This window comes from Phyllobates terribilis, unplaced genomic scaffold, assembly GCF_046119375.1.
Source record: "Phyllobates terribilis strain yellow unplaced genomic scaffold, ASM4611937v1 Scaffold_2__4_contigs__length_985480577, whole genome shotgun sequence".
Lineage (NCBI taxonomy): Eukaryota > Metazoa > Chordata > Amphibia > Anura > Dendrobatidae > Phyllobates > Phyllobates terribilis.
In genome coordinates, this window is record NW_027362762.1 from 165,938,334 (window position 1) to 166,226,691 (window position 288,358).

The 288,358-nt window shown below is 45.0% G+C and overlaps 2 protein-coding genes across 3 annotated transcripts; both read left to right on the forward strand.

Annotated features, from left to right (window-relative positions):
* Nucleotides 1–72,925: 72,925 nt before the first annotated feature.
* On the forward strand, nucleotides 72,926–180,913 carry GALNT6 (polypeptide N-acetylgalactosaminyltransferase 6). Its single transcript, XM_073663224.1, has 11 exons — nucleotides 72,926–73,159; nucleotides 113,661–114,250; nucleotides 123,894–124,066; nucleotides 143,787–143,936; nucleotides 156,334–156,568; nucleotides 174,369–174,486; nucleotides 175,472–175,672; nucleotides 176,390–176,521; nucleotides 176,645–176,746; nucleotides 178,580–178,738; nucleotides 180,589–180,913. Exons 2-11 carry the CDS (start codon nucleotides 113,766–113,768, stop codon nucleotides 180,700–180,702), a joined length of 1,869 nt encoding a protein of 622 aa, XP_073519325.1. The 5' UTR covers nucleotides 72,926–73,159; nucleotides 113,661–113,765; the 3' UTR covers nucleotides 180,703–180,913.
* A 22,942-nt stretch (nucleotides 180,914–203,855) lies between these two features.
* Nucleotides 203,856–225,845, forward strand: LOC141250752 (chymotrypsin-like elastase family member 1). Of its 2 annotated transcripts, XM_073670086.1 has the most exons (8): nucleotides 203,856–203,971; nucleotides 206,076–206,167; nucleotides 208,087–208,187; nucleotides 213,642–213,767; nucleotides 220,868–221,004; nucleotides 222,680–222,825; nucleotides 224,126–224,275; nucleotides 225,724–225,845. In XM_073670086.1, the coding sequence occupies exons 1-8, from the start codon at nucleotides 203,932–203,934 to the stop codon at nucleotides 225,730–225,732; spliced, it is 801 nt and encodes a 266-aa protein (XP_073526187.1). In that variant the 5' UTR covers nucleotides 203,856–203,931; the 3' UTR covers nucleotides 225,733–225,845. The 2 variants fall into 2 exon arrangements, with proteins under 2 accessions (XP_073526187.1, XP_073526180.1); XM_073670079.1 differs by lacking the exon at nucleotides 225,724–225,845 and having other exon boundaries at nucleotides 224,126–224,290.
* Nucleotides 225,846–288,358: the final 62,513 nt, after the last annotated feature.

A 288,358-nucleotide genomic window follows, 5' to 3' on the forward strand; every position in this document is an offset into this window, starting at 1 on the left:
GTGTCTGCTGCTAGAACTCTGTGTGGCATTGACCTGGTCTCTAATCTGAGCTGCTGTTAACCTGCGATTTCTGAGGCTGGTGACTCGGATAAACTTATCCTCAGAAGCAGAGGTGACTCTTGGTCTTCCTTTCCTGGGGCGGTCCTCATGTGAGCCAATTTCTTTGTAGCGCTTGATGGTTTTTGCAACTGCACTTGGGGACACTTTCAAAGTTTTCCCAATTTTTCGGACTGACTGACCTTCATTTCTTAAAGTAATGATGGCCATTCATTTTTCTTTACTTAGCTGCTTTTTTCTTGCCATAATACAAATTGTAACAGTCTATTCAGTAGGACTATCCACCTGACTTCTGCATAACACAACTGATGGTCCCAACCCCATTTATAAGGCAAGAAATCCCACTTATTAAACCTGACAGGGCACACCTGTGAAGTGAAAACCATTTCCGGTGACTACCTGTTGAAGCTCATCAAGAGAATGCCAAGAGTGTGCAAAGCAGTCATCAAAGCAAAAGGTGGCTACTTTGAAGAACCTAGAATATAAGACATATTTTCAGTTGTTTCACACTTTTTTGTTAAGTATATAATTCCACATGTGTTAATTCATAGTTTTGATGCCTTCAGTGTGAATGTACAATTTTCATAGTCATGAAAATACAGAAAAATCTTTATATGAGGTGTGTCCAAACTTTTGGTCTGTACTGTATATCTACAGGAGACTGGTACTGCAATGGGAAGTAAAATGGATCCACAGTACGCAAATCTTTTCATGGCCAAGCTTGAAAGTGACTTTTTGTCCTCATGTCCCATCAGACCTCTGGCCTACTATCGTTACATTGATGTTTTAATCATCTGGACGGGGTTTGAGCAACAGCTGAAGACGTTCCATGAACACTTTAATCAATTTCATTCCACCATCAACCTAACACTCAACTACTCCTGTACTGAAATTAACTTTTTGGACATCATCATCAAGCTACAGAACAATGAAATAGAGACATCCCTGTACCGGAAGCCAATCGATCGTCCAACATACCTTAAATGGGACGGTTTCCATCCAAAACCCATAAAAAGCTCTATTGTCTACAGCCAAGCCATCAGATACAATCGGATATGTTCCAACACTATGGATAGAGGCAAACACCTTGGTGGTCTCAGAAAGACCTTTCTGAATCAGGGCTACCATCCAAGAACAATTGAGAACCAGATTACAGGAGCCACCGGAATATCAAGGAATCATCTCCTACATTACAAAACTAAACAAGAAAGCAACCGGGTGCCTCTAGTAGTCACCTACAATCCAAATCTGGAGGCGCTAAGGAGAGCTGCACGGAAACTACAACCCTTACTACAAAAAGATGTCCGACAACAATCCATATTTCCAGACCCCCCACTTCTGTGTTTCAGGCAGACCCCAAATTTAAGAATCATCATTGTCAGAAGCTCCCTGTCATCTCCACCAGCTACAGGTACCTTTCCCTGCAACCAGAAAAAATTTAAAACCTGTCCATTTATAATGACCACAGACAAGATAAAGATCCCCAATTCACCCAATTCACATCAGGACTACAAGATCCCAGGTACTTTCAGCTTTATCACATCTAATGTAGTGTACTTAATTGTATGTCCAGCTGGGGGTCTGTATGTAGGGGAGACAGGGCAAAAACTTAGGACAAGGATGAATTCTCATCACCACACAATAAAAGAAAAAAGAATAGATCTACATGTGGCCAAGCATTTTTGTTTCCCTGATCACAGCATCACAGACATGAAATTATTGGTATTAAAAGGTAATTTCAAATCTCAGAGAGACAGAAAAGTTTGGGAATATAAACTCATGGTGACCTTTGACACCTTCAGAGCAGGAATGAATGTGTCACATAGATTTATGTCATTCTACATCAACTAAGGAATGTGGTCCTCAGAACTGTGCGGTCATCACAACCCTGGACCAGACCTCAGTCACAGGACAATAAAACTTTCACACTCCTTATCTATGAACTAATCCAATATTTACAGCCAGAATGGTTTATCTCTCTCCCATAGTAATAGCTCTGCTTTACGTCAATTGTCTCATCTATTACATTATTTCTGTGTGTTATACCAAGCCTGATGAAGAGGCCTGAGTAGTCTCGAAAGCTTGCAACTTGTTACCATCTTTTCAGTTAACCATTAAAAGGTATCAACCACTGAGGACTCTCAAATCTAAATATTTTCTATCTACTGGCTAACACGGTACAAAAGTATATAGTGTCTCTGTATAAAAACATTATATGTTTTAAGGGAGACATATAGTTGCTTGCAGGCATATAGTCAATAATTGCATATATGTAAAGTGAATGAAATATAAGATGTGCACAGCTGTGCATTTATAAAAGGTTATACATGTATAAGACAGTTGGTGTATCAATAAAAGCAGACATGGATTAAATAGTCTAAGTGTTTGGGTGTCCACCTTCTCTTTTTGTACATCCACTATCCACCACCTTGATTCTAAAATGTTCATTCTTTAAATTAGAGTGGTTTATGGACTATGTTGGTCGTTTTTTCTTACCCTTGTTGGTTTTTGTTTTCCTGCTCTAAACATGCAAGTGGAGCTAATAGTACTGTATGTCTATGCAAATTTGCAGGCATACAGTTACATACATTAGGGGCATACATTCAGTGGCAGAGTTCGAAGGTGATGTAGGCAGAGCCTAAATCAGACCAAATCTGGCAGTGGTACGGTATGACTTTGTTAGATATGGCACTACAGTGTATGTAATGTCTTTCAAGTTCTATTTACATAATATACGGAAATTCTGTACTATACATACATTATTCCTCCTATATATATGTGTCAGGTAGTTACATTTGGTTCTGCACTTAGAACGCCCTGTTAAACATTTATTTATACTTGTTAATTAGCTGTAATTCCTCTTACACTCATTACTTCAGTATGCCGTGGTGTTTCCCTTCTACGAAACTAGAACTGCCTTGACATGTAAAGTCTGTGAGCCAGTGACTCAAATCCTTGACTGTGACTCACAAATTCCATTCAGGGCCTTCATGAGGATTATAGAAACAGATATATAATATTCACACTTTTACCCATTATATCTCAGGCATAATAATTTTGGGGCCATAAACCCTTTACTTTATGTGTCCATTTCCAACTTTCTAAATACTCTGTTAAATCATATTACATACAGTTTTGCTCAAAAGTTTACATACCCCAGCAGAATTTTTCCTTTCTTGGCCTTGTTTCAGAGAAAATGAATGATAACAAAAAACTTTTTCTCCACTCATGGTTATTGGTTGGGTGAAGCCATTTATTGTCAAACTACTGACAATAAATGGCTTCTCTCTTTTTAAATATTAATGTGAACCAAAAACATACAAATGACACTGATCAAAAGTTCACATACCCTGGTGATTTTGGCCTGATAACATGCACAGAATTTAACACAAATGAGTTTGAATGGCTACTAAAGGCAGCATCCTCACCTGTGACCTGTTTGCTTGTAATCAGTGTGTGTGCATAAAAACTGAGTGAGTTTCTGGGATCCAGACAGACTCTTGCATCTTTCATCCAGCCACTGACGTTTCTGGATTGTGAGTCATGGAGAAAGCAAAAGAAATGTCAACGGATCTACGGATCTAAGGTAGTCGAACTGTATAACACAAGAAAGGGATACAAAAAATATCCAAGGAATTGATAATGCCAGTCAGCAGCATTAAAACTGTGATTAACAAATGAAAAATCAGGGGCTCTGTAAAAACCAAACCACAGTCAGGTAGACCAACAAGAATTTTGGCCACAACTGCCAGGAAAATTGTTCGGGATGCAAAGAAAATCCCACAAATAACATCAGCTAAAATTCAGGACTCTCTGAAAACTAGCGGTGTGGCTGTTTCAAGATGCACAATAAGGAGGAACTTGAAGAAAAATGGGATGCATGGTCGAGTCGCCAGAAAAAAGCCATTACTGCGCAAATGCCACAAAGTATCTCACCTACAGTACGCCAAACAGCACAGAGACAAGCCTCAGAACTTCTGGAACAAGGTAATTTGGAGTGATGAGACAAAAATTGAACTTTCAGGCCACAACCATAAATGTTACATTTGGAGACCGGTCAACAAGGCCTATGATGAAAGGAACACCATTCCTACAGTAAAGCATGGATGTGGATCGCTGATGTTTTGGAGATGTGTGAGCTACAAAGGCACACGAAACTTGGTAATAGTTGAAGGAAAGATGAATGCAGCATGTTATCAGCAAATACTGGAGGCAAATTTGCACTCATCAGCCCGGAAGCTGCGCATGGGACGTACTTGGACGTTCCAACATGACAACAATCCAAAGTCCGGTCGACCGGTCATTGGCTACAGCAGAAAAAAGTGAAGGTTCTGGAGTGGCCATCTCGGTCTACTGATCTCAATATCATTGAGCCACTCTGGGGAGATCTCAAGTGCGCAGTTCATGCTAGACAGCCCAGGAATTTACAGGAACTAAAGGCTTTTTGCCAAGAAGAATGGGCAGCTTTACCATCTGAGAAAATAACCTCTTCCACAACTACCACAAAAGACTTCAAGCTGTCATTGATCTTAGAAGGGGCAATACACGGTATTAAGAAATGGGTTATGTGAACTTTTGATCAGGGTCATTTGGATGTTTTAGGTTGTCATTAAGATTTAAAAAGAGAAAACACAGTAGTTTGACAATAAAAGGCTTCACCCAACCAATAACCATGAGTGGAGAAAAAGTTTTTACAGGAAAACAGTGTCCCAGTCCTAGTGTGCTGTCAGGTGTGGGGTGCATCACACTCACTTGCAGTCCGCGGGGCTCCGCTCTCTCTAGACCTCCATCCTCCGGATCCGTCGCACACAATTCAGGAGACACCAAGTTCTTTACCACAGGCAAACGTTTACCGGTCAGTTCAAGTTCATCAGGTGGTGACATGTGGGATAGGGCACAGAATTTCATGTTTCTTCCTTCCTTAGTACAACACCTCTTCAGCCTTCAACGTATTGAAATTATAAATATATCTCCAAGATAGAAAATAATATTAATTCACAGATTTATCCAATTGGAGTAATACTAAAATACAACTTTTAATGGTTGTAGATTAAAACTTCATCAAACACTATTATAAAATTAAAAATCAGTGACTAAGATTTTTTTCACTGTGGATTAAAGGCACTATGGGGTATTATTAATAACAGTCAGGTTGCCATAAATATTTTGGCACTTCATAATATCTTATCTGGTAAATTCTAACTGCAGAATCAACACTAGTGTCTATCAGTTCTGACACTGACCACTTGATTAGTCAGGCAAAAATCTTGTTATTACTCAGTATTAATGGTCTTTAAATACTCAGTAATTTATTCTCCTGATCACTGTTTGAGTTTGGTATAGTGACCACTAGATGGTTATATAGTGCCCATAATATACACCACAGATCCTCATATGACCAGGACAAATATCAGACACTCCTATATCAGATGGCTGTGCTAGGGCTTATCCCTTCAGTTGCTGATATGCACAGGTGTCTCATCTAGTTGCTATTTAGTGGATTCTAATACCCTGGAGGTTTAAACTCATCACTAATAAAGCCTCACGCGTTTCATCATCTTTTTATCTGACTGCTGTGATCATCAGGGTCTAGGGGTCTCTCTTATTTTTGTGATGAGGTAATGCCCTTTATGGCAACCCTGCCAATATGTTTATCAGTGAACAGTGCATTTCACGTCAGATATTGAGAAAAACATGCATATGTGTCTTTTTATATAGTGTATGTAAACTTCTGGTTTCAACTGTATGTGAACCATACTAAGGCTGAGTTCACACGATGCGTATTTAATGCGTTTCCGCGGCGTTTTTCCAGTTGCGTAAACGCCGCGGAAACGCATTAAAAACGCATGGTAGAAGGGCAGCAATGTTCCCCAATTGAAATCCGCATGTGCTGTGCCCATGATGCGGATTTTTCCGCAGCGTAAACGCTGCGGTCAAAAATCCGCATCATGTCAATTAATTTTGCGAAAACGCTGCTCTTTTGCCGCCATTGACTTGCATTAGACCGCATGGAATCCGCATCACTGTATATGTTGATGCGCTTTTCATGCGGTCTAATGTGCGGATGGTACCCGGGTGTGGAGGAGAGGACTCTCATCCAGACCCAGGTACCATTAAAAAAAAAAGAATAAAATAAAAAATATATATATTCTCACCTTCTGATGGCCCGCGCAGCGCTCCTGCTTGGTTCCCGGCACTTCGGGGTTGAATGAAGAAGGACCTTCGCTGACGTCAGAGTCATGTGACGGGTCACGTGACGCTGACGTCGGAAGGTCCTAAAGTCTTCACTGCCGGCAGCCCGGACCGAGCGAAGCAGGACACCGGGGGCCATCAGAGGGTAAAGTATATATTTAGTTTTTATTTTTTGACGTTCACACACTATATAAATCCATGCCGGCTGCATGGATTTATATAGTGTGAAGTTGACAAGCACTTTCCAAGTGATGCTAAAATCGCTTGGGAAGCGCTTGTCAACCCGCATGCGGAAATGAAAGTGAAGACCGCTTCATTTCCGCATGTCCCTGGCAGGAAACCGCATGTACAATCCGCATGCGTTTTTTCCTGCCAGAGAGATGCAGAAACGCTCAGGAAAAAATCCTGAGCATTTCTGCATCGTGTGCACATACCCTTATGCGATCCCAAAACTAATTCTATGCTTACACTGTACTATTCATTATTCACATTATACATTAACACTTTGTATTACTTATGTGCTGTACATTACCATAACACATTAGCTCATGAGGGGCACTTCAATCCTTTATGGATGCCTCCTGACTGCTGTGCCCCGTTTAAGGGGTTAAGTTTTGTGTCCCATGTCTTTTTCTCCTCCCCTCCTGGTTCTCACCAATGGCCTGTCTCCTCTTCCCTTGTTCCCCCCTTTGGCTTCTTTCTGTCTCTCTCCTCACAGCAGTGGGACCTGGAGGCTGCATTGTCTGCTGGTGAGAGATGGCTGACAGCCTAATTGCTGCTATCAGAGGCAGGATCAGGAGGGAAGTTTCCTGGCTTACTGGTACTCTGGTGGAGCAAGAATCACCCCCTCCTGAGCTTGAAGCGACCATTGCCGGCGGTCCGCAAGGCGCATCCGCACCCCTGGATTGCTTAAGCCCCGCCTCATTACATCACGGGGTTTGTGCACGCATCATGTGCGCGCCGCCGTTCAAGCCACGCCCCCTCCAGTTATCGCGGCGGCTGCAAGCCTTTCCTGTCTCAGGGGCAATGCAGCGCCACCATATTACAATGCCACGCTTCCCCCAGCTCATCTGTGGCACCCCAGGGGTCTGGTTACCACAGTAATAGAAATATTATGTCTGAGAGCAAGTGGGAGGTTTCCTGGTCAGGAGCCCTTAAACATGCAACACCTCCTGTCCCAGACCAGATGGAGGAGGAACCTGCCCTATATAAACTGGATCTGGGGCGGAGTTAGTTGAGTAAGAGCCTGGAGGTAGTTCCAGACACAGGGAAAGTAACAGCTAGGAGCTCTGTAGGAGCCAGGAGCTGAAGACCAGGGACTTGAGCTAAGCAGAGTTCGTCCTGGCAGAAGACGCTAAGAGCAGGACACAGGAGTCCAAGGCTGTGGGGACTTATATATCCAGCAGCAGAAACCAGCCGGCAGGAGATTTCAGGTCCTCTGGCCATAGGAAGCCCGGAGGCTCAGTCACACACACAAGGGACCGGTACCGCCATCGAGGAGCGGAAGCTGCCAGAGGGTCCAAGTCACCAGCCATACGGGTGAGCACCACACGGTATACTCAGGGACGTGGGCTACTTCCACTCGCTTACAGCAAGGTAGCCAGGAAGAGTGCAGATAGACGGGGAGGCCTACAACTCCACCTGGCCAGGGGAGCTCCTGTTTGTTCACAGACTGACCAGGCCCCTTATGCTAGCCAGTACTCCCGGGAGGGTCTGCCTTATCATCATCAGTAAAGACCCTGAACTGCACTGCAAAGACTCTGAGTCGTTCCTGCTTCACCCGTGCACCATCACTCCCATCATCCACACTCACTGCCCTGAGGCTATACTCCTCCCGTGGGGAGTTGTCCCATCCTCTGCTGCGCACACCACACCAGCCTCAGCGATCTGCCTCGCAGCGGCGGTACACCCTGACCGCAATCCACGGGTGGCATAGTCGGACATTAAATCATAAAAACCCTATTAAAGACTGCCACTTGTCTGACCACCCTGAGCCACGGACCGGGTCACCGCCACGGAGACTACAACCCCCAGAGACCCGGCTCCGGGTAACCCACACACGTGCACACACGGCCCAGGGGGCGCGTCAACTTTTTGGCGTAGTCGGCAGGATTGTGACCAACCCGCCACAAACGGGTATTGCGTGCCTGAAAAAGACTTTGCACTTACCTGAGTGAAGTTTCCCGCCATCCGGAGCCGTTTCCCGCCATCTTCGGTCGTTTCCCGCCACCTTCAGCAGTTTTCCCACCATCGGACGCCATCTTCAGGACGCCGCGCGGAAAGAAGAGGAGCATGGACCTCCAAACCGCGCGAGACCTGAAGCCCCGTCCTACGCACCGACGCTGCGCAAGGTCCTGGAAGGAGAGAGAGCGACGCTGACGTCACCCGGACGCGACGCAAGGTCCTCGTCCGGAGCAGCACCAGCGGAGCCGCGGCCTACAGAAGTGGATCGTCGGAAGGTAGGCCACGCTTAACTAGGGGGGAGGAAGATGACGGACACGGAGGGACCTTCAACCACCAGCGCCGCTGCAGCAGCGGTGATACCATTTACAATGCCTTACATCCCTGGAGCGGCCTGGCTGCCCCAATACTCAGGGGAGTCGCATACCCTAAGCGACTTTAAAGAGAACCTGTACAGCCTATTTAAAGTGTACCCCCTCACGGAGGGACAAAAAGTGAGCATATTGGTAGGCCAGCTAACCGGCGCCGCCCAACGTGAAGTAAAGTCCTGGTCAGTCAGGGACAAGGAGACTGTGAAGGAGATCTTAGCCCGTCTGAAGGACACTTTTGATACCCGTACCTCAGCAGAGATCAAAATGAGATTTTATGGGTGCAAGCAGCGCCCAAGACAGTATAAGAGACTATGCCTTGAATTTGCAGGAGGCCCTGGGAGCCATTAAACAGGCAGACCCTGACAGTGTACGGAATGCAGATGAACTGTTTGTTATGATCTGCTACAAGCACTAAGGAAAGACAGGAGATCTGTCCCTACAATAGAACTAAACTGGATCCCTACGATGTAACGGGGAACCTGATCCTGCGATCAGACCCGCTAAAGTCCTCGGCTAGTCTGTACGAAGACCTATATATGCAAGGGAGGAATCCCTACAAGAACTAGGGACTGGGATAAAGTTGGACGCCTCCTAGCAGAAATTGTAGCAGTCAAAGACAAACACACAACAAAGAACATAGAGGTCCGAAGACCTAGCAAAACTAACAGAGAATGGTAACAGAGCACCAAGCTAGCTCAAGAGTAGTAAATACAATGAAGTCCAGCAAGGCCAGGAGGGTGGAGCCGGATTAAATAGGCAAAAAAGGTCATGTGACCAGCAAACTAGAAAAAAAACAACAGGAGAGTTCTAACAGTACCCCCTCTTCTAAGAGGATCCTCCGGATCCCCTAGGCCTGGGCTTATCAGGAAACCTCCTGTGAAACGCTCTGACAAGTCTGGAAGCAGAAACATCATCCGCCCTCACCCATGAGTTATCCTCGGGTCCGAAACCCTTCCAAGCGACGAGATACTGCAAACTCCCTCTATACCGTCTAGAATTTAGGATGCGGGAAATTTCATATTCCCCGTCCTCCACCACCGGATTAATCTTCCAGGAGGTAGGAACCTCCAACCTAACAGCAGATTGGTTAACTATCTGAAGCACCTTAAAGGGCCCTACAAACTTGGGACCCAACTTTTTAGAAGGAATCCTCAATCGCAGATTCCTAGAGGACAACCAAACCATGTCACCAATAGCAAACGAAACCTCTTGCCGTTTCCTATCAAAATACCTCTTAGATTTTTTGTTAGCCTCCTGAAGATTATCACGCACATCCGTCCAAACTCTCTCCAAATCACCGGAAAAACTCTCCTCCTCAGGCACAGCCGATACCAATTTGGAGAATGACCCAAAAGACGGATGTCTCCCAGAACAACAAAAAAAAGGCGAACACCCAGCAGAAGAGGATGTATGGTTGTTAAGAGCAAATTCAGCAAGTGGCAGAAACTCAGACCACCCCTCTTGATTGTCTGCCACAAAGCAACGCAAGAACTGCTCAACATCCTGGTTCTTTCTTTCTGTCTGGCCATTAGACTCAGGATGATATCCGGATGAAAACGACAAATGAACTCCCAACCTGTCCAAAAGGCACGCCAAAAACGAGCCACGAACTGAGGTCCCCTATCAGAAACAATGTCAGTAGGAACGCCATGTAGTCTGACAATTTCCTTGACAAAGGCCTTAGCGAGTGTCTTAGCGCAAGGCAGTTTGATGAAGGGAACCAAGTGACACATCTTGCTAAAACGGTCCACGACCACCCAGATGACCGTGAAACCTTCAGAGGGGGGAAGGTCAGTAATAAAGTCCATAGCCAGATGTGTCCAAGGTGCACTAGGAACCTCCAGAGGGCAAAGCAACCCCGCAGCAGGAGCATGCGAAGACTTGGATCTAGCACACACAGTACATTGACGCACCAACTTAATGACTTCCTTCTGCCATCCAGGCCACCAAAAACTGCGACCCACAAGTCTCTTGGTCTCAGAAATTCCTGGATGACCTGCCAACCGAGACTCATGACACTTAACAAACAAATCTCTCCTAAAGGTCCTAGGCACAAACAACCTCCCATGGGGAGTGTTAGATGGGGCATTCTCCTGAGCTTTAAGAATCTCATCCTCCAAAACGGAGTCCAAAGCAGCAATCACAACACCTTCTTGTAAAATGCTCTCCTCCTCCTCCTCAGCACCGACCATGGGAGAAAAGCTGCGAGACAAAGCATCCGCTTTAACATTCTTGGTACCCGGGATGTAAGTAACAGAAAAATTAAACCGCGAGAAAAAAAGTGCCCACCTAGCCTGACGGGCATTCAAGCGCTTGGCAGCATCAAGATAGATCAGATTTTTATGATCAGTGAAAACCTGAATGGGAAATTCAGCACCTTCCAAGAGATGACGCCAGTGTTCAAATGCGAGTTTAATAGCCAGCAATTCCCGATTACCAATATCGTAATTAAGTTCAGTCTCAGAAATTTTTTTTGAAAAAAAGGCACAGGGATGTTCTCCATCCTTGTTTTCCTGAGACAACACCGCACCGACCCCTACCGAAGAAGCATCAACCTCAACCAAAAACGGCTTAGTCACATTAGGCTGCATAAGGATGGGAGCAGAGGTGAACCTCTCCTTAAGAAGCACAAAAGCTTCAATGGCCTCAGAAGTCCTCTGAACCGCATTAGCACCTTTCCTGGTGAGATCGGTCAGCGGTTTGACAATAATAGAAATTTTTTTTATGAATTTTCTGTAATAATTGGCGAAACCCAAAAACCTCTGTATCGATTTCAAACCAATAGGCCTAGGCCATTCCTGCACAGCTTGAACTTTAACCGGGTCCATCTCAAAACCTTCACTGGAGATAATGTAACCCAAAAAACTAATTCTCTGTACAGCAAACTCACATTTCTCTAGCTTAGCAAAAAGCGAATTGTCCATTAATAGCTGTAAAACCTCACGTACGCTCCGCCAATGAGACTCCAGATCAGGCGAATAAATCAGAATGTCATCCAAATACACAACCACATTTTTGCCGATTAAAGGTCTAAGGATGACATTAATAAGATTCTGAAAAAATGCTGGAGCATTGGTAAGACCAAAAGGCATAAACAGATTCTCAAAATGACCCACAGGAGTGTTAAAAGCAGTCTTCCATTCATCACCCTCCTTCATGCGCAACAAATTGTATGCCCCCCGGAGATCAATTTTAGAGAACCACTTGGCCCCCACTAACTGGTTAAACAAATCAGGAATCAATGGCAGTGGGTAAGGATTGCGTACAGTAATTTTATTAATCTCACGAAAGTCCAGACAAGGACGTAAACCGCCATCTTTTTTTTTTACAAAAAAAAATCCAACAGCCACAGGAGACTTGGAAGGCCTAATGTGACCGGCGGCCAAGCTTGTCTGTATGTATTCCTCCAAAGCCTTTCTCTCAGGAATAGTAAGATTAAATAAACGACTTTTAGGAAGAGTCGCTCCAGGGACAAATTCAATGGTACAATCATAGTCTCTATGGGGAGGCAAAATTTGTGACTCCTCAGAAAAAACTCTCCAAAAATCCTGAATAGGTACAGGTAATTCCCCTTTTTCCACCGCAGCAATACGTCCGTTACAACACTTGTCATAACACTTAGGGCTCCAGGACTTAATTTCATTGGTAGACCAATCCAGTACAGGATTGTGCAATTTTAACCAGGGCAACCCCAAAATTACTGGAGAAGGCAAATTATTTAATACTACCAAATCCAAATTCTCTTGATGAATACCATTAATAGTGAGGGGAAATTCACAGACCTTGTCAGTAACACTCTTCAAGGGAGAGCCATCAACAGAAACCACAGCAATAGGGGATGACAAAGGTTTAGGTTTTAATTAAAGTTTTTCCAAGAATCCCCCATCAATCACATTCAGAGTAGAACCACAATCCACAAATACCCAAAATTCAATTAATTCATCCTGAGCAGCGGTAGTAGCAGATAGGAATACTCCCTTAGTATTTAAACAGGCTATACGTGCATGACTGACCATTTTTTTTTCTTTGTTCATACGAAGCACACAGTTCTTAATAAAATGACCAGAATTTCCGCAATAGAAGCACAAACCTTCAGAAAGCCTGCGGTCTTTTTCCTGAGAGCGGGGTGCCATCGCCCCAATCTCCATCGGCTCTCCTTTGTCAGCACAGACCCTCTCAGGACTCGGAGCTGACATAGCAGAGGATTTGCTCTCATTAACCCTTGCACGCAGTCTCCTGTCCACCCGTATAGCTAATTGCATTGCCTCCTGCAAGTTTCCAGGTGTGGGATAAGCAATCAGCAAATCCTTAACCCTTTCACCCAGCCCTGCAAGAAACAAGCTTTTCAAAGCTGAATCGTTCCACCCCACCTGGGCAGACCACCGACGGAAGTGAGAACAATATTTTTCCACATTACCTGATCCCTGCCTCAGATGTCTCAATTCAGACTCAGCAGATGAGACACGATCAGGATCATCGTACAACAAACCCAAAGCATAAAAAAAACTATCCACTGATCTAAAGCACGGATCACTAGGTTGGAGAGAGAAGGCCCATCCCTGAGGATCTTTGCGCAAAAGTGACATTATGAACCCTATGCGCTGTGGATCACCAGAGGATCTGGGTCTTAAACGAAAATACAATAAACAAGCATTTTTAAAAGAAAAAAAATCTTGTTGTTCACCAAAAAATAGATCAGGCAGACGTACAGTACAGACCAAAAGTTTGGATACACCTTCTCATTTAAAGATTTTTCTGTATTTTCTGGACTATGAAAATTGTACATTCACACTGAAGGCATCAAAACTATGAATTAACACATGTGGAATTATATACTTAACAAAAAAGTGTGAAACAACTAAAAATATGTCTTATATTCTAGGTTCTTCAAAGTAGCCACCTTTTGCTTTGATGACTGCTCTGCACACTCTTGGCATTCTCTTGATGAGCTTCAAGAGGTAGTCACCAGAAATGGTTTTCACTTCACAGGTGTGCCCTGTCAGGTTTAACAAGTGGGATTTCTTGCCTTATAATTGGGGTTGGGACCATCAGTTGTGTTGTGCAGAAGTCTGGTGGATACACAGCTGATAGTTCTACTGAATAGACTGTTAGCTGCTTTTTTCTTGCCATAATACATTTCTAAGTAAAGAAAAATGAGTGCCCATCATTACTTTAAGAAATGAAGGTCAATCAGTCCGAAAAATTGGGCAAACTTTGAAAGTGTCCCCAAGGGCAGTTGCAAAAACCATCAAGTGCTACAAAGAAACTAGCTCACATTTGCACCGCCCCAGGAAAGGAAGACCAAGTGTCACCTCTGCTTCTGAGGATAAGTTTATCCGAGTCACCTGCCTCAGAAATCGCAGGTTAACAGCAGCTCAGATTAGAGACCAGGTCAATGCCACACAGAGTTCTAGCAGCAGACACATCTCTACAACAACTGTTAAGAGGAGACTTTGTGCAGCAGGCCTTCATGGTAAAATAGCTGCTAGGAGGAAACCACTGCTAAGGACAGGCAACAAGCAGAAGAGACTTGTTTGGGCTAAAGAACACAAGGAATGGACATTAGACAAGTGGAAATCGGTGCTTTGGTCTGATGAGTCCAAATTTGAGATCTTTGGTTCCAACCACCGTGTCTTTGTGCGACGCAGAAAAGGTGAACAGATGGACTCTACATGCCTGGTTCCCACCGTGAAGCATGGAGGAGGAGGTGTGATGGTGTGGGGGTGCTTTGCTGGTGACACTGTTGGGGATTTATTCAAAATTGAAGGCATACTGAACCAGCATGGCTACCACAGCATCTTGCAGCGGCATGCTATTCCGTTTAGTTGGACCATCATTTATTTTTCAACAGGACAATGATCCCAAACACACCTCCAGGCTGTGCAAGGGCTATTTGACCAAGAAGGAGAGTGATGGGGTGCTACGCCAGATGACCTGGCCTCCACAGTCACCAGACCTGAACCCAATCGAGATGGTTTGGGGTGAGCTGGCCTGCAGAGTGAAGGCAAAAGGGCCAACAAGTGCTAAGCATCTCTGGGAACTCCTTCAAGATTGTTGGAAGACCATTTCCAGTGACTACCTCTTGAAGCTCATCAAGAGAATGCCAAGAGTGTGCAAAGCAGTCATCAAAGCAAAAGGTGGCTACTTTGAAGAACCTAGAATATAAGACATATTTTCAGTTGTTTCACACTTTTTTGTTAAGTATATAATTCCACATGTGTTAATTCATAGTTTTGATGCCTTCAGTGAGAATGTACAATTTTCATAGTCATGAAAATACAGAAAAATCTTTAAATGAGAAGGTGTGTCCAAACTTTTGGTCTGTACTGTACCTTTGGCTCCACAAAATGTGCTCCAGAACAGCTACTCACGTGTTGTTGGAGCTCGGCCACCTCCAGAGAGAGTCCCTGCAAGCGTTGAGCCAAATCTTGAACCAAGACCATGATGGAAAACTGGAGGTTTTTCTTTAGAGAAAATTTTTTTTTTTTTTTGGGCTGGACTTACTGTTATGATCTGCTACAAGCACTAAGGAAAGACAGGAGATCTGTCCCTACAATAGAACTAAACTGGATCCCTACGATGTAACGGGGAACCTGATCCTGCGATCAGACCCGCTAAAGTTCTCGGCTAGTCTGTACGAAGACCTATAGATGCAAGGGAGGAATCCCTACAAGAACTAGGGACTGGGATAAAGTTGGACACCTCCTAGCAGAAATTGTAGCAGTCAAAGACAAACACACAACAAAGAACATAGAGGTCCGAAGACCTAGCAAAACTAACAGAGAACGGTAACAGAGCACCAAGCTAGCTCAAGAGTAGTAAATACAATGAAGTCCAGCAAGGCCAGGAGGGCGGAGCCGGATTAAATAGGCAAAAAAGGTCATGTGACCAGCAAACTAGAAAAAAACCAACAGGAGAGTTCTAACACTGTTAACTGAACAATTCATTGAGGGTCTGCTGTCCAACGCCCACCGAACCCAGTTACGTGCAATGGCCTTGCAGAACCCTGGGTTAGACTTTGCAAAGTTCAAAGACAGGGCCATCCGGGTGCTCCAAGAACCGGCACCGGGTGGCGCTGTAACCCACCGGTGCCCTGCTATTACCTATCACCAGGAGGAGGCGCCCTTGTCTGCAGAGCCTGTGGGAGCTGGTGCGCAGGCTTTGGATAAAGACCCGGCTGCAGACCTGCACCATCAGGTCCAAGAACTGACCAAAAGTGTTGCCGCATTAACCAGGACTGTGCAGTCGTTACAGGTATCCTCTCCAGGAAGGATCAAGCTGGCCACCAGTCCGGAGGACGTCCCGTGGTACCGACCGAGGAGAATCCCATCGTCCAGAGGAAGACCCAGCGACAGATACAACGAGGACGGACAACCCATCTGCCGCCGCTGCAATCAACCCGGACATATGGCAAGGTACTGTCATTTAAAAGGGCACAACCTGGGGCAGAGGGCCAATCCCCAGGCATAAGATCATCAGGCCCATCGAACTGGCGTGATAAATACGTAGGGGGACGTCCAGTCTTGCCTGTGGTACTGGATGGCATTCCTATGAGTGCCCTACTAGACACCGGGTCAAAGGTAACTACCATCCCTTATGTGCTCTTTAAGCGGTACTGGAATGACTCGGACATAACCCGCTACCCAGATGACGACCTGAGTATCATCGCCAGCAATGGTCAGCCCGTGCCGCAGGTGGGATTCAAAGAGGTGGCCATTAAAATCGGTAAAGTTGAACTGGCGGCACAGGGACTGATTATTGTGGACATTGACCGTCGTGAGAATCACCCTAAAATAACCTTGGGTACTAATGTGATTGAAAATTGTCTTGCAGAGATAATTCTCATTTTACAGCAGGTTGCCATGAACGCCAGTTCCAGCCAGCAGCGTGTCCTACAAAAGGAGATCCGGGCACTGATGAAACGGCAACAGGTGGAACTATCTGGTGGTGAGATTGGTAGCGTGAGAATGTGTGACTCGTTCCCTATTGCCATGCCCCCGAAAAGTGAGATGATGATATGGTGCCGGGCAGCTATTGGTCTAAGAGGTAGAGACTACCAAGCAATGGTCGAAACAATCTACTCGGACAGTAGGCCCACCATTTTGACAGCACGGGGGGTGGTCGATGTACGCCATGGGAGGATGCCCGTCCGCATCATAAATATCGGGGAGAGAGAAGTATACCTGCCCCGGTATGCCACGCTAGCCAAATTGTTCACCATAAAACAAAATTCTGTAAAGGCCGTAGAACCCTTGCCCCCATCTCAACCAGAGGAAGGTAACGGCTCTAAGAAACAAATGGAGGACTGGTGTCAGCAGCTGCATTTGGATACTGATTCCACTCCCTCACACCAAAAACAGGGAGTCTACCAGGTGGTTCAGGAGTACGAAAGAGTCTTTAGTAAACACCCGCTAGACATCGGGCGAGTAAAAGGGGTAGAACATCACATCCCCACAGGAGACCATCCACCCATAAAGGAAAGATACCGACCTGTACCCCCTGCACACTATCAGCATGCAAAGGGGATGTTGCGAGACATGAAGGAGGCTGGGGTAATCAGGGACAGCTGTAGCCCCTGGGCAGCTCCACTAGTTCTAGTGAAAAAGAAAGACAACACCATAAGAATGTGTGTAGACTACAGAAAGGTCAACCGAATCACACGCAAAGATGCGTACCCTTTACCTAGGATAGAAGAATCTTTAGCTGCATTAAAATCTGCTAACTTCTTCTCCACTTTGGATCTTACTAGCGGGTACTGGCAGGTTCCAGTAGCAGAGGCGGACAAGGAGAAGACTGCGTTCACCACCCCGATGGGTCTCAGCGAATTCAACTGTATGCCGTTCGGGCTCTGCAACGCACCAGGAACCTTCCAGCGGTTGATGGAATGCTGTCTGGGACACCGGAATTTCGAGACGGTCCTGTTATACCTGGACGATGTCATCGTTTATTCCAAGACCTACGAGGACCATCTGAAACACCTGGCAGAAGTGTTTGACGCCCTGGCAAGCTACGGCCTAAAGGTGAAACCCTCCAAGTGTCATCTACTGAAACCAAAAGTACTGTGCCTGGGACACGTGGTGAGTGCTGACGGAGTGGCTCCCGACCCCGATAAGATCACTGTGATCAAGGACTGGCCAAGACTCTCCAGCATAAAGGAAGTGCGGCAGTTCCTCGGGTTGGTAGGCTACTACCGAAGATTCATTCCCGGTTTCACCAGAATGGCAGCTCCTATGCAGGACCTCCTGATAGGCCAGTCCAGGAAGGCCAAAAACCAGAAGCCACCCTTCAGGTGGGAAAAGCTGGAAGAGGAGTCCTTCCGCCAGCTGAAGATGGCCCTCACGGGGGATGAAATCCTGGTGTACCCTGACTACGGCCAGCCCTTTATCCTCCACACGGACACAAGCAACATCGGGCTAGGAGCCTTACTGTCCCAGATCCAGCAGGGGAGAGAACGGGTAATCGCTTACGCCAGCCGAAAACTACGGCCCACAGAGAGAAACCCTGAGAATTATAGCTCATTCAAGCTAGAGTTCCTGGCAGTGGTGTGGGCAGTGACGGAACGTTTCAAACATTACCTTGCCTCCTCCAAGTTCACTGTGTACACGGACAACAACCCATTGACACATCTGGACACTGCGAAACTTGGTGCCCTGGAGCAGAGATGGATGGCCCGCCTGTCCAACTATGAATTCACCATCAAATACCGGGCAGGACGCTCAAATGCCAATGCAGACGCCCTGTCCAGGATGCCGAACTTACTGGACGGGGAGGGGAAGATCCAGAGGAACTGGAAGAGATCGAACTCCCTGCGTTCCACCGTCATGGGATTACCCAGTATTCCCACCGTGTAAGGGACAGGCACTCTGCTGCGTTCAATCCCTTACCCCACTACAGCTGGGCAGAGACTCAAGAGAGTGACCCCGCAGTCCGTCTGGTGAAGGAAATGCTGACACAGGCTGATGCCCGCCTTGACCCAGATGCCCCGGAGGAGACCAAACAGCTGTGGAAGGAGAAGAGTAAACTGTTTCTCTACAAGGGGAAGCTGTGCCGGAGAACTGTCAACTCCCGGACACATGAGCTGACCTGGCAGGTAGTGGTCCCGAGACGGGACGCGGCTATGGTCCTGGAGGCATACCACGACGGAGCAGGGCACTTCGGATGGAAGAAGCTGGAGTTCCTGTTGCGTGACCGGTTCTTCTGGGTAAACATGAGAGGGGCCATTGAGAGATGGTGCAGAGACTGCGGCCCGTGCAACCTGAGGAGGAAGGACCGTGCCAGCCAGAAGACCCCCCTGCAGCCCATCATCACGAAGCAACCACTAGAACTGGTAGCCCTGGACCATGTGAAGCTGGCTCCGAGTAGGTCCGGGTACGTCTACGCCCTCACCATCTTAGACCACTACTCCCGGTTCCTGGTGGTGGTCCCTGTCAAGGACTTAACGGCTCAAACAGCAGCTAGAGCCTTCCAGCAGCACTTCTGCCGTCCACACGGGTATCCGGAGCAAGTGTTGACTGACCAAGGTCCAGCCTTCGAAGCGGAGGTCTTCCAGGAGTTCTGCAACTTGTATGGCTGCAGGAAGATAAGGACAACGCCGTACCACCCCCAAACCAACGGGATGTGTGAGAAAATGAACAATATCGTCATTGATCTCCTCAAGACATTGCCCCTGGAAGAACGCACCCTGTGGCTGGAGAAGCTGCCTGACCTGATTGACTTGTACAACCATATCCCGGTGAATGCTACAAATTGCACCCCGGCTTACCTGATGTGCGCAAGGCCTGGTAAGCTGCCACTTGACCTGGAGATGGGAGTCCTGACACCCGAGGACACCTCACCAGAAGCAGACTGGGACACGGAACGGCAGCAGCAGTACCGGAAAGTACAGGAGACCGTGGAGCGGAGTCTGTCTCAAGCAAGAGGAAGGCAAGAGAGGACTTATAACCAACATGCTCCCGCTGTTCCCCTGGTACCTGGAGAGCAGGTCTTGAAGAGAAAGAGGCGGCTCCACAAGTTGGACGACCAGTGGGAGAAGGTCCCGTACACAGTACTGCCCTCAAGCCATGATAATCCAAAAGTCTGCATAATCAGTAAGGATGGAGGAGAAACCACAGCCATTGTTTCCAGAGACCACCTGAAAAAGTGTCCCGAGCAGCTGCAAAGCACTGACGAAGATCAAGAGAACCCTCAACCCGCAGAGGAAAGGGAAGAAATGATCAGTACCGTAATCGGAGACTTTCCCCGGTCCTGGACTCAAATTAACAATGCGGTCGTGGTACCCGTCCTCACCTTTCTCCAGCCAGCCCCTCAAGGGCCTACAGAAGAACAGGTAGTGTCGGAAGAGCAGCCGGCCCAGGAGGCAGAAGAATCCATACCAGCAGCCCAGGAGAATCAACCCTCTGCTAGTAGTGAGCCTGTCATGCCCCTAGTAAGCCAAAGAGTATGCAGAAAGCTGCCAGGCCTACCCGCAACACCTCCTACACCCTGCAGATAGTGGGTTACGTAGGTCCACCAGGAGCACTAGAGGATAGATGCCCGCTCGCTGGAGAATCTAGAATGTAATGTGAATTTGCCTGTAAATTGCCAATGCTGAAAATGGTTTATGTTTTTGTTGCCTGTTTATTGATTATGTTTCTCTAGTTACCCTGCAGGTTTATTTGGACTGACAGGTTATGGACGTTGAGTAACTGGAACTACATTGTAAATAGTTGCACTTTGTGCCTCTTGCGAAGACGGCCACGGAAGAAAAACCTGTCTGGCGTGGTCCCGTGTGGTCCAAAGTAGTTCGCTCCGCCTTGCAGCCACACCCAGCGCCAACGTTTGGGGTTTGCTTTGGACAGGTCCCCTACTCCGTTCTAAAACTTCACCTTAGGTGATATGGACACCCGGTTACGGAAATGCCGTGACCATCAAGACAAAGTGTACTTTTTCCTGTCATTGTTTATACCCTTGTATTTGTGTTTTTCTTAAAAATGTGTTTAGTCCCGGAGTACTAAATTTCACTAGGGGGGAATGTGGCACCCCAGGGGTCTGGTTACCACAGTAATAGAAATATTACGTCTGAGAGCAAGTGGGAGGTTTCCTGGTCAGGAACCCTTAAACATGCAACACCTCCTGTCCCAGACCAGATGGGGGAGGAACCTGCCCTATATAAACTGGATCTGGGGCGGAGTTAGTTGAGTAAGAGCCTGGAGTTAGTTCCAGACACAGGGAAAGTAACAGCTAGGAGCTCTGTAGGAGCCAGGAGCTGAAGACCAGGGACTTGAGCAAAGCAGAGTTCGTCCTGGCAGAAGACGCTAAGAGCCAGACACAGGAGTCCGAGGCTGTGGGGACTTATATATCCAGCAGCAGAAACCAGCCGGCAGGGGATTTCAGGTCCTCTGGCCATAGGAAGCCCGGAGGCTCAGTCACACACACAAGGGACCGGTACCGCCATCGAGGAGCGGAAGCTGCCAGAGGGTCCAAGTCACCAGCCATACGGGTGAGCACCACACGGTATACTCAGGGACGTGAGCTACTTCCACTCGCTTACAGCAAGGTAGCCAGGAAGAGTGCAGATAGATGGGGAGGCCTACAACTCCACCTGGCCAGGGGAACTCCTGTTTGTTCACAGACTGACCAGGCCCCTTATGCTAGCCAGTACTCCCGGGAGGGTCTGCCTTATCATCATCAGTAAAGACCCTGAACTGCACTGCAAAGACTCTGAGTCGTTGCTGCTTTACCCGTGCACCATCACTCCTATCATCCACACTCACTGCCCTGAGGCTATACTCCTCCCGTGGGGAGTTGTCCCATCCTCTGCTGCGCACACCACACCAGCCTCAGCGGTCTGCTTCGCAGCGGCGGTACACCCTGACCGCAATCCACGGGTGGCGTAGTCGGACATTAAATCATAAAAACCCTATAAAAGACTGCCACTGGTCTGACCACCCTGAGCCATGGACCGGGTCACCGCCACGGAGACTACAACCCCCAGAGACCCGGCTACGGGTAACCCACACACGTGCACACACGGCCCAGGGGGCGCGTCACATCCACAACACCTCCCTGCTGTAATGGGAGGTCAGGCCAGCAGCAGTGCTTTATCTGTTGTGGACCCTACTCTCCCATTGCAGGCACATACAGTACAGACACAACAAATATTAAACGTTGCACACTGCACAGCTCCTGCACAGCCAGTGGCAGCTTGTGCACAACAGCTGCAGGATACTGCTCCCATGCCACCTCCACCACCCCCTACACAACCAATACCTCCCCTGCAAGCACTTATGCACCCCCCACCAACCACCCCTCTCACTTTACCCACTTTGAATATAGTGCCCGCTAGTGGTCCCCTAATGCCATCCACGGCCCATGTCATGGCGGGTGCTGGATCCCCGGCTCTGACTTTGTGCTGTCATGGGCGCGGTAACCGCAGCGCCAGGTCTTCTTTCCCATCATCATCCTATGGTCTTGATCGGCGCCGTCGCTCCGCAAGATCTCATAGCAGGCGAAGCAGGCATTCATCACGCCGCTCCAGATCTCCCAGGCGTAGCCGCCAATCCAGATCATCACGTCGATCACCTCACGTCGAACGTGTCATCCGATGTGTCTGTTAGCCCACATAGGAGTTCACGTCACAGGTCCGGGCGGCATCGCAGATCTCCAGCCCTTAAAGCACTTTTGAGTCAGGGCACAAATCTTCCTCCTGGTCAAAAAATTTTAGTTAACCCACTCATTCTAAACCAAAATCTTCAAAAAAGACCCCTCTCCCGCTAGTGCTGGCATTCATAAGGACGTCTTTTTCTGTGGCATTTCTCCCCTTGGGTCCCACTTACATGATGAGACCGTTAACAAAAATTTGGTCTAACGATTACATCGACATTTTGTCCCTCGTGTCCCCTGATCAGCACACGGTTGACAAGGAACACCGTCCCATCGATAGACCTTTTGATCTCAAACCGAAAGTTGCTAAAACAATTAACAATTGGCTGCATGCATTTTTTGTTATGGGCTGCGTCATGGGCCAAAAGCACCCAGACCGCTGCTCAGAAATGTTTATTTACATGGACGCCATTTATAATTTGTACAAGTCCCATGGGGGAAGCGCTTGGTGGCGTTATGATGACGAGTTTAGGAGGCGTTTAGCCTTACAGCCTCATTTAGGTTGGGGAGTAAAAGTGACGGATACGTGGTTACAACTTATGCTAGCCCAGAAAGCCTCAATCCCTTTTCATGCAGCGGCCTCTGGTCATTCCGCCGCCACAGGGTCAGTGGCCATCCGCAGTCCCGGCTCCTGCTGGCTGTTTAATGAGGGACACTGTTGTTTTTTCAGATTATGCAAATACAAACATGAGTGTTCAGCCTGTGGAGGTTCCCATGCTGCAGTCAAATGCTCCCATTCCTCTCCAAAATTGCCAACAAAACACCCTAATCAACCTGAGCCTACGGACTCCAGTGACCGTAACCGCGATGGGGCCTTGGCTCTACCTTTACCCCAATAAGGAAGCAGGGGCTCAATTACGTTTTGGTTTCAGTTACGGTTTCTTCATCCCCTTCACTTTCAGCAGACAACCATCGTTTTCTCCTAATCTGAAATCAGCTAGGGATTTTCCCTTAATCCTTATAGAAAAAGTGCAGAAAGAGGTTTCCCTGGGTAGGAAAATAGGTCCATGTTATAATTTGCGCATTTACCGATTTGGAATTGTTACCAAAAAAAAGAAAAATCCCAAGTTTTGTCTAATTCAATGTAACGGGTCTGGGAGGCGGAACCTCTGGGCTACTATACAAGGGAGCGGTCCTTGTAAGGGAGCGGGTGGCGACCAGGCAGGCAGTCACAGCAGGTGACCGGGACAGTCTCTGGGTGTACGGGCAGGAGGTCACGGCAAGTGATCAGGGCAGTCTCTGGAAGAACGGGCTGGAGGTCACGGCAAGTGACCGGGGCAGTCTCTAGGTAAAGGGTAGGTACGACCTGTGATGGCTGAACCTCCAGGTAGGCTAGCAAGGCAGATGGAGGATGTGTGCTCCCAGGTGAGCAAGCGAGAGTCTCTGGAATAGCAGGTGGTCACAGCACGTGACGGCGGAGCCTCCAGGTAGGCAAGCAGGCAGGTAGCGGAGAAGTGCTCCCAGGTGAGCGGGCAAGAGTCTCTGGAATAGCTGGTGGTCCCAGCACGTGACAGCGGAGCCCCCGGGCAGGCAAGCAGGCAGGTAGCGGAGAAGCGCTCCCAGGTGAGCGGGCAAGAGTCTGGAATAGCTGGTGGTCACAGCACGTGACAGCGGAGCCTCCGGGCAGGCAAGCAGGCAGGTAGCGGAGAAGCGCTCCCAGGTGAGCGGGCAAGCTGGTCCATAGACAGACTGACCGGAGTTGTAAGGCAGACCGTCGGACCTCAGGCAAGCAGGCAGGTAGCTGATGTGCGCTCCCAGGTGAGCGGGCAAGTTGGTCCTTAGACAGACTGACCGGAGTTGTAAGGCAGACCGTCGGACCTCAGGCAGGCAGGCAGGTAACAGGAAATCAGGCAGGATTAGGACAGCAAGCTGGCAGGAATCTGGCAGGTAACTGGCAACAGGACCTGAGGGCTGAAGCAGAGTAGAACGGTGCAACAACATTGCTCGGGCACCTCCATTTTGGAGGAGGTGCCTTATATATGGTAAAGTCCTCCGGCCATTGGCCGGGGACTCCTTAGGACGGCGCGCGCGGCCCCTTTAAGAGGGAGGAAGGGCGCGCGCGCGCGCCCTAAGCACAGTGGCCGGGAAGGAGCGCGCGCTGCCAGCAGAGCGGGAGAGGGACGCCGGGCACGGAGCAGAGCGGTGAGGGGAACAGCGTCCCTGCCTAGCAGAGGGCAGGGACGCCGGCACTACATTCAACATCTCTCTCATCCCAGGGGAACATCGATAAATGACAGGATTTTGGAAAGCGACACGTCTGTTACATACATTTCCTTCGACCGGGCTATCACCTTCATTAGGGATCCTGCCCCCGGAGCATTAATGGCTAAATCTGATATTGAGTTTGCTTTCCGCCTTTTGCCAGTTCATCCGGACTGCCATCACCTTTTGGGTTGCTTCGTAGATGGTTCTTATAATTATGACACCTGTCTCCGTGATGCCCATGGGAAGAATTTTTTCCTGACGTTTGTCCTTATCAACAAGAGGTATCAAGCTTCCCCTTTAAAAGCTGATTTAGTGGGTATGAAGGTGTTCCTCTTATCCTATAATGGTGACATGAGTTTATAGCCCCCTGAATTATCTAATGAAGATCTTTCACTGTTTTTCCGATGCTGCCGGGTCCTCGGGTTTCAGTGTTATTTTTGGAGATCAATGGTGTCCAGAACGTTGGCTGAAATCTTGGCACACCTCAGGCTGGGTTCAAAACCTTACTTTGTTAGAGTTATTTCCCATTGTCTCGGCCATTTCCATATGAGGTTCATCTTTCAGGTACAAACAAATTTATTTGTTTTATTTTAGACTAACAACATGAGCATTTTACACTCCATAAACCACTTGTCATCCTTGTCCTCACTGGTTATCAAACTACTTAGGTCCTTGGTATTAAAATGCTAAAGTTTCAACCTCTGGTTTCGGGCTCGCCACATCCCTTGTACAGATAATGTCATTGCTGATGCCCTTTCTCATTTTGATTGCCAGAAATTTTGGGAATGTTTACCCGCTGCCAAAGCGGAGGGGCACCCATGCCCATCCCTCATGTGGCAAGTGGTGGAGGACGATTGATGGACCTGGTGAGAGCTTCGATACCCCATCCACATGGCGTTCTTATGGTAAGGCATGGAGAGAGTGATATAATCTGGTAGTGGATAGATTGGTAGCGCCATCTGGTGACACCCGTTTGGAAGTTACTATTGAATATTTACCCCACCTTCAAAGCATTGGGGTATCAGCAGTAGTTGTCTAAAACCGCATATCTGGTTTGCCTTTTTATTTTCGCCTTTTTGGTTGGACCAATGTTACTATGGTTTTATCATACGACAGGCCTGCAAGTGTTGGAGCAAGGGGCACATTTGTTAGGAGAGCAGACGGCCCATTTCTTTTAGTTTGCTTACTTTTTAATCTATTGCACCATCACTGTCTGTTCATCTCATTTCGAGTCTGCTCTTTGCAATTTTCAGTGCTCTATGCCTTAGCGACTTAGTTTCTTCATCAAAGCACACCCCGGGAGGCCTTCGACAGGATGACGTCTCCTCCTGTGATGGAGGCCTCCGTATTCCAAAATCAAAAACTGACCCGTCAAGTATTGGATCATGGGTTTCCCTGTTTGCCATTCCTGGTTCTGTTTGTTCTTTAGATCTTATTAACAGTTATTTATCGATCCGTCTCAGTCTTTTTTCTCCCAGGAGGATGGTTCTCCTCTGACAATATTTCAGTTCCAACCCCCTTTTTCATTAATGCTTGTTGTCTTTGGATCTTTCTCCTAAGGAGTTTGGTACCCATTCTTCAGGATTGGAGCTACTATGGAAGTGGCCCATGCTGGTTTGTCTAACATTGATATTCAGCGCATTGGTAGACGGCGTTCCTCTTGTTTTTTCCAGGTATGTCACACCGGATTTATTACTCCATTAACCTTATCATCTTTTCTTAGGTTGTGTGAGATCCACAGTGTGGATCCTGGTTCACTCATATATTGTCTGGGAGTCCCAAAGAGAAGAACGTCCTCCAGGTGGAAGAGGCCTCTGCTTTCTTGACATCGATGTCTTCTGGAAAGGAGTCGGGAATGACCTTGTCCCAAGTTCTTCCGGAAGTTGTCTGGATCGCTCAGGTTGCTTCTTCTCCTGTGATTCTAGTCCTCCATGCGGGCGGGAATGATCTCTGCTCTTTCCGCAGGCCGAACTCCTCACTATGATGCGTTCGGAAGTTTATAAATTCCATAACTTCTTTCAGAACTAACCCTGGCCTGGCAGAGTTTATTTCCCGTGTTGCCTGGCAGGGGGCGAGAGATGCGGCAGCTGTAGAGTGCTCTCGGTGCACAATTAATGCGCTCATGCTGCGCTTTATTTGTTTTAAAGTCGGAGTGGTCATCCGACATCATCAACTGGAGGGAAACAATTCCAGTCTGATGTTGCCTGATAGTGTTCATCTCAGAAAGATAGGGCTTAATATTTTTTCTCTCCAGTATTCAGCATGGCATTGAGCAGGCCTTGTACCAAATGGGTGGGGGTCAGAGCGCAGTATAAATACTTTGTTCCTCCTTGGCGGTCAATTTTTATACCATGATTGTGTTTTTGTGTACAAATTTGCGCTGGGAGTCCGGCTGGGCATAACGATTCGTACTTGCTGCTGGCATATCATGCCTTGATTTGAGAATACATGGTACCTAAGTGCTGAGCACGTCTTGTTAGCTGTGACCAACCTTCACCCATTAAAAGAAAGAGTTTGGTTAAAATCGTGTCTTGTCTTTATTACATTGGACATTAGTTAAATAGGGTTAGTGGGTCTCAGCAGTCTCGTTATTGGCGCCTATGAAGTTTAAAGCACACCTATCAACAGGATTGGGCTCAGTAAACTACATACACTGTCAGGTGGTCGACAACACACTGATTAAAATGATACCTTGGTTGATGAAATCCATCCTGTGGTTCTTGTTTAATATTTACTTTCAGTTTGGAGATAATGATATGCTCATGCTTCTGGGTGGGACTGTGGGATGGGCTCTCTCTGGTGCTCTGCTTACATATTCATCTGTATGCTCTTATGACAGCTCACTGATTGTTCACTGACCTGCCTCCTATTTTACATAATGCATCTAGTAGTGCGGGGCTAGGTAAAATAGGAGGCAGGTCAGTGAAGGCACAGTGAGCTGTCATAAGAGCATACAGATGAATATGTAAGCGGAGCACCAGATAGAGCGCCCCCCCCCCACAGGCCACCGCGGAGCACGAGCATATCATTATCTCAAAACTGAAAGTAAAGATTGTTACCGATTCGGGTGGTGGAACCTCTGTGCTGTGATACAAGGCGGGACCAGAGGGGCGTACCTGAGTGCCTACCGGGACCGACCCTGGCCACACGACGGCTTAGTCGACTCTGAGAACCAAGGAGAGACCGGAAAGGTGAACCAGGTGCCACTCTAGGACTGACCTTGTGTGAGAGCAGGCGACTCCCACGGGACTGATGGCCGAGGCCGACAGGCACAGCAGATGAACACAACTGGTAGACAGGCAGGTGATGCGGGTAGACAGGCACGGCGGGCATGGCTGATACAAAGGCAGGTGGGCACAGCAGATAGACAGGCTGGTGGGCACGGCTGATAGACAGGCTGGTGGGCACTGGAACCTGAAGACTGAGGAGAGTGTTAGCACACAAACAACAATCTTGCACAGGCAACTCCATTTTGGAGGAGGTGCCTTATATATGGGAAGTCCTCTGGCCATTGGCCGGGGACTCTTTAGGATGGCACGCGCGGCCCCTTTAAGAGGGAGGGAGCGCACGCATGCCCTAAGCACAGTGCCGCACCCCGGGCAGACGCAGGAGGGGAGCCGGAGGACGCCGGACCGGGACCGCGGCGGTGAGGGGATCGGCTAGAAAGATTAAACAAGAACCATAGGATGGATTTCATCAACCAAGGTATCATTTTAATCAGTGTAGTGTTGCCCACCTGACAGTGTATGTAGTTTACAGAGCACAATCCCGCTGACGAAATGAATCAAGTGAAACAGTTTTTTTGTATAGTGCACTCGCGTTAAATGCAAAAGAGCAAATGATAAACAATAACCACAAACAATGGGAGGGAAAAATAGAAGAACTTAAAGCTTGCTGTGACACTGGTAATGGCACCTTTTATATTAATTTAGTATGGAAACACATTTTGACTCGCCTGTGGTAAATCACAAAAGAGATTCTCCTGTGATTAATTGTCGGTGCCCATGTGACATGAATTAGCCTGAATGATGACTTCACTGTTTTAAAAATCCACATGGTAGGCACTGATCCTTTGTGACAAGATAAAGGAGCTGTCTGAGGACATCAGAACTGCTATTGTTAGCAAACACAAGACTTCCAAAGGGTGTAACTCCATCTCCAAAGTCCTTGGTATCCCAGTTTGAACAGTGCGCAATGGTATTAAGAAGTTTGCCAAGCATGGAACTGTCAAGAGCCTCCCTGGATGTGGGGGGAAAGAGGAAAATTAACAAGAGATGTCTTCGAACGTTGGTGCGAGTGGTGGAAAAAACACCATGTCAAACTTCCAAAGACCTGAAGGCCAACCTGGAACAGTCTAGGATCATGGTTTCAACTAGTACCATACGCCGCACACTAAACCAAGCAGAGCTTTATGGGTGAAGGCCAAGGAAGAAACCATTGCTGAAGAAAAGACATAAAAAGGAACGACTAATCTTTGCCAAAGAGTACCTTGACAAACCACAATCCTTCTGGGAAAATCTTCTGTGGACAGATGAAACAAAAATAGAGCTTTTTGGCAATCCAAAGCAACTGTTTGATTACAGACGGCACAATGAAGCTTATAAGGAAAAGAACACCTTACCAACAGTTAAGCATGGTAGAGGATCCATAATGCTGTGGGGTTGCTTTTCTATCTCTGGTACTGGAGGCCTTGACCATATCACAGGAATCAGGAAATCAGAAAATTATCAAGAGATTTAAAAGTGAAATGTCCTTCCCAGTGTAAGAAAACTTGGTTTGATTTGAATATCATGGGTCCTCCAGCAAGACAATGAGCCAAAGCACACATGCAAAAGTGAAGCGTCGGCGTCCCTGCCTCCTGCTAGGCAGGGATGCTGCTCCCCTCACCTCTCCGCTCCGTGCCCGGCGTCTTCCTCCCGCTCTGCTGGCAGCGCGCGCTGCTTCCCGGCCACTGTGCTTAGGGCGTGCGCGCGCTCCCCCTCTCTTAAAGGGGCCGTGCGCGCCGTCCTAAGGAGTCCCCGGCCAATGGCCGGAGGACCTCACCATATATAAGGCACCTCCTCCAAAATGGAGGTGCCCGAGCAATGTGGTTGCATAGCCTATCACTCTGCTTCAGCCCTCAGGTTCCGTATCCAGATACCTGCCAGTTACCTGCCAGATTCCTGCTTGATACCTGCCTGATACTTGTCTATCTACTTGCATTCCTGCGGTCCGACAGTCTGCCTACCAGCCTTGCCAGTCTGTCTATGGATCTGATTGTCCGCTCACCTGGGAGCGCTCATCTGCTACCTGCCTGCTAGCCTACCTGGAGGCTCTCCCGTCACGTGCTGTGACCATCTGCCTGTCCAGAGACTCTTACCCGCTCACCTGGGAGCGCTCATCTGCTACCTGCCTGCTAGCCTACCTGGAGGCTCTGCCGTCATGTACTGTGACCACCTGCCTGTCCAGAGACTCTTACCCGCTCACCTGAGAGCGTCCGCCTGCTACCTGCCTGCTAGCCTACCTGGAGGCTCTGCCGTCACGTGCTGTGACCACCTGCCTGTCCAGAGACTCTTACCCGCTCACCTGGGAGCGTCCGCCTGCTACCTGCCTGATAGTCTACCTGGAGGCTCTGCCGTCACCTGCTGTGACCACCTGCCTGTCCAGAGACTCTTGCCCGCTCACCTGGGAGCGTCCACCTGCTACCCGCCTGCTAGCCTATCTGGAGGCTTAGCCGTCACTTGCCGTGACCACCCGCCTGTCAAGAGACTGTTCCCGTCACTTGCCGTGACCTCCTGCCCTTCTACCCAGAGACTGTCCACGTCACTTGCCGTGACCTCCTGCCCTTCTACCCAGAGACTGTCCCCGTCACTTGCCGTGACTACCTGCCCGCCTAGCCTGGGAGCCACCCGCTTCCTTACAAGGACTGCCCCTTTGTATCGTTGCTCAGAGGTTCCACCTCCCAGACCCGTTACAAAAAGTACACAGGAATGTTTGAAAAGGAAAAAATGGACTGCTTTAAAATGGCCAACAATGAGTCCTGACCTCAATCCCATTGAAAATCTTTGGGGTGAGCTGAAATCTGCCATTAGGAAAAAGCCATTAGGAAAAAGAACCCTGCAAACATTCAAGAGCTTGAACAAACTGCAAAAGAAGAGTGCGAGAAAATTCCAGCTGAGAAGTGCAAGAAGCTTATAGATGGCTACAAGAAACATTTGGAGGTTGTCATCAATGCCAAAGGGTGTGCAACCAAGTATTAATTAGGGGTGCTTTTATTGCTGCACATGCTGTTTATTCTGTTTCTTTGAAATTGCAACATGGAAGTTGAAAAACAATGTTTTATTGTAGTATTAATTTGGAACACTAATTAAAAAATCCTGAGGATATACCTTTGGTACATTTCCATTTTTTTTCTAAAGATATTGTACAGTCTATGAAAAAAATGAAGGGGTGCCAATAAAGATGAGCAGGACTGTATATAAGTCACACATCACTATTCAGACTACATAGAGAAGCTGCATAACACTGTCAACATAGTGAGATTGTTATCTTCAGGGGTAGGAATGCAGCAGAGCAGTCCATTATTATTACATTCCTCCCCTCTTGGAACATGGTACTTCAAACTGAGTTTAGAGAGTGAATCCTTAATTGGGTTAGATTAATGGTGTGAAAGTTTTATGGTCCCAAACTTTCCCACCACTAATCTAACCCAATTAAGGATTGACTCTCTAAACTCAGTTAGTTTGTTTATTTAAATGTCCATTAATTTTGCCATGCCTCTACTTTTTTTGTTTGTGTGCATATATTTGTATTTCTTCATATATTTTGTTATACCATGCCTGAGAAAGAGACCTTTCAACTGGCTAACACGGTACCAAATCCCTTTTTTATTTCTCCTCACTCTCCACAAGGAGAAACCCTACCCCTTAGACCCCAATTCCATAGTAATAACTTCCCTATGCGAAACTATTTAGGAATTTATTTATAATGATATTTCCGTTAGTTATGTAGTTTTTTCTATTCCCGGAGAACCCCTTTAATATATATACATTCACCAATATCAAAAATAAAATGTTATCAGGCCAGGCAAAAATATTTTAAAAACAGCTTAGAATGTGTTAAAATTACAAAAGAACTAGTCACCTGCTACCGCTTGTCATTGACTGCCGCCGTCGGATGTCCGTGTTGCACAGAACTAGGGATGAGCGGACCCGTGGAAGTTCAGTCGAGTTCTGGTACTGTAGCAATATTATTTCAGTTTACTTTTTTTAAACTGATAGAAAAATGGAATTTAAGGTCCTAATAATATATTTGACTGTTTATTATATAAAATCATGATTGAATATTTATTGTATAAAAATGTTCATAACCTTTACATATTGTACAGCAACTTTCCATCTATAAATGTTTTTTGGCAGTCTTATTGGCTCAGTTAATTCTTTACATGTCGTGATCAATAGCTGTAAATGTAAGGAGTTTAACCCCTTAAGCCCCGCGGGTGGTTTGCACGTTAATGACGGGGCCAATTTTTACAATTCTGACCACTGTCACTTTATGAGGTAATTACTCTGGAACGCTTCAACGGATCCCCCTGATTCTGAGACTGTTTTTTCGTAACATATTGTACTTCATGATTGTGGAAAAATTTCTTCGATATCACTTGCGTTTATTTGTGAAAAAAACGGAAATTTGGTGAAAATTTTGAAAATTTTGCAATTTTCAAAATTTGAATTTTTAAGCACTGAAATCAGAGCGATATGTCACACAAAAGAGTTAATAAATAACATTTCCCACATGTCTACTTTACATCAGCACAATTTTGGAACCAAATTTTTTTTTTGTTAGGGAGCTATAAGGGTTAAAAGTTGACCAGCGATTTCTCATTTTTCCAACAAAATTTATAAAACCATTTTTTTAGGGACCACATCACATTTGAAGTCACTTGGAGAGGTCTTTATGACAGAAAATACACAAAAGTGACACCATTCTAAAAACTGCACCCCTCAAGGTGCTCAAAACCACATTCAAGAACTTTATTAACCCTTCAGGTGCTTCACAGGAAAAAATGGACCCCAAAATTCGTTGTGCAATTTCCCCTGGGCACGCAGATACCCAATATTTGGGGAAGAAACACTGTTTGGGCGCACGGCAGGGCTCGGAAGGGAAGGAGCGCCATTTGACTTTTTGATTGTAAAATTTGCTTGAATAATTAGCGGACGCCATGTTGTGTTTGGAGAGCCCCCGTGTGCCCAAACTTTGGAGCTCCCCCACAAGTGACCCCATTTTGGAAACTAGACCCCCCAAGGCACCTTTATAGATGCATGGTGAGCACTTGGAACCTCCAGGTGCTTCACAAATTGATTCGTAAAAATGAAAAAGTGAAAAAAAAAACACTTTTTCATTTTTACGAATCAATTTGTGAAGCACCTAGGGGTTCCAAGTGCTCACTATGCATCTAGATAGGTGCCTTGGGGGGTCTAGTTTCCAAAATGGGGTCACTTGTGGGGGAGCTCCAATGTTTGGGCACACAGGGACTCTCTAAATACAACATGGTATCCGCTAACAAATTGAATGGAAAATCGGCTCAAATTGTTAGCGGACACCACATTGCATTTGGAGAGCCCCTCTGTGCCCAAACTTTGGAGCTTCCCCACAAGTGACCCCATTTTGGAAACTAGACCCCCCAAGGCACCTTTCTAGATGCATAGTGAGCACTTTGAACCCATAGGTGCTTCACAAATTGATTCGTAAAAATGAAAAAGTGAAAAAAAAAACACTTTTTCATTTTTACGAATCAATTTGTGAAGCACCTAGGGGTTCCAAGTGCTCACTATGCATCTAGATAGGTGCCTTGGGGGGTCTAGTTTCCAAAATGGGGTCACTTGTGGGGGAGCTCCAATGTTTGGGCACACAGGGACTCTCTAAATGCAACATGGTATCCGCTAACAAATTGAATGGAAAATCGGCTCAAATTGTTAGCGGACACCACATTGCGTTTGGAGAGCCCCTCTGTGCCCAAACTTTGGAGCTCCCCCACAAGTGACCCCATTTTGGAAACTAGACCCCCCAAGGCACCTTTCTAGATGCATAGTGAGCACTTGGAACCCCCAGGTGCTTCACAAATTGATTCGTAATAATGAAAAAGTGAAAAAAAAAAACACTTTTTCATTTTTATGAATCAATTTGTGAAGCACCTGGGGTTCCAAGTGCTCACTATGCATCTAGAAAGGTGCCTTGGGGGGTCTAGTTTCCAAAATGGGGTCACTTGTGGGGGAGCTCCAATGTTTGGGCACACAGGGACTCTCCAAATGCAACATGATATCCGCTAACAATTTGAGCCGACAATTTGTTAGCGGATATCATGTTGCATTTGGAGAGTCCCTGTGTGCCCAAACATTGGAGCTCCCCCACAAGTGACCCCATTTTGGTGGAAACTAGACCCCCCAAGGCACCTATCTAGATTCATAGTGAGCACTTGGAACCCCAGGTGCTTCACAAATTGATTCATAAAAATGAAAAAGTGTTTTTTTTTTCACTTTTTCATTATTACGAATCAATTTGTGAAGAACCTGGGGGTTCCAAGTGCTCACTATGCATCTAGAAAGGTGCCTTGGGGGGTCTAGTTTCCAAAATGGGGTCACTTGTGGGGGAGCTCCAAAGTTTGGGCACAGAGGGGCTCTCCAAACGCAATGTGGTGTCCGCTAACAATTTGAGTCGATTTTCCATTCAATTTGTTAGCGGATACCATGTTGCATTTAGAGAGTCCCTGTGTGCCCAAACATTGGAGCTCCCCCACAAGTGACCCCATTTTGGAAACTAGACCCCCCAAGGCACCTATCTAGATTCATAGTGAGCACTTGGAACCCCAGGTGCTTCACAAATTGATTCATAAAAATGAAAAAGTGTTTTTTTTTTCACTTTTTCATTTTTACGAATCAATTTGTGAAGCACCTGGGGGTTCCAAGTGCTCACTATGCATCTAGATAGGTGCCTTGGGGGGTCTAGTTTCCAAAATGGGGTCACTTGTGGGGGAGCTCCAATGTTTGGGCACACAGGGGCTCTCCAAACGCAACATGGCGTCCGCTAACAATTTGAGCCGATTTTCCATTCAATTTGTTAGCGGACACCATGTCGCGTTTGGAGAGCCCGTGATGTGCCTAAACAGTGGAGCTCCCCCACAAGTGTCCCCATTTTGGAAACTATACCCCTCAAGTATTTTATTAAGGTGTATAGTGAACATTTTGAACCCAGAGGTACGGCACAGAATTTGTTTACATTAGGTCATCATATTGAATAAGTTGTCATTATTCTTGAGCGCAAGTGCTCGCTACTTGAGTTTGCATCGGGTACTCAGGTATGCACCATGTACAGCGTGTGTTAGAGTGACATGCTCGAGTCCCTGCTCCGCATGTTTCACGGTTATTAGACACCCCAAAAAAAACATGCGGGGATCGCTCGTGCATGGCAGGCAATCCCCGTAAAGTTTTTTGGCCGCGAAGCATATGGGGCAGAGACTCGAGCATGTCACTCAAATACCCACGATACTCAATGCATACCAGAGCACCCGATGCAAACTCAAGTAGCGAGCACTTGCTCTCAACACTAGTCGCCATATCGTCATCTTTTTTTCTTACTTTTGAAAAAAATCCCAACCCCAGCCCTAACCCTAGCACAACCCTAGCCCTAGCACAACCCTAGCCCCAGCACAACCCTAGCCCCAGCACAACCCTAGCCCCAGCACAACCCTAGCCCCAGCACAACCCTAGCCCCAGCACAACCCTAGCCCCAAACCCAGCCCTAGCCCCAAACCCAGCCCTAACCCTAGCCCAATCCTAACCCAAGAGTTTATTTTAGACGCCGTTCCTTGTGCGGTATAAGTGATTAGACGACTTTATTCTTCGGGTCGGTGTGATTACAGCAATGCCAGAATCATATGGGGTTTTTATGACTGACAGCTGTCACACACTAAAAGACGCATTTTTTGTAAAATCTAGTTTTTGCATCGCCATATTTTGAGAGCTATAATTTTTCCAGATTTTGGCAGACAGTCATGTCACGGCTCGTTTTTTGCGGGATGACTTGACGTCGTTATTGGTGCCATTTTCAGGCATGTGACATTTTTTGATCGCTTTCTATTCCGATTTTTGGGAGGCAGAATAAACAAAAACCAACAATTCAGGAATTGTTTTTTTTGTTTTCTGTTCCGCGTGTGGTAAAATTGATGAGGTAGCTTTATTCTTCGGGTCAGTACGTTTACAGCGGTACCACATTTATATCGTTTTTCTATGTTTTGGCGCTTATACACAATAAAAGCTATTTTATAGAAAAAAATATTTTTTAGTATCGCTTTATTCTGAGAGCTATAACTTTTTTATTTTTTGGCTGATGGAGCTGTTTGGCGGCTTGTTTTTTGCGGGACGAGATGACGTTTTCAGCGGTATCATTTTTATTTATATGCGTCTTTTTGATCGCGTGTTATTCCACTTTTTGTTTGGCGGTATGGTGATAAAGCATTGTTTTTTGCTTCGTTTTTTTTTTTTTACCGTGTTCACTGAAGGGGTTAACTAGTGGGACAGTTTTATAGGTCAGGTTGTTCTGAACGCGGCGATACCAAATATGTGTACTTTTATTGTTTTTTTTTTATTTTTTTTATAATAATATTTATTGATGGGTACATTATATTTTTATTTTTGGTGTATTATTTTTTTTATTTTTTTATAATATTTTTGCACATTTTTATTTTTTTTTTCCACTTTCACACAGTTTATACACTTTATTACTTTGTCCCACTCTGGGACTTTCACTTTTTTTTTTCTGATCGCCTGCATGGCACAGGAATGGAGCACCATCCCTATGCCATGAAGGCTGTCAGAAGTGCACAGTGTGAAGATTGCTTGGAGATGCACTGCGCATGTCCAAGCAATCTTCCTGCTCTCTGGTGACCCGGATGTTGTCAAGACGACATCGGGTCGTCATGGCAACACCCGGGAAGCCTTTGCAGACTGCGCTGGAAGCCGGAAGAGGAGGTGAGTATCGCCGATCACCTCCCCTTGCCCCCGCAATGCCGCGATCGACTTCGATCGACTTCGATCGCAGCATCGCGGGGGTTAATGTGCTGGGAGCGGTGCAGGACCGCTCCCTGCACATAGTACCGGGTGTCAGCTGTGACAATCATCTGACACCCGGCGGCGATCGCGCCCGCACAGCCTGTGTGCGCGCGCGATCGCGATGACGTACTAATACGGGTCTGGCTCTTAAGTCCCAGGGCACAGACGCATATTAGTACGTCAGATGTTATTAAGGGGTTAAAAAATGGAGGAAGTTCCCTCTGTAATCCCATCAGCTCTGTGCAACAAACTGTTGGATAGTGATGTGTTGCTATGGCAACTGGAGGCATATCAACGGCCTTTGGGTCTGCCATAGACCAAAGTCTAATTTATCCTGTCTATCAAGTGTAAAAAAAAACAAACCTCTGTTTGCCCAATAAAAATGGTTTTAGCTGTAAAAAAAGGCACATTTTTTATCAATGAATTCGTAACCACCCGTACCATAAAGCTATATGTCAGGCGAGATGAATTACAGTTTTTGATCAAAACATTTTATACATCCCAAAAGGGTACCAATAAAATCTACAATTCAATATGCAAATAATAGCCCCTAAGACAAATTTGTAAACAGAAAAATGCAAAAGTTATGGCTCTCAGACCACAATCAAAAACCCATTAAGACCAAATTCAGCCTTGTCCATAGAGGGGTGTTATCATGTTATTCAATTGTTTTAGTTAGTTAAACAGTATGAAAATAATCAAGTTGACTTGCTTTTTCAACCTGTTATAATTTTCCTGCTGTTAGAGTTTTAATGTACATAGTCTACAGCTTGTCTCCATGAAACCTGGTCAGCAGACCCTGATCCAGTGTGTGCAGTAGTTACATTAAAGGAGATGAGCTAACTCCTAACATCACAGCCACCTCTCTACAGCCCATTGAATTCTATACTGCAGTTAGCTGCTCACCTCCCTTCCCCATTCTCTTAGCTCATGACAAGCTGCTGTTATAAATCTTGCAAAATCACCAGCACCCATCATCAACAGCTTCCAGAGCAGTTTTCCTAATCAAGGCTCTTACTTTCCTGAAGCTTGCTATTGTTCAAATACCCTATTATCTCTATATGCAAATATAGTGATAACAAAGTACACTGCAGAACAAGCCACTGATACCTAAATGTGTTACAACAGAACTTGTACTGCGTTTTATAGTTCTACTCATACTATGTTAGTCACCAGAAATGTCACTCAAGGAGAAGTGTCAGCCCCATGAGAAACCAGGAAGAAAGGAGATTGTAGAGTTGTGGACTGTTCAAGACACAACTTGAGCATAACCCTTTAAGAAAGTAAAATAAAAAATTAAACTGTAACATAAAATATGATATATTAACTCATATCTTTTTGGAAGGATTGTGCAGTATTTTGATATTGAGGGCAAACACTTAGAATAAGTAATCAATATCAGATAGTTGGGGGTCTAACAAGCATAAACCCCCCCACTGATCAGCTATTTTCTAGTCCCTCAGCCATATGAAGTACACAGTGGAGAGAGCTGGATCACCACAGCTCTGACCGCTGTGTAGTGACCAGTCTCAGGAACTGCAGCTTAGATCACATTCACTTCAATGGAAAATGAATTGTATTACCAGAGAATAGCCTCTACAGAGCTGTAGTATTCTCAATTTGTACACTACTTAAATTTAAAGGTTGATGGACCAAATAATATCTGATTAGTGAGGGTGCTAACTGTCAGTTTCCTACCAGACTGATACTGATGACCTATCCCAGTGATGTCGAACCTTTAGAGACCGAGTACCCAACCTGTAACACAAAATCCACCTCAGTCCTTTCACAGTTTAATCTCTCCACGGGCCTAAATCCTATAAGGACATACGTGTTGGCCCCTCAATTATGTAGTATTGTCCCCTATCCTGTACTAATGTCCCCCATCCTGGGCCCCTTCCAGGTATATATGCCCCCCATCCTGGGCCTTTCCACATATTTATGTCCCCATCCTGAGCACTTTCAGGTATATATGTAACCCATCCTGGGACCTTTCCAGGTATATACGGTGTGTCCCCCATCCTGGTAAATATATCCCTCATCCTGGTATATACTGTATGTCCCCCATTCTGCTACATATGCCCGCCATCCACAGAAGGGCTATCAGAATTTAATTTGGCAATGGAAAAGTGTTCTGGTGAATGGGAAATGCAAATTAAAGTGATACATGCCAAAAAACTTTGTCGTGACACTGTAGATTATAGGTTGGGTCAAGTCTATAGATGGAAACGTCCTTATACCCACACACGTATACAGAGATCATCATCCATATCGTCTGCTTCATCGATGGGGGAGTCTTCTGATGTCTCCCATCACTCGGGATATTCAGTCAAGACCAGATATGGAAAAAAGGGCAAACGGAAATGGGACCAGAAACCTACTACTAACAAGCGGGTGCAAAATGAGGAAAGCAAAACTCCTAAGGTAATCAATTTATCCGATCATGTGTTCTCTCCTACTGAACTTGCGTTGTTATCTAAGTGTCTGACATTTTCATCTAGTATGAAATTTGATCGATTTACAGTCTTAACAGACCTTCACATCTTTGCTCGAAGTTTGGTTTTCAAAAAATGGTTCCATAATGAAGACCTTCAAAGAAACTTCCCCATGCCGAATAAACAAGAGGCATTGAGAGTTTTGGAGGAACTAGCGGGTGAACATAATAAACCATCTTTGGGTAAAGTTCCAACATCAATACGTCCCAAATCTAAGAAATTTCCCCCGTTGTCACTATGTCCCAATGTTGACATCTTTGTTCAATTAGTATCTAAAGATCTTGAAGGTATACCTACTAATATTCATGGTGACAATTTCACGGGACCTGAACGGGCCTGTCTGAGACGTCTTAAATCGCTGAAAGACGTGATTTTTAAGCCTGCGGATAAAGGGGGGCAACATTGTGGTGTGGCCCCTTAAAATGTACGAGACTGAAGCATTTAAGATGCTTAAAGATCAGCGATTTTATAAGAAACTGACCTTTAACCCTTTATTATCCTATAGAGATCAACTTTAAAAAATTCTGATAACTGGGATTGACAAGGTCATCATCACCAAGGAAATGCATGAGTTACTTCTTGTTAAGGATCCATCTGTCCCGACATTATATTTGCTACCAAAAGTTCATAAGAATCTGAATACACCTCCGGTTAGACCAATTATTGCCAGGATTGCTGGTTTTCTGGTCTAACAGAAAATATCAGTAAGTATGTGGATTCCTTCTTGCAGCCATTGGTAGAGAATATTCCGTCTTTTTTGCACGACACATCCTATTTTCTCCGGAAATTTGACTCCACACATATTGACGAGGACATGCTCCTCGTCACATGTGATGTGGAGTCGTTATATACGAGTATCCGTCACTGTGATGGACTGAAAGCTGTTACCAGATTCCTTTCAATGACTCCAGTTTACACTGGAAGAAAGAAACTTCATTCTTCTTTTATTGGAATATATACTTACAAAAAATTTTTTTTGTTTTAATGGGTCCTTCTTTCTGCACCTCCAGGGAACAGCCATGGGGGCGGCCTGTGCGCCGTCCCATGCCAATCTGTTCCTGGGGCTTTGGGAGAGGGACCTATTCTCGTCAGATCGAAACTCATCAATGGACCGGGTCATCATCTGGGCCCAGTACATTGATGGTGTATTTATGGTACTTCTGAGGAATTGAAGGTTTTTTTTCAGGAACTAAATTCTAATGAATTAAACATTAGGTTTTATTATGAGAAAATTGACTTTTTGGATGTGGTTGTCAAGAGGGACGAATCTGGGTGCCTACAGTCAGATGTATTTCTAAAAGAAACAGCAGTTAATGCTGTTTTACATGCGTCTTAATCACATCCTGGGCACATAATTAGATCTGTTCCAGTGAGTCAATTCCTTAGAATAAGGCGTATTTGCTCTACGGATTTAGATTTTGAGGCTAGGGCAGAAGAAATGAAATATAGGTTCCTGGATAGGGGCTACAGTAAGAGAAGTATAAATCATGCCTATAATCGAGCTAAGAACACTAACCGGCAACAACTTATGTATTCCAATAAACAACAGACACAAATGAATCTGGTTAGAATGGTGACCCAGTATCATTCACAATGGCAAAGGATGTACGATGTATTCAAGAAGCACTGGCCCATTTTGTTGGCCGATCGTACACTAAAACAGTACCTACCTGCCCATCCGTCTATCACAGCATGGAGATCTCTAAATTTGCGGGAGAAGCTATTACACACCTAAGAACTAATCTAAGATTTGTGAGATTAGGCCTACTGATAGAAGAAGATCTTGGGGATGCACTCCATGTGGATCCTGTGTAACCTGTCCTAATATTGAAGATACTAAAAAATTCCTTTCATCCAGTGGTAAAGAATTCACGATTTTGCATTCCATTACTTGCACAACACAGAATGTGATTTATCACACTACGTGCCCGTGCTCCCTAATATATATAGGGCTTACAACTAGGATGCTTAAAACTAGAGCAAGGGAGCACGTGCGAGATATTATGGCTGCGGCCACTGAGAGAATATGGATCTTTTGAAAACAGTCCCTAAACATTTCAAACTTTATCATGCTAGTGATCCGTCTGGATTCCGCGTGAAGGGGATTGATCATATATATTCTAATCTACGGGGAGGTAATGTGAGTCGTCAACTCACACAGAAAGAGTCCAGATGGATTTGAACATTACAAACTCTACATCTACAGGGCTTAAATGAGTCTTTGAGCTATTCACCATTTCTCTGATCACCTCTTTCCTGACCAGCATGTTTTTTTCGGCATCATTTTAATTATATTTTAATGTGTTTTTAGTTATTTGTGTGAAGATTGACATAATATTAACATTCTTATTTTCTTTACTCTAGTATATGTACCTTTCTCGACTACTGTTGGTACCATGGTTCCTGTTGGAGACTATAGGAGGGCGACCCTTGGGCGGGTTTTGATTAGGTCACTGTTTCCATGGATGAAAGACAAGGAGGTCTGGGGAAATAAAGAATCAAGAAAGGAACTGCTGTGATCAATGGGGATAGGAATTGTGAAATATATGAGTAACGGCACTCTTGAGTGTGTATGGACCTTATGGACAGTTATGAACATATATTGGGTGGGGTTCTATTCACCATGAGGATTTAATTACTTTTATGTGTTCATGTTGGGAATTCTCTTGCTTATTATTATATACAGTGTTAATTAATTAGTGTTTGTGTTATTTTCTGGAATTTTCCCCTATGTGTACACATTTTTTTAAAAATGTACTCTTAAAAGGTTGGCATGCTTTTGCTTCCGTGGTGACATTTGGTACCATGTCACCATGGACGTTGACTGCATGCTAACATATGTTATTCTGATAACTGTATTGTCTCTATAGCGTTTATCGTTTCTTACATGCTTTATTTATGTTGCTGTGTTCATTGCCATTTATTTATGGCTTTCCTGACCTCCTGTGGCTTTACAAGAACTATTTGATGTAATTTCATTATTGCCTCTTGATGATATGCAGTTTGGTTCTTTTTTTTTCATTGCTATGATCAATGCATTGTTTCTACTGAGATTGCCTCTTACCCCCCCCACCTTTTTCAGCCTAGTTAGTTCATGGTATATGAACTTTGTGTAGGGCTTTTTATGGATATAATTATATGATGACGATTAATTTACCTACCTGTTCATATTTGAACAACCAGGAACGTTATGCCCCTGCTGGAGTTCATAGGCTCTGTAGTGTTGGGGCGACGGCATGTGGGCCATAGTTTCAACATCACTGACCTATCCTAAGGAAAGCTGATCAACATCTCAGTACTGGACAAATTTTTTTTTATTCTAAGGCTCTGTGCCCACGATGCAGAAATGCTCTGGATATTTTCCTGAGCGTTTCTGCATCTCCCTGGCAGAAAAAACACATGTGGATTGTACATGCGTTTTTCCTGCCAAGGACATGCGGATGTAGTTTGTCAAGCGCTTTCCAAGCGATTTTAGCATCACTTGGAAAGTGCTTGACAACTTGGTCACACTATATAAATCCATGCAACCGGCATGGATTTATATAGTGTGACCGAAAGAATGGTAAAAAATAAATATTATACTTACCTTCTGATGGCCCCCGGTGTCCTTGTCTCGGCTTGCCGGCAGCTCGCGGTAGACTAAAGGACCTGCCGACGTCAGCGGTCACGTGACCCGTCAGCATGCGGATTATCATTGGGGAACATGGCAGGCCTTCTACCAAGCATTTTTTGAGTGTTTCTGCAGCGGAATTGCCGCTGCGGAAACGCTTAAAAGCGCATAATGGGCACACAGCCTTACTCTAGTTTTTTTTACTTCTTGTCTTGTGAAATAAGTCATTAATTTGCAGTTGCAAGAAATTTATCAGTCAGATTATCAGATTTCCTGGATTATGAAATTGCAAATTTAAGGATTTTCCTGTATTTTGTGCAGTTGACAATAGATGCAATAGCTATTTATTCTTCGGCACAGTGAAAGTCTTCAAACTGGTCTATCAGCAGGGAGAGATGAGGTTAGGATGTGAACCGATACAATGTTATCAGCATTAACAGTGTCTACTGCATGAAAACTTCAATTACTGGGAGGCATTAAAGGCTTTCACTGTTCATGTGATACAATTACCACCAGATCATAGTAATTTCCTTGATCTGTACTATGATCAAGTGTAGGCCAGGATTATATTGCTCTGAAAACAGACAGTTACCATAGACAAGAGATGACATGTGATTCTCATCTAGAATCTTGTGGATGAAGGAAAGGATATAGTACTATCTAGATAACTTCACATTATTGGATCAACAGGAATTTTCAAGAATAGATTACTAACTAGCCAACTGATAAAGGAATATTTAAAATGTTCAAAAGTTCTGTAAATGGGAGCTGTTATCATAACATAAGCTGAAATATTTTTAATTAAGCACATGGACAGCACATTGACAAATGTTGGATATAGCTGTTTAGATGAAAGTTTTTTTCATGAGACGCAAGTCTATGAGTGTGCTGTGCAAAAAATTGGATTCCATACGGATCATTTGTATTACATCCATTTTTTATGGATATAGTGCATCATTTTTGGGGTGTGTACGCCTACTGCAGGGGGACAATCAGGCGTAGTAGACTGCGTCTGGGTGTCCACCTCCAGTAGGTATACACACCTGAAAATAATGCACGTCAGAGCGCACGTTTGCTCTGCCAGCACCATTGTAGTCTATGGCCCCGTCAGCGCATATGTCCGAATGCCAATTTGCGGGGGGTCCCGACGAGGCCAGCAAATGGATGATCATATCATGCGAGTGATGTATATGGCTAAAATAAGCTTTATTTTAAGAAATGAAACATGCTGTTATGGAACATATTATCTGAGAGTGCGGTGTCTCTGAGTTAAGTGTCCATTGAAAAGGGAAAAATGAGCGTCTGGTCCCTGGGGGTTGCATTGTTGGGACCCCATCAATCACGAGAACAGACATCCAGTGCCCTGTTTGAATGGAACAGCTTTCAAGCATGTGCTCTATTTAAAGTCTATTAAATGAGGGAGATAGACAAGTACCGTGCCCGACCACTGCTTTAATTAAACAGGGGACACAAGATCCAATGTTGTTCAGGATAGGATCTGCAGCAATCAGACAATTGCTTTTTGTCAACCTCTTTAACCCTTTCGCCCCGAAGCCTGCTTTCACCTTCCTGACAAGGTAAATTTTTTCCATTCTGACCAGTGTCACTTTATGTGGTAATAACTCTGGAACGCTTCAACAGATCCCAGTAATTCTGAGATAAATTTTCTATCCCATCCTGTACCAATGTCACTTAACCATGCACCCATCCTTTAATAATGGCCTCAGTCCTGGTCCCCATCATGTAATTATGTTCTCTTTCCTGGCCATTCTCTGTCCTGATCCTATAATAATGTCCCCCATCCTGTAATAATGTTCCTTGTCCTTTAAAAATGTTCCCGCATCACGGCCCCCATCCTATATTTATGTCCTCCATCCTGACCCCCATCCTATATAAATGCCCCTGTCCTGCCACATTAAAGAAAAAGTAAATAAAAGACGATTCTTCTCACCTGTCCCCACTCACACGATAAGCAGCCCCCTGTTCCTGCTCTATAGCCGGTAAGGGAGGGGGGACAAGATGGAGCATAACAGTGATGTCACTCACGACTTGTGACAATAGTGATGTGCGTCTTATATAATGTGGTATGGTAATGTACAGCATATAAGTCATATAAAGTGTTAATGTACAATGTGAGTAGTATATAGTGTAAGGTAAGCATAGGACTAGTTTTAGGGTAGCATAAGTACAGTTTATACAATAAGCGGCATAGCAACAGCATAGGACATAGGATAAGAACAAAAGGTTTAGTGTATAGGACAGAAAATAGTTAATTATAGAACTAGTCCAGTGGGTGGGAACTAGTGTTAATAAAAGCACTTCCTGCTAATGAGTTGTTAGAGAATTGCAGTGTCAAGGTCAGGTGCAGTGGGCTTCTAGGGGCAGCATGGGCCAATCGTTCGCAGCAGTGGGAGGCCATACTGATATCACTGATGGACAATCTGGTAATGTCTGGAGCCTAGGGCTCGGGCCAGTTACCAAGGAGTGGGCGTGATCTTCTGACATCTCGAAGTCAGTGGACGTGGAATTACATTGGGGGCAGTTGGCCGCTCCCAGGTGCACTGCTGAAGTACACAGGAAATCCCTGATCCTGATGGAGTCAGCAGGCTTAGGGGTAGTCCAGGACGAATGAGTGGCAGGGTTGAACAGGTACTATACTAAAGAAGGAAGAAATGTGAAATGCTGTGCCCTATCCCACATGTCACCACCTGATGAATTTGAACTGACCAGTTAACGTTTGCCTATTGTAAAGAACTTGGTGTCCCCTAAATTGTGTGCGGCTGCTCCTGAGGACAGAAGCCTGATGGCAGAGAAGGCCTGCGGCCTATAAGTGAGTGTGATGCCCCCCCTCCACACTTGACTGCACACTGGGACTGGGACACCGTTTGTCTGTAAAGTGCCAGAGTGCAACCGGACAGCAGCTTGGTTATGACTACCGCTCTGCAGCACTTTGCAGGACAACCCTTTTAAAGTATCAAACACTAGGCAAAAAACAGGCCCATACGCAATAATGAATAGGGGCCTATTCTCACAATCTAAATTCCATTTCTCAAACACACACTAGGGACTCATTCAGACTTCATTGTTTTTCAAGTACGCAAAAAAAATGGTCCCGGTATCACCAGTATTTTAGATCAGTGTGCCATCAGTGTTTTTCACGTATGGATAAATAAATGACAAACTTCCTATCCTTTGCAGTGTTATATACGTACAACACATGAACTACACACTGATGACATCCGTGTGCTGTACGTGTTTTTCATGGACCCATTGACCTTGTATTGGCACTTTTCATCCCTTCTAGAAAAAATGGACATTCCTCCATGAGTTTTGCATGGACACGATCCACAAACAGACATGAACATGTGAACAGCTGCATAGACTATAATGATTTTGTGTCTGAATGAGACCCAAGGGAAATTTTGTAGGGGGTCATACAACCTATCAGCATGGGTCTGTAAGAGTCTGAGCCTGGCAAAAAAAAACTGGAACCCAGATGAAACCCAATTAATTTATTAGTATGTTTTCACAATGCACTAATAGCATAGTCATGGTCAGAGGTTTGAAGAACAGTTGCAGCCACTGTGGGTATTCTTGCCCACGGGAGGACGTGCTTAGGAGATTTTGAAGTCTTAGCTGAGAAGGCAGTGAAAGTACCAGCCAAGCAGTGTCACACAGTTGTGGGTGGTAGTGTTAAAAGGGCAGCGCGATGGATAGTTTGCACAGGAGGTGCAGAGAGCCAAAGCCCGTCCAGAAATTGCAGTGCATAAACGGACCTTGAGACTTGGATGTGTGAATGCAGCCTACCAGTTGGTGATATTGTAAGGTAATATTTAAAGTAATTATTAAGGTGAAATTTATGGGTTCAGTATGGTAGTGTTAATATGGACACTGTGATAATATGTGGTTATACTTGGGTCTTGAATAGTGGCATTAAATGGTGGCTGTAGATCTTGCTCAGTGAGGGATGCAACTAGATTGTTTACTGCTGTACTGTATATAGCCTGACCTGCCGGTCCTAGCACTGGGAGAGATCACTTGCTCACCACGACTGGATAAATGGGACCAATGCACAGTGTTTTATCTTAGTTGTCAGGGGCACGACTAGAAGTTTATGGGTTCCAGTGCAAAATCAGTAACAGCAGACCCCACCTCTTCCATATGTAATTTATAAAATTGGTAGATTCTTATTCGGGCTTTCTTAGGCACCATGTCATGGATATGACCCCTACCTCTGCACACCCCATACTTACCCACCTTTTTAATTCTGCTGTTGATGCTATTATTATAGCTAGTTATTCAGTTCATAGTTTTGCTAAACTCTACAATGTTGTATACCTTAAACATGGCAGCCACAATTACAAAGAAAATAGTATTTTTTTTTACTTTTGCCAAAAGTCTGTAAACTTACCTTTTAGGGTACAGTATGTGCACACAACATCTTTTTCAGACAGATTCCGCCTGCAACCCGCCTGAAAAAATGCCAAAACAATGCCAAAAAGAATAAACATATGCTCTGCAATGTCAAACTGACTTGCTGTACATATGTTCCATTTTCTGTAACTTCTTTAAATGGCTTCAGGCTTTGAAGGCCGTAAATTGGCTAAAAGAAGGTCCATTCTTCTGCTCTTCACAATTTTATTTGTGGAATTTAAAAAAAAAAAAAAAAGCAACCACACCACAAAAATGACGGAATGGACATAAAAGAAGACGCTTCAAGAAAAACACTGTATTTTCCAGAAGCATCACCTGCTTCAAAACCGATGTGAGTACTCCGCACAAACCCTGAGCGTTCTCTGGGTTGGGTGTAGCTTGGAGTTTGAGTACTTGGATGAATATATACCAGATGAAATTGCCTGCAGTTGTAATGATGTATATATAAAGACATTTTTGTTGCCATAAAAGTATATTGCTCTTTGTACATTTTTTATGCTACATTTCTGAAATACATGACAGGTTTCCAAGGCAGAACAATAACTAGGTGTTCTTTCACCCAATGCAGATTCTGACTGTTCCTACAGCTTCCACACTACCCAGGGCACACATCCACCAGTCCCCCCGACATCTCCGATTCTGTGAACAACTGAAAAAGAATTTCCATAACTATATTAAAGTCAGGAATTGCTAGATATGTCATTTTCCCATTATTATTCTTCACATGTGAAGTTATACTTTACAAGCTGTGTTCTTGAGTAAATGTCCATATTCAAAGTTTTGCTTCACATCACTTGTCTCATTTATTACATTATTTCTGTGTCCTATTGTGTATAAATACAGTTAGGTGAATATATTTTTGGACAGAGACAACATTTTTCTAATTTTGGTTCTAGACATTACCACAATGATTTTTAAACAAAACAATTCAGATGCAGTTGAAGTTCAGACTTTCAGCTTTCATTTGAGGGTATCCACATTAAACTTGGATGAAGGGTTTAGGAGTTTCAGCTCCTTAACATGTGCCACCCTGTTTTAAAGGGACCAAAAGTAATTGGACAGATTAAATAATTGTAAATAAAATTTCATTTCTAGTACTTGGTTGAAAACTCTTTGTTGGCAATGACTGCCTGAAGTCTTGAACTCATGGACATCACCAGACGCTGTGTTTCCTCCTTTTTGATGCTCTGCCAGGCCTTCACTGTGGTGGTTTTCAGTTGCTGTTTGTTTGTGGGCCTTTCTGTCTGAAGTTTAGTCTTTAACAAGTGAAATGCATGTTCAATTGGGTTGAGATCAGGTGACTGACTTGGCCATTCAAGAATATTCCACTTCTTTGCTTTAATAAACTCCTGGGTTGCTTTGGCTTTATGTTTTGGGTCATTGTCCATCTGTAGTATGAAACGACGACCAATCAGTTTGGCTGCATTTGGCTGGATCTGAGCACATAGTATGGCTCTGAATACATCAGAATTCATTCGGCTGCTTCTGTCCTGTGTCACATCATCAATAAACACTAGTGACCCAGTGCCACTGGCAGCCATGCATGCCCAAGCCATCACACTGCCTCCGCCGTGTTTTACAGGTGATGTGGTATGCTTCGGATCATGAGCTGTACCACGCCTTCACCATACTTTTCTCTTTCCATCATTCTGGTAGAGGTTGATCTTGGTTTCATCTGTCCAAAGAATGTTCTTCCAGAACTGTGCTGGCTTTTATAGATGTTTTTAGCAAAGTCCAGTCTAGCCTTTTAATTCTTGATGCTTATGAGTGGCTTGCACCGTGCAGTGAACCCTCTGTATTTACTTTCATGCAGTCTTCTCTTTATGGTAGATTTGGATATTGATACGCCTACCTCCTGGAGAGTGTTGTTCACTTGGTTGGCTGTTGTGAAGGGGTTTCTCTTCACCATGGAGATTATTCTGCGATCATCCACCACTGTTGTCTTCCGTGGGCGCCCAGGTCTTTTTGCATTGATGAGTTCACCAGTGCTTTCTTTCTTTCTCAGGATGTACCAAACTGTAGATTTTGCCACTCCTAATATTGTAGCAATTTCTCGGATGTTTTTTTTCTGTTTTTGCAGCTTAAGGATGGCTTGTTTCACCTGCATGGAGAGTTCCTTTGACCGCATGTTTACTTCACAGCAAAACCTTCCAAATGCAAGCACCACACCTCAAATCAACTCCAGGCCTTTTATCTGCTTAATTGAGAATGACATAACAAAGGGATTGCCCACACCTGTCCATGAAATAGCCTTGGAGTCAATTGTTCAATTACTTTTGGTCCCTTTAAAAATAGGGTGGCACATGTTAAGGAGCTGAAACTCCTAAACCCTTCATCCAATTTTAATGTTGATACCCTCAAATGAAAGCTGAAAGTCTGAACTTCAACTGCATCTGAATTGTTTTGTTTAAAATTCCTTGTGGTAATGTCTAGAACCAAAATTAGAAAAATGTTGTCTTTGTCCAAATATATATGGACCTAACTGTATGTGACTCTTCAGATTTCATGTTATACTATGCCTGATGAAGAGACATGAGTAGTCTCAAAAGCTTGCAATTTGTTACCATCTTTTCGGTTAGCCATTAAAAGGTATCAACCACTGAGGACTCTCACATTGTAATATTTTTGAGTAATAGGAATTTTACAAATCACAATGAGACATAGCATCAAAATCAGACTTGTGTGTCATAAGGAGTCACAAGCCTAAGAAGCCAGACTTTCCACTGAGTGTGCAGAAGTCTGTACATTTTGTGTGTGGGAATATAATGTGATTACTGATGTTCTTGCTATATTGACACTTGGGGAATAATTCTTGATTTTCATCAATCAACTCTAGCTACTGGAGTGACAACCAGGGAGCGCTCCATGTATTGAACTCAGCATTGAACAGATCAATTTTATATTGAGATATTTCTATATTACAATATAAAATAATAGGGAATGTCATTGATTTACACAGCATCAATAGACACCACTGTGGTGTGCTGCCATAGACCAAGACACGTCACTGTTCTATGGAGTTAGTAGGACTTCAAGTGACAATGATTCTTATATTAGAAAGGAAAAGCAAAGGGTAGAGTAGGCACCAAGCATAGTAAATAATGAAATATAAAGGCAGTGTATTGAAAACATTATAGAAATTTTATTATAAAAAGGACATACAACACCACTTGGTTAAAAAATGCAGTAAAAAACATATAAGACAAAAAAAGACACATGGACAAAAAATAACCCCCTAGAGAATTCTAGCATGTGAATCCAATTAATGCGATATGCATAAAAATACCTATATCGGAGAGTATATGGCACAAATATAATGCAAAATCCAATAATCCTGATAATATAAGCGAACAGCTATGATAAGCCCTCTAAATAATTTATAAAAATGTTATTATAATATAAATATTATGCATCAGGAAAAAGGAATATATCTGCAACCTCCCAGAAATAAATGCATATCTAGCAATTCAATATATAGCAGAGAAGCTGCATACACCAATTGTGAACAAATAAAGAAATACTAACCATAATGGATTCACACTAGTGTGCAGGGGATGTCACCAATACGTAACCCTACGCGTTACGACATTAGATCATGGCTTCCTCAGGGGTATAAAGTAAAAGTCCCAGATGCCTCATATATATACACACCAAACACCACCACACCAATTTAATCAGACTAAAGAGCAAGTAAATATACAGACCGGACCAAGTTAAAGCGGCTGCCCCTTAATGATAGATCCACTATGGGAGCTGTAGAGATGTCCACAATGTTCCACACACCAGGTTTTCTAAGTCATCCTTTCAAACCTCATTGGGACAAACAGTCATTATGTGATGCATGGCGCGTGTGTAGTCTGCGTGCGTACCACGCTGGAGCGCATCGCTCTCAGCTGGGTAATCAGGAAGTACTGCAGCCATATGTTATTGCGGTATGCGTGTCACACTGGAACGCACCTCCGGATACGCGCACACTGGAAGTATACGCCGGAAGAGGAGGCATCTTCCCTCCAGCCTGCTTGCGTGTCAGCGTGGAGCGCACAACGGAGGGGACTAAAATAGCCCCAGACCGTAACGACCAATTGTAAGCAATTAAGTGTGCCAAAACAATATGTTGTGGCCACACTAAGCCACATAATCCCAACCCTGAAGGGGGTAAATAGCCCTCTAATCCCAAGATGTGAATCCCAGCATGGGACACCAAATAAGAGGTGAAAGGAATAGGAGAGAGGGGGGGCTCCAAACGCAAAGTTGCAGAAGGGTCCTGAAGACCAAAAATTGTTCATACGTAACAGTACAATTACCAAACACAGATACTAATTAAATACTAGAGGAGTATGTGTACATATATATCAGACCATAATAAAATTATTGAAATATGCAAAAATGTTTCATTTGGATCGGACTTCAAAAAAGATGTCCTCACCACTGTGCTTAGGGCGCGCGCGCGCGCTCTCCCTCCCTCTTAAAGGGGCCGCGCGCGCCGTACTAAGGAGTCCCCGGCCAATGGCCTGAGGACTTCACCATATATAAGGCACCTCCCCCAAAATGGAGGTGCCCGAGCAATGTTGTTGCACTGTTCACTACTCTGCTTCAGCCCTCAGGTCCCGTTGCCAGTTACTTCGTTAATGCCCACCATTCAGACTGGGTGGATCTCCTACCTTGGGCCGAGTTCTCCTATAACAATCACGAGAGCGAATCCTCCTCCAAATCCCCGTTTTTTGTAGTCTTCGGTCAGCATCCTCGGATTCCTTTTCCTGTCTCCACCTCTGTGGACAACCCGGCTGCGGAATCTCTCGTTAGCAAATTTTCCTCCATTTGGGAGAGTACCCGATCCGCACTCCTTCAGTCGTCCGAACGGATGAAAAGACACGCTGACAAAAAACGCCTGGATCCTCCACAATTTCGTCCTGGAGATAAAGTCTGGCTCTCATCTAAATATGTCCGACTCAAGATACCTTCTTACAAGTTAGGGCCTCGGTTCATCGGTCCTCTGGAGGTCATCAGTCAGATCAACCCGGTGGCCTATAAATTGAAACTCCCGGCCAACTTACGGATCCCTAACTCCTTCCATGTATCTCTCCTCAAACCTGTGGTACTTAACTCTTTTTCCAAGTCTACAGGTACGCCTCCTGCTCCGGTTTCTGCTGAGGACGAGTTTGAGGTAGAGAACATTCTTGCCACCAAAAGGGTAAGAGGAAAGACCTTTTTTCTAGTAGATTGGAAGGGGTTTGGTCCTGAGGAGAGAACGTGGGAGCCCCGGGAGAACATCCATGCCCCTCTTATCCTAGCTAAATTTCTGTCTGGCCTAAAAAAGGGGGGGCCTAAAGGGGGGGGTACTGTAGCGCCGGCGTCCCTGCCCTCTGCTAGGCAGGGACGCTGTTCCCCTCACCTCTCTGCTCCGTGCCCGGCGTCCTCCTCCCGCTCTGCTGGCAACGCGCGCTCCTTCCCGGCCACTGTGCTTAGGGCGCGCGCGCGCGCTCTCCCTCCCTCTTAAAGGGGCCGCGCGCGCCGTCCTAAGGAGTCCCCGGCCAATGGCCGGAGGACTTCACCATGTATAAGGCACCTCCCCCAAAATGGAGGTGCCCGAGCAATGTTGTTGCACTGTTCACTACTCTGCTTCAGCCCTCAGGTCCCGTTGCCAGTTACCTGCCAGTTACCTGCCAGTTACCTGCCAGATTCCTGCCTGATTATCTGCTACCTGCCTGCTAGTCTGAGGTCCGACGGTCTGCTTTACTTCTCCTGTCAGTCTGTCTAAGGACCAGCCTGCCCGCTCACCTGGGAGCGCACATCAGCCACCTGCCTGCTTGCCCGAGGTCCGACGGTCTGCCTTCCAACTCCTGTCAGTCTGTCTATGGACCAGCTTGCCCGCTCACCTGGGAGCACACACCTGCTACCTGCCTGCTAGTCTACCTGGAGGCTCCGCCGTCACGTGCTGTGACCACCTGCCTGTCCAGTGACTCCTGCTCGCTCACCTGGGAGCGCTCATCAGCTGCCTGTCTACTAGCCTACCTGGAGGCTCTGCCGTCACGTGCTGTGACCACCCGCCTGTCCAGAGACTTCTGCCCGCTCACCTGGGAGCGCTCATCTGCCGCCTGTCTGTTGGTCTTCCTGGAGGCTCCGCCGTCACATGCTGTGACCACCCGTTCATCCAGTGACTCTCGCCTGCTCACCTGGGAGCTCACGTCTATCATCAGCCGCCACAGGTCGTACCAACCCTTTACCTAGAGACTGCCCCGGTCACTTGCCGTGCCCATCTGCCCGTTCATCCAGAGACTGCCCCGGTCACTTGCCGTGACCATCTGCCCGTTCATCCAGAGACTGCCCCGGTCACTTGCCGTGACCTCCAGCCCGTTCACTCAGAGACTGTCCCGGTCACCTGCTGTGACCATCAGCCCGTTCATCCAGAGACTGCCCCGGTCACTTGCCGTGACCTCCAGCCCGTTCACTCAGAGACTGTCCCGGTCACCTGCTGTGACCTCCTGCCCGTCTTCCCTGGTCGCCACCCGCTCTCTTACAAGGACTGCCCCCTTGTATAGTAGCTCAGAGGTTCCGCCTCCCAGACCCGTTACACAGAGTCCCTGAGGTGCCAGAGTAATAGAATCCCCCCAAAAGTTATCACGTTTTGCAAACTACATTCCTCCAAGAATTCATCTAGGGGTGCTGTGAGCATGTTGAGACTACAGGTGTTTCACAAAATGTTAAACCGTGAAGCCATGAAAATAAAAAAAAAATAAGTGTTTTCCACTAAAATGTTGTTTTAACCCCACATTTTATTTCATAAACAATAATAGTAGAAAATGGACCCCACAAGCTGTTGCACAATTTCTCCTTAATACAGCAATGTGTAGCGCCCCGAGGGCTCGGCCGCTACAGGGGTATTGCACCTCTGCCAGAGGTGTGATATTCCACTCCCAGGTAAGGATGGAATATGGACCAGGGCTCAGTTAGCTGCATACAGCACACTCACCCCATTTCCTAGGGACAGTTCAACGGTGCTCCCATTAGACAGAAATGCAGGCACGACAGAATCTGTCCCTGGCTGGAGTGGGGAGGGGGGAGGAAAACCCAGTGATGTAGGAGCAGATAGGGGTAGGTTTCTGAGCATAGGAAGGAGCTCATTGCTTGCTGGTCACCTGAGCTCACACACTAGGGAAGGGTATATAAGGTGGGCACCATCTTAGTTCTAGGTCGGTCAGTCAGTTCAAGCAGGAGGAGAAGAGAGAGAAGGAGTTCAGCCAGAGAGGGCTGACAGGGAGCTGTGGCTCAGTCTGGGCCCAGCTCCACGAGGCAGGCCTGGAGTGGAGGCCAGAACCAGCAGAGAGGACAGATACAGAAAGGAACAGAAAGGAACAGCAAAGAAAGAGAAGTACCCAAAGTGTAGAAGGGCTCAGAAACAAGAAGGTGGAAGGGACCCTAAGAACCCACGAGAATACAGGGTGAAGGGTCAGGCAGATTAAGGGTACCGGATCCCAAGTTGTTGGAGGAGAAACTACCCTCAGCCAAAGACCGGAGGTCGTGATCATTTATTGGTGCGACACCTCATCAAACCTGCTAGGAAGGCTCCATATAGGACAGTGGGGAACGGGGCCCACGTTTACCCGCACAGTTCCGCGGCAGCTGGACAAAAGTGGGTCACTGGTGAGGCAGGCCAGAGAAAGGATTTAAGGGGGTCCTGTGCCATGCTCCTGAACTGCCTGGGGGTGACCGAGCCCCTCCCCTGGTGGACGCAGCACGGCTCGGGCAGTCACTACCGGTACCGCAGTGGCTTGGAGTATACGAACTGTGAGTAAAAGACCCTGGACTGCAACATGTTGTTTTTGTGCTTTTTACTTCGCCAGCACTAACGGTACTGGGACGCCCTGCACCATCACCCCCACCATCCACTACACTGCCCTGGGGCTGCACTCTTCCCGTGGGGAGTTACACTATCTTAGCTGCATACACCATCAGCCCCAGCGGTCTGCCTTGCAGCGGCGGTTCATAATAGCCGAAATCCACGGGTGGCGTAGTTGGACATCACTCAGAACTGATAAAGGACTACCACTGGTCTGACCACCCTGAGCCACGGAACCGGGTCGCCACTACTACCCCCATCGTTTCCCTATTGCCCGGATCCGAGTGCCCCACGGCCCAGGGGGCGAGTCAAATGCACTATATGTGGTTAGAAACTTCTGTTTGGGCACATGGCAGTGCTCAGAAGGGTAGGAGCAGTATTTGGCTTTTGAAACGCAGATTTAGCTGGAATAATTTGCAGGCACCATTTACCGAGCCCCAAGTGTGTCAGAAAAGCAAAAACAGCCCACCCAAACCTACCCCGCACGCACACACATAAACAATTGACCCCATTTTGTAAATTACACTGCACTGGGGATTCATCTGCAGGTGTAGTGACTATTTTGACTCCACAGGTGTTTTCTATAAATCAGCACGCAGATGGTGTTGCAGAGTGAAAATTGAAAATATGTCATTATAGTGCCCACTATGTTGTGCCCAGCTTGTGCTTCTGGAAACATGCACCCCGTAAATTGTTAAGTGGGCTCTCCCTGCTACAGTAATGCCAAACACATGAACACTAATTGAAGTTTGGCCACACTGTGAGGCTGATAAAAAAGGGGGAGGTGGCATTTGGATTTGAGAGCACAGACTGTGCCAGATTTCAAAGGGGTTGTCCACTACTAGCACAACCTCTTTTTGATCTAAATGTTTGACGCTGATAAAATAAAAAAACTTATACTCATCTCCTGTGCCAGCACCATTCCAGCAGTGTCGGCACTCGTGTTCCTGGGGCTCTCATGCAACCAATCAGCGCCAGGCTCACGTGTCCTAAGAACCGCACTAGAGCCCCGGGAACGCGAGTGCTGACAGCGCTAAAATGACGCCAGCACGGGAGGTGACTATAAGCTTTTTTATTTTATCGGTGTCAAGTGTGGGGTATGAGAAGGGGTTGTCCAAGTAGTGGACAACTTCTTTAATATTTTTTGGGGGGAAGCCATTTTTCCAGTGCCTTTGAGGTACCAGAAATGTATTTATTTTTTTTATTTTACTCTCTTATATAGCACCATTAAATCCACAGCACTTTACAGACATTATGGGCACTGTTCCCATTGGGGCTCAGAATCTAAATTCCCTATCAGTATGTCTTTGGAGTGCTGGAGGAAATCGGAGAACCCAAAAGAAATCCACGCAAACAGGGGAGAACATAAAAATGTGGAACCTCTTTATTTTTCACTGACAAATGATGGACCTGAGTAAGGGCTTGTTTTTCTATATTTTTGTATACAATGAAGCTTTTATTGGTACCATTTTGGGGTAAATAACATTTTTTTAATTGCCTTTAGGCTGGGTTCACATTTATCCTTTGCTCTTCACTGAGCACTTAGGTTGGGGCTTCTGTCTAAATCTTCAAAAAACAAGATTCAGATAGGACCCCTGGCAGAACCATTCACTATAATGAGGCAGGCAGACCTACATTGAACTCTGTCTTGCTTCTGATGAACTTTCTCACAGTACTTGCGCTAATGTCAGTGAGGTGAACGGAGTTCATCGGATATGAACTAAGCTCACCTTATTCCCGTCAAAGTGAGTCACTGAGCTGCGCTATTACGCAGGTGTTTTCTATTTACAATATGACTAGTAATGGGGGCATCTTATAGACGCCTCACCATTACTGGGCTTGATGTTAGCTGACAATACAAACCTGACATCAACCCCAATTCCATTGCCCCATTTGCCACCACTCCAGGGCAAGTGTGAGGAGTGGAGGCTAATCGCCAGAATTGGCGCATCTTATGGATGTGCCATCTTTGGGGCGGCTAGAGCTGATGTTTTTAGTCTGGGAGTGGGCCAATATCCATGGGCCCTTCCTAGCCTATTAATATCAGCCTGCGGCTGTCCGCCTAGCCTTTGCTGGTTATCAATTATTTGGGTGACCCCCACGTCATTAGTTTTTTTGGGGTCCCCCATTTTAATAACCAGTAAAAGCTAAGTATACAGCTGATGAGCTGATATTAATAGCCTCGGAAGCTCCATGTTTATTAGCCCCTTCCCAGGCTATAAACATCAGCCCCCAGCTGTCTGCTTTCCTGTTATGATCTGCAACATAAACTAAGGAAAGAATGGGAAAAGCTGTCCCTACAGTAAGACTAAGCTGGATCCCTACGATGTAACGGGCAGCCTGTTCCTTGTGAACAGACTCGCCTTCGTCCTCGGCTAGTCTGAATGGAGACCTATAGAATAAAGGGAGGGGTCCCTAAAAGAACTAAGGACTGGGACAAAAATTGGACACCTCCTAACAGAAGTTGTTGCAGAGCAAAAAGACAAACTAACAAAAAGTACTAGAGGTCACAGAGGACCAAGCCAACTAGACAGAGATAGGCACCGAAGCACCTGGCTAGAGAGACAGGCAAAAAACACTGAAGTCCAGCAAAGCCAAAAGGGCGGAGCTGGAATATATAGGCAGCTGGTCACGCGACCGCAAAACACAAGATAGCAAAAACTAACAGGAGGGTTCTAACAGTACCCCCTCTTCTATGAGGATCCTCCGGATCCTCCAGGCCCAGGTCTATCAGGAAACCTCCTGTGGAAAGCTTTAACAAGCCTAGGAGCAGAGACATCATCCGTCCTTACCCAGGAGTTGTCTTCGGGACCGAAACCCTTCCAGGAGACAAGATACTGTAATATCCCTCTATGCCATCTTGAATTCAAAATACGAGAAATTTCATATTCACCGTCTTCCACCACAGGAGGAACTGTGACAGTGGCATCCCTATTAGAAACGTCAGCCTTTTTCAACAAGGAAACATGAAACACAGAATTAATCTTCCAGGAAGTAGGGACATCCAACCTGACAGCAGATGGGTTAACAACCTGAAGCACTTTAAATGGACCCACAAACTTAGGACCCAGTTTTTTAGAGGGAATCATCAACCGCAGGTTCTTCGAGGACAACCAAACCATGTCACCCACAGTAAACAAAACCCCTTTACGTTTCCTGTCAAAATACTTCTTGGACTTCTTGTTAGCCTCTTGCAGGTTACAACATACATTAGTCCAAACTCTCTCCAAATCACCGGAAAAATTCTCCTCCTCCAGCACCGCCGACCCCAATTTGGAGAACGAACCAAAAGACGGATGTCTCCCAGTGCGACAAAAAAAAGGAGAACACCCAGCAGAGGAGGATGTATGATTGTTAAGAGCAAATTCTGCGAGAGGCAGAAACTCAGACCACACCTCTTGATTGTCTGCCACAAAAAACGCAAAAACTGTTCAACATCCTGGTTCTTTCTTTCAGTCTGTCCATTAGACTCAGGATGATAACCAGACGAAAATGACAAATGGACTCCCAACCTGTCACAAAAAGCACGCCAAAAGTGAGCCACAAACTGAGGTCCTCTATCAGAAACAATATCCGTGGGAACGCTATGGAGCCTGACAATCTCCTTAACAAACGCCGTAGCGAGTGTCTTGGTGCAGGGCAACTTAATGAATGGAACCAAATGACACATCTTACTAAAATAGTCTACGACCACCCAGATGACAGTAAAACCCTCAGACACAGGAAGATCAGTAATAAAATCCATAGAGAGATGCGTCCAAGGCACACTGGGAACCTCCAGAGGGCAAAGCAACCCCACAGCAGGAGTATGTGGGCCTTTGACCTAGCACACACAGTACACTGACGCACCCACTTAATGACTTCCTTCTGCCATCCAGGCCACTAAAAACTGCGACTGATAAGTCTCTTAGTCTCCGAAACTCCTGGATGACCTGCCAACCGAGAGTCATGACACTCTACAAACAAATCTCTCCTAAAGGCTCTAGGCATGAACAACCTCCCATGGGGAGTGTTAGAGTGTTAGATGGAGCATCATCTTGAGCATTCAGAATCCCATTCTCCAAAACGGAGTCCAATGCCGCCACCACAACTCGTTTCTGCAAAATGCTCTCCTCCTCCTCGGCACCGACCGTAGGAGAGAAGCTGCGAGATAAAGCATCGGCTTTAACATTCTTAGTACCAGGGATATAGGTAACAGAAAAATGAAACCGAGAAAAAAAAAGTGCCCACCTAGCTTGACGGGCATTCAGGCGCTTGGCAGCATCCAGATAGATCAAATTCTTATGATCTGTGAAAACCTGAATAGGAAATCTAGCGCCTTCCAAAATATGACGCCAATGTTCAAAGCAAGTTTAATAGCCAGCAACTCCCGATTTCAGTTCGGTTTCCAAAAATTTTTTCGAAAAAAAGGCACAAGGATGTACTCCACCCTTGTTCTCCTGAGACAAAACTGCTCCAACCCCCACCGATGAAGCATCGACCTCGACCAAAAATGGTTTGGTATCATCAGGCTGTATAAGGATAGGGGCAGAACTGAACCTCTCTTTGAGATACTCAAACGCTTCAATGGCTTCAGTAGTCCACTGGGTCGTATTCTCACCTTTCCTGGTGAGATCGGTTAGAGGTTTAAGAATTACAGAAAAATTCTTAATGAATTTCCTGTAACAATTGGCAAAACCCAAAAACCTCTATGTAGATTTCAAACCAATAGGCCTAGGCCTTTCCTGCACAGCCTGAACCTTCACAGGGTCCATCTCAAAGCCCTCGCTGGAGACAATGTAGCCCAAAAAACTAATTTTCTGCACAGCGAACTCACATTTCTCCAGCTTAGCAAAGAGTGAATTGTCACTCAATAACTGCAAAACTTCACGTACACTCTGCCAATGGGACTCTAGATCTGGTGAATAAATCAAAATGTCATCCAAATACACAACCACATTGTTACCAATCAAAGGTCTCAGGATGTCACTAATAAGGTTCTGAAAAAATGCAGGTGCATTGGTAAGACCAAAAGGCATCACCAGAATCTCAAAATGACCTACCGGAGTGTTACAAGCAGTTTTCCATTCATCACCCTCCTTCACACGTAACAAATTGTATGCCCCTTGGAGATCAATTTTTGAGAACCACTTGGCTCCCACTAACTGGTTAAACAAGTCAGGAATTAACGGCAATGGGTAGGAATTGCGTACGGTAATCTTATTAATTTCACGAAAATCCAGACATGGACGTAAACCACCGTCCTTTTTTTTAACAAAGAAGAATCCGACTGCCACAGGCGACTTAGAAGGTCTAATGTGACCAGCAGCCAGGCTAGTCTCTATGTACTCCTCCAAGGCCTTTCTTTCAGGGATAGTAGAGGTATAAATCACTGCACTCCCTATGAGTGTGCGCGAGTAGGGGCCGAACCCTGGTATATAAGTTCAAAGAACCTCGGCACTCAATCGTCCTTTGCAAGAGAAAATTTATTGATTTTGTGGAACAAATCTGCACACAGAAATAACACCAAAACGTTTCGGTCTTAACGACCTTCTTCAGTTGACGGATAGATCTGCGGGAGGTGTGAGCAACAAATGGGTCCCAATGGGGCTGCCTGCTGAGAAGCGCGTAGGGGCATGGACATCGCAACGCGGTCTCCACCGCTAGTTCTTTCAGGGATAGTCAGATTAAACAAGTGACTTTTGGGAAGAGTAGCACCTGGAACAAACTCAATGGCGCAATCATAATCCCTATGAGGAAGTAAAACTTGCAACTCCTCCTCTGAAAAAAACCTCCAAAAATCTTGAATAGGTACTGGTAATTCATCTTTTTCCACAGCCGCCATGCGACCATTACAACATTTATCATAGCACTTCGGACTCCAAGACTTAATCACATTAGTAGACCAGTCCAACAAAGGATTGTGCAGTTTTAACCAAGGCAATCCTAGAACAACTGTAGAGTGCAAATTATCCTAAACAACCAAGTCCAAAATTTCTTGGTGAACACCATTGATAGTGAGAGGAAATGCAGCAGTCTTGTGAGTAATACATTTCAAACGAGTGTTATCAATTGCAACCACAGAAATAGGAGATGACAAAGGTTTGGATTTCAATTTAAGTTTTTCCAAAAACCCTTTATCAGTCACATTAAGTGTTGAACCACAATCCACAAATACCTGAAATTCAATCAAATCTCCCTGCAGAGTAGTACACCCAGAAAGGAACACTCCTGCAGAGCATAAACAAGCTATACGGGCGTAACTGACCTTTTTTTTTTCTTTACTTAAACGACGCTCACAATACTTAATCAAATGATCAGCTTTACCACAATAAAGACACAAACCTTCGGCGAATCTCCAATCTCTTTCTTGAGAGCGGAGTGACATCGCCCCAACCTCCATTGGTTCTCCGCTGTCAGAGCAGATTTTATGGAAATTAGGACCTGAAGTTACAGGAGTTTTTACATCATTGACCCTGGACCTTATTCTCCTGTCCACACGAACAGCTAACTGCATAGCTTCCTGCATAGTCTCAGGTGCAGGGAATGCAATTAGCAAATCCTTAACCCTTTCACTCAGACCAGCAAGAAATAAACTTTTCAGCGCCGAATCATTCCACTTAACTTCTGAAGCCCATCTCCTGAAGTGTGTGCAATAAATTTCAACATCATCTGACCCCTGATTCAAACGTCTAAGTTCTGATTCAGCAGATGAGATTCGATCAGGATCGTCATATAATAGCCCCATAGCAGAAAAAAATTCCTCAACAGAACTTAAACACTGATCATTAGGTTGGAGAGAAAAGGCCCACCCCTGTGGTTCTTTGTGCAAAAGTGACATAATAAAACCAATGCGCTGTGATTCATTCCCAGAGGACCTCGGTCTCAAACGAAAATATAACAAACAAGCATTTTTAAAGGAAAAAAAATCTTGCTGTTTACCATAAAAAATATCAGGCAGTCCTACCTTCGGTTCCACAAAATGCGCTCCAGGACAGCTACTCACGTGTTGCTGAAGCTCGGCCACCTCCAGAGACAATCCCTGCAGGCGTTGAGCCAACTCCTGGACGGAAGCCATATTGATCCCCGAATTTCTTTCCTTTTAGGTTTTTTTTTTTGGGCTGGATGTTATGTTCTGCTACCAGAGCTAAGGAAAGAGAGGAGATCTGTCCCTACGATAGAACTCAGCTTAATCCCTACGATGTAACAGGGGACCTGATCCTGCGATCAGACCTGCTAAAGTCCTAAGCTAGTCTGTACGGAGACCTATAGATGTGGGGAAGGAATCCCTACAAATACTAAGGACTGGGAGGAATATGGGACACCTCCTAACAGAAATAGTAGCAGACAGACGAACAAACAAAATATATAGAACATAGAGGTCAGTAGACCAAGCAAACTAACAGAGCAAGACACAGAGCACAGGCTAGCTAGAAAGTAGATATACAATGAAGTCCAGCAAAGCCAGAAGGGCGGAGCAGGCTTAAATAGGCCAACAAGGTCATGTGACCAGCAAAGGAAAAAAAACCTAAGAGCAAGGTTCTAACAGTACCCCCCCTTCTAAGAGGATCCTCCGGATCCCCTAGGACCAGGCTTATCAGGAAATCTCCTGTGAAACGCTCTGATAAGTCTGGACGCGGAAACATCATTCGACCTCACCCAAGAGTTATCCTCGGGTCCGAAACCTTTCCAGGCCACAAGATACTGCAAACTACCTCTATACAGTCTAGAGTTAAGGATGTGAGAAATTTCATATTCCCCGTCCTCCACCACCGGAGGAACAGAGGCAGAGGCGTCACAATCCGATACAACAGCTTTTTTCAACAGAGAGACATGAAATACCGGATTAATTCTCCAGGAGGTAGGAACCTCCAACCTAACAGCAGATTGGTTGACAACCTGAAGAACCTTAAAGGGCCCTACAAACTTGGGACCCAATTTCTTAGAAGGAATCCTCAACCGCAGATTCCTAGAGGACAACCAAACCATGTTACCAACAGCGAACAAAACCTCCTGTCGTTTCCTATCAAAGTAGTCCTTAGATTTTCTGTTGGCCTCCTGAAGATTACCACGCACATCCGTCCAAACTCTCTCCAAATCACCGGAAAAATTCTCCTCCTCAGGCACGGCAGATCCCAACTTGGAGAACGACCCAAACGACGGATGTCTCCCAGAACAACAAAAAAAAGGCGAACAACCAGCAGAAGAAGATGTATGATTGTTCAGAGCAAATTCAGCAAGTGGCAGAAACTCAGACCACCCCTCTTGATTGTCTGCCACAAAACAACGCAAGAACTGCTCAACATCCTGGTTTTTCCTTTCTGTCTGGCCATTAGATTCAGGATGATATCCGGACGAGAACGATAAATGAACTCCCAACCTGTCACAAAAGGCACGCCAAAAACGAGCTACGAACTGAGGACCCCTATCAGAAACAATGTCAGTAGGAACGCCATGAAGTCTGACAATTTCCTTGACAAAGGCCTTAGCGAGAGTTTTAGCGCAGGGCAGTTTGACAAAGGGAACCAAGTGACACATCTTGCTAAAACGGTCCACGACCACCCAGATGACAGTAAAACCCTCAGAGGGGGGAAGGTCAGTTATAAAGTCCATAGCCAAATGTGTCCAAGGAGCACTGGGAACCTCCAAAGGACAAAGCAACCCCGCAGCAGGAGTATGTGAGGACTTAGATCTAGCACATATAGTACATTGACGCACCCACTTAATGACTTCCTTCTGCCATCCAGGCCACCAAAAACTGCGACCCACCAGTCTCTTGGTCTCAGAGATTCCGGGATGACCTGCCAACCGAGATTCGTGACACTCAACAAACAAATCTCTCCTAAAGGTCCCAGGCACAAACAACCTCCCATGAGGAGTGTTAGAAGGGGCATTCTCCTGTGCTTTAAGAATCTCATTTTCCAAAACGGAGTCCAAAGCAGCTATCACAACACCTTCTTGTAAAATGTTCTCCTCTTTCTCAGCACCGACTATGGGAGAAAAACTGCGAGACAAGGCATCCGCCTTAACATTCTTAGTACCAGGGATGTAAGTAACAGAGAAATTAAACCGCGAGAAAAACAGTGCCCACCTAGCCTGACAGGCATTCAGGCGCTTGGCAGCATCAAGATATATCAGATTTTTATGATCCGTAAGAACCTGAATGGGAAATTCCGCACCTTCCAAGAAGTGGCGCCAGTGTTCAAATGTGAGTTTAATAGCCAATAATTCCCGATTACCAATATCGTAATTCAGTTCAGTCTCCGAAAATTTTTTTGAAAAAAAGGCACAGGGATGTAATCCATCCCCGTTATCCTGAGACAATACTGCGCCAACCCCCACAGAGGAAGCATCAACCTCAACCAAAAACGGCCTAGTAACATCAGGCTGCATAAGGATGGGAGCAGAGGTGAACCTCTCCTTGAGATACACAAAAGCTTCAATGGCCTCAGAAGACCACTGAACCGCATCAGCACCTTTCCTGGTGAGATCAGTCAGAGGTTTGACAATACTAGAAAAATTTTTTATGAATTTTCTGTAGTAATTGGCGAAACCCAAAAACCTCTGTATCGATTTCAAACCAATAGGCCTAGGCCATTCCTGCACAGCCTGAACCTTAACCGGATCCATCTCAAAACCTTTGCTGGAGATAATGTAGCCCAAAAAACTAATTCTCTGTACAGCGAACTCACATTTCTCCAGCTTAGCAAAAAGCGAATTGTCCATTAATAACTGTAATACCTCACGCACGCTCCGCCAATGAGACTCCAGATCCGGCGAATAAATCAAAATGTCATCCAAATACACAACCACATTTTTGCCGATCAAAGGTCTAAGGATGTCATTAATCAGATTCTGAAAAAATGCAGGAGCATTAGTAAGACCAAAAGGCATAACCAGATTCTCAAAATGACCCACAGGAGTGTTAAAAGCAGTCTTCCATTCGTCACCCTCCTTCATGCGCAACAGATTGTATGCCCCCTTAAGGTCAATTTTACAGAACCACTTGGCCCCCATTAACTGGTTAAACAGATCAGGAATCAATGGCAGTGGGTAAGGATTGCGTACAGTAATTTTGTTAATCTCACGAAAATCCAGACAAGGACGTAAACCGCCGTCCTTTTTTTTTACAAAAAAAAATCCAACCGCCACAGGAGACTTAGAGGGCCTAATGTGACCGGCGGCCAAACTTGTCTTCTTCTCAGGAATAGTAAGGTTAAATAAACGACTTTTAGGAAGAGTCGCTCCAGGGACAAATTCAATAGAACAATCATAGTCTCTATGGGGAGGCAAAACCTGCGATTCCTTCTCAGAAAAAACTCTCCAGAAATCCTGAATAGGAAGAGGCAATTCTCCCCTATCCAAAGCTGCAATACGCCCGTTACAACACTTGTCATAACATTTATGACTCCAGGATTTAATTTCACTGGTAGACCAATCCAGTACAGGATTGTGAAATTTTAACCAGGGCAATCCCAATATTACTGGAGAAGGCAAGTTATTCAACACTACCAAATCCAATTTCTCATGGTGAACACCATTAATAGTGAGAGGAAATTCACAGACCTTGAGAGTAATATTCTTCAAAGGGGAACCATCCACAGAAACCACAGCAAAGGTTCAGGTTTTAAATTGAGTCTTTCCACGAATCCCCCATCAATTACATTCAGAGTAGACCCGCAATCAACAAAAACCCGAAATTCCATTAATTTTTTCTGAGCAATCGTGGAAGCAGCTAAAAATACACCCTTGGAATTTAAACAGGCAATACGGGCGTGACTGACCATTTTTTTTTCTTTCTTCATACGAAGCTCACAGCCTTTAATCAAATGACCAGATTTTCCGCAATAGAAACACAAGCCTTCAGAAAATCGACGGTCTTTTTCTTGAGAGCGAGGTGCCACCGATCCAATCTCCATCGGTTCACCACTGTTAGTACACACATTCTCATAACCAGAAACTGACATAGCAGAGGATTTGCTCTCATTAACCCTTGCACGCAGTCTTCTATCCACCCGTATAGCTAATTGCATAGCCTGTTGCAAATCTTCAGGTGTAGGATAAGCAATTAGCAGGTCTTTAACCCTTTCACTGAGCCCAGCAAGAAATAGACTTTTCAGAGCAGAATCGTTCCACCCTGTTTGAGTAGACCAATGACGGAAATGAGTACAATATTTTTCCACATTACCTGATCCCTGTTTTAAACGTCTCAACTCAGTCTCAGCTGATGCGACATGGTCAGGATCATCATATAATAGTCCCAAAGCAGAAAAAAAACTATCCACTGATCTGAAGCATGTATCACTAGGTTGCAAAGAAAAGGCCCACTCCTGAGGCTCTTTGCGCAAAAGTGACATTATGAACCCTACGCGCTGGGATTCATCCCCAGAGGACTTAGGTCTCAAACGAAAATACAATAAGCAAGCATTTTTAAATGAAAAAAATTCTCGGTGTTCACCAAAAAATAAATCCGGCAAACATACCTTAGGCTCCAAGAAATGTGCTCCAGGACAGTTACTCACGTGCTGACGGAGCTCGGCCACCTCCAGAGAGAGTCCCTGCAGGCGATGAACCAAATCCTGAACCGACACCATGATGGAACAGAAAAATCTTTCCTTAGAGAATTTGCTGGCTGGACTTACTGTTATGTTCTGCTACCAGAGCTAAGGAAAGAGAGGAGATCTGTCCCTACGATAGAACTCAGCTTAATCCCTACGATGTAACAGGGGACCTGATCCTGCGATCAGACCTGCTAAAGTCCTAAGCTAGTCTGTACGGAGACCTATAGATGTGGGGAAGGAATCCCTACAAGTACTAAGGACTGGGAGGAATATGGGACACCTCCTAACAGAAATAGTAGCAGACAGACGAACAAACAAAATATATAGAACATAGAGGTCAGTAGACCAAGCAAACTAACAGAGCAAGACAGAGAGCACAGGCTAGCTAGAAAGTAGATATACAATGAAGTCCAGCAAAGCCAGAAGGGCGGAGCAGGCTTAAATAGGCCAACAAGGTCATGTGACCAGCAAAGGAAAAAAAACCTAAGAGCAAGGTTCTAACACTGGACTTACTGTTATGATCTGCAACATAAACTAAGGAAAGAATGGTAAAAGCTGTCCCTACAGTATGACTAAGCTGGATCCCTACGATGTAGCGGGCAGCCTGTTCCTTGTGAACAGACCCGACTTTGTCCTCGGCCAGTCTGAACGGAGACCTATAGAATAAAGGGAGGGGTCCCTAAAAGAACTAAGGACTGGGACAAAAATGGGACACCTCCTAACAGAAGTTGTTGCAGAGCAAAAAGACAAACTGACAAAAAGTACTAGAGGTCCCAGAGCACCAAGCAAACTAGACAGAGATAGGCACCGAAGCACCTGGCTAGAGAAACAGGCAAAACACACTGAAGTCCAGCAAAGCCAGAAGGGCGGAGCTGGAATATATAGGCAGCTGGTCTATTGGTTTTTTTTGTTTGAATCCTGTTTTTTGGGGATTATGATGGAGACCCCTATGCAGTGTTCAGCTGACAACACAATATGAGGGCAATTCATTAAAGTGTTTTCGCTCTGAGAAATCACAACAATTTTATGAAAGATGGAGATGCACAAAAATTTTGCGCTTTTTGGTGTTTTCACGCATGTTTGAAGCAGCTCTGCCAAAATAGGCAGAACTGGGGAGGAACCAGGGTGGGGCGTGGCAACGTCCTCCTGTTAAATTCGGTGCCGATGTTTTGTATGCCAGATATGTTGGAGCATTTCTGGTGAGGCGCACACCACTGATAAGTAGCACCAAATTCATTAACTGCCATGTGCCTCTTAAACGAGTTCTCTGGGAATAGAAAAAACAAAATAACTAAAGAAAATGTCATTATAAATAAATTACTAAATACATTTAATTAGCAAATCACAATTGTTTTGTCTAAGGAGGTAATCCCTGTCGCCTTCTAACACTGACAGAATCCTGTCCTAGAGGACAGGAGCCTATGAGCATGTGCAGTTGGAAGCTCTGCTGCTGTGACCTGGAGATACTTATACTTGAATACAAAGCACACAGAAGTTTGAGAGATCTCTTGGTACCTCATCACCTATGGTATCTTCATTAGTATTAGTGGAGCACATCTTCCTACCACTGATGGACACAAATGTAGTAGTGGTGGAGGTGATAGTCTGCCACTGATACCAAAAAGGGTTAAAAGCACGTTCCTGAAGTTAGAACCCTCTGGGGCTGCAGTTGGCCTAGGTAGGGTTAACTGTAACAGCCGGCCCAGTAGAGGGAGAGAGTACTGAGTGCTAGTGTCAAGTGCAGAAAGTGAGCACAGTGAGTAGTTGTGCAGTACTGCAGAAACCAACAGGCTCTGTAATGGCTGCTAGGGTAGACGTGGGCCTAGTATCCCGGACAGTTGTTTTGCCAAGTATTTGAAGGGCTCGGATACGGCTTTAAAGAAGGTGATTAATTTTTATTATAGTTAAATGATTACAGAAAATAGAAAATAGTGTGATATTGCGTACACTTTTGCATAATATAAATCACAAAGGTAAAGTACTTACAGCGCACACTATACAGGAAAAATTTCACCAGGAGCAACATACGTCATCTGTCCGGGAAACATCAGTCGTGAGAAGCAAAACAGCGAAGACTGAGAAAAGTCCTGGGATGAATCCACACTGCGACGTCAGGACGTCCCCTTTTAGTCCACAGGTCAACAGGCTTCTGTCTTAGCTGAAAACTTCACTAGCTTATATCTTGTTTGAAAACAAATGCTTGTGTAACCAAATCTTACACAAATTCTGATAGGTTCTATTTGTTCGATACAGTATCTTTCTTCTGAGTGGCCAGCTCTTCAGATGTCAATTAACACCAAACAAATATATCAAATATATCACCGGAGATGAAACATGCCAAAGGCTCCTGGTACCGGATGTTTTACCACTCTATACACACAGCATATTCTCACCAAATATTACTAACGAATATAAACATGCATTGTTCTCACTAAACATTGATAATAGAGCTATGCAGTCCAAGTGTTGGGAAAATTACAGAAAGTACAAGGCAAACATAAACTGAACTGTTACTGTGAAATATCTTAAAGAGTTCTTTAAAGACAGGCTACCAATATGGATTCCTGATGGCCATTAACATCTTAACACTACAATAGTGGATCGCCAAAGAATCCCTCCGCAAGAGTCACCTTAGCCGGCCTGGAAACCTCGAGATAGTCGTCGGGGACCTGGGGGCACATTTTGTCTGCGAGGCTGCAAAAAAATGTCAGGACTCAAGTACTCTAAGGCAGAGAGAAATGGGATCCTGATATACTATCATTGGTGAGGAAGAGTCTCTAGCGCTAGAGAAGAAATCAGCAGATATGCTTCTCCTAGATCGGGAACCCGGGCTGAATTGTATCCGGTACCTTTGGGAAAGATGACAACCCGTTGGACTTTATCCTTTATACCTGCCTGTAGATACTGTAAATACTGCCAGTCACCAAGTAAAGTGCTGGTTGTTTTTATAAACGCTGTTGCTGTTGAATTGGTTGCTGCCCTATTTCCAAAAGAGGAATTCCTGCAGTCAGAAGAGGCATGCAAGCCAGAAGTAAGAGGGAAACACCTGTGAGGCAGTGACTGGGATCGTATACGAGGGACATTATATATCCCCCAGAATGCGTACAGAGACCTATTAAATCCATTGGAGTGCATTGCAGTCACAGACACACCTGCAGCTGCAATGCAGGAATGAAGGTGAGCATTGACCTGGTCAGGCTATCTGGCTAAGGCAGATTAGTAAAACCCGGCAGGGCCTTCATTTCTTGGAGGACGCTACAGTAAGGCCTCCCTCCAATCCGGGTTTTCCAGTGGCTCTTGCCACAGGTCCTTTAAAAACCCTGCATTAAGGATTAGTGTTGTTCAGTGTTGAGACTTGCTAGGAACGTGCTAGGAACGTAGCAGGAAAGCTTGGCGGGCCTGTGTGTAGCTGAACCTACGCCTGGGAAGGCTCTACACGCGTCAGGCTCTGAGCGGCCAGGCGCGTCTGTTGCCCATGGCAACCATTGTTATGGACTTATGTTAACCCGGCTGCGAACCGGAGGACTTCCTGTTTACCCGTAAGTTGCTGAATAAAAGCTGTTTATGTTGGACTTGCTTGGGTCACTCCCTCAGTTACTGCACGGTGTGAACCCCGCCACCTTACACACCACATACACAGCAGCACACCAGAGCGAGGACACACTTTGTCTGTAAGGTGCCAAAGCGAGCATGGGCTACAGCTCGCCTATGACTACCTTGTTTGGGTACCTTACACAAACACAAAAGGGGCTTCCATGCAAGAACAGTATATGGGCCTTTGAAATCCAATAGCTCTTCATAATGCACAATTCCACCTGCTTTAGAGGTGCATGTGGTCACCTTATCTCTTGGTCCCCTGTGTGGCTGCACAGATTGCACCAATGATATGTCCACCCCGGTTCATTCATATTAGTGAGGGCGGAGCTTCCTACTGCACATGGTCACAGGCTCCTGTCCTAACACTCTAGGACAGTTTTTTCTCAGTAAAAAAACGTCCCGCACACGTGCACATTGATGACATCCGTGTGTCATCAGTGTGACATGTACCGCCCCCTGGGAATCGGCGGTATAGTTAGCTGTACCCAAGCGCCGGATGCTGCAGGCATCTGTCATCATTGTCCCCTGCTTGTGCTGCGATCAGCGCAAGCAAGGGACAATGTTGAGAATAGTAATCTGCTCCTGCTTTGTCCTGGTGTAAAAATAAGAATAAAATTATTATTATTTATTTTTTATATAGCGCCATTGATTCCATGGTGCTATTACATACCAAATACAGATATCACTTACTGTAAACAAAACTGACAATGATAGACTGGTAGAGAGGGAAGAGTACCCTGCCCTTGCAGGCTTACATTCTACAGGAACAGAGAAGGAGACAGTAGGTTGGGGGGTTGCAGTACCTCCGGTGTTGTTGAGGTAGCAGCATGCAAACTCATGGCAGGCTGCAATCTTGTTTGAAGAGATGGGTTTTCAGATTCCATTTGTAGGATCCAAATGTGGAGGCTAATCGGACATGTTGAGGCACAAAATTCCATAGGATAGGGGATATTCGGGAGAAATCTTAGAGGCTATTGGGTGAGGAACGAATAAGTGTGGCGGAGAGAAGGAGGTCTTGGGAGGACCAGAGATTATGTAAGGGGGTATATTGGGAGATTAGTTCAGAGATGTAAGCCAGTGTTAGAAGTTTGAACTGGATACGCAGGACAATTGGGAGCCAGGGATATGCAAAGGGGGGTAGCAGAGGAGTAGCGAGGTGAGAGATGAACTAGTCGCGCAGCAGAGTTGACTGGATGCGAGAGTGTTAGCAGGTAGGCCACAGAGGAGGATGTTGCAGAAAGTCGAGGCGGGAGATGATGAGGGCATGCACAAGCAGTTTAGTAGATTGAGGGTTGAGGAAAGGACGGATTCAGGAAATATTTTTGAGCTGGAGGCGACAGGAGGTGGCGAGAGCTTGGATGTGGGATTGAAGCACAGGGCAGAGTCAAGGGTTACTCCGAGGCAGCAGATTGCGGGTACAGGGGAAAGAGTGATGTCATTTATTGTGATAGAAAGATCAGGTGGGGAAGATATGCGAGATGGGGGAAAGATGATGAGTTCTCTGTGCTGAACTCACTGAGTGACAGGACACTGCTCGCTGAGCTCAGCAGAGGTTCGGGGCCCACTCGCTCCCCGACTACTTGGCATGAGCAGTCAGATGGGGGACATCTTCGGACAGTTGAGTTTAAGGATTTTTTTATGTTACTCTTATTTTTACACTAGGTCCCAGCAGGAGCAGAATACTACTCGCTTATTCCCATGTACCGGTACGTGCGATACCGTTGCGGCACACGGTTGCCACACGTATCATACACACGGACATGAATATCACCGTTATTAGTTTGTCCAGTACCGGAAGTATCGGGACGTGTGAAAGAGGCCTGACAGAAAGCAGTTGTCTTAAAGGGGTTGTCTGGTCCAAATTGATAAGTCTGCAGGCACTCTGTGTGACTACAGACTTATGAATCCCTCCAGCGGACGCACTGTGCGCTGCGAGGATTCGCCGGTTTCTGAACAGAGGTGATGTATGTGTTATACATTCTCCCAGGCGGAAGCCATCTATTGGGTGCAGTCTCCCTCTATACAAGTGTATGCAGTGAGGCTCCGCCCATTAGACAGGCTCTGGCCGGGAGTATGTATAATGCATACGTACCTGCCAGTCCCGACTCAGAAACTGGCGAATCTCCACAGTGCACAGTGCGTCCGCTGGGGGGATTCATAAGTCTACAGTCACACAGAGTGCTTGCAGACTTATCGATTTGGACCAGATGACCCCTATAAATTGTTTTAGTGATTTCATCCATGTAATCATAGGTGTTTTTGTAGCGTTCTGTGGTTATTGTAAGCTTGTAAGTGAAATGTGATAGTAAGGCTTTGGGTATTCAGTTCAGCTACAGCATTGTATAGTCCTTGTGCTATGAATATATAGACTAGTATAGCCAAGTGTAGGAACTATTTGGAAATCTGTGTTTTATCTAATGTGTGCTCTTCTGACACTGAAAAGAATAGAAACAGAATATGCTCAGAACTTATAGAGTAAGTCTTAAGGTCCATGTAAATGAGCTAAGGTGAAAAAACTACAGCTAGACACAGGCAGAGGAGCAGTGACACATGTCTGTGGCATGTCCCACTCTCTACCCAGTGACGGCGGCTCTAGGACCGGGCGGAGATGTCCTGCCTCCCACTAGGATACACCTGTTTGGCAGACTCTCCCCTCCCTCCTGTGCAGGTAATGCTTTGTCTGCTGCCTCCTTGTAGTCTGTCTTTCTCTCTAGTGACTCCTCCTGAGCTGCTGGCTGCACCCTCCTTCTCACTACAGCAGATCATTTCCTGAATGATTTAAGTGTGTGGTTAAAGATCAGCAGCAGCATTAGAAGTAACTGTCAGCTCACAAGTCCTCTTCTGCTCAGCAGATCCAGACATCCTGGGGGCCCACAGTGCAGACCCCCAGTGCCAAGCACATCAGGACAAAAGGTAAGATGACCCCTAGCCAGTGCCCTGTGCCAGACTCATTGTGCTTTTTCTTCTTTGGTGACTTTGAACTTAATAGCTTGCTACAGAAAGGTACAATGTGCATGTCTTAAAGGAACAGCCATGCTCATTATATACTGACTTTCCTATGTAAACTATACAGATTACAGTTTGGAAAGTAATACTTAGCCTTATACTGAAATCCGAATGCATAGTTTCTATACAATGGCACTTACATCTGCTTTAAGAAATTAACCATCGTGAATTCTAAATCCACAGAAAATTCTGTAAAGTTTCTATAAAGTTTTGTGACAATCTTTATTTTTTATAGTTTGTTGGATTTAGAGCAATTTTTTTTTTGTGTAAATTTTTTTTTTTTTTTTTTTTGCATTTATGTGCGAATTAGTTTTGTTCGGTATAGAAAATTTCCAATAGCTTATTTTCATATAGTATGAAATGATAACGGCTATTACAGAGGAAAGTATGTAATATTCTCACAGATGTAATTTACGCGTCATACATTTTAAAGGCAGATTTATAGTGATGAACTTTACATTTTTCAATGATCATGATTTCACCCACACATTACACTGTACTGTTACATATAACTGGTGAGAATTACTTAGATTTTTTTTTCCATTATTTTATAAGTGTGAACTAGTGAAATGTCAGGATATATCACCATTGTCAACTTTATTCCACCAACTTACCATAATATTAATGGGTAAATGTATATTCTAAGTTATGTAAGTCTGATTCCCGTCTTGGTGTTACCATACAATACATAGTAACTGTAGAAACGGTGCTATGCTTTTATCTGGTCTACACCCAAAGTGTTTTTGCCTTGTTCTGACGTGGAACTTTTTTTTTCTTTTTGTGGCTACCGTACCAGTTTTTCTAGAGTATCAATCTACTCTTTTCCTGAGATAATCCGAAATGATAATCATAGTTACATTTCCTTTTAAAAAATAAACATGTAATTATGTGTCTTCCTCTTCTGTTACTTTGTTCCTTAGCTATATCTTTTTTTTTTAGCAAATCGGTGGACAACTAAAATGGCCACCAGGAACGCTCGCTCAAGGATTGTCCACAAAGTCTTCTAGAGCCCTTAATGAAATACATGTAACATGTATCAATCTGTGGCCACTGAACTGTCATTGTCAAACTCCATATAGAAACTGTTATGATAGCAATATTAGTTGTTCCCAGCAACTGATAAAACTAGTACAATGGTCCCTCAATTAACACTGGGCTTAAAGTGAACCTGCCAGCTGATAGATGCTGCGCAATCTGTGGGCAGCATGTATCGGCCACTGGCTGTTTAGACTCCGCCAGGTACGTCTGACTCTGAAAGGCTGCGGTGTGTCAGAGAAAGACAATCTTTAATAGCCGCTGGGGATTGAGCTACGCTGTATACTAGTTAGACAGGCTGATTTTCAGCAGCTTCTCCCTGCCTGCTACCTTGGATTGACAGGTCTCTGCCTATACAGACCTGTCAATCCAAGGCGACCGGTTAGGAGAAGCCGCCGGGGATCCGCCTGTCTGACTAGTCTATAGCGCGCGGCTTTTATCCAGACAGCTATTAAAGTCTTTTTCTGAAACGTTACAACAGTTTTTCCAAAGTTATTCTATAGCTTATGTCCGAGGAAAATATCAGACACGTTGCACGACCCCTTAGAATAACAAAATTCCGAGTGCGATCCGATGTTTTCTCAGATTGCGCTGGGACCGATAATATGGTTGTCTGCACAATCCCTCAGAATGGATCGTCAGTGTGTTTGCTTTTACAGCTGCTCCATTCATTCTCTATGAGACTGCTGAAGTGCTATACCCAGCTTTCTCTGCTAGTCAAATAGGAAATGAATGTCACATCAGTGGAGCATGATAAATCAGTGTTGTTCCAGATAAATGTGCCCTAATCTGGCGATCAGTGAGGGTCCCAACAATCGGACCCAGCCAAAGTAGAAATGATCATCTATATATCCAAATACCCCTTTAAAACTTTCAGCAGTTCCTTCTTTCTTTAGTATTTGCTTTATCTATAATTAATTTTTTTTTCCATGTTTTGGAGCCTCTGAACCAATTACTACTTTTTCGCACAATTATGGCCTCAAGTTACCATATTTTTACATGGTCATTCCAGAATTAATAACATTAAAACTTAGTTCACATCTGTTTTTAGAATTCTGTGTTTCTCTTGTCATGAGGGCGCAAAAAACAGAATTATTTGCAATGACGGATCCGTCACATGACACCGCTCCTGATGGACCACATTAACTATTATGGGGTCTCTCTAGTTTTTGTCATGATTTCCATCATTTCACTGGGAAAACAATGTGCAATATGCTGACCTTTATTTTTCTGCGCTTATTTATAAAATCTCTAATGAATTTTCCTAATCGATCCTCCAAAACAGGTGTGAACATACTCTAACTTTATGGACCTCTGCCAAATTTAGTAAGTTGACACATATTGTCGTTGTGTCACTTGTATGTGTGAGTTTTCAATTATTTATTTCTTTGTTTGGGGGGAGGATTGTGATGTTGAACTTTATGCTGTAAGTGAAGAATCAGACGGCCGTATACGTATACGAGGATCGCAAGGCAATGCAGCTGTCATGCTGGGGTCAGGAGAGCCTCACTCTTCCCTAAAATGCATACACTGATAAAACTCTGTGAATTTGAAGTCAAAATTTACAATATTTTTTTTTTTTTTTGTAGCCAAAACAGTTTGTGTGTCCCAAAAATAGGAATGAACTGAGCGTTTAGTCACATAGCTGCAACTCTTGCAAAAAAAAAAATCTGTACATATTGCGTTTTTATTGCCTTCTTTTGCCACAGTTATGGAAAGATATCAGCGAAACACACAACCTGCAAATGAATCCTAAGTATTGCTAGCCAAATACGGCACATGACCGTTGCAGCCACTGGTTACATGCTGGCCACTTGTAAAGGGTGGCAAAGGAACATACTCCTATTAGCCAAAGGGAGAATGATCAACAGGTTGCTGGCGTGTAAATCTGTAGCCCTAATAGGCTGCCCTTGCATAGGGAAAGTATGACAGATCCACTTTAGTAGTAAATATTAAAGGGAATCTGTCACCAGGTTTTTGACAACATATCTGAGAACAGCATAATGTAGAGATAGACCCAGATTCCAACAATGTGTCACTCACTGGGCTGATTAGTGTAGTTTTGATAATCTCCTGCTGATAAAACAGTGATGTTATATTTAGAAGACTAGCAGACCTGCTGCCATGTAGTCCTCCATATTCATGATCTCTGTATAACCTCGCCCCCACCATTGATTGGCAGATAAAACCATGATTGTGTTAAAATGACAGCAAGCAGCCCAGTAAGTGATACATCGCTGGAATCAGACTTTGCCCCTATATCATGCTGCTCTTGTATAGGAGAGCAAAGTCCTGGTGACAGATTCCCTTTAAAGATACACTTTATGCCTAGTGCAGGGCCTCGGGGATGAGACTGTTAGAAGTTTGTTTTAGAAACACCCCTGACAAAACTGGTATCCTGCGTTAAACCTAATGTAAGAGTTGAAGGGACAGTACATGATATAGTGAACATCAAAGAGAAAGTCCCTGTGTCATTCATCTACCCCTCAGGCCTGACACTAAACATGACAGAGGGTACACACTTTGCCGGCAGTGTTGCTCTGATACACCAGAATCTGACTCAGCGAGCAGCAGGTGTAAATGTACTGTATACTGTACAAGCACTGAACCACCGGAGCTGCATTCCATTATAAAGCCATAACAGCCAAGCAGATCAGCAAGCCCTGTCACATGTAGGCTAAGTGCCCACGATGCAGAAATGCTGCATATTTTTTCCGCATCTCCCTGGCAGGAAAAACGCATGCAGATTTTACATTTGTCAAGCGTTCTTCACATGCATTTCTGCATGCGGGTTATCAAGGGCTTTTCCAAGCGATTTTAGCATGACTTGGAAAAGTGCTTGACAACTTGGTCACACTATATAAATCCATGCAACCGGCATGAATTTATATAGTGTAACCAAGGAATATTTAAGAAAAAGAATAAAAATGGTAAAACATAAAGATTATACTTACCTTCCGATGGCCCCCGGTCTTTTCTCCGCTGCGTCCGGTGTGTTGGGCGGCTCGCGGTGGTGTGAAAGGACCTTCCATGATGTCATTTAGTCATGTGACAGGTCACGCGACCGCTGACGTCGGCGGTCGCGTGACCTGTCACATGACTAAATGACGTCATGGAAGGTCCTTTTTAGACCATCGCGGGCCGCCCAACACACCGGACGCAGCGCTGAGAAGACCGGGGATCATCGGAAGGTAAGTATAATTTTTTTATTTTAATTCTTTTTTTAACAGGTTCTATGGTACCAGAGTCTGGAGGAGAGTCTCCTCCAGACCCGGGTACCATCCTCACATTGAATCGCTTAATATCCGCATGTGTAGTCATGCGGATATTAAGCGATTCAATGGCGGCAATTACGCTGCGTGTCCGCAAAATTAATGGACATGCTGCATATTTTTCCGCAATGATAATCCGCAGCAGAAATTTCCGCAGCATGTGCACAGCACATGCGGATTATCAATGGGGACCACGGGGCACGTATTACCAAGCGTTTTTTTTAAGCGTTTTCACTGTGGAAATTCCGCTGCAAAAATGCTTGAAAAACGCATAGTGGGCACGCAGCCGTAATTTCAGCTGCAAAAGTTTTCTCTATTAATGGTTTTACACACACATGTATTAAAGCTCATGAATTTTCTTGTAGTTTCCAGGAGTCCAAAAGTTAGATTTCTGTTAGTTCAACTCTGTTTTAAAATGTTTCAAATGATGACTTTTCCGAAAATTCACTACCTGTGACTTTTCCACAGTTCTGTATCGGCTATTATCAGTCATATCTGATCCCAAACCTGTAGTGTATGGGTAGTCTAAACAAAAGATGTAGTCTGAGGAAGATTTTTAAAAGGATTGTATAAGATTAAAAAGGAATGTATCATCAGAAAATGATCTAAATAACAATTCGGATTAAAAATGAAAATCTCGCAATCAATTTTCACACTGGGCTTTTTTTTTATTTTTTATAAAGACTCTAAATTCCCATTATTTCAGGAAACAACATATGTACATAGCCAGAATAAACAGACTCTATTGAAGCATTTGCTGAGTATGTGCAAAGGAAAGTGTGAAGAGGAGGGGGAGCAGGACCAGCTATGACATTGCCTATTGTGTTGGAAGGATCCTGTGTTTTCCGTTTTGTATAGAGTCATTGTAATCCTGAAGTATTAGGCTATGCGAAGTCGCTTCAGGAAAACGCCATCTGTAATTTCTATGTAGCACCTTCACCACCGGTTTTCTGTTGTCATTGCGGCGGCTTCGCTGCCGGCATCTTGTACTCTATACTGTGAAGAGTGAGCATGTCACTTCTTTTAACCACTTTAGGGTTTCTGAACCTTGAAGAAGTTAAAAGAAACAACATCAGACAGAATATGTGCACAACAGTGTTGTTTTGAGATTGCTGTGCACTGTTTCTTTTGAAGCACTTTTTCTGGAGGATTCCAGTTGAAATCTGTTAAAAAACAAACATTGTGTGCACATAGCCTTAGTCTTTAAAAAAAAAAAAAAAAAAAAAGCCTCTTTGGCAGGTGTCAACGATGCATGATTACAAATTGTGTTTGTTAATAAAGATGGTGTTATGACAGAAAAAACAAACAAACCAAAAAGCCTGATATAAACAATAGGTCATAATTTGTTAGTTTCCCTTTTAATAAACATGGCTGCTTTCTTCCAGAAAGACTGCCACTATTGTCACCTGGCTGTGTGTGGTATTGCAGCTCAATCTCATTCGATTGAATAAGGTTAGATCAAAAATATCCCATGCCCATTGATAAAGCAATAAATCCAGCATTGCTACTCCCCTTTTTTTTTTTTTTTTGTTTAAAGGGGACCTGTGATGTCCCCAAACTCTATTCACCTGCAGATATAGGGCTGCTTGGCTTCCTTACTGAAAGCCTGGCTACCAGGAGAAAATGAACTTTATTCCGCCCAGCAGCTGCCATAGAGGTGAGCTGATGGGGCTACAGTCACTACCCAGAAGACAGAACAAAGTATACAGCGACCATTCACTGTATACTGAGCAGTGACTGTGGCTGCTCCGGGCATATCGTTCTCGGGAGGTATCAAGCTCATTTTCTCCCGATAGCCGCTCTTTTAGCATTGTAACACTATTTGCCTGCAGATTAACCCTATATCTGAAGGTAAATAGCATTTAGAGATACGACCAGTTCCCTTTTAAGAATGTACCTTTTTTTTTTTGCTCCCTACTTTACCAGAACAAGGTGCAGCCTTTACCACCCTGCAGTGCAAACACAGGAGACGTAGAAATCCAAGTGTGAGATAGGGCCGGAATCTCCATCCTCCCTGTACAATAGATGTGAACTACTTGATTGTTTTATTTCCAGTTCTCTCAACGGTTTCATGACATCAATTACAGCGCTACTAATTGTCAATGTTTGACAGAGAAGGTGCCAGTTTCCAGAGATCAATGTGACCTCTGTGATAGAAAGCTGAAGACAGCCTGTGATTTCGGGTAATGTTACCGCAGTCAATGCTTGTCAAAGGATGGCGCTCCGAACCCTGTAAATGGGCTATTATTTAGCTGGTTTAAAAGTTGAATAACAGCACAAATATTACACTCATGGTAATGCCCTTAGGTTATTATTTTTTTTTTTTTTTACTTGTTATACCCGTTATTTTTGCAGATACATCTTGGACCCATTTCAATCAATAGAACTGTTCACATGGCCAAATGTCTATGGGCTTGTGAAAACTCACTGACTGCACGCCTTGCCATCTGTGTTTAATCCGTGTGCTGTCTGTTTTTAATATTCTAATAGGATGGAGAATCTTTGCAATATTTTCTTTTTTTTTTGGCAAATGAGAGAATCACTGATGAAACAATCATGGTCAAAACTGACACACGGATAAAAATCGGATCCGAACTGCTGAGGAGAATTGGATGGTTTTTACATATAAGAAAAATTACTGACGTCTGACTAAGGTGTAATGTCCTTGGGCCAAAAATCTGAAATTAAAAATGTATTAGAAATCAACAAAGATGAGCCCATTCATATCCCCCCAAAAATGCTACGCATGGTGCAAAGCAAAAAAAAAAAAAAAAAGAGTGCAAATGATAAAAGGTGCAAAATAAGTTAAAAATGCTGCAAACAAATTGGTAAAACACTCATATACCCCCCAAAATAAATATTATTCCTGCATGTACACTCCCGCCTTGTGCTCAACACAAAGCCAAAGTGTTGGCAACTCATTAGTGCTATATGTAAAGGAGGCTAGTTGTCAGCTTTTTTTCAATAGCTTAGCCAACCCCCTTCTCTCTCTGAATATTCATAGGCCATCAAAAATGTTATCTCAATGGGCCATGGTCCTCCTGTGAGTGCCTTGTCACTAATATATATATATATATATATATATATATATATATATATATATATATATATATATATATATTTTTTTTTTTTACAATACAGACCAAAAGTTTGGACATACAGAAAAATCTTTAAATGAGAAGGTATTTTCATGACTATGAAAATTGTACATTCACACTGAAGGCATCAAAACTATGAATTAACACATGTGGAATTATATACTTAACAAAAAAGTGTGAAACAACTGAAAATATGTCTTATATTCTAGGTTCTTCAAAGTAGCCACCTTTTGCTTTGATGCCTGGTTTGCATACTCTTGGCATTCTCTTGATGAGCTTCAAGAGGTAGTCACCGGAAATGGTCTCCAACAATCTTGAAGAAGTTCCCAGAGATGCTTAGCACTTGTTGGCCCTTTTGCCTTCACTCTGCGGTCCAGCTCACCCCAAACCATCTCGATAGGGTTCAGGTCTGGTGACTGTGGAGGCCAGGTAATCTGGCGTAGCACCCCATCACTCTCCTTCTTGGTCAAATAGCCCTTACAGAGCCTGGAGGTGTGTTTGGGGTCATTGTCCTGTTGAAAAATAAATGATGGTCGAACTAAACGCAAACCGGATGGAATAGCATGCCGCTGCAAGATGCTGTGGTAGCCATGCTGGTTCAGTATGCCTTCAATTTTGAATAAATCCCCAACAGTGTCACTGGCAAAGCACCCACACACCATCACACCTCCTCCTCCATGCTTCACGGTGGGAACCAGGCATGTAGAGTCCATCCGTTCACCTTTTCTGCGTCGCACAAAGACACGGTGTTTGGAACCAAAGATCTCAAATTTGGACTCATCAGACCAAAGCACAGATTTCCACTGGTCTAATGTCCATTCCTTGTGTTCTTTAGCCCAAACAAGTCTCTTCTGCTTGTTGCCTGTCCTTAGCAGTGGTTTCCTAGCAGCTATTTTACCATGAAGGTCTGCTGCACAAAGTCTCCTCTTAACAGTTGTTGAAGAGCTGTGTCTGCTGCTAGAACTCTGTGTGGCATTGACCTGGTCTCTAATCTGAGCTGCTGTTAACCTGCGATTTCTGAGGCTGGTGACTCGGATAAACTTATCCTCAGAAGCAGAGGTGACTCTTGGTCTTCCTTTCCTAGGGTGGTCCTCATGTGAGCCAGTTTCTTTGTAGCGCTTGATGGTTTTTGCAACTGCACTTGGGGACACTTTCAAAGTTTGCCCAATTTTTCGGACTGACTGACCTTCATTTCTTAAAGTAATGATGGCCACTTGTTTTTCTTTACTTGGCTGCTTTTTTCTTGCCATAATACAAATTCTAACAGTCTATTCAGTAGGACTATCAGCTATGTATCCACCTGACTTCTGCACAACACAATTTTCAAAGTCATGAAAATACAGAAAAATCTTTAAATGAGAAGGTGTGTCCAAACTTTTGGTCTGTACTAATATATATATATATACAGTGCCTACAAGTAGTATTCAACCCCCTGCAGATTTAGCTGGTTGACACATGCGGAATTAACTTGGCATTGTGACATTTGTACTGTAGATCAGCCTGGAAGTGGGAAATGCACTGCAGCAAATTTTTTATTTTTTTAAAAAGTTAATTCAGAGTGTCATTTATTATTCAACCCCTCAAACCACAAGAATTCTGTTTGGTCCCCCTAAAGTATTAAGAAGTAGTTCAGGCACCAAGAATAATGAACTTCACATGTGTGGATTAAAGATCTCTTTTGCCAGCCTTTTCTGACTATTTAAGACCCTCCCCAAACTTGTGAACAGCACTCAGACATGGTCAACATGGGAAAGACAAAGGAGCATTCCAAGGCCATCAGAGACAAGATCGTGGAGGGTCACAAGGCTGGCAAGGGGTACAAAACCCTTTCCAAGGAGTTGGGCCTACCTGTCTCCACTGTTGGGAGCATCATCCGTAAGTGGAAAGCTTATGGAACTACTGTTAGCCTTCCACGGCCAGGACAGCCTTTGAAAGTGTCCTCCCGTGCCGAGGCCAGGCTTGTCCGAAGAGTCAAGGCTAACCCAAGGACAACAAGGAAGGAGCTCCGGGAAGATCTCATGGCAGTGGGGACATTGGTTTCAGTCAATACCATAAGTAACGTACTCCACCGCAATGGTCTCCGTTCCAGACGAGCCCGTAAGGTACCTTTACTATCAAAGCGTCATGTCAAGGCTCGTCTACAGTTTGCTCATGATCACTTGGAGGACTCTGAGACAGACTGGTTCAAGGTTCTATGGTCTGATGAGACCAAGATCGAGATCTTTGGTGCCAACCACACACGTGACGTTTGGAGAATGGATGGCACTGCATACGACCCCAAGAATACCATCCCTACAGTCAAGCATGGTGGTGGCAGCATCATGCTGTGGGGCTGTTTCTCTGCCAAGGGGCCTGGCCATCTGGTCCGCATCCATGGAAAGATGGATAGCACGGCCTACCTGGAGATTTTGGCCAAGAACCTCCGCTCCTCCATCAAGGATCTTAAGATGGGTCGTAATTTCATCTTCCAACAAGACAACGACCCAAAGCACACAGCCAAGAAAACCAAGGCCTGGTTCAAGAGGGAAAAAGTCAAGGTGTTGGAGTGGCCTAGTCAGTCTCCTGACCTTAACCCAATTGAAAACTTGTGGAAGGAGCTCAAGAATAAAGTCCACATGAGACACCCAAAGAACCTAGATAACTTGGAGAAGATCTGCATGGAGGAGTGGGCCAAGATAACTCCACAGACCTGTGCCGGCCTGATCAGGTCTTATAAAAGACGATTATTAGCTGTAATTGCAAACAAGGGTTATTCCACAAAATATTAAACATAGGGGTTGTATAATAATTGACCCACACTTTTATGTTTAAAATTTAATAAAATTCAACTGAGCAACATAACTTTTTGGTTTGTAAGATTTATGCTTCTGTTCATAAAACCTACTCTCGTTTACAGTTTGAAGGCTCTAACTTATTTGCATGTTATCAAACCAGCTAAATCTGCAGGGGGTTGAATACTACTTGTAGGCACTGTGTATGTATGTGTGTATATATATATATATATATATATATATATATATATATATATATATATATATATATATATATATATATATATATATATATATATATATAATACAGTTATATGAAAAAGTTTGGGCACCCCTATTAATCTTAAGCTTAATGTTTTATAAAAATTGGTGTTTTTGCAAGAGCTATTTCAGTTTGATATATGTAATAACTGTTGGACACAGTAATGTTTCTGCCTTGAAATGAGGTTTATTGTACTAACAGAAAATGTGCAATCTGCATTCAAACAAAATTTGACAGGTGCATAAGTATGGGCACCTCACCAGAAAAGTGACATTAATATTTATTAGATCCTCCTTTTGCAAAAATAACAGCCTCTAGTCGCTTCCTGTAGCTTTTAATGATTTCCTGGATCCTGGATGAAGGTATTTTTGACCATTCCTCTTTACAAAACAATTCCAGTTCAGTTAAGTTTGATGGTCGCCGAGCATGGACAGCCCTCTTCAAATGATCCCACAGATGTTCAATGATATTCAGGTCTGGGGACTGGGATGGCCATTCCAGAACATTGTAATTGTTCCTCTGCATGAATGCCTGAGTAGATTTGGAGCGGTGTTTTGGATCATTGTCTTGCTGAAAGATCCATCCCCTGCGTAACTTCAACTTTGTCACAGTTTCTTGAACATTATTGTCAAGAATCTGCTGATACTGAGTGGAATCCATGCGTCCCTCAACTTTAACAAGATTCCCGGTGCCGGCATTGGCCACACAGCCCCAAAGCATGATGGAACCTGCACCAAATTTTACTGTGGGTAGCAAGTGTTTTTCTTGGAATGCTGTGTTTTTTTTGCCGCCATGCATAACGCCTTTTTGCATGACCAAACAACTCAGTCTTGGTTTCATCAGTCCACGGGACCTTCTTCCAAAAAGGAATTGGCTTCTCCAAATGTGCTTTTGCATACCTCAGCCGACTCTGTGGCGTGCTTGCAGAAACGGCTTCTTTCGCATCACTCTCCTATACAGCTTCTCCTTGTGCCAGGTGCGTTGTATAGTTGACCGATGCACAGTGACACCATCTGCAGCAAGTTGATGCTGCAGCTCTCTGGAGGTGGTCTGAGGATTGTCCTTGACTGATCTCACCATTCTTCTTCTCTGCCTTTCTGATGTTTTTCTTGGCCTGCCACTTCTGGCCTTAACAAGAACTGTCCTTGTGTTCTTCCATTTCCTTACTATGTTCCTCACAGTGGAAACTGACAGGTTAAATCGATGAGACAGCTTTTTGTATCCTTCCCCTGAACAACTATGTTGAATAATCTTTGTTTTCAGATCATTTGACAGTTGTTTTGAGGAGCCCATGATGCCACTCTTCAGAGGAGATTCAAACAGGAGAACAACTTGCAAGTGGCCACTTTAAGTAGCTTTTCTCATGATTGCATACACCTGGCTATGAAGTTCAAAGCTCAATGAGGTTACAAAACCAAAAAAAGTGCTTTAGTAAGTCAGTAAAACGTAGGTAGGAGTATTTAAAACAAGAAAATGATAAGGGTGCCCATACTTATGCACCTGTCAAATTTTGTTTGAATGCAGATTGCACATTTTCTGTTAGTACAATAAACCTCATTTCAAGGCAAAAACATTACTGTGTCCAACAGTTATTACATATATCAAATTGAAATAGCTGTTGCAAAAACACCAATTTTTATAAAACATTAAGCTTAAGATTAATAGGGGTGCCCAAACTTTTTCATATATATAATAATTTTTATTTTTAAACCCAGGCATAGCCCTGGACATCCGCAGGTAAAAAAAACAAAACATGTGTTATTAGTGTGTTTCTTGAGCGGCAGTGCATTAGAAACGCGTTATCCTTATTGACTAACAACTTTGATTAAACTTTAAGTAACCTCAAGTACAAAACAAAGCAGCTTTATATAACACATGACGTTACAAAAAGAAACAAAAACGCAGCTGAAAAATGTAATAGTGAATACCCCCCCCCCCAAAAAAAAAAAAAAAAAAAAAAGTGCAGTGAAAAAAGCAAGCAACCCTAGTTAGCTAGTTGGTTCAGAAAATCTGCAACAACAAAAACGCACCAAATACTCATCGTGTCAGGGAAGCCCTAATGTCTGTTTAAAAACAAAAACAAAACATTTATTTCACCTTAATTTGTAATGGTTATAACTAGCTGGGGAAGCAGTGATGAAATGTCCATTACCTTCTGCTCACCCATGTCCTAAATCTATAGAAGAACCCTTCTACTTGATGAGCATTAGGCTCTTTCCAAAGCTCAGTGGAAAAGTAGAGCTGTAAACACTATGTAATGTCAATTTGTGAACTTAATGATTGCTCTGCTTCTCAGATCCAACACTTGCAGGATCAAATGACCTTCTTGGTAATATCCTTCCTTGTTACCTAACGCTCTATGAAGTGGTGTATTGACTTTGGCCTCAGATCTTGCTACCTGTTATCTCTTGTCATGGCTTTTTTGTAACTAATCAACATGGCTGTGTATGCCAAAGAAAAAGCTGTAGACTACATACACCCTGGACATCAGCTTCCTTTTTTAAAAAAACAAACAAAAAAAAACCCCAAAACTTGAATGTGACAAATTTAATGCCTCTTTTATTATGGTCTAAACGCAAACACATTAGTAAATCTGCCCCAATCCGTTTTCCATTCAGCGATCACAATGAGTTTTTCGACTTGACTGCATTAGTTTAAAGGGAGCCCCATGCCCTCCAACCCAGCAGCACATTCACCTTTGTATGAGCAAATTCCCTGCCTAACCAGCCCTGTTTAACATTATTGAGTGAAAACAAGGTATAAAAAAAACAAACAAACAAAAAAACCTTTATATTGTCCCCATTTCCCATGCTTATTAGGACTTTGACTATAGTCGATAAGGCATTAGTTGCCCCACACTGGTCAGCCCTCTTTCCTCTGTGGGCATGATAACATTATTTGCACAAGCTGCGTCATCTCCACTCATGCAAATCTCGTGCATGCGCACCACTCATTCCGGCAGCGTCGCTGCTTTTCTGAAGCCGAGTGTATGCCTCCCGGCTTCAGAGTCGCGCACTGTGCATATCCGGAGGTTTAGAAAATAACTTCCGGTCATGCACAGTACACCCGGCTTCAGAAACTGGTTCCTATTATTATGATCTGCAACAAGAACTAAGGAAAGATAGGGGAAAGCTGTCCCTACAGTAAGACTAAGCTGAATCCCTACGATCTAGCGGGCTGCCTGTTCTAGTGAACAGACCCGACTTCATCCTCGGCTAGTCTGAACGAAGACCTATAGAATTAAGGGAGGGGTCCCTAAAAGAACTAAGGACTGGGACAAAAATGGGACACCTCCTAAACAGAAGTTGTTGCAGAACACAAAAGACAAACTGACAAAAAGTACTAGAGGTCCCAGAGGACCAAGCGAACTGACAGAGATAGGCACCGAAGCACCAGGCTAGCAAAACAGTCAAACACTGAAGTCCAGCAAAGCCAGAAGGGCGGAGCTGGAATATATAGGCAGATGGTCACATGACCGCAAAACACAAGATAGAACCCTCCTGTTAGAAAAAACTAACAGTACCCCCCCTCTTTTATGAGGATCCTCCAGATCCTCCAGGCTCAGGCCTATCCGGAAACCTCCTGTGGAACGCTTTAACAAGCCTAGGAGCAGAGACATCATCCGTCCTTACCCAGGAGTTGTCTTCGGGACCGAAACCCTTCCAGGAGACAAGATACTGTAATCTCCCTCTATTCCATCCGGATGAATAAAAGGAAAAGGAGAAAAGCAAGGGGGACGCAGATCTAAGTGTAGTATTTTAATAATATCGAATTAGAATTAAAAATTGCTCTCACCTTTGTGGTGTCTTGTTATCCAGCATCTAACCCTGTCTTTAGGGAGTGGAGTAGTCGTCTGGATCTGGTGGCCTGCAGCTCAAAAACAGGTAAAACGAGCTCCTATGCAGGAGACTCGTCAGAAATTGCAAGAAAGAGTTTCCAGTTTGTCAGGGAGCGCTTCCAGGTGATTCATTACTTACTCCAAATCTTTCAGGAATAATCCAGTTTATTTTTATACAAACAACGCGTTTCGGCTATACATAACATTAGCCTTCATCAGGTAAAATCATAATGGTCTTTAAAGAATACATTTATATAGCATAAAAAGAGGAGGAGGAACTAATCCAACCCCTCAATCAATTTTCATCAATTTAAAACACATGTGCACTTCTAAAAGGTATTAAGCAGTTAATTAAAAGTGAATTCTATATGTATTTAGAAAGGGGGGAGGGCGAACCAAAAAAAAACAAAAAAAAACACCACTATATATTGTTTTTTCCTATTCAATAAAATTTTTTTCTATAAAATTAATAAAATTATTTGTCATATGACTCCATTTACTATCCTATTTTCTACTTCACTGATAAGGGAAAAATATTTTTCCCGATTCTAGAATATAACGATGTCATCAATATTAAGAACTCCATTTTTATCTTATCTACTACATCACCAATAAGGGAAAAATATTTCTCCCAATTCTAAGGTATAACGAATTTATCACCAATATATGAACCAGTATCTGCCGGGATTGGAACTCCTACATTTAGATTCCCCATATCTACAATATTTGCGTATTTACTCCATTGAGCCACTCGCAGTTATAGTCTCTGGGTACTTAATTTTTCATTTTATTCTCTTTAGCTTTTCTCCCTCTACCTCATTTACGAGGTTTGTAGACTTCGATTCTTAACCCCAAAAAATTTAGCGGTATTATATGTTCTCTAATTTATCATTGAGGCCGTCTGGGTACATGGTCCTCAATCTGTATATCCAGAAGGCCTCCTTTTTATTTAACTGTTGTATCCTATTGGAAACATCTCAAGGGTTCAATCGGTGTCAAAGTAACGTTGAATTCTTTTTTATGTGTTAGCAAAAGGTGTCTTGATAGACTATGGATAAGGAGACCGACTCTGGCATTGTGTCTGTGGCCATTCAGTCGGGTTCGGACCATTTGCATGGTCCTCCCCACATACTGGAGGCCACAGTCACAATTTATAACATATATAACAAAGTCGCTTGTACATGTCAAATGTTATTCTGTCTGAAATATTTCACCTGTACTCTTGGAAACTATGTGTTGTTGTTTATCTGCTATATTATAGCAGCACTGACATTTTTTCTGGTTGCATTTATATACTCCAGGTTTATTCACCTTTTTTGAGCAATTGTGGTTTTTCATGAAGTTTTTTAATCGGCTGGGAGCTACCATGTTCCTTATTGTTTTTCCCCTTCTAAATGTCATATTGGGGACTTGTGGTAATACATTTCGTAGCAAGGGATCTTGTTTTAAGATATACCAGTGTTTTTTCAAGATTCCACGAATTTTTTTCGTCATCTTTATTATAGGTTGTAATGAAATTGAACTGCCATTTCTCATCATTAGATTTCAGATGAGATTTAGTTGTATCCATAACAGCATTTTCTCACAGTTTTTTCAGTGCTTTTTTCTCTAGTATTTTCAAGCGTTTTTTTCAAACATTCACCCTGAGTTTTTGGTAAGTTTACCTTATAAGCTTGTTGTATTAGGGTTTTTGGATACTTTTTTTCCCGAAATCTGTTAGTCAGGATCTTGCTTTGTGTTATATAATCCTGTTTACTACTATTATTTTTCCTTATTCTTAAATATTGACTGAATGGAATATTATTCTTCCATTTAGTATAGTGTGCACTGTTATAATGTAAATATCCATTGATGTCTACTTTTTTAAAATGTGTTTTTGTTACGATTTTCTTTTTCATATGTGAAATCTCTAAATCCAAGTAAACTATTTTTTCAGCGCTGATAGTGGATGTAAAGGAAATGCCCCATGTGTTTTGATTCATTTCCCTTACCAGCAAATGGGCTTGTTCTATATCCCCCCTCCAAATAATTAATAAGTCATCTATAAAACGTTTATACATTATTATGTTGTCTTTGTATTTTTCTGAATTAAGTGGGGATAGGGACTCAAATAGCCCCATAAATAAATTTGCAAAACTTGGGGCTACCCGAGTCCCCATCGCGGTACCATGCTGCTGCAGGTACAGTTGTCCATTAAACTCAAAGACATTATGACGCAAAATGAATTGCAAACCAGTCAGAAGAAATTCTACTTGTTCATCTGGCATCTTTTCATTTTTCTCCAAATAAAATCTGGCAGCTCTTATACCCAAATTATGTTCTATATTTGAATATAACGCTACCACATCTAGGGTTAGAAATAAAAAATTCTCCTCCCAATCCTTTCCCTCCAAGAGACTAATGAGGTGGCTCGAGTCTTTCAAATATGAGGGCAGTGATTTGACATGTGCTTGTAAATGTAAATCCAGATAGTGTGACAAACAGCTAGTGAAAGAATTAATCCCCGAAATAATAGGTCGTCCAGGTGGATTTACGAGGTCCTTATGGACTTTGGGAGATGGTAAAAAAAGCCATAGCTGGTTCTTTGTTAATTAAATTTTTTTTCTCTCTTTTTGTTATAAAAACTCCTCTATGCCATCTAGAATTCGAGATACGCAAAATCTCAAATTTGCCGTCTTCCACCACAGGAGGAACTGTGACAGTGGCGTCCCTATCAGAAACGTCAGCCTTTTTCAACAAGGAAACATGAAACACAGGATTAATCTTCCTGGAAGTAGGGACGTCCAACCTAATAGCAGACGGGTTAACAACCTGAAGCACTTTAAATGGACCCACAAACTTAGGACCCAGTTTTTTAGAGGGAATCCTCAACCGCAGGTTCTTCGAGGACAACCAAACCATGTCACCCACAGTAAACAAAACCTCTTTACGTTTCCTGTCAAAATACTTCTTGGATTTCTTGTTAGCCTCTTGAAGGTTGCAACATACATTAGTCCAAACTCTCTCCAAATCACAGGAAAAATTCTCCTCCTCCGGCACCGCCGACCCTAATTTGGAGAACGAACCAAAAGACTGATGTCTCCCAGTACAACAAAAAAAAGGAGAACACCCACCAGAGGAGGATGTATGATTGTTAAGAGCAAATTCTGCGAGAGGCAGAAACTCAGACCACACCTCTTGATTGTCTGCCACAAAACAACGCAAAAACTGTTCAACATCCTGGTTCTTTCTTTCTGTCTGTCCATTAGACTCAGGATGATAACCAGACGAAAATGACGAATTGACTCCCAACCTGTCACAAAAAGCACGCCAAAAGCAAGCCACAAACTGAGGTCCTCTATCAGAAACAATATCCGTGGGAACGCCATGGAGTTTGACAATCTCCTTAACAAACGCCTTAGCGAGTGTCTTGGCGCAGGGCAGCTTAATGAATGGAACCAAGTGACACATCTTACTAAAACGGTCCACGACCACCCAGATGACAGTAAAACCCTCGGACACAGGAAGATCAGTAATAAAATCCATTGTGAGATGCGTCCAAGGCGCACTAGGAACTTCCAGAGGGCAAAGCAACCCCGCAGCAGGAGTATGTGAAGCCTTTGACCTACCACACACAGTACACTAACGCACCCACTTGATGACTTCCTTCTGCCATCCAGGCCACCAAAAACTGCGACTGATAAGTCTCTTAGTTTCCGAAATTCCTGGATGACCTGCCAACCGAGACTCATGACACTCCACAAACAAATCTCTCCTAAAGGCTCTAGGCACGAACAACCTCCCATGGGGAGTGTTAGATAGGGCATCATCTTGAGCTTTCAGAATCCCATTCTCCAAAACGGAGTCCAAAGCCGCCACCACAACTCCTTTCTGTAAAATGCTCTCCTCCTCCTTGGCACCGACTGTAGGAGAGAAACTGCGAGATAAAGCATCGGCTTTAACATTCTTAGTACCAGGGATATAGGTAACAGAAAAATGAAACCGAGAAAAAAAAAGTGCCCACCTAGCTTGACGGGCATTCAAGCGCTTGGCAGCATCCAGATAGATCAAATTCTTATGATCTGTGAAAATCTGAATAGGAAATCTAGCGCCTTCCAAAAAATGACGCCAATGTTCAAACGCAAGTTTAATAGCCAGCAACTCCCGATTTCCAACATCATAATTGAGTTCGGTTTCTGAAAATTTCCTCAAAGAAGGCACAAGGATGTATTCCACCCTTGTTCTCTTGAGACAATACTGCTCCGACCCCCACCGATGAAGCATCGACCTCGACCAAAAAAGGCTTGGTCTCATCAGGCTGTATAAGGATAGGGGCAGAACTGAACCTCTCCTTGAGATACTCAAACGCTTCAATGGCCCCAGTAGTCCACTGGGCCGTATTCGCACCTTTCTTGGTGAGATCGGTTAGAGGTTTAACAATTACAGAAAAATTCTTAATGAATTTCCTGTAATAATTGGCAAAACCCAAAAATCTCTGTATAGATTTCAAACCAATAGGCCTAGGCCATTCCTGCACAGCCTGAACCTTCACAGGGTCCATCTCAAAGCCCTCGCTGGAGACAATGTAGCCCAAAAAACTAATTTTCTGCACAGCGAACTCACATTTCTCCAGCTTAGCAAAGAGTGAATTATCACTCAATAACTGCAAAACTTCACGTACACTCTGCCAATGGGACTCCAGATCTGGCGAATAAATCAAAATGTCATCCAAATACACAACCACATTCTTACCAATCAAAGGTCTCAGGATGTCATTAATAAGGTTCTGAAAAAATGCAGGTGCATTAGTAAGACCAAAAGGCATCACCAGATTCTCAAAATGACCAACCGGATTGTTAAAAGCAGTTTTCCATTCATCACCCTCCTTCACTCGTAACAAATTGTATGCCCCCCGGAGATCAATTTTGGAGAACCACTTGGCCCCCACTAACTGGTTAAACAAGTCAGGAATTAATGGCAATGGGTAGGAATTCCTACGGTAATCTTATTTCACGAAAATCCAGACATGGACGTAAACCACCGTCCTTTTTTTTAACAAAGAAGAATCCAACTGCCACCGGCGACTTAGAAGGTCTAATGTGACCAGCAGCCAGGCTAGTCTCTAGACTTTCTTTCAGGGATAGTCAAATTAAACAAGCGACTTTTGGGAAGAGTTGCACCTGGAACAAACTCAATGGCACAATCATAATCCCTATGAGGAGGTAAAACTTGCGACTCCTCCTCCGAAAAAACCCTCCAAAAATCTTGAATAGGTACAGGTAATTCCACTTTTACCACAGCCGCAATGCGACCATTACAACATTTATCATAGCACTTCGGACTCCAAGACTTAATCACATTAGTAGACCAGTCCAATAAAGGATTGTGCAGTTTTAACCAAGGCAATCCTAGAACAACTGGAGAGGGCAAATTATCCAAAACAACCAAGTCCAAAATTTCTTGGTGAACTCCATTGATAGTGAGGGGAAATGCAGCAGTCTTGTGAGTAATACATTTCAAGGGAGTGTTATCAATTGCAACCACAGAAATAAGTGATGACAAAGGTTTGGATTTCAATTTAAGGTTTTCCAAAAACCCTTTATCAGTCACATTAAGTGTTGCACCACAATCCACAAATACCTGAAATTCAATCAAATCTCCCTGCAGAGTGGTACTCCCAGAAAGAAATACTCCTGCAGAGCGTAAACAAGCTATACTTGCGTAACTGACCTTTTTTTTTTTTTTTCTTTACTTAAACGACGCTCACAATACTTTAATCAAATGGTCAGCTTTACCACCATAAAAACACAAACCTTCGGCGAATCTCCGGTCTCTTTCCTGAGAGCGGAGTGACATTGCCCCCACCTCCATTGGTTCTCCGCTATCAGAGCAGATTTTCTGGGAACTAGGACCTGACGTTACAGGAGTTTTTACATCATTCACCCTGGACCTCAGTCTCCTGTCCACACTAACAGCTAACTGCATAGCTTCCTGCAGTGTCTCAGGTGCAGGTAATGCAATTAGCAAATCCTTAACCCTTTCACTCAGACCAGCAAGAAATAAACATCTCAGCGCAGAATCATTCCATTTAACTTCTGAGGCCCATCTCCTGAAGTGTGTGCAATAAATTTCAACATCATCTGACCCCTGATTCAAACGTCTAAGTTCTGATTCAGCAGATGAGATTCGATCAGGATCATCATATAATAGCCCCATAGCAGAAAAAAATTCCTCAACAGACCCCAAACACGGATCATTAGGTTGGAGAGAAAAGGCCCACCCCTGTGGTTCCTTGTTCCAAAGTGACATAATAAAACCAATGCGCTGTGATTCATTCCCAGAGGATCTTGGTCTCAAACGAAAATATAACAAAGAAGCATTTTTAAAGGAAAAAAAAATCTTGCTGTTTACCACAAAAAACATCAGGCAGTCCTACCTTGGGTTCGACAAAATGCGCTCCAGAACAGCTACTCGCGTGTTGCTGGAGCTCGGCCACCTCCAGAGACAATCCCTGCAAGCGTTGAGCCAACTCCTGGACGGAAACCATACTGATCCCTAAATTTCTTTCCTTTAATTTTTTTTTGTTTTTTTTGGGCTGGACTTACTGTTATGATCTGCAACAAGAACAAAGGAAAGATAGGGGAAAGCTGTCCCTACAGTAAGATTAAGCTGAATCCCTACGATCTAGCGGGCTGCCTGTTCCTAGTGAATAGACCCGCCTTCGTCCTCGGCTAGTCTGAACGAAGACCTATAGAATTAAGGGAGGGGTCCCTAAAAGAAGTAAGGACTGGGACAAAAATGGGACACCTCCTAAACAGAAGTTGTTGCAGAACACAAAAGACAAACTGACAAAAAGTACTAGAGGTCCCAGAGGACCAAGCGAACTGACAGAGATAGGCACCGAAGCACCAGGCTAGCAAAACAGTCAAACACTGAAGTCCAGCAAAGCCAGAAGGGCGGAGCTGGAATATATAGGCAGATGGTCACATGACCGCAAAACACAAGATAGAACCCTCCTGTTAGTTTTTTCTAACAGTTCCCTTTAAAAGATTTTGCCATAATGGAGACATAAATTATTCTGTCTCCTTAATATTTTCGATATTAAATATGAAATACTTGCTACGTCTAGTTTTTACTTTATGCACTGAGGTTTTAGGAGTGGAGATAACATGGTCTATTATAGGTTCCATTTATTAAAGGGGTTGTCCACTACTATTGAAAATAGTCCAATGTATTTTTGTGATGAATATAAGTTTCTTTGTAAATACCTTCCTCTGCTGCATCTGCCTGTGAGCGGCGCTATCACTGGCAGCTCACAGGCATCACGTGACCCCCAGCTGCAGCTGGCTCTGACATCCGCTGATGTCATGGTTCCGGATGCAGCCGAGGGTCTCCTCTTTTGCGTTCCACAGTGGATGCTGGATTGTGGGCAGGGTTACCCTTCCCCCCCCCCACGTGTCACCCGGCATCCACCGCGCGCTCTCCCTATCCCCATTCATTAGGAAAGCACGCAGTGGATGCAGGGTGTGACGCGGGAGGGGGGGGGTAACCCCACTCACAACCCAGCCTCCTCCGGGGGCACCCCAGCGCTGAGTCACGGCTCACTTGACGTGACATCAGCGGGGGTTGCTGCCTGTGAGCGACCAGTGATAGCGCCGCTCACAGGCAGAAACAGCAGAGGAAGGTAATTACAAAGAAGCTTCTTTTCATCATAAAAATACATTGGGCTATTTTCAATAGTAGTGGACAACCTCTTTAAAACCAAATGGCAGAGTTCTGGTGGACATTAAACTACGGTTCACTGAGATGGTAGAAAACCTGTCTAACGCCCCTTTCACACATCCTGATATTTCTGTTATTGGAAAAAACTGTACTGCTAAGGTCCATGGTCTGTGTGACATACGTATGTCCATGTGTGTGGTCCCTGTGTACGATTAGTGTGACAAGTACTGTAATAGAATGAAGAATACAAATGACAGATGTTTAGGTGTTAGATGTGTAAAGATAGAGAAAGAAGATACATATGTCAGTGCTTTGCATGTGTATTTTTCTGTACTTGTATTTATCTAATAAGTAAATGAAATTACCATGGGGTCCACCTTATTTTTATTAGCCAGCTGAGGGGAAGCAAACAGCTGGGGGCTGGTGTTATTATTCTGGGAAAGGGCCAATATCCATAAAAGTTCCCAGCCTATTAACAGCTCACAGCTGTCTGTGTAGCGTTTACTGGTTATTAAAAAGGCTAAACAGACAGCTGTGGGCTGATCTTTATAGGCTAGGAAGGGGCCATGGATATTGGCCCCTTCCCAGAATAAAAACACTAGCCCTCAGCCACTCCAGAAATGGTGCATCCATTAGATGCGCCAAATCTGGCGCTTAGCCTCAGCTCTTCGCGCTTGCCCTGGTGCATTGGAAAGTGGGGTAATGGTTTTGGGGTTAATGTCAGCTGTGTAATGTCCACTGACATCAAGCCCATACAAAAAAAAAAGCAAGCCGAAGTGGTCTGCCGTAAATCCATCTCACGACGATCCCCACCTCCGGATTGTGTGGTGAGTGGTGACATCATTAATGTGACCACTCACCACGGCAGCCGGAACACAATGAGAGTAGCGTCACGAGCGGTGATGTAATTAGGTTTATCGCAGGTCACAGGCATCGGTTCCCATGGTAAGCTCTGTGTGAGCCGGCCTGTGAACTGTGGTAACTAGGGATGAGCGAGTATACTCGTTACTATTCGGTACTCGCCAAATAGTACGGTACTCAGGCTACTCATTACTCCCCGAGTTTCCTTTGTGATTACTCGCTAGGAGTAACGAGTACAATGTAAGTCAATGGGAAATGCGAGTAAGCCGAGTAAGTGTCTGCTGGAGCCTATAAAGCGGTCTGGGGGCTGAGGAAAAGGCTGAAATGGGTGCATGATTGTTTAAAAGCCGGCGGTAAATAGCCGCCGGCTTTTAAACAATCACTCAGCCCAATACTCGCCTCCCATCCCTATCCTCCTCTCCCCCCGCCGCCTCCCATCCCAATCCTAAGTTAGGACCGGGTAGGGAGCGCAGCACCAGTGAGCGTGGAGCGAAGGACCCGGGCGGGGAAGCCGGCAGTGAAAAGACTTCACCGCCAGCTTTCCCGTTCGGTGCTGTGCTCCCTGATGTACGCTCCCCGCTCCTTGGTGCTTCGCTCCCCGCCCGGTCTTAACTTAGGATCGGGATGGGAGGTGGCGGGGGAGCGTACAAAATTGCCCTAATCGATGGGAACAGTGCTCAATTAAACGTTAGGCAGGCAGAATATATAGGCAGACAGGCAGGCAGGGTATATAGGAGGGTGCATGAAAAACATAGCAGGGCACTTGGAACACACTAGTGCCCTCTGATTTTCATGCACCCGTGTCTTTAAAAAAGCCGGCCTTCAATTCATCAGCGGCATACACCGGTACCCGACAATTTAGAACAGAAAGAATAGAGCATCACACATAGATTAGATAGAAACATGTCAGTCACATATATAATAAGTACAGTGACAGTGTTGGTTACTGTACCTGTCATTTAGTGTTAAAATAAAATGATTTATTAAAAAAAAATTGGCGTGGGATCCCCCGTAATTTTAGTCTCTAGCGGAGGTTAAGCAGACAGCTGGGGCAGATGTTTGAAGCCTGGGAAGGGGGTAATACCCACGAAGCTTCCCAGGCTACTAATATCAGCCCCCAGCTGAATACCTAGCCTTTTCTAGCTATTAAAATGGGGGACCCAAAAAAAAATAAAAATTACGTGGGGTCCCCCTATTTTAATAGCTAGCAATAGCTAGCAAAGGCTAGGCAGACAGCTGGGGGCTGATATTAATAGCTCAGGAAGGGTGCCATGAATATTGGCCCCCTCCCAGGCTAGAAAAAACAGCCCTCAGCCGCCCCAGAAATGGCACATCCATTCTGGCACTTGGCCTCGCTCTTCCCACTGCCCTGTAGCGGTGGCAGTGGGGTAATAGGGCTGGGGTTGATGTCAGCTTATAATGCCAGCTGACATCAAGCCCAGGTTAGTAATGGAGAGGCGTCTATAAGACACCCCCATTACTAACCCAAAAGTGAAAGTTAAATAAAACACCAACACCCAGAATAAAGTCCTTTAATTGAAATAAACTCACATTCCTTTAATGTTCTAAATTAAACTCTACTTACCGTATCGCCCATTCCAACTGAAGCCAATGTCTTCGCAATAAAAGTAAAATAATAAACCAACCTCATCCTTACCTTTACATGGTTCCCACGACGGCTCCAGCTCAACTACATTGACATGACAGGCTGGATCGCAGCAGAACGCTGCCATCCAGCTTGCCATGCCGCAGACACTGAGAAGCAATGCCTGCGCTCCGCAGTGTCTCTGAAGGATGACAAGCTGGATGGCAGCGGTCTGCTACCATCCAGCCTGCCATCTCAATGCCATCCCAGCGTGGGAGAATTCTCCTGCTCAAGCGGTGACGTCATTTGCCGGCACCGCATGCGCAGGAGAATTCTACCACGCGGTCAGTGACGTGCATGAGGTGAGCTGAGTTCACTGGACATGAACTCTGCTCATCTGGATGCCGTCACAGCGAGACAGTGAGGAGCTTCTCAGTGTCTGCGGCATGGCAAGTTGGATGGCAGCCAGAATTTTGATGTTCCAATTCTGGGGCAGCTGCGGGCTTCTATTTTTTTGGCTCGGGATGGGCTAATAACCATGCACCTTCCCAGCCTGATAAAGTTGACCGCTGCAGACTTGTATTATCTGCGCTGGTTTTAAAATATCCTTTATTTAATTTGCTGACTACAACTATCAGCGTCGCCTGGCCTCGCTAATCACAGGGAGACCAGGCGAGGATGATGACAGTTGTAGTTAGTGTGATTCCCAGGCGGCGGGTACTGACTACAACTGTCATCATCCTCGCCTGGTCTCGCTGATCTCAGTTAGTGCCTGGGAACAGCGGTAACTGTACTGCTTTTCCCAGCCACCTATGCCGCTGTCGTGCTTGGGGCGGGAGCGCCGCCGGCCAGTCAATACACTGCATTCCGAACTCATTCCGATTTTTACAGCCATCTGACTGCACACTAAGGCAGATTTTTGTCCTCGTTATTGCAGCTCACTAAAGAGTAGTTGTATAATGCTTTTTCCTTTACTTTTAGCATTTCTTTTTTTTGGCTAAAATATGATTAAAATTATGTACAATTATCCTATTGTGTTCATAAAAGTAAAATTGAGGGTATGGTCACACAAAATGGTCAGCGTGCACTCAGCCGAGAAGTGGGAGTGACACAACCATGATAATCGGCTCTCATTTGATAGTTGGGAAATGAGTGTAAACTGATTTACTTCTGTAAAATCAGTCTGTGCTGCCATTAACCCCTTAGTGACCGAGCCAATTTTAACCTTAATGACCAGTGTCGCTTCATGTGGTAATAACTCTGGAACACTTCATCGTATCCCAGTTATTCTGAGACTGTTTTTTCGTGACACATTGTAGTTTGTTAGTGGTAAATTTAGGTCGATATGTTTTGTGTTTATTTGTTAAAATATCGGAATTGTGGCGAAAAATTTTTGAAAAATTTGCAATTTTCAAACATTCAGTCTCTATGTCCTTAAACCAGTTAGTCATTCTGTACAAAATAATTGATAAATAACATTTCCCATATGTCTACTTTTACATCTGCATCATTTTTTCAAACGTCATTTAATTTTGTTAGGATGTTAGAAGGGTTAAAAATTTAGTAGCAATTTCTCATTTTTTCAAAGACCTTTACAAAACCTGTTTTTTTAAGGACCTATTCAGATTTAAATGGACTTTACCATGCTTATATATTGGGATCACTTTTGGAGAGTTTCCATTTTAAAAACTGCAACCCTCAAATACTTCATAACTGCTGCCAGGAAATTTTTTAACCCCTCGAAAATTAATGCAAATTTGAATGAAAGAAAAAATGTATAATTTTTACTCTAAAATGTTGCTTTAGCCCCAATTTTTTTTTTACTTTTACAAAGAATAGCACAAGAAAATGGACCCAAAAATGTGTTACCTGGCGTCTTCTGAGCGCACTGATACCCCACACATGGTCTGAAACCTCTGTTTGGACAAACGGCCGGGCTCGTAAGGGAAGGAGCACCACTTGAATTTAAGAACACAAATTTGGCTGCAATAGATTACGGGCGCCATGTCACATTTGCACAGTGCCTAAGGCACCCAAAGAGCAGAAAAACCTCACAAGTGACCCCATTTTGTAAACTACACCCCTCAAGGATTTTATGCAGGGGTATAGTGAGCATTTTGAACTTGCATGTACTACACAGAATTTGATAACATTAGGTCATAATATTGCAAATTTTCATTTTTTTTTTTCACGAAAATGTTGCTTTAGCTCCAAATTTTTCACTTTTTGATTTTTATTAAAAGGTAAAATGAAAAAGAGGACCACAGTTTGTTACCCACTTTCTTCTGATCGTGGTGATACCAGACATGTAGTTAGAAAGTACTGTTTAGATACACGGCAGAGCTCAGAAGTGAAGGAGCACCATTTGGTATTTGGAATATAAATTTGGCTGGAAAAGATAAGCACCATGTCTCATTTGCCAAGCCCCTGAGGTCCCAAACAGCAGAAACTCCCACACGTGACCCCATTTTTGTAACTAGATCAATCAATGAATTCATCATTGAGCTTGTTGAACCCATGGGTGCTTCACATAACTTTTTAAAATGTGGATGTAAAAATGAAGATTACGTTTTTTCTGCTAAAATTTTGTTTTAGCCTCAAATTTCTAATTTTCACAATGGATAATAAGAAAAAACGGACCTCATAACTTGTTACGCAATTTCTTACAAACAGGAAGATACCCCATATGTCATGAAAAACTGCTATTTGGGCACATGGCAGGGCTCTGAAAGGAAAGAGCGCAATTTGATTTTTGAAGCGTAAATTTGTCTTGAATAGATTGTGAATGTCACATATGGAGAGCCCCTGACACGAAACTAGAGAAATTGATCTAGGGGTATATTGAGCATTTTTAACCTACAGGTGATTCACAAAACTTTTTAACATTTAGATGTGAAAACAAAAAATGACTTTTTTTCCCATTTAAAATACTATTTTAGCACCAAATTTATAATTTCCACAAGGGGCAATAGGAGAAAATGGAACCCATAGTTTATGAAATTTCTCCCGAACGTGGCAGTACCCCATATGTGGTTGTACACTACTGTTTGAGCACACGGCAGGAATCGGATGGGAAGGAGCGCTACTTGGCTTTTAGAACACAGATTCCGTTTGAATAGATTGTGGGCTCCAATAGCAGAACCCCCACTTCCCCCAAAACCAGGTGACCCCATATTGGAAACTTCACTTCTTAAGGATTTTATCTGGGGGTGTAATGAGTATTTTCAACCCAAAGGTGAATCACAGAATTTTAGAACGTTGGGATGTGGAAATACAGCATTTTAGTTAAAAATGTAATTTTTGTTTTTGCTGCAAATTTGGCAGTTACATAAGAATTATTACGGGAAACTGGACTCCACAATTTATTGTGCAATGTCTCCCGAATGTGGTGATGCCCCATATGTCATCAGAAACTACTGTTAGGCTGTGTGCACACGATGCGTTTTTTATGCGTTTCCGCAGCGTTTCTGCAGCTGCGGAAACGCATTAAAAACGCATGGTAGAAGGGCAGCAATGTTCCCCCATGGAAATCCCCATGTGCTGTGCCCATGCTGCGGAAAAGTTTATGCTGCACACAAAAATCCGCAGCATGTCCATTAATTTTGCGGAAACGCGGCGTTTTCGCCGCCATTGACTTGCATTAGAACGCGCCAATTCCGCAAGACTGCATCTGTACTTGCGTTATTGGCGCGTTCTAATGTGCGGATGGTACCCGGGTGTGGAGGAGAGGAGAGTCTCATCCACACCTAGGTACCATTAAAAAATCTGTAAAAAAAAGAATAAAATAAAAAATAAATGTATACTTACCTTCTGTCGACCCGCGCACCGCTCCTGCTTGGTTCCCGGCACTTTGCAGTGAGTTGAAGGACCTGCGCTGACGTCAGAGTCATGTGACGGGTCACGTGACGCTGACGTCGGCAGGTCTTTCAATTCAATGTTGCCGGCAAGGGAGAACGGAGTGAGCAGGACACCGGGGGCCATGGGAGGGTAAAGTATACATTTATTTTTTATTTTTACCATTCTCTCGGGTCACACTATATAAATCCATGCTGTGTGCATGGATTTATATAGTGTGACCTAGTTGTCAAGCACTTTCCAGGTGATGCTAAAATCGCCTGGAAAGCGCTTGTCAATCAGCATGCGGAAACGCATGTGGAAACGCATGTGAATCCGCATGTATTCCGCAGGAAAAACGCATGTACAATCCGCATGCGTTTTTCTGCCAGGGAGATGCAGAAATGATACAGAATTTTTTAGCTGTCATATGCAGGAATTTCAACCTTGTGGCGGCGCTATACACTTATTCTCAGTCGCCATTTTAAAATTGCGATGAGGGAATAAGGCCCCATAGCAGGCGCCTTTTTGATGCGTATTTCCGGTTGATAAGGGGTTAATACGCATCGTGGGCCGCTGGCAAATAAAAACGCATCGTGGGCACACAGCCCAACAGTGTCTTAGGTAATGAAAAATCCCATATCATTTCTTTGTATTCAATTTATAGGCTTACAGTGCTATAAAAGTACTTTTTGAAGCCAGAATTTTACTGTAATTAATTATTTAAATATCTCAGAAACTAGAGCCAATGTGGCAAAACCAAAGTCATATTCTTTATAAGCACCATAAACTTAATATAAAACCGTTCAGACATCGTTGGCACCAAAATCGCTGTATTCCAGTGTAATTAGTTCCTTGTGTGTGCAGCTTACTGTAAACGTATTAACCTAATAAATGGTCAATTGGAAAAAAAATTGTGAGTCTCCCCCCCCCCCCCCCCCCTCCACACACACACATTTTGAATAAACAGCAATGTTAAAGCAGACAGCTGTGAGCTGATATTATCGGACTGGGAAGGTCTATATTTGGGCTCTTCCCAGCTTAAAAATACCAGCCCGCAGCCACCCTAGAAGTGGTGCTTCACATTAGATGCTCCAATTCTGGCACTTCACCTTCACTCTTCCTGATTTACCCTGGTGCGTTGGTAATGGGGCTTGGGGTTGATGTCAGCTGTGACTTGTCAAAAAACACAGCTGGCATCTAGCCCTGGTGTTAGTAATGGAGAGGTGTCTATCAGATACCCACATTACTAACCCAGTAATCCCCCCAAAAAATCACACACGTGCACACACACCCACCTCCAAAAAAATGCTTTATTTGAATAAGCATTCCCCCCACACTTTCCTGGTTCACCAATTTATTAAAAAAAAAATCCAATGCAGGTTCAACATAGTCCAGAGAATCGAATGTAGTCCACAAATGGAAAGCTGAAAAAACATAAAAAGAAATAAATAAAAAATAAGACGCTGTCCCTCATTCACCAATTTATTACAAATAAAGTTCCAATTCAGGTCTGATGCAGTCCAGCGCTGAGCTCAGTGAGACCCAACGACTGATGAGCAGTAAAGTTACTGACGTCACCGCTAGCCACAGTGGCCGGGTCTCGCTGAGTGCAGTGTGAGCCGGCGGCTGTGATGAGCAGTGACGTCAGTGACCGTAAGAGGGCCTTATACAACACCAATACATCTCACCTGGCACACCCTCTTTTCAGCATTAACATTGCTTCTTGACAGATGTCTACTTTACGAGTAAATTTGTGCACTTAATATCATATTAACAATTTACTACCTAGTCAGTACAAAGTTCCACCACACCCTGTAAGCTAATACATGGTGGAGGTGGAGGTTGATGGCAGAGAAACATTCAAAAATGTTCTACTATACTCCAATAGTAATTGAATTAATAAAAGTATGATTAATTTTGGGTTATACTAAACCCCTGAACATAGTTAATGCTTCTTCTTGCTCTTTTAATTTTCATGCTTGATCCCACAATTTGCTCCCAAATATGCTACAAATATATGCATAGGGCTCTTTTCACCTGATGGAGTACAAAAGTGTGATTATTATTTTTTTAAATTAGAAAAGGTCCAAATTGAAAGCGTGATTACTAGGTTTCTGCCACATGTATAGTATACTTGGTCTAGAAATAGAAAGATTATAGAGTAATGTTTTAAAGGAACACTCCAAAACTGATTCATTGTAATTTCTAGCTCATGATCTGATGGGAGAAACTTGTGCCATCAGGTGCGGACTAAAGATAGCCAGGGCCTTGGGTAGTTTAAAGTGAATGGATTCCCAGCCCCAACCACCCCACCCCACCCCACCCAGAATCCATTGTATCATGTAACATCATGTTTTTGGGAGGTCATGTGATGGGTGACATGATGAACACACACTCATATTGTGTTGCACATCTGCAGATGAAGGGAGGAAGATTGAGTGGCACGCATAGAGCCAAATAATTTCTCTAATGTACGGTGCTTTACATAACAATAGAGGATACTATAATAAGGGATGGTGCTATATATGGATGCTATGTAATAAGGGATGGCAAAATATATCATTAGAAGCGATGCTATGTAATAAAGGATAGAGCTATATACTAAAGAATGGTGCTATGCACACCAAGAGGGATATTATGTAAAAAGGGACAGCGCTAAACATATTGAAGGGATGCTATATAATGCAGGACGGTGCTATATGTAAGGAGAGGACAATATATATTAAGGCAGTGGTCCCTAATCTCTCTGACCTTGAGAGCCATATTCTGCTGTGAAAGAGGGTTGTAAGCCACATTCAGCTCAAAGAAAGGGGCGCTAGCCACATCCAATTCCAGCCCCCGTCACAGTAGTGGCAACCAAAGCCCCCATTACGGGTATAATAATAACCAAAGCTTTTCCACAGAAGTCACCCCAAAGCAGTATACCAAGTTCCAGGGGTTCCCACAATACCCCCATTTAGTATTCTCCCATCAAGCTCTCCCAACACACTGTCGGATCCAGCTTCAAGCACCTCCTGACAGGTAGTATCATCTTTTCTCCAGCGTACCATATTTAAATTTTATCTCCAAACCGCTAAGACCAGTATAGGTGCATCCAGATCTGCTCTTCTGTGCAGGGCTACTCACAAAATCCACCATTTTCAGATGTGTTCTTCATACCTGTTTGCTAGATCTGGAGCTAATGCACCAAGCAGCAGACAGCCGCAAGCCACAATTTATGGGCCCGCTAGCCACATGTGACTCCTGAGCTACGGGTTGGGGGACACCTGTGTTAAGGGATGACACTGCACATAAGGAAGTTTATTTTACAGCCAAAAGTATTATTCCCATTTCTATGCAAGTACAGTTGCATTTACATTAGAAGATAATAGTGAACGAGCGTTCTTAATAACTCTCATTTCACAATAATCTTTTAGTGTAAACTGGATGCAAAAGCCTGATGACCGAGCAAAATGCTCTTTCATTGGGTGAAATAATCTTTTGTGTGGCGCAAAAGATCATCATTCCCAGCAGTTCATCATCCGGTGGAAACACGACCCGCACTGCCAAGAACTATGGCAACCTAATGCGCTTTTAACCATCTTTTAGAGAGACATTTTTTTGTTGTTGTTGTTGTTTCTTCTCCATCTTGTCAAACCTTGATGTCGAAGTCTTAAAGCCGCAGAGTTTGCCGCACTGATCACTGTGCTCCTGAAAAGAAAAAGTTCATATATTTATATTTACACATTTGTTTCTTGAATAAAAAAAAATCCCCCACACTGCACTGCTGAATACAAATGTGGACCACACCATTAATAATTAGCCATTGTGCAACCCACCATTCAAAACTGATAAGTCAGCACATTGCGCCCCATTAACTTAGTTACTTTTCCCCATCAAATGAAAATATAATTAGCCACTATACTAGTTCACCTAATTCAATTCCAGTCACTCTCCTGTGTCCTCAACCCGCCTTCACTGTGCTCTTCTTATACTTTAATGTCCTCTCTCCCATCCCACCCCCAATTCATTATAATGTCATGTCTCCAACCCCCACCTCTAATTCATTATAAAGACTAAACTAAAGACAGAAAACTAAACATTTGCAGTCAAATAAACCACAGAGGCGGATGTTCTTTGCTGTGAATGTTCTCATGTCTATATTCTGGGAGGGACTATATTTGCACTAGAGTCACTAATTCTTCAGCATATATAAAAGACAAGTGAAATTAATTCTATCTATGTGTATCAGGCCTGAAAATCAATATTTGATTATTATATACTGAAATGGAATCTGTCACCACATTTGACCTATGTAAACTATTAATATGGGTATACAGGTTATAGACTGCTGAGGAGAGTGATCCCTGTATGTCTCATATCAGATGTCTTGTTGAGAAATCATCTTTTATCACTTTATGTAAATGACGTCTTCCAGGCTATGGGAGGACGTTGCCTGGAAGATAACTCTGCCCACAGAGATTATTTTACATGAAGGGGGAGTTACCAGTGTGAGACAAGTAACTAACACAGAACAGGAGAAATGATCTTCTGTCTTCTTAAAAACACATTTTTTGCAGCTCTCTGAGCTCTGCTGTATTGTAACAATATTACAACCCTGTCTACCTGTGAGATGGAGGCTGAATCTGAGAGGAACCTGCAGATGTGTCAGGTAGTATCACACACAGATCTGCAGTTAGATCAGGAGAACAGAGAGCGGCAATTACACGTCACATTGGTAACTCCCCCTTCATGTAAAATAATCTCTGGAGGCAGAGGTAGGCATACAGGTAGGACTTTTGTCAGCATTCCGTAACCTGCATGCCCATAATAATACTTTTAGGTAGGTCAAATGTGGTGCCAGATTCCCTTGAACGCTTGTCTTAAAGAGAACCTGTCACATTGGACAATACTATTAACCTGCAGATGCCATGTCACAGGAAAGGGCATGGAATTTAACAGAAGACAGCATAACCTAAGAAGAGCGCATTACCATTTTTGAGGTTTGCTTGCCTAGTTTTTACATATTCTAATGATATGAGAAGCAAGGAAGGCCTTGGCAATACTTTGTTGGACTTAGGAATGTCATAGTCCTAGACCATCAAGTCTAGTGTATACTGTATATAATATATGTATATTCATATACAGTACACCTTTCTATATCAGTTTGTATGATTATATTTTCCTAATCCTGAGTTCTCTATTTTACATGGAAATCAAGTGTTCCTGGCGGTATGGAATACTCTTCAGATTTTGGCCTTTGTACATTTTTCTGATTACAAATGGGGTGTGGTGGAATTCTTACAACTTGTTGGCATTTTTATAAGTGGACCTTTGAGCTGTGCGTCATTACACCACTCAGAAAGTTTACATATAATTGTCTGTTGTGTATTAAATGGGTTGTTTCCATATATTGGTTTTGTATCGTATTCGCGTGCAAGATATTTAATTTTTTTAAATTGTATAGAGTATTCCGGTCTTGAGGTTTATCCACAACGTCATCAGTCCCAGAGAAAAAAATAACCTGGTAACGTATAACAATTGCAATTATTGAAAATGTTAAGGTGTAACCTTTTTATTAGTAATAATTGGGGGAAAAAAAGTATATGAATTTTAAAAAAGAAGAATCTTGTGTAGAAGAGATCAAACTCCAATGGCCAAACTGCCCTGATCTTGTGAATTGGCTAACTGGCCACCTTGAAAAGTACACGCTGTCACGTGAATGGCTCTGGAAGATATGGCTATCATTTATCAGTATTTCCATGTGAAACCCAAATAAGACTTGCAATCAGAATTCTGCAGACATCAGTTTGGAGCATAAAGGGTTAGTTTAAAGGAAATGTCAAACTATAACATATGATAAAAAAAATATTAAACAGACCACTACACATATTAATTTTAATGGATAAAGTAGAAATGAGGCAGAATAAATCCATTTGCTGCACCCTCAATCTGTTGACTTGGAAAGCAGGAGTGTCTGTTTCTGTAAAAGTTAATTTTGAGAGATGGGTACATGCATGACCATATCTCCTACTCCAAACCTTACCAGGCTGGGCAGGGAGTGGAGGGGTGGGGGTCGACCCACCTTTTGGAAATGAATATAATAATCTTTATTTTTATATAGCGCCAACATATTCCGCAGCGCTTTACATACATTATCATTCTATGGGGCGCAGAAATGGAACATGCATCTTTCAGAAATTTCTGGCACATTCTGTGGATACAATCACACAACCAATAGGAACTGGAAAATCCAGAAATCAATATTTTGTACACCATCAAGGATAAAAGAATGAGAAGTTGCAGTTACTAAAAATGTGGGCATAAAAGAGAACATGGCCAGTAAATCACTAAGTTGTCTTGGGTCTACTCCTTCAGCTTAAAGGCCACCATACACATTGGACTTTTTCCTGAAAAAAGTTCCTTAACCTGCCTGATGTCATCTGTCAGGGAAGAGTGCGTCAGCTATCAACATCTTCTGATGTCTTCATGGAACCATGTGAAAGTTTCGGCTAAAATGTGTTTCTAAAGATCCCAAATCCCTTTTTTTTTAATCCATGACAGGCATATTGTTGGGTTTCCAGTCTGCAGTTTTCAATATTACGTTCAGTCCAGTATATTAAAGGCTGTCTAGGTAAGAACAGGATGTTCAGGCGGTTATGTCCTGGTGACACGTTGTTGGTGGTCAGTGAGTTGGAAAACAAACCTGCTTAGGTTAAATATCTTTCCTTTTGTCAGTGACTGGAGCAAAGTAAACCCATTAGTTAAGTCACTTTCACACTCATCTGTTGCCAAGAGATCTATAAAAGTGTAACTTGAATTGTGTCCACGTAATTGACTCCAAGAACAATCAAAGATTCTAGCGGAGAACTGTCTGATTTACAGCAGCCATTGAAGCATGCGGCATTTTTTTTTCTTTAATGCAGACGCAATGCAAAATTCCCCCCCAGACTTTGTGTGATATGCATGGTTGTGTTAAAATGCATTAATTTACAAGTTTTAATAAAGGAATTGCTGTGACTGTGATTTACTGATGTTATTCAGCAATGGAAGGCTCCATGGAAATTACCAAAAACTTAAAATTAACCACAACTTCCTTATTACATTTGGGGGTACTCCAATCATAGTGTATATTAAGGATTTACTATAAAGACAATAGGAATTTTTTTTTTTTGTAAATGCAACAGCTCTAAGAAAAACCTTGTCTTGAAGAGTCCCAATAATTATTACTGCCTTTTAAGGAACTCCCTAAGGCTGCGTGCCCACTATGCGTTTTTAAAGCATTTTTGCCTCAGAATTTCCGCAGCGAAAACGCTTAAAAAACACTTGGTAATACGTGCCCCATGGTCCCCAATGATAATCCACATGTGCTGTACACATGCTGCTGAAATTTCCGCTGCAGATTATCATTGCAGAAAAATCCACAGCATGTCCATTATTTTTGCGGAAACGCGGCGTAATTGCCGATATTGACTTGCATTGAATCGCATAATATCCGCATGACTATATGTGCACATGCGGATATTAAGCGATTCAATGTGCAGATGGTACCCGGGTCTGGAGAAGAGGAGACTCTCATCCAGACCCGGGTACCATAGTACCTGTAAATAAAAAAGAATTTAAAATAAAAAATAAACATATACTTGCCTTCTGATGGCCCGCGGTCTTCTCTCCGGCGCGTCCTGGCTCCTCGGTGGCTCACGGTGGTGTAAAAGGACCTTCCATGACGTCATTTAGTCATGTGACAGGTCACGCGACCGCTGACATCGGCGATCGCGTGACCTGTCACATGACTAAATGACGTCATGGAAGGTCCTTTTACACCACCGCGAGCCGCCCAAGACACCGAAGAAGAACGGGGGCTATCGGAAGGTGAGTATAATGTTTTATTCTTTTTTTAAATATTAACTTGGTCACACTATATAAATCCATGCCGGTTGCATGGATTTATATAATGTAACCAAGTTGTCAAGCACTTTTCCAAGTGATGCTAAAATCGCTTGGAAAAGCGCTTGATAACCCGTATGCGAAAATGCATGTGAAGAACGCTTGACAAACGCTTCTACCTGGCAGGAAAAACGCATGCAAAATCCACATTCGTTTTTCCTGCCAGGGAGATACAGATAAAATCAGCAGCATTTCTGCATCATGGGCACATAGCCTAAGGCTATGTGCATACAGAGCTTTTCAAGGAGGTTTTGGAGTGGAAACTCCAAATCTCAAGACTCCTCAAAAACAGAGTTTCTGCTCTGAAAAATTTGGAAAAAAAACTGCACATAACCTGAATGATCTATGTAAAACGCTCCATAGATTTCTGGGCTGAGGCAAAACTAAAACTGATTTAGTGTGTCCTCAAAGGTAAACTTTGTGCAAAAGTAAAAAAAAAACTAAAAATTAGAGATGAGCAAATCTATTCAAATTCACCAGCTGTGCCATATTTTGCAAGAAAGTTGCTCCACGGTGAATCAATTCGCCATGAATTGAAAATACTGCCATTGCCCTGAAAAGACATGTATAAGAGACTGAGGTCTCCTAGGACTGTATCTTATTCCATTCAAGCTCTTTAATCCTAGACCCTTTTTTGTAATGTCAAATTTACCTCAAAACTTATGACAATGGGTAAATGGATGGTGAAACCATTCTTCACTACTGTGCTGCCATACACTATCTGTAGAATTTGTTAACTTTTTTTATGGCCTTCTCTCCTTATCTTTTATTGCTAAGCTGAGACATTCGCTCACTAGCCAAATTCACTCCAAAGTAGCTGCTTCATTCCCTGCCTCCGTTTTTATACAGGCTATGATAGATCCTCTTGATTGTATGTGCTATACGATGCAATGTGAAGCTGCAAGTCATCATATTGAAGCCCAGTCACAAGGTCATGTTAGCCATGCCTGACTAACGCAATCTTCTGCATGAGTAAACGGACGATGGTTATGTATGGTGATTCGCACAGAGTGAATTGCAAATTGTCTGAATTCATGAGGTTCAGAAAATCGATGACATGGCTCCAAATTATGCATTATATGGTAGCTTGGAATGCACACAGTCGTCTGCATGAGATGTAAACCTAATGTAGCGGCAACCAGGGTTATATAAGCACAATGAAGTACGTGCATAGTTTTTAGGCAAGAACTGTAGTAACATGAACTATTTCACCAGTGCCCGTTTTTTATATTGAATTCATTTTTAGATTTACGATAATGATCAAGATGGAATTTATTTCTTCTCTTTGCTGATATTGTTAACCCCATATTTTAAATGAAGTCCAGAAGGAGATGAGAAATTGATATGAGTTTTGGAAGGACTTGGAGTAGATCGACAATGTCCTCTTTGCATTTGAAAATGGTTCTGACAAAGCTCTTCAGTGGAATTGGACACCATTGCTTAATTCTAGCTTTCCTGGCATGCTCCCTATGAAAAGGGAAACGCTTGGCCCCATCTACTGGAGTCAGAGAATCTCGCCTTTGTTTTCCTAAACCTGTAGGTCACTCCTTTTTAAAAGTACAAGATGCTGCACTGGATGGGGATCAGCCGAACAAACCTCTTGCTGTAGGCCAGTTAACCTTTTTATCTTTCAAGGACAACATTATTCCTGATAAGATTGTCTTGGGACTGGTAGCTGACTGTTAGTGCTGCCTAACATTAGGATGAATAGCAGGGCCTCCAGTCAGGTTGAACACCATATTGTGACCTGCCAAAATGAAAATGACATCTCTTTTATTTAATTTATTGTAAATCTTATCGGCTGCTGAATTTTGAATGAAGACACACTAATGAGAATCAGAAGTGTCCAAAAGAGTACTTTTTAGTGGGGACATTATCCTGTGCTGATGAGAAGTGTTGTACAGATGAATTATGCAGTGAAGTGTTAACCCTTTATTGATGTGCCCATGAAGGTGGTAATGGGGAAAGATGATACTCTTCTGAACCAAGGCTGCTTCTCTGTACTCTGCAATGTGTCCCTCACCGGTCTCATGGGACTAACGTCCAGCTGAGCATCTCGTGACTGCTACAGCCAAGCAGTGGCCGCTGATCGGCTGCAGCATTCATATTTCGCCTGAGCAGAAGAAACAACCGATCAGTATCTTCTGATTGCCTACAGTGGACACATGATGACCCTGCCGGATGTTAATCTCAGGAGACCCGCAGGGGGGACAGTGCTAAATACTGAGATGCGGTGTCAGTCTGGAAGGTGACTATTATATTTTTGTATGTTTTTATTTGCTTCTGTATCACTGTACTGTGTGTAAAAGAAAGCACACCTTTCACATTATCATTTTTTATTATTATTATTTTTTTTGTCATTTATGGACACATCTCACCTACACCCTGTTCCTGCACCTTGATCTCTGCAAAAATCATCATGTTTTCTGTTATTGGATTTCTGCCTGTGATGATAATAATGTGATCTCTAGGACCGGATGTATCAGCATGTCATATGACTCAGTGAGCTGAGTAAAAATAGCACAATTTCAACATTTATTCTCAAATATAAAACATTTCTACTAAAAGTTTAACATATTTAAATAAAAAGAAAATGACCTTTTGGGCAATACTGTAACATTATATTCTCAGCAATCATAACTTCTTTCACTCTTTAAATTTACAGTAAGGGTTTCTGTAAAAGAGCTTTTTAGGTGGGAAGTAGTTAAACTGTGTATTTCTGATGTTCAGCCTGCTTTACAGGGATATTGTAAACTCCAGCTAATCTTTCAGCCGTTGCTTCGCTGTTTCCACCTCCTACATCCTCACTCTGAATGTCTCCCTTAATGCTTTATAGCTTCAGCTCTCCTGGGAGGTCCTACCAGTTTAATAATAATAATTTTATTTATATAGCGCCAACTTATTCTGTAGCACTTTACAATTGAGCGGGGACATTTACAGACAATAAAGACATCAAAAAGTAACATATAATTCAACAGTTACAGGAGGAGTGAGGGCTCTGACCACAAGCTTACAATCTATAAGGAAAGCACAGTAATGCTTGAAAATGATCAGCTCAAACTCAGGGGAACTTTTTAATGTAATATTTTAGAAATCCTTATTTTGCATAGTATTTATATTTTTATACAAGATCCCCCCCCCCTGCTGATGATACAGTAACTAGTGATGGTTCTCCCCAGAGAAAACAGAAGTGGTATCAATGGGGAAGTGTCATTCTGACTACAGCTGAGATTCCCAAAATTGGATGGTCTGGTGATTCTTTAAAAATTCTCCTGTCAAAAATGTTTCTGCTCAGGGGGACCTCCCTGATGATTACTAGCTCAAAAAAAATCTGATTCAGATTTGTTGACTGCATTGCCAAAAATCTGCAAGTGGGTTGTCTTAGATGTTATGTAGGGTTACATGGCCACGTTGGTGATGCAGCAATATGGTCACATGGCTGAAGTTTCCATAGAATAGCACTGAGTCATGCCATTTCTTCTTTTTTTTAAAATTGCTATTAAAGGCCTACATACAAATTAGATAGCTGTCAAATGAATGATATATTGCAGTTGTGTGACCGTCCCATTCTATTTATTTCAGTGGAAGATGCGGGTCTGTCTTGCAACTTGGCTTTAATTTAGACAGGGAACAAGTCACAAGTTCCACAAAAGTGAAATATTCTTTGTTCTTCCTCTGCATCCTGATGCCCACTGAGGATCATGCAACAAAAGTTGTTGTGTAGTCCTAGCCTAAAAGTTACAAGTCCTTTTCTGGCAGTTTCCTAGCCCTGACCTGGCTGGGAAACATTATTAATAGCACTCATCCCTATGTTATTCTATGTTATTCACATGCCCATTAGTTTTTTTTCCCTTGGTCTGAGTGGTTGAGGAAAAAAAAAAATAGCATGCTCAGTTTGTCTCTGAGAAGCAGTTGGCACTCGCCCATTCAAGGCTGTGTCTATGAAAACAATCGGAGTGCGGTCCGATTTTCACGAATTGACATAATGGAGAAGGTGGATAAACTTTTTTTTCTTCTCTCCATCTCTGAGAAAATCAGATCTAACTCTGATCCAACTGTCTGATTAGCATAATCGGACCTTTTTTTTGGATGGAGAGAAAACTGTTCTGGGACCCTAGCCCTAGAACCATACTGCTGATTAAATGGATGCTTTTGCTAAAGTCAAATATTTCAAATTAGTAAAGTTGATTAGATGGTAACTTGACCTTTTTTTTTTCCCTAGGCTCCTGTATAAATGCTCTCTTTACTAATGGAATAATTCAAGTATCCTGTTATTTGACCACGAAAATTCCCACCTGCATTGCAAGGATATTAAAAATTCTCCAAAATGAGGTTGTTGCGGAGACACAATGGGCCCCTGAAACTTGCCATGGTGGGTGTTGTGTTTGTGATATTCGTATTCATTATGCACAAAGACGTTGGCGATGGCAGTAAGGATGAGCCCTGGTTAAGGAACATTGTTGAAAGAAAGGATCAGATGCTTGATATGATGATGGGAGCAGTGAACAATATAAGGGACTCAATGCCCAAACTGCAGATCAATGCCCCAGTGCAGCAAGAAGAACCAGAAGAGAAAGTCAAATCATGTCTACCTGGCTATTACACTCCAGCGGAGCTCAAGGCGTTTATGGAGAGACCACCAGAGGATCCTAACAGTCCTGGCGCTGACGGAAAAGCCTTTAAAAAGGAAAAGTGGTCACCAGAAGAAACCAAACAAAAGGAAGATGGCTTCACCAAACATTGCTTTAATGCTTACGCAAGTGAAAAAATCTCTCTCCACAGATCTCTGGGACCTGACACTCGACCTCCAGAGTGAGTATTATATAGCTAATGGCTGAAAGAATTTCTAAAGCCACGTACCATAAATACTGTCTGTTTGTTTTTTGTTTTTTTTCTGCTGCATTCTTTTTTGGGGTAGAAAAACTCCTGTGCTTAACTGTCCAAGCAGAGTGGACATGATTTCATAAAAACTCATGATCACTGTGCGTTGAAAAACGCTGTTGCAGGTTTGCAAATTCAGAGTCAAACATTTTCAAGATTAAAAAATACTGCTTCAAATCTGCATCAAATAAGGGGAAAATGCATAAAAAACAAGTTTGTTATTGCATATTATGGTGTGAACATCTGCAGAAAAAACTCAGCATTTATGCTATGTGTGCACACTGCCTAAAAGAAAATTGGTATTCTATTACCTTTTTAGATAAAGTTAAGCAAAGAAACAGTAATTGTCATGACAGCCACATAGTTTCAAGGTTTGCAAGCGCTGATGACTTAATTACAATTTTTACAGCAATTAAATGGGTTGTCTGGGCCTAGGTAAAGTTCCCCAGGGGCTTAGAGCTGTAAAAAAATAACAAAGCAAGCGCTCGTACACACGACCATTTTTCGGTCCAAGTGCTATTTGTGAAAAAAAAAACGAACAGCACTTGGACCAATGTTACTCAATTGCGCAATGCAGATGAACGATTTTTTTTTTTTTCACTTACTTGGCATGCACTAGTTTCTTTCTTCCGTAGATTGGATGAGACTCACCCATTCAAGTCTATGGGTGCATAAAAAAAAAAAAAAAAAAAATCGGATGTCATACAGAGCCGCAGTATACTATCTCATTTTTAAGGATACATTGTAATTCTGTAACATAGGAAACTGTATATGATCTTTTAGATGATTAATAGCTGCTGCTGTAAAAAACAAACAAACAAAAAAAAAAAGATTGTACATGGATAACAAGAGAGAAATAAAATTTTTCAGCTTTTCTAGATGAAACTATGAATGTGTTTTTTGCTTTTTTTACACTCATGTGAATCCACCCTAAGTGATTCTTGCCTACCCACTTGGATTCACTGCAAGCTGCTCAATGGTCTGCACTGACACAGGAAGAGGAGTCGACACGAGCAGGCCTACTGCAGAGGTCAGGTGGCTATCAGTGCGTCATCGGCTGTTTTTCTGATGATGCATTGCTCAAGTCACTTGACCGCTGCAGCCAATCACAGGGCGCAGCAGTCCTGTTTCTGGTGAAAAGGTACCGTCTCTTCTTCATGTGTCAACGCAAACCAAAGAGCAGCCTGTGCTGGATCCAAATGGGTGCCAGTAGGTGAGTTTCACTTTCATTTTTACAGCTCCAAGCCCCTGGGGAAATTTTCTTTTGACCTGGCCCCTTTTAAAGATGACCTACAATCTTGGCCGTGTTCTCATCTACGTCTGCGGCTTTGTTCATTGTTTTAGCTTCTGTTGTTTTGAATAGCAAAAGATGATGAAGCAATTACTGAACCTGATGTACTATTTTATAAGATAATAGGAACCACAAGACAGATGTGAACAGATTCTCGTATAAGTTGATTGTGACAGTTGCAAACACCTAGTTCTCCTACTTCCTCCCTCACCATTCTTACTTCATTGCTTTTTCCATTATTGAGACACTTTTCCATTATGAATCAAGGGAAAGTGGAGATAAAAGGGGGTCTGTCAGGGATTCACAGTGACGACACCGGGGAGATCACACAATATCCCACTGCTGCCATCACTCTGTCAGGATTTGTCAGGGATTCGTGCACACACGACCCCGATTACTCACTGCGTACCTATCAGCAAGCGACCAGTGAGCATATGGCGTACACACCTCCGGATTCCAACTCCTGGAATATGTGTATACGCCCCCATACGGTCACTGCCAGCTTCACGATAGTTCAATTAATATTATTCGCTGCCACCACCGACCAGCTTTGAAATATGATACAGGCCTGATCGGATGCCTGCTTTCTGGTAGCATATATGGCTTCGGGGGAGGAACGGTTACAGGTCAAAAGAAATAGGACTATTCAATTTTATATTTAATCCAAAAGGGAGACAGTGTTTATGAAAAATATACAAACGGAGACATTTACAGGACAGAATATACAGTTAAAATAAAAAGGATTAAGAACTTGACAGATCGCAGAGACTATTCAGTCTAGCTGGAGGGGAGGCGCTCCAATTGATTTGACCGTTATCGAATGGGACCCCTTGCTTATAGAATCTATACCGCCTGCAAATGAATACTGACCCATCCTCGACTCACACTCCCTGTGATGACATCACGTGGGCTGGGCTCCAGCCTTTACATTTTATTAAAATCTCTAACTTCTGGGATAACTTATCGCTGGTTGATCGCAGAAGCTGGCAAGTGACGCCATATTCTTTATTATGAATTTACCTTTCCTTAGAGACTACACATGGCATAGCTGCGGTCCGTTATTTCGGTACTTTGCACCACAGCTCACCGGAGGGGCATACAGCTACGGAAAAATAAGCGTATTGTTCCTTAGCTGACCCTGCCGGTAAAGATATGTCCCATTTTTATTGGAATCATAGAACTTCCGATATTCCATATTTCATGTCGGTGTTGGCGAGCCTGGAGTTTGCAGCTGGGAATTGTCCTGGCTATTGTGAGTAGTGTTTGAAGCTTAAACGAACGAGCTGCATCCTCCTCACCCAGGTGTAAATTTATCACAAGCCGGTGCCACTAGAAAATACACTTGTACATTAATTAGGTTAGTAGCTCCCTTTGTATTGACATTTGCCTATTAGCCACTTCTCCTGTGTGTGCTAATTTGCATACAGACCGCTCCATAGATTGTCAGCTCTTCTCCTTTGACAAATGGTATAGAGGAGGGGGGGTGAGGGGTTGGGAAACATCTTTAATATTTTCTTAATATTGTTATGACAGGGTCAATAAAGAGGTGTATTGGCATTTCACTGGTCTACAATTAATCTTCAAGATGTGTCTTTTACACAAACTGGCACCTATCAATCAGATTTAGAATTTAAATTTTAAAAATACTGTGGAAAGCTATTGCAATGTGCGAAGAGAAGGAACATAAAGATAGTGTAGTCAGTATCTAGCCTCTCAATTTTACACGTGCACTATGGGTACTCGAATTATGACTACAAATCCCATCTCAACTGCGGGTTTGTTTCACATGATCTCAAAGCATCTTACGGACCTATGATGGTGTTAGTTTGGGATGGTGCTCGGACCTGGGAACATAATGCGAAATGTGCTGTACTAAGCTTGTCAAATTTAAAGGCTGGGTTTACAATGGCAAAATATGTCCACATATTAGATGACTGTTACTGCCCCGATGCTGCTCCCTGCGCATGTGGTTTTATTGAACTGTACTTGGATCAAGGACCCTTTTAATGGACCTGCTCCATTATGTCTGGGAGTTTGTACTTTCACAAAATGTTGTTAATACCATACATGACATGCAGAAGTAGTGCTCTTGCTTCAAAAGCATCCAGCAACTATTAGAAGTAACACGAGCACAGGAGACAGGAAGTGTTGTGCTCCAGAAGCATCCAGCAACTAGAGGGGTTAACAGTCACAGGAGACAGGGAGTGTTTTAGCAGAGCCCCAGGGGGGTTGTGGGGAAGTTGTTTACTGTCTGGCTAGAGCCAAAGAGAAAGGTGGTGTATTATCTGCATCTTACAGAAGGCAAGGGAACAGAATTCAGGTCCGGAGGGAAGATAAACACAGGTCAGATAGACTCTCTGTGCTAACAGTGTGGAGTATTATCGGGCAGAAAGATAAGGACTGGAGGGAATCCTGTCATAGGGATCATCTCCCTCCTCAAACCCTCCACTCCTCCATCTCCATGCAGGATAAAGAATGATGTGTACTATTGAGTCCTTGTGAAGGAAAAGCCTGTGATTGTATACCTGTATGGCCCATATTAGAAGTCTGCTTGCTTTGATATATCTTTTTAAAATCCATTTTCCTAGGCTTGGTGACCAGGGGACACCAAGAAATGCCCACCTAACTACTTAATTTAAATATTCCCCCCTCCCCTGCCTTACCCTGCACGTCACCGCACCCTGTGACGTGCACTCTAGATCTTCACATCCCGCGCATGCGCAATGCGCCTATAACTTAAGCCGTGTTTTTTTTTTTTTCTCCCTGCCTTATTTTACTGCGGTGCTGTAGTGCGTAGGCGCTGGGGAGTCTCTGTGACTTCCGCTCCAGTGACCTCCAGCGTGAGCAACAATGAGGTTTGGTCCCCACTTACTCCCGGATAACTGCTAACTATCAGGATGCCGGGAGGAAGTGGGGAGGGGGGAGTATTTAAATTAAGTAGGTAGGTGGGCATTTCTTGGCATCCCCGGGTCGCCAAGCCTAGGAAAATTGATTTTATAAAAAGATGTATCAAAGCAAGCAGACCTCTAATATGGGCCATACTGGTATGTATAGATTTACATTCTATCACCTGTATGCCCATATTGGAGGTCTGAAAAATCCTAGGGGGTGACAGATTCCCTTTTATAAGGGTTTTCCCATGAACAAAAGAAAACACCTTTTGTGGACTGTTCTTAAACTTTTGGATGGGCGATAGCCCAGAGCATGGGCGTTTTTATTAATTTTTTTTATATATACGTGTGTGTGTATAATGTATATATTTTAGGTCTAGGTGTGTCCTCTGGGACCTAAGCTGTTACCTGAAAACTTGCCACATGTGCACAGCCCCTGACTATGGCAATAAATGGAACCATATAAAAAATAATTTATGTCCGAAGAGGGTGTGCATTCCACCTACAAATGGAAACTTAGTTTCCTTGTTTTTGGAATTGGTGGGTATAACAGAGGTTATACTGCTACCTGTCATAGTTTTGTACAGATAATGAGGCCAAGGTAAAAGTTACACCCTATAAAATGCCATTTAATGTCTATAATTTCATCTATTTTTGATAGTCTCAATAGACCATGTCCAACATGGGGTGTATGCAATGATATGTCAAGAGATTGGAGTTGATGGTACACTGCATATTAAAGGCAGTCTACAATCAAAACAAAATGTCTGTACAAACCCAGCACAGGTGCTCAGTGCACTTTGGCATGGCGCAGCAGTTCAGTGCAGATTCCAACCTACTTGTTTCCACCTATGCCATCTCTTTTCTGGCTCCTGTAAAGCCAGAGCTGTTAATCAAGGAAGATGAGGACCGAGCTGGATGGTAAAGAAGTAGGTGGGAAGGTGCACTGAATCTTTTTACCATGCTAAGGGTCCACTGAGTGCTGTGCTGCGTTTGAACAGTCACTTTGTGCTGCAGACCTCCTTTAAATATGTGTTTTAATGACTTCACGTAAATGAATTTCCAATTATTTTAGAATTCAGTTTACGTAAATTGGTATCAGTTTGCCCACACCAGGACATCACGAGTGATGATGAACAATGCTGGTTATTTATGACCACAGAACGGGTTATGTTCCTGCCTTTTGTGTGTCTGTATGCTTTTATGGTTTCTACCATTCTGTTGAATTAGGCTGTAATACTATACCACATATAGCTTGTGGACAAGAATAGTGCCGTTTCTGATAAAAAGTAGATCCTCATACAACTTATTTAAACGGGTTATGTATCAATAGTGCTGCATTCTCAAATGTGTGCTCCTTGACGTCACTGCTACTATGATTATGATTAAAGTTATTCCAGTAATTGTCTCTCGGAGCCTTTTTAAAAGAAAAAAAAAATGCATGAAGTTGTATCAGATATGTGCTATTGTGTTATTCAGCTTCAGTTCAGTAGTTTAATGTTATTGTCCTTTTATTCCTTAATGAGAAAACAGACAATGCTTTAAGTTTATTTGGTAACTTAAAGTGGTATCTTAGCTGGTCTTGTGGCTGGGTAAACTTGTTAAAACATTTATTTCTGTAAAATCTTTGAGGAAAATTCTTCTATTTCCACCTATAGGCCACTTCTCCCCACTTTCCCTTCTAATTTTCCCAAAAATCCATCTTTAGAGACTAAACCTATATCAGTTCACTGAATGATCAGATTACAGATCTCCTTTGAAGTCTATGGAGAGGGGAGAAGTGAGGAGGAAGCTGCTGGAGTGAGATGCAGCTTGTGATTTTTCTAGTAGTGTTTTAGTTCATCCCAGTGCTACTGTATGTTATTGCTTCTGCTTAGGATGTTCTGAAGATAAACAAAAAGAGAGGGTGCTCCATGTGAAGAATGTCACAGTACATATGTGATGGGGGAAGAGGTATTCAACTCTCCTCTGGTAGTTGTGCGTGCCAGGCACAACGCTGATGCTAAGCAATAAAAGATGGCCGTCCTGGAGCGCTCCAGCACCGTCCGCTGGCTCCTGGCGTCCTGATCACGAGCTGCGCTGCAGTAAAAAATTGGAGAAAGGTGATCGGTGGAGAGCCACAGGACGCCACGCTGAGAGTCAGGAACCACCCAGGTCAGATCAGAAAAGTAGATTTATTCAACACACAACGCGTTTCAGTTATGATCCGTACCCTTCACTTATTTACAAAATGCATACCACACTCATTGCTTTAAATGTACAGGCACTGACATGATTGATAACTAATTGCATACAGGTTTTAAAAAATCATGAATATACATAAAATTTACATGATTATAAATCATAGAAAACAAAACAATGCAATAACAATAGTACTAATCATATACGCAGTAAAAATGAATTATTAAAAGGAGGGAGATAATAAGTAAGTTCAATTGAAATGCTCCTAAGATTTCATCCCCCTGGGCGGCTCCATTAGATCTAGATCAAATATTGTATGGCAGGACTTATTTATGTTTCTAAACAGAACCTCACCTAGCTAAGTTGTATGAAGTTCAAGCAATGGGTGTGCTCAATACTAATGTTCAAACCCTCTGGATACAAAGTAGCCAACTTGTATAGCCAGAAGGATTCTCTGTTATTCAGCCTCTGTATCTGATCCGGACTGGTCTCAGGTATATGTTCAAGAATGATCAAACGTAAATTATCAGGTCTTTTTTGGTGATACATTAGGAAATGCCTCGACAGGCTATGGTTGGTTAATGCATTTTTGATGTTGTGCCTATGACCGTTCATTCTGCTGTGAACCTGCTGCGTGGTGCGTCCAACATATTGGAGACTGCTCCCACATTCCAGCAGGTAAACAGCGAATGACGTACCACAGGTTAGATGTTGGTAAACCTCCAAAAGTTTCTCCAGTCACCCTTGATTTAAAGTCGGTACATCCAGGGCTGGCTCCAGGTTTTCGTGGGCCCCGGGCGAAAGCGTCTCAGTGCACTCCTTTAACACATACCACTATTCACGAAGCACAGATACGGCGGAGAAATATAGGTATACAACAAAGGGCCCAGGCTGCCCCCTCATCCTTCATATATTCAATCATACACACACACACACACACACACACACACACACACACACACACACACACACACACACACACACACACACACACACACACACACACACACACACACACGTACACACGCACACGGTGCGCAGACACGTACACGCGCACAAGGTACGCAGACATGTACACACGGTAGGCACGGTAACACAATTAAAGGCGCAGTGTCACCCCTGCCGTGTCTTTACTACCAGACACAGCCGCACAGCATGGCTGTGCGGCTGTGTCTGGTAGTCACCTGTGTCTGGTAGTCACCTGTTCAGGACCGCCGGCAATCAAACAGCGCCGGCACTCCTGAACAGGTGCCGGGGAAGCAACCCGGGCCCCGACAGCGAGTGGGCCCCTCTGATGGTTCAGGGCCCCGGCACTTGCACAGGTATGCCGGATGCTGAAGCTGGCCCTGCTCATGTGTCTCATGATCACCAGCCTGCCCCCAAGTGTCTCATGATCACCAGCCTGCCCCCATGTGTCTCATGATCACCAGCCTGCCCCCATGTGTCTCATGATCACCAGCCTGCCCCCATGTGTCTCATGATCACCAGCCTGCCCCCATGTGTCTCATGATCACCAGCCTGCCCCCATGTGTCTCATGATCACCAGCCTGCCCCCATGTGTCTCATGATCACCAGCCTGCCCCCATGTGTCTCATGATCACCAGCCTGCCCCCATGTGTCTCATGATCACCAGCCTGCCCCCATGTGTCTCATGATCACCAGCCTGCCCCCATGTGTCTCATGATCACCAGCCTGCCCCCATGTGTCTCAAAAGAAAATCAAAAGCTTCTCCTTACCTTGCCGCCGCTCTCCTTCTCATCTGAGGCGCGGACGCCAGCCAGTCACAGGCCAGCAGTGATGTCATACTCCAGCGACTTGTGCACTGACGTCAGGAAGCTGCCGGTCTGTGCCGACCTGTTTCCCGCATGGTAATAGATTTAAAGTGAACCTGCGTCCGAGGATACAAGTTCAGATCTCTGGGGCCCAGTGAGCCGAGAGGAGGCCCTGCCGGGCCCCATACGCCAGTGAAGGCAGTAATGCCCTGATGGCAGCCCTGGGAGCAATAAGATTTTTCAAACTTGTTCCTTCTGAACACAGTGCTAGGGTTTTTGGGTATATCCACTGACAGAACCGAATCATTCCCCAAAATAAACCAATACTTTAATTCAAAATGGGGGATTTTTTTTTTTTTTTTTTTTTTTTTTTAAAGATTGAGTGGGAAAAGGTTTTCCGAAAGGAATCCTCAAGCATGCCTACAAGGAATCTCCAAATTCCTGTAATTGGTTTCAACAGTCATTCTGTGCTGACAGAGTCCCTTTAATAGCTTTGGTGCCATTTTCAAGTGGTGTAGAATTCTTATGACAAATGGTGAATTGGGACTGGCTTGATTTCAGTGTGTAACTTTAGTTTGGAGTGAGTACAGTACCACTTTCAGCATCTTGTGAATGGCACTCAATCCCTCGCTGTATAGCACTGTGACTGCCGTGTCCGTGTTTGGAATATAAAAAAGAATGCATTGACTACAGCCTGACATCACAATTTTCTGTAAATGCACTCAGTGAACTAGCCACCCGGTATTCTTTTGGATCTTATAACTGCACTTTTACATGCTACAGTGGGTCATCAGGCTTGATTTAACAATTGTTGTATCTGTGGGAGCTTTTTTTCCAGTAGCTGTAAGATTTGGGAAAGCTCATATTCCACAGCGGGTGTCTGTCCTTGCCTTGGCAGGTGTGTCTGTGACAATGGAGGCAAAAAGTAAGATCCCTGCCGGCGCAAGAATGCTTTTCAATATAGCAAATGAGAGAATAAAGGGTCTAAACCAATTTAAATTGACGTGGGGAAGTCGCCCCTTCTTTAACAATATCCCTTTTGGAAAAGTGGAAAGAAAAATCTCAAAACTGTAACAGCTGTCTCCATGGCTGGTCAGCAAGCGGAATAAAAGGAGCATCATTGTTCCTGTTGAAGGCAGCAGGAAAACCTGAGCTCTCATGTGGAACATTTCCCTTGTTTGAAGTTGGAATTGAGGTATGTGGCCTGTAAAAGAACCATTCACCCTGGTGTTGAAAAGCTAAAAACCAATCTGTGCAGTGTGGCCGCCCCACCGAGGACAGTACAACCCCTTCATTGGGATATTTTCCTATAAGGTTTCTTGAGCTGTGAGCAGGGTGCTATGTTAACGATACAGTCATGAGATGGTTATGAGACAAGATTTTTAAGAAATAATAAGCTTTTGTCTTGTAAATTCACATTTTTAATCTTTCTATTTTAGGTGTATTGAACAGAAATTCAAGCGCTGTCCTCCACTTCCAACCACCAGTGTAATTATAGTATTTCATAATGAGGCCTGGTCGACCCTCCTCCGCACAGTGTACAGTGTGTTACACTCTTCACCTGCCATTCTTCTGAAAGAGGTCATTCTAGTAGATGATGCTAGTACAGATGGTAAGTAAAGTCACTACTGTCACTGATTAGGCACCAGAATTATCTATGTTGTGTAAATCCAATGAAATGGGTATTTTAAACATGGTTTGCCATTTTGTCAGAATTCTCCATGGCCAGTAATATAATTTGCTATTAGAGATGATAGAATCTTTTGAAATTTGAATTGGCTAGGTTCGGCAATTTTTTTTTTAAAATAATTTGATTTGCTGCAAAAATGACAAAATAAGAAATGCCAAGTAGGTTCATGTTCAAAAAGCCAGCACCTGCAATAGGGTGCTGTTTTAATGTGGTGTGTACAGATGTAACATTTGACTAGTAAAACGCATGTGCAAGAAAAAAAAATGTTTGCAAACTACACACTTTGACTTGCACAATTGGAATTACATTTCAGTATTTTAGGGAATTTTTCAAATTTTTTTTTCTAGTTTTGAAAATACAATTATTCACCCCTTCACAAAAATGATTGCATAAGAAATGCAAAAACTCGGTGCAGTGCCCTTTTGACAAGCAAGCACACAATTTGACTTTGATTTCCGATTTTTTTTTGGGGGAAAAATTATTGTGCTGTCTTGCTATTGCTTTTAGTGCATTAATAATGAAAAAAAAATGTGACGGAACTCAAATTTAGCAGGACAGCTGCCAACTACACTGTATATCTAATCAATTACACTGTTACTGCTGCTGGCACCTCCCCTATATCTCTCTCCCTTATTGTTGCAGTTAATAGTGATGAACGAATATGTTCAAAATCTGATATCAAATGTTAAGTTCGGCACGAATGTGGCACATTCGGATTCGTGATCGGAAAGGCGAGCAAAATTTGGTAAAATCGGGAAAATTGGTAACATTCGGTGAATTTACATGGTTACATGATTGCGGGGCAACTACTGTGTTTTTTACAGTTTTGCTACCATAGTGCTTGCATATGATGAGCAGGGAGACGTGGCAGATGAGTAGTGGGGGGGCTGGTGAAATCTCAAAACAGGTGAGATCAGCGGCACGCTGTTTTTTTTTTTTTTTTTTTTTTTCCTTCCTGTAGGCGGTAACTAGCAGCTAGCCAATCGGAGCGCAGGAAGCATCCACGGTGTCCCAGACACAAGGGTTTCTGCAATTGGCTGCTGAAATCCCATGTCCTCTCCATATAAAAACCGGCCATGTTCCCTCAGCGCCATTTTATGCATGTCACTGAAGGAGATAGCCGCTGCTCAGTGTGCGCTGTCCTGTGTAATGAGAGATAGAAGCGCCCATCTATCTAGCTAATGTGGAAGTCAGATAGTGTAGATAATTCCTGTGCTGTGTACCTGTTCAATCGACCTTGCTGTCTCTTTTTTTGTTATTGTGCAATTACTGAGATTCTCACAGAAATAGCAGAGTCTATGGCTCAGTACAGTGCTGTGCATCGGTTGTACTGTGCTCCATGCAGACCTTCAATCTATTTTTGCACTTGCTAATGTGATAAAGCAAGCAGGCCACTTTTTGTTTTTGTGGGGTTGAAATTCAGTTATCTGCAGAGCTTCTGAGTGAAGAGCACAAAAAACTTTTTTTTTCCTTTGCTAATATGATAGTGCAAGCTGTGTTAACCCAGTTTGTCATTTTTTGGTGGATGAACTTCAGCTTTATGCACAGTAAAACAAATATTTTTTTCCAAAGATTTTTTTGTGTTGCAGGCGTGTTACTCTGCTATAAGCCACCTAGTGCTTTTAGTGAAATTCAGCTGTATTCAGAGCTTGTGCAGAGTCAAAAAAATCTATTTTTTGCTGTTGCTAATGTTATACAGCAGCCTCGATCTGCAGAGCTGTTGCAGAGGAAAAAATCTATTTTTGTATTGCTAATAGCGTGCTCTTACTACAGTATCTGAGCAACATGAGTGGAAAAATGAGAGGTCGTGGTGGAAGAGGGAATCGGCTTGGTTTTCAAGGTATACGTGCAATAGGTGGTAATGTTAGTGAAAGCACTACTGAACCAACACGGTCATGTCCTATCCAAAGACTACTCACAACTTCTGTTACTGGACGTGCTACTCCACTCCTTTTCTTTGGCAGCCGCACAGCAATACGCCTTGTTGATAAGGGCCTGAAAGAGCAGGTGCTCCAGTGGATGGCAAACGCTGCTACAAGTGGCCTCTCCTCTTCTTCCTCCACCTCAACATCACACACAGCACAGTCCACAGAGGTGGCACCCCAATTACCTTTGCTTCCCCCCCCCCCCCCCGTGTCACAACTGTCCAAGCACCCAACTGACTGAGGCGAACTACAGATGGGCGATTCTGTAGAACTGTTCACCCATTCTATACCATGGGCATCAGAAGTGTACTCCAAACATTCACAGAGTCAAGAAGAGGAGGAAAGCATCTGCACCGATGCCCAAAATTTTTTTACGTTGGATTCGGGGCAGCACGGAGTAGGATCCGAGCAGTTTCCTGACCCTTGTCACCAGACGTTAACCACCGGGGAGGGAGGTGATCCTGATGAGGCTCAGATACCCGAGGCTTATGTGGACTGTACTGTGCTGTCAGGGCAACAAGAGGAGAAGGGTCACTCTGAGGGCGAGGAATGGGATAACATATTGGATGATGACGAGGTTGAAGATCCTACTTGGTGTGAACCCAGATTCACACAGCCGAGTAGCTCATCTGAAGAGGTGGAGGAGGAAGACGAGGAGGTTACCTTCCACCCTACGGCGCAGACACGGAGTGATGCAAGCACGAGGACCACTGCATCCTTAGCCACAACTGTGGCTGTGGCCAGCAGCGGGTCGCAGGGGCAGCAAGGGATGCCTAGCCTCTACCTTTTTTGAGACCACAAAGGATGAGCCAACTCACGTTATCTGCACACTTTGCAAGAAAAAACTCAGTAGAGGGAAAAAGTGCAATAATTTGACTACTACATGCATGAACCTTCACATGCGCACACAACATGCGTTACGCTGGGAATGTCACTGCGCTAAAATGCAGACCAGCAGACCTCAACAACCATCAGCTGGCCCATCAACCGCATCTGCTGCTTCTGTATCCTCCTCTGTTACGGTGCCAAGTATTGGCACGCAGGTCTCCCGCTGCAAAACTTCTTGTTCTCTACCCGCTCCAGTCAAGCTGAGTGAGAGCCCATCAGATGTAACGGAAGCAGACATGCCTGCTGTGTTTGTTTTACCAAGCACACCACACGTTTCTCAATCCACCATAACATCTGCACCTCACTCATAGTCCAGCAGTTTGTCCGTTGCACCGCAGCCAGCCCTCGGTCCCGCAGTTGTGGTCACGTAAAAGATTGTTTCATCCTACACGTGACAAAGATAAGAGGTTGAACTTCACCATCTCAAATCTGTTGGCCACGGAAGTGCTGCCTTTCTGCCTGGTAGATACAGACTGTTTCCAAAAGCTGATGGCCGTCGCAGTCCCCCAGTACTAGTTGCCCAGTCGCCATTACTTCTCTAAGAAAACTGTGCCTGCACTACACCAGCATGTTGCAGACAACATCACCCGTTCCTTGACTAAATCTATATCTGTCAGGGTGCATTTCACCACAGACACCTGGTCCCGCATTTGTGGTCTCGTAAAAAATTGTTTTCTCCCACATGACAAAGCGAAGAGGTGGAAATCCACCATCTCCAATCTGTTGGCCACGGAAATAGTGTCAGGCCCTAATTTTTTGATTTGTGAACACTCCTGTATGATTGCTTTTTTACTGAGGAGGTAACCAGAGAACCTGAAGGAAACCCTCGCAAACACAGGGAGAACATACAAACTACTTGCAGATGTTGTCCTCTATCATCATAAAGGAGTTAGCTTGTTGTCTAGGAGACCGACCACCGCTGCTATCTACCTTGTGAACATTGTGTTGAAGCTTGCAAGGTGTCACAGGTTTACCATGATAGAGAGGAGCCAGAAGAACGCAGCGTCTGATTCCTCCCACTCCTGCAGTCATTAAAAAGAAGCCTTGCGCCTTCATATTAATCTGTGCTGAGGTTAATCTGCTCAGTTGTGAGCTCCTGGAAGCTTAACGTGATTTAGGCTCTCGATAGATTTGTCCCGTTCATCTCCCCTACTGTGATAACGCTGTACCCCAACACATCAGACTGTCGCCTACCATGGAAACCTTGAAAAGGAAGCTGAAGACCCATTTCTTGTGACAAGGGTACAATCTGCGGTAACCTTCGCTCCAGCATACTGTTGCATGACTTGCTGTACCCTGACCTACTGTATCCTCACCCATCCCTTGTAAATTGTTTGTGTTCCCTGGTGGGCAGGGTCCTCTCTCCTCTTGTACCAGTTGGTGACCCCTTTTGACATGTAACGCGCCATGGAATAAATGTCGCTTTAATAGTAATAATAATTATGGTACTTGTACTCTGTGTCAATTGATGGCACTTTCCAGGTGTCTACCCCTAATTTGATGTGTTTTGGCAGCTTTTGGGCCGATTTTAAGGTGTTGCGTATGCATTTTTTTTGTCCCCCCATTGAATCCTATGGCGTTTGGTAACGTTCGACGAACATTCGACGAATAAATCGGCGAATATCGCAAATTCGGCGATCGTAATCCGAATTGAATATTGAAACATTTGCTCATCTCTAGCAGTTACATGTATCTCTATTGCTGAGTAGTGATGATCGAGCACTAAAATGCTCGGCACTTGAATCGAGCAGGTCGTCGCTTGGCAGGCTCAACTCAAGTAACGAGTATAATGGAAGTCAATTCAGAACTCAAGGTTTTTTTCTGGAAGACCCTAACAGGAAGGCTGGGGGGGAGAAATAGCTGAAATGTATGGAAATAGTGCTCCAGTGTAATGGGAACAGCTTGGGGACGACACCTAGATACATCTGACTCCTAGCTCCCTGCTGGGAACAATGTTGTCAGAGTATTGCGCAACTTTTACGGAGTGACCATAAAACATACAAAGCTGAAGATAAAATGGATTTTACACGAAAAAATGTTGGGAAACATTCTGTCTTGTATATAAGGCAGAATTAAAAAGAAGGAGAAAAAAAAAAATCCTACTCCACCCCATAATAGCCGGGCCATCTCTCACCGTATTTCCTCGTCTCCTTTGACTATAGTAGATCACATAGTAGAGGGAGAAATAAAACTACACCCACCGGTAAATGTAATTTTAACATTTTACTACCTTATCTGGGCATGTGGTGTATGTGACATGGTCAGACACATCCTGTTTAATTTATGAAGGAGGGACTCTGAAACTCACAAAGCCTATGTGGACAATGCAAGAACTGCCAAAAATTAGAAGAGGGACTCTGATACAACCTTTCCTAGACATAAAGAAGGGCCTCATACACATTCTGTAAAAATTGTGCAAGTGCTGCCAAAAATTAGGAGGGACTGCATGAGGGCCGCCTGATGAACCTCTAAAATTTTGGAGCGAGGGCCTCATGATGACCCTGTTGATATGGTGGAGGAGGAGGTGGTGCAGGAACTGGTGGCGGAACCCTGAGTAAATGGGGCCCGTCGCTGGGAGTGACGCTGTGAACGCATCAGAAGTACATACAGAAGTGGTAGTTTGGTGATGGGCCGGAGCTGCTGGCCCACCTAGGCCTGAAACCAGTGCCATCCAAGGGCACATAACAACTTTTTTACTAGAGAAAGGACCGTATGTAGCCCTATAAAGGACTTTTGATGGTGCAGCAGCAGTATACCTATAGAAGGATTGTAAGACAATAAATGCTGCTTATATGCCTCTTATAAAAAAAAAAAGAGACCACCTCCATTAGCTATCCCTACAGTGAATGCAGGTAACAGCTGTTTTACTAGAGAAAGGAAAATATTTAGCCCTGAAAAGGACTTTTAATGGTGCAGGAGCTGTATACAAGTACTGCAATAGCATTATTAAACACTGCCTATATGCATGTGACGCGCCCCCTGGGCCGTAGGGTACTCGGTGCCGGGCCGGTCGTTGCTTGGGGAGATGTCACAGTGGCGGTGACCCGGTCTGTGACCCAGGGTGGTCATTCAAAAGGGGAATTATTTCCAGGGGATTTATAGTTTATATATAAAGTTCGTGATGCCACCTGTGGTATGCGGATATGTGGAGCCGCCGCTGCGGTGCAGGTCCTCTGGAGCTGGTGTAAATGCAGCAGAGTTGGTTTAGCTCTCCACAGGTAGAGCTTAGCTCCAGGGCCGTGCTGAGTTGTAGATGTTGCTGGGTGTTGTAGTGCAGGGGGTGATGGCGCAGCAGTAATTCACAGAGACAGTGGGGTGCCGTCTTCAGAGTTTACTCACAGTTGTTAAGTTCCTCAGGTTGCACTGTACAGATTACAGCCTCCCACATCGCGCTGCGTTCACCAGGCAGGGGTTCAGCAATCCCTCAGGTAATTCAAGAGTGCCTGACAGGACCCCATTCTATGTGCCTTTCTCAGTCGTCTTCCTTCGCTGGCTCTCACCCTCCTGCCCTGCGCCTCACAATCAGTGTCCCAATCCGGTAGCCTCGGGTCTTGGGTGACCTGCAGTCCCCTGGACCCTCTGTGACCACCTTCTCGGTGATGTAATTGTGGCTGTGGCAACTGCACCCTAAAAGTACAGAAGCCTCCGGTTTCTAGCTGAGCCTTGTAGTTCTCCACTAGTTTAGGGGCCGGTCCCCTCTGCGGCTTGATCCTTCCACACCTGGTAGATTCGGGCGTACGGGTGGCCTCCAGCACTGCCCGTACCCCTAGGGTCCCCTTGTTCCTCCTGGAGCCTTCCTTCCTGCTCCTCTCTCTCTCCCTCTTCTGGGCCTCTCTCACTAGGCCCACTCTGGAGCAGAGCTCGTGCAGAGCCCCTGCTCCCTCCCCTCCTCCTCTAAGACTGCTCTGTCTTTCCAAGATGGTTCCTCTATTTATATCACTTCTTCACAAGTTCTCCCCTGATCTACTTCCTCCACCCACACCCACTACATGGTTCCCCCTCACTTGGTTCCCCTCCACTCCAGCCAGGGACCAGGGACTCTGCTCTCCCTTAGGAGCAATCTCGCCCTGCCCTAGTGAAGTGGATGTGTTGGATGCAGGTGTTAGGGTCCTGGGCAGCACTCTATCCTTACCTGAGAGTGGGATACCACACCTCTGGGTGAGATGCAGTACCTCTGTGGCGACTGAACTTTCAGGGGCGCCACACATGCTCTAAAATATGCTCTCCCTAGACTGCTTCCTGAGGACAGTGCGCCAAGCATCGTGTCACCGGGTCTTGTATAAGACCTGATGATGCGGCCGGCCAAACACAGTAATGCCAGTAGCCAGTATCCCTGCATGTTTATTGGCTGTCTAACAGGCGCAAAACATGCGGGGCAGAGATTCAAGCATGGCGCTCGAGCATCCCGATGCTTAATCGAGTATCGAGCAGTGCCGAGGATACTTGCTCACCCCTGTTGCTGAGCGATGATGTACTCTCACTATCCAAAATTGCCCTAACCAAGCTGCTGCTTTCACTGCTTAGGCTTTTATACATGCCATAATAGTAACTCCTGGTTGGCTGCTAAATATCATGTGATGTGATGACTAGTGTTGAGCGATACCTTCCGATTAAGGGAAATAGCGGATCGGATTGGATCGGACCGATACCGAAAAAGTATCGGATATCGCCGATTCCGATACCGGAAACCAATGCAAGTCAATGGGACAGAAATATCGGAATGAAAATAAACCCTTTCTTTCCTTGTAGGTTAATTCTACATAAAGGAAAACAACTAAGAATAATGTAGAATGTATTGGGGGAGGTGGGGGAGACAATAAAGGCATAGAGGTTTAGCCCAATCAAATGGAATAGCAGGAATTAATATTTTTTTTAAGACGTTCTGAGTTACGGAAATATTGACTATGTTAAGTATTTTTATATTTTGTCAGATATTTATGTTTCACTACTTCCATGCTCTTCACCTTCTTTTTTACTTCTCCCACACTTTCTCCTTCATCATCCTCAGCATCTTTTTCATCCTCTTCTTCTTCACCTTCTTCATCTTCTTCTTCTTCACCTTCTTCGTATTATTCTTTTTTTTTACATTCTTCATATTCTACTTCTTCATCTTCTTCATATTCTTCTTCTTCATCATATTCTTATTTGTGACAGGCATTCCTGTAGTTGTTATCTATAAAAGGTTGGACATTACACCTTTCGTTCTGCCCGTCACAAAAGATTTACAACAGGATTTGTCCGCGTTCAGTTTGGCCTGCAGCAGCAGGTCTTTTCCAGGGGCACCACGAGGAGGAACGGACTCACCCCCATACACTGCTTAGTCATCTTCTGCTTATAATTTAGATATGATCTTTTGCTCTGATTTTTAGTCTTATGCTTAATGTTCTTCCGCTTTTTGTTCTGCAGCTTCTTGTATTTCTGCTTCTTGGTTTTCTGTCTCTTGTTCTTCTGTATCTTGGTGCTTGTCTTCTCTTCTTTGTCCTCTTGGTCAACTTCTTCAGGGTCATCTTCTTGGTCTTCTTCGGGGTGGTCTTCAGGGTCGTCGTCTTCGGGGGTCCTCGTCTTCGGGGTCCTCGTCTTCTTCGGGGTCCTCGTCTTCTTCGGGGTGGTCTTCAGGGTCCTCGTCTTCTTCGGGGTGGTCTTCAGGGTCCTCGTCTTCTTCGGGGTGGTCTTCAGGGTCCTCGTCTTCTTCTGGGTGGTCTTCAGGGTCCTCGTCTTCAGGGTCGTTGTCTTCGGGGTCCTCGTCTTCTTAGGTCCTCGTCTTCAGGGTCCTCGTCAGGGAGATCCAGAGTGATTACCAAGAACCATTTCAAAAAGCTTGAACTTGGAAATGTAGCAGAAGGTACAAGAAAGCTGAGGAACTACCGAGAACCAGCTGACGGTACTGGAACCCGGATGGGTAGCAGAAGGTACAAGAGCCAATGGAACTGCCGAAGACCAGCTGACGGTACTGGAACTCGGTTACTAAGCAGGAGGTACCTGTGCCAGAAAGCACTACCAAGGACCAGCAGACGTTGGTGGAACTTGGATACCGAGAAGGAGGCACCTAATCCAAAGGCACTGCCGAGAACCAGCTGACGGTACTGGAACCCGGATGGGTAGCAGAAGGTACCCATGTAAAAAAAAGTTCAAGGCCGCGAGCCGGCCGCAGTTACCAAAACCCACAGTCCTACAGGGGGTGCTTGTCCTATTGGCACTATGGAACCAGCCTTCATTGCCAGATCCCACAGCCCACATAGGAGTCACCTAAACTGCAGGCACCATAGAGTCGGCTAACCCGACCGCAACACGACAGGACAACGCATTGGAGGCAAAGTGACGTTGACACTACCCGGAAACAGCTGGCGTGCTGGAACCAGGCTGGGCAGGAGGGAGTACCAGTGCCAAAGTCACTGCCGAGAACCAGCTGACGGTACTGGAACCCGGATGGGTAGTAGAAGGTACAAGAGCAAATTGAACTACCGAGGACCAGCTGACGGTACTGGAACCCAGATGGGTAGCAGAAGGTACAAGAGCCAATGGAACTGCCGAAGACCAGCTGACGGTACTGGAACTCGGTTACTAAGCAGGAGGTACCTGTGCCAGAAAGCACTACCAAGAACCAGCCGACGTTGGTGGAACTTGGATACCGAGAAGGAGGCACCTAATCCAAAGGCACTGCCGAGAACCAGCTGATGGTACTGGAACCCGGATGGGTAGTAGAAGGTACAACAGCAAATGGAACTACCGAGAACCAGCTGGCGGTGCTGGAACCCAGGGTAAATACTAAAAACAGAGTGGAGCCAGAGGTGTAATTGGAGCAAGTTTTAAATCAGTAGTACAGTGGATGTGGACAAAGCAGGAGAATTTGCCGGACACACAGCAGGGGAACAGCTGACGTTACTGAACCCCAATAACACGGCAGCAAGTGTTGACTGTGCAGACGGCACTTCTGAGCGCCAACTGGCGGTGTTGGAGCTCAGGGATAATACTGAAAACAGAGGAGCCAGAGGTGTAATTGGAGCAACTTTAAAATCTGTGGTAGTGAGAATGTGGACAGAGCAGGAGAAATTGCCGTCCGCACTGCAGGAGAACAGCTGACGTTACTGAACCCCAATGACATGGCAGCAAGTGTTGACTGTGCAGACGGCACTTCCGAGCGCCAACTGGCGGTGTTGGAGCTCAGGGATAATACTGAAAACAGAGGAGCCAGAGGTGTATTTGGAGGAGGTTTTAAATCAGTAGTACAGTGGATGTGGACACGTCAGGAGAAAGTGCCGTCCGCACAGCAGGGGAACAGCTGACGTTACTGAACCCCAATGACATGGCAGCAAGTGTTGACAGCGCAGACGGCACTTCCGAGCGCCAACTGGCGGTGTTGGAGCTCAGGGATTACAGTTCAGGTGGTAGAAACATGAACAGAACAGGAGACCTGGATACTTTTGCCAACAATTATTTATTCTGGAAGAGGACTGGCAAATTCATGAGAGATCCAGGCCTTGTTCATTTTGAGAAAAGTAAGCCGGTCAACGTTATCGGAGGATAGTCGCATGCGACGGTCTGTTAGTACACCACCTGCGGCACTAAAGACGCGTTCCGATAATATACTAGCAGCAGGGCAAGCTAGCACCTCCAATGCATACTGACTTAGCTCTGGCCATGTATCTAGCTTACAGACCCAAAACTTGAAGGGAGAAGAGCCGTCTGGGAGTACACTAAGAGGGCAAGACATGTAGTCTGTCACCATCTGACGGAAACGTTGCCTCCTGCTGACTGGAGCCGTCTGTGATGGTGTAGACATTTGTGGCGGCGGGGACACAAAACTTTGCCACATTTCGGCCATACTGGTCTTGCCTTGTGCTGAGGCGCTGCTTCTGCTCCCTCTTTGTGCAGAGCTTCCTCCACTGCCTCGACGCACTGAGCTGCTTTGTAAAGCACTAGCAGCACTGCTCTCGGTTGGAATGGAGAACATGATGGAATGCACCAGTGCGTCTTGGTACTCCCGCATTTTACGCTCCCGGTTCAACGGTGTTATGAGGCTTTGTAAGTTGTCCCGGTAGCGAGGATATAGGAGGGTGGACACCCAATAATCAGCCGTGTTGAGAATGTGGGCGATGCGGCGGTCGTTTCTCAGGCACTGCAGCATGAAATCAACCATGTGCTGCAGACTGCCAACTGGCCAAGAAACGCTGTCCCCTGCTTGAGACGTGATCTCTGCCTGCTCTGCATCACCCCACCCTCGCTCTAGATACTGACTACTAGAGCATTGTGTACCTCCCTCCTCTGGACAGATGTCTTCCTCATCCATTGACTCCTCCTCATCCTCCTCACAAAGTGTCCCCTGCCTAGGCCTTTGTGAGGAACCACGTTGCGCAGACTGTAGAGAAGCAGATGGCATTTGTGACTCCTCATCCTCCACCTCTTCCAAAACCTCATCCCTTCGTGCTTGCAGTGTTTTTTCAAGCAGGCAGATAAGGGGGATAGTCATGCTGACTAGTGCATCATCTGCACTCGCCATCCGCGTGGAATAATCAAAGGCACGCAAAACGTGGCAAATGTCCTTCATAGAGGCCCACTCAGTGGTGGTGAAGTGTGAACGGCGCGCACTGCGACTTGTTTGCGCCTGCTGCAGCTGGTACTCCATTACTGCTGCCTGCTGCTCACACAACCTCTCCAACATATGTAACGTTGAATTCCACCTGGTGGGTAGGTCACATATGATGCGATGTTCCGGAAGACGTAATCGGCGCTGCAGAGCTGCAATGCGTGATCTTTCATTGCTGGAACGCCGCAAGTGAGCGCACTCTATGCGGAACTTGTGAAGCAGTGCATCAAGATCCGGATAGTCCCTCAAAAAACTCTGCACGACCAAGTTGAGCACATGTGCCAGACATGGGATGTGAGTGAGGTTGCCTAGGCCCAGAGCTGCCACCAGATTTCGGCCATTGTCACACACTACCATGCCTGGCTGGAGATTCGCTGGCACAAACCACACGTCGCTCTGCTGCATGATGGCATTCCAGAGCTCCTGCGCTGCGTGGCTTCGATTCCCCAAAGAAATTAATTTTAATACGGCCTGTTGACGTTTGGCCACGGCTGTGCTCATATTGGTCACCATAACAGGTAACCGTTCACGGGTCGATGTGGAGGTAGACCGTGACGGCTCCTGCAGCGCTGATTCAGAGGAACTGGAGTATGAGGAGGAGTCAATGTATACAGACTGGATTCCTGCAATCCTTGGAGTTGGCAGAACACGTACAGCGCCACTCTCAAGATCTGTACCCGGCTCCACTACATTTACCCAATGGGCAGTGAGGGAAAGGTATCGTCCCTGTCCATGCTTACTGGTCCACGCATCGGTGGTCAGGTGGACCTTGCTACTGACGGCGTTTTGTAGCGCATGTTTAATTTTTCCCTCCACATGATGTTGCAGGGCAGGGACGGCTTGCCTGCTGAAATAAAATCGGCTGGGCACGTTGTATTGTGGGACTGCCAATGCCATAAAGTTACGGAATGTGTCAGTCTCCACCAGCCTGAATGATAGCATTTCAAGGGCCAGTAGTTTAGCAATGCCAGCATTCAGAGCCTGTGCTCGGGGGTGGTTTGCCGAGTATGGGCGCCTTTTCTCCCATGCCTGTGCTAACGATGGCTGTAGACTGGCCTGGGAGTGTGAGGATGACTGGGAAAGTGGTGCTGTGGGTGGAATTACACTGTGTCTCTGTACAACAGTGCCAGAGATTCTTCCATGGCGATCCTGTGAGGAAGCCGAACCAGCTGTGTGTGAGCTGGAGGAAGAGGCTACAACACGAGCTGAAGAGGTGGTAGGTGGCGCTGTAGGTTGGCCTAGGTCTTCAGTGTGTTTTTGTAACTCCACCACGTGCTTGGTCCGCACATGTTTCCACATATTTGTGGTATTGAGGTTGCTGACACTTTTCCCTCTTTTCACCTTCTGATTACACAGCTTGCATTTGACAAAGCAAATGTCATCTGCAACTGTGTCAAAAAAGGACCAGGCACTGCAAGTCTTGGGAGCGCCCGCTTTGGATTTTGGAAGAGCCATGCTCCTAATGGGTGCCGAAGTGGAGGCTACAGGCAACCAAGTCTGCCCCCTCCCTCTCCCTCCTTTTTGGGCTGTTCGGGGAATCTCCTCCTCAGAGCTGCTCCCACCACCTTCCTGTCCCTCACGCCATGATGGGTCAAGGACCTCATCATCTACACCACCCTCTTCAAACAACTGCTTCTCCTGGGTAGTCTCGACAGCACAGTACGCACCAGAAAGTGGCACCTGAGTCTCATCATCAGATGCGTACTGAGGTGTGCTGCTGACCATAGGCACTGGCCCACCCGCCTCTTCAGATTCAGAGAGACAAAACGGTTGCGCATCACTGCATACTACCTCTTCTTCAAATTCTCGAATTCTGCTTGGCTGGCCCCCTCTTTCCAAGCCAAGAGATTCAGAGAACAGAAGTAGAGATGGCTCCTGTCCAGGGCTCTCTGACTGGCTGGGCAATTTGGCAGGTGGTGAAGAGACAGATGGGTGCTCTTCAGTGCTCAGGACCTGAGAGGATCTGGAACTAATTGAAGTCGATGCGTTAGCTGCCATCCATCCGACAACGGCTTCAATTTGGTCCTCCCGCAGCAGTGGGGTACGGCTAGCTCCTACAAAGCTGCGCATAAAGGACTGTTCCCTGGTAAAACTGGGGGATGCTGAGTCACTGGTGCCCGCAGCAGGCACAGAATCCCCATGTCCTCTCCCTGCAGGCACAGAATCCTCACGTCCTCTCCCTGCAGAAACTCCACGCCCACACCCACGACCACATGCCTTACTCCCTGCCTTCTTCATCTTGGTAGACTGATAAAGATAGGCAGAAAAGTACTAAGGGCTTAGTGTGCTTATTCCTGAACAGCTGCTAACAGGTATAAGAAACACTAATTTTATAAAGTGTGGGCTAGACTTTAATATGAGCTAATGTGGCCTACACAACTGTAAAGTGGAGTGTTTGGTGAACTTTATTTAGGTGTTTTTTCTCACAAAAAGACACTGGATGTGCCTAAAGATGTAATAACAATAGTATCACAAACTTTTTGTAGCTATTACAATGTAGGAAGGTAACCTACAATGTAATAGATGAGGCTGCAAAAAATAGGCTAATACTAATCTGGCTGGGGCTGCAGGGCCCAATGCTGCAGAAAGGCTCCTCTAACTACTCCTATATAGTGTGTTTGGAACCAATTTAGCTGAATACGGATGGAACCACCACACTAATAGGAGAAATCAGGAAAAATTATGAATTGGCAAAAGAGGACAATGTATGAGGCAGTGACACACACTGAGTGCACTACAACCAGATGTGGTTGAAGCACACACTACAGGGTGAGCTGCACTCACACACACAGACCTTGCAGACAGCGGTGAACAGTAGAGATGCAGAGCACTGTGCACTAGCGCTGCAAGACCAAAAAAATTTCTCTATCTACTCCTATATAGTGTGTTTGGAACAAATTTAGCTGAATACGGATGGAACCACCACACTAATAGGAGATATCAGGAAAAATTATGAATTGGCAAAAAAGGACAATGTATGAGGCAGTGACACACACTGAGTGCACTACAACCAGACGTGGCTGAAGCACACACTACAGGGTGAGCTGCACTCACACACACAGACCTTGCAGAAAGCGGTGAACAGCACAGAGAACTGTGCACTAGCACTGCAAGGCACAGCGATTTATAAAGTAGCTTGGGTAAAGCAGAATAGACCAAATAGGTAGCTAAAACTGTCCCTCAGAACAGCATCCTATCCCTAACTGAATTCACAGCAGAGTGAGCTCAAAATGGCGGCGGCGGCTTTTATAGTGCATCATGACATCATTTCAGCAGCCAATCACAGCCATGCCATTAGTTAAGATGCCTACATGCCTAACAGGATGTGCCCACACTTCTTAGGATCCTCATTGGCTGAATAAAATGAAAATGGCTCATTGCCTTATGGGAACTTCCGATTCCGGTATACGATATTGCAAAAGTATCGGAATTAAGTATCGGAATTCCGATACCGCGAATATCGGCCGATACCCGATATTTCAGTATCGGAATGCTCAACACTAGTGATGACTACAAGGCATTATGGGAAAGGTCGCCCTGAGGTCATGTCAGACTTTTGTGGCTACAAATCACTAAAATAACCCTTTAGCGGCTCGTCCATTAAACATGCTCCCCTAAATGCATTATGATAACCCCCAAAGTGAATTCTTCTACAGACTCAGTATGTTGCCCACTCAGTTCTCCCACACACATGGAGGCCCCCACTGTTCCACAATAAAATATGGAGTCCCCTGCAGTCCTACAACACCATATGGCGGCCATCCACACAGTATAGTGGCTCCCTCCATTTGAGGGAGCCATTATACAGGCACATACAGATGATGGCCTCCAAAGCTCCCCGCACTTGATGATGGCCCCACATTCCCTATAGACAGCGTTAGGCCCACAGTATATCGAGCACAGGCAAACAGCCTCATACTCCCATTGATTAAAAAAAAAAAAAAAAAATGCATCTCCCCAATCGGCCCCATGGTCTGCCACGAATAGCAGTATTTCACTGGTTGATTGTGCAGTGCAAATGAAGTGGCCATTGCTTTGCTCACATTTACATTTATTTTGGTGATTTATGCAAATATACTTATCATGTGACTCATCGTATTATACCCAATGCATTTTGACTTATTAAGCTAGCTGAAAAATTATCATTCTCGGCTGCACATCATCCTGTGCTGCTGAAAACATAAACATAAAGTACTATAGCGCCATTGATTCCATGGTGCTGTGCATAAGAAGGGGTTACATACCAAATACAGATATCACTTACAGTAAAAAAAACTAACAATGATAGACTGGTACAGAGGGAAGAGGACCCTGCCCTTGCGGGCTTATATTCTACAGGAACGAGGAGGAAACAGTAGGTTGGGGGGGTTGCAGCAGCTCCAGTGTTGTTGAGGTGGCATAAAGCAAGGTCATGGCAGGCTGTAAGCTTGTTTCAAGAGATGGGTTTTCAGGTTCAGTCTGAAGGATCCAAGTGTGGCGGATAATCGGATGTGTTGAGGCACAGAATTCCATAGGATGGGGGATATTCGGGAGAAATGTTGGAGGCGATTGGGCAAGGAACGAATAAGTGTGGAGGAGAGAAGGAGGTCAAGGGAGGACCGGAGATTACGTAAGGGAATGTATAGGGAGATTAGTTCAGAGATGTACGGAGGAGAGAGGTTATGGATGGCTTTGTAGGTCAGTGTTAGTAGTTTGAAATGGATACGCTGGGCAATTGGGAGCCAGTGAAGGGATTTGCAAAGGGGCGTAGCAGAGGAGTAACAAGGCGAGAGATGGACCAGTCGCGCAGCAGAGTTAAGGATGGACTGGAAAACAAAAAAGCAGGCCAGGTAAGTTGCCTGTTTTACCTGGCACCGGCATAGAGACGTCATTGACCGCTCCCTCTGTCGATTCAGCAACTCTGTGTCAGTGGAGCAGATTTTCGTCTGGGTTGCTCCGACGACAAGGCGTGACTGCCAACATCATGCTGATTTGACAGCCGGCCTCCTACAGTTAGGCAGCGGGGAGCTGGCTGCCTATCAGCATGACATTGGCATTCATGCCCCATCAGCAGAGCAGAGAGGAAGAGAAGCCATGAATCACAGGCAAGAGTGGTCTGTGACCACTCTGTGTCGGCAAAGATCGGCACCAGGCACTACAGGCAAGTAGCTACCAACTACCTGTTAGCAACTACCTGTTAAAATATTTTTCCAGGACTATTTTCTTAACCCCTTCAAGACCAATGACTTATAATAATAATTATTTGTCATCTGCCGTGTCCCTGCCTTTTGATATGGGCTCCAGCGCAGAGACACAGGTGGGTCTCAGATCCTCCTGCGGCTGTTAACCAGTTACATTCCACTAATCTATACATACTTGGTATGTTGCATACTCGTAATGACCTGGAGAATCCTATTGGCAGGTCAGTTTTACCATATAGTGAACATGGTAAATAAAAAAACAAAAAACAATTGTGGAATTGCACTTTTTTTGCAATTACACCGCACTTGGATTTTTTTTCCCATTTCCAGCACACTATGTGGGAAAACAATGGTGTCATTCAAAAGTACAAATCGTCCCGTGAAAAACAAGCAAAAAACAAACGGAAAATCGCTGTGGGGTGAAGGAGTTAAAGTGGTTTTCACATGAACAAAAGTTCATTTTAAAAACTGTATGTGTCTGACGGTGTACGGAACATACCACAGCTCCTGGACAGGGGAAGAAGCAAAAGAGTATACAGACATTACAGCACGGGATCACAGAGGATTCATTTTGTGAGGTAAAACATTGTTTAAAAACAGGCAGTGAAATGTTTTACCTCACGAAATGAATCCTCTGCGATCCTCTGCTGTAATGTCTGTATTGTCTTTTGCTTCCTGCCCTGCCCAGGAGCTGTGGTATGTTCCTTACACGGTCAGACACAGACAATCTTTAAAATGAACTTTTGTTCGTGGGAAAACCCCTTTAACAGCCGTTGTGTATGGTTGGCCTGCTTAAAACATAAAAAACAAACGCTGACTGGCTTTCTTATAGCCAATCAGCAGTCAATTAATGGCTCTGTCCAGGGCCGGACTGGGTCAAAAAAGCAGCCCTGCCACACAAACCCCGCCAGCCCACACACTATAAGGGTATGTGCACACTGTCGGTATTGGCAGCCCTTTGAACACAGCATACTTTATGCTGCGTCCAAAGCGCTGCACGCAGGTGAATCCGCATGTGTTCATTGAACCATGCGGATTCACCGCATCTTATACATTGCACTGATAGTGTCTCCGCAAGAGAAATTGACATGCTGCGGTCTGGAAGATGCGCCACATATACGTGTCCGTAGGTGATCCGCAGGAGCACAGAGACGCATAGTGGACATGGGATTTCTACAAATCCCATCCACTATGCTGTAACATCTAGACGCTGCTTATTGCGTGAAGCGCAAATACACTGCGTGCAATCCGCATTAATTACTGATCGTGTGCACGTACTCTAACACTCATTACCCCCCATCAGTGAATTTTGCTTTACTTTGTCGTGCCCCTCACTCTCCTAAAAGGAGTTATTTGAAAAGCCGCATGTGAATGGCGCCACAGTGCGTATGATCGGCCACAGCTCCATTTACATGGTGCTCTACAGAGCTCCGATTATTGGGATCGTGGGGGTCCCAACAGTCGGATCTCCAGCGATTGGACAGTTATCCCCTATCCAGAGGAGAGGGGGTTACTTGGGATAATCAATTTAAACAGGTTTTCCAATATTTAATTTTATTTGGCCAGAGTAATATTGAAAATACTAAACCAATATTGACGCCTCTCCAACGAAGTGGTACTGTGGAGTGTGTGTGTGTGTGTGTGTGTGTGTGTGTGTGTGTGTGTATATATATAATATATATAATATATATATATATATATATATATATATATATATATATATATATATATATATATATATATATATATATATATATATATATATATATATATATATATATATATATATATATATATATATATACAGGACAGGAGAAGTGGTACTGTGCAGTGACAAACTCTTCAGAGTAAACTCTGCAGTTAGAGGCATTAAAAACTATTAATTAGTGCACAATATACAAGACCAGCTTATCAAAGTCAAATCTGTGTCTGGATTGCCCATCCTAAACTCTTAGAACTCTGAGTTGTCCAGTCATTTGTTTATTTACCTACCATAAAGATAAGTAGGTAAGCAGATAACCTCAGACTCCACACAGAATGCATGACTCACTGATACACAATGGTACATTGACAACAGGAGCCAGGCAGCCCATTATATGACTTAACAGACCAGCCCACCGGGCATCTGCCCGATAAGGAATATTAGCAGTCCGGGCCTGGCTCTGTCTATAAGTGTGCATATACAATTAAACAACTGCCGACCAGTAACATGTTCGACCAGCATTTAATAGGCAGACTGCGCTCCATATGTGTACTGAATGTCAGTAATGAACTGTTCTGTGCGCATAGACTGCCATTGTTCTCGGCAGTGCAGGTCCTGTTTACCTGTGCTGCTGAAAATGGTGATCTTTTGGGCAAACCAAAAGATCATTTCACTTTCACCCAATGAAAGAGTGCTTTGTTCATTTGTTGGGTGATTGGCAGCCTGTTTACACTGCAAGAATATCGTAAAAAAAAAAGCATTACAAGGAACGTTCGTTCACAATAATCGTGACGTGCCTTACCATAAATGCAGCCTAACTTGCAAAATGTAATTTAACCTAGATTATTGCTGCTACTTTTAGTATAATTTTATCACAGGGAAGTCCATGAATGATATGGTTATCTCACATTTGTAATGAAGTGAATGACTCCTCTAGGTCTGCCAGGGCCTCTCTGACAAGCGAGGTTTATCTAGCAGCCAGTGTACCTGAGATGATTAAAGCTATCATATTTCCAGAATTAGTTGGTGACAAAAGACTTCATTTTCTAATTTTGCTTCCCTGTAGAACATAATGAACGGAAAGTAGTTTCTGTTTCCAGATGGATTTGATTTTATATAATACTTAAATTTGTCCACTTTGTTGGCAGCAAGATAATACTGAAGGCAATTTTCATGTTTTTGGTTTTTTGTGCTGTGGGATTGGGAATTTACTTAGAATATTCTTCATATGGTTGTAAAATATATGCATCTTCTTTATAGAGTTCACTTGGACTTAATCTGATTTGTTCATAGTACGTGAGAAGCTTAGAAGTCTGATTTCTATACTTATATATTAACCTATTTAACGTCTTTCCATCTACAGATTATCTGAAGGAGGAGTTAGATGTCTATGTAAAGTCCCTACAGAATGTAAGAGTTGTGCGACAGCAGGAGAGGAAAGGCTTAATCACCGCACGGTTGCTGGGTGCCAGTGTTGCCACTGGTGAGGTGCTGACCTTCTTGGATGCCCATTGTAAGTTAAAATGTATCTGTTACTCATCATTGTCAGACTGAGCCCACTCCATACAGGGCAAGTGTCACTGTATTATACAGCCTGCATCTGCATCTAACAGCAGTGATTGGAGCTAACTCCGATCTCCTCTGTTTATCCATTTAAATGCTACTGTCAATTATTGAACACAATCCCTTAACAGGGTTTTACAAAGTTTAGAATTTTTTAAGCCACTAAACAAAATTCTAAAAAAAATGCCGTAAGTTTGGAATTGATGTAATCATACTGACCTGAAGAATCATGTTGCATGACTTTTTTTATCATACAATAAACACCATAAAAATGAAACAAACAAAACAATGGAGGAATTGTGGGGGGAAGTTTCTTCCACTTTACCCCATTTTTGGTATTTTTTTCCCATTTTTCAGTACATTATATAGTAAAATGAATGGAGTCATCAATTTCAGCAAGAAAAACCTAGAAACCACCCACACAATTGCAACACCACAAAAAAGGGGCAAATAACAAAATAGAATGGACTTTAACCTAATTGCACTTTATTGTAATCTGTCTCCTTTGACTTCCTATTCTGACAAATACTTGTACACGAAAGGGGTTGTAATGTTAAAACAAGTTATCACCTATCCACTGAATAGGTGATAAGTTATTTATTGGTTGGTGGCCGAACACTGGGACCTGCATTGATTGGCAGAATGAGAAACTTGCTGTGGCTTTATTTATTTTCTATAGGGCTACCGGAAAATGCCAAGTGCAGCATTTCGTAGCCCCATAGGAAGTGAATGGAGCGGCGGTTGAGCATCTGCTCTGCATTAATGCTTAATTCTAACCGGGATAAAAGTTTCCTTTTCTACAATGTGAGGGTCACAGAATTGGATCCCCACCGATCTAGACGTTATTTCACATGCTGAAGATGAGTCATCACTTGTTTTAATCGGAGCCCCCTCCCACTTTAAGTCATCAAAGTATGATAAGGCTGAGTGCCCACGTAGCGTTTTTCAAGCGTTTATGCTGCGGAATTTCCACAGCATAAACGCTTGTGAAACGCTAGGTTATCCGCACCCCATGGTCCCCAAGGGGATTCCGCATGTTCTATGCACATGCTGCGGATTTTTCCGCAGCGTTTATGCTGCGTACAAAAATCCGCAGCATGTCATTTAATTTTGCGGAAGCGCAGCGGAACTCCCGCCATTGACTTGCATTGAGACGCATAGAAACCGCGACTGTGCATTTTTACAAGCGGCTTCTATGCGTCTCTATGTGCGGATGGTACCCAGTTCTGGAGGAGAGGAGACTCTCATCCAGACCTGGGTACCATTCTACCTGTAAAAAAAGAATAAAATAACAAATAAAGTTATATTCACCTGTCCGGCGGCTTCTCTCTGAATGCCGGCATCGCTTGAGGACCTGCGGTGACGTCACAGTCATGTGACCGCAGGCCCTTCACCGCTCTGTCTCGCGATATGCCGACAGCCGGGAACCAGCCAGGAAGCAGCGCTGCAGCACACGCCGGGGCCTCGGGGGTGAGTATAGCTTTATTTGTTTTAATTTTTACGGTTCACACTGTATAAATCCATGCTGTTTGCATGGATTTATACAGTGTGATCTAGTTGTCAAGCACTTTCCAAGTGAAGCTATCGCATGGAAAGCGCTTGTCAATCTGCATGCGGAAACGCATGTGAATCCGCATGTATTCTGCAGGAAAAACGCATGCACAATCTGCATGCGTTTTTTCTGCCAGGGAGATGCAGAAATTTTCTGCTTCATTTCTGCATCGTGGGCACATAGCCTAAATGGTAAACTTTTAGATGATTACCTTGTTTGTTTTTTTCATGGTAAGCCGTTTGAATGGTCCTTAGGGCTCACATTAATTAAATGTTGACATAAAATGTAGAAGTGCAACAGATTGTATATGTGTTATTAATTATGTTCCATGCGTTGGTAGTTTGTGAAGTAATGATTAAAAGTCAATATTTGTCTGAATGTAAATGGTGGAATATTACAAGATTGCCTGTGTAAGTACGGGGGAGGGAGTCATTTTATGTATTGCCCAGGGACAAATGATTCTGTATGCACTCAGTATAGTGAAACCTGTTTTTCCTTGCATTTTGTTTCCTCATTCTTTGTGTTGCCTGACAACACAGGATAAGTTTAGTCATTGAGATTTGTCTTAGTTGTCCTAATAAGGTGAGTTGAGGCTTGGTTAGACAATAGAACAATGGGGGCAGAGACTGAAAGTGCCACGTAACCAAACTGCTTCCCTACTTCTGAACCACTCCTTTATCTCCTGTGACGTAAGCCTATGATAGCTGTTATCAGAGAGATTGCCTATCATTACTCTCATAGCAATATTAGTTTATTCCATTCACCAAAAAGACCTGGTTCTTTTTAATATTTGACTAAGCAGGCAAAGTATTTTTTTGTACTAAGTAGGTTTCCTCGTTCTTTTAGATGAAAGACCCCCATACACAGCCAACTAATGTCGGCTGAACCTGATGATATCAACTGATTTAGCTGAAGATCTAAGGTTTATGGGGTTGCCGGCCAACTGATGGCCAGGAGAGATGTCCCATTTTGGACTGCTGATCACATTTTGCTCCCGGAGATGAGCTGCTGATTGGTATGTCAGCCGACGGCTTTCTCATAGAGAACAGAGGAGTGCTAGGCCAAATGAGCTCATCTAATGTGGCATGAAAACAATTAAAACCAGAAATAAGCCTGAAGCACCCACATGTAAAGACTACAATAGTGCCTTAAATGACAATTGTACATGGATCCAATAGCATACCTGGGAGACAGATATGGATAGAGCAATATATATCAAATAATGTATATTAAATAACCATATCCATAAGGCGACCAGAATATCAAACCACTATATATTATACAAAATTATACAAAAAAGCACTAATCAGATGTAGATAGCTAGATAATACACCAAATAAGAATATATGAACCAATACATGGGCAACACGGTGGCTCAGTGGTTAACACTGCAGTCTTGCAGCTCTGGAGTGCTGGGTTCAAATCCCACCAAGGACAACATCTGCAAGGAGTTTTATATGTTCTCCCCGTGTTCGCTTGGGTTTCCTTCCAAAGACATACTGTATTGTCTGTGAAGCACTGTGGAATTAATGGCGCTATATAAGTGAGTAAAGGACCAATAATTATGCAAATTGTATGGCATATATGATCATAAAGATAATTTTTTTTACATATATATATATATAATGGAGTAAAATAATAATAGTATAAAAGCATTACACATTTTTTTACACCAGTGATCTGGACCTTTGATGTAATGCTTTTCAGTAGTTTTCTGTTTCTGTGTAGAATAATGCGTCGTCACACTATATTTTGCAAAACTATTTGCTTTACAATGCAGTGAGGTATTATCTAACATATTGTGATGCCTGCTAAAAGAGCAATTTAACCCCTTAAGGACCCTAGGATTTTCCGTTTTTGCATTTTCGTTTTTTGCTCCCCTTGTTCCCAGAGCCATAGCGTTTTTATTTTTTGGTCAATATGGCTGTGTGAGGGCTTATTTTTTGCGGGACGAGTTGTACTTTTGAACGACATTGCTTGTTTTACCATATCATGTACGGGAAAACGGGGGAAAAAAATTCCAAGTGTGGTGAAATTGCAAAAAAAGTGCACTAACACATGTGTTTTGTTTTTTGTTTTTTACCACGTTCACTGAATGCTAAAACTGACCTGCCATTCTTCTTCTCCAGGTCATTACGAGTTCGTAGATGCCAAACCTGTATAGGTTCTTTTTTATTTAAGTGGTGAAAAAGAAAACACAAAGTTTGCTTAAAAAAAAAAAAAGGCGCCATTTTACGAGACCCGTAGCGTCTCCATTTTTCGGGATTTCGGACTGGGTGAGGGCTTATTTTTTGCGCGCCGAGCTGACTTTTTTATTGATACCATTTTGGGTTAGATCCAATGTTTTGATCGCCCGTTATTGCTTTTTATTGCAATGTTGCAGTGACCAAAAAACGTAATTCTGGCGTTTAGAATTTTTTTCTCATTACGCCATTTACCGGTCATTAGTGTTGAGCGAGTATGTTCTGTCCGAGTATGCTCGGGCCGAGCTCCGAGTATTTATAGCTGCTCGGTGATATGGTTGAATCGCTCCCGTGTGCATGATTTGCAACTGTTTGACAGTTTTATTACATGTGAGGAATGTGTAAGAAATAGACATTCCTCACATGTAATAAAACTGTCAAACAGTTGCAAATCATGCACATGGGAGCGATTCAACCATATCACCGAGCAGCTATAAATACTCGGAGCTCGGCCCGAGCATACTCGGCGAAAGGGTTAATAGAACATACTCGCTCAACACTACCGGTCATATGAATTCTTTTTTTATATTGATCGGGCGATTTTGAACGCGGCGATACTAAATGTGTATGTGGTTTTTTTTTTTTTTGTTTTATTATTTTATTTTGAATGGGGCGAAAGGGGGGTGATTTTAAACTTTTTATATTTTTTAATATTTTTAAAAACATTTTTTTTTTATTTATTTTTTTTTACACTTTTTGCTTGCTTCTATAGTCTCCATAGGAGACTAGAAGCAGCAACTGTCCGATCGCCTCTGCTACATAGAGGTGATGAGCAGATCACCTCTATGTAGCAGAAATGCTCCTGTGCTATGAGCTCCGACCACTAGGTGGCGCTCATAGCGATCAGTACATGACAACCACTGGGGTCTGCTGCAGACCCAGGGTTGTCATGCCCACCCATCAGTGACCCGCGATCACGTGACGGGGTCACCGATGGGCGGGGTAAGTGACGCGCTTCCGGCGCGGCACTGTTAAATGCCGCTGTCAGAGATTGACAGTGGCATTTAACTGGTTAACAGCCGCCGGGGGATCGCGATTCCACCCGTGGCTGTTGCGGGAACATGTCAGCTATAATAATCAGCTGACATGTGCTCTGTTCAGTGCGGGCTCAGCGCCGGAGCCCTCACTGAACCGGGGGTGATAGCCTGGGGCGTACTAATACACCCCAGGCATTAAAAGGGTTAAAGTGAGGAATTTGAGAAATTCTTTGGAAATGTTTTGAGAAATTTCCATTTTGTTTTATGTAATAGTTAGTGATGAGCAAACCCTAAAATGCTCGGGTCGAGCAAATTGGAATGCTCGAGTGCTCGGTCCAAGTAACAAGCCCAATGTAAGTCTATAGGAAACTCAAGCATTTTTCCGGCTAAAAATTGTCCAAATCGATGGGAACAGTGCTCAAATGACATGGAAACAGCATGGGGAAGAATCCTGGAAGCATTTCTGACTCCGAGGTCAATGCTGTCAACAACGTTGTCCGAGGTATTATGCCACTTTTACGGACTTACAATAAAACATACAAAAATGAAACCAAAATGGATTTTCCTGGAAAATATGTTAAGGAACATCCTTTCCAGGGTAATGACTTGTATATAAGGCAAAATAAATAACCAAAAACAAAAATGCTCCGCCACGCCTTGGGCTATGTTCACACGTAGCGTTTTTGATGCGTTTCTGCACTTTTGCATTGCTTTCAACCGTGACAAATGCTTTCACCGGGAAATGTCATTTTAACATTTTACAACCTTCTCTGGCCATGTGGTGTGTGAAACCTCATCAGACACATCCTGTTTCATTTATGAAGGAGGGATTGTGAAAGTCAAAAACACTATTTTTACAGTCTTACTATTCTTAAAGGGCCAGCAGTCGGCTCTGCTTTGTTGTTCCCATTATTAAAGAGTGGGTCTCCTATATTGTTATTGCGTATGCAGTGACTGCAAGGGCTGCCAAAAATTTGGACGCAACCCAATACCCCTTTGAAGATACATAGAGAAGGGTCTCAGTAAAAAAAAAATGTTGCCATTATAAAGGAGGGGGTCTCCTATAGTGGTAATGCCCATGCTGTGACTGCAAGGGCTGCCAAAATTTGGGAAAAACCCCACTAACAATATAAAGACACAGATCTGGGCCACAGTAATGACATGTTCCCATTAGAAAAGAGAGGGTCTGCTATACAGTTATAGGGTATGCAGTGAGTCCAACGGCTGCCAAAATTTTGGAAAAACCCCACTAACAATTTAAAGACACATGGAGCTGGACTACAGTAACAAGTACAACATGTTCCCATGGCCGCTACTGTTTGCCTATGAAGTGAAAGCAACAGCTGCCAAAAATTTGGAGGCACTCCAATGCCCCTTGCAAGGTCGGAGGGCCTCCTGAAAACAATGTTCCCATTATTAGGAAGTGGGTCTCCCATACTGTTTGCCTATGAAGTGAATGCTATGGCTGCCAAAAATTTAGACGCACTCCAATGCCCCTTGCAAGAGACGTAGATATGGTGATATAGTAGATATGGAGGAGGATGTAGAGGAGGAGGACAAGAGCAAATAGACAAAATCAGGAAACGTATACCCATGTCTGGGTGTGAAGACAGAGGTGCATGGGAATAGAGTTAGACCTCCTAAAAAAGAAAAACACTATTTGAGTTTTGTCAGTTTGTTACGCTGCTATCATTCGGTGGTGTTGAGAAGTCTGGCCCAATCCAGCCCTTGTTCATTTTTAGAAGAGTCAGCCTGTCAGCATTTTCAGTTGACAGGCGGATGTACTTATCGGTTATAATTCCACCGGCGGCACTAAAAACCCGCTCTGATAAAATGCTAGCGGCAGGGCAGGCCAGGACCTCCAAGGCGAAGAGAGCCAGTTCATGCCACGTGTCCAGCTTGGATACCCAGTAATTATAAGGCACAGAGGAATCACAGAGGACGTTGGTACGGTCGGCAAGGTACTCCCTCACCATCTTCCGAAACTTTTCCCTCCTTGGGAGAGTACCCTGCACCTCAGTGCCTGTGCGATGGGAGGGTCTGAGAAAAATGTCCCAGAATTTTGACAGTGTTCCCCTGCCTCTGCTGGATTGCATTTGTCTCTCTCGCCTGTACTCCTTGGTTGTCCAACGAAGTGTGCCCTCTGCCGCCAGCTTTTTCAGATGGGAATTTTTTTAATAATTCCGCAACAAGGGCCTTCTCGTGCTGCACCATTTTATTAGGCCTGTCCTGCAAGGGAATAAGAGACAGAAAGTTCTCCTTGTATTATGGGTCTAGAAGTGTCACCAACCAGTAATGACTGTCATCCAAAATTTGGACAACGCGAGGGTCACGGGAAAGGCAGCGTAACATAAACTCAGCCATGCGTGCCAGACTGCTAACAGGCAAAACTTCCATGTCCTAACCAAGAGGATGACTGACCATGCTCTCCTTCTCATCCTCCTCCCTGTCCTCAGGCCATCCATGCTGAACAGACGGTATGACAGTTGTGCAGGTAATACCATCTATAGCGCTGGAAACTAGATCCTGTTCTTCCTCTTCCTCATTGTCACCCAATCCACGTTAGGATGAGATGAGGCTCCATCTCTTCGTGCTCCGCCTGCAATGCATCCTCTTTGATTGTGAGCAGAGAGCTTTTCAGAAGACACAGAAGCGGGATGGTGATGCTAATTATGGCGTCATCACCGCTCACCATCTTGGTGGAGTCCTCAAAGTTTTGGAGGATGGTACAGATGTCTTACATCCATTTCCACTCCTGAGGTCTTATGTGTGAAGGCTGACCTGAATACCAACGGCCTTGTTGATGCTGGTAGTCAACAACTACCCTCTTTTGCTCATAAATCCTTCCCAACATCTGCAATGTAGAGTTCCAACGCGTGGGAACATCACAGATCAGTCGGTGAGCTGGAAGCTGCAAATGCTGCTGAAGCACGGCAAGGGCGACGGAAGCTGTAGCTGAATTTCTAAAATGGGCACAGAGGCGGCATAATTTGACAAGCAGATCCGGGTAGGTTTTGAGAAACCGCTGAACCACAAGGTTAAGGCATGGTACGTGTGAGCTCACCTTGCCTCAGAGCCACCAACAGTTTCTGGCCATTGTCACACACGACCATGCCTGGCTGTTGGGTCAACGGTGTCCGCCACAGATCTGCCTGCTCTTTCGGAGCTGTCCACAACGCTTCAGCATTGTGCGGTTTGACACCTAAGCATATTCGCTTCAGCACAGCCTGTTGCCGCTTGGCCGAGGCAGTGCTTCCAATTTGCGACTGATGTGGTCATTTTGGAGATGGAGGCTGAAGAGGAGGTTCGGGAGATGTAGAATGTGGGGGCAACCCTGATTGACCCAGGGCCATCAATCCTCGGCATCGGGAGGACATGTTCCGTCCCAAAATCCGACTGGGTCCCGGCTTCCACTATATTAACCCAGTATGCGGTCAGCGAGATGTACCGTCTCTGCCGACAAGCACTTGTTCATGTGGACTTGCCCAGTAGCTGCATTGTTGAGGGCACGGCTAATATTGTGGGACACGTGCTCGTGTAATGCGGGGACGGCACACCGGGAGAAATAGTGGCGGCTGGGGACCGAGTACTGGGGGACGGCTGCTGCCATCAGGTTGCGGAAAGCTTCCGTCTCCACTAGCCTAAAAGACAACATTTCGAGCACAAGCAGTCGCAAAATATGGGAATTTAGTAGTGTGGCCTGTGGGGCGTTGGCTGCGTATTTGCGCTAGCGTTCCAAGGACTGGGGTAGGGACAACTAAACACTACGCTGGGACAAGGAAGTAAACGTGCTAGTTCAGAGTGTGCATCGACACGTGCAGGACAGGAGGCATCTTCGCATGCGCCATGGACATGAGATTGGCGTGCACGCACAGCAGCGTAACAAGCAGTGGTGTCACCCGCAGACACTGTTGCTGGACCCTGGGATTCGGCCCACTTAGTCGGGTTCTTTGCTGCCATGTGCCTGATCATGTTGATGGTGGTCAGACTGCTAGTTTTGCTACCTCTGCTGATGCTGGCCTGGCAGGTGGTGCAAATGGCCTTTTTGCGTTTATCTGCAGAGTATTTAAAAATAAAAAAAAAAGACTCGGGAAGACCTAACAGTTGTACTGGCAATTTCCGTCGTGTTGGCGTTACGAGGAACGCTTTCCCGCCTTGTGTCTGCGGCCACCACACTGTTTCTTCCTGCCTTTTGTGGTGCTATGCCTCCCTCACCATGTGTGCTGCTGTCCTTGCTCTGTATGTCCCCCTGCCAGGTTGGGTCAGTTACTATATCATCCACCAACTCGTCTTACACTTCTGCAACCTGGTCCTCCTCCTGACTTTCTGGCAATTGTGTCTCATCATCATCATCCACCTCTTGCGACAGTAATTGCACTTTCCCACCGTTGCCTTCGTGTGACCGTGGCTGCTCCAATATTTGGGCATTCCTACACGTATTCTCCTCTTGACTCGCTTGAAGCTGGCCGGGCGAGAGACCCGAATCTACAAATGGAAAAGTGAACAGATCTTCAGAGTGTCCAAGTGTGGGATCAGTTGTCTCCGGCACTCAGCATTGTGGGAGGAAGGAGGATCAGGGTGAGGAATATGCGGTCCAGACTTACGGCTACTGAGACTTGACCGTGTGGAAGACAGGGTGGTGGTGGTGGCAAAGTGACTGGAAGCATTATCTGCTATCCAACCAAGAGCCTTTTGACACTGCTCTGGGTTCAATAGTGATGTACTGTGGTCCCCTAGTAATTGGGACAGGAATGTCGAGCGACAAGATGTGGGTGTTTGTTGTGGCACAATTTCAGTTTGGCCACATCCTCGGCCTCTGCATGCACCATCACCATCACGTCCACTTCCCCGTCCCTTGCCACGCACCTTGCCCATTTTAAATGGAGGACAATATTTTCCACGTTCACGAGAAATGGCTGATTTTGGAACACTTTTATAGGTGATGCGTCTGACAGAGAACCATGGTTTAAATATCAGGCGTGTAATTTACTAATATTATTCTACACAGAGACCTAGTGTGAATAGTTTGACTGACACACTGCAACAGAATGGAAAAGGAGGCTAATATTTTCCACGTTCAGTTCAAATTTCTGGATTTTTATCGCTGAAATATGGAACAGATCTGGCTGTACTCTGCAGTGCTAACAAGCAAATGGAGCAGAAAATTGGTGTACTCTGGATTGCTTTTTAAGCAAATAACCAGGAATAAGATAAAAAAAAATTGCCCTGGCCCCTGATATCTGGGGCTATGTCTACAAATATCTGTAATTATTACAGCAGCAGCAGACAGGACGTTTAATGAACCCTCTTGCACTATATGCACTGCAGTCTGCCACATACACTGCCTGCCTGCCTAACTCCTGCTATCACCTTCACCACTGAAAATATGCTCCTGGATTAGTCCTCAGAAGGACTGTTAGTTCAGATGGATATATATACACTGCTCAAAAAATAAAGGAAACACTCAAATAACAAATCCTAGATGTGAATGAATGAAATATTCTTATTGAATGCTTTGTTCTGTACAAAGTTGAATGTGCTGACAACAAAATCACACAAAAATCATCAATGGAAATCAAATTTATTAACCAATGGAGGCCTGGATTTGGAGTCACTCCCAAAAGTAAAGTGGAAAAACCACACTACAGGCTGATCCAACTTTGATGTAATGTCCTTAAAACAAGTCCAAATGAGGCTCCGTATTGTGTGTGGTCTCCACGTGCCTGTATGACCTCCCTACAATGCCTGGGCATGTTCCTGATGAGGTTGCGGATGGTCTCCTATGGGATCTCCATAGGAGACCTGGACTAAAGCATCCACCAACTCCTGGACAGTCTGTGGTGCAATGTGACGTTGGTGGATGGAGCGAGACATGATGTCCCAGATGTGCTCAATCGGATTCAGGTCTGGGGAACGGGCGGGCCAGTCCATAGCTTCAATGCCTTCATCTTGCAGGAACTGCTGACACACTCCAGCCACATGAGGTCTGGCATTGTTCTGCATTAGGAGGAACCCAGGGCCAACCGCACCAGCATATGGTCTCACAAGGGGTCTGAGGATCTCATCTCGGTACCTAATGGCAGTCAGGCTACTTCTGGCGAGCACATGGAGGGCTGTGCGGCCCTCCAAAGAAATGCCTCCCCACACCATTACTGACCCACTGCCAAACCGGTCATGCTGAAGGATGTTGCAGGAAGGAGATCGTCTCCAGACTCTGTCACATGTGCTCAGTGTGAACCTGCTTTCATCTGTGGGCACCAGTGGCGACTTTGCCAATCCTGGTGTTCTGTGGCAAATGCCAAGCGTCCTGCACAGTGTTGGGCTGCGAGCACACCCCCCATCTGTGAACGTCGGGCCCTCATACCACCCTCATGGAGTCGGTTTCTAACCATTTGGGCAGACACATGCACATTTGTGGCCTGCTGGAGGTCATTTTGCAGGGCTCTGGCAGTGCTCCTCCTGTTCCTCCTTGCACAAACGCGGAGGTAGCAGTCCTGCTGCTGGGTTGTTGCCCTCCTACGGCCCCCTCTACGTCTCCTGGTGTACTGGCCTGTCTCCTGGTAGCGCCTCCAGCCTCTGGACACTACGCTGACAGACACAGCAAACCTTCTTGCCACAGCTCGCATTGATGTGCCATCCTGGATGAGCTGCACTACCTGAGCAACTTCTGTGGGTTGTAGAGTCCGTCTCATGCTACCACGAGTGTGAAAGCACAACCAACATTCAAAAGTGACCAAAACATCAGCCAGAAAGCATTGGTACTGAGATGTGGTCCCCAACTGCAGAACCACTCCTTTATTGAGGGTGTCTTGATAATTGCCAATAATTTCCATCTATTGTCTATTCCATTTGCACAACAGCATGTGAAATATATTGTCAATCAGTGTTGCTTCCTAAGTGCACAGTTTGATTTCACAGAAGTTTGATTTACTTGAGTTATATTCTGTTGTTTGTGTTCCCTTTATTTTTTTGAGCAGTGTATATATAGATGTTGTGGTATACCTACACTATCTATAAACAAGCAAATCTCTCCCTGACTCAGCAGCACCTCTTCCTACTCTGCCTGTTTCCTGGGGGTTAGACTGTGACGAGCATAGCGGCGCCAGGTCTTATATAGATTTGATGACGCTGTGCAGCCAGCCAATCACTGTAATGCCACAACCAACATGGCTACGGCATTACAGTGCGTGGCAGGCAATCCCTGCATGTTCATTGGCTCTCTAAAGGTCGCCAAACATGCAGGGAGGGGACCCAAGTTCCCGCCTGAGCAACCTGGAAATACACGCTGAGCTAGTCGAGCACCGTGATGCTCCGGCGAGTACCGAGCAGTGGCAAGCACGTTGGCTCATCACTAGTAATAGTCTCTTCCTCTGCACTTAAAGTAGGCCGATTAGTCTAAAATAAGTTAAGAGGAGTACACACACATTTTAGAAGGCTGTGTTTATTTACAACTGTATATTGCATTGCAACAATTTTCTTCCTTGAGGCAATTCCATTTCTGCAAATCCTCTGTAAGGTATCTGATGTACGTGACATCTAATACTCAAATGTACTCTTCAACTTACTGTTGGACAGGTGAATGTTTCCATGGCTGGTTGGAACCCTTGTTATCAAGAATTGCTGAAGACTACACCGCTGTGGTGAGCCCGGATATTACAACTATTGATCTCAACAGTTTTGAGTTTTCTAAACCAGTGCAGTATGGAAAGCATCACAGTCGAGGCAACTTTGACTGGAGCTTGACGTTTGGTTGGGAAGCCATTCCAGCCCATGAGAAAGAAAGAAGAAAGGATGAAACCTACCCTATTAAGTAAGTTTTCTGATACTGACCAAAATACAGGTATATTATAAATTATGGCATACTGGAAGTTGTAGTTTCAGAACATCTGAAGACGCATATGTTATAGACCACTGAAACCATATACTGTACATAGCTATTCATGGTATCCTACATTGGCAAACACTGAGATATTAAAATTATGTAAGGACTTATCTCTGTTGTACAGTGATAGTGATATAATAGTGGCAATTCTCTGTGTATGGTTACCTACTGAACTGACCTACTACACAATATGGGCTTCTCCCTGCCTACACAGCTAGATTGACAGGTGTCTCCCTATGTGTGTGTAAAGGGGAAGGGAGAAGCCAGTGGGGACCTGCCCCTTGGACTGGTAATCTCTTTGCCAGCCACGCTTTCAACTTTTTTTACCTCTGATATACAGCAATTCGCCATAAAACAGACTTATAAAGTAGGAGCTGGACCCTGATTCATACTGCCTGAGGTTCCGGCAGCAGCTGACTGGTTCTTTTTAAGTATCTTTAAGATTTGCCATTGATTTCAATGCAAGTGGCAAGCAACATGCAACTTGTATGTGACTTGACTTTTTTATTTACAGCAAAATTGGAGCTTTAAAATGCATAAATGTTTGTGACTTTTTAACTGATTGCTGTCGGGCAGCCCATGTCGCTGTGTAGCCCCGGTATTAGGACTTATAGTATACATATGGAGCACCTGCAGATCCCTAGTCCTCACCATAAATTAGGATCTGGTAGAAATGAAAGAAACTGAATCCCCAAAGTCTTGTATTTGGATGATCTTCTATTTTGGAACTCCATGTTGACACCTCTGCATAATGAAATATCTCCTTTAGGCCATGTGCCCACATAGCGTTTTTGCGGCGTTTTTACGCCTGCGAAAACGCTTGTAAAACCGTCTGCCATGCAAAGCAATGTGAATTCGGATGTGCTGTGCACATGATGCGTGCCAAATTCGCATTGCGTTGCAAAACGCAGCATGACCATTTCTACAGCGATTACGCTGCAAATTCGCGGCCATTGAGGAACATTGAAACGCAGCAAACCCGCCGGTATATGTAGATTTGCTGCGTTTCAATTAAATTCAATGGCCGCGAATTTGCAGCATAATCGCGGTGCGTGTGGTACCCAGGATAAAGAGGAGACTACAACTCCTCTTCATCCTGGCTACCATGCGGTGAAAAAAAAAGAAATAAAAAAGTTAAAAATAAAAAAAACCTGTATACGCACCTCTCCAGTCTCCTACCAGCGGCGATCTTCTCTCCTCGGCGTCCCGCGGTGTACTTGCAGGACCTGCGGTGACGTCATTTAGTCAGCTTATGGTCACGCCACCGCTGACATCAGCGGTCAGGTGATGGTCGTGTGACCATCAGCTGATTAAATGACGTTACCGCAGGTCCTGCAAGTACACCGCGGGACACCGAGGAGAGAAGATCGCCGCCGGGGGGAGACTGGAGAGGTGAGTATACAGGTTTTCTTTATTTTTACCTTTTTTTTTTTTAACTATAGATGCAGCATTTAAAGCATCTAAGTTGGTCACACAATATAAATCCATGCCGGTTGCATGGATTTATATCGTGTTACCAACTTGTCAAGCATTTTTCCAAGTGATGCTCAAAATGGCTTGGAAAAGTGCTTGAAAAAACTCATGTAAAAACGCTGAAAAAACGCTTCTCTCTGGCAGAAAAAATGCATGTAAATCTGCATGCGTTTTTTTTCTGCCAGAGCGAGGCAAAAACGCTCTGCATCAAATCTGCTACGTGGGCACATAGCCTTATTAGGAAATTGTTTTCTTTGTTTGTTTTGTTGTCATATATATTTGCTCTGTGTTACTTATGTGACGCCCCTGAGGGTACAGTCGCCACAGAGGTTCTGCACCTCACCCAGAGTGTAGTGTCTCCTTCTCTCAGGTAAGAAGGGAGTGCTGCCCAGAACCCCAACACCTGCATCCAACACTACACTGCTCCAGGCCGGCTGGAAGTGCAAGATGCAATGTGTTTTCCTGCTGAGCCCTGATCCTGGCTGGAGTGGGGGGAACCAAAGGTAGGGGGAACCAGTAGTGGGTGTGGGTGGAGGAAGCAGTTTAGTGGAGCACCCTTGTAGTAGGTATATAAAGGGAAGCCATCTTAGGGTGGCAGATCAGACAGTAGGACAGTCAGTGGAGAACAGTCTGGGAGCAGAGTCTCTTTAGGAGCTCTGCTCCACAAGTTGGGGCCTAGTGCTAGAGGAGTAGGCTCCGATCTATAGAAGGGATCCCAGAGGGTACGGCGAGTACAGGACGGCACCTGTACGCCCCGAATCTGTTAGAAGACAGAGGGATCGTAGGCCGCAAGAAGGGTACCGGCCCCTGGTCCAGTCGTGTAACTTCAAGTCTCGGCTGGGAAAACCGGAGGCTTCTGGCTTATATAGTCAGTGGCCGAAGCCGCATTCTAATCTTCGTGAAGGTCAAGCAGGTCCGGGAACTCCGACGAGACAGGAGGGACTTCAGAGCACCCGAGCGGGATTGAGAGTGGGCAGCGCAGGGCAGGAGGGAGACAGACCCAGCGTGAAGACGGTCTAGCTAGGAACACAAGAATGTGGGGTTCTGTCAGGTACTCCTAATCTGCCTGAGGAAGTGCTGAACCCCTGCCTGGTGAACGCAGCGCGACGTGGGAGGCTGACACCTGTACAGTGCACCAGTGGAACGGTCATAAGAAATGTGAGTAAAAACTCGGATGACTGCACTGCACTGCCTCCGTCCCTTCTTTCATCGGCGCCATCTTTCCCTCCCTGCACTACAACGCCCAGCACAACTCACACTACCTACACTGCCCTGGAGCAAGCTGTACCTGTGGAGAGCCACACCATCCCTGCTGCCGTAACACCAGCTCCAGAGGACTGCTCCGCAGCGGCGGCTCCTTTTAACCGCAATCCACAGGTGGCGTCATGAACTTTCCAAATCCCCTATAAATATTCCCCTTTTTAGTGACCGCCCTGGGCCATGGACCGGGCCAGCCACCGTGATATCCCCCAACCGGCATCCAGAGGCCAGGCTGCTGGGTACCCCACGGCCCTGGGGGCGCGTCACTTATACTTATTCATAAAGTGAAACCTTCCTCCACCAATTACACATTCTCTATCGCTACATAATTTATAACCCACAATGCCATTTGTTGTGAGAAAAGCATCCAGCCCTTTTCTAAATGCTGATCTAGCATCTGCCATTACCACCTCTTGTAACACGGCATTTCACAGTATTTTTACATATAAATGAGATGCCCTCTGAGGTGTCTAGTTTTTAAACAACAAACAAACAAAAAAAAAACAATCCCAACTTTATTCGGTCGTCCATGACAGCACCACGTGAGAGAGAGGATCCGCCCATCAAGGACAGGAAACCTACAGGTTAAAAAGGGCGGCCCTCTCTTTCCGCCTCAGTTTAGGTTTCCTGTCCATGATGGGGGACCTTGCAGGCTTACCTGCAGAAGATGGACTCCTGTCCCAGAGAGGGCCACAGCAGGTGGTCGGAGCCGGTCCGTCCCGGTCCTCTGGAGACGCCACGGCAGGGCTCATGGGGGCGCCTCCGTGAGCGTTGCGGCAGTCGCGACATCGCCTCACGGGAGGTAGATGTCCGCCAGGTGTGGGGCCGCTAGCGGGCTTCCTCCCCCCCCCCCCGCTACCGCTTGCAGGAGATCCAGGTCGCGCCGGCGGCGCACGTGACGGGCGCGACCTTCTGACGTGACTTCCGATGCGCCGGGCAGGAAGCCCTGTGACGTCACCGGAAGGGGCGGGGCTCGTTTGAATTTTTTGGCGCGAGCAGCTGAACGCCGGGGGATTGAGGACCTGGCGGCGAGTAGCCCACCTGGATCCCACCTGGACCTGGGGAGGAAGACCAAGGAGCAGGTAACGCCCTCCTGGGTAAAAAAAAAAAAAGGAAACACACACCCACACATGGTACCGGTATGGCCAGTATATAAAGGGTCTGGTAACATACAGAGGTGCTTCCCAGCCCATTCTTACATTGTAAGCTATGGAAGATTCACAGGAGCTGTCACCTAGGCAACAACATCTGCTGCAGGAGCAGCCCTCTGGGGAGCCCTCACAACTAGTGGCGCAGCGTCATTCCCGGCTAGGGTCTGGTCGTACAACTAGAAGAGCTACCACTAAGAGCAGGAAGGACAGTCCGGTGCGGCGTGATTCCTCGCCATGCATGCTGGATTCTTCCGCTTCTACGGTACCGAAGGTTCTGTGGGGTGAGTGGAATCTTCGTGAAAGTTCTACTAATGTTTCCTCCTTATTTCTATCTATGACTTTCTTTTAGAGCAAGAAATGTTCCTCGAAGTCCAAGCACAGAGAGTGTGCCTTATGCAGCTGTCCACTCCCTGATTCATATAGCAAAAGGTTGTGTCAGCTTTGTATCAGCAAAATGATATCGGAGGAGACCCCAGATTTTTCCCTAGGCCTAAGAACTTTAATAAGGGAAGAAATAGGCAAAGTATTGCAAGGTTCAGAGTCTGGGCGTATTCCTCAAGAAACCCAGCCGGGTTCAGACTCTGAGCTATCGGTCGCTTCCTCCTCCGCCTTCTCTTCCTCTGATAGTGAGCCAGACAGACAGTGCTTCCCCCTGAAGGAGGTCGATGCCCTAGTAAAAGCCGTCCGATCTACAATGGGGATAGTGGACTCGAGGGTAGAGAAGTCAGCTGAGGATGTTATGTTTGGTAGTCTGGGGCTAAAGAAGAGAAGGGTCTTTCCAGTAAATTCAAGGGTGAAAGACCTCATTGATAAGGAGTGGAGAAAGCCTGACAAGAAGGGTAGTGTTCCTCCATCCTTTAAAAGGAAATATCCGTTTGAGGATGCTATGTGTTCCTCCTGGTTAAAAGCACCCAAGCTGGATGTTGCTGTTACTAAAGCAGCGAAAAGAACTTCCCTCCCGTTCGATGATATGGGTGCATTGAGAGATACCCTAGACAGACGAGCTGATACTTTCCTGAAAGGGGCATGGGAGACAGCTGCGGGAGCACTGAGACCAACGGTAGCAGCTACCTGTACGTCCAGAGCCCTGATGGTGTGGCTTGAACAGCTAGACAGACAGTTGAAGGATGGGACTTCTAGGAAAGACATTATTTCTTCCCTTCCACTGGTTCAGGGGGCGGCAGCTTTTCTTGCTGATGCATCTGTGGACTCGGTGAGGTTGGCAGCAAAGTCAGCAGCACTGTCAAATGCGGCTCGGCGAGCCTTGTGGATTAAAAGCTGGCCAGGGGATTTACAGACTAAGTCCAGACTGTGTACAATCCCGTGTGAAGGGGAATACCTCTTTGGTCAGACCATGGACGATTTATTGGAGAAAGCGGGGGACCCTAAGAAGGGGTTTCCATCAGTACCTCTACCCTCCTTTTAAGAGATCGTTCCGGAAGAGGAAATTTTTCCGGAAGAGATAATTCAGGGAGCAAGACAAGTCTGATGAAAGAGGTCGAAAAGGTAGAGGTCTACTCTTTGGTCCGTCTCCAAAAATTGAGCAGAAGACAGGGGATACACAATCAGCCCAGGTGGGAGGGAGATTGTCATTTTTTGTCCCAGCTTGGGAACAGATTTCTCATAGTAATTGGATTTTGAGCCTGATTAAGTATGGTCTTAAGTTTCAATTTAAAGCATTGCCTCACAAAAGGTTCATGGTTGTTCCCTCCAGTTCTTCCCCAGAACGCCAGGCTGCCCTCGTTTCGGAAGTACAAACCCTAATAAGAAAGCACGTCCTGATTGAGGTTCCGGAAGCTGAAAAGGGTCTTGGTTTCTACTCCACGCTCTTCTTAATTCCGAAACCGGATGGAAGTTTCAGGACAATTATAAATCTGAAATCCCTGAATAATTTCCTTAAAATACACACCTTTAAAATGGAGTCTTTAAAATCCGTAATAAAGTTACTTTTTCCCCACTGCTATATGGTAGTGCTCGATCTCAAAGATGCGTATTACCATATCCCAATTCATAGTGATTACCAGAAATACTTGAGGCTGGCCATTGAAATAGACGGGGTGGTTAAACACTTCCAATACACCGCACTCCCCTTCGGTTTAGCTATAGCCCCACGGGTTTTTACTAAAGTAATGGCGGAAGTTATGGCCCATATAAGAGAAAGGGACATTCTAATTATCCCTTACCTGGATGATCTCCTGATAGTGGGGAATTCGTTGGTTCAATGCGAGACCCACCTTCAGGAGACCATGTCGGTCTTAAAGAGTTTGGGGTGGTTTCTAAATTTAGAAAAATCTAGACTATCTCCACTCAAGGTACAACAATATCTGGGGGTCATATTAGATTCCGGGAAACAGCTATGTTGTCTTCCAGAAGAGAAAATTGATAGAATCCGGGAGTTGGTAGAACAATGTATACGTAAACCTTCTATGTCACTCCGTAAGGCCATGTCACTATTGGGAACCTTCACCTCCACTTTTCCTGCAGTTCGTTGGTCACAATTGCATTCAAGAGCCTTTCAGTGGGATGTGTTGTACAATAACGCAGCTTTAGAGGGGCATCTAGACCGTAAGTTTACGCTAGGTCCTCGTGCCATATGGTCCCTTCGTTGGTGGTTACGACAAGACAATCTTGCTAAAGGGGTTCCCTGGGAATGTAGTCCAACTGCAGTCTTGTCCACTGATGCAAGTGGTACAGGTTGGGGTCACTTTGAAAGGAAATTAGTGCAGGGAACCTAGTCAAGCAGTGAGCAACAGTTGTCATCAAATGTTAAGGAGCTTCTGGCGGTGCAGCATGCGTTCAACGAGTTCCTTATATATTTTCAGGACCAGCATGTCCGTGTACTCTCGGACAATCAAGTCACGGTAGCTTACATAAACCACCAAGGGGGAACCCGCTCAAGAAACTTGATGAGGGTAGCGAACGCACTTCTGCTGAAAGCCGAAGATCACTGTCTCTCTCTTTCGGCTACTCATCTAAAAGGCAAGGAAAACATCACAGCGGATTTCCTCAGCCGTACTTCTGTAAAAGAAGGAGAGTGGTCCCTAAATACACAAATATTCTCCAGAATCGTAGAAATGTGGGGCCTTCCGACTGTGGACTCATTCGCAACAAGAGGCAATCGGAAAGTGGAAAATTTTTGTTCCTTAGACCCCAGAGAAGGACCCCTGGCAGTGGACGCCTTTATGGTTCCCTGGAGGTTTCCTCTGCCATATGCCTTCCCTCCCATGATCCTGCTCCCAGCGGTGATAAAAAAGATCAGGGCAAACCGGGCCAGAGTGATACTCGTATGTCCCTTTTGGCCCAAAAGACCGTGGTTCCCTTGTCTCCGGAAGATGTCCATATCAGATCCCTGGGTTCTTCCGGAGATTCCGGACCTCCTCACTCAAGGGCCACTTTCCCATCCTCCAACCCCGAGTCTACATTTGACGGCGTAGAATTTGAGAGGGTGTTATTGACCAACAAAGGATTCCCCGCAAATGTAGTGAATACTCTCCTGGCTAGCAGAAAACCTGTTACCACCTGTATTTATGCCAGGACCTGGAGGAAGTTTCTGTCCTTTGCAGAAGTTAAGGTGGAGGAGGGGCCCCCTATTGGGAAAATTCTGGAATTTCTGCAGCGAGGCTTAGAATTAGGTCTCACTACCAGTACCTTGAAAGTACAGGTGTCGGCGTTGGGAGCTTTATTTTCTTCCAATATTGCAGATAACTATTGGATAGGCCGTTTTATAAAAGCTTCCTTTAGGTGTAGACCCATTACCGAAGCAAAGATGTCTCCCTGGGATTTGAATTTTGTCTTGGATGCCTTGACCAGTCCTCCTTTTGAGCCACTAGATTTAGTCTCCCCCAAAATTATTTTCCTAAAGACGGTCCTGTTAGTAGCCCTAACTTCAGCCAGGAGAGTCAGTGACCTACAGGCTCTTTCAATATGCCCTCCATTCACGCAAATTCTGGACGATAGGATTATATTAAAACCTGATCCAGCCTTTCTTCCTAAAGTGGCCACTCGATTCCATAGAACCCAGGAAATAGTTCTCCCAACTTTTTGCTTTCCGCCCAAAAATCAAAAAGAGGAGAGACTTCACACTTTAGACGTTAGGAGGTGCGTACTAAGGTACTTAGAAGTATTACATGGCTTTAGAAAGGATAAGTCCCTATTTATTTGCTATCAGGGGGCTAGGAAGGGTTGTAAGGCCTCAAAAGCTACAATCGCTAGATGGATCAAGGAGGCCATTTCCCTCGCATACTCCTCAGGGGATAAAGAGATACCGGAGGGATTGAGGGCGCATTCTACCAGAGCGGTGTCAACCTCCTGGGCGGAGAAGACAGGGCTTTCCATTGAGGAGATTTGTAAGGCTGCCACTTGGTCTTCTCCCTCTACTTTCTATAGGCACTATAGATTGGATCTGGGTGGCTCTGCAGATCTCCCTTTCGGGAGAAGGGTGCTTCAAGCTGTGGTCCCTCCCTAATTTCCTTCGTCTCTGTAATTCTCTCACGTGGTGCTGTCATGGACGACCGAATAAAGCCTTAGTTACTTACCGGTAACGGGATTTTTCGGAGCCCATGACAGCACCCGTATATTCCCTCCCTTCACTGGTGTTGTGCACTCCTGTAGATTTGATTTCTTTTTGTGCACCCTTGTGAGAAATTGATGAAAAGTAATGTACTTAATGTGGTTATGTTTTGTTGTAACTAACCTTGGCGGTACTCTCAAGCTCTGTTAACTAAACTGAGGCGGAAAGAGAGAGCCGCCCTTTTTAACCTGTAGGTTTCCTGTCCTTGATGGGCGGATCCTCTCTCTCACGTGGTGCTGTCATGGGCTCCGAAAAATCCCGTTACCGGTAAGTAACTAAGGCTTTTCCAGACTCTCCTATAATGCAATAATCTAATTGTCGCCTTTGAACTGACTCTAAATTGCCAATGTCCTTTTTAAAATATGGAGCCCAAAACTGGACCCTAAATTTTAGATGTGGCCTTACATGTGACTTTATAGAGGGGTAACAATACATTGGGATCACAGGATTTTTTTTTTTTTAACCCCAAAATCGTATTTGCTTTTGCAGCTGCTGCCTGACATTGAGTACTGCTGCTCAGCTTACTTGTAACCAACATACCCAAGTCCTTCTCCTTCTCTGTAATCCTTGGATTCATCTGTCTTCATTTCGGTCTTCAATCATTCACATTTTATATCCCTGTCACTATTATGACCTTAGTTTATAATAAGCTGCTTTTTCCCACCATACTGTATGTTGCAGTACAACTTACAGTATATTTAAGAACTATACAGCTATAACATGTCTCATAAGTAATTGCATGCTTCATTAAACCCTTATCTAGCTAACCCAGCTGCCAAGGTGGCGACACTCCCTTAACGCTCCGTTACGTTAACAAATAATGAATACGCTTATTAGAGCTTAGAACTGCTCTGAACTTTACTATTTGTTCCTCTAAGGATTTTTTTTCACAAATGACTGCTGGGTGAAGCATTAATAAATCTTTTCTGATCTCTTATAATCAATATATACAGGCTGACACATAATGTGAGGGACTTCGTTATTTAGTTGACACTTGCAATGTGATGCGGATTTAATGCGTTTCTACGGCTGCATTTCCGCCACAGAAACACATTAAAATTGCTTGTTAAGAGATCTGGGATGTATCCCAATGATAATCCGCATGTGCTGCGCACATGCTGCGGAAATTTCCGCTGCGGATTATCAGGCTGTGTGCCCACAATGCGTTTTTGCAGCGGCAATTCTGCTGCAGCAACGCTTAAACGCTTGGTAGAAGGTCTGCCATGTTCCCCAATGATAATCCGCAAGAGCTGTGCACATGCTGCGGAAATTTCCGCTGCGAATTATCACTGCGGAAAAAAATGCAGCACTACCAATTATTTTGCCGAAGCGCTGTGTTTTCGCCACCATTGACTTGCATTGGAATGCATGCAATCCGCATCACTGGATCTGTACATGCGCATTCCATGCGTTTCAATGTGCGGATGGTACCCGGGTCTGGAGGACATGAGATTCTCCTCCGGACCCGTGTACTATAGTACCTGTAAAAAAAAAAGAATAAAATAAAAAATAAATATTATATTTACCTTCTGATGGCCCCCGGTGTGCTTGTCTTCGCTTGCCGACAGATCGCGGTGGACTGAAGGACCTGCGCTGACGTCATTTAGTCATGTGACGGGTCACGCGACCACTGATGTCGGCTGGTCCTTCAGTGTACCGCGAGCTGCCGGCAAGCCAGGACGGATCGAATAAAGACTCCGGGGGCCATCAGAAGGTAAGTGTATATATATATATTTTTTTTTACCATTCTTTACAGTCACACTATATAAATCCATGCCGTTTGCATGGATTTATATAGTGTGACCAAGTTGTCAAGCACATTCCAAGTGATGCTAAAATCGCTTGGAAAGCGCTTGTCAACCCGCATGCGGAAATGCATGTGAAGAATGCTTCACTTCCGCATGTCCCTGGCAGGAAAAACGCATGTACAATCCGCATGCGTTTTTTCTGCCAGGGAGATGCAGAAACGCTGAGGAAAAAATCCGGAGCATTTCTGCATCGTGGGCACATAGCCTCCTTGCGGAAAAATCCGCAGCACAACCAATTTGGGCCAAAAAAAATCCGCCAACCCGGGTACCATGGTACCTGCAAGTAAAAAGAGAATAAAGTAAAAAAATAAAAAAATATATTCATAGTCACCTTTCTGGTGGCCCCCGGTGACCATCATCTGACTAAGTGACGTCACCGCAGGTCCTGCCAGTACACCGTGGGCCGCCGAGGAGAGAGGACGCTGCTGGGAGGAGATCGGGGACCGCCGGAGAGGTGAATATAAGGTTTTTTTTTTTCTTTATAATTTTTTAATTATTTATTTATTTTTTACTTTAGATGCAGTATTTGAAGCAGAAATCTCCTCATAAGTTGGTCACACAATATAAATCCATGCAAGTTGCATGGATTTATATTGTGTGACCAACTAGTCAAGCCCTTTTCCAAGTGATGCTCAATTATCGCTTGGAAAAACGCTTGAAAAAAACGCATGCATAAATGCATGTAGAAACGCTGAAAAAACTCATGTAAAATCCGCATGCGTTTTTCCTGCCAAGAAGATGCAGAAATTCTCAGGAAATTTCTGCTTCAAATCTGCATCGTGGGCACATAGCCTTAGGCTAAGTGCCCACGTTGCGGAACTGAAGCATATTTTTTACGCTTCTCCCTGGCGAGAAAATCGCATGCGGATTTTACATGCGGTTTTCCCGCCAGGTAGAAGCGTTTGTGAGGCGTCTTTGCATGCATTTCCGCATGCGGGTTATCAAGCACTTCTCCAAGTGATTTAAGCATCACTTGGAAAAGTGCTTGACAACTTGTTCACACTATATAAATCCATGCAACCGGCATGAATTTATATAGTGTGACCAAGTAATAGTTAAAAAAAAAAGAATCAGAATGGTAAAAAATAAAGTTTATACTCACCTTCCGATGCATTCTCTGCCCCGTCCGGAGTCTTGAGCGACTCACGCTGTTGTGTGCAGGACCTGCGGTGAAGTCATTGAGTCATGTGATGGGTCACATGACTCAATGACGTGGCAGGTCCTTCACACCACAGCGCGACGGAGGGAAAACATCAGAAGATAAGTATAAACTTTATTTTATTCTTTTTTTTTACAGGTTCTTTGGTACCCAGGTCTGGATGAGAGTCTCCTCTCATCCAGACTTGGGTACCATCCGCACATTGATTCCGCTGCGCTTCCGCAAAATTAATGAACATGCTGCGGATTTTTGACCGCAGCATGGGCATTGACATTGCGGAATGCCATTGGGGACCATGGGGTGCGGATATACATGCGTCTTACAAACGTTTACGCTGCGGAAATTCCGCAGCATATACGCTTGTAATACGCAACGTGGGCACGCAGCCTAAGGGTATGTTCAGATGAATATATTGTGTGCTGTCCGTGTTGCACCAGTCTCGTCCATGCTAGTTTTAATGGCACTAAGCTCCATCTGTGGTGTGGATAAGCGTATTGACCTGTACATAGACCCAGTCACACACGTAAGGCCAGTTTCAGACATCCGTGTACCATGGACCGTGCCCTTATTGCAATATACAGCCCAAGTGCCTGGTCTCCTGTCCTCCTGAGCTAATTGTTCTACGTATGCCTGCGAGGCAATAAGCTCGGGTCAAGAGACCCGACGGCCAGGCTGTGTGTTACGCTATTGTGGCGCCCCTGCAAGTCCAGTTACCACAGAGGTACTGCATCTCACCCAGAGGTGTGGTACCCCACTCTCGGGTAAGGAGGGAGTACTATCCGGGACCCACACACCCACATCCAATACACTCCACTTCAGTAGGGAAGGGCGAGATTGCTCCTAAGAGAGAGCACAGTCCCTGGTCCCCAGCTAGAGGGTGGAACTAGGTATAGGAGGTGGGTGGAGGAAGAAGTTTAGTGGAGCACAGAGGGTAGGAGTATAAAAAGAAGGGTGGAAAGATCTAGAAAGTAGTCAGAAGGGGTTCTGCTCAGTGGAGCAGTTAGGCCAGTCTCCTGTTCCAGTGTTTGGAGCAGGAGGTCAGTTCTGCTCAGGAGAGCAAGGAAGGAAAGAGAGAGGAGTCGGGCTCAGTCAGGGAGACCCTGGAGAAGGAAAGAGAGGAAAGAAGATGGGAGCAGTGAGGAGGGCTCTAGAGAGATAGAGGGATCCCAGGGGCACGGCGAGTGCGATGCCACCCGTGCACCCGAATTCACGCTGACGTGGAGGGATCAGGCCGCAGTAGGGGACCGGCCCCATCCTAGTGGAGTACTTTAAGTCTCAGCTAGCCAACCGGAGGCTGCAGCATTTCAGGTGCTGTAGCCACACTCCATACCTAATCACCGAAAAGGTGGCCATAGAGGACCGAGGGGACAAAGAGGACGTCGCCTGACAAGGCCCGTGGCCACTGGCTTGGAATACTGGGTGTGAGGCGCAGGGCAGGAGGGAGAGAGCCAGCGCAGTGAGACGACCTGGGAAGGTACATAGAATGGGGTCCCATCTAAGTGCTCCTGAGATTCCTGAGAGTTTGCTGGATCACTACCCCGGAGGACACAGGACGACGTGGGCGGTTACACACCGGTAACTGTAACCTGGAGAATTGAACAACTGTGAGTAAAACCTGAAGACTGAACCCCACTGTGTCCTTGAATAATTGCTGCGCCATCACCAGCCCTGCACTACACTGCACCAACAAATTCTACCTCTTAAAATCATCTACACTGCCCTGGAGCTTAGCTCTGCCTGTGGAGAGCTGAACCAACTCTGCTACGTCACTATCAGCTCCAGTGGATCTGCACCGCAGCGGCGGCCCCATATAGCCGCATACCACGGGTGGCGTCACGAACATTATTCCCAAAAACTTTATTCCCCCTTTTCTTTAATTATTTGACAGACCGGGTCACTGCCACCGTGACTGCCCCGAAAAGGACCGGCTCGGCTACCGAGTACCCCATGGCCCCAGGGGGCACGTCACTATCGGCACAGTCCATGTTTCACGGGCATGTGAAACTGGGCTAAGGCTACGTTCACACATTCATGTCTATTTTTGCATCAGTGTAAAATTTTCCATTTTTTCTGTTATTTGTTTTTGCCTCCATTTTGCATTTAGGTTTTTTTCTCATAGTGAAATGGATACTGTCTAAACTGTTTTTTTAGATTCACTAACTCTTAGGGCTCATGCACATGAGTATTTAAATCTGACGAATGCTATCCATGGTTTGGATGGATAGCACTCTTCCCCATGTTATTTTATGGGGTCGTGCACATGCCAGACTTTTTTTCCTCAGATCGAGTGGCCTGAGGAAAAAAAATAACAGCATGCACGATTTGCCTCCAAGAACCGGAAGTCACTCGCCCATTCAACTATATGGATCAAATCAGGCCACACTCTGATGACATTCAAGTGCAGTTCAATTTTCATGGACTGAGAGAAGATGAAGAGACACTTTTTTTTTTTAATAATTGATTAGCGAAAAATAGATGGAACATTGAAGTAAAAAACAGATGTCTTCCATGTTTCATTCATGTTTAAGGGTTGCCCTAGGACTTTAATATTTGAGTCTGATCCACATAACGGAGTGTCATAAAGGACATGCTCGGAGTGTCATGGATCTGACACAGGGATCGGTCTTTAAAATTGATGTGTGTGTGTATGGGTCAATGAGACTGCGTGCTGTCTGCTTTTTAAACTGATGTGTAGATTTGATGTGTTTGTGGTAACCTCATGTGGTGTATGGCAGAGGGTTGTACTTCTGGCACTGTATAATGTGCCTCACGATGGCCAAGCTTTCTGTCAGGATCAGTCTTCCCTTTTCAAATTACACGCACACAAAGTTCCACAGTAGCTGCCTCTAAGTAGAGGATGATGGTGGTGATAGTAGTTTGTGCAACTGAGCCCCAATCATGAAGAAGCTGTATGAACTTAAACAGAGCAGTCTCTTTACTAATGATAAAGGAGCAAATAATTATTTACAACAGTAGAGAATTGGTGTTCAGTTGAATATTGCTTTGTACATGCAGACAGGCAGATCTCTGTGGGACACTTGTTTCATTAAATCAGAATATTTCCTCCTAGAGATGCAATAGGAATCTTCCTAATATGAAGGCTGTCAGCTCCCCTTATTTTATTAGTCCCTTCTAGACGCAGGGGGAGGAAACTCCTCCTCTTACTAAATGGCTTCCTCTTCTCATTCCTCTCACAAAATGTCTGACCTCCAACTGCCACCTCAATTCTTAACTACCTCACAGGATTTAGCTCCTCCCACTCTCATGTGACTCTTACAGCTTCAGCCATTGCCTGACAGAGCTGGGTCACATGATCAAGCCTATGAGGGGAAGATTAACCCTTTTTGTGCTGCCTGTCAGATGGTCTCACAATGTGTTTACAATGTACAGTTCACACAAAAATCACAGCATTTATATGGAACACTCTATACATCCGGTATCCCATAGAAATGGCCACTTTGTGGGATACCACATGTTCATGTAGCCTAAGAGTAGACTAAGAAATCACACGTTCAAGTGACTACTCTTAGGGCATAGTTAGACGGCCGCTTTAATCGGACTGCAATGTACGGCTGATCTCCCTACCAGAGTGTGTCCGCTTCATATTTTTCTATGCAGCTGTCACGCTCAGGTCAGGAGAGCTGCAGCAAGTCTGAGCACTGCGGTCCAATCATGGTCCTATTGATGCAGCCATCTGACTGCTCCCTTAACAGGGATAGCTCCATCCAGATTCCTGTTTTATCTGCTTGCTGACTAAGCTGCTAAGGTTTGCTCCTAGAGAACACCTACATACCTGACATGGCTATGACCTCCTGTGTTCCCAGCCATTCCTGTTATTTTCACACCGAATAGCCCTATCCATGAAACCATAAGCTTAGTCAACTACTTTTAAGTCATTTTACATTTGCAGGTCAAGATGTAGTTTCCTGCCTCTATTACCTATAAAAAGAATTGAACACAGTGTATCTGTATAATCATGGTGCTAATATATAGCTAGGTGTTAATCTACATGGGTCACTTACTTAATGAAGCCAGAGATGATCTATTACTCTATTACTTGTGTGAATAGTGACAGAAGCTGGATCCAGTTATGTGGCTAGGATGAAGTATGCACTTGCACTGCCAACGAGCTGTGTTATCTTAGCTAATTAGAACAGGCGTTGATTCATTGCTGCCACACCCTGGTCTTCCCGGCTATTACACCACTGTGACATTCTGACGTGCTAATTCTATAAATACAGTTACAGCCCATTAGGGAGGATTTGACTGGTGGGTCCAAAACCTGAGAATTCCCATTAATGGAATTAACTACATTTATTTAATGTGAAGTACCAGAAATATGAATGTGTTACAGTTAGATGAGTATTTGAGCAGGGGGCATTGCTTTGGAGTGGGTAAATTTAATAATTTAACTTGCACATTTTTTTTATATGACCTAGTGTAGTATAGAATTAAACCAGGTTCAGGCCACGTTCACACGTTCAGTATTTTACACCAGTATGTGTAAGCCAGAACCAGGAGTGGAACAATCAGAGGAAAAGTATAATAGAAACACGTCACCACTTCTGCATTTTTTACCCACTCCTGATTTTGGCTTACAAATACGGATGTTATGTGTGAACGTGGCCTTACAGGGGTATTTCTATCTCCAAGATCCTAGCCCAATATGTAGTAGGTGTAGTAATAATAATATTATTAGCAAAAACCGCCAAGTAGAAATATAATATAGTTTTTCTGATTCACTATGTCTCTTTCCTCATGTGTAGGCATTGCAGGACCTTAGGTATCCATGGATATAGCAATTTGCTAGTGGTCATCACCATGGATACCTAAGGTCCTGCAATGCCTATTATTATTAATAATATTATTACAACTACTACATATTGGGATAGGATCTTGGAGATGGGAATACCCCTTTTTAAGTATTTTTTTTTTCTTCTCAGCCTGAAGATCATATGATAAAGGAAATGTATATTCTAACCATACAGCCTAGTAATTAAATGGGCCATACAAGGCTGTACAAGGTTAAAAAGAAAACAGGGCCTCACCTGTTCATGGTTTGTGTATGACATCACTTGGGTGAGCTGCAATACCTTATACAAGCCATGTGCAAGAGTTTTACAATTTTTTTGAAGAAAGCAGCCATTTGCGTTTATTTTAATGTTGTACAATCCCTTAAAGGGAAGAGTCAGTCAGACAGCCGTATAACTCTGAAGAGGATCTCAATGCAATGCTCAGACAAGCCGTCGGCTCTCCCGACCCAAGCGTGACAGCTGCATAGAAATACATGTTGTCACGCCCTGGTTGGGAGAACTGATGGCCTGTCCGAGCATTACATTGCGAGCCTTGTCCTAGTTATACGGCTGTCTGACTCTTCACTAAAATGAAGCAATTGGATATCATCTTGTAGGAACATCTGTGATAAAATTCATTGACCATAATACACTACCATATAAATTATTTGAAGGGCAGTTTTACCTATAATTCCAATAGTTAATATTTTGGTCAGTTGGGTAGCATTTCTTTTATTGTCAATTATCTGAATTTGGCTCACTTTTTGAGTAGTCATGCATTAGATGTGGATAAAGGAGCTGTCCAGAAAGTTCCTACCCAACAGTATTTCACATAGCTAGGCGACAAATTTTGACAAGTGCTATAATTTTGACGGATAGCATTCATCCCCGTGTTATTCAATGAGGCTGCGCACATGTTCGATTTTTTTTTTTTTTTCCTCTTGGTCTGAGGAAAAAAATCCCAGCATGCGCAATTTGCCTCCAATAATCAGAATGCACTTGGGTGACACCCGAGTGTGGTCTAATTTTCACGGACAGACTGGAGAAGATGGAGAAACTTTTTTTTTTTTCTCATCCAAGAAATTCTGATCACAACAAAATCAAACCAATTTTCTTGAATGAGAATAAAATGTCTTGTGACCCTAACCTTTGGAACTCAAAAGGGTGAAACTGACAAAGATGGGTAACTGGTTAGCTAATATTTGCACTTAGGGTATTTGACACCATACAGGCATTTTTAATATTTTATATTCCTGGTCTTGCCCTGTTTTCTTGTGATATTATTGAACTACATTACACCTTTATGTTCTGCTATGTCCTAAAATTGCATCAGTGGAGTCCACCAGCTGAGAGCTTCAATGACTGCTAGAGACCAGCTGCCCTTTACATGGGATCAACTTTGTAATTTTTTTATGTTTGCTATTAATGCTAAAAGCATAAGTAATAACTGTTGAGAAAAAAAAACTTTTGTTTTTCCTTTTTCTAAATTTTTTTTTCTACTTTTTCTCTTCCAGGTCACCAACTTTTGCTGGAGGGCTTTTTGCTATTTCCAAATCTTACTTTGAACACATTGGATCTTACGATGATCAGATGGAAATTTGGGGAGGAGAGAACGTAGAAATGTCTTTTAGGGTAAGTCATTTTCTATGATAAGAACCCCTGCACCCCCCCCCCCCCAAACAAATAAACCCAACATAGTCTGAATGAGACATTGACATATCTAATCCATTTTATTATGCACTTGTATTGTATGTTCACATTTTAGTTATTTTTTTAAGTTTGATTACTATAGATGTTAAGGGGGTATACCTGCTTTCATTGACGAAATATATTAACTTATGGAAATGTATTTTGAAATCAGTGCTTCATGAGAAATATATGCAAAATAGCTCACATCAGACAAATCAGAGATCCATCTGTAGATGGCATTGTTGTTGGGGGATACACAATCTTAATACAGATTAGGGTACTGGCAGGCTGACTGAGATGCCTTTTTGATGCCGCACCTCAGAGGGGTCACTGGCTATACAAGTTGTATGTTGCAGGACTTCAAATGAATTGGCCATTTAATCTTTATTTCAACAAGTGTTGGGTACATGATTTTGTGACACTAATATAGAAGTATTTCAGGTTCTCCTCATACATCTTAGTGCATCCTTCCTCACAGACTGCACAATGCTCCTGTCAACTGCATCCCTGCTGATGGATAGGTCTGGTCACATGCTCCTCTATCGGCCTCCTCACAATAGAAAAACTGTTTTCTTATGTGAAGTGTTTCTATTCGAGCAGATGTGGTCACATGTCTCTGTCAACAGGGATGTAGTTGACAGGAGAGCTGTGCTGTCTGTGAGGAAGGCGGCAGTAAACACTACAGCAGGACAATCTGTAATACTAATATATCAGTAAGTGCTACAAAATAATGTCCCCAACTCGTTTCTTAAAACAAAAATAAAATGGTCAACTGTATTAAAGATGAACTTCCTATGTTCAGGACAAAGTTATCATTTGACATATAATATATTTATGTATACATCTATTGGCACACATTTAATATTAGACTTCACTATTTGCAGATTAAGTTTTCATTGATTCATATATTAATAGATTCTCATTTTAGGTCTGGCAATGTGGTGGACAGCTGGAGATCATACCTTGCTCGGTTGTTGGCCATGTCTTCCGCACAAAAAGCCCTCATTCATTCCCCAAAGGTACACAGGTGATTACTAGAAACCAGGTACGTTTGGCTGAAGTTTGGATGGATGACTATAAAGAGATTTATTACCGAAGAAACCAACAAGCTGCCAAAATGGTCAGGGAGGTAAGCTGAACAAGTTTCTGTATTCCATAAAGTCCTACAATGGTGTGTGTACACTTTTATCATCCATCATCTTATCCTATCATTACATTTTTGTTTTCAAAGCCACCAGTTTCCAGACTGTTCTGTGCAATATTTAACATAGGCAAATGAAAGAGACTCTCATTATATTCATCTGTCTTTAAGACACTGATCCTGGAGAGATGCAGAGACCTAAAAATCGAGGAAACTTTATGGGATCGGTTTATAAGAAACGGCATTTATGAAATCCACCCTTATTCACTGTTTAGTCACAAATCATTTTTCCCAAATATTCTATCCCCCCCTCACAATCCCACTGCAAGTGAAGCAACACAAAGCAAGAAAAACAATTTGCAAATTTATCTCAATAAATTTTATCCAAGGACTCCAAATCTTATTGGATTCAAGAATTTTTCATTTATTTTGATACGCCTTCTTTACAATTTTCCTGCTGTTTTCCACTATATTTAGCCATTCATTCACCAAAGGAGCCAATTCTGGTTCCACTTTTTAGCCATAAACAATTTCCCTTTTGAAGAAGTCTCCCCAATAAAATAATGGTTTGTTTTTGTACAATGTTCCTGTGCTTCAACCCAACAGCCTTTTTTTTTTTTTTATCTTACTCCTAATACCTAATCAATAATCTGTATATTTTAGGGCACTTCTTGAACTTGCTGATACATGTTTTTCTAATTGCAGAGAAACTACGGAGATCTTTCTCCAAGACTGAAGCTGAAGGAAGACTTGAAGTGTAAGAACTTTTCATGGTACCTGCAGAATATCTATCCTGAGATGTTCATACCAGACCTCTCGCCCACATATTATGGAGCGGTAAGTGATGGCCAGAAATTTTTATAATAATGTGACCAGTTCCATTTAACATGCTTTTGGCTGATTTGAAGATGCACATGGTCACATTAATTTATTGGTATTCTGTCTTTATATTTGTTCTAGATTAAAAATGAAGGATCTCAGAACTGCTTAGATGTTGGGGAAAATAACCATGGAGGAAAACCCTTAATCATGTACCCTTGTCATGGAATGGGAGGAAACCAGGTAGAGACAGAAAACAAAGTTGTCCTTATTTATATTTGTTCAATTATTTATTTTTAAATATATATATATTTTTTTAAAGTAGAACACTAACTATTGCTATTTAAGTATCAACCAGCTTACGCCGTCCACATAATTCTAATGTATGGGCAAAAAATGAAAATAAACCTTCTCAAGCTTGGCTTACACTATTTAATAATCAACATTACGTAACTGCTGTATAAGCAATTCCCTAATATAACCTGATAATTGCTTCCAGTATTTAATACACACTTTACCTTTATTTATTTTACTGATTTATATAACGCCATTAATTTCACAGCGCTTTACAGGCATTATCAGTACTGTCCCCATTGGGGCTCACAATCTAGATTCCCTATCCCTATGTCTTGGGAGTGTGAGAGGAAACTGGGATTTGAACCCAGAACCCCAGCGCTGCAAGGCTGCAGTGCTAACCACTGAGCCAATGTGTAAATTTCATGTGACATGCAGTTGTCACAGTCCTTCCCATGTAATTTCTGCCTTTTTTTTCTCCGTAGATTGGGAAGAAAGAGGCAGTAGGAGAATTTCTCCTTTTTTATGTATTTTTAGTTAAATGTTATCTTGACATTAACCAGCAACTTTTGCAATTTCACATTGTATTAATATTTGCTGAGTATATAGTTGTACGTGTACTGAAATGTGTTGCCTGAATGTGGAGTGAACCTAGCTGAGACCTTTCTTGGTGAATACTGCTTTTTATTAGTTTTTATATAACTTTTGAATGCATTCTTAAATTTGTATAGCAACATCGCCACCTACAGGCTATTTGAATGTAACTATAAATGCACAATACAGGTCAGGAAGACCAAGCCAGCATAGTCGAATATAGGAAAATTTGGCATTAAGGAAACCTGTGACATTGCACATGCAGTTCCATCTGTGGACAGCATGGTATAGAGAAGGAGAAGCTGAACAAAGGGATATATAGGTTTTTAGGAGAAAATTCAGTAGAACTTGTATTTTATTCATTGAAATCCCTGGTGTTTCTGTCCAAATGAGTCCAGTGGGCGGTCCTACCAGTGATTGACATATCTCTGCATTCACAGGACTAGGAATTCTGTTATTCATAATGATGAGCACAAGTGCTTGTTACTCAAGTTTGCTGTGGGTGCTCGGGTATGCACCAAGTATCGCAGGCGCTCGAGTGACATGTTGGAGTCCTTGAGGCCGCATGTTTCGCGGTTGTTACAACCACAAAATATGCGGGGATTGCCCCTGTTTGTCAAGCAATCCCCATGTTTTTTGGCTGTCTAACAGCCATGATTCATGCAGCTGCTGGGACTTGCACAGCTCACTCAAGCACCCGCGATACTTTGTGTGTACTCGAGCACCCTGGGCCAACTCGAGTAACGAGCACTTGCACTCATCACTAGTCATTCATTTTATGCATAGGAGTCCAGTGGGATGTCAGTGAATAAAATGCTAAATCTAATCCGCATCTCCTGATCTATAATATCCTGCCGACAGATCAGACCATCTTCAATATGACTGGTTCCTATTCTTCTCTCCTGTGTTAATCCTGTATCCTTGTGGAGATCATCAAGCAATGTTTAGATGCAGTCTTCCTAAGCATGGAGACGTCTGTTGCTCCACAATCCAAAAGTAATAATTGGCGCTGTCTCAGGGGTTAGTCCTGAAGTGGGAGGAAAGTAGAGACTCTGGGTGCTGGCTCTACACAATTTGTAGATATTATTTTAACAAATTGCTGTGATTTATTTTATGAAATGTAAGCGTCTTGTTCTCCTACTGTAATTATTTCCATTGTAATTTAATTGTTTTGTTCATGTCTTTCAGTATTTTGAATATTCATCACAAAAGGAGCTGCGCCACAACATAGCAAAGCAGCTATGCTTATTTTCCAAGTACGGCGCATCCCAGGTAGAGCTCAGAGAATGTCAGTTCAAGGGAAAAGGGACAAGTGTACCAGGAAATGAAGAGTGGGAGTTCACAAAGGTACACTATGTTCACCTAAGATTAACCAGAATTATTTAACTATTGTTCAATTGGATACATCTATATGGAAAAAATAAGGCCATACGCTGCTAATTGTAAGAATGTGGGATCATGGTCTGACTACAACGTATGGCCATCGGGAACATTTGTTAGAGACGCCTGCTTTTTCACGATTACACTTTCTTTGTATTGAACACATGAAAATGGGGTGCTGCATAACATCAAGTGGGCAAAGTTTCCATGCATTAGCTTCTGTGTGAATTAGAATGAGAAAATTAATCGATCAGAGCGATTTAGAATTATGTATTGTCCTTATTAGTGCTTGGCTAGCCGGGGCAAGTATTTTAAAAACTGACAACCTTGTGGGGTTTTGACATGTAACAATATTGAGCGTAGCCGTATACCGGGAAATAGACCCTCCCCCCACCCTCCCCCCCAGAGAAAGGGGCCTGATCTGGTAATGACTTATTTGAGGAGAATATCAAGAATAGATCTGAGATTGCAGTAAATGCAATCCTGACGTACGAACTCACAACTTGCTGCCATACTGCACCTTTGCACTGATGGGTTATAACAGCAGGCAAGTTAGACTTACCTAAGCATTGTCGTTGGCTCTTTAAGGCAGCTGTTTATATCCCTTGTGGCATGGTGTATTGTCCTGAAAGTGTGCTCCTAGATTTGGAGATCTTAAAAGGAACCTGGAACACCAGGAACATACAGTTCAATCAGCAGACACCATGTTATATAGCATGAGAAGCTAAGTAGAGTATAGTTTTGTGAGAAAAAAAATCAGCACAAGGACTCGCTCACACAAGCTTTGATTTTCTCATGTGAGAGAAGATGAAAGAGCCGTAGCGCAGGGGAGGAGAAGATGGAGAACAAGATTTCTACATCTTCTCCATTGTCTGAGTCCTCGGATGTCAGACTTCACTTGAATGGGTGCATGTCATCCGGTTTGTGGAGCAAATTGCAGCATGTTGCAATTTATTTTTTTTCAGACCGGTTTGGTCTTTGGGAAATAAACGCAGATCTGCACTGCCCCATTATATAATATTGGCCCGAGTGCTATTTGATAAAATATAACTCGTTCGAGTTATAAGCTCGTGTGACCGAGCCCTAACTGGTGTTCTCATCTTTTAATTCTCGGCTCTTTTTTTTGTATAAATTTACATACAGAGAATAGTGGCTTAGATGATTAAACCCCAGGTTATACTGAATCTTTTCCCACAACTATAGCTCAATCTTCTCAGCTCTGTAACATGGTGCCTACAGATTGGACTGTATTTTCCTGGTGACAGGTTCCCTTTTATTCCTATAGATCAGTGTTTCCCAAACTCTAGTCTTCATGGTCCCCAACACGTCATGTTTTCAGGTTTTCCTTAAAACATTTCCATCACCTGTGTAATACTGTCAAGGCATCAGAATTTTCCACAGGTTCTCTCACCTGTGCAATACTAAGGAAATCCTGAAAACGTGATCTGTTGTGGGCCGAGAGGACTGGAGTTTGGGGAAACACTGATCTAGGTCATTTCTAGGACGAGGTAGAACAGGCTGGTTAGAGCTTGTCAGTGTCTTATTTTGTTTGTGGCAACCTTGAGAAGTTATCCTGTCCACATGGTCCAGTATTCTAGCAGAATGATTCCAACAAGTAATGGTACTGGTGCCATGAAAAATTGCTGTCACCATTGGATTGCACACATCTTTGCATCCTGATGCCTCTAAATGAACAATAATATTTTGACTGCTGAAAAAAAACCTCCCTGCTCAGTTAATTTTTCCTTCAGTTTTCTAAAAATAAAAAAAAAAAAAGTTATATAATGTGTTTTTGTATTTTTTTTTTTTCTAAACAGGAGCGATTACTGAAAAACGGTGGTTCGAATTTGTGTTTAACATCTCGAGGAGAACATCCAGCCACCACAGAATGCAATCCTGGAGATGTACATCAGCGATGGGGCTTCAGCTAATCTCAATAGATATTGACTGTTAGTGAGGGCTCAGTCTCTTCAGTGTCTTTAATTTTACTGGATCCTGCTGAGAAATCTGAAGATAAAAGTCACCAAAGGAGACAGAAAACCTTTTACCTTTTGTCTTCCACTGATACGTTTACATTTTAGAACGGTGCCTTTGAAGGAAGAGTTAAAAAAAACAACAAAAAAAAAACAAAAAAAAAGAAAAGCAAAAGAACATCATCACCATTAAGCTGCATTCATAAAGCTAAACCCTGAAATAAGTGGGGCATTTCAGAACAATTTGGGTGCTGGGGTTCCCCTTAACTTGATATTTGGATGATATGAACAAGGTTGATTTGCACTAACTGCTCTTTTATATACTACAAGCGTGTGAAATACAATTACTGATAATGTGATTGGAGTCTTGATGAGGTTCCTCTGTGAAGTGACATGCTGCTTTTTGTTTCTTTGTAACAAAATCCTAGGTCTCCTAGTCAATATATAGAGCGGGTTTAAGGAAATTCTGGGTTTCCACCTGCCGTGAATCCACAAACCTCTACAGCAGCAGGAAAGCCATGGTATAACGAGTGCATAAAACGGTGTCATTTCTGAATGTATGGGTTTTCAACACTGGATTACACCATCTCTCTCCTTTAGACATTTAAAAGACAGTCCTGCTGGGGTTTAGTAATACTTGCTCTACCAGGGAGTTTTTCCTTCTGCATGAGATAACGAAAAACTGCAGGTTCACCAGCTCTACCCATGAAGAGCCGAACATCCCGGCTGCATCTGCCACCTCAAATGCACTTGTCCGCACTGTCCTTCCTTTCTTCTTTTGTAGGCAGCATTTAAGGCATCTACAACCCTTTAGGCCTTGTGATCCCCAACATACTTAAAAAAAAAAAAAAAAAATCTTCATTGCCTATTTTTTTTCTTTAGAATTATTTATATAAAATATGAGAACTACATCATTGCATTTTTTCCATTTGTAGAAAAAAATGAAAGCTCTTCCAGGTGAGAGCAGTTTAATACTACTGTGCATTTTTAATAGTGATGGTGCGTGATAATTTGAAGACCATCTATACACTGGAAACAAAAAATTAGGAAAGGCCATACATATGTTGAACCATGATGCCGGTTTGTTGCCATTGTATATCATAATGGATAGATGACAGCTGGTCTGTACAACTGGCGCTTTATTATTCCCCCCATCAGATGAGATACATGATATGTCAGAATTGCAGCTTCTTTTGCATAATGCTCACAGTTTTAATTTGTCTTGTTTTTAATTTTTTTTTTATTGTTAACTATCTATTAGGATGAAGGGTTTATTCTTTTTTCTGTTTCCTCTTTAGGGAGGATGATACTAAATATGAGGCTGAATCACTGTGACGCTATGATTAGTTAAGTTGACAGTAAGGACTATGCCTAAATTAGGCTTCCTTCAAATAGAGCAGAATGCCCTATATGATTCTGTGTATTTATAATTTTGAAATCATTGTGTACAAAATGTTAAAAGCATTACGGCAATTGGTTACAGCTCCGGTCTGTTAGTTAAAATAAAATACTATTTTCATTGTGTTATGTTATCTTGTGTTTGTTTTTTTGTGGAGCACGGTATAATAAAATGTAGAGGGGAAAGAGTAGACTATACCCAAAACGCACAGAAACACATTAAATAACTGTCACAGCCCAATTGCAGATCAGTTCATACAAAAGGTAAAAAAAAATCATAAGTCAGGATTAAAAACTATTTAAAACCATAACTGACTGGGGAGCCACTAGTGATGTAAGTGGTCCCCAGCATTATTAACCCTCTTAAGGTGTCAAAGAAAGAAAGAGCACGAATAACAAGGTCAGAAAAAAAACACTGTTTTGGTAACAGACACCGAATAAGCAAATAACCAAATTAAAAGCTGCCTTTTACAGTACCAGCAACAGCTATGAGATTTCAGAAATCTCATGCACACACTTTTTTTTTTTTGTTTGCTAAATTGGAAAACTTTTTTAAAAAACTACAGCATGTCAATTCTTTTAGCAGTTTTGCAGCGTTTTTTTCACCTATAGAAAGCAATGAGCAAGTGCAAAAAATGTTGGCATCAGTTTTTGCAGCATTTTTTGTGAAAAAAGCAGGTACAGCAGGATGTGAAACACATTCATTTTTGTGATTATTTTTTTTTTTTTTTTTACTGTTCCCCAAGTTTAAACCAAAATGAAAATGTCTTGGTGTCATCATCTGAGCATGGCCATTAGTATTAGTACAGTTTAATTAAATTAGTGATATGTTTGAAAGTAAACAATGCTTGACCAACTCAATGTATTAGGTAAACTATTCCCAACCAATTCACCTCCCCCTGCTGTTTTTACATTTGCAATTGTGTATTTTTTCATGAACTCATATGAACTTTTTTGTACAGAATAGTCACTATTTTTTCAGACATAAAAATCTTTTTATACGAATTTGATCAAATTGCCCTTTTTTCCAAAAAAGTTTCATGGTTTCACATATGTCTTGCATTGGTGCCCTAATACCTTGCATTGTTCATGCTTGTATGGTGGAAGCAAAGCTGAACTTTGGGATTATGCAAAACGCAGCAAAAAAGCAGCAAAAACAGCTTTTTGTCCGCTGCTTTTTTTTTTTACTGCCAAGAGATCAGGTTTTGGCTGCAAAAAAAAAAAAGGAGCAAAAAAGAAACGTGTGAACATAGCCTAAGGTTAGGGGCTACTGGGACTGAAAAGCAAATCTCATGATGTCCAATAGAGTTGGATTTTTGCAACTTGCTAGTAAGTCGCAATGCCCCCTATTCCGTTATATTGCATTGCAATGTAGCAGCAACACTCGGCAAACTTTGGCCACTCGACAAATGTTGTGGCCAAAGTTGCTGTGTAGCCAGAGTATAAATAATTATTATTTTTTCACTATTATGTGGCATTGGGGCAACTATTAAAAAAAAAAAAGAATAACCAGCACTCACAATATTTGCATACTTTTGTACACCACATGCGATCGTCCCTGATAGATAAACCGGAGAGTCTATGCTGAAAAAGTTTGACCACTCCTGGAGAAATAGATGTTATTTGCGTAATAGAGTATTGAATAATCTAAAAAAATAAAAAGTTAGGTCAATTCCATAATATAATTTAATCATATTGTACATGGAGGCAGAGAAATCTGACAAAGTATTAGGTTTGTGGTGCATGTCACCACTTACCATGTACACTAGACATGAGCGAATTTATTCAAGTGGAATTGAATTCTACTTGAATATACAAAAAAATCTGCATTTTAGATAATGGAAAAAAATAACAAAATACGCCAAACCAAAGCGCATATAAACAGCTCAACTGTACAACCCCTTCGCTGATTGCTACCTGTTGTCCACATCTCTCGGCCTGTCCACTCTATTATGGTACTATCCATAGCGGCAGACCACACAGCCACTGGGGGTCCAGTGTCCTGTGCCATTGCCTCCTTACCCCGCACACCTGTCGTCACAATTTTTAACGGTATTTGCACCATGGGATGCAGATGCCGTTGACTAGAGTGGTGTGCAGGAGGGAGTCGCTCCCTGATGTACCATTTCAACCTGTGTGTCTGAGAGTGGCTTGACAAAGCAGGTGTGTTACAGCATTAGATCGCACCTCCTGTGTGAAAGGAGCCTCAGTCTGCACCGTGTACTGATCGGAGCAGATAACAGGCGAATTACAGTAGGTGAGTAGTTTTCTAATTTTTTTTCTTTGTATGTTCTTGGGGTCAAGATGCCATGTGGAGGCATCAGTGTGTGTGTGTGGTCTGCGGGGCTATCAAACTGTGTGTGGGGATCCTCATAATGTGTGTGGGCCATTATACTGCACATTGGGGCTATAGTGGACATCATATTACTTGTGTGGCTGGCTTTGCGGTACCTCATGCTTTGTGGGGGGCACTCACACTGTGTGTGGTATCTGTGGGGAGTCGTCATACTCTGTGAGTGGGCTGTGGGGGCCCCATACTGCCTGTACAGTGTGTAGGGGGCGGCAAAGCCATCATTCTGCGTGGGGGCCTTTTTGGAGCATCATGTTGTGGTAGATATACTGTGTTGGGGTTAGTGTGGCAACATCATAATTTGTGAGGGGTACTGTGGTGTCATTATGTTTTGTGTGGGGGAGAATTCACTATGGGGGTATCATGCATTATAGGGGCCATGTTTGAGGACTTTACCCCTTTCGTAGCCCTTATAGAGTATATAGTAGTAATTGAGAACTCTAGGGGGTTTCAGTGTTGGTGTAAGTTACTGTGTACCTGCTGTAAAACATGTCCCTCACTCGGACTTTAAAAGTTAGAAGGTCTGACCCCCGCCTACTCTGTCGAGCATCTTTTTTTGGGGGGCGTTCAAGGGGCCTCATTTAGGACTTTTGGTATTGGGGCCCCATGATTTCTTTGTATGTCACTGCTTCCAAGACCAGGCTTCTCCCACTATTGTACATCGTGAAATCATGGACATGTGATAAGCAGGGACCTCTGAGGCCTGAAGGAATCGTTATTCCCGGCAGCGATATCAGGAGACTATGCATCTTCATGAGGCACCACCTCTGAGAAAATGTTCAGCACGTGGAGTGGCGGAGCTTGCTCGAGTTTTGGATGGGAAGGCAGGTTACTTAGACAAGAGTAACCTGTCAGAGAATTTTGGATGGAAGTGGGTGTGGAAAGAGGATATAGAGCTGTAAGTGCACGGTCGAGCCCTCTGCACTTGTCACTTTTGCATAACTATTGGATAAGGAATTACTTTTGAATGGAAGCAAGGATTCCAAAAAAGAATGTATACATTAGATATAATCTGTATCATAGTGATCTAATCTGTTTGGTTTATGGTACAAAAACCTGCAGACAGGTTCCATGTAAGCATTAAGCAGTAAAAGAGTTAGGGTAGTGGATAACCTCTAAGTCATTTACTCACAAACCTAGCACCCCAAAAGAACTTGGGGCCTGATTAATCAAAACCTGTGCTCAATTCGTTCTTGATGAGGGCATGTGCTGGATTCAGATTTTCCGGATTCATGAAGAGGTGTGAGTCGGTCGACAGGGGTAGGGGTACTCGGATACCGGGATGGATGGGTTACTTCTGTGGGGATCACGTTTGGTTGGTTCCCGGTTCCGTGCCCTGGACGGTCATTAAAGGGATGGGGGTCAGGATGATGGGAGTATTGTGTCCTGACGCCTCCTGTGGTAACTGGTAAAATCGGTTACCAGCGCAGTGTATGGTCGCTGAAGTGATCGGAATACGGCTTGTAGGAACGCTATAGGCTGTAATGTCAAAGTAGGCACACACACACATTAAGTCTTTGTTTCAGTACCTTTCTTTTACTGATGACCGATAACAGGTACAGTTCAGGAGGGTAACCAGGTTTTCGGTGCAGGTAGAGATATTCACTCTGGAGATTTGTGAGGCCTCCTCTATCGTAGTTCGATAGCCGGGAACATCCAGCGCTGCTCCAATGCACCAAGCTGTGCAGTATCCAAGTGTGTTAGCGGATTATTGTCTGTAAAGATGGTAAATTTTGAAGCTGCTAAGTAATGCTTGAACCTCTCCGTGACTGCCCAGACCAAGGCCAGGAACTCCAACTTAAAGGAACTGTAATTTTCCACTTTCCTCTTGGTAGGTCGAAGTCTTCTACTGGCATAGGCAATTACTCTTTCCTTGTCCTCTTGTATGTGGGACAGTACTGCTCCCAGGCCTACATTACTTTCATCCGCGTAGAGGACAAATGGTAGGTTGTAATCTGGGTACGCCAAGATTTCCTCACCGGTCAGGGTCTGTTTCATTTGTTGGAAGGAGTCTTCTTGTTTCTTTCCCCATTCCAACGGCGGCTCTGAAGACCTTCTTGTTATGATCTGCTACAAGAACTAAGGAAAGATAGGAAAACTGTCCCTACAATAGGACTAAGCTGATTCCCTACGATGCAGCGGGCAACCTGTTCCTTGTGAACAGACCCGCCTTAGTCCTCAGCTAGTCTGAACGCAGACCTATAGATATAAGGGATGGGTCCCTACAAGTGCTATGGACTGGGACAAAATTGGACACCTCCTAGCAGAAGTTGTAGCGGAGCAAAAAGACAAACAGACAAAAATACTTAGAGGTCCAAGGACCAAGCAAACTATAGAGATAGGTACAAAGCACCTGGCTAGATTAAGAGTCAAAGAAACACTGAAGTCCAGCAAAGCCAGAAGGGCGGAGCTGGAATAAATAGGCAGCAGGTCACGTGACCACAAAATAGAAAAACTAACAGGAGGGTTCTAACAGTACCCCCTCTTCTATGAGGATCCTCCGGATCCTCCAGGCCCAGGCCTATCAGGAAACCTCCTGTGAAACGCTCTGATAAGTCTAGGAGCAGAGACCTCATCTGCCCTTACCCAGGAGTTATCCTCAGGACCGAAACCTTTCCAAGCGACGAGATAATGCAATCTCCCTCTATGCCTTCTGGAATTCAGGATACGAGAAATTTCATATTCACCGTCTTCCACCACCGGAGGAACTGTGACAGTGGCATCCATATCCGATACATCAGCTTTTTTCAACAAGGAAACATGAAACACTGGATTAATCTTCCAAGAGGAGGGAACCTCCAACCTAACAGCAGACTGGTTAACCACGTGAAGCACCTTAAATGGTCCCACAAACTTCTGACCCAATTTCTTAGAAGGAATCCTCAACCGCAGATTCTTTGAGGACAACCAAACCATGTCACCAACCGTAAACAAAACCTCTTGACGTTTCCTGTTAAAATACCTCTTAGACTTTTTGTTAGCCTCTTGAAGGTTACAACGTACATCAGTCCAAACTCTCTCCAAATCACCGGAAAAATTCTCCTCCTCCGGCACAGCCGACACCAATTTGGAGAACGAACCAAACGACGGATGTCTCCTAATACAACAAAAAAACGGAGAACACCCAGCAGAAGAGGATGTATGGTTGTTAAGAGCAAATTCAGCAAGTGGCAGAAACTCAGACCACCCCTCTTGATTGTCTGCCACAAAACAACGCAAAAACAGCTCAACATCCTGGTTCTTTCTTTCTGTCTGTCCATTAGACTCCGGATGATACCCAGATGAAAATGACAAATGGACTCCCAACCTGTCACAAAAAGCACGCCAAAAATGAGCCACAAACTGAGGTCCCCTATCAGAAACAATGTCGGTGGGAATGCCATGGAGTCTGACAATTTCCTTGACAAAAGCCTTAGCGAGTGTCTTAGTGCAGGGTAGTTTAATGAAAGGAACCAAGTGACACATCTTGCTAAAACGGTTCACGACCACCCAGATGACAGTGAAACCCTCGGACACAGGAAGGTCAGCAATAAAATCCATTGCAAGATGCGTCCAAGGTGCACTAGGAACCTCCAGAGGGCAAAGCAACCCCCAGCAGGAGCATGTGAAGCCTTTGATCTGGCACACACCGTACATTGACGCACCCATTTAATGATTTCCTTCTGCCACCCAGGCCACCAAAAACTGCGACCTACTAGTCTCTTAGTCTCAGAAATTCCTGGATGACCTGCCATCTGAGACTCATGATACTCCACAAACAACTCTCTCCTAAAGGTTCTAGGTACAAACAACCTCCCATGGGGAGTGTTAGATGGGGCATCCTCCTGGGCTTTCAGAATCCCATCTTCCAAAATGGAGTCCAATGCTGCTATCACAACTCCTTCCTGTAAAATGCTCTCCTCCTCCTCGGTACCAACCATGGGGGAAAAACTGCGAGATAAAGCATCAGCTTTAACATTCTTAGTACCCGGGATGTAAGTAACAGAAAAATTAAACCGCGAAAAAAAAAAGAGCCCACCTAGCCTGACGGGCATTCAAACGCTTGGCAGCATCTAGATAGATCAGATTCTTATGATCAGTGAAAACCTGAATGGGAAATTTAGCACCTTCCAAGAAATGACGCCAATGTTCAAATGCGAGTTTGATAGCCAGCAATTCCCGATTACCAACATCGTAATTAAGTTCGGTTTCAGAAAATTTTTTCGAAAAAAAAGCACAGGGATGAACCCCATCCTTGTTCTCCTGAGACAAAACCGCACCGACCCCCACCGAAGAAGCATCAACCTCGACCAAAAAAGGCTTGGTCTCATCAGGCTGCATAAGGATGGGGGCAGAACTGAACCTCTCCTTGAGATACACAAAAGCTTCAATGGCCTCAGTAGTCCACTGGACCGCATTCGCACCTTTCCTGGTGAGATCGGTCAGCGGCTTAACAATTATAGAAAAATTCTTAATGAATTTTCTGTAATAATTGGCGAAACCCAAAAATCTCTGTATCGATTTTAAACCAATAGGCCTAGGCCATTCTTGCACAGCCTGAACCTTCACCGGGTCCATCTCAAAGCCCTCGCTGGAGATAATGTAGCCCAAAAAACTAATTCTCTGCACAGCGAACTCGCATTTCTCCAGCTTAGCAAAAAGTGAATTGTCACTTAATAACTGCAATACCTCACATACGCTCTGCCAGTGAGACTCCAAATCTGGCGAATAACTCAAAATGTCATCCAAATACACCACCACATTCTTACCAATCAAAGGTTTCAGGATGTCATTAATAAGGTTCTGAAAAAACGCTGGTGCATTGGTATGACCAAAAGGCATAACCAGACTCTCAAAATGACCCACCAGGGTGTTAAAAGCAGTCTTCCATTCATCACCCTCCTTCATTCGCAACAAATTGTATGCCCCCCGGAGATCAATTTTGGAGAACCACTTGGCCCCCACTAACTGGTTAAACAAGTCAGGAATTAACGGAAGTGGGTTGGAATTGCGTACGGTAATTTTATTAATTTCGCGAAAGTCCAGACATGGACGTAAACCGCCGTCCTTTTTTTTTTTACAAAAAAAAATCCAACAGCCACAGGTGACTTAGAAGGTCTAATGTGACCAGCAGCCAAGCTCGTCTGTATGTATTCCTCCAAGGCCTTTCTTTCAGGGATAGTAAGATTAAATAAGCGACTCTTGGGAAGAGTAGCTCCAGGAACAAACTCAATGGTGCAATCATAGTCCCTATGAGGAGGTAGAATTTGCGACTCTTCCTCTGAAAAAACCTTCCAAAAATCCTGAATAGGTACTGGTAATTCCCCTCTTTCCACAGCAGCAATGCGACCGTTACAACATTTATCATAACACTTAGGACTCCAAGATTTAATCTCATTAGTAGACCAGTCCAGTAAAGGATTGTGCAGTTTTAACCAAGGCAAACCTAAAACTACTGGAGAAGGTAAATTATTTAATACCACTACATCCAAATTCTCTTGGTGAATACCATTAATAGTGAGGGGAAATTCAAAAACCTTGTGAGTAACACATTTCAAAGGAGTGTTATCAACAGCAACCACAGAAATAGGAGGTGACAAAGGTTTGGGTTCCAATTTAAGTTTTTCCAAAAATCCCTTATCAATCACATTCAGTGTAGAACCACAATCCACAAATACCTGAAATTCAATCAACTCCTCCTGCAATGAGGTACTCCCTGAAAGAAATACTCCCTTAGAGTTTAAACAAGCAATACGGGCGTAACTGACTTTTTTTTTCTTTGTTTAACAGAAGCTCACAGTTCTTAACAAAATGGTCAGATTTACCACAATAAAAACACAATCCCTTGGAAATCCTGCGGTCTTTTTCCTGAGAGCGGAGTGACATCACCCCAATCTCCATTGGTTCTCCGTCGTCCGACAGACCCTCTGATGACTAGGAGCTGCCATAGCAGGAGTTTTCTCCTCATTAACCCTGGCACGCAGTCTCCTGTCCACACGTATAGCTAATTGCATGGCTTCTTGCAAGTTTCCAGGTGCAGGGAAAGCAATCAGCAGATCATTAACCCTTTCACTTAAACCAGCAAGAAACAAACATTTTAACGCTGAATAATTCCATCTCACTTCAGAAGACCACCTTCTGAAGTGTGTACAATAATTTTCAACATCACCTGTCCCCTGCTTTAAACGTTTCAGTTGTGTCTCAGCAGAAGAGACTCGATCAGGATCGTCATACAACAACCCCATAGCAGAAAAAAAATCTTCCACTGATCTAAAACACGGATCATTAGGTTGGAGAGAAAAGGCCCATCCCTGTGGTTCCTTGCGCAAAAGTGACATGATAAACCCAATGCGCTGTGATTCATTCCCAGAGGGCCTGGGTCTCAAACGAAAATATAATAAACAAGCATTTTTAAAGGAAAAAAAATCTTGTTTACCATAAAAAAAAATCGGGCAGTCCTACCTTCGGTTCAACAAAATGCGCTCCAGGACAGCTACTCACGTGTTGCTGGAGCTCGGCCACCTAAAGAGACAATCCCTGCAGGCGTTGAGCCAATTCCTGAACAGACACCATGCTGATCTTCGGATCTCTTTCCTTTTAGGATTTTTTTTATTTTATTTTGGGCTGGACTTAGTGTTATGATCTGCTACAAGAACTAAGGAAAGATAGGAAAACTGTCCCTACAATAGGACTAAGCTGATTCCCTATGATGCAGCGGGCAACCTGTTCCTTGTGAACAGACCCGCCTTAGTCCTCAGCTAGTCTGAACGCAGACCTATAGATATAAGGGAGGGGTCCCTACAAGTACTAAGGACTAGGACAAAATTGGACACCTCCTAGCAGAAGTTGTAGCGGAGCAAAAAGACAAACAGACAAAAATACTTAGAGGTCCAAGGACCAAGCAAACTATAGAGATAGGTACAAAGCACCTGGCTAGATTAAGAGTCAAAGTAACACTGAAGTCCAGCAAAGCCAGAAGGGCGGAGCTGGAATAAATAGGCAGCAGGTCATGTGACCACAAAATAGAAAAACTAACAGGAGGGTTCTAACACTTCTCTTCTTAGCTTGGCTTACCAGAAGATCTTGTAGGGGCGCTGCCATCTTCATGCAGCCCTTAATAAATCTTCTGTAATACCCAACCAAACCTAAGAACTGACGTACCTCTCTGACGGTAGTCGGCCTCTGCCAGTCCTGGATAGCTGTCACTTTTTCCGGATATGATGCTACGCCATCCGCGCTGACCACATGCCCTAGGTATTGGACTTTTGGCTTCAGCAGGTAACATTTAGATGGTTTGAGCTTCATTCCATACTTTGTTAGAGCTGTAAATACCTCCACCAGGTGTTCCAGATGTTCTTCATAGGTTTTGGAATACACTATGACGTCATCCAAGTATAAAAATACCGTCTCAAAATTCCGGTGTCCCAGGCAGCACTCCATGAGTCTCTGAAACGTCCCCGGTGCATTGTATAACCCAAATGGCATGCTATTGAATTCGCATAGGCCCATTGGTGTTGTGAATGCTGTTTTCTCCCGGTCTTCTTCTGCAACGGAGACCTGCCAATACCCACTAGTGAGATCTAATGTGGAGAAATACTTAGCAGTCTTTAATGCAGCAAGAGACTCATCTATACGGGGTAACGGGTAAGCATCTTTGTGAGTGATCTTATTGACCTCCCTGTAATCCACACACATCCTCATAGTGCCATCCTTCTTTCTGACTAAGACTAAGGGGGAAGCCCAGGGACTACAGCTATCTCTTATAACCCCGGCCTCCTTCATGTCCTGCAGCATCTCTTTAGCACACTGGTAGTGGTTTGGTGGGATGGGTCTATGTCTCACTTTAATCGGGGGATGATCTCCTGTGGGTATGTGATGGTGTACCCCTTTTATCCTCCCAAAATCTAATGGATGCTTACTGAATACTTGGCTAAACTCTTGTACTACCCAGTAAACTCCTTGCTTCTGGTGGTCGGGAGTGGCATCAGTCCCTATGTGCAACTGCTGACACCACTCCTCCAGCTGTCCCTTGGGGTTGTTGTCCTCCGCCTGACTTGACGGGGGCAAGGGCACTAATCATAGAATCATAGAATGGTAGAGTTGGAAGGGACCTCCTGGGTCATCTGGTCCAACCCCTTGCTCAAAGCAGGATTCACTAAATCATCTCAGACAGATGTCTGTCCAGCCTCTGTTTGAAGACGTCCATTGAAGGGGAACTCACCACCTCTCGAGGCAGCCTGTTCCACTCATTAATCACCCTAACTGTCAAAAAGTTTTTTCTAATATCTAATCTGTGTCTCCTCCCATTTAGTTTCATCCCATTGCTTCTAGTCTTTCCTTGTGCAAATGAGAATAAAGATGATCCTTCTACAATGTGACAGCCCTTGACATATTTGTAGACAGCTATTAAGTCTCCTCTCAGTCTTCTTTTTTGCAAGCTAAACATTCCCAAATCCTGCAACGGTTCCTCATAGGACATGGTGTGCAGACCAGTCACCATTCTGGTCGCTCTCCTCTGAACTTGCTCCAGTTTGTCTATGTCTTTTTTAAAATGTGGTGCCCAAAACTGTACACAGTATTCCAGATGAGGTCTGACCAAAGAGGAGTAAAGTCCGATAATGACTTCACGTGATCTAGACTGTATGCTTCTGTTAATACATCCCAGAATTGTATTTGCCTTTTTTGCTGCTGCATCACACTGTTGACTCATGTTCAGTCTATGATCTATTAGTATACCTAAGTCTTTTTCACATGTACTGTTGCTTAGCTCTATTCCTCCCATTCTGTATATGCTTTTTTCATTTTTATTGCCCAGATGTAGTACTTTGCATTTTTCCCTGTTAAAAACCATTCTGTTGGTTGCTGCCCACTGCTCCAGTTTATTTAGGTCGTTTTGAATCCTCTCTCTCTCTTCTCTAGTATTAGCTATCCCTCCTAGCTTTGTGTCATCAGCAAATTTAATCAGTTTACCCTCAATTCCTTCATCTAAATCATTGATAAAGATGTTGAACAATACAGGTCCCAGGACGGAGCCCTGTGGTACCCCACTTGAGACATTCATCCAGCTGGATGTGAAGCCATTTACAACCACCCTTTGAGTCCGATCACTAAGCCAGTTATGAATCCACCTAACAGTTGCCTGGTCCATTGCATACTTGGTCATTTTTTCAATAAGGATGGTGTGAGATACTTTGTCAAATGGTTTGCTGAAGTCAAGATATACTATATCTACAGCATTTCCCTGATCCACCCAGTCAGTGATTCTGTCATAGAAGGAAATTAAGTTAGTCTGACATGACTTGTTAGTTACAAACCCATGCTGACTCTGGTTAATCACTTCATTCTTATCCATGTACTTACATACATGTTGTTTAATAATTTGTTCAAAGATCTTTCCTGGTATAGAAGTCAGACTCACCGGCCTATAGTTCCCTGGGTCCACCTTCTTCCCCTTTTTGAAGATAGGAACAACATTTGCTCTTCTCCAGTCTTCTGGGACTTCTCCTGTTCTCCAAGAATTTTCAAAGATTATGGAGAGTGGTTCTAAAATTTCTTCTACGATCTCCTTCAGTACTCTGGGGTGTAATTCATCTGGACCTGGAGACTTGAACTCATTTATGTTAGCTAAATATTCCCTCACAATCTTTCTGTTTACAGATAACTTGGATTCCTCTATTCCTTTAAAAGGACAGTGAAGATCAGTTGATGTTACATTTTCTTTCTGAGAGAAAACAGATGCAAAATAGGAATTAAAAAGTTTGGCCTTCTCAACATCCTCTCTTACCATTTCTCCATTTTCATCCTGTAAAAATCCTACAGCATCTTTGACTTTTCTTTTACTTTTGACATACCCCCAAAATCCTTTTTTATTGCTTTTGACATCTCTTGCAAGCCTTAATTCATTGTCAGCTTTAGCTAACCTGATACGTGCCCTGCAGGATCTGCAGACTGCATTATAATCTTCTTTAGATATGCCTCCCTCTTTCCATTTAATAAACATTTCTTTCTTTCTTTTTAACATGTGTTTAAGTTCTGTGTTCATCCATCCTGGTTTCCTTAAATGCTTCCCATTCTTCCTACTTTTCGGGATTGTTAACGATTGTGCTTTGAGAATCTCATTTTTAAAAATTTCCCATCCTTCCTGGACATTTTTGTCCTTAAGGACATCCAGCCATTGGATCCCTCCTATTCTCTTTCTGAGTCTCTTAAAATCTGCCTTTCTAAAATCTAACCTTGAAGTTTGAGTCTTCACATGTCTTCCTCCTCTAGTTATCCAAAATTCTATAATAGCATGATCGCTGCCTCCTAGGGTCCCAGCCACCTTTACCTCCTCAACCATTTCCTCCCTGTTTATAAGGATTAGATCCAAAGTAGCAGATCCCCTTGTTTTCTCCCGTACCTTTTGAAAAATAAAGTTGTCGGCAAGAGAGGATAAGAATTTGCTTGACCTGTTAGTTTTACTTGAGAGAGATTCCCAACAAATGTCTGGATAGTTGAAATCTCCCATGACCACTACGTCATATTTTTTGGAGAACTTGGTCATTTGATACATAAAGAGTTCATCCATATCTTCAGCTTGCCCAGGTGGCCTGTAGTAAATGTCTACAATGGTGTCCTTTCCGTTGTTCTCTCCTTGTATTCTTACCCAAACAGTTTCCACAGAACTCCCAGTCTCTGAAGCTTCAACCTCTGTGCAGATATACGCTTTTCTAACATACAATGCGACACCTCCTCGTTTATCAAGTCTGTTTCTTGCAAATAAGTTGTATCCTTTTAGCCTTTTATTCCAATCATGTGTATCGTCCCACCAAGTTTCAGTGATTCCAATGACATCATATTTCTTTTCCTGCATTAGTAGTTCCAATTCTCCTTGTTTGTTGCCCATGCTTTGTGCATTTGTATAAAAACATTTTAGTTTGTGATTGGTTTCTCTTCCTCCCATATTTTTATTATTTAAATTGTTTTGTCTTTGTTCTTCCTTTCCACTTCCAGTAGCAGAGATCTCAATAGTATTTGTCAGCTGTATGGCTTTTTCTGGCCTTTTGCTTCCCTTCCCACATTGTTCTAGTTTAAAGCTCTCCTGATGAGTGTAGCAAGGCGACTTCCAAATACATGTTTTCCAGTCTTCGTAAGGTGCACCCCATCTCTAGCAAGTAGTCCATCGTATAGGTAATTCATTCCGTGATCCAGAAATCCAAATCCTTGTTGACGGCACCATCGACGTAGCCAGTTGTTCACCTGTAGAATCTTATTCCACCTCATTGTTCCATGGCCATCCACTGGGAGGATGGATGAGAAGACCACCTGCGCTCCCAATTCTTTCACTTTCTTGCCTAAGTCTTCAAAGTCACTGCAGATGGTTTCCAGGTCCTTTCTTGCGGTGTCATTTGTCCCCACATGTATTAGCAGGAATGGGTAGTGATCTGTAGGTCTGAAGAGTCTTGATATCCTGTCAGACACATCTTTAATTTTTGCTCCTGGAAGACAGCACATTTCTCTTGAGGTTATGTCTGGTCTGCAGATAGCGGCCTCTGTTCCTCTTAACAGGGAATCCCCCATGACCACCACTCTCCGTTTTTTCTTCACAACATTCTTCTTTCTCCATCCAGGAGGATGTTGTTATTACTGTATACTGTTATTGTTGTTATTACTGTATGTTGTTATTACTGACAGTGTACAGCTTTGCTACAGTAGCATACCGGGGTAGTTTCACTTCTTCCTCACCACAATTCAACACACGGATTGGTACTCTTCTCCTGCGTACATCCACCACCCCTCTAGCTGTCAGCAGTGTAGGTCTATTCTCTGAATATACCGGTTCTACAATTGCCTGGTATTCCTTTCTTCTGATACCCATAGCTGCTCGACACCATATCATCATTTTACTGTTTGGTGGTAATACAATGGGAAACGGGTCTGTTACCCACGCACTGCCAATCTCCCCCCCCCCCCAGACAGATTTACCTGTTGCTTGTGAATTAAGGCACGGATTTCTCTTTGAAGGACTCTCCTCCGCCCAATGTCAGCAGTCTCTGTAATCTGTTGGGAGTAAAAACATCACTTCTTCAAGGCAGTTTTCAATCACATTAGTACCAAGCACCATGTAAGGACATTTGTCTCAACTCCACCCTCCCCAGCTTTATTGTCACTTCTCTAAACCCCACCTGATTCAGTGGTTGATCATTAGCTGCTAAAATGACAAGACTAGAGTCTGAGGGGCTAAGATCAGATGGATGGGTTACGTCTGTGAGGATCACGGTTGGTCGGTTCCCGGTTCCGTGCCCTGGACCGTCAGTAAAGGGATGGGGGTCAGGATGATGGGAGTATTGTGTCCTGACGCCTCCTGTGGTAACTGGTAAAATCGGTTACCAGCGCTGTGTATGGTTGCTGAGGTGTACGAACGCTATAGGCAGTAATGTCAAAGTAGGCACACACAGACACATTAAGTCTTTGTTTCAGTACCTTTCTTTTACTGATGTCCGGTAACAGGTACAGTTCAGGAGGGTAACCAGGTTTTCGGTGCAGGTAGAGATATTCACTCTGGAGATTTGTGAGGCCTCCTCTAACAATGTGTGCATTGTTTGGGATCAGTCCTGCCTTAAGCTGAACCTGCCACCTTTTACTTTCTTTGGGGTCCTTCTCCACAACTGACAATGAGGACCTTTCCTTGGGGTTACCAATTCTCTTTCTGGGCCCCTGGTCCTATACTTGGTCAAGTTTGGCAACTCTTTCCCCTTCTTCTTCAGGGGGAGTAGATCCTCCTGATCTGTCCGGGTTTTCTATGCTATTCCTGAATTAATAGCAATCTCGGACTCCGGTGTCCGGGTGAGCTAAAGGGATAATAGTTTTATCTCTTTCTTTCTCCTTCTAGCCTCCGTCCCTCTCTCTAGGGTGCTTCACAACACAGACCTGTTTCCTAGTTCAGGGTTTAACTGGTCCTCAGCCAACAGCTCTCTGTCTCTCCCCTCCTTCATCCCTCTCAAGACTAACAGCCGCTTTGCTGTCTCCCTGGAAACTGACTCCTCCCCTCAGACCTGGGGTGGAAGGTGTTGTGTGTGCCCAAGTGTACATCTCTCCCTGCACCTATGGATCCTGTGGTAATCCCCCGCAGGGGTGCCACAGGTGCATAATATAATCCTTTTATTTAGCACCAACATATTCCACAGCACTTTACAATTCAGACAATTTACAGAACTTATCAGCACTGTCCCCATTGGGGCTCACAATCTAGATTCCCTATCAGTATGTCTTTGCAGTGTAGGAGAAAACCGAAGAACCCAGAGGAAACCCCTCACAAACACGGGGAGAACATACAAACTCCTTGCAGATGTTTTCCTTGGTGGGATTTGAACACAGGACACCAGTGCTTCAAGGCTACAGTGCTAACCACTAAGCCACCATGCTGCCCATTCATGAATCTGGAGCATCTGACAAGGAGCGTGCACTTACTGTGTGCGCCTTGCAACAAAACCTACTCCAGTCAGGTACTGGACTGAGATTTCTGGCTTGGGGAATGCCACAGTTCATCATGAATCAGACAAGCTGCGGCCTCACGCCTCCATCCCGCTCCAGCTTTGCCCATTTTGTCTCAGCTGAGAGAAACTGGCGTGAAAATGCCAAAAGTTGCAAAATTGTGTCACAACTCTGAGTTATGCCTCCATTTTGTGACTTTTCAAAGCCTTTACTTGAGAATTCTGGCATTAAATCTTTCATGAATTGGGCCCTCCATCCCAAAAAGTTACACTATACATTCAAAGGTCACTGGAGCGCACCATGGGATCAGTTGTGAATAGATACGAATGTGGTTGAATGCCATTGATGGAATGCCGTAGACTGGATAATAGATATGGATGAATTAGTGACGTCAACCTACTTATGTTCTATCTGGTGGTGTATAACAAGGTCTAGTGACCAGCAATAATTGTGTACAATGATGCCGACACCAAATCTTCATATACAAAACAGGTTATTCTAAAACTTCAGCTAAAATGACAAGAACACTTTAAGAAGACTTTTCTCCTTGTTGGGGGAAACCTTCTGTTATATAGACACTAATAAGGCTAAGGTGATGGGTAAGTGGGCTCTTGAACATCAAGGTTTGCTGTATTAAACTACTGACCACTGGCTACCAGATTACTAAAGCACTTAACCAGCAGATAAGAACTGTAGAATGGCCTCACTCGCTGAAGGTTGAGGAATAGCTAGGTCGTGTTTCATGAATTCTCATCCAGCCAAAAAGTTGTCCTCCTTTGAACTAATGAGTGGAAAAAATTCAGAAACAGATGTCTGAAAATTGAGTTTCTGGTCATGTGGCAAGACTCAATATTGACGTTTAGAATTGCTACATCCAGTAGGTGGCGCTAGAGACCTTGTCCTCTTCCTCTCTGAAGAGGCTAGTTACATATATGAATTTAGAACGTAGTTTGGCTGATATGGAAGAATCATGAGCACAGTTTACATCTGATATTTATAGAAATGTGTATGTCAAACATACAAATGTAACATTTAGTAAGCACCGATCTACAATATATATAGTGGAATGACTTTATTAATAGCTCGCCAATTTAACAGGTGTTGAGTCTAATGTAATCACAGTTATCTTAACTCCACTTGTAGATGGCCTTGTTCCCAAAAAGTTTGCAAGCAGGTGATTCATTGTGCATTTCTTTACTTGATTTCACAGTGCAGCAAACTAAGTTTACTAACCCCAAAAGGAAATGGTTACAGTTATTATAACACAGTGATGTCAAACTCAAACACACAGAGGGCCAAAATGAAAAACTTGGACAAAGTCGTTGGCCAACCAGTATACAGAATAATGCGCCCCACATAGTCCTCCATACAAAATAATGGACCCCACATAGTCCTCCATACAGAATAATGGCCCCACATAGTCCTCCTTACAGTATAATGGGTTCCATATAGTCCTCCATACAGAATAATGGGCCCCCACATAGTCCCCCATACAGAATAATGGTCCCACATAGTCCTCCATACAGAATAATGGCCCCCACATAGTCCTCCATACAGAATAATGGCCCCACATAGTCCTCCTTACAGTATAATGGGTTCCACATAGTCCTCCATACAGAATAATGGTCCCCACATAGTCCTCCATACGGAATAATGGGCCCCACACTGTCCTCCATACAGAATAATGGCCCACATAGTCCTCCATACAGAATAATGGGTCCCACATAGTCCTCCATACAGAATAATGGCCCCACATAGTACTCCATACAGAATAATGGGCCCCACACAGTCCTCCATACAGAATAATGGCCCCACGTAGTCCTCCATACAGAATAATGGGCCACACATAGTGCTCCATGCAGAATAATGGGCCCCACATAGTGCTCCATACAGAATAATGGGCCCCACACAGTCCTCCATACAAAATAATGGGCCCCACATAGTCCTCCATACAGAATAATGGGCCCCACATAGTCCTCCATACAGAATAATGGCCCCACATAGTCCTCCATACAGAATAATGGGCCCCACATAGTCCTCCATACAGAATAATGGGCCCCACACAGTCCTCCATATAAAATAATGGGCCTCACATAGTCCTCCATACAAAATAATGGGCCCCACACAGTCCTCCATACAAAATAATGGGCCCCACATAGTCCTCCATACAGAATAATGGCCCCACATAGTCCTCCACATAGAATAATGGGCCCCACCTAGTGCTCCATACAGAATAATGGGCCCCACACAGTCCTCAATACAAAATAATGGGCCCCACACAGTCCTCCATACAAAATAATGGGCCCCATATAGTCCTCCACACAGAATAATGGTCCCACACAGTCCTCCATACAGAATAATGGCCCCACATAGTCCTCCACATAGAATAATGGGCCCCACCTAGTGCTCCATACAGAATAATGGTCCCACACAGTCCTCCATACAGAACAATGGGCCCCACACAGTCCTCCATACAGAATAATGGGCCCCACACAGTCCTCCATATAAAATAATGGGCCCCACATAGTCCTCCATACAGAATAATGGTCCCACACAGTCCTCCATACAGAATAATGGGCCCCACACAGTCCTCCATACAAAATAATGGGCCCCACATAGTCCTCCATACAGAACAATGGGCCCCACACAGTCCTCCATACAGAATAATGGGCCCCACACAGTCCTCCATACAAAATAATGGGCCCCACATAGTCCTCCATACAGAATAATGGCCCCACATAGTTCTCCATACAGAATAATGGCCCCACATAGGGGTGACAGTTCTGGTGTCGAGGGCCAAATGTAATCACCCTGAGGGCCAGAGTTTGAAATGTATGCTATAACAAGTATTTGCCAATTTTGAGTTAAAAACAAATTTTGTTTTTACCATTCCTGATGATCATAGGATAAAATCGTAAATTGTATCAAACTATGTATAAGGATCTAGCTGTCACTATAACTTGATGGTAAATGTAAAGCTCCAAAGAAAACAAAATATTGAAAAGTACTGGTCAAAGGGGTTTGTCCAATACTTTATATCAGTGTTTCCCAAACTCCAGTCCTCACGGACCCCACAGGTCATGTTTTCAGGATTTCCATAGTATTGCACAGGTGAGAGAATTCCTGATGCCTTGATAGTAATTCCATCACCTGTGCAATATAAGGAAATCCTGAAAACACGACCTGTGGGGTCCGTGAGGACTGGAGTTTGGGAAACACTGCTTTATATTGATGGCCTGTTCTTAGGCTCTCTGTTCTCTCAGCCAAGAAAATTGGTCCGATTAAGCCAGGGTTCCCCAACTCCAGTCCTCAAGGCCCACCAACAGGTCATGTTTTCAGGATTTCCTTAGTATTGCACAGGTGATAATCCCATCACCTGCACAGGCAACAATCCCATCACCTGTGCAATACTAAGGAAATCCTGAAAACATGACCTGTTGGTGGGCCTTGAGGACTGGAGTTGGGGAACCCTGGATTAAGCTAATCACACTCTGATCTAACTCAGAGTTTGATCAGAGTATGATTTTCTTTGTCTCGGATGAGGAGAAGATGGAAAAAAAATTTCAGCTTCTTTTCCATTCTGTCCATGAAAATCAGACTGCATTCAGATGTCGGATTTTTTTCACAGACACATTGACATAGCCAAATATGATCCGAATATTGGATTAAACTTGGGCATGCTGCAATGTTTTACTCAGACAAACTCGATTCAAGGAAAAAATCGGACAAGTGCAAGGCCCCATAGCATAACATTGGTCCGAGCGTGATCTGATGATATGATGATAAATTATAATGGAAGAATGCTGCTGATTAGCTGTTGTTAGATTTTACTACTATTGAATCATTCAGAAGTTCCCAGACTCTCTAAATGATGCAACATAGTAGTGAATTCTAAACAGCAGCTAATAAACTGCATTCTTCCATTATATTGTAGATTGCCTTTGCACATGTACCAGAGCGCCGGACAAGTGTCCTAAACCTTGGTGTGCACCTTGCCACAAATCCTACTCCAGCCCCAGCGGAGCTCCGAGAAAGCAACGTGAAGAAGTCAGAAATTGCAAAATGTAAGAACAGCTCCAAGTTGCGCCTAAATTTTGTGACTTTTTAAGGCTTTTACTGCAGAATTCCGTTGTGAAAGCTTTGATGAATCGGGCTCATATAGTTTATCATCTTGTGGTTATTACTAGAGATGAGCAGATCAGTTCAAATTCGCTGTTCACATGGATTTTCTTGGGGAATTCAATTTCGCAGAGTAGTTATTCCTGATGAATTGAATGTCCCTTATTATGCCTTGTGTTCTCTTCAGACGGCCGAGCATAATAGATGTAAGATGCAAAAATGAAAAAAAATACTTATACACACCTCACTGCTCACCTCTCTGGCCCCTCCACTCATCACCATTACCTGTCCAGACCTAATCGCATCTCATTATCACCGCCATGATCGCTGAAGCTTCGGGCCTCTTCACGATAGGCTCGGACTTACGACTGTGATTAGGCTCGGGACGGTGATGCCGTGACCTTGCATGCGCATGCGCGGGAACGTCCCAGGTCTCATCAGAGCTAGAAGATCACAAAGCGTGATGCTGCTTGTCCCAAATCTGTAATCTGTGAGGGACTGGATGGATATGCCAGGGATCTGCAGAATTTTATAGGCTCTTAGTTGCTGCTCTTCGCCTCAACTTAACGAGGTCAATTTTCATTTTTTAGTATTCCCTTTCTTCCAAGAGTCCTAATTTTTTTTTCTGTCAACATAGTCATATGAGGGATTGTTTTTCTGTGACACATTATAGTTTAGATTGAAACCATTCACTTTAGCTTATAACGTACTGAAAAATGAGAAGAAAATAAAATACTGAAAAAAATGCAACTCCAACAATTTTTGGGGGGTTTTAATTTTAGGATGTTCATTGTGTGGCAAAATTGACCTGGTGACATGATTTTTCCGGTCAGTACAATGACAATGATCCCAAACAAGCATAGTTTTTATATTGTAGTGATAAAAAAATTCTGAAAAAATGTGTTTTGTGTCACAATTTCCAGAAACCCTCTACTTTTCAATAACTTTAGTTTGTACTTGTGCAGTGGTGCTTTCAAAAATTTGATGGGTAATGGAGCCAGGGGTTGGACGCCCACTGATCTAACACTAATGGCCTATCCTAAACGGACTCGTTTGTCTGGACAATGTCTGCAAAAGTGTGGTATACTTTTACATTACATGAAAGTTCAACTGGAGAAACTCGTTTTATGTTGAGTTTTTTATGTTTTGTGCCTTTTTTATTTGCACCAAATGCATCTTTCTATTTATGCCTTTTTTGAAGTCTATTTTATGTGTTTAGTTTGCCAGTGTGGGTGAAGTTGAGGGTTTCCAGATGTTTTTGCCTAATTCATTATTAGCAACTTTTCAAAAAGTTGCAAAATTTGTCGCTAATGTATTCCAATCCCCCCCGGAATGATTTTATGTACACCAGGAATCTTTGAGCAATTTTTTACGACATTTTTAAATACATGCGACTCTGCTCTAAAACTCCCAAAAATGGTTAAATACAAGTAAAAATAACAATTTCTAACTTTAAGCAAAATTTCTGAACCATTTTGATGAATATGGCACAAAAAAAGGCAGCGAATGCCACAAAGTAAAAAAAGAAAAGTGACTTAAAAAAATGCAAATAGTGAATCGGGCCCTCTGTGTACAGTCCCCAATGTTATGGAACCCTCTCCATTATACAGATTTGCTAATCTTCCTCTGTGGGTACATATTATGATGAAATAACACTTAATATTACAATCTGTTGCTTCTATTTTTGCTACATCTAAAATTATCTAAGTCGTCCTTGTTTTCCATGTAATGGCTCACAAGCAAAAACAAACACCACAGCACCTGTCACATCCAAAAGAATTCCCAGTACCTCAGTACCTATCTCCAGGTCTATAAAAGAGCTGTGCCTGTAATAAAGGTACCTAGCAGACCACCGGAACCTGATCAGAATGTTGAGGCTTCTTGTCCTTGCTGTCCTGGTCCTTTGTGGTAAGCCATATGTAGTATAGATTCCTACATGGGGTATTTTGCTTTTAACGTGTACAATATTTTTTGCAAAGGAAGAGAGAAACGCGGACACATTGTGACATTTACTAAGACAACTTTAGATCTTTAGGCAACTCCTAGATTGTCAGCTCACATGATATAGTGTACTAAAATCATTGTTCTGCAACATTTGTGTGCTACCACCTAAGGACTCGCTCAAACGAGTATATAACACAGCCGAGTGCTATGCGATGTTTTATCGTATAGCACTTGGACCAGTATTATGGGGCAGTGCAGATCTGCGATTGTTTTCTTATGCCGAATCGATCGCAGCATGCTGCGAGTGCATCAGAGAATCGGATCGCACTCACCCATACAAGTCTATAGGTGCATGTGAAACATTGGACTGCACTCGGATGTCATCCAAGTGCAGTCCAATTACCACAAAAGACAGAAATGGAGGAGATGGAGAAACCACTTTTTCTGTCTCCTCCGCACCTGTGCTGCGATACTCTCATGTGAGAGGATCGTAAATTCTGACAGAGTTTGAGCAAAGGGTCAGTTACATAATCGGCCTGATTCTCTCGCACAAGAGAACATTCGCTCATGTGACCATGGCCTAAAAGAGAGAGTTCTTTATTTGCAATATCAGGCATCTACATGGGGTGGAAGAGTATAAAAGGAGTCTGTCAGAACAGAGTGACTGCTCAAACCAACTGTAGGCACTCGGTGCACCCCTGGTGTGGCCAAATAGTTCAGTGCACCTTCCCACCTAATTGTTTTCCCTCTGTCTCTGCTCTTCTCTGGCTCTATGAAGTCAGAGCTGTCAATCAAAGAAGAGGGGGAAGGGTGGAGATTGAGGGTAAACAAGCAAGTGGGAAAGTGCACTTAAATGTTTGGCCATGCTAAGGGTGCACTGAGTGCCTGCACTTGGTTTCAACAGTAATTCTGTACCGACAGATTCTCTTTAATCCCAGTGGCATCCATACATGACAAGAAGTGTTGCAAAGATGGAAATAGTTTCACCATGGTGTCGAGTAGCTAAGAATGTAGTTACTTTGAAGAAGGGAGCTCTGCACAGGATCTCATTAAGCATTAAGGTGATAGGATCATCATCTGTGGGCCCATATCTGCAAGGGACGCATAATAGCCGTACAATCTACCTCTATCATATGTATGACCTTGAACAAATGACTTTCATTACACAATGTCAACCATATTTTTAATCAACGGCAAGAAAATGTTTTCATTACGAAAACAACTACAGATATATTCAAAAATGAATGAATGGATTACAACTATTCATTCATTACATTTGAAACTGAAAAAAAGGTTATGCATAAAATGTATTTTACCAGTATTAAAGGGAATCTGCCAACAGGTTTTTGCTACCCAATCTGAGCGCAGCATAATGTAGGGGCAGTGACCCTGATTCCAGCGATGTGTCACTTACTGGGCTACTTGGTGTCATTTTGATAAAATCAGTGTTTTATCTGCTACAGATCTAGCAGTTCTCTGAATGCTGAGCTCTGTATAACTCCGCCTACACCACTGATTAGCAGCTTTCTACTCATGTGCATTATACACAGAAATCTGCCAATCAGTGGTAGGGGCGGGGTTACACAGCTCATGAATATGGATGACTACATGGGAGCAGGTCTACTAGTCCTCTAATGATCTTCTGCTGATAAGACAGTAATTCTATCAAAACTACAGCAAGACCAGTAAGTGACACACTATTGGTATCGGGGTCCCTGTCTCTACATTATTCTGCTCTCAGATTGGGTAACAAAAACTTGGTGACCTATTTATAATCAGGCGCCATTGTCGCTGTGAAATATGCTATGTTATGTCTGTAATGGAGGCATGAGGCTAATTATTCATGTTCACTTGCCAATAATTACAAAAATGGATGAAGCAAGAAATGTCACCAGAGTATTTTAATAACTTATTTAATCATTCATTGTTAAATGAAACGCTATGTAAAGAGATATCTTAAATTAGAAGACACATTAGTCCTGACCGGCAGCCTTCTGCCTTTATAAGATCATACATTTTATATGGGAAAATCAACTATTTCTATGTGTTCTTACTTTGTACAACATAGGACACTGCTCTGAGCAGTACTTAGAGGATGTAGAGGACAACTCAAGAGTGGTTGGAGGCTCCAACTCTGCACCCAACGCCTGGCCATGGCAGGTCTGTATTTATTTTAAGAAATTGTAACAAGTAACATATTCAAGTAAGATGATACGAACGGAGGCCAACAAGCAAAGTGTATAGATCCAGTAGCAGCTTAAAAACCCATTAGTCATCATTTTTCATCATTTTTATTTCATCACACAATTTTTCATTTTTGTTTAGAAAGTCTTTACCAAGAGAAGGTAATCAGCGTCTCTGTAGCCACCTATTAAAAACAGCCACTCTATAAGTTAAACCAAGAAAATATAGCTGCAATCTGAAATGCTATAATATGCAAACCTTGAATATATGAAATTGGAAATAAATTACTGCTAAAAAAATATATATTAAAAAATGAAGGTACTTAGTTCACAAATTGTCCAATTTATGAGAGCCCATCAGCCGTGACAAGGTGTACCCCTTTGATGGGACCCTAACCTTATGTGCCTTTTCTAGGCTGAAAGCCTACAAATTTAGGCCTCCTTCATACGTCCGTATAAAACACGTACATGAAAAACCAGCACCAGTGTCATCAGTGTTTTCCATCAGTGTGTCCTTCTTTACCATCACTGTGGTGGTGTTTTTCCAGTATGGATAAAGAAAGAAATTACAAAGTTTCTCTTACACTGTGCAGTGTTATACATGTACAGCACACGGATGGCACATGCATGTCATCCGTCTGCTGTATGTGATTTTCACGGACCCATAGACTTGTATTGGTGCTTGTCATCCATACTGCCGAAAAAAAACGGACATGTCTCTATGTGTTTTGCATGGACACAAGGTCTGTGTAAAAACACAAACATGTGAGCAGCACCATAGATAATAATGGGTGCGTGTGTGATTCGTGAAAAGAAAACTCACACCACACGTATTGGAAACTCATACATGTCCAGATATAATTAAAATGCCTTAGGCTGATGGGAGGAATGTTCAGAAAGGAGTATACAACAAAAATCAAAAAAGTGACCTGCACCTCCAAACAGAATAAGGCAAGTATGAACAGATGCAAGCTGTCACGACTATTCAATATAGCCAAGAAAATACAGCTGCACTCTGAAATGCTATAATATGCAAACAATGAATATATGAAATTGGAACTACATTACTGCTTAAGAAAATATGTTGAAAAAATGAAGGTACTTCGCGCACTCTATATGTCACCGTTGACCCGATAATGAGTCTTGCCTCATGTCTTAGTATATTCAACCAAACCAGAATCTTTTCCAACAGAAAAAACACCTCTGTTTGCAAATAGCTGTTTTAGGGTTCTTGACCCTCATCAGTGCAAAGTGAAGATTCTCATTTCTGAATATCATGCTCATTATAGAGTCATTGAATTAAAGGGAAGCTATTATACAGCGGCCTATATCTACTATGGCAAAGGCGGAATACAAGCTGTAATAACAGCAGCCTACAGTCTGGTATGATAGCAGCAAGGAATGTGCTATTCCCACAGATGCCCGGCTCCCATTTTAGCGTGTTTGTTTACAGGAGACAAGTCTGATAATAGGAATATTGTAAAAAATTGTATATGTAATGGTATACTTACACATCACCTATACTGCCGATAGATTTACACATGTGATTACATTGTCGGCATTGATTGACCCTACCTACACCTCCACACTTATCATTTCTATGAGATGCTTCACTTGTATTATCTTGAAAGTCCAGAACTTAATAGTATTTTACTTCCTGGAGACTTTCATTGTTATTATGGGAAATTCACAAAGCTTCCAAGTAACTAATCTCAATCTACGTATCCTTGTGTAGACCCTGGTCACCTCTGTGAAAGCTCTGCATGTAGCATGTAGCACTCAAAACACCTCTGCCCCTGAAAACAATAAGTTGACATGAAATTAACCTATAACATCCTGGGATAAAAATAGTGTAATTTTTACCTGAATATTAATAGCTCTGCTCTGTACATGTAGATCTCCCTCCAGTATCAGTCTGGATCCAGCTGGTACCACACCTGTGGAGGCTCCCTGATCCGTGCCGACCGTGTGCTGACCGCTGCCCACTGTGTTGACAGGTATTGCTTTAAACTTTCATGTCTTGGGATCATACAGGTAAATCAAATACTAAAAGGTCTAATGGATATAGTAAGCATCTCTATGGAAGCCATTGCCCATAAGGAACAGGCTAAGATTTATCTAGGACGATACCAGAAGCTAGTATCTGGCTATGCTGTATGTGTGTAGCGGGTTATAACAGCCCAATGTGCTCTACTACGTACTAATGACACTTGTCATTAAGGGGCTGAATAATTCCGAGACTGCAGTAGTCCGTAAAAGTGGCATTTTGTGGTGAATTTGGAGAAACCACTTGTGATATTAGTTGTTCTCAGGTAAATAATTGTTCTTGTTTTATTGCAAACAGCAAAAAGTTTATATATTTTGCTAATAAATGTCATTTGCAGTGGGGGTTAAAATATTTTCAATGCAACTGTAAGAACAGGGCAGTGAACTCAATTTTTCACCCTGGATAAGAAAGGCCTATACATGGCTCAGTAACTGTTTAGTTTCCAAACTTCATAGTCTAGAGAAAGTATAGAAGTCATTAGCTTTAATGCATATGTAGCACCCTGAGGATTCGGCTGCTACAGGGGTATTGCACCTCAACCCAGAGGTGTGATATTCCACTCCCGGGTAAGGATGGAGTGTGGAACTGAGCTCAGTTAGCTGCATGCACTACACACATCCCATTTCCAGGGAACAGACCGACGGTACTCCCACCAGTTTATGTGCAGGTACGATAGTGTCTGTTCCTGGCTGGAGTGGGAGGGGGGTGGAACATCCCAGTAGTGTAGGGGCAGATAGGGGGAGCAGCCTGGGTAAAGTTAGGAGCTCATTGGGTGCTGGTCACCTGAGCTCACACATAGAGGGAGTATATAAGGTGGGAACCATCTTAGATCAGAGTCAGTCAGCCACAGTCAGTCAGTCAGACAGTCTGTCTGAGAGCCTGAGAAGCAGAGCAGAGGAGAAGGAAGAGAGACCCAGAGGCGCAGAGGGGACCCCAAGAGCCCATAAGAGAGCTAAAAGGGTGAAGGGTCGGCAAAAGGGTACCGGATCCCAAGCTGGCAGAGGCTACAGCACACCTTAGCCAGGAACCGGAGGTCGTGGGCAGGATCTGCCACGATCACCCACTAAATCCACCCGGAAGGCAGACCAAGAATAGGGTCAGGGAGCCCAGAGGAGGCTTGACCAACAAGAGGCCCGAGGGAGCCGGACTTAGGTGGATCCCTGGTGGGAACGGCCAGAAGAAGGGAGAGACAGAAAGGAGCTCAGGACCACACTCCGGAGTTGCCTGGGAGTTGACCGAGTCCAGGACCTGGTGGACGCAGCACGGCTTGGGTGGTCACTGCTGTACACAGTGACCCGAGCAACACCAGTAAGTAAAACCCTGGAACTGCATTTTATGCCTCTGAGTCTCCTTGCTGCACCTTCACAACCACCATCCTCCACGGCTGACCCCCTGAGGCTATACCCCTCCCGTTGGGGGTTATACTACCTAAGCTGCACTCACATCATCAGCCTCAGTGGACCCTGCTGCAGCGGCGGCCGTATTGACCGCAAATCAACGGGTGGCGTAGTCGACACAAAAGAACATCTAGTAACATCATAAGGACTGCCACACACTGAGCTTGACACCCTGGGCACGGACCGGGTCACAGCCACTCGGAGACTACAACCCCCATCTGATCCGGCTCCGGGTATCCCCAACAACACTGGCCCAGGGGGCGCGTCAACTTTGGCGTAGTCGGCAGGATAACGTGCCCGCAACAACCGGGTACTGCGTGCCTGAAGAAAAGTTCACCGTTACCTTAAAAAGAAGTCTCCTGCCGGTTCCGGAGGGTCCCCGCCAACGGACCCCATCACAGGTCATTTCCCGCCGGTTGTCCGCCATTTGCAGCTTTTTCCCGCCATCCATGGAGTTTCCCGCCACTGGGAGACGATTCCCGCCATTTCCAAAGATTTCCCGCCTTGGAAGAGCGGACGCCATTATGGGCGTGCCAGAGGGTGGCAAGAGGCCACCTCCCATCGTGGGCCAGGTCGAAGAATGGCGCCAAAAGCGGAAACCGCGCCCACCAACAGAGACTGTGATGCTGGAAGTGTCCATCAGCGTAAGAGAACTGCCCCTGGAACTGAAGTTGCCCCGGGACCACCCTCGATGTGGGCGGAGACAGAACAAGAGAACAAAGATGGGTGTCGCCTGGAGCAGTCTGGAGAGAGCGCACCCGGAGACAAGACGTCTGGAAGAGAGTCCAGAGAGAGCCTACCCGGAGATGGAGGGAGAGTCAGGCAGCACCGACCCAGTGGTCAGGAGCCTGTTGCAGGTCGCCACTCCAGAAGGCCTGCTGGAGATCCTAGCACAGCTCCCCCGAGACCGGGAGTGTGCACAGACCGCGTTGGAGGGCCTCGCACGGAGGATGGCCCGGGTGCAGCGAGAGACGTTGGCGGAGTGGAGCCGAGAGATGGCCCAGCAGACCGAAACCCGACAGCGGAGCACGCCACCTGAGACGAGGAGACAGACCGCCTCTGAGGATGGCGCAGGAGGAATGAAGGCAGGAGACGGCGCCGAGAAGGGAGCTGAACGGACGGAGGCAGGTAAAGGGGACGTCTCTACCCCGAGCCGGGAAACCGCGTGCCTGCCCCAGCTCCCCGTCGCAGAGCCCGAAGTTCCCCCTGCCGTGCCCGTCGCTGCATCGTCACCGCCACCGACTAGGCCTCAACCGGAAACCGCGGCCGCGACCCCTGTGACGTCACACGCCTCGACCTCGAGCGTGGCCAAGCAGGAAATACCACCAGCCTGGTCGCAAGGCCTAGTACCTCCGGGCGCCGCAATACCAACAGCGCCCCCTACCTCCGCGGAGCCACCGGCCTGGCCGCAGGGCCGAGTAACCACGGGCGCCGCCGTTCTTACGGTGCCCTTTGCCTTTAGGGTGCCCCAAGCCTGGTCGCAAGGCCTGGTCGACCCGGGCGCCACTACCATCAACGCGCCCTCAACATCTAGAGTGCCGCACCTGGGTGAAAATCTATTTGCCCAGCATACGTGCCCGGATGGGCAGCCCTTTATATGGCCACCGGAGTTTCACCATCCCCGACTCCGGAAAGAGAGACCCCTAGACGAGCCCCTGATTCCGGCTCCGAAGCCTGTAAAGAGGACCTCGCCCCCGCTGGAGGAGGCACAGTTCGAGTGGGACCCCACCGGAGAAGACCTCATGGGGTTCACTCAGGAGACTCGGGCGGCCGCAGCAGAGCGTGCAGAGTGCTGCCGGCAGCAGCTCGAGGTCTTCGAGAGGGAGCGGAGAGAGAGGCGGGTCCGGGAACAGCAAGCGCAGATAAGGAGCGCGGAGCAGAAGAGCCGGACCAGGAGGAATCCCCGTGCAGCACATGGTCCCCCTTCCACCGGGACTGTGATAAAATTCAACATGCAGCACGGATGGGGCTTTATTAGAGACCATCAGACCCCCGGCGACGTCTTTGTAACCCGCAGAGACATAGAAAGCCATCTGCCAGAGGGACACAGAGGTCGTGACCTGTATGTAGGGGACGAGGTCACCTTCACCCGACACAAGTGTGCCAAAGGACCCTACGCCCTCCATGTGCATCGCCTGACGGAGGAGGAGCTGCGGTGTGAGGAGGAGCAAGAGGACCCGGACGGGTCTGAAGAATCTAAAGAAGGAGCAGGAGGACGCCGTCGTTGAAGTACGGTAGAGAGAGACTGTACATAGTTACCCGTCAGGGTATAAGAACTGTTCTAGTTAAAATATAGTCCCCGTTGGGACCAGCCAATTGAACTGATGCCCGTGTGTCCCTAGTTCCTAATACCTGGCCGAGGACTGAGAGCGGCCATATTTCCCTTGTATATAGTTGCGCTTCCTAAAGCGCCCCCTACCGGTTTTATAGGAAACTGTTTTCTTCCAAAAGAGACTGTTGCACTTTACCCGGTCACAAGTTGCACCGTGGCCGGAGGAACAAGAATGTTATTTATGAAAAGTTTTTATATGAAGAGTTTATTGCTGCTGATGATGTATATGATGTTTTATATGTTTTATATGTTTATGTTTATGAAAAAAAAAAAAATGTATGTTTTGGATGTTTTTATATCTTACAGCCCGAGGACGTGCTGTGGTTTACCAGGGGGGAATGTAGCACCCTGAGGATTCGGCTGCTACAGGGGTATTGCACCTCAACCCAGAGGTGTGATATTCCACTCCCGGGTAAGGATGGAGTGTGGAACTGAGCTCAGTTAGCTGCATGCACTACACACATCCCATTTCCGGGGAACAGACCGACGGTACTCCCACCAGTTTATGTGCAGGTACGATAGTGTCTGTTCCTGGCTGGAGTGGGAGGGGGGTGGAACATCCCAGTAGTGTAGGGGCAGATAGGGGGAGCAGCCTGGGTAAAGTTAGGAGCTCATTGGGTGCTGGTCACCTGAGCTCACACATAGAGGGAGTATATAAGGTGGGAACCATCTTAGATCAGAGTCAGTCAGCCACAGTCAGTCAGTCAGACAGTCTGTCTGAGAGCCTGAGAAGCAGAGCAGAGGAGAAGGAAGAGAGACCCAGAGGCGCAGAGGGGACCCCAAGAGCCCATAAGAGAGCTAAAAGGGTGAAGGGTCGGCAAAAGGGTACCGGATCCCAAGCTGGCAGAGGCTACAGCACACCTTAGCCAGGAACCGGAGGTCGTGGGCAGGATCTGCCACGATCACCCACTAAATCCACCCGGAAGGCAGACCAAGAATAGGGTCAGGGAGCCCAGAGGAGGCTTGACCAACAAGAGGCCCGAGGGAGCCGGACTTAGGTGGATCCCTGGTGGGAACGGCCAGAAGAAGGGAGAGACAGAAAGGAGCTCAGGACCACACTCCGGAGTTGCCTGGGAGTTGACCGAGTCCAGGACCTGGTGGACGCAGCACGGCTTGGGTGGTCACTGCTGTACACAGTGACCCGAGCAACACCAGTAAGTAAAACCCTGGAACTGCATTTTATGCCTCTGAGTCTCCTTGCTGCACCTTCACAACCACCATCCTCCACGGCTGACCCCCTGAGGCTATACCCCTCCCGTTGGGGGTTATACTACCTAAGCTGCACTCACATCATCAGCCTCAGTGGACCCTGCTGCAGCGGCGGCCGTATTGACCGCAAATCAACGGGTGGCGTAGTCGACACAAAAGAACATCTAGTAACATCATAAGGACTGCCACACACTGAGCTTGACACCCTGGGCACGGACCGGGTCACAGCCACTCGGAGACTACAACCCCCATCTGATCCGGCTCCGGGTATCCCCAACAACACTGGCCCAGGGGGCGCGTCACATACACTTGGGAATTATTTTTTTCAATACTATAGTTTGTGGTAGCAGCCTATTTCAGATTAATTTGGGCAATAAAACGACAATATTGATTTTATTTCTCTAAATAAATGTTATTGTTCTCCTAATTGTATCCTAAATAAATGATGTTGATTGCTGTTTAACAGGGTTGTCAACTTCCGTGTGTCACTTGGAGACCATAACCTTAATGTAAATGAAGGTACTGAGCAGATCATTGCTGTGTCCAGCATCAGGAAGCATGCCAGCTGGAACTCTAACAGTGTGGCTTCTGGGTAAGAGGACATTACATTCTTACATGTTATCATATCATTATTCAGACTAATAAATTGAATACAGAAAATTAACTGCAACAAAGTAAAGTTGCATTTGCATTGCATGATAATTGGGAATGAGGGTTCCTAGGAATGCTGATATCCTAATAATCGCGCAGTATAAATAGACTGACAATCACCCAACAAATGAGCAAATTGTTCATTCATTAGGTAAAACGATCTTTTAGTTCGCTTAAAAAAATCATTGTTCTTGCCAGCACATCGTCCTGTGGAAACAGAATAAGTGCTGCAGAGAACCATGGCAGCCTACAGTCCTGCTCATCGTTATTGGCACCCATAAAGTTTAAGTACATAATGTGGAATATCTCCTGAAAAAGATGAATCATGTGAAACAGTTTTTTTGTATAGAGCACTCGTGTTAAATACAAAAGAGTAAATGATAAGTAATAATTTAAAACCAAAAACAATGGGAGGACAAAATAGAAAAACCTAAAGCTTACTATGACACTGGTATTGGCACCCTTTACATTAATTTAGTATGGAAACACATTTTGACTCGCCTGTGGTAAATCACAAAAGAGATTCTCCTGTGATTAATTGTTGGTGCCCATGTGACATGAATTAGCCAATGAATGATGACTTCAATGTTTTAAAAAGCCACATGGGAAGCCCTGTTCCTTTGTCACAATGGTGAAGACAAAGGAGCTATCTGAGGACATCAAAACTGCTATTATTAGCAAACACAAGACTTTCAAAGGGTATAAGGCCATTTCCAAAGACATTAGTAACCCAGGTTCAACAGTGCGCAATGTTATTAAGAAGTTTGCCAAACATGGAACCATAAAGAATCTCCCTGGACGTAGGGGAAAATTGACGAGAGATGTCTTCGAAGGTTGGTACAAATGGTGGAGAAAACACCACATCAAACATCCAAAGACTTGAAAGCCAACTTGGAACAGTCTAGGGTCATGGTTTCAACAAGTACCATATGCCGCACACTAAGCCAAGCAGAGCTTTACAGGCGAAGGCCAAGGAAGAAACCATTGCTGAAGAAAAGACATAAAAGGGAACGACTGACCTTTGCCAAAGAGTACCTTGACAAACCACAATCCTTCTGGGAAAATGTTCTGTGGACAGATGAAACAAAAATAGAGCTTTTTGGCAGTGTAGAGCAACAGTTTGTTTACAGACGGCGCAATTAAGCCTATAAGGAAAAGAACACCTTACCAACAGTTAAGCATGGTGGAGGATCCATAATGCTGTTGGGTTGCTTTGCTGCATCTGTTACTGGAGGCCATGACAGTATCACAGGAATCATGAAATCAGAGAATTATCAAGAGATTTTAGAGCAAAATGTCCTACCCAGTGTAAGAAAACTTGGTTTCAGTCGAAGATCATGGGTCCTCCAGCAAGACAATGACCCAAAGCACACATCCAAAAATACACAGGAATGGTTGAAAAAGAAAAAATAGACTGTTTTAAAATGGCCAGCAATGAGTCCTGACCTCAATCCCATTGAAAATCTTTGGGGTGAGCTGAAATCTGCCATTGGAAAAAAAACCCTGCAAACATTCAAGAACTTGAACGAACTGCAAAGGAAGTATGAGAGAAAATTCCAGCTGAGAAGTGCAAGAAGCTTATAGATGGCTACAAGAAAAGTTTGGAGCCTGTCAGCAATGCCAAAGTGTGTGCACCCAAGTATTAATTAGGTGAGCCTTTTTTTGCTGCACATGCTGTTTATTCTGTTTCTTCTTTGAAATTGCAACATGGACGTTGAAAAACAATTGTTGTATTACTTTGGACCACTAATTAAAAAATCCTGAGGATATAATTTTGGTACATTTCCATTTATTTCTGAAGATATTGTACAGTCTATGAAAAAAATTAAGGGCTGCCAATAATGTTGACCAGCACTGTATGAACACTGAAAAATCTATTACCAATCTTTTTGCTCCATTGCAAGCGCGGTCGGCCTGCCTAAACTGGCTACTAAACATCTGCTATTCGGCTTCTATGTAGTCAACCAGTAGCCATTCACGCCCCCGTGTCGGTCAGTGCAAATGTTCCCTAAGTGAGTCCATCTGATAAAGCCTTACTGGATTACCCCATTACTTTGAGATCCAATTCTGTATCCTCTAGTCTAGTACGTGACCTCAGTCTGACTGATACATGCATCTACGCTTGTGCTATTATGATGCTGTTCTGATACAGACTATGTTCAGATGTTCAGTATTTGTTCAGTATTTTACATTTGTGTTTCAATAATTTTTATTAAGATTTTTATAAAATTATAAAGTGAAGGAAAAGGGGGAAAGGGAAGTAAAGGAACAAGTAGATAAAGGGAAATATTTATAGGGGGGAAACTAGGAATGAGTAAGGAAGAAGGAATAGGGAAGATAAAGGAGAACTCAGCTTATAATGTTCGATTAGTGCACTCATATTATATAACATAACAAATACAGTAAATTAACAAAAAAAAACAAACATAAAAATACAACATATTTCACAGTAATATGACAGAGTTATAGGAAGTTGTGGTATTGTTATACATTTTTAGGAAAAGCAAGTTCCCAAGGTTTCCATTTTTTCAAGTATTTACCATATAGATTATTTACTGTGGCATATTTAGATTTTTAGGTTTTGCGTGACGAAATTTTGTAACCCAAAACCAGGAGTTGAACAATCAGAGGAAAGTATAATAGAAATAAGTCACCACTTCTGTATTTTTTATCTGCTCCTGGTTTTGGCTTACAAATGTTGATGTAAGATACTGACCAAATACTGAAACGTGTGAATGTGACTTAAACTACATAAGGCCTCCTGTCTTGCTGTTTTTGACCTTCCATAATTGTCTGTTTGCCAAATAATTATGTATGTCAAATCCACTACTAGATTATGTGAGCCATTGCCTAAGTCCACTGTAACATCAATTAGCCATCACTCAGACCTATAATGTATATAATTATGTGTTATTTCAGTTTGGCTGTATGTCCTTTTTTGTCCATCTTAGGCTAGAGCCATAACATGTTGAGCAGTCAAAGATCACAGTATGTTACATTGCTGCGGAATGAACGTGAACATGGCCACATTAAGATCACTGGATATAATGGTTGGGCAGGAACGGTTCAATGAGGCTGTTACAATTGTAATCCACCCAAATGTAGAAGAAGATAACGATGGCACTCCAAGAGATGCATTCAGAAAATGAATTTTAACATTATTGAAGTGTCAGTATAAAGCGCCAATATGTATAATAGTCAACGTTTCTCTGATATATAGACCTTGGTCACAGCCTGTCTGTATCAAGGAGCTTATCCTGCAGTGCTGACTATAAGAAGCACTGAACTTATGGTCAGCACTGCAGAATAAGCTCCTTGATACAGACAGTCCGTGACCAAGGTCTATAGATGAGAGAAACGTTGACTATTATACATATTGGCGCTTTATACTGACTCTTCAATAATGTTAAAATTCATTTTCTGATTGCATCTCTTGGAGTTCCGTGGTTATTTGATTCTGCATGGTCACATTGACCTGATGGATTTATGGTGGCTTACATGTCACAGCCGCTGGGGGGTCACAAAGTTACAGTTCATCCCGACCCTTATTCTTGTTTATTTTCTATGTATGTTGATTCCGCTGATAAGGGTATAACTTTCCTTGGAGGTGAGGCAGGTAAATTGACACCAGTTGTATTGTTCCCTTACATATTACAGCTAATTACTCAATGTCTCAGCAGTAGGACATCTTGTGATTAGCTAAAAGTCAGGGTAACCAACTAATAAAAAGGGAACATCCCCTTTAGTTTTATCCAGATGTCTTTATAAAGCACACATGTCAAATTCTGGCCTGTGGGCCAAATCTGACTCACAGGGTGGTTTTATTTGGTCTGTGACACCAGAACCACCACCCCTATGTGGGGCACATTATTCTGTATGAAGGACTATGTGGTGCCCATGATACTGTATGGAAGACTATGTGGTGCCCATGATACTGCATGGAGGACTATGTGGGGCCCATTATTCTGTATGGAGGACTATGTGGGGCCCATGATACTGCATGGAGGACTATGTGGGGCCCATTATGCTGCATGGAGGACTATGTGGGGCCCATTATTCTGTATGGAGGACTATGTGGGGCCCATTATTCTGTATGGAGGACTATGTGGGGCCCATTATTCTGTATAGAGGACTATTTGAGGCCCATTATTCTGTACAGAGGACTATGTGGGGCCTATTATTCTGTATGGAGGACTTTGTGGGGCCTATTATTCTGTATGGAGGACTATGTGGGGCCAATTACCAATTATTCTGTATGGAGAACTATTTGAGGCCCATTATTCTGTATGGAGGACTATCTGAGGCCCATTATTCTGTGTGGATGACTATGTGGGGCCCATTATTCTGTGGAGGACTATGTGGGACCCATTATACTGTATGGAGGACTATTTGGGCCCATTATTCTGTATGGAGGACTATGTGGGGTCCACTATTCTGTATGGAAGACTATGTGGGGCCATTACTCTGTATGGAGGACTATGTGGGGCCATTATTCTGTATGAAGGACTATGTGGGGCCCATTAATTTGTATGGAGGACTATGTGTAGCCAATTATTCTGTATGGAGGACTATTTGAGGCCCATTATTTTATATGGAGGACTATGTGGGGCCTATTATTCTGTATGGAGGACTATGTGGGGCCCATTATTCTGTATGGAGGACTATGTGGGTCTTATTATTCTGTATGGAGGACTATGTGAGGCCCATTATTCTGTATGGAGGACTATGTGGGGCCCATAATTCTGTATGGAGGACTATGTGGGGACCATTATTCTGTATGGAGGACTATGTGGGGCTTATCATACTGTATGGAGGATTATGAGGGGCCATTATTCTTTATGGAGGACTATGTGAAGCCATTATTCTTTATGGAGGACTATACGAGGCCCATGATACTGTATGGAGGACTACGTGAGGCCCATTATTCTGTATGGAGGTCTATGTGGGGTTCATTATTCTGTATAGAGGACTATGTGGGGCCCATTATTTTGGATAGAGGATGATGTGGGGCCAATTATTCTGTATGGAGGACTATGTGGGGCCTATTATTCTGTATGAAGGACTATGTGGGACCCACTATTCTGTATGGAGGACTATGTGAGGCCATTATTCTGTATGGGTGACTATGTGGGGCCATTTTTCTGTATGAAGGATTATGTGGGACCCATTAATTTGTATGGAGGACTATGTGGAACCCATTTATCTGCATGGAGGACTATGTGGAACCCATTTTTCTGTACGGAGGACTATGTGGGGCCTATTATTCTGTATGGAGGACTATGTGGGGTCCATGATACTGTAAGGAGGACTATGTGGGGCCATTATTCTGTATGAAGGACTATGTGGGGCCCACTATTCAGTATGGAGGACTATGTGGAACCCATTTTTCTGTACGGAGGACTATGTGGGGTCATTATTCTATATGGTGAACTATGTGAGGCCCATTAATTTGTATGGAGGATTATGTGGAACCCATTTATCTGTATGGAGGACTATGTGGAACCCATTTTTCTGTACGGAGGACTATGTGGGGACCATTATTCTGTATGGAGGACTATGTGGGGCTTATTATACTGTATGGAGGATTATGTGGGGCCATTATTCTTTATGGAGGACTATGTGAGGCCATTATTCTGTATGGAGGACTATACAAGGCCCATGATACTGTATGGAGGACTACGTGAGGCCCATTATTCTGTATGGAGGTCTATGTGGGGTCCATTATTCTGTATAGAGGACTATGTGGGGCCCATTATTTTGGATAGAGGATGATGTGGGGCCAATTATTCTGTATGGAGGACTATGTGGGGCCTATTATTCTGTATGAAGGACTATGAGGGGCCCACTATTCTGTATGGAGGACTATGTGAGGCCATTATTCTGTATGAAGGACTATGTGGGACCCATTAATTTGTATGGAGGACTATGTGGAACCCATTTATCTGTATGGCGGACTATGTGAAACCCATTTTTCTGCACGGGGGACTATGTGGGGCCTATTATTCTGTATGGAGGACTATGTGGGGTCCATGATACTGTATGGAGGACTATGTGGGGCCATTATTCTGTATGAAGAACTATGTGGGGCCCACTATTCTGTATGGAGGACTATGTGAGGCCATTATTCTGTATGGGTGACTATGTGGGACCATTTTTTCTGTATGAAGGACTATGTGGGACCCATTAATTTGTATGGAGGACTATGTGGAACCCATTTATCTGTATGGAGGACTATGTGGAACCCATTTTTCTGTATGGAGGACTATGTGGGGCCTATTATTCTGTATGGAGGACTATGTGGGGTCCATGATACTGTATGGAGGACTATGCGGGGCCCATTGTTCTATATGAAAGACTTTGTGGGGCCCATTATACTGTATACTGGTTGGCCCTCAACTTTGTCCAAGTTTTGTGTGTTTGAGCTTGACATCCCTGGTATAAAGGAACACTAGACAAATCATTATTGACTTTCTTAAATTGAGCTTTGGACCAGAAAACAAAGTCCCCACCTGCCCCGATACTAATTCTCATTGAGCCTTAAAGGGAATCTATCAGCAGGTTTTTGCCACCTAATCTGAGAGCAACATAATGCAGGGACAGAGACCCTGATTGCTGCGATGTGTCGCTTACTGGGCTGCTTGCTATAGTTTCAATAAAATCACTGTTTTATAAGCAGGATATTAAGACTAGACGACAAGTAAACCTGCTGCCATGTAGACCTCAATATTCATGAGCTTTGTATAACCCCGCCCCCACCACTGATTGGCAGCTTTCTGCCTATGCACAGTGTCATCGAAAGCTGCCAATCAGTGATGTGGGCGGGTTGATTCAGAGATGTGCTAGATCTGTAGCAAATAAAACAAAACAAGCAGTCCAGTACGTGATGCGTCACTGGAATCAGGATCTCTGTCTCTACATCATGCTGCTCTTAGATGGGGTAGAAAGACCTGGTGACAGATTCCCTTTAATTATTGACAGTGTAAAGATTGAATGAAAGCTAACATTATTGATTAAAGCTTGCCGTCATGTTCTTCCTTTCAGTTATGATATCGCCCTCCTGTCCCTGGCTTCAAGCGCTTCCCTGAACAGCAATGTACAACTGGCTGCTCTCCCAGCTGATGGTGCTGTCCTGGCCAATAACCATGATTGTACCATTACTGGATGGGGAAGAACCAGCAGTAAGTTTTACTACAGTCCAATAGTACATGTTAGAGGGCTGATTAAGCATATAGCTTTTTTTTTTCTATTACTCGTTCAGGCTCGTTCTCAACCAATTTTTAGTAAATATTAAATGAAGCAAACAAATGCAGCCAGATTTTCAATGCAAATATATATATATTTTTTAACAATCTATAATATTCCTGGCACTGAAACATGCAGAAGTGCAGAATCTAATATTATTTACCATGGATGCAAAATATGCCCACTTCAGATTACCTAAAAAAGGCTTAGACGCCTGTCTGCTAGCAAGTGGCAAAGGTGAACTAGTATATGATGTTGCATTACTATACGGAGAGATGGTTTCATATGTCTGTCAAATTTGAAGGATATATTTTGTAAAAACACTGGTAGAAATCATTTACACCAATATTATGGATGAATAAGTCATGTTTAAAGAATCCCTCCCATCAAAAATGTTATCCTCTTAATATATTGCAGCCATCATATTATATAGCACTGTGTACTTACAATTGCTCATTTTACCTTTCTACCCAGATAATTCTTCTCTTTTCCATTAGGTCTGTGACATCACGTGACCAAAAACAGACTAGCTGAATCCTTCTAAGCTCTATGTAGAAACAGGTGGTCAATTTTCCCTGAATGAGTCATGAGTCACTGCAAAAGTCCATGGCAGGGGGGAGAAGGGAGCACCTGGTCAGGAGTTGAAGAGGGGAATGATAAATTCAGGGACAAGAGACTTCCTGTTTCTCTAGACCAGAGAAAATAGAAAAATTAACTGGGTAGAAAGGAAAAATAAGCAATTGCACAGTGCCATAAAATATGATGACTGCAATATATTACTAGTGATAATCTCAAGCTAATAAAACATCGATTTTATCAAAACTACAGCTAGCAGCCCAGTGACATATTGCTGGAAACAGAGTCTCTGGCCCCGATTCATCAAGATCGTTGTGAACAACGCCAATCTTTATCTTGATGAGGGGGGGGGGTGCTTTGATTTCAGACGCTCCTGATTCATTAAGAGGTGTACATCTCTTAATAAATTGGGCTCTTCTGAAAAGTTTGTGTGCCTCTGTGTGCCTGGCTACAAATCTTACACCAGTAAGTGACTGGAGTAAGATTTCTGTAGTAAGGTATGTGGCAACTCATTTTCAAGGCAATTTATCCCAGAATTCAGGCATAATTGCCTTGATGAATTGGGGTCTATGCCTGTACATTATGCAGCAGCTACAGGGAGAAAAGGAAGCTATATTCTCCCTGCAGTCGCTCACTTCCAGTCATCGGGCAGTGCAAGGAGTCGATACAGTCACCCATCACTACACAGTGAGCACACTGTGATCACTCCCCGGCACCTTGACCAATAGCCTACTCTGCACACACACACTATCACTCAAGGTGCAGGGGAGTGATCACAGCTGTGCTTATTGTGTAGTGAGCGATACCTGTTTAATCTCCCTGCACCGCTCCAAGACTGGACGACAGTGCCTTCAGGGAGAAATAAAACTTCATATTCTCCCTGCAGACACTGCACTAGTAAACAAATCTAACCTGATTATTATGCTATTTACCTGCAGATTATCACTATATACTTTTGCTAGTTATATATAATTAATTTCTACCATTTGAACATGTTAAAAAGTAACATAATTTTGTTTTGCCCTACTTTCTTAGCTGGCGGCTCTCTGCCATCCATCCTCCAGCAGGCCCCTCTGCCCGTGGTAGCCCACTCCACCTGCTCTACCAGCTCTTACTGGGGCAGCACTGTTAAGACTACCATGGTGTGTGCCGGTGGTAATGGAGTCCAGGCCGGATGCAATGTAAGATCAGCCTTTTTTTTCATTATTTTAACATTTTTTACATACCGTATATTTTAATCTGTTAAATCTATAACATACTGAATAAACAGAACTCAGCGGCCTCGAATCATCAAACCGTTTTCAAAATAATTCTGGTGCAAAACTGTTTGAAATGTCACTAATTTGTTGCACAACTTTTACCATTTTTAAGCTAGCCCCAGCTCCCTAGGACAACTTGTTGAAGAGCAAGCAGGGATTAGGCAAGGGAGGGCATGGCCGAGTTAAGTTGGCAAATTTATTATAATTTATGTCACAAAAGTACATTTCTGACATTGGCATACTGCAGTTGAAAGATATGCAAAATTCTTTAAGGGGCACATACCTCTTAATTAATTTAGCGCTTCTACTCCATTGCACTTCTTAGCAAGACTGGTATTTAAACTACCAGTCTTCATGAATCAAGGCTAAAGCGTTTGTTCAATTTTCTGTACATTTTTTTAGAACCTTTTTCAGGGTGAGGAAAGTTCACTGAAATTAAAGTACCACTCCAGCATTTTTTTTAATTTTCCTATCCATTATCAATCAGTAATATACTGTATATGTATGTATATATATACTGTGTGCAGTAAAATACCCATAGTCACAGTCTACTGCCGTTTTTAGCGCTGCTCCATTCCTTTTCTGGATCACGTGACCACAGATTTTTCTTGCCGTAACACACATTGGACTGTTGCCTCCTTTCTTGAGGTATATCTATGAGAGTCCTGATCCGACTCTCATAGACTTTCATTGAGAAAGTGACTTCCAGTCTACAAAGAAATGCTACGTGAGCCAGGTAGTCACAGATGGTGTCACATGATGCAGGGGAAGATCAGAGCAGCCGAAATGGCAGAAGACAGTGACCAGTAAGTATTTTAATGCACAAACTGAACATACTTTTCCAGCCGCTAAGTGAAGTGGCAGCATCTGGAAATCAATTAGCTACTGTATGGCTTAAAGGGGTTGTCCACTACTGGACAACCCCCTATTCAATAGCTATATCACCCATCATAAAATGAAAAAAAACATATTCTTACATCCCAGACCGGACTTCTACTCTGACAAAATACTGAAAGGCTGCAGCTGATCACCAGCCGCTGATTGGCTGCTGCAATCACATGAAATGTCATGTGATGACCCTTTATATAAGGAAACTCTTGTAAAATAAATGGTACATTATAGTTCTGCATTGGAACAAAGAAGCTTCAAGCTACATTTCTGAATCAGTCTAATAGAACTATCACAAAAAAATAATGTTTATGTATCCATCTTTTCTTTTTAGGGAGATTCTGGTGGCCCTCTGAACTGTGCCGTCGGTGGGGTCTTCCAAGTTCACGGTATTGCTAGCTTTGTGTCCTCCCTGGGATGCAATGCTTATCTCAAGCCAACTGTTTTCACCAGAGTATCTGCTTACATCTCCTGGATTAACAGCGTAAGTTCACACTAAAAAACTTGTATTTTTTTATATATTCTACTTCATCATAGCACAAAAATTCATCTAATTATGTTCATGGAGAATGGTAGCACCTAAAGGAGAAAATGCAGATTTAATCGTGGTTGGGGTTGAATCCACAATTTTCTTGCATTTCCAGTACACTATTATTTCCCGCTCGCTCAGACAAACATATTGAACATCCATGTGCTGTCAGTTTGCGAAACGGATAGCACATGGCCCTATACAAGTCAATGTGGTAGTTCACTTCCACGTTTTTACACAGGAACTGATGGTCTGCAAATAAAAAATTGCAGCATAATGTACTTTGGTGCATATTTAGAATCAAACTCACCCATTACACTGTGTGCACAATTATTAGGCAATTTATAATTTTATTATTGAACAACTACAGTGCTGTCGGTCAATCCAAAAGATTAATAGACCTGAAACCTAAATATTTAAGAAAGTAAAAGTGAGGTTTTGTCTTTCTTAGGAGATTATCTATGCATGCAGAATTATTATGCAACTAAATGAAAAGACATACATTTACCCATCTCAATTGTTTTTCTTTTTCATTTGTGAGAATAATAACAAAACAACTCAAAATGTACAAAAATAAGTTTCTGTTATTTAAAAAAAAAAAAACTATAAGTGATCAACATAGCCACCCTTCTTTTCAATAACAGCCATAATCCTTCCATTCATGGAGTCTGTCAGTGCTTTAATAGCCCGGAATTCTGTCATGCAAGGTATCTGACCAGGTCCGGCACAAGTACTCGCTCCCCCTGCAATTCTTCTGGTGAAATTTGGTTCCACTTGATTTCTCCTGGCCAGCAGATGGCAGTCTCTCCTCATTAATGGTACATCCTGCAAGGGCTCTTCAGGGATTTCATTGCTTCTTATTACAGTTATACAGCTCGTAGTTGCAAAATCTGCATAAAAATGATAATATGGTCAAAATACTGACTTGCCTAATAATTAAGTACATAGTGTATAAGTCAATGGGTGCGCAAAAAATGGATCACAAATGGGTTACCATCCGTATGTAGATGCATTTTTCACTGATAAATTAAAATTATTAAGATAGGAAATTGTATGTGACCTTTATTATTTATTGACTTGTTCAAATAAAAAAAGTATGTCATATGGATGTACAATATAATAAAGGAAATAAACAACTGCATATGGAACAGATGGCTGTACTGATAACATATGGATTGCATATAGATGACTATATGGATGAAAAATCATCTGTTTTTTTCTGGATACAAAATAACAACCCTGTCATAGGGATATTAGCAATGAGAACAGGCATTTACTAATTCCATGAAGCTTGGTGTTTCAGAGAGATGCAGTTCTACAGAAAGGGGCGCAGATAGCATTAGTTGGTGGCTGAAGTAATTGACCTGGAATTATTTTCACGTGTGACTTTTTTTTTCTTTCAGAATATCTAAATTGCTACTTGGACAATATCAGAAAAATACAGAACAGAACATCTTATCACTTTGTTTTAACACCAGTGGAATTATCTTTCTATGCTATTCTATTAAAAGACTTATTTCTCACAGACTGTCTTTAGTTTAGTATGTTCAATACAGATGTCCCTTAAAGTGTAACTGTCGTTTTATTTTTTATTTCATAAATCAATAAAAAATTAACAACTTTGTAATATATCTTATCAGAGAAATCAGCTCATTTCTAAACCAGGATTGATCATTCATTCTCAAAATCCTCAATTCTCGGGTTAAATCTGTATTCAGACTTTATCATTTGGGGCTACACTTTTCATTTTGCAAAGGGACATATTAAAACCATCCCTGATTGCCAGTGTGTTTTCATGAGACTGCGGCATCTGCCCTCAGATGCCATCAGAGCGTAAAGATTTCTTCTTCTGTATGATAACAGACTGTGGAACAATAGCTTCTTCATGAAGGACTCCGTGAACCTGAGAAATATCCTGTTTTCCTGAATAGCAGCTACCTGGTGACAAGCTGTGCAGGGAGCAATAACACTGCCCCAGTCAGATGACTGGTATAGGCTGCAACTCCCTGCAGGAGTGTTATTGTACAAGGAAATCTTACAAAGGAGACAAAGCAGTAAACCAGCTCTTCATCTCCTGAAATGGTTTTCCTATCATCCACAGTACATGTACAGCAGATCTTGGATGCACGTGTATGGAGCAGGCACAGGACCTTAGCATGCCTTATAGATGACAGGTTCTAGCTGCATTATACAACTGGCTACTGCAAGGAACTAAATGCTGCTGTGTAACAACTTGGATACCACTATAAAACTCTGACAGCTATATTTAAGATATTAGATTCTGGGGTGCATTTTCTCATCCATTTGCCCCATTATGACACGATCAGGGGATGCAGATGTGTTACTATTGAAGTCGTGGGTTGGCGGAAGGTGATAGATTGAAGCTGAACTTCATAGATGAAAGCTAAGTTGACAATACACTGCAATACCGATGTATTGTAGTACATTGTAGAAGAGATTAAATGATCACAGATCCAAGCCCCCTGGGTTGGGTCTTTAAAAATGTGACAAAAATCATAGCTCCGAACCTTTCAGGACAGTCCTGAATTGGGGAATATGTCCAGCCAGGATGTGTCTGCAATATCTCCAGGCCATGCAGGCTTATTATGTGTGTTACTGTGAAGAGGACACTCTGGTAATTTCTCAATTCTGAGGGGAGCCAACATCTGTTTATACTCTGACCGATCAAATGAGGAAAGAGAGTTTTATCGGCATATAATTAATTTTATTACATCATTTAATAAATATAAAATTGTACATACAATAAATAGAAAAGTGGAAGTGCATAGAAAATGGCAGCAACGGACCACTGACGTCATAAAGCCCTTACACACAGGTAAAGCTCATAAACTCAATTGGAGATAAAGAGAGTAAAATATAGCCAGGTCTGCACTTATAATGTAGTGAAACGGGAAATTAAGGATCTAATTAGAAAAAGGACACAGCTATGGTGGAATGTGGCTTTTTTAAAGAAGTACATCGAAAAAGGCGTCATACCCCGTGGCCTGAGAGTTCAGATATTTCCATTTTTTAATATAGAGGATGACACAATAAAATCTAGATGGGAACAGCACGCCAATGTGTGCTCGACTGGGTTCATGAATTTACTTATTGAAATGAACCAGGTATCACTCTCTACTATCGAAACTCAAATTGAGAATTTACAACTTTCCCTCAAGAACGAGATGTCTACCGACTCTATAAAAAAATTAAATGAGGATATTGAGGCCCTATCTCAAAAATGGGCTAATGAAATACAATTGACAAAATCGAAGAAATTCCAGAGGGATATGACGCACCCCTGGGCCTGTGTCGCGCAGCGTTGCGCACGCGGGAGCTTACCCGGAGCCGGATCTGTTGAGGGTTGTAGTCTCGTGGCGGTGACCCGGTCCGTGCCCAGGGAGTCAGACTAAGTGGCGCTGTATCAGCGGTAGATGTAGGACGACTACGCCACCCGTTGAATGCAGCTATGGAGCTGCCGCTGCAGGGCAGACCGCTGAGGCCGGTGGTAGGATAGTGCAGCGTAGATGGTATAACCCCCAACGGGAGGGGTATGGCCTCAGGGCAGCCGACGTGGATGATGGGGGTAGCAGGAATCACTCAGAGACGATGCGGTGTGATTCAGGGTCTTTACTGGTGACAAAGATAGACCCTCCCGGAGTACTGGCTAGCGATCGGGGCCTGGTCAGTCCTTGAGCAGATGGGATCTCCCCTGGCCAGGCGGAGTTGTAGGCCTCCCAAACTGACTGTACTCTTCTGGCTACCTTGCTAGAGGCGGGTATAAGTAGCCCACGTCCCTGAGTGTACCGTGTGGTGCTCACCCGTATGGCCGGTGACTCGGGGCCTTCTAGTAGCTTCCGCTCCATGACGGCGGTGCTGGTCCCATGCGTGTGACCGTGCCTTCGGGTTTCTTGGCCAGAGGACCTGAAATCCCCTGCCTGACGGATTCTGCTGCTGGGTAGGAGTTAGTCCCCACAGCCTCGGACTCCGGGTCCGGTAAGAAATCTTCTCAGTCAGGGCGAGCTCTGCAGCTGCCAGCCCCTGACTCCTTGTAACACTGCTCCCACAGAGCTCCTGTTGTTTCTTCCTATGCTGCTTCTCTTCTCTACTTCTGGCATGGCCCAGGAGCTGGGCCCAGCCGGAGCCACAGCTCCCTGTCAGCCCTCCTGGCTGCACTCTCCCTCTGAACTCTCTAACCCTGCCTCAGCCCCAGGTTTATCTAGGGGAAGTTCTTCCCCTCCCAGGACTGGGCAGGAGGTGTGGCATGCATAGGATTCCTGACCAAGAGACCTCCCACCTGCTCTCAGACATAACATTGCCGTTACTGTGGAAACCAGACCCCTGGGGTGCCACAGATACACTGGACAAACAGTTACAAAGAGTGTATAAGTGGGCCTCCACAGGAAGACGGTCACGTCCCTATTATAGGAGTGGACCGCAATCTAGATCTAGGTCCACCTAGGCATCATCTGCTGTCTCAGCTGAAGATACACAGGGTGGGCCCCAGCAGCTGAACAACTATGGCGCATCTACACTGTGTTCCAAATTATTATGCAAATAATATTTTCTCAGATTTTCCCAAATTACCTATATGAATTGCAATCATTGTAATTTTCCAGTCAAATAACTATTAGAGTACAATTGAAAGGTTTTTGTACAAACTGCCTATGATAACAGTATATTTTTAAAAAAATGAAAAACTCAAACTGCACTCAAAATGCATGTTCCAAATTATTATGCAAAGCAGAGTTTTCAACCTTTTCATTTTAATAAAGAACAAAAAAATGGTCATTTTTGAAATTATAAGCATTAGCAGGTTATTACAAACTGAAATCAAACAGTTTTCAACTCAAAACTTTATTCTAGGTGATGTTACATTTGCACATAGGACCCCTTGTTCGAAAGGAGCTTCTGAACTCTCTCGTCCATTGAATTTGTCAGGTTTTGGATGGTTTCTGCTTTAATTGTTTTGCATGAGGACAGAATACCCTCACAGAGCTGTTGCTTAGATGTGAACTGCCTCCCGCCATCATAGACACTCCTTTTGATGATGCTCCAGAGGTTCTCAATGGGGTTGAGGTCAGGGGAGCATGGGTGCCACACCATAAGTTTGTCCCCTTTTATGCCCATAGCAGCCAGAGATGCAGATGTGTTATGTGCAGCATGAGACGGGGCATTATCATGCATGAAATGATCTCGATGGTCCAGATGGATGGAGTGGAGGATGGCTGGTTGATGGACACCCCATGCAAACACGACTACGGCGCTAACAAGGAGGAGGTAGAGAAATGTTTTGGGCTGGAATCATGGGGAGAGAGATTGTCGGCCCTTTTAGGATCCCTGAAGGGGTAAAGATGAACTCCATAATGTATGTTGAGTTTCTCAAACAGCACTTCCTTCCATGGTTCAAGAAGAAGAACCGTGCATTCCGCAGCAAGATCATTTTCATGCATGATAATGCCCCGTCTCATGCTGCACATAACACATCTGCATCTCTGGCTGCTATGGGCATAAAAGGGGACAAACTTATGGTGTGGCACCCATGCTCCCCTGACCTCAACCCCATTGAGAACCTCTGGAGCATCATCAAAAGGAGTGTCTATGATGGCGGGAGGCAGTTCACATCTAAGCAACAGCTCTCGGAGGGTATTCTGTCCTCATGCAAAACAATTAAAGCAGAAACCATCCAAAACCTGACAAATTCAATGGACGAGAGAGTTCAGAAGCTCCTTTCAAACAAGGGGTCCTATGTGCAAATGTAACATCACCTAGAATAAAGTTTTGAGTTGAAAACTGTTTGATTTCAGTTTGTAATAACCTGCTAATGCTTAGAATTTCAAAAATGACCATTTTTTTGCTCTTTATGAAAATGAAAAGGTTGAAAACTCTGCTGTGCATAATAATTTGGAACATGCATTTTGAGTGCAGTTTGAGTTTTTAATTTTTTTAAAAATATACTGTTATCATAGGAAGTTTGTACAAAAACCTTTCAATTGTACTCTAATAGTTATTTGACTGGAAAATTACAATGACTGCAATTCATATAGGTAATTTGGGAAAATCTGAGAAAATACTATTTGCATAATAATTTGGAACACAGTGTATACAGCCTATAAAAAGAATTCAGACAAGACAGACTAGTAAAAACAAGGGTCCGTCTTCACAACGGGTGAGTCCTAACCAGGGGGGGTTACAAGTCGTCAATTTGTCCTCTCATGTTCTCTCCACTGATGAGTTAAAGGTCCTAAGTATGGGCCTAACCTTTTCTCCAACTAATGGTTTTAATTTTTTCACAGCCCTAAAGGACCTTCACTTATTTTCTCGCAAGCTCATTCTACACAAACTCCACTCTAAGAGAGATTATCTATCTGATACCTTGAGCGCGGCGGAACGGGATGCGGTTGGGAACCTGGAAGAACTACAGTTATATGAAAAAGTTTGGGCACCCCTATTAATCTTAAGCTTAATGTTTTATAAAAATTGGTGTTTTTGCAACAGCTATTTCAATTTGATATATGTAATAACTGTTGGACACAGTAATGTTTTTGCCTTGAAATGAGGTTTATTGTACTAACAGAAAATGTGCAATCTGCATTCAAACAAAATTTGACAGGTGCATAAGTATGGGCACCCTTATCATTTTCTTGTTTTAAATACTCCTACCTACGTTTTACTGACTTACTAAAGCACTTTTTTTGGTTTTGTAACCTCATTGAGCTTTGAACTTCATAGCCAGGTGAATGCAATCATGAGAAAAGCTACTTAAAGTGGCCACTTGCAAGTTGTTCTCCTGTTTGAATCTCCTCTGAAGAGTGGCATCATGGGCTCCTCAAAACAACTGTCAAATGATCTGAAAACAAAGATTATTCAACATAGTTGTTCAGGGGAAGGATACAAAAAGCTGTCTCATCGATTTAACCTGTCAGTTTCCACTGTGAGGAACATAGTAAGGAAATGGAAGAACACAAGGACAGTTCTTGTTAAGGCCAGAAGTGGCAGGCCAAGAAAAACATCAGAAAGGCAGAGAAGAAGAATGGTGAGATCAGTCAAGGACAATCCTCAGACCACCTCCAGAGAGCTGCAGCATCAACTTGCTGCAGATGGTGTCACTGTGCATCGTTCAACTATACAACGCACTTTGCACAAGGAGAAGCTGTATAGGAGAGTGATGCGAAAGAAGCCGTTTCTGCAAGCACGCCACAAACAGAGTCGGCTGAGGTATGCAAAAGCTCATTTGGAGAAGCCAATTCCTTTTTGGAAGAAGGTCCCGTGGACTGATGAAACCAAGACTGAGTTGTTTGGTCATACAAAAAGGCATTATGCATGGCGGCAAAAAAACACAGCATTCCAAGAAAAACACTTGCTACCCACAGTAAAATTTGGTGCAGGTTCCATCATGCTTTGGGGCTGTGTGGCCAATGCCGGCACCGGGAATCTTGTTAAAGTTGAGGGACGCATGGATTCCACTCAGTATCAGCAGATTCTTGACAATAATGTTCAAGAAACTGTGACAAAGTTGAAGTTACGCGGGGGATGGATCTTTCAGCAAGACAATGATCCAAAACACCGCTCCAAATCTACTCAGGCATTCATGCAGAGGAACAATTACAATGTTCTGGAATGGCCATCCCAGTCCCCAGATCTGAATATCATTGAACATCTGTGGGATCATTTGAAGAGGGCTGTCCATGCTCGGCGACCATCAAACTTAACTGAACTGGAATTGTTTTGTAAAGAGGAATGGTCAAAAATACCTTCATCCAGGATCCAGGAAATCATTAAAAGCTACAGGAAGCGACTAGAGGCTGTTATTTTTGCAAAAGGAGGATCTAATAAATATTAATGTCACTTTTCTGGTGAGGTGCCCATACTTATGCACCTGTCAAATTTTGTTTGAATGCAGATTGCACATTTTCTGTTAGTACAATAAACCTCATTTCAAGGCAGAAACATTACTGTGTCCAACAGTTATTACATATATCAAACTGAAATAGCTGTTGCAAAAACACCAATTTTTATAAAACATTAAGCTTAAGATTAATAGGGGTGCCCAAACTTTTTCATATAACTGTATTACAGGAACAAATTCCTTTACATCCAGGTGGGTTGCCCCAATGTGCGGTCCCCAGATCAACGCGCTTTCCCCCCTTGTCCCTGTGTCCAGCCATCGAGATTTTTGTCAAGCTTGTTACAGAAGATTTTAAAAAACTTTCTACTAAAAGATCGTTTGACAACTTGACGGCACAACAACGAATTGCATTAAAACAACTACAGAAATATGACGACATTGTGATTAAGCCAGCAGACAAGGGGGAAATATCGTGATATGGCTATGTAATAAGTACGAAAAAAAGGCATTTCGACAACTACGGGATAAAGATACTTATTCCAGGCTTCATTATAACCCGACCGCCTCCTATTCCTCCGCGCTCCAGGCTATCCTCGGTCGAGCTTGTGATGAGAATATTATACTCAAAAAAACTGTGGAAGCACTCACAGTATGCTTCCCAAAAATGTCAACTTTCTACCTTTTGCCCAAAATCCACAAGGACGCCGTCGACCCACCCGGGCGTCCGATTGTGTCCGGTATAAATGGACTATGTGAACCTGTCTGTAAATTTATTGATTTTTACCTCAAACCTATTGTAGAGACATTACCTTCGTATATAAGAGACACAACGGACGTCCTAACGCGGGTCGACGGCGTCCTTCTGGTTAAAGGGGACTTGCTCGTCACGGCAGATGTCGAGACTTTATATACCTGCATTGACCATGAAATTGGTCTGGACGTGGTCCGTCTTTTCCTCGGGTCGTCTGACCTGGACGGCCCTCTGTGTGGTCTGATTCTTGAGCTGCTGCGCTTTGTCCTTACGCATAATTATTTTTTGTTTAAGGATGTAGTGTATCTGCAGAGGCGGGGCACGGCCATGGGGGCAGCCTGCGCGCCCTCGAACGCCAATCTCTTCCTGGGCGCATGGGAGAGACAGATTTTTGGCGACTGGGGCGCCCAGGCCGTGGACCATGTGCTCTGTTGGCCACGCTACATCGATGATATTTTGTTTATTTGGCATGGCACGGTGCAGCAGCTCGAGAGCTTTATGGCACAATTAAATGCTAATTTGTGGGGAATTAGACTAACATACAAATTTGATATACAAAAAATTGAGTTCCTGGATGTCTGTCTCGAGGTGGACAGCGCCGGGCACCTCCAGACGGACATGTACAGGAAACCCACATCGGTCAATTCCCTCATTCATGCTACTAGTGCACACCATCCTACTACTATTAGGGCCGTCCCGGTCGGGCAATTCCTGAGGGCGAGACGGATCTGCTCTTCAGACCCTAAATTTGAGCAACATGCCACCGATTTAAAACAAAGATTTGAATCACGGGGCTATAGCAAACGATGCATAAAGCAGGGCTATGATCGAGCGAGACGTACCCCAAGAAACCATTTACTGTACTCCAACAAACAAAGTAAATTTGATGATGGGCAGAGAAAGATACGGTACATATCTTCCTACGATCATGAATGGGAGAACATGAGAAAAATAATGAACAAACATTGGAATATCTTGACGACTGACACCTCCCTGGGATCTATCCTTGGGGACTACCCTTTGATGACCCCTAGACGATCCAACAACTTAAAGGACATTTTGGTCTCGAGCCACTATGTACCAGCTCGAGTTAACCCCTTTGGCTCCCATGGCCCTACATTGGGGATGTTCCCCTGCGGTCGCTGTCGTGCCTGCACCAATGTCCTACGCTGCACCACGTTCACGTCCTCGGATGGTAAAAGAGAGTTTAACATCAGACATCATATCTCTTGTAATACAAACAATGTGATCTACTATGCAACATGCGATTGCGCGTTGATCTACATTGGGCTTACCTCACGAGAACTCCGGGTACATGTCCGTGAGCATGTGCGGGACATTGGTGCGGCCAGGACGGTGACCGATGACAGAGCTTAAAACCATCCTTAGGCATTTTAGGGAAGTCCATAATTGTGACCCTGGAGGTCTGAAAATTCATGGGATTGATATCATACACATGGGCGCCTGGGGGAGGGGTAAGGTGAAAAAAATTTTGGCCCAAATAGAGGCCAAGTGGATCGTGACATTGGACACCTTGTCACCAAAAGGCTTGAATGAGTCTCTATCATTTTCTTCTTTTTTGTGATTATATTCTAGTCTCCTATTTAATATTGTGTACCTCTGTATTACATTCTTATATCCTTTTTAACCCCCCCCCCCCCTTCCCCCTTCCCCTCTTTTTAGTTTCTTTCTGCAACTCTATCTTGCATTGGTGCTTTTCTTTTTGGTTTTAACATATATTGTTGGATATAGTCTTGTGCTTATCCTTGATCTTATTTTTGTTTTCTGTATTTTTCCTAGTTTTAATGATATGCATTGAGGATCGGATATCCACTATATTATCTATACGTGCCTCTTGTCTGTACATATAGAACAAGAATCTATTTGTCTGGGAGACTGCTGTGGAGTGGAATATCAATACAAGATTGGAAAAGTTCTTTATACATTGTATATGATATTATAATGTTTTCCACCCATATGCACTGTCTATATGCTTCCCCCTATAGATATCTACCCTTAATATGTTGTGACTACTGTTCCACTTATCGGGTATGCTGGCATATTGTGATGCAGTGCGCGTGCGCTGCCGCCTCTGTTACTGGTGCGCGCGTTCGGCTGTCTACGTGGGGCTGGTGCTCGCGCGGACGCTCAGGTACAATCCGTGTCGCGCGCCCGCGGTTGCGCACTAGCCTCTGACGGCCTGGGAGCGTGGCCAGGGTGGGTGCGACGGGGCATGCGCCGTATTCGGCATCAAGCCACTCCTGGACTCACTCCATGTGATCGGTCACGTGAGGCCACACGTGACCGACACTATGGGGTTTAAAATGACCCGCTCCTCTATTCCCCTTCATTCCCTCTGAGTAAGCGACCCCTGGAGGGCGCGACACGTGCGTCGGGGTACACCAATGCATCTGCCTTTCCACTGATGTCCTACTGATCACCTGGTAAGCTCAGTAATGAACTTTAACAATCACCAAAGATAGCTCCTTGCACTATGTACTTATGATATATGGTTAATGTGTTAGTCCTGGTCTAAGATTACTTATTTTTACCACTGATACTCTATACATTCACTCCAGGACTGACCCGTTTCACTACATTATAAGTGCAGACCTGGCTATATTTTACTCTCTTTATCTCCAATTGAGTTTATGAGCTTTACCTGTGTGTAAGGGCTTTATGACGTCAGTGGTCCGTTGCTGCCATTTTCTATGCACTTCCATTTTTCTATTTATTGTATGTACAATTTTATATTTATTAAATGATGTAATAAAATTAATTATATGCCGATAAAACTCTCTTTCCTCATTTGATCGTGCTAAGCATGAGTCGGCACTCCTTGGGGTCTGTGGGAAGTACCTTCTCCTACAAACACCAATGTAATTATGTAAGGGTTATAATATTGGAAGTATCTGTTTATACTCTGTATGTACATTCATTTAATTGATTAATTTTTTACTTTTCTTGAAATGTGGTCCATCGCAGGAATCAAACTCAAATCCTCTCACATGCAGGAACTTTAGCTGTGAGCTCTAGGCTGCACTTCCAAGTATAGGAGAATTTTTTCTGTTAGAATATGCAAGTGGTATTTTCATTCTTTACAGGCACATTGTGCTGGTATATAGAGATACATCTCTACATACCAGTATATTTCTATATACTTCTATATTTGGAGTAAAATAAAAGTCAGATTTTTTTTTTCCTGTGACATGTAAAAGCTCGTCAAAATAACTGTTATTGTGAACAGTTAAGCAAGTTGAAGATGAAATGATCTCACTTTTTGTAGCCATCCAAGAGTCTTTAAATTTTTGTTTGAGGGATTTTCATCCATTTTTCCTTGGAAAATGTTTCCAGTTCTGTGACATTCCTGGGTCGTCTTGCATGCACTGCTATTTTGAGGTCTAGCCACAGATTTTCAATGATGTTCAGATCAGGGGACTGTGAGGGCCATTGTAAAACCTCCAGCTTGAGCCTTTTGAGGTAGTCTATGTGGATTTTGACATGTGTTTAGGATCACTATCCATTTGTAGAAGCCATTCATTCTTCCTTCTCCTCATGAAATGTTCCCTGTGCCATTGGCTGCAACACAACCCCAAAGCATGATTGATTCACCCCCGTGCTTAATGGTAGGCGTTTTTTATATTTTTCTGAAATTGTGTGCCCTTTTTTCTCCACACATACCTTTTATCATTGTGACCAGAGTTCTATTGTAACCTCATCAGTCCACAGGACTTGTTTCCAAATGCATTAGGCTTGTTTAAATGTTCTTTTGCATACTTCTGATGCTGAATTTTGAGATGAGAATGCAGGAAAGGTTTTCTTCTGATGACTCTTCCATGAAGGCCATATTTGTGCAGATGTCTCTGAACAGTAGAACAATGTACCACAACTCCAGAGTCCACTAAATCTTTCTGAAGGTCTTTTGCAGTCAAGCAGGGGTTCTGATTTGCCTCTATAGCAATTCTATGAGGAGCTCTCACTGAAATTTTGCTTGGTCTTTCAGGCCTTATCTTGACCTCCACTGTTCCTGTTAACTGCCATTTCCTAATTACATTTCGAACTGAGGAAAGGGCAACTTTAAAACGTTTTGCTATCTACTTATAGCCTTCTCCTGCTTTGTGGGCCTCCACCATTTTCATTTTCAGAGTGCATGGGAGATGCAAAAATATTTATAAAGTCTATTAAAAAATATTATAAAAGAAAAATATATAAAAGCTCAATTGTTGTGTATTTGTAGATTTAACCAGAATCATGAATACTCAGACATTCTGCGAGAAAGAACTGTTTTTCTTGGGACATAAAGCGACCATTAGCCCTAGAGGATAACAGGAAGAACAAGACAAAACACACCACACAGATCATACAATATAGTCTAAAACTCAGCACCAATAACTGTCTGCTAAATATAATCAATCCACAGCATAAGCTCGTTCTATACTTCAGTTACATGTTCCGTTTACATGTTTATTATCTAAGATCCATAAAAATTTGACTACACCTCCAGGCAACCAATTGTCTAAGGTGTTAGTTATCGGTATATGGGGACAGTTTTCTAACAGAAGATTGCAAAAAGGATTCCAGATTGTTTAACCACTTTCTATTACATCAATGCCTTTTGACATCCTAATAGGCCATGAAAAGACAGTAAATTTTCATCTTGAGATCATGATCCTGGCGATCTAACTGTCCATCTGGCCGCTCACTTCCTTTTGATATTGATACAGCCAAAGGCAGGGAGAGTGAAGCCAGTACTGATTGGGTGCAGGGCTCGCATGACATAACAATGTGATGTGATCCCCGGGAGAGCTAGTGCCAACACCGCTGAAACGGCATCAGCACCGGAGGAAAGTTTAAGTGTTATTATTAGAGATGAGCGTTGTTCTACTCGAACTGTTCGCCAATCTCAAATTCGAGCGGTGTTCGAGCCGTTCGGCGAACATGAACAATTTGAGAAAAATTCGGCTGTTCGAGGTTATGTTCGATAACTGTTCGTGCACCAAAATCATAACTGGATTATTTCTCAGTAATGATGAAAATTAATGTTAATACGCAGTTTGAGTGTACAGCGGGGTGGGGGGAGGGGCAGGGGATGGATCTCTGCAGGAACAATGAAGATCTCCATTTTTTTTTCTCTTTCCCGCATTTACAGTGGGGAGGTGCAATCTGTCAGCCTATCAGCAGCGCACACACGGAGCGAAGTGCTTTTTTTCACACAAGCAAGGGCATGTGTCATTGGCAGTGTATGTCACATGTCCTTGCCCTATAAGACCAAGCCATTTTCCCCGTCGCCACCATTTTCTCACTGCTGCAGCTGCGTGTTAGACGGCACCGCTGTTGCTGTGTGCGCTATACCTTGTTAATTTCAAGCCAATTTTCGCACAAATATACAGATAGCTTGGGAGTAGGGAATAGTTGTGATTGCAGTCCTTTTAAGGACTAGGTTACAGCATTTCCTACGACTTTTATCAGGGAGGTCTGTGCTCTTAAATAGATAGGTTGTGGGAGTAAAGACTAATTGTAATTGGAGTCCTTTTCAGGACTAGGTTACATGAGTTCCTATCAGTTTTTGCCAGGCAGGTCTGTGCCAGTGCTGTGCAAGTTTTTTTCACAGCATTTGGCTGAATCTAGCAAAGCTAATCCTTTTTGGCCTATTGCAGAGTGTGTTAGTCAGTGGAGTAGCCTATCTGTGTTGCAAGATATACCACCTGTGTATAGAATACCAATTTTTTTACTGCACCTAGTGAAGTAAAATCTTTTGGGCATAGCATCATTCTATTAGTCCATCTATACTGACCTCCATCAGGTTGCAAATTAAAACTAATTTTTATCTGCATCTACAGTACCTCTGAAAAAATATTTGGACTTCTAGCAGTGTGTGGGACTTGTTCTATTAGTCCATCTATACTGACCTCCATCAGGTTGCAAACTGAATATATTTTTTTCTGCATCTACCTCTGAAAAAATATTGGGCTTCTAGCTGTGTGTGGGTCTTGTTCTATTAATCCATCTATACTGACCTCCATCAGGTTGCAAACTGAATATAATTTTTTTCTGCATCTAGCTCTGAAAAAATATTTGGCCTTCTAGTAGTGTGTCGGACTTTCTCTATTAGTCCATCTATACTGACCTCCATCAGGTTGCAAATTAAAACTAATTTTTATCTGCATCTACAGTACCTCTGAAAAAATATTTGGGCTTCTAGCTGTGTGTGGGACTTGTTGTATTAGTCCATCTATACTGACCTCCATCAGGTTGCAAACTGAATATATTTTTTTCTGCATCTACCTCTGAAAAAATATTTGGCCTTCTAGTAGTGTGTCGGACTTTCTCTATTAGTCCATCTATACTGACCTCCATCAGGTTGCAAATTAAAAATAATTTTTATCTGCATCTACAGTACCTCTGAAAAAATATTTGGGCTTCTAGCTGTGTGCGGGACTTGTTGTATTAGTCCATCTATACTGACCTCCATCAGGTTGCAAACTGAATATATTTTTTTCTGCATCTACCTCTGAAAAAATATTTGGCCTTCTAGTAGTGTGTCGGACTTTCTCTATTAGTCCATCTATACTGACCTCCATCAGGTTGCAAATTAAAACTAATTTTTATCTGCATCTACAGTACCTCTGAAAAAATATTTGGGCTTCTAGCAGTGTGTGGGACTTGTTCTATTAGTCCATCTATACTGACCTCCATCAGGTTGCAAACTGAATATATTTTTTTCTGCATCTACCTCTGAAAAAATATTTGGCCTTCTAGTAGTGTGTCGGACTTTCTCTATTAGTCCATCTATACTGACCTCCATCAGGTTGCAAATTAAAACTAATTTTTATCTGCATCTACAGTACCTCTGAAAAAATATTTGGGCTTCTAGCAGTGTGTGGGACTTGTTCTATTAGTCCATCTATACTGACCTCCATCAGGTTGCAAACTGAATATATTTTTTTCTGCATCTACCTCTGAAAAAATATTGGGCTTCTAGCTGTGTGTGGGTCTTGTTCTATTAATCCATCTATACTGACCTCCATCAGGTTGCAAACTGAATATATTTTTTTCTGCATCTACCTCTGAAAAAATATTTGGCCTTCTAGTAGTGTGTCGGACTTTCTCTATTAGTCCATCTATACTGACCTCCATCAGGTTGCAAATTAAAACTAATTTTTATCTGCATCTACAGTACCTCTGAAAAAATATTTGGGCTTCTAGCAGTGTGTGGGACTTGTTCTATTAGTCCATCTATACTGACCTCCATCAGGTTGCAAACTGAATATATTTTTTTCTGCATCTACCTCTGAAAAAATATTGGGCTTCTAGCTGTGTGTGGGTCTTGTTCTATTAATCCATCTATACTGACCTCCATCAGGTTGCAAACTGAATATATTTTTTTCTGCATCTACCTCTGAAAAAATATTTGGCCTTCTAGTAGTGTGTCGGACTTTCTCTATTAGTCCATCTATACTGACCTCCATCAGGTTGCAAATTAAAACTAATTTTTATCTGCATCTACAGTACCTCTGAAAAAATATTTGGGCTTCTAGCAGTGTGTGGGACTTGTTCTATTAGTCCATATATACTGACCTCCATCAGGTTGCAAACTGAATATAGTTTTTTCTGCATCTACCTCTGAAAAAATATTGGGCTTCTAGCTGTGTGTGGGTCTTGTTCTATTAATCCATCTATACTGACCTCCATCAGGTTGCAAACTGAATATATTTTTTTCTGCATCTACCTCTGAAAAAATATTTGGCCTTCTAGTAGTGTGTCGGACTTTCTCTATTAGTCCATCTATACTGACCCCCATCAGGTTGCAAATTAAAACTAATTTTTATCTGCATCTACAGTACCTCTGAAAAAATATTTGGGCTTCTAGCAGTGTGTGGGACTTGTTCTATTAGTCCATCTATACTGACCTCCATCAGGTTGCAAACTGAATATATTTTTTTCTGCATCTACCTCTGAAAAAATATTGGGCTTCTAGCTGTGTGTGGGTCTTGTTCTATTAATCCATCTATACTGACCTCCATCAGGTTGCAAACTGAATATAATTTTTTTCTGCATCTAGCTCTGAAAAAATATTTGGCCTTCTAGTAGTGTGTCGGACTTTCTCTATTAGTCCATCTATACTGACCTCCATCAGGTTGCAAATTAAAACTAATTTTTATCTGCATCTACAGTACCTCTGAAAAAATATTTGGGCTTCTAGCTGTGTGTGGGACTTGTTGTATTAGTCCATCTATACTGACCTCCATCAGGTTGCAAACTGAATATATTTTTTTCTGCATCTACCTCTGAAAAAATATTTGGCCTTCTAGTAGTGTGTCGGACTTTCTCTATTAGTCCATCTATACTGACCTCCATCAGGTTGCAAATTAAAAATAATTTTTATCTGCATCTACAGTACCTCTGAAAAAATATTTGGGCTTCTAGCTGTGTGCGGGACTTGTTGTATTAGTCCATCTATACTGACCTCCATCAGGTTGCAAACTGAATATATTTTTTTCTGCATCTACCTCTGAAAAAATATTTGGCCTTCTAGTAGTGTGTCGAACTTTCTCTATTAGTCCATCTATACTGACCTCCATCAGGTTGCAAATTCAAAATAATTTTTTTCTGCATCTAACCCAGCCAATAGTTTTGGCCTAATACCACAGTTTGGCCACTCAGCTCTGCTCGGTTACCATCCATTGTTTTTTTGTGCAAACAACTCCAGAGTTGTGAATTAGTTAACCACCAAAATGAGTGGAAAAAGGCCTGCTGCTGGTGGAAAGGGGAATAGGCGTGTTGGGAAGGGGAAAAAAGGTTGTGTCCGTGGGGTAGGTGTTAAAGCAACAGTAACATCTGCAGAAGAAAGACCATCTTCCAGCCAAACTAAAATGTCTACTTCTTTTAGCGGACAATGTGATAAGATCCCTTTCTTACGGCCACGCCAATCGCTACAAATTCCAGATGAGGCACAAAAACAGCAGGTGCTTCAACGGATATCAAGTGCTCCTTTAAGTGGGCTCTCCTCCACATCAACTTCAACATCACAAATACTCCAGTCCTCAAAGGTGTCACCCAAATCGCACTTGCTTCCTCACAGCTCCCAAATCTCCAGCTGCCCGTCTGAGTATGAGGTAGAACAGATGGTTGAGTCTGCAGAGCTGTTTACTCATACTATAGCCTGGGAATCAGAGGTCGACTCCAGCGCTTCTGTGAATCCAGACGAGGAAATGATCTGCACTGATGCCCAGAATCTTTATGAGTCGGATCCAGGACCAGACGCAGAAGGTTCTGACCATAATGTAGACCCTCATTCCCAAACTGTAACTCCTGTTGGTGGAGACAATGAGGAAGACGATGATAAGACTCAAATACCTGATTGGAGCGACAACTTTAGTTTTTTGTCAGGGCAGGAACAGGTTGGCTCTGAGGACGACGGGTGTGATAACGCACAGGGTGATGATGATGAGGTCGGAGATCCCACTTACTGTCAACCCACAGTCAGCCAAGAGATGAGGTCAGCAGAGGAGGTGGAGGAAGATGCTAGTGACGACGAGGTCAGGTTGCGCCTTCCTGGACAGAGACGTAGTACTGGAAGCACGTCAACAACTGCATCCTCAAACACAACTCTGCCTCTCACCACAAGTCGTGGTGGCTCTTCAGGTCGCATGGGTGCTAAGCCTTGCATAGCCTGGGCATTTTTTCAGATCGATAAAGATGACCCAACTCGTGTTATCTGTAACATTTGTCAGCAAAAGCTAAGTAGAGGCCAAAAAATACATAGTTTGAGTACTTCATGCATGAACCGGCACATGGATATGAAGCATAAGTTGCAGTGGGAAGCTCAGTGTGCTACAATGCGGCCTAGCCGGCCGGGCCAACCACCGTCTGCCATATCTTGTGCATCCGCGGCCTCTTCATCCTCTGTGACTGGGGGGACAGCAGTCACACCTGTTTTGGGGCGCAGACCTGCCACCTCTTTACCCGCAACAGCCAGCGTGATTGGCAGGTCATCATTTTCTTTGGAGGTGGTAACACCAGCTGGTGTTGAGCGCTGTCCGACATCGATAGCACCACCTTTGGATGAAGGCAACCTAACATGTCCGCCTGCATCTTCCTCACAGACCGGCAGTTTGCCGGGGACACCCTTATCAACCCCGTCTAAGCACAATAGCCAGCCCTCGGTCCCTCAGATGTGGACAAGTAAAAGACCATTTCCTCCTAGCCATGAGAAAGCTAAGAGGTTGAATTTCACCATCTGCAAGCTGTTGGCTACAGAAATGCTGCCTTTCCGCCTGGTGGACACAGAGGATTTTCGAGACCTTATGTCCGTCGCAGTGCCCCAGTACCAGATGCCCAGTCGGCACTACTTCTCAAAGAAAGGTGTGCCTGCGCTCCACCAGCATGTCGCACACAACATCACCGCTTCTTTGAGAAACTCTGTGTGTGACAGGGTGCATTTCACCACAGACACTTGGACGAGTAGGCATGGACAGGGGCGTTACATGTCGCTGACTGGGCACTGGGTAACTATGGTGACAGCAGGACAAGGGGCTGCTGTCCAAGTCTTGCCGTCCCCACGAGTTGTGCGTCAATCCTCTTTATGTCAAAGTTCCTCCACTGCTTCTGCCTCCTCAACCTCCTCTCGGTCTTCCACCTGCACCCAAAGCCTGTCTGGTCATGCCACAAGCTTTCTAACTGCGCAGAAGGGATCCTGCACACCTCCTTACTATGCTGGCAGTAGGGCTCAACGTCATCAGGCGGTTTTTACATTGAAATGTCTGGGAAATGTGAGTCACATAGCTGAGGAGTTGTGGTCAGCTCTGGAGAACCAGTTTCATGAATGGTTGTCTCCACTGGACCTGAAACCAGGGAAGGCCGTGTGCGACAATGCTGCAAACCTGGGTGCGGCCCTTCGCCGGGGCAATGTCACACACGTGCCTTGTATGGCTCACGTGTTGAACCTGGTTGTCCACCAATTTTTAGCCCACTATCCCAGACTAGATGGCCTTCTGCAGAGGGCACGGTCGCTGTGTGCTCACTTCCGCCGTTCGCATCCCGCAGCTCAGCGACTTACATCTCTACAGAAGTCGTTGGGCCTGCCACTTCACCGGCTAAAATGCGATGTGCCTACCCGGTGGAATTCAACTCTGCACATGTTGCAGCGACTGTGGCAGCACCGACAAGCCCTGGTGCAATACGTTCTGACGTATAGCCTGGGCCAACGAGATTCAGAGGTGGGGCAAATCACGCTGGAGGAGTGGTCTCAGATCAGGGACCTATGCACCCTTCTGCACAGTTTTGAAATGGCGACGAAGATGTTTAGTGCTGACGATGCCATTATCAGCATGACTATTCCGGTGATTTACATGCTGGAGCACATGTTAAACAGAATTCGGAGTCAGGTGGTGGCACAAGAGGAGGTGGAGGAAGTAGAGGAGGAGGAGTTGTATGCGGAAGGGCTAACATCTGCAAGGTCCAGAAGGTCGGCAGCACCAAGGCGGCAGGCATGTGAGGGTGGGGGAGATGGTTTTACCAGGGCGCATGGTAGCAGCCAAACTAGTGAGGAAGGTGCAGGAGCCCAGGAAGAAGTGGAGGACGAACTGATGGAAGACTCATCAGATGAGGGAGACCTTGATCACATTTCTGTTGTGCGAGGTTGGGGGGAGAGGACAGAGGAAGGAAGCATGATTGTTACCTCGCCACCAACACAACAGGGACTTGGTGCTCCTGGATGCGCAACACACATGAGTGCCTTCTTGCTGCACTACCTGCAACATGACCCTCGAATTGTGAGAATTAGAAATAATCCTGACTACTGGGTTGCCACACTGTTAGATCCCCGGTACAAAAGTAAATTTGCAGAAATTATTCCTGCCATAGAAAGGGATGCACGCATGCAGGAGTATCAGCAGAGACTGTTGCAGAATCTTACATGTGCTTTTCCACAAAATACCAGTGGTGCACGTAGTGAATCTCACAGTTCCAACTTGCCAACCGTGGGACCGTCAAGTGTTCAGCACTCAAACCGTAACAGAACCACAGTATCTGCTGGTAACATCAATTTTGCAGAATCATTTCACCACTTTTTTAGCCCATCCTTTGCAAGGCCACAGGAGACAAGAAGTCTGACACATAGTCAACGCCTAGAGACGATGGTACAGGAGTATCTCCAAGTAAACATTGAAGCCACGACTGTGTCACTGGACCCTTGCTCTTTTTGGGCTTCCAATCTGGATAAATGGCCGGAGCTAGCCACTTACGCCTTGGAGATCTTGTCATGCCCCGCAGCCAGCGTTCTGTCTGAACGTGTGTTCAGCGCTGCTGGTGGTGTGCTGACAGATAAGCGCACGCGGCTCTCCACTGATAATGTAGACAGACTCACGTTCATAAAGATGAACAAATCATGGATCCGAAACGACTTTTCTACCCCTGTGTCATCCTGGGGAGAGTAAAAACTTGATGATTGGTTAAAATCACCCTACCAAAAGTTTTAAGCTTTCAAATTACTAATCATGTTTATCTGTATCTTGACTGGAAAATAATTTGGGCTTTGTAGCAGTGTGCAGCACTGATCCTATTAGGCCATCTATAATAAGCTCCACCAGATTTAAAATTAAAAATAATTTTTAGCTGCATCTAGCCCGGAAAATAATTTTGGGGCTCCGAGATGCGCAAGACACATAAGTGCCTTCTTGCTGCACTACCTGCAGCATGACCCTCATATTGTCAGAATTCGAAGTAATCATGACTACTGGGTTGCCACACTCTTAGATCCCCCAAACTTTTCGATCAACCTTTTCATTTTAATAAAGACCAAAAAAATGGTCATTTTTGAAATTATAAGCATTAGCAGGTTGTTAGAAACTGAAATCAACTCAAAACTTTATTCTAGGTGATGTTACATTTTCACATAGGACCCCTTGTTCGAAAGGAGCTTCTGAACTCTCTCGTCCATTGAATTTGTCAGGTTTTGGATGGTTTCTGCTTCAATTGTTTTGCATGAGGACAGAATACCCTCCCAGAGCTGTTGCTTAGATGTGAACTGCCTCCCGCCATCATAGACACTCCTTTTAATGATGCTCCAAAGGTTCTGAATGGGGTAGAGGTCAGGGGAGCATGGGGGTCACACCATAAGTTTGTCCCCTTTTATGCCCATATCAGCCAGAGATGCAGATGTTTTATGTGCAGCATGAGATGGTGCATTATCATGCAGAAAAATGATCTTGCTGTGAAATACACGGTTCTTCTTCTTGAACCTTGGCAGGAAGTGCTGTTTGAGAAAATCCACATACATTATTGAGTTCATCTTTAGCACCTTCAGGGATCCTAAAGGGGCCGACAATCTCTCTCCCCATGATTCCAGCCCAAAACATTACTCCACCTCCTCCTTGTTGGCGCTGTAGCCGTGTTTGTGTGGGGTGTCCATCAACCAGCCATCCTCCACTCCATCCATCTGGACCATCGAGCGCTGCACGGCACTCATCCGTGAACAAAACAGTTTTGAAATCAGTCTTCATGTAATGTTTGGCCCACTGGAGCCGTTTCTGCTTGTGTGAAGTGGATAGAGGAGGTCAACAGGATGGCGTATGCACAGCTGCAAACCTCTGAAGGACCCTGCATCTTGTTGTTCGGGGGACGTTGGAGGCACAAGCAGCTTCAAAAACTTGTCTGCTGCTATGACAAGGCTTTTTTGCCGCTGCTCTTTCAACCTGACGTAATTGCCTGTAGGAAAGAGTCCTCAATTTGCCCTTATCAGCACGCACACGTGTGTACTGTGAATCAGCTACATACTTCTTGATTGCCAAGACACTTCATCCTGATCATCGCACAATGTTGATTGTAGTCATGCCTTGACCTAAACACTCCACAATTTGTTGCTTCTCAGCAGCCGACACATCCTTTTTCTTTCCCATTTTGGCAGAAAATGTAGGCTGCTTAATAATGTGAGAGAGCCTTCTTAAGTAGTCTTGCCTTTCATTGGACACACCTGCCAAACTAATTAGCACAGGTGTCTGCAATTGCTTACAGTGATATAAAGAGCCCTGACACACATCACCATCAATGAGTTTAACTGACAAACAAACAAATTCTTCCCTTATCACTCCTAAACACTTTTTGCATAATAATTTGGAACGCGGTGTACATGTCCTTTTCCACAAAACACCAGCGGTTCACGTAGTGAATCTTACAGTTCTAACTTGCCAACCGTGGTCTGTATGGAATTGTTCAATAAAGGGCCCAAAATTAAGATAACATAGATGGGAGAGGTCTCTATGAATAGGAATTCCTAAGTATTTGATACCCTGTGAGGGCCAGGCAAAGGGAAAGTTGGACTGGATGGAATCCTATATGGATTTGGGGAGGGAGACATCGAGGGCCTCAGACTTCGCTGCATTGATTTTAAAATTTTACCATGTAACAAAGTGATCTATTTCAGCCATAACAGCATGGATGGATATATGTGATTGAGTGATATATACTAGGACATCATCAGCAAATAGAGAGCACTTGTACTCGGTGCCTCCCACCTCAATCCACCTAATATTGGGGTTATGGCGAATTGATGAGAGCAGGTGCTCCGTCACTAGGATGTATAAGAGAGGGGACAGTAGACATCCCTGCCTTGTCCCATTGGTGATTGTGAAAGGTGATGAAAATGTTCTGACGCACCCCCTGGGCCTTGGGACACCCGGAGCCGGACCCTTTTTGGTGGATGCTGGTGGTTGTAGTCTTCGTGGCGGCGACCCGGTTCCGTGGCTCAGGGCGGTCAAACCAGTGGCGGAACTATTTATGTGGTTTTGATGTTTAAATGTCCGACTACGCCACCCGTGGATTGCGGTCAGAGTGAACCGCCGCTACAGGGCAGACCGCTGAGGCTGGTGTTGTGGGTGCAGCAGAGCGTAGCATAACTCCCCACGGGAGGAGTATAGCCTCAGGGCAGTGTATGCGGAGGATGGGGGTGATGGTGCAGGGCAGCAGCAGTAACGACACGGAGTCAGTGATGCAGTCCAGGGCCTTTACTCACAGTTCTTATTATCCAGACCACGTCTGCAGGTAACGGCTGCCCACGTCGTACTGTGCTCACCAGGTGAGGGGCTCAGACAACTCCCAGATAACTTTGGAGCACTTCACAGGACCCCCTTTGTGTGTCCTTTGTCTGGCCTTTCTTACCAACACTTCTGTCCGGCTGCCTCGGGCCTCCTCTTGGTAAACTTGGCGCCAGTTTCCCTGACCCTATGTGGTGCCTTCCTAGTGGGTGTAGCGAGGGGCTGCGCCACATAAAATGTCAGAGCCTCCGGTTTCTAGCTGAGGGTCATTTCCTGCCTCCACTAGTTCGGGGACCGGTCTCCCCCTTTGGCCTGACCCCTCCACGCAGGTGGATTCGGGCGTGCGGTGGCGACTCGCCCGTCCGCACCCCTGGGATCCCTTCATTCCTCGTTCCTGGAGCCTTCTCCGCTCCTCTTCCTTCCTTCTCCCTCTTCCAGGCCTGGGCCTCTGTTACTAGGCCCGCCTCCGGAGCAGAGCTCATGCAGAGCCCCTGCTCCCTGCCACTTCTGCTCAGACTTCTCTGCACTGAACTAAGATGGTGCCCACCTTTTATACTCCCTTCTCAATGCACCCAGGAACTGCTTCCTCCCTGCTCCTGCACTACAGTGTTCCCCTTCCTCAGTGTTCCCTCCCCCCACTCCAGCCAGGGACAGGGACTGTCGTGCCCATCTCAGGGGCATATTGGTCGCCCTGCCCCACGGCAATGTGGTGTAATGCATGCAGGTGTCGGGTCCTGATCCACACTCCATCCTTACCTGAGAGTGAGATATCACACCTCTGGGTGAGGTGCAATACGTCTGTAGCAACCGAGCCCTCAGGGTGCTACAGTTCCATTTATCTTCAGCCTAGGTGACGTATTGCGATACAGGGCCGTGATTTTGGCTATAAAAGGGTCCCCTAGACCCCTACCCCAAGCTTTTTAAGAGAATCATATATGGCGTGCCAGGAGACTCTATGGAATGCTTTCTCAGCATCCAACCAGAGTATCTAATTACAAATTTTTAACTGCATCTAGCCCAGGAAATACTTTGTGCCTAGCAGCAGTGTCTGCTAGTCAGCGGATTATCCCGGCTGTTAAGCAAGCTACACCACCTGTAGTTTAGACACTTAATTTTTTCAAAGGAAATGCTTCGGGACCATGGGATACTCAGTGAAGAGCATCAGGAGGCACCCCAAGGCATAGGGGCTGGGACTGGCAGTAGGATGCCTTGCGGTGGACAGCCGAGCTCGATCCTTATAAAAGCTTTTTAACTGCAGCAGCTTTAGTGGACGCTACTGGAGCTGGAATTACGCGGCTGCTGGCATGAGACTTGCCCTCCAATAGATCATTGTAAATGGATTTAAAGTGTATTCATTCAAATTAGAGAGACAATTTAAATTAAAAAGCTTAGAGCTGCCTCCACCACAGGGGGGCTCGCTCGACCCACCAGCGGACAGGCACCAGTATTGGGAGAGGGGGGCTGGCCATCAGGGTTCACCGCGGCTCTGGCACAAACCCGGCGACACGGAGGTGGCACGGGCAGGAGCGGACTGGCCGTGTCGGCTTCTCACTTTTTGGATTTTAGAAGGGCATGACATGCCTATATCTGTGTCTCCCCCTCCTTTTACTCCTCCACCTCTTTTATTTTCGCATGACTATATGTACTTGTCACTTTTCCATGTGTTAGTTGTGTCTTCTGAGCAGTTTGTCAGCTTTTGGACACCTTTGAAGGTGTTTTCTATGTGTTTCTATGTGTTTTTGTTTGCCTGCCATTGGTTTTAACGGTGTTCGAAGGTGTTCGACGAACAGTTCGACGAACAGTTCGGCGAACACACGGGTGTTCGACGAACCGAACCGAACTCGAACACTACGGGGGTGGCTCAACACTAGTTATTATTTTAATGGGGCAAACATGCTAATTGAGAAGGGATTGTCCAAATAGTGGATAACCCCTATAAGGCTCATTCCCCTATGAAAGCACAGAAACAGCACCAGGACTGTGCTCTGTGTTTAACCCCTTATATACCATGGTCAATCGTATTTGTGGCATGTAAGGAGTTTGACACGGGAAAATTGCTCTCTCTGTCACTCCATCAGCACACAGCAATGCAGCAAATTTTGGCCACACTCCAGGTCACACACTAATCCATGCACATTTCTTTCTACCCTGGCAGGAGGAGATGTCAGAGGGGTGGTGGCAGTGAGGGACATTCAGCAGATGTCCGAGACTGCAGGGCATAGACCCAAATCAGGGACTGTCCACTATATCCAGGATGTTTGAGATTAGAGATGAGCGGATAGATTCACTGGACTCCGGTCCAGCTATCTGGTGTTTGGACAGGAGGACGCAAATCTCTTACCTTCTGGCATTTTCTGATTACTGCATTTCTACTGCATTTTTTATGGCTTTTCCCCCTTTTTTATGTGTTTTTTGTACAGACGTGAAGCTGTGTGTTTTTATAGTACAGAAAAGTTTTGATTCTGAACTGAAAAAAGTATCTGCAGCTTTTTTACATGCGTTTTCTTTAGGCTCCACATAGAAGCCCCCATAGAAAAAAAAAGCACCATAACCGTGCGGTTCAGCAGCGTGTTTAGACGTGCGGGGGGTAGTTTTCATGAAGTCACATCCACTTTGCTTGAACAGTTCAATACAGCAGAATTTCTGTGCAAAAAAAAAAATAAAAAAGCAGCAGAATATATGCAGCATTTACACTACATGTGTACATGGTCTAAATGCCCAAGCAACGTGGATATGATTTCATGAAATCCCTTGCCCTTGGTGTGTCAGTTGCTCAACTGTGTGGTTTTGGTGCTTTTTTTCCTCTATTAGCTTCTATGTGGAACCTGAAAAAAATGCATGTAAAAAAAAGCAGCTGCATTTTTAGGAGAATGAAAGCTTTTCTGTATTAAAAAAAGCACAAAAAATGCGGATTCACTTCTGCACCAAAAACGTATTAAATATGGGGGAACATGCATAAAAGAAATGAAGCATATACGTAATAACACTGTTCTCCAGCCAAATTGGTTCAGAGAGGAAAAAGTTGTACTGAACTAATTTTGTGGGGCTGAAAATGAATATGTTGCTTAAAGGGGTATTCCCATCTTCAAGATCCTATCCCAATATGTAGTAGGTGTAATAATAATAATATTAACAAATAACTCCAATTAGAAATGTAGTATAGTATTTTTGATTTGCTATGCCACTTACCCCATGCGCAGGCATCGCAGGACCTTAGGTATCCACGGTTACGACCACTAGAAGCAAATTAACTGTTACTTTATCAGTGGACGTAACCATAGATACCTAAGGTCCTCCAATACCTGCACATGAGGAAAGACATATCGAATCAAAAATACTATACTACATTTTTAATTGGCGGTATTTGCTAATATTACTATTATTTATACCTACTACATATTGGGATAGGATCTTGCAGATGGGAATACCCCTTTAAATGCTTAAATTTGCTGATTGGCTCTAATATTCAAGATCCAGATGAGGTTGTAATTACTTATGACACTTTTCATGTAGGCTTATAGAAAAATTGCGTCTTTATTATTTCAACATCATTATAGCATTGTTAGTAGTTAGTCTATTACATCATTGATTTAGTCTATCGAGCCTTCAGTATTCTATCATCTTAGGGTGATGAACAGTGGCGTAACTAGAGTCTGATGGGCCCCCCCTATCCTGAATATATATATATACAGTTATATGAAAAAGTTTGGGCACCCCTATTAATCTTAAGCTTAATGTTTTATAAAAATTGGTGTTTTTGCAACAGCTATTTCAGTTTGATATATGTAATAACTGTTGGACACAGTAATGTTTCTGCCTTGAAATGAGGTTTATTGTACTAACAGAAAATGTGCAATCTGCATTCAAACAAAATTTGACAGGTGCATAAGTATGGGCACCCTTATCATTTTCTTGTTTTAAATACTCCTACCGACTTACTAAAGCACTTTTTTTGGTTTTGTAACCTCATTGAGCTTTGAACTTCATAGCCAGGTGTATGCAATCATGAGAAAAGCTACTTCAGCAAGTGACGCCCAGCTGCGCTTGGTATCACAGATCCTAGAAGAGTGCATTGATGGATTCCTCCACAAGAGGCCCCCATAAACATTCACACATCTCCACCAGGCAGTTCAGTTCCTCTGGAGAGTTCAGCGAGTACACATCTGAATACAGAGTCGAGCTCAGTCAGTCTGTTGAGAGAGTTCCTGCAGTGGAGAAGCCTGAGAGAGGTCAGTCTGCAGTGGAGCACAGTCCAGACTCAGTTGTAGCTCAGTTAGAGCTTAAGGTGTGCCGGCGCCATAAGATCGGTGAAGCGCTGCAAGCTGCCGATAGTGTGTATAGCCTAGTGAGGGCCCGAGTAGGAGAGTTAGTACATAGGGGGCAGAGGAGCTTAACTAGCTCACCCCAAAGAAGTTACCGGACACCGAGTCCGAGCTTACCGGGATCTCTATGACCCAGTAAGGCATAACCGGAATCCCTGGAGAACTACAGGTCCCAGGATCGCTAAAGTGCTGATACGTAACAGAGCCGGGAGACACATAGGCCCCGCAAGCTGAGGAGCGTGTACTCCAAGAAAAGGCCCTACCACAAGGTCAGCCAGCGCAGGACAGAGACAAAGTTAGGCCTAGCTCCAGGCAGGTCAGAAACTTACTACGCAGAGGCAAGAAACAGGAGGCCCTACACCCGCTCATTGCAGAGGATCCTGATATGCACCCTTCACCCTACAGTGCTCCGGGATGTGCCTGAATTTCCATCAGTAAAAGGTACTGAAGTGACTATCGTGTCTGTCCCTGTTCTTGCTCTGACCAGGCTGGGTCCCCTCCGTCCTGCATCCTCCCCTCATACGCTGCCCTGAGGCCTAGCTCCACCTGTGGGGAGCTACACCATCGAGCTGCCTTATCACCGGCCTCAGTGGACTGTGCAGCGCTGGTGATTCTCACCAGAAGCCACAGGTGGCGTCACGAACTTTCATAAAACTAAGAAACCTATAATCCCCTTTTGTTTAAAGAGTGACCCCAGGGTACGGGCCCGGGAGCCGACCACCGCGACAGCCCCGAGGCCAGGCAAAGGCCCGGGTACCGAGTCATCCCCATCCCCTGGGCTGGTCATCAGTGATAGACTTTGACCTGCTTTTCCCTTGTTTTTCCTCCATATTTTCCCCTGATACTCCCTGCGTGGAGATTTACCCTGTTATTATAAACTTCCCCTGTTTATTAACCCCGTATTGGCTGCTCTGTGTTTCTGTGTCGCTGCATCTAAAGTACCTGTGTTACATGCTCATAATGAGGGCATGAAGCATTCCCAAAATCCACACTGTGCAGGTGCGATGACATCAAGGCTAGACAGCCCGGTGTGCTGAAAAAGGTCTTCCATGACCAAAAGTATATGCCCCTGGTAAAAGTAGAGTCCGGCATTTGTGTGCATGCGTCATGCTGTGGCGGCAAGAGGGGACTGAGTGCCTCATAATGGTGATACACTATAAGGCCTATGATATGTCAATGTACAGGGACATTGTCACAGACAACCAGAGTACCAAGCGTACATCCACACAATCACACATATGGTCCGGATCACAGTTGAATCATCCATACATGCTTAACACCACTATCTTTTCCAAACCTACTACACGAGTATGGGTACATGGTTCGGACCATAGAAAAAGTAAACCCCTTACCTTGGTCGCTGCACACTTCTTAATCTGCCATCAGGGCAGATGTACCCATACTCGTGTAGTAGGTTTGGAAAAGATAGTTGGGTCCGGTAGAGGAGACCATCCCCACAAACTGCTTCTTCAATGATTCTTGTGATTTTCTTGTGCTAATTGAGCGCTGACATGGTTATGTATTTTTAATTTCATTTAATTGTGTGTCCAATTGTCCCCTAATAAATTGATTTAAATGTTCATGCATTCAAGGTGAGCTTACCGTTTTTGTAGTTCTATTTTTTCCTTGCTATTACAGTGCCCTATCTCACGTTACAATCTGATGAACTCGAACTGTCCTGAAAACATCTGTTGGTTGAATAGAACTTGGTGTCCCCTGAACTGTGTGTGGTGGCTCCTGAAGATAGAGGCCTGGAGATAGCAGAGGCCTGCGGCCTACAAGTGAGTGTTGCTCCCCACACCTGACAGCACACTGGGACGGGGACATGGTTTTCCTGTAAAGCGCCAGAGCGTAACGGGTACAGCAGCTCAGTCATGACTACTGCTCTTGGCCACTTTACAGCAGTCCCAATGTTCTGGGGAGAGCCAACTGATCACAGTACCAATTGCTATTTCTGCATGATGCAAGATGAAGTGGACTTTACTGTATCTAAACATTCCATCCACAATACGTTTAGTACCACATACAGAACTGCTGGTTCCAAAAGCAATAGAAATATTTTCAGTCGAGTCAAGTGAGGAAGAAGAGTGTGCTTAGTGTCATGAATCATATTCCTCTCACGACCCAGACTTTCTGTCACCAACCTCAACTGAACCACACCTTATATCACAAAGTGAACTGAACGATCTTGTTAGAGATTGGGATCTACCCATGAGTAAAGCCCCCGTCACACTAAGCGAGATCGCTAGCGAGATCGCTGCTGAGTCACAAGTTTTGTGATGCAACAGCGACCTCAGTAGCGATCTCGCTACATTTGACATTTAGCAGCGACCAGGCCCCTGCTGTGAGATCGCTGGTCGTGTCGGAATGGTCTGGACATTTCTTTGATCGTTGAGGCCCCGCTGGGTAGCATGTATCGGTGTGTTTGACACCTTACCAACGACCTTGTTGACGACTCAGACACAGAAACACACAGGCGTGCATCGTTATACAGATCGTTACGGGTTGCTGCATCGCTGCTGCGTTGTTGGGAAGATCTGACTGTTTGACATCTCACAAGCGACCACATAGCGACGCAGCAACGATCCGTGACAGGTCGTATCGTTATCGGGATCGCTGTAGCGTCACTTATTGTGACGGGGCCTTTAGGCTGAGCACTTAGGTTCCAGGCTACAGTAGTGGAATCTCCTAGTGGGAGATGGTCCGATTTCTTTCAACTGTGATAACGATCTTGTCCAATACTTCTTCATGGAGGGCGATCTTGTGCCATGCAACATCAACAGTTTAATGTAAGCTCTGAAGATAAGTCATAATCCAGAGGAATGCGCTACCTTCAATTCCAGTTGGTTCTGCAGTCCACATGAACGAAACCTATGACAACATGAAACAGCTGTTGAGCTACCTGAACTATGACCAACATTTGTGGCCCCTCTGGGTTGACGTAAAGGATGCTTGACCTTTTACTTGATCTCCAGGGTGAATAAACAAAGTGCAGCTGATTTCTGTGTGAGTGGGATAATTGTGCAAGAGAATATGACTGCAATAAAAGAGACAGGCCTCTCCAACATTCACTTCAGGCAGGGAGTAAAAATGTCCCATTTGTTGATCCACATAAGATTTTCTTACCACCATTGCATTAAGTTCACCCTAATAAAGAAATTTGTAAAGCCAATGTTGTTGATAAATTTCCAAGGTTGAGTGAAGCAAAGATAAAGGGACTGATGTATGAGCTGGCAGCAACATACTGGGGAAAAAAGAACACGTCCCACAAAAGCTTATTCCCAATCTGGGTAAGGAGTATTGACGGTCTGATCTTCTCACCCGTGTCACTGCAGAGCTGTGTGTAATTACAAAGTGACATAAGAAGAGCAGAGATGTGATTAGAAACACCTTTCAGCTTTTATCTCCTGGGAACTAATGTGGTAGAGAGGCAATACAGTTTTAGTGTTACTATAGACTCTTTCAAAAATATTTATGAACATGATGAAACTACCTTACCATTTCAATTGGAAGTACTCAAATAAGCCCTCAGAGGGATAACAATAAAACATGGATCCAGGCTATAAAAAAAAAGAGAGAGCAGCTAAAGTATCCCATTTACTTGAGCGGATCGACCTCCTTGACAAACAACATAAACCATCTGCTTCCCTACAGGTAGCACAGTCCTGCTTAACACTAGAAAGGAGCTAAGCTCTTTAATAGATCAAATTTGTAATCAATTTATACAAAATACCAAGACCACATGCGGAGGTGACTCGCCCCCTGGGCCGTGGGGCACGCGGATCCGGGCGATAGGGGAACCATGGGGGTAGTAGTAGTGGCGGCCCGGTCCCGCGGCTCAGGGTGGTCAGGCCAATGGTAGTCTGCTACGTGCTTCAGATAATGTCGGACTACGCCACCCGTAGATTGCGGTTATTAGGAACCGCCGCTGCATGCAGACCGCTGGGGCCGATGAAGTGAGCAGCTAGGGTAGTGTGACTCTCCACGGGAAGAGTGCGGCCCCAGGGCAGTGTAGTGGATGATGGGAGTGATGGTGGTGAAGGTCCCAGTACCGGTAGTGCCGGAGGAGCGAAGGAGCACACGGACAACAAGTTACAGTCCAGGGTCTTTACTCACAGTTCGTTTGTTCCGGGTCACTTCCGTCGGCAGTGACCGCCCGAGCCGTGCTGCGTCCACCAAATGAGGGGCTCGGTCAACTCCCAGGCAGTTCAGAAGTATGGCTCAGGACCCCCTTTAATCCTTTCTCTGGCCTGCCTCACCAGTGACCCACTTTTGTCCGGCTGCCGCGGACTTGTGCGGTTAAACGTGGGCCCCGTCCTCCGCTGTCCTATATGGTGCCTTCCTAGCAGGTTTGATGAGGTGTCGCACCAATAGATGATCACGACGACCGGTCTTTGGCTGAGGGTTGTTTCTCCTCCACCAACTTGGGATCCGGTACCCTTAATCTGCCTGACCCTGCACCCTGGATTCTCGTGGGTTCTTAGGGTCCCTTCCACCTTCTTGTTCCTGAGCCCTTCTGTTTCTCTGTCTCTCCTCTTTCTCTGTTCCTTTCTGTTCCTTTCTGTTCCTTTCTCTTGGAGCTGAGATGAGCCAAAATCTCAGCTCCCCTTCACCTCCTCCTCGGCCTCTCACTAGGCCCTTCTGGAGTAGAGCTCCTACAGAGCCTCTACTCCCTGTCTTCTCCTCTGGCTGAACTGACCCAGAACTAAGATGGTACCCACCTTTTATACCTCCCTCTGACCATGAGCCCAGGTGACCAGCAACCAATGGGCTCCTGCCTACGCTCAGGAACCAACCCCTATCTGCTCCTACAGCACTGGGTGTTCCACCCCCCTCCCCACTCCAGGCAGGGACATAGTCAGTCGTGCCTGCACTTATGTCTAGTGGGAGCACCGTTGAGCTGTCCCTCGGAAATGGTGTGTGTGTGCTGTATGCAGCTAACTGAGCCCTGGTCCATACTCCATCCTTACCTGGGAGTGGAATACCACACCTCTGGTCTGAGGTGCAATACCCCTGTAGCGGCCGAACCCTCGGGGCGCTACATTCCCCCCTGGTAAAGCACAGCACGTCCTCGGGCTGGAACAGAGCAAAAACAGATAATTACAGGACATGCAAAACTTTTTCAATAACTTTTCACATCAGAAAACAGGCAATACGGTTCAATTCCCTTTATGGGAAACACTTTTCTTTTCTTGTCACTATTATAAAACACTTTGCTAATGCCTCTGGAACTCTTTTGTCATATAAAACACCTTGTAAAACATTTGCATTATCACCTAGCAGCATATTAAACTTTCTCATGTAAAACATTTTTAAGTAAAGCACATTCTTGGATTCTTGGATCATGGCCGCGGTGCAACTTGCGACCAGGTAAAGGTGCAACAGTCCAGTAAATCTTGAGGTAGACGTTGCGGTTTTTGTATAAAACCAGTAGGGGGCGCTTTAGGAAGCGCAACTATATACAAGGGATTTGACCGCTCTCAGTCCTCGGCCAGTTTTGGGAAGGGAATGGCTGCTCACAGTCCTCAGCCTGGTAGGGGATGAGGGGCACACAGGTAACAGTTCAATATTTGTCCCAACGGGGACCACACTTTCAAGACGGGAACAGTCCCAAAAACAGTTCTGATACCCTGACGGGTAACTATGTACACAGGTACTTTGCTACTTACTAGTAGCGGTGTCCTCCATATGCTCCTTCTTCCTCCTCATATGGTTCTTCAGACCCGTCCGGGTCCTCTTGGCTCTCCTCATAGCCGCGGTATTGTAGCTCCTCCTCGGTGAGCCGATGGACATGTAGGGCGTATGGTCCTTTTGCACCTACGTGGCGGGTAAAGGCGACCACATCACCAGGGTATAGGTCACGGCCACGATGTCCCTCAGGTAGATGACTCTCCACGTCCCTGCGGGTCACAAAGACATCGCCTGCGGTTTCTGGGCCCCTGATGAAGCCCCAGCCATTCTCCATGTGGAACTTGACTATGGTCCCGGTGATTCGGGGACCACGGGCTGCTTGGGGGTCTTGGCGGACCTTGCGCTTTTGTTCAGCACTCTGGGCTTGGAGCCGTTCCTCTCTGACGCGCCTCTCTCGTCGCTCCCGCTCAAAGGTCGCCTGTTGCTGATGACAGGCCTCCAGACGACGGACCGCGTCTGCCCGGGTCTCTTGAGAGAACCCCATCAAGTTCTCGCTGGTGGGGTCCCACGCAAATTGGACGTCCTCCAGTGGGGGTAGGGTGACCTCGACGGGTTCAGGAGCCGGTATCAGAGGCTCGCGCGGGGGCTGGGCCTTCCATGGCTGATTGCCGGTCACTTCAGCCGGCCACTCCAGCGGCAGTCCATCCGGACCGGTGTGATGTGCCAATAGGTCCACGCCCAGCGATGGTATAGTGGGGGAACCTAATCTGGGAGCAGCGCCCGGGGGCACTCGGCCTTGCGACCAGGCCGGGGGTCTTGTGGCTGCGCTAGGTGGCAGTCCCATCCGGGACAGGGGCGCAGGCTTAGCGATGGCGCCCGGGTCATCCAGGCCTTGCGACCGGGCCGATGATGCTTCCTGCTTTACGGCGCCCGGGGTCAAGGGGCGTGGCGCTGGGCGGGGCGTGGCCGCGGCGCTCGCCGCTTGAGGCCTAGCCGGGAGCAGTGGCGGCGCGGCAACAGGTGCGGTGAGTGGGGCTTCTGGTGCTACGACGGGAGGCTGGGGCAGGCTTGCGGGTGCTGGGCTTGGGGTGGTGACGTCCCCTTCACTTGCCTCAGTCCTCGTGGCTCCCTCCGCGGCGTCGCCTCCGGTCCTCTCTCCTCTTGCGCCGTCCTCAGAGGCAGGCAAACCCCGGGGTGCGGCTGAGGCCTGTCGCTGGTGGGTCTCGGCCTGCCGGGCCAGTTCCTCTCTCCACTCGGTGAGTGCACTCCGCTGCGCCCGGACCATCCTCCGCTCCAGGTCCTCCAGTGCAGCTTGCGCACGCTCCGGATCTCTGGGGAGCTGCGCTAGGACTTCTGCTAGGCTGTAGAGCGGTTCGGCCTGCAGCAGGCTTCGGGCCAGGAGGCTGGTGCTGCTCAGGGCGTCCATTACCGGGTGCGGTCTGTCTGGACTGATCCAGACCACCCCTTGCCCCGCAGTTTTCTTCTCTTTCCGCCCCCATGGGGGGTGGTCCTGGGGCATTCTGCTGACAATCACTCTCAGAGGCAGCCCCCCCACGTTGACGGACATTTCCACAGCAGTGCTCATGGTTGTTGGGGGCGGGCTTCCTCTTTGGCGCCATTCTGGGACCCGGCCCACGATGGGAGGCGGCCTCCTGTGGTCTTTTGGCGCGCACATTATGGCGCTCGTTCTTCTGGGGCGGGCGCCATCTTTAGTACCGTGAAACAGTCTCTTTTCAGGCGCGCAGTACCTGTGGTTAGCGGGCACGAAATCCTGCCGACTACGCCAAAGCTGACTCGCCCCCTGGGCCGTGGGGCACGCGGATCCGGGCGATAGGGGAACGATGGGGGTAGTAGTAGTGGCGGCCCGGTCCCGCGGCTCAGGGTGGTCAGGCCAATGGTAGTCTGCTACGTGCTTCAGATAATGTCCGACTACGCCACCCGTGGATTGCGGTTATTAGGAACCGCCGCTGCATGCAGACCGCTGGGGCCGATGAAGTGTGCAGCTAGGGTAGTGTGACTCCCCACGGGAAGAGTGCGGCCCCAGGGCAGTGTAGTGGATGATGGGAGTGATGGTGGTGAAGGTCCCAGTACCGGTAGTGCCGGAGGAGCGAAGGAGCACACGGACAACAAGTTACAGTCCAGGGTCTTTACTCACAGTTCGTTTGTTCCGGGTCACTTCCGTCGGCAGTGACCGCCCGAGCCGTGCTGCGTCCACCAGGTGAGGGGCTCGGTCAACTCCCAGGCAGTTCAGAAGTATGGCTCAGGACCCCCTTTAATCCTTTCTCTGGCCTGCCTCACCAGTGACCCACTTTTGTCCGCGGACTTGTGCGGTTAAACGTGGGCCCCGTCCTCCGCTGTCCTATATGGTGCCTTCCTAGCAGGTTTGATGAGGTGTCGCACCAATAGATGATCACGACGACCGGTCTTTGGCTGAGGGTTGTTTCTCCTCCACCAACTTGGGATCCGGTACCCTTAATCTGCCTGACCCTGCACCCTGGATTCTCGTGGGTTCTTAAGGTCCCTTCCACCTTCTTGTTCCTGAGCCCTTCTGTTTCTCTGTCTCTCCTTCTCTTTCTCTGTTCCTTTCTGTTCCTTTCTCTTGGAGCTGAGATGAGCCAAAATCTCAGCTCCCCTTCACCTCCTCCTCGGCCTCTCACTAGGCCCTTCTGGAGTAGAGCTCATACAGAGCCTCTACTCCCTGTCTTCTCCTCTGGCTGAACTGACCCAGAACTAAGATGGTGCCCACCTTTTATACCTCCCTCTGACCATGAGCCCAGGTGACCAGCAACCAATGGGCTCCTGCCTATGCTCAGGAACCAACCCCTATCTGCTCCTACAGCACTGGGTGTTCCACCCCCCTCCCCACTCCAGGCAGGGACATAGTCGGTCGTGCCTGCACTTATGTCTAGTGGGAGCACCGTTGAGCTGTCCCTCGGAAATGGGGTGTGTGTGCTGTATGCAGCTAACTGAGCCCTGGTCCATACTCCATCCTTACCTGGGAGTGGAATACCACACCTCTGGTCTGAGGTGCAATACCCCTGTAGCGGCCGAACCCTCGGGGCGTTACAGAGGTACTCGTATGAATTTGCAGATAAATGTGGTCACTCATTGGCAAAGAGGTTAAATCCACACACAGTGGCGTAACTAGAGTTCGATGGGCCTGGTGCAAGATTTGGACCAGATACCCCCCCCCCCCACCTTGGTATATATTTATATGCCCTTCATCCTGAAATATATGTTCCTCATCCTGGTATATATATTACCTCCAGGGCTGCCACTAGGAATTTCGGGGCCCCATACTGTCAAAATTTCCGGGCCCCCTTGAGACTCCGCCCAGGCTCCACCCCAGCTCTGCCTCCACACCTCGAACCTTCCACAATCCCACCACCCACTCTTGGAAAAACTCCACTTCTGCACCACATCCTCACCAGTCACACATTAACAGTTCCCATCGAACACCAGATCACACACATAGCCATCAGCTTTTATTTTGGCCAAAAGATTTTTTAAGACTCCACCACGACAAGGAGACTCTTCTTGCCGGGCCCTATTCTACTTTAACCTAATAAACATTTCTTAAAAATATCCAATACTCTTTTTTCAGGCATATCTATAATATAACCAGGGATGTGTCCTTCTGTCTGAAGCCACTATAGACTGAGCATGTTCAGTGTGTCGCCATGACGACAATATGTCCAGGACAAGAGAAAGTGAAAGAAAGAGACAAATTCATGAGTACACCCCCATATTATCAGTACATTATATATTCAGCACTCAGCATAAGTGAGTACACCCCCCTGTATTCTCAGTACGTTATATGTGGCGCCCCTGAGGGTTCGGTCGCCACAGAGGTATTGCATCTCACCCAGAGGTGTGGTATCTCACTCTCAGGTAAGGAAGGAGCATGGCTCAGTCACCCTAACACTACATCCACTACACCACATTTCCGGGGGACAGGGCGAGATTGCTCCTACGGGAGAGCACAGTCCCTGGTCCCTGGCTGGAGTGGGGAGGAACCACTTAGAGAGGTAGGAATTATGTAGTGGATGGGGTGGAGGACGTAGATCCTGGGAGCACTGGAGTAGGAGTATAAGTAAGGATCCATCTTAGATCAGACGGGGGAGTCTTTGAGTTCAGTCAGAGGAGGAAGGTGACAGGAGCAGGGGCTCTGCATGAGCTCTGCTCCACAGGCGGGCCAAGTCAGGAGGCCTGAGCCTGAAGGAGAGAAGGGGAGCAGGAGAGGCTCCAGGACGAGAAGAGAAGGGACCCCAGGGGTACGGGCCGTGCAGCAAGCCACCCGTACGCCCGCTGCTGCCAGGAGGTAGGGGGGTCAGGCCGGAGAAAGGGAACCGGTCCCTTAACTAGCCAAGAGCTACAAAGCCTAATTAGAGAACCGGAGGCTGCAGCATTTCAAATACCGCAGACCATAAGTCCATACCAGTGTACTAGGAAGGTAGCCGCATAGGACCCAGGGGACGGAACACACATCGCCCACCAAGGCCCGAGGACACCGGACAGGAGTGCTACTAGGTGTGAGGTGCAGGGAGAAGGCCAGAGAGGACACACAGAAGGGGGTCCTGATAGATACTCTGGAGATATCTGAGGGTCGTCCGAGCCCCTCACTGCGTGAGCACAGGATGCCGTGGGCTCTTACATTGGCCCTGTAACTGGAACTGCTTTAACCGTGAGTAAAGGATCTGGGACTGCATCGTTTGGACTCTGTGATTATTCTAGCACCGCGACACCTTGCACCATCACCACCATCATCCATACGCGCTGCCCTGAAGCTCCACTCTTCCTGTGGGGAGTTACATCACCTTGCTGCACATACCACCAGCTTCAGCGGACTGCTCCGCAGTGGCGGTTCCCAATAACCGCATTCCACGGGTGGCGTATTCGGACATTATATAACGGACTATACATAAACTACCCTGGTTTGACCGCCCTGGGTCACAGACCGGGTCGCCGCCACAGTGACTACAACCCCCAGGATCTACAGGCCCGGCTCCGGGTACCCCACGGCCCAGGGGGCACGTCAACTTTGTCGTAGTCGGCAGGATAAGTAACCCACCCGTTACCATTGGGTATTGTGTGCCTAAGAGACTGTGTTTTCTACTGAATGTGGCGCCCACCCCTGAAGAACGGGCGCCATTATGTGCCAGCCAAACAACAACCAAAGGTCACCTCCCATCGTGGGCCAGGTCCCAGAATGGCGCCAAAAGCGGGGCCCGCCCCAAGCAGCAGTGATTATGTATGTGGATGTGTCCATTGACGTGGGGGGGCTGCCCTTGGAAGTGACCGACAGCAGACTGCCCTGGAACCGCCCCCGAAAGGGGAGGGGAGGCAGGAAAACTGGGAGACAGGGTGTGGTCTGGACCAGTCCAGGCAGGCCACACCCGGGAAAGGAGATGGACCGCAGCAGCACTGGAGACACTGCCAGTGGCATGCTGCGGGCCGAAGTGCCTTATACTCTGGAGGAACTGGTGGCCAAGCTCCCCCGGGAGGATACTGAATTCCTCCACGCCGGTATGGAAGACCTGGGCCGGAGGATGGCAAGGGCCCAGCGGGACGCCATTGAAGAGTGTAAACGGGAGATGGAGCAGCGGATGGCGGCACCATAGCCAGCAACACTGCCAGGCACCGGCAGCGCCCCAGCCTCCGAGGACCGAGAGCAGAGTCGGGAGGTCGCGAGTGACGCAGGAGCAAAAGCGGGAGCAGGTATGGGAAGTCTCCCTGTCCCGGGTGCTGCAAGCGTCGACCTGTTCCTGGGTCCCCTGGTGGAGCCGCTAATCCTGGGCGTCACTGAAACCAGCCCACTCCCAATGCCCGAGCCTGGCCCTTTAACCCTGGGTGACGCCGCTGCATGCTCGCTGCACTCTTACCAAAGTGCTCCCGTCCTAAGCGCTCTCCAGACCCCGGAACCATCTTTAGGCGCCAGTGGCGCTGGCCCGCTCCTAGGCCCTCTCCAAGAACCGCCCCCTCCGACACCCGCATGGATGTACGGGCGTCACCAATGGGACTGGTCCGCGGAAGTAGAGGACCAGCAGCCTTCGCTCCTGCCCGCTCCGCAGCCCACCGCCGCCGTCTCCCAGTTGCCAGAAGACGAGGCCCAGTTCGAGTGGGATTGCTCTGGGGAGGACCTGATGGGGTTCTCCCAGGAGACGAGGGCAGCCGCAGCCCGCCGCATAAAGTTCTGCCGCCAGCAGCTGGTCCAGTTTGACAAGGAGCGCAGCTTACGGCGTGTGCGGTGGGAGCAGCTCGAGGCCAAGAACATGGAGGAGAAGGCCAGGACCCGCAGAAGTCAGCAGACCACCAGCGGTCCCCGAATCACCGGGACCATAGTAAAATTCAACCTTAACAAAGGATGGGGGTTCATCCAGGACCCGCTGTTAGGCACGGATCTTTTTGTAAACAGATTAGACGTGGAGTCCCGCCTGCCAGAGGGACACCCAGATCGGGGCCTGTATCCAGGGGACACCGTGTCCTACACCGGTCACTGAGGAGTAAGGGGCTGGTATGCCCTCAATGTCAACCGGGTGGAGACAACACCCTACCGTGCTGATGACCCGGCTGGGTCAGCCTGCGGTGGACCAGAGCCTTCCCAGAGGGAGCACCCTTACTGAGTATAGTAGGTGGAGCAAAACTTTGAAATTGTATATAAGTTACCTGTCAGGAAATGCAGAGACACTGCGAGTTCATGTTTACCCAGTTGCCTGGAAGGGTACAATCAAAAGTTAAAAAGTTTCCCTTGTGTGCACTTAAGTTACCCGGAACAGGTCTAAGAGACTAACCGGCTGAGGACTGGGAGCAGCCACTTTTTGTAAATAGTTGCACCTCTTGAGGTGCCCCTTATTGGTTTTATAAGAACTACAACGAGTGACCTCAGGACAAAAACCCGTTGGAGGTGGCCGAAGACGAGGTCCAGCTTCTGGATCGTCTAAGCCCTGCAGCCACCCCAGGGCTTTCGTTGAGGGTTTGAGACGGGTGCCTCATGTTTGTGTTTGCAAGTTTGCACTTTAAAGGAAAAGGACACCAGGTTGCAGACCGTGCTGTAATCTGTTTAAAAAAAAAATAAAAATGTTTGATATAAAAAGTGTTTATGAAGAAGAATGTTTTATATACAACAATGTGCTTATACTAGAGAAGAGTTTTATGATGTTTTGTATGTGAAGGGAAGTGTTATCAAAAGTACACTTATAATGTTTTGCAGCAACGTTAAAAGAAGTATGCCTCCCATAAAGGGAAGAAGAGTTGTTTATGATCTTGTATGCGGACATGTCCTAAAATTTTGCATGTCTTGAATTGAATTGTCTTTTACTCTGTTCCAGCCCGCGGACGTGCTGTGTTTAACCAGGGGGGTGTGTGGCGCCCCTGAGGGTTCAGTCGCCACAGAGGTATTGCATCTCACCCAGAGGTGTGGTATCTCACTCTCAGGTAAGGAAGGAGTATGGCTCAGGACCCTAACACTACATCCACTACACCACATTTCCGGGGGACAGGACGAGATTGCTCCTACGGGAGAGCACAGTCCCTGGTCCCTGGCTGGAGTGGGGAGGAACCACTTAGAGAGGGGGAACTATGTAGTGGATGGGGTGGAGGACGTAGATCCTGGGAGCACTGGAGTAGGAGTATAAGTAAGGATCCATCTTAGATCAGACGGGGGAGTCTTTGAGTTCAGTCAGAGGAGGAAGGTGACAGGAGCAGGGGCTCTGCATGAGCTCTGCTCCACAGGCGGGCCAAGTCAGGAGGCCTGAGCCTGAAGGAGAGAAGGGGAGCAGGAGAGGCTCCAGGACGAGAAGAGAAGGGACTCCAGGGGTACGGGCCGTGCAGCAAGCCACCCGTACGCCCGCTGCTGCCAGGAGGTAGGGGGGTCAGGCCGGAGAAAGGGAACCGGTCCCTTAACTAGCCAAGAGCTAGAAAGCCTAACTAGAGAACCGGAGGCTGCAGCATTTCAAATATCGCAGACCATAAGTCCATACCAGTGTACTAGGAAGGTAGCCGCATAGGACCCAGGGGACGGAACACACATCGCCCACCAAGGCCCGAGGACACCAGACAGGAGTGCTACTAGGTGTGGGTCCAGGGAGAAGGCCAGAGAGGACACACAGAAGGGGGTCCTGATAGATACTCTGGAGATATCTGAGGGTCGTCCGAGCCCCTCACTGCGTGAGCACAGGATGCCGTGGGCTCTTACATTGGCCCTGTAACTGGAACTGCTTTAACCGTGAGTAAAGGATCTGGAACTGCATCGTTTAGACTCTGTGATTATTCTTGCACCGCGACACCTTGCACCATCACCACCATCATCCATACGCTGTGCCCTGAAGCTCCACTCTTCCTGTGGGGAGTTACATCACCTTGCTGCACATACCACCAGCTTCCGTGGACTGCTCCGCAGCGGCGGTTCCCAATAACCGCATTCCACAGGTGGCGTAGTCGGACATTATATAACGGACTATACATAGACTACCCTGGTTTGACCGCCCTGGGTCACGGACCGGGTCGCCGCCATGGTGACTACAACCCCCAGCATCTACAGGCCCGGCTCCGGGTACCCCATGGCCCAGGGGGCGCGTCATATACATACAGCGCTCAGCACAAATGAGTACACCCCCCTGTATTCTCAGTACGTTGCATATACAGTGCTCAGCGTAAGTGAGTACACCCCCCTGTATACTCAGTATGTTACATCTACAGCGCTCAGTGTAAGTGAGTACACCCCCGTGTATTCTCAGTACGTTACATCTACAGCGCTCAGCATAAGTGAGTACACCCCCCTGTATTCTCAGTACGTTACATGTACAGCGATCAGCGTGAGTACACCCCCGTATTCTCAGTACGTTACATCTACAGCGCTCAGCGTGAGTACACCCCCCCGTATTCTCAGTACGCTACATCTACAGCCTCAGCATAAGTGAGTACACCCCCCTGTATTCTCAGTACGTTACATCTGCAGCGCTCACGTGAGTACACCCCCCCGTATTCTCAGTGCGTTACTGTGGCGTCCTGCTGCGCATTGGTGCCACAGAACCCCGAAGGGTGCATGGATGGACTTCTTCACAAGAGGCCCTCACTACATTCATACACCTCCATCTTCCACCTCAGACCAGCAGAGAGAGCCCGTTAGGGATATATATATAGGGAGCGTGGAGGCAGGCAGCTCAGTCAGAGTCTAGAGTTCAGTCTGTGAGAAGTTCAGTTCCAGTCCAGAGTCAGAGTTTAGTGAGTGTTCAGAGAGGAACACAGCTCAGAGTTGAGCAGAGAGCGTGCCGACGCTCAGAGAACGGTGAAGATGCAGCACGCCAGCTGCCGAGTAGTGAGGGCCCCGAGTGTGGTTGACGGTGAGGAGAAAAGGAGAGTGGAGCTAAGGGGGCAGAGGAGCATAGTAAGCTCACCCTGTTATACAAACCGGCCACCGGGTCCGAGCCTACAGGGACCCTTTACACCCAGTAGGGATAACCGGAATCCCAGGAGGACTACAAGTCCCTGGCAAACCTGAAGCTAGACACCTACAGGACCAGGAACCACGAAGGCCCCGACGTCCAGGAAAAGTGGTTACCAACCAGAGGTCCTACTTCTGAGCAACAGGTAAAGTAAAAGCAGGACACATAGTCTAGGCTCAGTTGCAGGCTGGCCAGGAACATACATAGAGACAGACACAGATCAGGAGGCCCTATACCCGCTCACTGGGGTGAAGTCCAAAAGTGCGCCCTTCACCTGGAGTACCCTGGACCGTACCTAACAACAGCACCAGTAAAGGTAATGAAGCAAATCCCCTGTCTCTGTCCGTTACTTCTGCTGCGCCATCGCTCCCCCTGCACCACAACGCCCAGCGCAACCTGCATCGTTTTCACTGCCCTGAGGCCTGCTCCACCTGTGGGGAGCCGTTCCATCTCAAGCTGCCCTATCATCTGCCTCAGAGGACTGTCGCAGCGCTGGTGATCCTCACCAGACACCACAGGTGGCGTCATGACAAATCCCCAATAAATATCCCCTTTTTGCACTGACCGCCCTGGGTCACGGACCGGGCCAGCCACCGTGATCTCCCCCAAAAGCAGCCATAAGGCCCGGCTGCCGAGTACCCCACGGCCCTGGGGGCGAGTCATTACATCTACAGCCTCAGCATAAGTGAGTACACCCCCCTGTATTCTCAGTACGGTACATCTACAGCGCTCAGCGTAAGTGAGGACACCCCCCTGTATTCTCAGTATGTTACATCTACAGCCTCAGTGTGATTACATCCCCTGTATTCTCAGCATTTTGTACATACAACACTCAGCGTGAGTACACTGCCCTGTATTCTCAGTACGTTATACATACAGCGCTCAGCGTGAGTACACCCCCTGTATTCGCAGTACGTTACATCTGCAGCGCTCAGCGTAAGTGAGTCCACCCCTGTATTCTCAGTACGTTATACATACAGCGCTTAACGTAAGTGAGTACACCCCCCTGTATTCTCAGTACGTTATATATACAGCGCTCAGCATAATTGAGTACTCCCCCCTGTATTCTCAGTACGTTATACACACAGTGCTCAGCGTAAGTGATATGTATTCTCAGTACGTTATACATACAGCGCTCAGCGTGAGTACACCCCCATGTATTCTCAGTATGTAATACACACAGCGCTCAGCGTGACTACACCCCCTTTATTCTCAGTCCGTTATATATTCAGCTCTCAGAGTAAATGAGTACACCCCCTGTATTCTCAGTACGTTATACATACAGCGCTCAGCGTAAGTGAGTACACCCCCCTGTATTCTCAGTATTCGCAGCTAGGTTTAAGTAACATATATGGTGGGAATGCCCTTTGGTTTGTCGGTTATGAAATTCAATTTTCTCACTGTACAATAGCCTCACTGGTAACAGAGTCACACCTTCCACCCAAAAAGCTCTACTTTCCATTACTCCGGATTCAATCTCAAAGGCAAAGAAAGATATCCTTAGGCACTTCCTAACTGCTGTTAAGTCAGTTATTCCACATCACTAGAAATCCACAAAAACTCCCACTTTGGGTTAATGGTTGGAAAAGGTTAACAATATTATGAAAATGGATAACAATCGCCTCAAAGCTTTTCATTACCAAAGTACATGTCAGATATTATTCAGTGAGGGCAAACTGGTTGTCAGTAGTGTTGAGCGAATTAGTTCGGCAATCTGCGAGACAGCATGGTGTTATGCACACGCCCGGGCTAAGCGGCGTGTGCGTGTAGTGATTGTAGTGATTCCACTGGACCGTGCCGGAGAGTGAATGCCTGGAGGGGCGTGACTAAGTATTCACCCGATCCGACCAGGGTCGCACGACGGCATACGACGCCAGTGCACCAAGGAGGAACCGAGCAGAGGGACCAGGTGCTACTCCAGGACAGACCCCGGACACGGCTGTTGACCCACACAGGGGAATACAGGAACAGGCTGGTAGGCTGGCACACAGACTGGTGGGTATAGGCAGGCACGACTGGTATGCAGGCAGGCGGGTATGCAGGCAGGGGGGTAAAGGCAAGCACAGCTAGAGTGCAGACAGGGAGGCACTAGCAGGTAGGAACACAGGCGGGATAGGACCCAGTACACACCGGGACTCAGGAACAATACAGGCAGAGGGTTACAGGCAAGCACAGCTAGAGTGCAGACAAGGCTGAGCAGGGAGGACAGGGCTCTGTTCACACGGAACAGACAGGAAGGGAAAGACAGAGCCAGATACTCACACAGTACTTGCAGAGACAACAAGCAGGAGTTAGGTACGAGTTCAGACTCTGCAGAAAAAGGAAGGGAACGGACATAGAGGCAAAACAGGTAAAGGACAGGAGAGAGTTCAGACTGGAACTGAGTGTACGGAGGAGACCGACACTGCAGAGGGATACAGGAGCGGGTCTGGGAATACGGCCCCCAGAGAGGCGGAACGAACAGGCAAGGAGCGTGTTCAGACAGGACAGACCAGACGCAGGAGCGGGTCTAGGAAATCGGCCACTAGAAGGCGGAACGAACAGGCAAGGAGCGTGTTCAGACAGGACAGACCAGAGAACACAAAAAGGACACAGTTCAGACACGGGAGCTGATACCGCAAAGCAGGAGACATACAGGACTCAGTTCAGACACGGGAGCTGAAACCGCAAAGCAGGAGACATACAGGACTCAGTTCAGACACGGGAGCTGATACCGCAAAGCAGGAGACATACAGGACACAGTTCAGACACGGGAGCTGATACCGCAAAGCAGGAGACATACAGGACTCAGTTCAGACACGGGAACTGATACAAAAAGCAGGAGACAAGAGACGGGACCTGGCACCTTCAGAGTGCAAGCACACACTGAAGGAAACACTATGCTCAGGCAGGGATAGAAGGGAGCTGCTGAGCTATATACCAAGTGACAGACAGCAATAGGCTGAGGACGCACAAGGGGTGTGACCCATAGCAGGTACAAAAGGCAGGAAGTGATCGGGCGCCGCCCTTAAGCAGCAGAAACAGACACAAACAGACAGCATGGAGGGAAGCCAGAGAGACATTCTGGACAGGAGATCAAGTGCGCCCTCTTGCACAGTGGGAGATGGACCACCATGCAAGGACGCCGCCAGGTATGTTACAGTACCTCCCCCCTTACGCCCCCTCTTCTTCAGGCCTGCCAGAATCTTCCGCAGGGAATTCGAGGGCCAGTCGTTCACTGGGTTGGAGGGGGACAGAGACTTAAGGGTAATCTCTGCTTCGAGGTACATCTTGTCAAGCTCACAGGAAGAAATAGACGGGTTATCACGTACATAATGAGGAAAAGTCACTGTCTCTTTGTTATCTGGTGGTATCCCGGAGGATTCAGGAAACAACTGGAGGTCCTCCGCCGGGTCAGAAGAGTGCAGAGGCTCAGAGAATACAACTGCTTCAGAGTACACTAGGTCGGACTCACTGGAGGAAGCAGGCGAGGTATCGGGTACCGAGTATAGGAAAGTCTCTGTCCATTCACCACCAGGTGGCACCCCGAAGGGTTCTGGAGACAGCTGGCGGTCCTCCGCCTGGTCAGAGGGGTGTAGAGACTCACGGGTAACCTCTGCTTCAGAGTACACTAGGTCGGACTCACTGGAGGAAGCAGGCGAGGTATCGGGTACCGAGTATAGGAAAGTCTCTGTCCATTCACCACCAGGTGGCACCCCGAAGGGTTCTGGAGACAGCTGGCGGTCCTCCGCCTGGTCAGAGGGGTGTAGAGACTCACGGGTAACCTCTGCTTCAGAGTACACTAGGTCGGACTCACTGGACGAAGCAAGCGAGGTATCAGATCCAGGATATAGGAAAGTCTCTGTCCATTCACCACCAGGTGGCACCCCGAAGGATTCTGAACACAACTGGAGGTCCTCCGCCTGGTCGGAGGGGTGTAGAGACTCAGGAGTAACCTCTGCTTCGGAGTACACTAAGTTGGACTCACTGGACGAAGCGAGCGAGGTATCAGGTACAGAGTATAGGAGAGTCTCTGTCCTTTCGCTACCAGGTAGCACCCCGAAGGGTTCAGGAGACAACTGGAGATCCTCCGCCTGGTCGGAGGGGTGTAGAGACTCGGAGGTAACTACCACTTTGGGGTACCCATTGTCAGGCTCACAGGACGAAGCGGACAAAGTATTGAGTACCGGGTGTAGAGAAGTCTCTCTCCATTTGTCATCGAGTGGTATCCCGGAGGGTTCAGGAGGCAACAGGGGATCCTCCGCCAGGTAGTAGAGGTGCACAGACTCTGAGGTAACCACAGCTTTGGAGCATCCTTGGACATGCACACCGGTTAAAGAGAAAGAAGCATCTGATGCCGGGTGCAGGAAGTTCTCCTGTGTGGAGTCTGGATGGGCAGAAGTCTCTTCGGCCAGGAGAACTGGTGCACTACCCACGCACATTACCCATTGGGGTTTCTCCGGGATACAGGGAGATGAAGCTTCAGTAGGGACTCCAAGGCTGGGGTCAGGAGGTCTCAGGGAGGACAGACCCTGGCGTGACGGCTTGCCTCTAAGTCTAGCACGTCTGGACTGCCTCTTGAGGTTGAGAGAAGTATTCCGGAAAGCGTAGTCACCCTGTGAGGATTCTGGGTGGGCAGTAGTCTCATTGGGCTGGAGGACTATTGCGCTACCCACACACATTACCCGTCGGGGCTGCTCCGGGATATTGGGAAGTGAAGCTTCAGCAGGGGCTTCAGAGTTAGGGTCCTCGAAGACCATACGAAAGGCCACCAGGAAGGCCTGCAGGTCAAGGATGACAGGATCCCATGCTTCCCATAGGGGGGTGACCCATTTCAAGGCATCACCCGCTAGGTAGTCAATCATAAAGGCCACTTTAGCCCAATCGGAAGGAAAATAGAGAGGGTAGGCCTTAAAGTGTAGCATGCATTGCTCCACAAATGCACGACACTGTCTTGGATCCCCATAGTAACGTGGCGGATCCGCAGGAACGAGGGTTGATAGATCCATCTGGACGGGTGCGTAATTCGCCTGGAACTCAGCTAAAGGGGGAAAAAAAATTTATTTATTTTATTTTAATGCATGTATTCGCTGGAAAAACTTCTCAAAGAGCGAAGGCCGTGGGGCTCAACGGGAACCATGGCCTGAGCATGCTGTTATGCACACGCCCGGGCTAAGCGGCGTGTGCGTGTGATTGGTAGTGATTCCACTGGACCGTGCCGGAGAGTGAATGCCTGGAGGGGCGTGACTAAGTATTCACCCGATCCGACCAGGGTCGCACGACGGCATACGACGCCAGTGCACCAAGGAGGAACCGAGCAGAGGGACCAGGTGCTACTCCAGGACAGACCCCGGACACGGCTGTTGACCCACACAGGGAAATACAGGAACAGGCTGGTAGGCTGGCACACAGACTGGTGGGTATAGACAGGCACGACTGGTATGCAGGCAGGCGGGTATGCAGGCAGGGGGGTAAAGGCAAGCACAGCTAGAGTGCAGACAGGGAGGCACTAGCAGGTAGGAACACAGGCGGGATAGGACCCAGTACACACCGGGACTCAGGAACAATACAGGCAGAGGGTTACAGGCAAGCACAGCTAGAGTGCAGACAAGGCTGAGCAGGGAGGACAGGGCTCTGTTCACACGGAACAGACAGGAAGGGAAAGACAGAGCCAGATACTCACACAGTACTTGCAGAGACAACAAGCAGGAGTTAGGTACGAGTTCAGACTCTGCAGAAAAAGGAAGGGAACGGACATAGAGGCAAAACAGGTAAAGGACAGGAGAGAGTTCAGACTGGAACTGAGTGTACGGAGGAGACCGACACTGCAGAGGGATACAGGAGCGGGTCTGGGAATACGGCCCCCAGAGAGGCGGAACGAACAGGCAAGGAGCGTGTTCAGACAGGACAGACCAGACGCAGGAGCGGGTCTAGGAAATCGGCCACTAGAAGGCGGAACGAACAGGCAAGGAGCGTGTTCAGACAGGACAGACCAGAGAACACAAAAAGGACACAGTTCAGACACGGGAGCTGATACCGCAAAGCAGGAGACATACAGGACTCAGTTCAGACACGGGAGCTGAAACCGCAAAGCAGGAGACATACAGGACTCAGTTCAGACACGGGAGCTGATACCGCAAAGCAGGAGACATACAGGACACAGTTCAGACACGGGAGCTGATACCGCAAAGCAGGAGACATACAGGACTCAGTTCAGACATGGGAACTGATACAAAAAGCAGGAGACAAGAGACGGGACCTGGCACCTTCAGAGTGCAAGCACACACTGAAGGAAACACTATGCTCAGGCAGGGATAGAAGGGAGCTGCTGAGCTATATACCAAGTGACAGACAGCAACAGGCTGAGGACGCACAAGGGGTGTGACCCATAGCAGGTACAAAAGGCAGGAAGTGATCGGGCGCCGCCCTTAAGCAGCAGAAACAGACACAAACAGACAGCATGGAGGGAAGCCAGAGAGACATTCTGGACAGGAGATCAAGTGCGCCCTCTTGCACAGTGGGAGATGGACCACCATGCAAGGACGCCGCCAGGTATGTTACACATGGCAAATCAGGGATGTTCGTGGGCGGAGCCGATTTTTTGGCGCGAACAAGCCGGAACCCCAAACACAAACCCGAATTTGAAATGCCAAACAAATTCTGTCAACACTAGTTGTCAGAAAATAATACTTAAAATAGAATGTTGCAGTGGATGTGGTCTCCTCTGAAGTGCTAGTATCAAAAAGTCATGTTTTTTATGTCAACCCCCCCCCCACCTTCTTAGCCTTCCCAATCTTTCTCTTTCTGCCCTCCTTTCTTCTTTACATTCCTCTAGCAAACACATAATTATTTGGTTCATGCAAAAACTTGTTGTTTAGCGATGACTTAATATTAATAAATGTCAACTTTTTTATTGTAAAAATATTCTCTCCAAAGCCCAGGTGGACGTGCTGAATAAAGGCTGAACTTTTCCCTAAATAATTATTTTCATCTTTCATAGCTATGAAAGATTTATATTTTTTTTCACAAAAGCTGATTTTAAAGAAATTATACAAAAAGGAGGCGGGGTACATAACATCGGATAGTGAAATAGAAAGAGAAGCTCTACAGATGATGGATGATCTGCTGAGGGATAAGCCCAAGATACACTGCTCAAAAAAAAAAGGGAACGCTCAAATAACACATCCTAGATCTGAATGAATGAAATATTCTCATTGAATACTTTGTTCTGTACAAAGTTGAATGTGCTGACAATAAAATCAAACAAAAAATCATCAATGGAAATCAAATTTATTAACCAATGGAGGCCTGGATTTGGAGTCACCCGCAAAATTAAAGTAGAAAAACACACTAGAGGTTGATCCAACTTTGATGTAATGTCCTTAAAACAAGTCAAAATGAGGCTCAGTATTGTGTGTGGCCTCAACGTGCCTGTATGACTTCCCTACAACGCCTGGGCATGCTCCTGATAAGGTTGCAGATGGTCTCCTGTGGGATCTCCTCCCAGATCTGGACTAAAGCATCCGCCAACTCCTGGACAGTCTATGGTGCAACATGACGTTGATGGATGGAGCGAAACATGATGTCCCAGATGTGCTCAATCGGATTCAGGTCTAGGGAATGGGCGGGCCAGTCCATAGCTACAAAGCCTTCATCTTGCAGGAACTGCTGACACACTCCAGCCACCTGAGGTCTGGCATTGTTCTGCATTAGGAGGAACCCAGGGCCAACCGCACCAGCATATGGTCTCACAAGGGGTCTGAGGATCTCATCTCGGTACCTAATGGCAGTCAGGCTACCTCTTGTGAGCACATGGAGGGCTGTGTGGCCCTCCAAAGAAATGCCACCCCACACCATTACTGACCCACTGCCAAACCAGTCATGCTGAAGGATATTGCAGGCAGCAGATCGCTCTCCACGGCGTCTCCAGACTCTGTCACGTCTGTCACATGTGCTCAGTGTGAACCTGCTTTCATCTGTGATAAGCACAGGGCACCAGTGGTGACTTTGCCAATCCTGGTGTTCTGTGGCAAATGCCAAGAGTCCTGCACGGTGTTCGGCTGTGAGCACAACCCCCATCTGTGGACGTTGGGCCCTCATACCACCTTCATGGAGTCGGTTTCTAACCGTTTGTGCAGACACATGCACATTTGTGGCCTGCTGGAGGTCGTTTTGCAGGGCTCTGGCAGTGCTCCTCCTGTTCCTCCTAGCACAAAGGAGGAGGTAACGGTCCTGCTGCTGGGTTGTTGCCCTCCTATGGCTCCCTCCACATCTCCTGGTATCTGCTCCATGCTCTGGACACTGTGCTGACAGACACAGCTACCCTTCTTGCCACAGCTCGCACTGATGTGTCATCCTGGATGAACTGCACTACCTGAGCAACTTCTGTGGGTTGTACTTTGGACACCGCCTCATGCTACTGTACCTCTAGGGGTGAGAGCAATGGCAAAATGAAAAAGTGACCAAAACAACAGCCAAAAAGGATGAGAACAGAGAAATGGTCTGAGGTCACCACCTGCAGAATAACTCCTTTATAGGGGGTATCTTGCTGATTGCCTATCGTTTCTACCAGTTGATTCACAATCAGTGTTGCTTCATAACTGGACAGGTAGATTTCACAGAAGTGTTATTGTGGCGCCCCTGAGGGTTCAGTCACCACAGAGGTACTGCACCTCACCCAGAACCCCAACACCTGCATCCAACACTACACTGCTCCAGGCCGCCTGGAGGGGCAACATGCATGAGCGCAGCAGCTGAGCCCTGACCCTGGCTGGAGTGGGGGGGAACCCAGAGGTAGGGGGAACCAGTAGTGGGTGTGGGTGGAGGAAATAGTTTGAGGGAGCACTATAGAGTGAGATATAAAAAGGGAAGCCATCTTAGGTTCAGTTGAGTAGTTGAGAAGAGAGTGTCAGTCAGACAGGGAGCAGAGTCTCTTTAGGAGCTCTGCTTCACCAGTGGGGCCCAGTCCTAGAAGGCCAGGTGGGGAGCTGAGGAGTAGGCTCCGTTCTAAGAAGGGATCCTAGTGGGTACGGCGAGTGCAGGACGGCACCCGTACGCCCCACATCTGTCAGAAGACGGATGGATCGTAGGCCGCAAGAAGGGGACCGGCCCCTGGTCCAGCCGTGTTACTCCAGGTCTCGGCTGGAAAAACGGAGGCTTCTGGCTTCTATAGCCAGTTGCTGAAGCCTCATTCTAATCCCTGTAAGGGTCAAGCAGGTCCGGGAACTCCGACGAGACAGGAGGGACTTCAGAGCACCCTAGCGGGATTGAGAGTGGGAAGTGCAGGGCAGGAGGGAGAAAGACCCAGCGTGAAGACGGTCTAGTTAGGAACACAACAAAGTGGGGTTCTGCCAGGTACTCCTGATCTGCCTGAGGAGGCGCCTGAACCCCTGCCTCGTGAACGCAGCACTACGTGGGAAGCCGATAACTGTACGGTGCACCGGTGGAACTGTCATAAGAACTGTGAGTAAAAACTCGGATGACTGCACCGCACTGCCTCCGTCCCTTCTTTCATCTGCGCCATCTCTCCCTCCCGGCACTACAATGCCCAGAACAACCTACACCGTCCTACACTGCCCTGGAGCCAGCTCTACCTGTGGAGAGCCACAGCATCCCTGCTGCCGTAACTCCAGCTCCAGAGGATTTCTCCGCAGCGACGGCACCCTTTAGCCGCAACCCACAGGTGGCGTCACAAACACTTTCCCAAAAACCCCATATAAATAGAAGACCCCCCTTTTTACTGACCGCCCTGGGTCACGGAACGGGCCAGCTACCGTGATATCCCCTGGCAACCGGAGGCCCGGCTGCCGAGTACCCCATGGCCCAGGGGGCGCGTCAGCTCTGGCGTCACGAACAGGATACATGACCAACCCGTTATCGGCGGGTAAAGTGTGTCTAAAGAACTGTGTTATGAAACTGAATGTGGCGCCCGTCCCAGAAGAACGGGCGCCAGTATGTGCATGATCAAAGACAACAGTATGGAACCTCCCATCGTGGGCCGGGTCCCAGAATGGCACCAAAAGCATGCCCTGCCTCTTTCAACAGTAACTGTCCGCATTGATGTGTCCGTCAAGGCAGGGAGGAAATCGCAAGGAGTGACCGACAGCAGATTGCCATGGGACCGCCCCCGAAAGAGGAGAGGAGGAGGAGAGAAGGAACGGAGACAGGGTGTGGTCTTAACCAGTCTAGACAGACCGCATCCGGCAGCCAGTATGGACGGATGCCAAGAACAAGCCTCCACCTCTGGCCTGCTACAGTGGCAAACGATCCCCCTCACCCTGGAGGGAGAAGTTGGGAAATTGTCCCCGGAGGATGCCGAGTTCCTCCAAGCTGAGGTGCAGGAGCTGACCCGCAATGTCAAGGAGGAGGAGGACATGCCCCTGCAGCCTGAGGCTGATGACCCGGCTGGGTCAGCCAGCAAGAACCAGCAGTACCCCAGGCGGGGACCCCACTATTAGGCCAGTAGTTGGAACTAACTGTAAATAGTCAACCGTAAGGGTGCAGTATTTGAAAATTTCTATAATGCTTTTCTTTTCCTAATAGTGTGAGTTTTCATAATTACCCATCAGGGTATATAGACTTCAGGCTGGGGACTGTGAACAGCCAGGGACTGCTTGTGTAAATAGTTCTGCACTTCTTGAGGTGCACCCTATTGGTTTTATATTGGCAACCATGACCTCAGAAGAAAAACCCGTTTGGCGTGGCGGAAGATGTGGTCCAACCCCAGGATCACCTATGTCCTGCAGCCATGCCCAGGGCCTACGTTGAGGGTTTGCGGACGGGTCCCTCACGCTGCTACTGTTATACCCTGTTACAGAAATGTTATTAAAAAGTGCTCTAATAATGTTTGATAAATATACCCTGTAAAGTTAAAGTGATGTGCCTCCCATAAAGGGAAGAAAGTTTTATTATCTTATATGCGAATGCATTCTTAAAAATTTGCATGTCTGTATAACCCTGTTTTACTCTGTTCCAGCCCGCGGACGTGCTGTGTTTTACCAGGGGGGAGTGTGGCGCCCCTGAGGGTTCAGTCGCCACAGAGGTACTGCACCTCACCCAGAGGTGTGGTATCCCCTTCTCTCAGGTAAGGAGGGAGTGCTGCCCGGAACCCCAAAACCTGCATCCAACACTACACTGCTCCAGGCCGGCTGGAGTGGCAACATGCATGAGCGCAGCTGCTGAGCCCTGACCCTGGCTGGAGTGGGGGGGAACCCAGAGATAGGGGGAACCAGTAGTGGATGTGGGTGGAGGAAGTAGTTTGAGGGAGCACTATAGAGTGAGATATAAAAAGGGAAGCCATCTTAGGTTCAGTTGAGTAGTTGAGAAGAGAGTGTCAGTCAGACAGGGAGCAGAGTCTCTTTAGGAGCTCTGCTTCACCAGTGGGGCCCAGTCCTAGAGGGCCAGGTGGGGAGCTGAGGAGTAGGCTCCGTTCTAAGAAGGGATCCTAGTGGGTACAGCGAGTGCAGGACGGCACCCGTACGCCCCGCATCTGTCAGAAGACGGATGGATCGTAGGCCGCAAGAAGGGGACCGGCCCCTGGTCCAGCCGTGTTACTCCAGGTCTCGGTTGGAAAACCGGAGGCTTCTGGCTTCTATAGCCAGTTGCTAAAGCCTCATTCTAATCCCTGTAAGGGTCAAGCATGTCCGGGAACTCTGACGAGACAGGAGGGACTTCAGAGCACCCGAGCGGGATTGAGAGTGGGAAGTGCAGGGCAGGAGGGAGAAAGACCCAGCGTGAAGACGGTCTAGTTAGGAACACAACAAAGTGGGGTTCTGCCAGGTACTCCTGATCTGCCTGAGGAAGCGCTGAACCCCTGCCTCGTGAACGCAGCACGACGTGGGAAGCCGATAACTGTACGGTGCACCGGTGGAACTGTCATAAGAACTGTGAGTAAAAACTCGGATGACTGCACCGCACTGCCTCCGTCCCTTCTTTCATCTGCGCCATCTCTCCCTCCCGGCACTACAATGCCCAGCACAACCTACACCATCCTACACTGCCCTGGAGCCTGCTCTACCTGTGGAGAGCCACAGCATCCCTGCTGCCGTAACTCCAGCTCCAGAGGATTGCTCCGCAGCGACGGCACCCTTTAGCCGCAACCCACAGGTGGCGTCACAAACACTTTCCCAAAAACCCCATATAAATAGAAGACCCCCCTTTTTACTGACCGCCCTGGGTCACGGACCGGGCCAGCTACCGTGATATCCCCCGGCAACCGGAGGCCCGGCTGCCGAGTACCCCATGGCCCAGGGGGCGCGTCAGCTCTGGCGTCACGAACAGAATACATGACCAACCCGTTATCGGCGGGTAAAGTGTGCCTAAAGAACTGTGTTATGAAACTGAATGTGGCGCCTGTCCCAGAAGAACGGGCGCCATTATGTGCATGATCAAAGACAACAGTATGGAACCTCCCATCGTGGGCCGGGTCCCAGAATGGCACCGAAAGCATGCCCTGCTTCTTTCAACAGTAACTGTCCGCATAGATGTGTCCGTCAAGGCAGGGAGGACGTCGCAAGGAGTGACCGACAGCAGATTGCCATGGGACCGCCCCCGAAAGAGGAGAGGAGGAGGAGAGAAGGAACGGAGACAGGGTGTGGTCTTAACCAGTCTAGACAGACCGCACCCGGCAGCCAGTATGGACGGATGCCAAGAACAAGTCTCCACCTCTGGCCTGCTTCAGTGGCAAACGATCCCCCTCACCCTGGAGGGAGAAGTTGGGAAATTGTCCCCGGAGGATGCCGAGTTCCTCCAAGCTGAGGTGCAGGAGCTGACCCGCAATGTCAAGGAGGAGGAGGACATGCCCCTGCAGCCTGAGGCTGATGACCCGGCTGGGTCAGCCAGCAAGAACCAGCAGTACCCCAGGCGGGGACCCCACTATTAGGCCAGTAGTTGGGACTAACTGTAAATAGTCAACCGTAAGGGTGCAGTATTTGAAAATTTGTATAATGCTTTTCTTTTCCTAATAGTGTGAGTTTTCATAATTACCCGTCAGGGTATATAGACTTCAGGCTGGGGACTGTGAACAGCCAGGGACTGCTTGTGTAAATAGTTCTGCACTTCTTGAGGTGCACCCTATTGGTTTTATATTGGCAACCATGACCTCAGAAGAAAAACCCGTTTGGCGTGGCGGAAGATGTGGTCCAACCCCAGGATCACCTATGTCCTGCAGCCACGCCCAGGGCCTACGTTGAGGGTTTGCGGACGGGTCCCTCACGCTGCTACTGTTATACCCTGTTACAGAAATGTTATTAAAAAGTGCTCTAATAATGTTTGATAAATATACCCTGTAAAGTTAAAGTGATGTGCCTCCCATAAAGGGAAGAAAGTTTTATTATCTTATATGCGAATGCATTCTTAAAAATTATCATGTCTGTATAACCCTGTTTTACTCTGTTCCAGCCTGCGGACGTGCTGTGTTTTACCAGGGGGGAGTGTGGTGCCCCTGAGGGTTCAGTCGCCACAGAGGTACTGCATCTCACCCAGAGGTGTGGTATCCTCTTCTCTCAGGTAAGGAGGGAGTGCTGCCCGGAACCCCAAAACCTGCATTCAACACTACACTGCTCCAGGCCGGCTGGAGTGGCAACATGCATGAGCGCAGCAGCTGAGCCCTGACCCTGGCTGGAGTGGGGGGGAACCCAGAGGTAGGGGGAACCAGTAGTGGGTGTGGGTGGAGGAAGTAGTTTGAGGGAGCACTATAGAGTGAGATATAAAAAGGGAAGCCATCTTAGGTTCAGTTGAGTAGTTGAGAAGAGAGTGTCAGTCAGACAGGGAGCAGAGTCTCTTTAGGAGCTCTGCTACACAAGTGGGGCCCAGTCCTAGAGGCCCAGGTGGGGAGCTGAGGGGAAGGCTCCATTCTAAGAAGGGATCCTAGGGGGTACGGCGAGTGCAGGACGGCACCCGTACGCCCCGCATCTGTCAGAAGACAGAGGGATCGTAGGCCGCAAGAAGGGGACCGGCCCCTGGTCCAGCCGTGTTACTCCAGATCTCGGCTGGGAAAACTGGAGGCTTCTGGCTTCTATAGCCAGTTGCTGAAGCCTCATTCTAATCCCCGTAAGGGTCAAGCAGGTCCAGGAACTCCGACGAGACAGGAGGGACTTCAGAGCACCCGAGCGGGATTGAGAGTGGGAAGCGCAGGGCAGGAGGGAGAAAGACCCAGCGTGAAGACGGTCTAGTTAGGAACACAACAAAGTGGGGTTCTGCCAGGTACTCCTGATCTGCCTGAGGAAGTGCTGAACCCCTGCCTGGTGAACGCAGCACGACGTGGGAGGCCGATAACTGTACTCTGCACCGGTGGAACTGTCATAAGAACTGTGAGTAAAAAATCGGATGACTGCACGGCACTGCCTCCGTCCCTTCTTTCATCTGCGCCATCTCTCCCTCCCGGCACTACAACGCCCAGCGCAACCTACACCGTCCTACACTGCCCTGGAGCCTGCTCTACCTGTGGAGAGCCACAGCATCCCTGCTGCCGTAACACCAGCTCCAGAGGACTGCTCCGCAGCGGCAGCACCCTTTAGCTGCAACCCACAGGTGGCGTCACGAACACTTTCCCAAAAACCCCATATAAATAGAAGACCCCCCTTTTTACTGACCGCCCTGGGTCACGGACCGGGCGAGCTACCATGATATCCCCCGGCAACCGGAGGCCCGGCTGCTGAGTACTCCACGGCCCTGGGGGCGCGTCATTATTGACTTGAAGTTACATTGTGTTGTTTAAGTGTTCCCTTTATTTTTGTGAGCAGTGTATGTTCCCTCAGTCATGCCCAGATCAACTAGATCTCCCCCTTGTCCCTGTGTCCAGTGGTGGATACTTTTACTAAATTAGTCCTTAAAGACTTTAAAAAGATCTCACCAATGGAAGATTTGACAATTTAACCAAAACACACTGCTGAACTCTACAAGAATTGCAATCATATTGTTAAGTGCACGCTGCCTAAGTTTAGATAGAGGTGAGACAGGTTTCATGAATTCTTTGGAATCCTGGGGGAACCGTTACTCAGGGCGACCATATGCTGCAGCTCTCTCAGTCATACAAGGGTATTGACCCTCAGGCACAGAAACATAGATGGATTCACTTGCTGACCAGACATACTTGCTAAGAATCTTCATGGACAGTTGAACAGCAGATTTTAATGAAACAGCACATCCAGTACCAAACAGTAGTCTCTTAAAGCAACAGGCTTCCTTAACAGTAATAGCTTCTCCTTGCAAAGGCACATTGTTAAACAGTCTTCCTCAGTAGCACAGATCAAATCTCTTTAGCAACACACTTCTATGCTCCCACAACAGCAATGCTCCCACCAGCAGTCCCCGGTCCACAGTGTCACAGGTTTTACCTTGGAATGCAGTGAGGTACGAGGGGGGGGGGGGGTTAGAAAGGAAGGATGAGTCCAGTCCTCAGATGTGGTGTTCAATCATTGATTCTGCTAAACAACAGTTAACTCCTTTCTCCACCACTTTCTCCTGTAGATACCACTAGCAATCAAAGGCAGTTGCAGTGAGAGAGTCCCAGAACCCTCATCAGCCTGGTGAAGAGGTCTGCATCCTTTAAGCTCACTCTCCAGCTCAGAACTGACACTACTCAGTCTGTCTGAGGCAGGCCTGGCCACAACCCCCAACTGCAGCCTGTTAACCCCTCTAGTTTCTGGATGCTTAACAACACCATGTGTGGTATCTATCCGTCACAATATGACAATATTGTAATTGACAAGGGGTGAAATAAGAGGACGCCTTTAGATAGCTGAGAGATAAAAAAAAACTTGCCAATAGTGATGAGTGAGCACTAAAATGCTCGGGTACTCGTTTTTCAGGTCGAGCAAATTGGAATACTCGAGTGCTCGGTCCGAATAACGAGCCTAATGTAAGTCTATGGGAAACTCGAGCATTTTTCCTGCAGCCTCCCCCGGAGGTCTGCAGAGGGCCTGAAAATTGCCCAAATCGATGGGAACAGTGGTCAAATAACATAGGAATAGCATGGGGAAGACCCCTTTAAGCATTTCTGACTCCCAGGTCACTGCTGTCAACAATGTTGTCAGAGTATTACGCCACTTTTACTGACTCACAATAAAACATAAAAAACGAAACCAAAATGGATTTTCCTGGGAAAAATGTTAAGCAACATCCTTTCCAGGGTAATGACTTGTATATAAGGCAAAATAAATAGCCATAAACAAAAATGATACTCCATACCTTGGGCTATGTTCACACACAGCGTTTTTGATGCGTTTTTGCACTTTTGCATTGCTTTCGACGGTGAAAAGTACATTCACCAGTAAATATCATTTTAACGTTTTACTACCTTATTTTGCCAAGTGGTGTGTGAGACATGATCAGACACATCCTGTTTCATTCATGAAGGAGGGACTCTGAAAGTCACAAAGACTATTTTTATAGGGCCATCAGGCAGCCCTTACTATTCTTAAAGGGCCAGCAGTCGGCTATGCTTTGTTGTTCCCATTATTAAAGAGTGGGTCTCCTATACTGTTATTGTGTATGCAGTGACTGCAAGGGCTGCCAAAAATTTGGACACAACTCAATAACAACCCAATATTCTTTTGAAGAGACATAGAGAAAGGCCTCAGTAAAAAAAAAAATGTTCCCATTATAAAGGATAGGGTCTCCTATAGTGGTAATGCCCATGCAGTGACTGCAAGGGCTGCCAAAAATTTGAGGAACTCCAATGCCCCTTGCCAGAGACATATAGGAGAGCCTCCTGAAAACAATGTTCCCATTATTAAGAAGTGGGTCTCCCATACTGTTTGCCTATGCAGTGAATGCAACGGCTGCCAAAAATGTGGATGAACTCCAATGCCCCTTGCAAGAGACGTAGAGGTCAGTGGGCCTCCTGAAAACAATGTTCCCATTATTAGGAAGTGGGTCTCCCATACTGTTTGCCTATGCAGTGAATGCAACGGCTGCCAAAATTTGGAGGAACTCGAATGCCCCTTGCAAGAGACGTAGAGGAGGGCCTCCTGAAAACAATGTTCCCATTATTAGAAATGGGTCTCCCATACTGTTTTCCTATGCAGTAAATGCAACGGCTGCCAAAACTTTGGAGGCACTCCAATGCCCCTTGCAAGAGACGTAGAGGAGGGCCTCCTGAAAACAATGCTCCCATTATTAGGAAGTGGGTCTCCCATCCCATACTGTTTGCCTATGCAGTGAATGAAACGGCTGCCAACAATTTGGAGGAACTCCAATGCCCCTTGCAAGAGATGTAGAAGTCGGAGGGCCTCCTGAAAACAATGCTCCCATTATTAGGAAGTGGGTCTCCCATACTGTTTGCCTATGCAGTGAATGGAACAGCTGTCAAAAATTTGGAGGAACTCCAATGCACCTTGCAAGAGACGTAGATATGGTAATATGGTAGATATGGTGGTGATATGGTGGTGGAGGATGAGGATGAGGAGAAGGAGGAGGACAAGAGCAAATAGACAAAATCAGGAAGCGTATACCCATGTCTGGGTGTGAAGACAGAGGTGCATGGGAATAGAGTTACACCTCCCAAAAAAAGACACTGTATTTGAGTTTATGTTTACGCTGCTATCATTCTCTGTTGTTGAGAAGTCTGGCCCAATCCAGCCCTTGTTCATTTTTATAAGAGTCAGCCTGTCAGCATTTTCAGTTGACAGGCGGATGCGCCTATCGGTTATAATTCCACCAGCAGCACTAAAAACCCGCTCTGACAAAATGCTAGCGGCAGGGCAGGCCAGGACCTCCAAGGCATAGAGAGACAGTTAATTCCACGTGTTCAGCTTGTATACCCAATAATTATAAGGCACAGAGGAATCACGGGGGACATTGGTATGGTCAGCAAGGTACTCCCTCAGCATCTTCCGAAACTTTTTCTTCCTTGTGAGAGTACCCCGCACATCAGGGCCTGTGCAATGGGAGGGTCTGAGAAAACTGTCACAGAACTTTGACAGTGTTCCCCTGCCTCTGCTGGATTGAATTTTTGTCTCTCTCGCCTGTACTGCTTGGTTGTCCAATGAACTGTGACCTCTGCCGCCAGCGTTTTCAGATGGGAATTTTTTTAATAATTCCGCAACAAGGGCAATACTGAGAAATACTGCCCCATTTTATTAGGCCGGTCTGGCACGGGAATAAGAGACAGAAAGTTCTCCTTGTAGCGTGGGTCTAGAAATGTCACCAACCAGTAATGTCACCCAAAATTTGGACAACGCGGGGGTCACGGGAAAGGCAGCGTAACATAAACTCAGCCATGTGTGCCAGACTGCTAACAGGCAAGACTTCCATGTCCTCACCAAGAGGATGACCGACCATGCTCTTCTACTCATCCTCCTCCTCCTCCCTGTCCTCGGGCCATCCACGCTGAACAGACGGTATGACAGTTGTGCACGTAATACCATCTATAGCGCAGGAAACTAGCTCCTGTTCTTCCTCCTCCTCTTCCTCATTGTCACCCAATCCACGTTGGGATGAGATGAGGCTGGGCTGTGTGGAATCATCCTGTGTGGTTCCTTGCTCCATCTCATCGTGCTCTGCCTGCAATGCATCCTCTTTAATTATGAGCAGAGAGTGTTTCAGAAGACAGAGAAGCGGGATGGTGACGCTAATTATGGCGTCATTGCCGATCAATAATAATAATAATCTTTATTTATATAGCGCCAACATATTCCTCAGCGCTTTACAATTCAGAGGTTCATATACAACAGTCATAAGTAACATAGCTAAAGATAGTACAATAATTAAAGCAAAAATGATGATGACCCTGCTCGTAAGAGCTTACAATCTACAATGAGGTGGGGGTGACAAAAAGTACAATGGCTTATTTACAATGATGGTCCAGCCAACTTGCGGGGATGAGGGATGGATAAAAGCTTCATGAGCTCATCACCAGCCAGTATCTGTAGTGCTTTTGGGTTCGGTGGAGACTTATGTTTGGAGAAATAAGGGATGGGCTCTAAGAATATAAAAGGACTTTGATTAGGGAATGTGATAGACCACCCTAAACAGGTGTGTTTTTAGGGAGCGCTTAAAACTGTGTAAGTTGTGGTTCATCCTAATTTCTTGGGGTAGAGCATTCCAAAGAATGGGTGCAGCTCGGGAGAAGTCTTGAAGCCGGGAGTGGGAGGTACGGATTAGTGCGGATGTTAGTCGAAAGTCGCTTGCGGAGCGTAGAGAATGGGTAGGCCGATAAACAGAAATGAGGGAAGAGATGTAGGTGGGTGCCACGCTGTGGAGAGCTTTGTGGTGAAAACAAGCAATTTAAATTGGATCCTATAATTCATGGGCAGCCAGTGCAATGACTGGCATAGAGGGAAGCGTCTGAGTAACAGTTAGCCAAATAGATGACCCTGGCTGCAGCATTAAGGATGGACTGGAGAGGGGAAAGTCGAGTGAGGGGGAGGCTAATTAATAGAGAGTTACAGTAGTCGAGGCGGGAGTGGATCAGGGCAACAGTGAGGGTTTTTGTTGTTTCCAAGGTGAGAAAGGGGTGGATTCTAGAGATGTTCTTCAGGTGCAAGCGACAAGAGCGGGCAAGAGTTTGTATATGGAAGGTGAAGGAGAGATTGGTGTCAAACACAACGCCCAGACAATGCGCCTGCTGGCTCGGCGTTATTGTTGTGCCACACACGAAGAGAGAGATGTCAGATTTAAGGAGGTGAGTAGACGGCGGGAGCAGAAGAAGTTCAGTTTTGGAAAGACTGAGTTTCAGATAGAGAGTGGACATGATGTTAGAAACTGCGGCCAGACAGTCACTGGTGTTCTGTAGTACAGTGGGGGTAAGGTCAGGGGATGAGGTGTATAGTTGTGTGTCATCAGCATAAAGATGGTACTGAAAACCAAATTTGCTGATGGTCTGTCCAATTGGGGCTGTGTAGAGAGAGAAGAGAAGAGGGCCGAGGACTGAACCCTGAGGAACCCCAATAGTGAGAGGAAGGGGGGGAAGAAGTGGAGCCAGCAAACGATACACTGAAAGAGCGGTCAGATAGGTAGGAGGAGAACCAGGAGAGAGCAGTGTCCTTTATGCCGATTGAGTGGAGCATAGAGAGTAGGAGGTGGTGGTCAATGGTGTCAAAAGCTGCAGAGAGGTCAAGAATGAGCAGAGAGTAGTCACCATTACATTTTGCTGTCAGAAGGACATTAGTTACTTTGATGAGTGCAGTTCCTGTAGAATGTAGGGGGCGGAAGCCAGACTGTGATGGGTCTAGAAGAGAGTGAGTGGAGAGGTAACTGGTAAGGCGGGAGTAGACCAGGAGCTCCAAGAGTTTAGAGATGTAGGGGAGATTGGAGACTGGTCTGTAGTTGTTTGTGCAGGAAGGGTCAAGGAAGGTTGTTTTTTTTAATAATGGAGTAATGATGGAGTGTTTGAAGGAGGAGGGGAAGATACCAGAAGAGAGGGGGAGGTTGAAGATTTTAGTTAGGTGAGTAGTGACGACTGAAGAAAGAGACGTAGATGTGAGGGGATGGGGTCAGTGGTGCACATAGTGGGATGAGAAGAAGAGAGGAGCCTGGAGACTTCTTCTGTGACTGGGTCAAATGTAGAGAGTGATCCAGAGGGGATGTGGGGCGGGATGAGAGTCACGGCACTTGGTGGCTGGGAGCTGATTTCCTGACAGATAATGTCTATTTTCTCTGTGAAGTAGGAGGCCAAGTCCTCAGCACAAATGTCCGTGATGGGAGCCTGGGCTTCAGGACTGAGGAGGGAGTGAAAGGTGTCGAAGAGTTTTTTGGGGTTGTTGGATAGTGAAGAGATCAGGATGGTGAAGTATCATGATCACCATCTTGGTGGAGTCCTCAAAGTTTTGGAGGATGGTACAGATGTCTGACATGCATGTCCACTCCTGAGGTCTTTTGTGTGAAGTCTGACCTGAATACCAACGGCCTTGTTGATGCTGGTAGTCAACAACTGACCTTTTCTGCTCACAAATCCTTCCCAACATCTGCAATATAGAGTTCCAATGCGTGGGGACATCGCACACCAGACGGTAAGCTTGAAGCTGCAATTGTTGCTGAAGCACGGCAAGGGCGGCTGAAGCGGTATCTGACTTTCTAAAATGGGCACACA

Bases quoted from the DNA above. Each gene is read 5' to 3' on its own strand.
- GALNT6 (XM_073663224.1), top strand. From the start codon at position 113,766: ATGAGGTTGTTGCGGAGACACAATGGGCCCCTGAAACTTGCCATGGTG. The intron at 174,487-175,471 runs GTAAGTCATTTT...TTCTCATTTTAG, and splicing joins ACGTAGAAATGTCTTTTAGG to GTCTGGCAATGTGGTGGACA. The intron at 175,673-176,389 runs GTAAGCTGAACA...TTCTAATTGCAG, and splicing joins CTGCCAAAATGGTCAGGGAG to AGAAACTACGGAGATCTTTC.
- LOC141250752 (XM_073670079.1), top strand. From the start codon at position 203,932: ATGTTGAGGCTTCTTGTCCTTGCTGTCCTGGTCCTTTGTG. The intron at 206,168-208,086 runs GTCTGTATTTAT...CTGTACATGTAG, and splicing joins CCAACGCCTGGCCATGGCAG to ATCTCCCTCCAGTATCAGTC. The intron at 213,768-220,867 runs GTAAGAGGACAT...TCTTCCTTTCAG, and splicing joins TCTAACAGTGTGGCTTCTGG to TTATGATATCGCCCTCCTGT.